Source organism: Lithobates pipiens, unplaced genomic scaffold (assembly GCF_037356315.1).
Source record: "Lithobates pipiens isolate NorthernLeopardFrog02 unplaced genomic scaffold, aLitPip1_a1.2 Scaffold_19, whole genome shotgun sequence".
Classification (NCBI taxonomy): domain Eukaryota; kingdom Metazoa; phylum Chordata; class Amphibia; order Anura; family Ranidae; genus Lithobates; species Lithobates pipiens.
The window spans coordinates 242,168,799-242,434,072 of record NW_027507764.1 but is presented as its reverse complement, the minus strand read 5'-3'; the positions used below and the strand labels follow the sequence as shown (position 1 = coordinate 242,434,072).

Here is a 265,274-nt window from a genome sequence, read left to right as displayed (position 1 = left end):
CGTCAACTGGGGAGCTGGAATATATATATATATATATATATATATATATATATATACAGTGCCTTGCGAAAGTATTCGGCCCCCTTGAACTTTTCAACCTTTTGCCACATTTCAGGCTTCAAACATAAAGATATACAATTTTTATTTTTTGTGAAGAATCACCAACAAGTGGGACACAATTGTGAAGTGGAACAAAATCTATTGGATTTTTGAAACTTTTTTAACTAATAAAAAAATGAAAAGTGGCACGTGCAAAATTATTTGGCTCCCTTGCGTTAATACTTTGTAGAGCCACCTTTTGCTGCGATTACAGCTGCAAGTCACTTGGGGTATGTCTCTATCAGTTTTGCACATCGAGAGACTGAAATTCTTGCCCATTCTTCCTTGCAAAACAGCTCGAGCTCAGTGAGGTTGGATGGAGAGCGTTTGTGAACAGTAGTTTTCAGCTCTTTCCACAGATTCTCGATTGGATTCAGGTCTGGACTTTGACTTGGCCATTCTAACACCTGGATACGTTTATTTGTGAACCATTCCTTTGTAGATTTTGCTGTATGTTTGGGATCATTGTCTTGTTGGAAGATAAATCTCCATCCCAGTTTCAGGTCTTTTGCAGACTCCAACAGGTTTTCATCCAGAATGGTCCTGTATTTGGCTGCATCCATCTTCCCCTCAATTTTAACCATCTTCCCTGTCTCTGCTGAAGAAAAGCAGGCCCAAACCATGATGCTGCCACCACCATGTTTGACAGTGGGGATGGTGTGTTGAGGGTGATGAGCTGTGTTGCTTTTACGCCAAACATATCGTTTTGCATTGTGGGCAAAAAGTTAGATTTTGGTTTCATCTGACCAGAGCACCTTCTTCCACATGTTTGGTGTGTCTCCCAGGTGGCTTGTGGCAAACTTTAGACGAGACTTTTTATGGATATCTTTGAGAAATGGCTTTCTTCTTGCCACTCTTCCATAAAGGCCAGATTTGTGCAGTGTACGACTGATTGTTGTCCTATGGACAGACTCTCCCACCTCAGCTGTAGTTCTCTGCAGTTCATCCAGAGTGATTATGGGCCTCTTGGCTGCATCTCTGATCAGTCTTCTCCTTGTCTGAGCTGAAAGTTTAGAGGGACGGCCAGGTCTTGGTAGATTTGCAGTGGTCTGATACTCCTTCCATTTCAAAATGATCGCTTGCACAGTGCTCTTTGGGATGTTTAAAGCTTGGGAAATCTTTTTGTATCCAAATCCGGCTTTAAACTTCTCCACAACAGTATTACGGACCTGCCTGGTGTGTTCCTTGGTCTTCATGATGCTCTCTGCACTTTCAACAGAACCCTGAGACTATCACAGAGCAGGTGCATTTATACAGAGACTTGATTACACACAGGTGGATTCTATTTATCACCATCAGTCATTTAGGACAACATTGGATCATTCAGAGATCCTTGCTGAACTTCTGGAGTGAGTTTGCTGCACTGAAAGTAAAGGGGCCGAATAATTTTGCACGCACCACTTTTCAGTTTTTTATTTGCTAAAAAAAGTTTAAATTATCCAATAGATTTCGTTCCACTTCACAATTGTGTCCCACTTGTTGGTGATTCTTCACAAAAAATTAAAATGTTATATCTTTATGTTTGAAGCCTGAAATGTGGCAAAAGGTTGAAAAGTTCAAGGGGGCCGAATACTTTCGCAAGGCACTATATATATATATATATATATATATATATATATATATATATATATATAATTATCACTGCCTGAAGTCAGGCCTTAGGTCTGGTAACAAAGTATTTTTGAGGCTATGAAGGAATAGGTTTGATGAATTCTGCAGGATTTCATAGTTTAGTTAGATTCAGACATTTTAAAGAAACTTTCAGGATTTTAATTATTAAAGTTATTATAAGGGTTGCTAGCTACTATTCAATGCTAATGTAATACGTCAGCACCCTTTTACTAGACATTCCATGGATGTTATGGAATTTTTTTTTAATGTTGACTGTTGATGTCATTATGGATTATCTGTAGTGTTGATCATGAACTTCCTCATGAATGTCAATTTCTATATTTTTTCTATTTTCTGAAAAGTGCTAAATGCTTTCATAGACAAAGAAATGTTGCACCAAAGAGTCCTTCATCCCAAATGTGGGTGGAGCCTGGTGGGTTAGGTCAGACCCAGGATTCTTATATGTCCTGGATATTCCAACCACTAGGTCTCTCTTCTATAATTTCCAACTCTGGTCCTGTTTAACTGAGAGTTTTGGGCATCTCCTACACCTTTGTATGTTCCAGGGTCCTCATTTACATGTTCCATAATATAATAAATGAAATGCTAAAGAGGTGTAGCAAGGTCCCCAGCCTCTTTTGGTCTAATGAGAATAGAGATAACTGACATCCTTCTGTATATGGTGGGTTGCGAGGCATAGTGGGTGCAAAGGTGTTAGATTCATTGGGTATATATTTTTACCAGTGTCCATATAGTGACAATAATTACAGGTGCCACATTTGAATGTTCCCACCAATTTGGTACTAACTTGTTTGATGCTTTTGTGTTCACTACGAACAAGTTTGTCATATAAAGAAGAAGATTTACAGTAAGTAATTAGTGGTTGTGTGGGGACAAATGAGGCCAATGTGGCATCCATGCTAAGCAGATGCCAATATGTTTGCAAAATGGCTTTAATCTGCCCATGTTGTTGGCAATATTTGGTAATCACATGTGTAGGGATTGACTCCTTATTTGATTTTTTTATCAAGAAAAAGTTCATTGCGAATTTTATTCTTTGTCTTTTTGTATGCTCTCTTAAGGATACCATTAGTATACCCACATAGTCTCAATCTAGTTCTCAATAGTTGGGCTTCCTTTTCAAATAGATCATTGCTAGAATAATTGCATCTAGCCCTGATATATTGTCTGAATGGTATAGACACTTAGAAAGGTTTAGGATGAAAACTAGAAGCAGCGAAGATGATGTTGCTGGCCGTAGGGTCTATATAATTCACTCTGTAACAAACCATTTGAGTGTTTGGTAATTGTTAAATCCAAAAAGGAAATTTTATGGAGATCGTATGTCATGGCGAATTTTAAATTGAATGTATTGGTTGTATTAATATGTTCGAAAAAATAAAAAAGAGGACAGCAAGAGGGCCGTTCCACAGCATGATGATGTCAACTATGTACCATGCTCTGATGTATCCTGAAAAAGGAGAATCAGTAGCACAGTCCAACAACACTAATTTCTCCCATTCCCTCAGGTACAGGATGGCATATGCTGGGGCACAGCAGGTCCCCATGGCAACACCCTGTACCTGGAGGTAGTGGGAGTCATTGAAAGAAAAATAGTTGTGTTTGAGTATAAACTCAAAAGAGGCCAAAGTGAACTGGACCAAAGAATCAGGGTATCTGTTTGAGTGAAGCAGTACATGCCGCATCACTGAGAGTTCCAGATCATGTGGAATAGAACTGTAAAGGGCCTTCACGTCAATGGCGACCAATTGAGGCATCGAAAACCTGGAGCAAATTAATTGTGTCCTAAATATGTGATGGAAGGGCCTCAACCAGATTGAAAAATTATATTGACAAACTTACTTACTTTATCTGTGGGACTGCCTCTGCCTGAGACGATTGGTCTGCCTTGTGGGGAATCTGTATTTTTATGTATTTTGGGCAGCGCATAAAATGTTGCCTCTCTAGGGAAGCTTGTTCTTATGTATTCCCAGGTAGTCTTATCATTCACAGATTGATGAAAAGCCCCATCAACAAGTGCATAGAATTCTTCCTGAAAACCGTTAATGGCAGATCTATAAATAGACCCGTACCACTGAGGGTTATCAAGAATTCTATTGCATACATGGACATAATCTGCACTGTTTTGTATTACAATGTTCCCTTCCTTGTTGGCAAGTTTAATTACAATTGAGGAATTGATACTCAAGGCTTGTGTAGCACTAACCCCCGAAGGAGCTGCTGGTTATTTTCGGGCTTACCATTACCTTCCGCTTCTCCTTGTTGCACGTCTAGGGGATGTCCCGTGGTAGGTGACCCAGTAACTTGAGACTGACAATAGATCCAATTGAATGGATTTTATTTGCAAACTTCAACCCTTGAACAGTCCTTCAACTTGGGATCAGAGGGTTGGGAAGGAATTCAGGTACTCTCAATGTCAAAGTCTATAAATGTTAAGGAACTTGCTTACTTTGACTGCATCCAGAGAATAGCCATTCACAGCTGCATGAACACTCAGGTTGGACAGCCCCTCTCTCACAAGGCCTAGCAGCCAACAAGGTGCTTACTCAGGAACAAAGTCTTTATCACCGACGTTGTTGCAGAACATGTAGGAAACTAATCTGTAGAACACTTGTAGGATACCTGGATCTTTAAGCCCACTCGGCGATGTCCACAAGACCGTATTCTCTTGAATACTTCGGCCCTTGTTAAGAAATCCCCCATACATGGTGTTCTTCTAAAGAGTCCTGCCCTGGAATGCTCGAAGTTCAATGGGTCTCTCCCGGACCGGAGACGGCACCCATCCACCCATCCATGCCTTGGGCTAGCCAGCCCCGAGGCATTAAACCGCCGACAATGCACCTTAATGTGGGGGGTCTGTATTGGTATGCTAAAGAAATTAAAGTATGATCAGGGGGACCATGACTTCCATTTCAGATCATAGATGTGCATGGTATCCATGATGGTGTGGAAGACTTTCTCCACACTGAATGGCTGCCATACGTTTAAGTACTTGATCCCAAGGGACAACTGGGGAATGCCAAAACAAGGCTATGGACCATTGGATCGCACTAAAGAGTGTGTGGGATCATTTTGTTCCGGGGGGTGCATCCAGGTATTTCTACGAAGAATAAGCACATCTGGTGTGTTAAAGTTGTCAGGACACCTGTGATCTCTGCCACCTTAGCAGTTGTTTTTTGCCATAAGTTCCTCAGAACTATACAGCTCCAGAAGATGGGCAAGTGGGTCCCTTTCTCGAGGCACCATCTGAAGCAGTTTTTGGAAACAGCGGGAAAGAATTTATGTAACTTAGAAGGGGTATAGTGCAACCTAGTGTGTAGCTTCACCACTGTTTCCTTCACTGCCACAAATTTTTTGCATTTATGCATGTTGGATATCCTATCAGATCATTCTTCCAGGGAGGCCATCACCCCGGTCTCCGCCTTCCAGTTTAGTATGGCAGTATATTTTTCTGGAAGGCCCAGGCCGCCCAGGAAATGATATAATAGGGAGGTTGTCCCCCTGTGTCTGGATTCGGGGCCACATAGATCTTCAAATGTTGTAATGGGGTTAGTTACAGTCCTGGAGTAGTGTGAGTTGAAGAAGTGTCTGATTTGTAAATATTTGTAAAATTCTGTTTTGGGTAAGGAATGGGAGGATTGTAGGGATAGAAAAGAGAAGATTACCCCATCTTTCTGAAGAGAGCCTAGGGTAATAAGGTCTTTCGAGATCCATAGGGCAAAAGCGTTTGGATTGGGAAATGCTGTGAGAAATGTGGGATCCCCAATATAGGAAGCCAGCCTGGGGTTGGGAGGGAGTAATGAGAATGTTTTCTTTTCTAATGACCATAGATGTAGGAATTGGCCCACAACCACGTTTAATGTGGAGATATCTTTGGGGTGAATTGCTGTGGCCCACAGTAATCCGTGGAGGAAATATGGGGCTATTGAGATCCGCTCAAAGCGGAGTCAGGGGATTCCGTGCAGGGGGTGTGTGTGCCATTTTGCCAATTGTAATAGTCTGGTGGAAAGGTAGTATAGCCAGAGATTCGGTAATCCCTGTCCGCCCATGGCCCTCTTTCTATAAATCATTTTCTTGCCTAGTCTGGGCTTTTTATTTTGCCAGACAAATTTGTTTAGGTTGCGTTGTATTAGGGCAATCGTCTGGCGAGATACATAATTGGGGAGGGCTTTAAAAAAAAAAAAAAAAAGTTTAGTGAGGATAGTCATTTTCACTGCCTGGATCCTGCCTAAGAAAGTGATGTGGAATGGGCTCCAAGTTTGTAGCAGTTGTCTAATACAAGTATTCTGGCACATAATTGGCAATGTATAGTTTGTGAAGCATAGGGGCTAATTTGATCCTTAAATATGATAACGTCTGTCCATCCATGGAAAAGCCAAAATTGAATTGGATAGAGGTGGTAATATGTTGGGGGATGTTTATCGGAAGGGCAGAGCATTTGGAGAGATTGACCCCTATACCCAAAATATCCTGGAAGGTGTGTAGGGTAGAGATAAGATTGGGAATTGAGACAATTTGGTCAGACAAGAACATAAGGACATCATCTGCGTATAAACTAAGTTTGAACTCCTGGTTACCTTTTGTATAACCCATGATGTTAGGGTCTAGGCTGACTGAGCGCATCAGGGGTTCGATGGCAAGGGCAAATAAAAGTGGTGACAAGGGGCACCCTTGTATTGTTCCCCTGCCTAATGTGAAGTATTTGGAATTACAGCCCGGGAGTCTAAAGCCCCGTACACACGAGCGGACTTTTCAACATCCAAAGTCCGAGGGACTGAGTCCGTCAGACTATTCGATCGTGTGTGGGCTGCAACGGACTTTAGCTTAGCTAAAGTCTGACGGACTTTAGAAATGAAGCATGCTTCAAATTTTCCCCACGGAACTCCGCCGGACCCGGTCCCTTCGAAAAATTCGCTCGTGTGTGTGCTACTCCGACGGACTAAAACCGACGCTAGGGCAGCTATTGGCTACTGGCTATGAACTTCCTTAGTCGAATCCAGTCGTACGTCATCACGTTCGACTCCGTCGGAGTTTAGTGTGATTGTGTGTGGCCAAGTCCGCTCGGTCGAAAAGTCCGCCAGAACTCTGTCGGAACTCCGTCGGAATTCCGGCAGAACTCCGTTGGAAGTCTGTCAGACTTAATCCCTCTCGTGTGTACGCGGCATAATCCGTGTGCGCAGATGAAGGTAAAGTGCCTGGAATCTGTGGAATCTGCCTGGAATCTGTGGAATCTGTGAATCTGTGCTAAAAAGCCAAATTTTTAAAGGGTTATTTTGAGGTATGGCCATAGAACGCTATTGAAAGCCTTGTGAATGTCAAGGCTTAGGAGTAGCACCCTGTGAGAGTGTAAATCAGCATCTTGGATGATTTTGGAGGCAAGTCTGATATTGTCTGTGATTTGTTTGGTTGGGGCAGATTAAAGATGTAATGATATTTGAGAGCCGGTCAGCTAAAATGCAACCAAAAATCTTCAAATCGGTATTGATGACCGAAATTGGTCTATAGTTTTGGGGTAGGGAGTGGTCTTTGTTGGGTTTTGGGATCAGAGACATGTTCGCTAGAAGCATGTCATCTGGGAAAACTTTGCATTCAAGAATGTGGTTAAAGAGAGTTTTGAGATATGGGATTAAGTTACCTTGAAATTTCTTGTAATATGGGGCTGAGTACCCATCTGGGCCAGGGGTTTTGGAGGGTTTTAAGGATTTTATAACCTTGGTTATTTCAAGGTCAGAGCAAGGGGAATTCAACTCCTGGAGGTGTTCTTGTGTTAGGGCAGGGAGAGGTAGGTCATCTAGCCATATTTTGAGGGCAGGGTCAGGGGGCGAGGATGGAGGGGAGAGTAGTTCTGTGTAAAATTTTGAAAAAAAATCTGCATTACCTCTGATGGGTGGGAGTTACCATTGGGATTTCTTAGTTTGTAAGTGTGTGTGTGTGTGTGTGTGTGGGGGGGGGGGGTGGATAGATTGAGCTTTTTTGAAAACATGGCCAAAGCTGAATTACTGTGTAGCAGGAATTTGGCTCTTGACCATCTCGGGGCCTTCTCAGAGGATTTTATCTAGTTCCAGTCTGTTACTGCTAATTTGCTGTAGTAGATCTGGGGCGCAATTTTGTGCGTGTAGGTGGTATAACCTATCCAGTTCAGTAGTGAGTCTTGTGATATCTACCAATATCAGTTTTTTTGGTGTCCTCTAATTACTACCTCCCAAAGGACTGTAGGGGAGACATCACTTGTTTCATTGTTGGCAACGTATTCTTCCATATGTTTTGAAAATTGGGATACCAGGATAGGGTCCGTGAGGAGGGACTCATTTAGTCTCCATCCTGCAACGGAAGGTTTAAGGTCTATGTGGAAAATGTCCAGGGAGACCACCTGGTGGTCCGACCATGGGCAAGAATGAATAGCTGCAGCGGTAGAGTTTGCGAGGAGTATAGGAGAGCAAAATAGATAATCCAATCTGGAGTAGCTATCATGAGGGTGGGAGTAAAAGGTGTAAAGGTGTACTCTCAGGCACCTTTTACTCCATGAGTCCACCAGATTGTGTGTGTGTGTGCAGCAGTGTTTTCAATGTTTTGGGGAAGGCGTTGGTGGCGCTGCCAGCCCTGCTCCTATTGAGAGTCCAGTTCACCACCAAGTTGAAGTCTCCTCCTAGGAGTAAGTGCGGGGAGTTACATTTATCCAGAATCTGGAAAAAAACTTTAAAAAGGTTGCCTGGGAGTCATTAGGGGCGTACACATTAACTATCATTGTCATGGTTATGCAATAGAGTTTATCTGTCAGCCTACCTGTCTCCATGTGTTCATCTCTAGAAACCAGCCGTCTCTCACCTGACTGCTTTTATAATCCCTCCTCTAGCATGGCTCCACCCTAGCTCCTATCAGAGAACTCTATATTAACCTGCGCACTGCAGGTCAACCCTGCTGATCAACCTTTGTGTGTTTGGATCCCTGTTTCCTGCCTGCCAATGTGCTCTACATTTGTTTCTGTTACCGACCTTGGCGTGTTCTCTACTATTCTTGTCTGCACGTGACCCTGATCTTTTGGTGTGTCCCCGACTATCCCTGTTTGCCTGTGACCCTGAAACTTTGGCGTGAACCCTGTTGTCTTTGTCTGCTTGTGACCCCGACCTTGGCTTACTCCCTTCCCTTCCCCTCCTCCTCTTGCCTACTGTGGGTGTGAGCTGGGGGACCCTGTGGGGTCGTGACCTGGAGCCAGTTGCAGCCCAGTCCATCCTCACCACTAGAGGCTCTGGTGAACACCTGCTTGCTCTTAGACTCCGTGTCCTAGGAAATCTTATGCTCTAACCCCGGTGGGATCCGTCTGGGTGTTCCAGAGGCCCTGCCTTCCTTACCACCTTAACTCCCATTCACAGCAGTCAGCTGTAGTGTCCACTACCTTGCGGTACACTCCTGATCTCAACAGTGTGCATCTGTCACCTAGCTTCAAGGTGATCTAATAATCGTGACCTTCTTCCCTTGCAAAGAACCCTGTAGGATAATAAACCTACTAGCTGGGTCTTTGTAAGTGTTCTCCACATCAAATAATAAACCATTTTTAACAAATATTGCCACTCCTCGGGACCTGGACCCAAACATTGTGTAGTGTCCTAGGCCAAAAGAGCTGCCAAAGTATGTGGGATTATTGTTTTTGGAGAAGTGGTTCTCCTGTAATAGTATGATGTCTGCCCGTAGGCGTTTGTAGGTTTTAAAGACCTTTTTCCACTTTTGGGGGGAATTAAACACCCTGACATTATGGGAAATTAATCTAATACCCATTTTAAATTTGGGTGGTAAAATGGGCACAGATGTTTGGGGGAGGGTCCCAAGAAGTAGGCTACCATTGTACGCCACCTTGTAGGGGTGTGGACATCCGGGTTGTCATGTGGGAATGCAGATCCCAACTTGTAGCAATATCCAGGATAAAGCATAAGAGCAATAATACTTAATGCAGCATATTTAGTGTGATCAAAATAAAGAGTTCTGTAACCAAAAAAGACCAAACAGTAAAACAAAATGAAATAGGTAAAAAAACATTGGGGTCGGGAGGGGATAGACCATCCCGACAATAGGATAATACAATAACTTGTCCAGGGTAAAACTTCCTGAACAGTAGGACAATAGTGTCCAACACTCTTGGCAACCTGTTGGGAGACAAGATAAAAAAAGAAAGAAAAAAAAACAAAAGATGTGTTCTGGGAAAAAGGAGAAAAAAGTCTTCCTCCTTCTTTCTCCTTTTCTTGTGGGGTTCAGCAATGGTACACCTGATCCGTCCGGTGAAGTCCCTGGTCATGTGTAAAAGTTAGGGTGTAAGATGCGGAGTGAGAGGAAAGGGATGATCTATAAAATCATGGGGCCCCTGAGTTCCTGCCTCTGTCTTCTGCAGTCCCTCTGAGGTGTAGTGGTTGCCCAGATGGCTGAAGGGTGGTGGTGGTACAATGTGGACATGCTTCCCATCTATAACCCCTCCACAGTTGGGAAAGTCCCAACGGTCGGCAAAATGGGAGGCCACAGTCTGCCATTCCTGTGGCGTTGAAGGGAACTGTGGAGTCAAAAAAGAAAAAAAATGTAAGTGCTTTTGCACATAACATTACAAGCAGATAAAACAAAAACATCCTTGGCCGACATCAGTATAAATTTTTTTTAAAGGAGTGTCCATTTATATCATATTTCTCCCCCCCCCCCCCCAATGGCCCATTGTAAACATTTTAGGGGGGGAGGGTTTGAGGTGACTTTAGGAGCCCCAAAAAAAAGCCTCCAGCCTGAATTTAAGGACATAACATTTGTACACATTTTAGGGGGTGTTTTGAGTAAAGCACTACAATGGCGCTGCCTAAATACATTGTTAACCTCCCTGGCGGTATGATTATTTCAGATTTTTGGTGTTAAAAGCTGTACCATTATTTTGCATGGAAATTTGGCGTGTCCAAACCAGAGTCTAGTAGACATCCTGGGTATGATAAAGTTTGAAAAACGAAATCATGAATTATATTATAATAAATAACTATAAATAATTATACCAAATAATAATATAATAATAATAAAAATGATTCAAAAATGTAATCAAATCAAAAACACAGAAATTTGCTCAGTTGCAGAATTGTCGCTGTCATTACTTACTTTGATGATGGATCTCCCCACAAATCACTACCGCTCAATTCTACAAGTGTTCTAATTTATTATCGCTGTTTTTTAGCTGGTTTAAAAGCACTTTTGATGTAAAGGGACAGTTTTGATTGCTATGGACAATCTCCAGTTTCCAGGCAAAAAGAACAGTATATATATATATATATATATATATATATATATATATATATATATATAATATAATATAAAACTGTATGCACTGCACAGGACAAACCACTAGGGACAAAAGGGATGTGAAATAATTTCATACAGTAATGTAATCTGTAAGATTACAGTATACTGTATGTATAGAGTGTGTTTCACTTTTTGAATTTGGTGCCTTCTCCATCCCCGTGCATTGCAAAGCTCGCAGGGAATGGAGCCCGACTCCGTGATGAATCGAGCAGAGGACGAACCACTCACACTGCGTGGAGACTTTGGAGGATCCTGGGGGCGAGGTAAAGGGGCTCTTCCTGGATCCTGCTATTCGATCCCAAGTCTGGCTCAGGGTTACCGCTTTTGGTTCTGAAATTCCACACTAGGCAATACCGCTAAGGAGGTTAAGGGACTAGGCTATAGGTGTATATGGGCCCAGGATAGCATGCTGGGGTGGTCAGTGAAGGCAAATATGCATGTAGGTCAAAAAAGGAGCATTTAAAAGCTTCCAGCATGCATGAGGATAAAGGGGACATTCACAGCATGCTCCAATCATGGTAATTAGGGAACGATTAAATAAATACAATACATTAAATACATATAATTTGATGTTAAAGGAATAAAACTTACCCTAATATAGTCCTGCAGGACCTGAAGGATGGCAGAACAGGTCTCTGGAATAATGATCCCCAGAGCCTGGGGGGAGATGCCTGTAGAGAGCCTGAGGTCCTGTAGACTTCTCCCAGTTGCCAAGTACTGCAAGGTGGAGACTAGCCTCTGCTCTGGAGCGATGGCTTGCCACATGCAGGTGTCCTGCTTCATAATATAAGGGGTGAACAAAGCCAAAAGATGGTGAAAAATGGGCTCCGTCATCCGGAGAAAGTTCCTGAAGTCATCAGGATTATTTTCCTGGATCTCACGCAGCAGAGACATATGGGAGAATTAGTCATGCTTGAGTAACCAATTCTTGGTGCATGAACTCCTCCTTGCTCTGTTCATGGCCTGGGCTTGGGTCAAAGTATAAACCCCAACACCATACCCCCAGACAGCACGAACTGTATGACGAGTACGTACCCACACCAGGGTCTCAAAACGGTTGGCTGGTCAGAACGAACTTAACAGAACGCACTAAAGAACAGCAAGGCCTTTGAAGAGCGAGCTGAAAATTAGCAACGAGCGGACAAGAACACACTGAAAAAATGGATATGAACTGACTGCATGTGCTGAAAACCAGATACACACCCACAAGCACAAAATGAACAGCAGTAAAACGACCTGAAAAAGCTGGAGTCTGAAAAGCGCAAATTGTCCCTAACCAAACTTCTACTAACATGAGATTATCAGAAGGAGCCCAAAGGGTGGCACACTGGGTCTTGAACTTCCTTTTTCTATCCCGTCGTACGTGCTGTTTGTCACCGCGTTCTTGGCGTTTGGACTTCGGTGTGATTGTGTGTACGCAAGACAGTTTCAGCGAAATTCTGTCGGAACTCTGTTGGAAAAACCTTCAGAGTTTATTCTGATGGGAAAACTGGTTGTGTGTACACGGCATAAGAGATCTGTTCTGCCTCTCAGAACTGCTATCTCTTGCTTCAACAAGCGGGTGAAAAAGTCCGGCAAACTGAAGTCCGCCGGACAATCCCCCCCGTGTGTAGCCTCCGACATACTTTTTTGACCCGAAAGTACGGCGGACTTAGAAAGTAGTTTTGCACTCCAATCTTCCCGCCGGACTCGCATTTCGGCGGACAATCCGGCCGTGTGTATGCCAGTCCACCGTACTTTTGAAATGAGCGGACTTTTCCCGCCCGGAGAAAAGTCCGCTCATTTCGAGCGCGTCTCCAGGTAGGCGGGGCCCGCGAAGGAGAAGTCGCTGGCCCCGCCGCCTGGTATGAACTTAAAGGGGAACCCCAACGCCGAAAAAAATCGGCGTGGGGGTCCCCCCAGGTCCACATCAGACCCTTGTCTGAGCACGCTACTCGGCCGGCCAGGAAAGGGGGGGACGAGCGAGCGGCCCCCCCTCCTGAGCCGTACCAGGCCGCGTGCCCTCAACATGGGGGGTGCCTTGGGGAAGGGGGGCCGCGCGGTCCCCCACCCCAAAGCACCTTGTCCCCATGTTGATGAGGACAAGGGCCTCTTCCCGACAACCCTGGCCGTTGGTTGTCGGGGTCTGCGGGCGAGGGGCTTATCAGAATCCGGGAGCCCCCTTCAATAAGGGGGCCCCCGGATACCGGCCCACCCTATGTGAATGAGTATGGGGTACAATGTACCCCTACCCATTCACCTGTAAAATAAAGTCCAAAAAAAAACACAACACACAAGATAAAATAGTTTATTGCACAGCTCCGGGGGTCTTCCATCTTCGGGGGTCTTCTCGCTGGACTCCTCCGCTATCTTCTTGTAGCTCTTTTACTAGCGGAGGAGCCTGGCTTTCTTCCTCACCGCCTCCCTTCTTCCTACTACGGGGGTCTTGTCCCCCTCTTCGGTTCTTCTGCCGGGCCACAGCTCCTTCTTCTAGCTCGGAATCCGGGAGCCCCCTTATTGAAGGGGGCTCCCGGATTCCGATAAGCCCCTCGCCCGCAGACCCCGACAACCAACGGCCAGGGTTGTCGGGAAGAGGCCCTTGTCCTCATCAACATGGGGACAAGGTGCTTTGGGGTGGGGGGGCCACGCGCCCCCCCTTCCCCAAGGCACCCCACATGTTGAGGGCACGCGGCCTGGTACGGCTCAGGAGGGGGCGCTCGCTCGTCCCCCCTTTCCTGGCCGGCCGGGTAGCGTGCTCGGACAAGGGTCTGATGTGGACCTGGGGGGAGCCCCGCGCCGATTTTTTTCAGTGTTGGGGTTCCCCTTTAAGTTCATATCAGGCGGCGGGGCCAGCGATGTCTCCTTCGCGGGCCTCGCCTACCTGGAGACACGCTCGAAATGAGCGGACTTTCCTCCGCGTGCGTGGGCGAGTCCGTTCATTTCAAAAGTAGGGCGGATAGTACGGCGGACTTAGTACGCCAGAATTAGTCCGCTGAAAAAGTGCCGTGTGTGGGCAAGTAGCCCGTTCGGAAAGTCAGACGGACAGTCTGGCGGGAAGTCCGCCAGACTAAGTCCGTCAGATAGACGGCTACGTGTGTACGCAGCATAAGTCTGCCTTGGTGAGTTGTAAAGTGTTCTCATCATCCCTGGATGCTTCTGGACTGTGTGCAGGGGCTGAAGCATGCTGTGGCTCGGCGCCATCTCACAGACCCTGAGGGTGCAGTTAGTTTTTGAGTTAGTTTGTGCAGTTTTTGGCCCCAGGGAAGGCGCTGAAGTGCCCTGCTGTTTCGGAGCTCTGTTTAGAAGCGACCTTCCAGTTTTGCGCCGTGCATGCACCCTCTAAAGACCATTTTTATGCATATCAACTGAAAGTTAAAAAAATGTGAATAAAAAAATCATGGTTACTGTTTTTTACTTCTGCCATTTCCACAATGTGTGAATTGCTGTATTTGTTGAGCACTATCTCTTTGGTGCACCAGAGAGATACAAACTAAAACAATGAATGCAACTGGCTGTATTCAAAGTTGATACTGCTCCAGCCATTGCAAGTAAATTTACAATAGTCACAATAGTCAGAGACCCATGCCAATTCTGTTCTATTCAATATACTGTATATATTATGTTACAGTTACAGGAAACAATTTTTTTTGTTCGTTTTTTTTATTTATTATTTAATTAAATTCAGTAATACTATCTGGATATAGCAATATATTGAATTCATAGACATAAGTTATTAGATGCCTGATTTTGATCTTCTATGGGTGGCACTCATAGAAGGAAGGCAGAAGAAGGTTAGAAAACCTGTTGCATTCACTATTATTTCCCCCTGATAGGCCAGTGTCAGCCTAGTCTTCCATGCTTCCCTCTAATCACCTCTCTATTGAAGTAAACTTGTATATTGTGTCATTCCTAGAGCAAGAAAGTAGCTACTTAATTTCCAGGTCCTTAACGTTTTTTTTTTAAATTTATTTTATTGTATTGTATTATGTTTGGTGAGAGGTTAGGTATCTGTCTCCCCACTAGGGAGATTCACTCACTCTCCTATTGACCTTTGTCACCAGCATTGAAAATTGAGTAAAAATGTAATATTTTGAGTTGTCATCAGGCCAGAATTCTTCTAAAATATATTGATGGATGATTGAATAGACTAGACAAGCTATCTATACATCCATTTTTGCAACAGTTTTTTTTACATACAAAAACAAAAAGGGTTTAGACTTTATAAGTGCTGAAACCTGTAATTGTCCATACAAAGTCATGAGATTTAAATTTTTTTCCATTCAATAACATTTAAAATATGTCACATTAATAGGCCTATAAAAACATTTTTGTCACAACTAATTGCAATAACACCCCTAGTATGCATAGTAGTTCCTCTCCAAAACTTGATGTAACTAGCCCTCATATGTAGAGATGTCCCTATGCACAAGGGAATATATAACATGAGGGAGGAAATACACAACCCGACCATTTCACCTTGCTGGTTTCTTTAGGGACCCAGAGGGGAATGATACAATGAAATTGCTGAAAAAGAGATAGACACACATAATATACATGCCAACATTTTCTGTATTTACAGTCAAAATTATGCTTTATATCATAACATACATATAACTATGATCACTTACAATGGATATATATTGACTTAGGATAGCCACTGAAAGGTGTTACACATTCCCGCCAAAGCAATCAGACAAGGACTGGTCACCTAATGACACATGTCAGGTGGCACTTATGGCTGACAGGGGAGTCTACACTAAGGGGCAAAAGGCAAATTGCTAATACACTCTCATGTACCAAGACATGAATATTTGTTCACAACTATAGCTCATTCACTACATATAAACCTACCCCTAAAAGAACTTGTGTTTGAGGTGATTATGATTATAAGAATCTTAGTGACAAAGATGGCATACACGATGTCCCAGTCTGGAATGACCTAAAAGAGATTGCACTTATTCCCACTCCAAAAGACCCTCGCCATGCTGTCAGAGAACTCATACAGCAAGTGCTCCTTCTCATGCAGCAGCTGCCAATTCCCGTTCCTCTAATGCCATGCGTGGAGCCATAGACAGAGATGGGTAAGGTTCGGAGCAGGCATGCGCAATGGCACATCCATACGAGCAAGTGCGCGTTAGTGCGTACGCACACACGCATCCACGAATCCTGACACATTAAACAGAGTTTGCCTAGCTTCAGTGCTGGATTGTCTTCAGCTTGTTCCTACTTCTACCTGCTGACCTTGTTTCTGAAAACCCAGCTTCTTCTGACTACTCTCTTGGATCATCCCTGCCTGTTTTCCCCAGCAGTCCCTGTCTCCACCACCAGGGGTGCTCAGACAGGAACCATGCAAGAGGCCAACCTCATCAACTCGGGCTCCGCTGTAAGGTACGTGACACACGCCCCAAAGTCACTATAGGGAATTCAAGCCAAAATCAACATACCTTATATCCAACATGAGGCACCACTGCTGAACTATTTGTAACTAAGGCAGAGTCCCAGCTGGACATATAGCTGCTGCTTCCCAAAGTACCTTCAAAGAAAGACCTACAGATACAAATGCTCACCCCACCCTAGATATAGGGTAGGATTTGTGCCAAAACTAACTTCCCACAACTTATGTCCTCAGCTGAACAAACTGAGGACATGATGTAGCTGAATATGCTAATGTACGTGGGCTGCTAATTTGCGCAGTAATGCGGGATGCACAGCCGACCAGTACCCATTTATCCTCCCAAACCCTCCATCCCATAAACACATCATAGAGATAAATACACACATTTTTAAAGCAACTCCTAACTATGTATGTAAAAACGACAGCAGAACACTGTATTATTTAGGTAAAATTTCTACTTTTTACTTTTAATTTACGTCTAGTGGCTCCCCTTTTCTCCCCCAAGGAGGGATGGGGAGGGGGGGAGTCTACTATGGTTCCCCGGATTAGTCAATTCATCCCACACAGTGTCTCAAGACAACCCAAGGGTCTGCTATCAACAGAAGAAATGTGTCTCCAAAATTGCAATTCTAAGTGCATGATAATTATTGCCCTAAAACAGTATACTTCTGTTTCCAAGTTTCTCTACAGGTCCTTGGGTTGTATCCATTACTAAATACATTTTGTACAAGCAATAAAAGAAAAGTGGCACAAGTTCCAGAAAAACAAATAAAACCTAGATTCAACAAAATCCCTCCCCCCCCCCCCCCCCCCCGTCAGAACAACACTCTGGTCAGTGCTTTCAGTCACTGGCTGAGAGTGTTGATTGGGAGCCAGTCGGCTGCTGGTTTTCCAGCATGCTTGTCAGACAGAAGCTGGCCAAAGCCATAGCCAGGTGCCATACATTGTAATATGAAGGAGAAGGGATCTCACCAAGAGCACACATGCAGGCTGTAAACTGTCTCTTCGGATGGGAAGCCACAGGTGCTGGCTAGTACCACTAGCAACAGATGAAAAACAAGCTCTGGACTGCCGCACTCTTCAAAAGACCACTTTCTTATTCATGAATAAGCACTACAGCTAGTGCCAAACGTCAGCAATTTTTCCTTGTTCGCTGTGTTTGTTGAGCTGTGATGTGATTTTCCAATAAAAGAAAGTGGTCTTCTGAAGAGTGCGGCAGGCGAGAGCTTGTTTTTCGTCTGTTGCAGGTGCCATACACACAGGCCAAATGTTGGCCAGTTTTTATTAAACTGGCCGATGTTGCCCGGCATTCGGCCCGTGTGTACTAGGCTAGTAATTTGAGTGATTCACAGGACCACATATGTAGATTGCCACCATTGCTTGAGAATATATGAAATAACCTCAAAAGGTGGGATTTTATGGGCAATAAAACATATACATATAGAAAACTTCTGATATAAAATGTTTTATTTATTGTAGAAAAATTGTATTAAAAGATCTCATATTGATGATACAAACCAGCATAAGAATAGCGTTGTCTACATTGCACACTATATGAATAAAAGTTGTAAACATTGCACATTTGGCAGTTTGGACCATGAAGTGGAAATCCCAATCTACTTGCTGTTCCCTTAAATCATGGTTTATAACAAGGAATGCTGCAGAGAGGGATACCCAACGTGTTTCAAAGTTATTATGAATCTTCTTCAGGAAATAATACCACTTCTGAAAAAACAGCTTGTATTAGTTAAACATTGATACAGATTCATGCCTATACAGTGCCTTGCGAAAGTATTCGCCCCCCCCTTGAACTTTTCAACCTTTTGCCACATTTCAGGCTTCAAACATAAAGATATAAAAATTTAATTTTTTGTGAAGAATCACCAACAAATGGGACACAATTGTGAAGTGGAACGAAATCTATTGGATTTTTGAAACTTTTTTAACTAATAAAAAAATGAAAAGTGGGGCGTGCAAAATTATTCAGCCCCCCTGCGTTAATACTTTGTAGAGCCACCTTTTGCTGCGATTACAGCTGCAAGTCACTTGGGGTATGTCTCTATCAGTTTTGCACATCGAGAGACTGAAATTCTTGCCCATTCTTCCTTCCAAAACAGCTCGAGCTCAGTGAGGTTGGATGGAGAGCGTTTGTGAACAGCAGTTTTCAGCTCTTTCCACAGATTCTCGATTGGATTCAGGTCTGGACTTTGACTTGGCCATTCTAACACCTGGATACGTTTATTTGTGAACCATTCCTTTGTAGATTTTGCTGTATGTTTGGGATCATTGTCTTGTTGGAAGATAAATCTCCGTCCCAGTTTCAGGTCTTTTGCAGACTCCAACAGGTTTTCATCCAGAATGGTTCTGTATTTGGCTGCATCCATCTTCCCCTCAATTTTAACCATCTTCCCTGTCCCTGCTGAAGAAAAGCAGGCCCAAACCATGATGCTGCCACCACTATGTTTGACAGTGGGGATGGTGTGTTGAGAGTGATGAGCTATGTTACTTTTTCGCCAAACATATCGTTTTGCATTGTGGGCAAAAAGTTCGATTTTGGTTTCATCTGACCAGAGCACCTTCTTCCACATGTTTGGTGTGTCTCCCAGGTGGCTTGTGGCAAACTTTAGACGAGACTTTTTATGGATATCTTTGAGAAATGGCTTTCTTCTTGCCACTCTTCCATAAAGGCCAGATTTGTGCAGTGTACGACTGATTGTTGTCCTATGGACAGACTCTCCCACCTCAGCTGTAGTTCTCTGCAGTTCATCCAGAGTGATCATGGGCCTCTTGCCTGCATCTCTGATCAGTCTTCTCCTTGTCTGAGCTGAAAGTTTATAGGGACGGCCAGGTCTTGGTAGATTTGCAGTGGTCTGATACTCTTTCCATTTCAAAATGATCGCTTGCACAGTGCTCCTTGGGATGTTTAAAGCTTGGGAAATCTTTTTGTATCCAAATCCAGCTTTAAACTTCTCCACAACAGTATTACGGACCTGCCTGGTGTGTTCCTTGGTCTTCATGATGCTATCTGCACTTTCAACAGAACCCTGAGACTATCACAGAGCAGGTGCATTTATACAGAGACTTGATTACACACAGGTGGATTCTATTTATCACCATCAGTCATTTAGGACAACATTGGATCATTCAGAGATCCTCGCTGAACTTCTGGAGTGAGTTTGCTGCACTGAAAGTAAAAGGGCCGAATAATTTTGCACGCACCACTTTTCAGTTTTTTATTTGCTAAAAAAGTTTAAAATATCCAATAGATTTCGTTCCACTTCACAATTGTGTCCCACTTGTTGGTGATTCTTCACAAAAAAATTACATTTTATATCTTTGTTTGAAGCCTGAAATGTGGCAAAAGGTTGAAAAGTTCAAGAGGGCCGAATACTTTCGCAAGGCACTGTAAATGTGCATCTAATTAGTCATTGAACATACACTTACAAAAAATGTGCATATTTAGCAGAGGCATTCCTCCAGAAAACATGGATGTCCTATCATGACCATTGAAGACCTGCCCCAAGTGGATGCCAGGTGTTCATGTCCAGACTTAAAGGCATTGAAACATGGATACTGAGGGCTGGAAAGAAGAAAAAAAGGATGATAAATCCCCAGGAAGAAAGTAATGCCCCGTACACACGAGCGGACTTTTCGACATCCAAACTCCGACGGACTGAGTCCGTCAGACTATCCGATCGTGTGTGGGCTGCAACGGACTTTAGCTTCGCTAAAGTCTGACGGACTTTAGAAATGAAGCATGCTTCAAATTTTCCCGACGGAACTCCGCCGGACCCGGTCCCCTTCGAAAAATTTGCTCGTGTGTGTGCTACTCCGACGGACTAAAACCGACGCTAGGGCAGCTATTGGCTACTGTCTATGAACTTCCTACGTCGAATCCAGTCGTACGTCATCACGTTCGACTCCGTCGGAGTTTGGTGTGATGGTGTGTGGTCAAGTCCGTTCGGTCGAAAAGTCCGCCAGAACTCCGTCGGAACTCCGGCGGAACTCCTTTGGAGGTCTGTCAGACTTAATCCCTCTCGTGTGTACGGGGCATTCGTCTCAATTCCAGGGGAAAAGGGGTCAGCCTGGAGTGTTATTGCCCATCAAGCTGCCCCCATATCTAATAAAAAATGATTACTTGAGATGTCTTATAGATCAAAGATAACCAGATCCAAATGTCCCATATTGCAGTATTGAAGTAGCCCAGAGTGGATTCTCAAAATTGGCAGTCTGGGAACAGGAGAGAGCGTGGCTCCAAGGTAAACAAACCAGGGAGGAATGGCACTGAGAGACGCGATGGCATCCCTGATATGGTGCGCATGCGTGGAAGTGATGGGATATGTGTTATATTGCGCAGCCGCATAACTATTGCTTCTGCGCATGGATAATACAGGTGTGGAGGTGACGCAGCACACGTCATTAGACGTGGCCACATAGTCTCCGCATAAGCCAACCTGTATAACATCCGATCCCATGAAAACAAGCATCCGGGGATCGAACGGAGACTGAATTGGCAATTTTAGCAAAAACCCAATTGGAAAGGGGGAACATCCATGTCTAATGGAGAAAAAATGCCTATGCCATTACAAATTATATACAATACACAAATGTGATATGGACCTAAACCTATAAAAAATGCATCATATAAGCAAACCCAATAGGATGAATCATCTCATCCAAAATACACAACCCATCGTCTAGGGAGTCCAAAAAATTACAAAGGATAGGGAAAGAAAAACAAACTTCCAGAGTCCATAAGTTACCATATCATTTGTACACAAATGACAATGAATTGTGATTACGCATAAAACAGAGGAAAAAAAAAGGTGAAAGGGAAAAGGCTAATTAAATCCACATTAGAAAGTGGAATTTGTAGAATAGGGAGGCAGAAGAAACCCAAAGAGATGTATTATTTCGCTATTAATTAATCAGTCTTTCCAGAGAAAAAAACATCCGCTAAAGGTCTATAACTTTCACATTCATTAAGACCCAGGGGTGTGGTTGCCCTAAGAGACCTGATCCAACGCATTTCTCGCTGGAGCAGTATCTTATTCCAATCACCACCATGGGTTGGAATGTGTACTCTTTCCAGGACAGTGAAATTGACTTTTGGCATTCTATAATTATGCTCCTTGGCCACGTGTCGGCCAAGTGGCAAATAAAGGTTACCAATACTCATACTATACATGTTTAGCAACTCATTGACGTAATTCTTGTTTTGTTTTACCTACACAAAAAGCCCCGCACTGACAGTGCATAAGGTACCCCACCCCTTGCGTCTTGCAATTAGCAAAATATTTCACCTGAAAGAGATCACCATTAGGCAAAAAGAATTGTGTCCTTCTTCCAATTGTTGGGCACTGAGAACATGACCCACATGGAAAGGTTTCCCAGATCTTACAAGGGTCTCTCCTCGAATCCCCTTATATATTCACTTTGAACAAGTTTTCCACCAATCGAACCTGCTTTTTGAAGGTGATTTTGTGGATTTTTAGTAACTAAACTTCCCAGTATGGTATCCTCAGTTAAAATTGGCCAGTATTTGGTAAGAATACCTGATTTTTTCATGTTCATTTGAATATCATAGGATTATCCTGGTTGTATTGGTCTCTTCCATACTACTGTTTTTGCCCCTTTTAATCTCTTTATTGAAAATGAGATCATGTCTTTCAATGTTTGTGACAGGATTGAAAGCTTTTTTTAAGCTAGTTTTTGTATAGCCTCTAGCTAGGAGTCTAGTAGTAAGAGCATCGGCCTCCATTTGGAAGTCAGTATCTGTAGTACAATTACTTTTAATACGTAAGTACTGACTAAAGGGCATGGATTTTTTTTAAAGCCGTATGATGGAAACTGTTGGCATGCAACAATGTGTTGCCAGCAGTGTCCCTTCTAAATAGGTAAGAATAATAGCTTATGGAGCTAAACCCAAAGTTATATACTTAGCGTATATGTATGTGCAAGCTCAGTGATATTATGAGTACTAATTAAACCATATAAAGTTGAAGTAAAAATTAATTAGTATGTGCAAATACATGCTGACACTGCTGTGTCAAATTAATATAAGTGCCATATAACAGTAACATCAAACTACAAAACATTCATACAAAAATAATTAATGCCAAATCCTTGTGCATAAAAGAAATTTTCAGAGCCACATAGGATCATTAACAATGTCCCTTGACAATGTCCTCGCTAGCCGTGACATAAAATAAAGTGACTAGTGCAAAAAGTGCCAATCTTCAATACAGGAAAAAGCCACATGGGAACGCTACAAATGTCCCATATTAGTGTCCTAGGTAGTAATGATACATAGTAAAGTGACTAGTGCAAACAGTGCAAATCTTCAATGGAGAGAAAACGTTCATCCCCGGTGCGCCACTCAGTGCTGTGGTAATGTGAATGCTCTCACCAGAACTTCTACCCCTATGGGGTTAGATGGGCCACTGTGCTGCTATCTGGATGCTGCTACTGGTGCACTGAGGAGATGTTCACTCTTCCATTTGCATAGACTCCATTGTTATGTGCATATAAGGGAAAACACATCCATAGTGTAATACGTTTTAAACAGACTTTTTATTTATTTAAATAAAAACCTACTCACATTTGCCAATAAAACAGTTCGCATTAAAAATCTCCGCCGGCCGCCTCTAGCTGTTTAGGAAGGGCGCACGCAACGTAGCCACGCCCTACGCGCTTCGTCAGAGTGACGTCTTCTCAAAACCCCCTCCCACATTAGGAGGTGGAGGTTCTAACCCCGGAAAATTTATTATTACACTTTGTTTTCATTTTTATTTCTAAATTTTAGCACTCACAGGGTGGACAGTCCGTAGCGCGACTTTATTTATTTACTTACATCCTTTCTAAATAGTTTGCTGGTAATTTTACCCTGCAGGCCTTTCTCCTTTACCTGGTGTCACTCTTTTTAAAATAGCTGGGCATTCACCTCCGAGTCCAATTTTCACAATTATACACTTGTAGCAATGGCCCTTTGCTCTCCACAATACGAGCAGATTTGCTAAAATGGGACCATACCATTTTCTCCTGGATGGGCCGCATCAGTATATTGAAAATAAATGTGTTGCCAAGAGGTCGTTTTTACCTTCAGATGGTGCCTATATCACTACCCACGTTGACAGTCATTTTTTTCCACAAGTTTTTGGAAAATGTGGAAGTAGAAATGCATTTTTCTTACACAAACTTGTCAATTTATAAGATATTTCTAACACCTTCTCAAGCGAGAATACATTTACTTCAGCTTTCTTCATAAGCAAGATTCTCCATGTCTACTATCAGTTTGGTTGCCCTCATCAGCATCGTAATAGCAATAGTTCAGTACATAATGGTTCTAGACCTAACAACAAAACAAAAAAAGGTTCCTCTCTTTTTTTTTGGGCACCAGTTCTATATCTATAAACATGTCTTTCCTTATCAGATTACTTTAAATCCTTTATTGAATATTGTAAAAATTGAACATATTAGTATATCTAATACATTTTTTATTTACAGTTTTTTTTTTTATTAGTTTAGAGCACTGCAAAATTAATAGGAATCTGACACTTCTGGGAGTGTCAGATCCTACTAACTGCCGACTCCCTCTACTGCTACAGTATGTCACAGCTCCCAGTAAAGCAACAAGACTAAGAGCAGAACCTGTTATCATTTTATGAAGAAGTAAGTAAGAGCTATAGGATGGAGGAATTCTAGCGGACTTACCTTACTTGGATATTTGATAATATTTATAAACACTATTGTGTCCTCTATATAACCCGCATAAATAGTGAACCAATAATGGCACTGAACTGCATGAAAAGATAAAGGATGAAAAACAATCAATACATATATCTATGTGACATTCGTGTGTGGAGTCACACTTCTAAGTGGTCGCCACGCCCTCAAAAGGTGATGCGGGTTATTGGGTTGTGTGTGTTAGAAGGACTTTTTATGTGCACAGCAAGTGTTTACGTCACAGATTTTGTTCTCACTGTTTGAAAGACTGTCCTCTCACCTATCACAGGGTGATAGTAGTATAAGAGCATTAGAGATTAATTTAGTATCACTGAATGTTTTTTCGTTCCGAAATTATATTTTTTCACTGTCATTAACACGGATCGTCTTTTGAGGGCATGGGGAACACTTATGCCGCGTACACACGTAGCGGACTTTCCGACGGACTTAGTCTGGCGGACTTCCCGCCAGACTGCCTGTCGGACTTTCCGAACGGGCTACTTGCCCACACACAGCACTTTTTCAGCGGACTAATACGGCGTACTAAGTCCGCCGTACTATCCGCCGTACTATCCGCCCTACTTTTGAAATTAACGGACTCGCCCACACACGCGGAGGAAAGTCCGCTCATTTCGAGCGCGTCTCCAGGTAGGCGGGGCCCGCGAAGGAGAAGTCGCTGGCCCCGCCACCTGGTATGGACTTAAAGGGGAACCCCAACGCCGAAAAAAATCGGCGGGGGGGTTCCCCCCAAGGTCCACATCAGACCCTTGTCCGAGCACGCTACCCGGTCGGCCAGGAAAGGGGGGGATGAGCGAGCGCCCCCCTCCTGAGCCGTACCAGGCCGTGTGCCCTCAACATGGGGGGTGCCTTGGGGAAGGGGGGGCCGTGCGTCCCCCCACCCCAAAGCACCTTGTCCCCATGTTGATGAGGACAAGGGCCTCTTCCTGACAACCCTGGCTGTTGGTTGTCGAGGTCTGCGGGCGGGGGGCTTATCGGAATCCGGGAGCCCCCTTTAATAAGGGGGCCCCCGGATACCGGCCCCCCACCCTATGTCACATGGGTTGATGTCATATGGGTTGATGTCACATGGCGACAGTCCCAGCATCCTCCGGGACTGTGAAATCGTAAGGGGGCGGGGGGTCACCATGTGACATCAACCCATGTGACATCAACCGATGACCCCGCCCCGTGTCCCTATATAAGTCGCCGTGCAGCGCGTCCCTGGCATTACGGCCGGAGAGAACGTCGAGTCAACATCTCCAGGAGAAGAAGAACGGAAGGTGGCGGCAGCGGCGACGACAGAAGACCGCCTGTAAAAGAGCTAGAAGAAGGCGCGGTGGCCCGGCAGAAGAACCGAAGAGGGGGACAAGACCCCCGAAGTTGTAAGAAGAGGCCGCGGCGAGGAAGAAAGCCGGACTCCTCTGCTAGTAAAAGAGCTACAAGAAGATAGCGGAGGAGTCCGGCGAGATGACCCCCGAAGACGGAAGACCCCCGGAGCTGTGCAATAAACAATTTTATCTTGTGTGTTGTGTTTTTTTTTGTACTTTATTTTACAGGTGAATGGGTAGGGGTACATTGTACCCCATACTCATTCACATAGGGTGGGGGGCCGGTATCCGGGGGCCCCCTTATTAAAGGGGGCTCCCGGATTCCGATAAGCCCCCCGCCCGCAGACCCCCCGCAGATCCCGACAACCAACGGCCATGGGGACAAGGTGCTTTGGGGTGGGGGGGCCGTGCGGCCCCCCCTTCCCCAAGGCCCCCCCATGTTGAGGGCACGCGGCCTGGTACGGCTCAGGAGGGGGGGCTGCTCGCTCGTCCCCCCCTTTCCTGGCCGGCCGGGTAGCGTGCTTGAACAAGGGTCTGATGTGGACCTGGGGGGACCCCCACGCCAATTTTTTTCGGCTTTGGGGTTCCCCTTTAAGTCCACCTGGTATGGGGGTAAGTCCACCTGGTTAAGTCCACCTGGTCAGCGACGTCTCCTTCGCGGGCCCCGCCTACCTGGAGACCCGCTCGAAATGAGCAGACTTTTCTCCGGGCGGGAAAAGTCCGCTCATTTCAAAAGTACGGCAGACTGGCACACACACGGCCGGATTGTCTGCCGAAATGCGAGTCCGGCAGGAAGATTGGAGTGCAAAACTACTTTCTAAGTCCGCCGTACTTTCGAGTCAAAAAAGTATGCCGGAGGCTACACACGGGGGGATTGTCCGGCGGACTTCAGTTTGCCGGACTTTTCCACCCGCTTGTTTGATCGTGTGTACGCGGCATTAGAAGTGTGACTCCATGCACATATGTCACATAGATATATGTGTTGATTGTTTTTCATCCTTTATCTTTTCATGCAGTTCAGCACCACTATTTGTTCACTATGTATGCGGGTTATATAGAGGACACAATGCTGTTTATATATCTATTTCGTTTAAGTGGCAGCTTTAGGTTTCACAGTTTTTGACCCAAAAGCGCAGTGGCTGTAATACAAGTATAGGAGGGCTCAACGTGTTTACTATCAGTTTTTGCATATTTGATAATATACCTGATAAACACGTGATCCATAAAATAAGGTCTCTTGATGTTGATGAAATTAAAGGTACATGGATAAAAATTGGTTACATGAACGTGTACAGAGATAAGTGATAAATGACTCATTTGCATAACTTGATGGATATATAGAGGGTCTCCCACCCTGCCAGCGAGGACCTTTTTCTCTGCCACCCATTCTTCCTTTTCACGCATAGATTATTTGTTTATCAGCCAATTTGCCCTTACTTTCCAACCACATTGTACAATAGGAAGTATCCTATGGTCCGATTACACGCCTCTTCTCCTATCTCTCTCATTTCCTGATTCCACCAAACAGGACTGGACATAGTGACTGAACAATAACTTACCGAAAGACGCCCAATACACAACTAAAGTCACACAAGCGATCTCTCACTTTGTTTATGACCACCAACAGGATTCTACCCCTATACCCACTCAATGGGAAGTTGTAAAATATGTGCTGAGAGGCATTTTTATTAAACACAGTTCTCCCCATAAAAAATTTTGCATATCTCAAATTCACATTCTTCTGTCCCAGATTCTTCAGCTTGAAAGGCTGTCATAAACAAACTCAGTCTAATAACATACTATTGCAATTGTTGGAGGCCCAACACAAGCTTCTAGACTTGATAAATCAGAAGACTCTTTCCATTAGACACAACTATCGAAGTAAGCTCTATATGTAAGGGGATAAACCTGGCAGATTATTGGCTAGGGCACTCTATGCTATAAATGGAATGGCCTCAATCTCAAAAATCAAGCGCTTTGATGGTCACCTCACCCATCAACTGCAAGAAATTAATGAAACGTTTTAAAGCTTTTATGATGGCCTTTATAACATCCCTACTACACCCACGGTTGACCAAAGTCATGACAGGTGTCTTAAATTTAGGGGAAATGTACAGTGGACAGCCCTCCCTACTCTATAAACCTCTGAGATAGAAGACCTAGAGTAGCCCTTTCAGGAAGAGGAACTCGTAGCGGCAATATCTTCCCTTAAGGCAAATAAAAGTCCAGGCCCAGACGGCTTTATTCTCCCGCTTTTATAAGCTCCTTCATGACTCTCTTACCCCTTTCTTACTAAAACATACAATGCCATATTCTCAGACACTACTTTTCAAACTTCAGCATTAAAGGCCCATCTTGTGGTCTTGTCCAAACCTGGAATAGATGCCACTCTCTGTGGTAGTTATTGCCCTATCTCCCTTTCCAATATAGATATCCATTGATAAGCTAAAATAATTGCTACCAGTTTAACTCCTCTTTTTTACAAAGCGTATACTCATTGATCAAGGAGTATTCACCTGGGTAGAGAGGCTTGCGATAACACATTAAAAACGATATCTCTGATAGAGTACGCCCAGAAACATAAGATGCCTGCATGCCTTATCTCGGTCGATGTAGAAAAGGAGTTTGACCAAGTGAATTAAGAGTTCCTACAGGTAACACTTCAGCAACTAGGACTAGACATTTTAAAGAAAATCCTAGATTTATATCAGACCCCATCAGCTCCTGTATGGTCTAATGGCCTTTTTTCTCACCCTATCTGGATCTGCAATCATACCTGACAGGGATGCCTCCTATCCCTCCCTTTTATATATTCTGACAATGGAACATCCTGTGTTAGCAATCTGTAACAACCCTGCAATTAAGGGGAAATAAGTGGGACCTCATCAGTATAAATTATTCCTTTATGCAGACGAACTTCTCCTCTATGTTACAACCCCGCATATCTCTCCTCCCTTTATAATTAGAGAATTTGAGGAATTTGGTCAGGTTAGCAACTTTAAGGTTAACTGTGATAAAGCGGAGGTCCTTAATATCTCATTGCCCCCTCTCATTTACAATCTGATTTCCCCTTCAAGTGGCAACGTTATGCTCTCAAATACCTGGAAATACATATTCCTACTTCTCTACCTTTGTATAATTTAACTATAAACTCCTCTTGCATACTTGCATATGCCATTAATCTTATGATAAACCATAATCCTCATGGTTAGGGCTCATCGATATTATAAAAATGGACGTATCACCCAAAATACGTATTTTATTTCAGATAGTCCCAGTTCCCCCTCCACTGGCTTTTTCTCCAAAGTGTCACAAAAACTCTCTAACTTTATATGGTGATTTAGGAAGCCCAGGCTTAAATTCCCTTATTCTATCACTTCCTAAACATAGAGAGGAGGGGGGTGTCACCCCCTCAACTGATTTTGTACTTATAATCCTCCTCTTTGATCTGCCTTGTAACTTGGTTCCACGGCAAAGTGACTAACAGCTGGACTACACTTGAAGATGGCCTAATTTTTCCCAATCTTACATCACTTCCGTGGACCCTGCCCCCCCTCCCCCATGGACCCTCTTCAAAAGATCTACCCCTCCTTGTGGCATCTACCCTATGTGTGCGGGGTACCTACTTATGTAAGGGCCTATTATCTACTAGGCCTACCCCTGTGACATTGTTATTTAGGTATACTGCCTTCATCTCTCTCTCTCTTTGTCACCTCTGTCGCTAGACTTTTGCCTCTCTGTCACAACCCCTCAACCACATAGTTTGGAAATTCCCAACGACATCACTATTTTCAATCGGTAAGTCCACAAGAGGTATGCCTTCGACCCATCTCTGATTTTGAATCCTTATGCCCACAATCTGATATACCTACACATGTTTTATGTCAGGCTTTCTTCATGAGAAGCAGAAACCCCATCAGACCAACCCACGCTTCTCTAAATGATAAGAGGAACTTAACACCTGGGAGGATGAGTTAGATTGGGACAAAATACTGAGCTGATGTATACCCACAAAGCTTCTATATCCGTCATGGCAGAGGAGCGAAACTAAAATCCTTTCCAGATAGTATCATTGCCCCACTGTTCTCCACAACATGAATACTTCGATTCCTGATACCTTCTAGAAATTCCTGTCAACCCCAGGTACCATGACCCATATCTGAGGAACATGCTCCTTAATTACACCCTTTCAGGGTAAAATTCTCCAATTGTACTACCTTGTTATCTATGCTACAAGCAAAATAAGAGGGGCTTATTCTGCCACTTCCTAAATGCTGCATGTACGGTTATTTCCAGTAACTGGCAAAAATTAGGCTTCCCCTCTCTACTTGACTGGACTTGTGAGATAAATTCCTTATGTCATTTGGAGTATATGGTCTCTTGGGAAAAGGGCAAGTCAGAGGCCTATAATTTAACATGGACCATTTATACTTATTTCAGGTACTCCTCCAACTTTGCCTCCTATTTTAACTGACCGGTTTTCTGGAGATAGCTCGGGAGCTCTTGTGGCGGTGCCTAGTTCCCTCTACCCCTCCCTTTCCTCTCCCTTACCCCCTTTTTTTTCTTTTGTCTTTCTAGCCTTCCTCCATGTTGTCAGTTTCTATCTTATTTCATCTACTCAGATCCACAACACATTTCTTATTGATTTTGCAATATCTACAGAGGGGATTGTCTCCTTGTGAAGGGTATAGGCTTACCCTGACAAAATCATTTCTCTAGCACTCTCTTCCAGGAGAACACTTCCATGTCCATGTACAAAGGCTCTTTTATTGAATCCAATACGTCAGAACATACTGTATTTGGTTATACTGGTTGCAATCCTTATTATGACATTTCTATATGTTTCTGTCCTTGGCAGTCTGTTTTGTTACCTCCCTAGATATGCTGTGTTAACTCTTCATTTTTCCCTGAAGGGGCGCTGTTTGTTCTTTTGCTCTTTTTTCATGAGCTTTCTCTGCTTCAAATGGAATGGAATCTTCTGTATGTACCACACTATTCTACTTTGCAAAAAAAATAAAAATGAATTAAACTTAAATGACTCATTCATGACTCTGAATGGTCTAAAGTTGTCAGTGGTATGCCCCAGAGTTCTGTCTTGGGGCCAATGTTCAACTTGTTTATTAATGATATAGAGGTTGGAATCAAGAGCTCAATTTCTGTGTTTGCGGATGATACCAAATTATGCCAGGAAATAACAGGATGTAGCATCATTACAGGAAGACCTTGATAAAAATAGGGGGTCCGGCAGCTACCTGGCAGATGAGGTTTATTATTGAGAAATGTAACATTATGCAATTGGGTGAACATGCAAAACACATAATAGAAAGGGCTTCCCTGGGGGAATCAGTAATGAAAAGTATCTGGGGGTGGTTGTGCATCACAAACTTAGCAATAGCATGCAATGCCAAGCTGCAGCTAACAAAATACGCTTGTGCATTAACCACTTGCTTACTGGGCACTTAAACCACCCTCCTGCCCAGACCAATTTTCAGCTTTCATCGCTGATGCACTTTGAATGACAATTGCGCGGTCATACAACACCGTACCCAAATTACATTTCTATAAAAAAATTTCCCCACAAATAGAGCTTTCTTTTGGTGGTATTTAATTACAGCTGGGAGTTTTATTTTATGCTAAACAAACAAAAAAAGATGCAAAAAAAAATAAAAAATAAATCATGTTTAGTAGTTTGTTATAAAATTTTGCAAACAGGTCATTTTTCTCCTTCATTGAAATGCGCTGATGAGGCTGCACTGGTGGGCACTGATAGACTGCACTGGTGGGCACTGATAGGCTGCACTGGTGGGCACTGATAGGCATGGTTAAGGTGGCACTGATAGGCACAGATAAGTCGGTACTGATGGGCACAGATAAGTCGGTACTGATGGGCACAGATAAGACAGCACTGATGGGCAAAGATAAGGCGGCACTGATGGGCAAAGATGGTGACAGATAAGATGGCACGGATGGGTGGCACGGATGGGCACGGATAGGTACCACTGATAGATGGGACTGATGGGCACTGATAGGTGGCACTGATAGGTGGCACTGCTGGGCAGCACTGATGGCCACTGGTAGATGACACTGATGGGCACGGATATGTGGCATATGAGGTGCAGCACTGTTGTTGAGGCAGATTGTGGGCACTGATGGGTAGCACTGTGGGCACTGATGGGTGGCACTATGGGCACTAAGGGGTGGTACTGATGGGTGGCACTTTTACTTTAATTAAGTTGCACTGGCAGGGGGCAGGTGGCCACTGAGGACTTGGCCGTGATCGGGACTGAAGTCCCTCTCATGGCCGCCGGTGATCGGCTTTTTTTTTTCTCCTTGCACTGTCAGCACGAGGAGGAAAAATAGCCGATTACCGGCTCTGTTGTGATCACATGATCAGCTGTCATTGGCTGACAGCTGATCACGTGGTACGGGGTCGGGATCGACCCCTTGCTCTGATCTATGATCAGGCAAGTCTCATAGACTCACTGATCACAGAGCGCGCCGCCAATAGACGTAGTCCCGGCAAAGCAGGTCCGCCCTGTAGCCGTCATTTGGCTATAGCGCGGATCTCAAGCGGTTAAAAATTACAAGCATTCCAGGGATAAATCAATAATTCTACCCCTTTACAAAACACTGGTTCAGCCTCATCCTGAATATAAGGTTCAGTTTTGATCACCAATCTTCAGGAAAGATATTGTTGCATTATAAATAAATACAAATTAGTCACCCAATAATTTGTGTGAATACTTCAGTTATCCAATCTCTGGTAGATTAAAAATGAAACAGGGGATTCTCTTTTTACATGATTGGATAATTAAAGTGAATGTTCACACATAATTATGTGAACATTTTCAAACTTTCCTAATTTACTTAATTAGCCTTAATATAGCATTATCAATAATTATACTTCCACCACATTATATGCCATGGACATCAGGGCTCACTCATGTATATGGTGTCAGGCTGATTGAAACACATTATTTCTATTATTACATTGTTATAGAAAATGAAATAGTTCAACTCACCATAATGCAGAATCAGTGGGAGCTCCGAGTATGTCACTTGCCACCGTTACCTTCCACCAGATGCAGATTGTCACTTGCCCCAAGTTGCGGATTATCACTTGCCACGTCACCTGCCACACATTGCAGATTTTCACTTGCCACGTCACCTGCCACATGTTGCAAATTGTCCACTATCACCTGCCACACATTGCGGATTGTCCACTTGCCACATCACCTGCTACAAGTTGCGGATTGTCCACATGCCGTGTCACCTGCCACCCTTTGCGGATTGTCCACTTGCCACATATTGCGGATTGTCCACTTGCCACCTCACCTGCCATATGTTGCAGATTGTCACTTGCCACATCACCTGCCACACGTTGAAAATGGTCCCCTATCACCTGCCACACATTGCGGATTGTCCACTTACCACATCACCTACTACAAGTTGTGAATTGTCACTTGCCACATGTTGCAAATTGTCCACTTGCCACGTCATCTGCCACCCATTGTGGATTGTCCACTTGCCACATCACCTGCCACAAGTTACGGATTGTCACTTGCCACACGTTGCAAATTGTCCACTTGCCACGTCACCTGCCACCCATTGCAGATTGTCCACTTGTCACGTCACCTGCCACAAGCTGCAGATTGTCACTTTCTTGCTAAGGTGGGGAATGGGGATTGACACTTCCTGTGTCCTAGTCTGAGTCAGGCAGCAGAGAGATGATGTAATCTCTCTGCTGCCTGCACAGTGAGTGAGGGTGGAACTGCCAGGATGCAGGGCTGGCACTGGGTGGTAAGAGATGATGTCATCTCTCTGCTCCACCACCTGCTGATTGGCCAGTCCACCCACCGAACTTCCTAGCTGTCAGCTTCCTGTCCCCCCACCGAGCCCCCCAGCTGCGTCCACTTGCACAGTCAGTGTGACTGTACGAGTGCCAAGCGGACAGGCAGCTCCACGGCTCACCGGGCCCTCCTCAGCTGCGTGTGCCCTCGTGGGTCGCTATGGCAGTAATTCCGCCACTGATTAAAAGGATACATTTGGTTTTAAAGAATGTTTTGCTAATATTTCTTAAATATTCAGAAGTTCTAAACACAAATTAAAATGTTTTATACATTGATTTATAAGACATTCAAAAAATGTTTCAGACAATGCAATTTTCTCCAGCAAATGAAACTTCTTTTGCAAAAAAGTAGCTATTTTAATTGGTTTATTGTAGTCCTGAGTACCAGCAATTCAACAGACAAGCCAAGAGGAAGATTAAGGCTATAAAGCTTCTCAAGAAATAATTCAGTTCAGACGATGATCACGATGAGGCTCTTCCTCATTTATAGAATATATAGTTACATAGTTAGTCTGGTTGAAAAAAGACACAAGTCCATCTAGTTCAACCAATTATACTTGCAAGGAGCATGTTTTGTGGAGATGTTTAAAATTATCTTTTGTATTTTAACAAAGATGTTAGAGAATGCTACAGTGGTTCAGTGATTTTTATATTACTTACGTTTTTCGTTTTGCCTGGGCTGGGGTTGGGAATATGAAGAACTAGCTCTTTGAAAAGTCTATTCTCTTACCCAAAGGAAAGGGGTGTTCTAGAGAGGATAGTTTTTTTTTTTCAGAGAGAACATTTAAGTGGAGGGGGGAAAAAGGGAGTTACAGTCAGAATTACAAGGTATAATGGTCTAGGGACTAGAAAGATGTCTTTCGCCTTGTAATTCTGTGACTGCCTAGTACCTCTTTACAGGAGCCATATTGACTTTAAATGTTATGTATTCTTGCCAACCGATGGAGAAGATGCTACATTTTTTTTACCCAAAACAAGTAGATATTGTTAAGTCTAAAATACATTCAAGAGACAATTAATTAGAAAAAGAATAGTTATAAGGAGTGGATCCATTCTTTTTTTTTTTTTTTTTCACTGGTGCTGTATCTGGGCCGGGAATTTAAATTAGGGTGCAAAATTTCCAGTCCATAGTTCCATGTTTAAATAAAAAGAGACATACCATAATGGAAAATGTTTAGTCAAGAAGTGAAAAAAATTATGCTCTATTGTAATCACTTGGACACAATGGAGAAAGAAAATAGGTGCTGCATGTAGTGCACAACAGTGAATGTTGAGCATGCCCATGTTCTTCATTGATCAAGTATTAGTTGGCAACTAGTAGTCATAAAGCCTACATCAATGTCCCTTTCAGACAAAATTGCCACTCCAGGAGAAACAGATGAGGGAGGTGTAAATAAAATAGTTCAAACTACAGCTACAGTACAAATGTGTGGTGATTTGTAATTATCATGACATTTTAATAGTACTTTTGTTTAACCAAAGGGTCTATTCTGTATTGAGCATCATGTTTTAGATGCATACAAAGCTAAATCATGCGAGCCTTAATTCACAGAGCAAATGCAAAGCATTAAGTATTTTAATCCATATGCATTATTCGCTTATTTTAATGCTTCAATTGTTTTGATTCAATCCATGAATGGCATTACTGCACGCATCAGATGAATTGGTAATTTACTAAATGCATGATAGATCAATTGTTTTAGGTAATTGGACCATAAAAGTACATTTATGAAGACTAGGGCAAAGAAATGTGTAGTGGATTTGTGTGAATATAAATGTATATATTTTTTATTTATTTAGTATGATTAGCACAAACATATTATATTGCATTATAGTATTATGCTTTCTCCTTTGCAGTTACCAAGTGGAGCTCTGTACCACCTGCTGTGAAATGCCTGTTTTAGACCTTAGTAGCTCAAGGTTAAACATGTACACAAAGTGAATAATTCAAAGCAGTGATTCATTTTTCGTGACATGATATTTTGCAGGAATATCAAACAATGGCGGAGTTCTCCAAATCTTCCAAGAAAAAAGACCAGTCAACCAAAAAAGATATTTTGCTTTCACATGATATATACCTGAACTACAACATTAAAAGCTATCAATGGATGATTTCACAGAATCTGTTTTGCTAAATATAGCCGGTGGAACTTAATGTCTTTTTTCACATTTTTTTCTCTGTCTCTTTGCCACCTGCAGTGAAATGCCTGTTGTTTTTAGACCTTAGTAGCTCAAGGTTAAACTTACACACAAGGTGAAAAAAAAAATTCAAAACAGTGACTCATTTTTCGTGTATTAAATATTTCATAGTATATGTGAACTGATACTACTGCATTGGTCATTGTAGAATTATTTTTCTATCCATCAAGCCCTGATCTTCCTTCTATAAAGCAGCTGATTACATTGCAATCCTGTTATAGTATTATGCTTGTATTATGTAATATATGTCAGACTAGGGTTTTGAGTATGGATAATTAAAATATGGAATGTCTTACATCATTAGATATTTAGTCAGCCAGATAAACACATGTTTGTAGAGTTCAACAAAATAAGAATAAATGCATCTTGCCTTTTCAGACCCCTAACCCCAGAGTTGTTCCAGAGAAAGGCAAATTTCCCTTAGCATGGGTTTAGGGTTTAATAAATCTTCAGGTTCTGTTGAAGTAATTAAAACTGAGAATAAAAAAACTGTATTAGCTCAACCAGGCCAAAAGCATAAAAATAGAAATAGCCGACTGCATGTATCAAAGATAGCAAACAATTTTATTAGATAAACCACAAATGTATATTTAAAACAATGACGAGCAGGCACAAACACAAACACACACTAATAAAAACAAGCCACGTCTACCTCTTGCAGACCCATGAATAGGACCAAGATTACAGCAGCATGTGGCAATTGTTCAATATTAAATCTTGTGTTGAGGGTTATACCCTTCAGTCCACAAAACCTCTTAAGAATGAATAACTTGTGCACCTACGGAGGCCAAGATATATAAACCGTCAATGCTCGTGGAGTAAAATGTGCATATCCCCAATGTCAGGCTGCAGCATAGTTGGATACAATAGTGATAAGGGTTACTGGCCACATATACACAAATTGTGCTGACAACGTCCTGATGCTGAAGCAAACTGAGGGGAATTATCGGATACAAATTGGTCTGAAATATGATATCAATTACATTGAATGTCAAGATGTTTTAAAGGTTCTATTGCAAAAAATCTGTTGTAATAGTCCACAGCCAGAATATTTTTTTCATAACACAAAAAGATCTAATGAAACCCTTTGCCATTGTTGTAAGGGTATTGCACATGGGGTATTTTTTTTTTATAAAATCATGCCGCAAGCAAAATGGCCACTTGAGAGTTATTTTGTTGAGTTTTCACTCCTGGCCTGTAGAATAGATCTTGATTTCTGTTTTACATTTTTTTAACTACCTTGTGCCATTGGTAAATTTGTTTTATTTATTTGACTCTCCTGAATTTGTGAAGATAAACCTTTTTACCCTATAATAATTATCTCTTTGTGAAAGTTCATAAATGATGCTACTACATCATACATTATTGGGGAGTCAATGGTGGAGAAGGATCTGGTTGTTCTAGTAGATTGTAGACTTAATAATAGAATGCAATGCTAAGCTGCAGTTTCTAAAGCAAGCAAAATACTTGCTTTTATTAAAGAGGTATCGACTTCAGAGAGAGACAGAATTTTGCCCCTGTACAAATCATTATTATAACCTCATCTAGAATATGCAGTTCTGTTTTGGGCACCATTTCACAAAAAAGATCGGAGAACTGGAGAAACTGCAGAGAAGTGCAATCAAGGTGATAAGAGACATGGAGGAGCTCAACTATGAGGAGCTATTAGAGGAACTGAAATTCGTTTTTCTCGAGAAGAGGCAGTTAAGGGGGAGGGGGGGGGGGGGGATATGACCACATGTATAAATACATATTTGGTCCATAAAGTGAACTCGAGGCAGAGGTATTCACTTTATGGTATTCACAAAGGATAAGTAAACACTCTACATCTGGAGCAAAAGATATTTAGCCTTCACAAAAAAGTTGTAAATATGTGGTATAGGCTTCCTCTAAAACAAGTTCTGGTTACTCAGTAGAGCAGGCATGTCCAAAATCCAGCCCGCAAGCCAATTGCCAATTGTTTAATACTGCCCCCCCCCTGGTGATTTGGATATATATATCTTTTTTGACCCCCAGGTCCACAAAAGAAGTATACTGTATTTATCAGCACTGCCTCAGAGGGGACAGGGAGGGGGATGAGTGCCGTCAGATTACATACAGGAAAATCTCCTGTTTACTTGGTGGCATCTGTAAAAGGAAGTCCCGTCTCCTGGGCTACCATTGGATGACTGTTCTGTCTATCATAGGAGGTGGGACTTAAAGGTATTAAAGAGGTCATTGAGTAAACAGGAGATTCTCCTGTATGTAACCTGTTGGTGCTTGTCCCACACCCCGTCCCCTCCGAGGCTGCATATGGGCTTCAATCAGGCTGCACTGATGGCAATGGCAAGGCTGTTTTAAGCTTGGCCTTAAGCCAGCAAAATGGTCCGGTCTGAAAGTGGTTAACATTTATAGTCGACATGTGCAAAACAAAAATATTTGATTTTTTTTAATGATTTTTTTTGTTAAATTTGTTTAATCACTTCCGGACCGCCCACCGTCTTTATACATCGGTACTTTGGAGAGGAATATCGTTGTTATGGCAGAAGCTAGCTACCATAACCCCGATATCCTATGGCACAAAAAAATGTTTAAATGCGCCCCGCCTCGCCGAGCTCCCATATGAAAGTGGGTGTTCAAAAACACCCTACGATCGGTAGAGTGAGAGCTATAATTCTAGCCCTACTACCTTCCTACCTACCTACCTTCTCTGAAACTCAAAACATGCAACCTGTAGAAATTTTTAAACGCCGACCAATAGAGATTTATAGGGTAAAAGTTTGTCGCCATTCCACGATGGGGCGCAATTTTGAAGAGTGACATGTTGTGTATCAATTTACTCGGCGTAACATTATTTTTAACAATATAAAAAAGAAAACTGTTTTTAACTTGTCAACAACAAATCTCAGAAAGAGGCTCGGTCCTTTAAGTGGTTAAATCGTTTTCAGGATTTGTTTTGTTTATTCATATTCATATTCGACCACATTCAAAAACATTTCAACAGAATTCGAAAAAATTTCAACCAAATTTGAAAACATTTCAACCACATTCCAAAACATTTCAACTGAATTCGAAAACATTTCAACCACATTGGAAAACATTTAAACTGCAATAATAAACCACATTAACCATAAAAAAAAAAATTATTTCTGTTATAAAATTTAGCAAAATGGTAATTTGTCTTCATACATTTTGGCCAAAATGTATACTGCTACATATCTTTGGTAACAATAACTAAAATCAGTGTATATTATTTGGTCTTTGTAAAATTTATAGAGTCTACAAACTATGGTGCTAATCATTGAAAATTGATCACACCTGATCAGCCCTGATGTACTGACGGCATGTCTCATTTCCTAAGATGCTAACAAGCCAGGAATGTACAAATACCTCCCCAAATGATCCCTTTTTGGAAAGTAGGCATTCCAAGGTATTTAGTAAGAGGCATGGTGAGTTTTTTTTTTTAAGTTGTAATTTTTTCCCACAATTGGATGGAGCACGGATGAAATATGGATGAGCACAGATGAAGCATTAATGGGCACAGATGAGGCATGGATGAGGAATGGATAGGCACAGATGAGGCATGGATGGATGGGCATGTTTGAGGCATGGATGGGCATGTATGAGGCATGGATAAGGCATGAATGGGCATAGATCAGCGCTGCTGCAATGGCTCCCTCCTCTCCTCCCACGCTGTACCGATTGTGTGTGAAGGGAGGAGAGAGAGCTGACCCAGACATGTGGCGATTTGTGGACAAGTGACCGCCCCATCATTGGTCCTTTATCCTGATCCATGATACGCTTAGTCATGGACACTTCCGGCTGTGCGCCCCAGGGGGCATCATTGTATGCCCTCCCAGAACTAGCTGACTGCGCTGTAGCCGTCATTCGGCTATTGCCAGTTGGCAAATGGTTAATAAACATTTCAACAGCATTAATAAACATTTCAACCACATTAATAAACATTTCATCCACATTAGAAAACATTTCAACTGCAATAATAAATATTTCAATGACATTAGAAAACATTTCAATTTAATCTGTGAGTGGCAGATGTTTTGGTGTGCATTGGTACACACTGAGACAGAGGTTGATGAGACACTAGTCGTACAGATGTTTTTTTACACTGGAATATGCCTACTGTGACAGCTGATTGGTTGCACTGGTAAACTCTGACAGATGTTGATTGGATACACACTTCTACTACTACAGATGTTTTTGGGCACAGGTACGCTGTGACAGATATTGATGGGGCATGAGTAGTACCCCTGACCTGGGGACAACAATTTTAGATACGAAGAATGAGCATAATTATTTTCATTAGCATTTCATCAGAAAATTCAAATTGATTGGAGTTAGTAACAACTGGAATATTGGATTGTTATTTCTGTCAGCTCAGGTAGCCCTTGTACAATGCACATATATGTTTAATTTAACTACTTGCCGCCCGCGCTATAGCCGACAGACAGCTACAGTGCAGGCCTTAATTGCTGGGAGGGCATCCATGGTCATCCTCTCATGCGTGAGCTTCCTGCGCGTCCTTGCGAGCCCCTTAACACGTGATCAGCTGTCAGCCAATGCCAGCTGATCACCAACAGTAGATCGGTAATATGTATTTTTTTCCCTCACGCTGTCAGGGACATCGGTCCTTCACACAGAGAGCCGTGGCTGCCTCATCATTGCCCACCAGTGCCCCCTGCCAGGTCCACCTATCAGTAGCCACCAGTGCCACCTACCAGTGCCCACAGTGCAACCTACCAGTGTCCACAGTGCCACCTACCTTTGCCCACCAGTGCCACCCATCAATGCCCACCAGTGATACCAATTAATGCCCATCAGTGCCACCAATCACTGCTGCCTATCAGTGTCACCTATCAGTGCCATCTATCAGTACCCTTTAGTGCCGCCCATCAGTGTCATCTCTCAGTGCCACCTATAAGTGCTGCCTCATAAGTGCTTATCAGTGCCCATTAGTGCCGCCTTATTAGTGCCTATCAGTGCCCATCAGTGCAGCCTCATCAGCACATATTAGCGAAGGAGAAAAATTACCTGTTTTCAAAATTTTATAACAAGCTATGAAACAGTTATTTTTTTACATTTTCGGTCTTTTTTGTTTTTTTTTGCAAAAAATAAAAAACCCAGCAGTGATTAACCACTTGACGACCAGCCACCAACATTATACTACAGCAGGTCGGCTCGTTCTCACGAGCCATCATAGCTATACGTCAGCACCTTTAAGCGGGATAGCAGGCGCGCACACACGTGCGCTGTACTGCGGGGGTGCCGATGCTTGTGACCAGCAGCCATGAGCAATCGCAGGCACGAGAGGCAGAACAGGGACATGTGTGTGTAAACACACAAATCCCTGTTCTGTTCTGAGAGGAGATGCAGATCGTGAGTTAATAGCTAGTAACCACAATCCGTCATCTCCTTTAGTCAGTCCCCTCCCCTACAGTTAGAACACAATCAGGGAACACAGTTAACCTAGTGATAACCCCTTCCATGCCACTGACATTTATACAGTAATCAGTGCATTTTTATAGCACTGATTGCTGTATAATTGTCAATGTGTCAAAAGTGTCTAATGTGTCCACCATAATGTTGCAGTCACGATAAAATATGAAGATCGCCGCCATTACCAGTAAAAAAATAAAATAATAATAAAAATGCCATAAATCTATCCCCTATTTTGTAGGCGCTATAACTTTTATGCAAACCAATCAATATTCGCTTATTGTGATTTTTTTTTTACCAAAAATATGTAGAAGAATACATATCAGCCTAAACTGAACTTTAAATGGGGGTATTTATTATAGCAAAAAGTACAAAATATTGTGTTTTTTCAAAATTGACTCTCTTTTTTTGTTTATAGCGCAAAAAATAAAAACCACAGAGATGATCAAATACTACCAAAAGAAAGCTCTATTTGTGGGGAAAAAAAATCAATTTTGTTTGGGTACAGCATCGCATGACCGCACAATTGTCAGTTAAAGCGATGCAGTGACGTATTGCAAAAAATGCTCTGGTCTTTGAGCAGCCAAATCTTCCGGGGCTGAAGTGGTTAAATACCACCAAAAGAAAGCATTATTTGTCTGAAAAAAATTATAAAAATTGAATTTGGGTACAATGTTGCATGACCGCGCAATTGTCATTCAAAGTGTGACAGCGTGAAAGCTGAAAATTGGTCTGGGCAGGAAGGGGGTTTGAAAGAGTTGTAAACCTTCGTGTTTTTTCACCTTAATGCAGCCCGCTTCTCTTCTGTGAGTATCTAATTACTGTCTGTGCTGACAAAGCTTTTTCACACACTTCCAGATCTCCATTCATTACCTTTTATGCAGCTGCCAATGGAGAAGCAAAGTAGCATACTATGGCATGTTACTGGAGAGGCAATTCTGAGTCTACTAGGGCTGCTGACATCACATCCAAGATGGCAGCACCCAGCAGCAGTCTCAGACTTTTGGATGTCTGCACAAGGGAGGTTTTAGAGTAAATAGCATTCATAAATATGCTGAATACATATATAATCTTAAATCCTCATGCACATAGGGCATTCGAAAAAACAATCTGCAAAGCCACTACCAACGCTAGGAAGAAGCGGCTGTAAAAATGCTCTTTTTGTAGCTATTTGCATTGGCGTTAATGTGTGTTTAGCCATGCTAGCTTTTAGATGCGCTAGCTTTAAGCAGGTTTTCTCTGCCTCTATTCAAAAGCAATGGTTCCCTATGAGAGCCATCCTAACTGATCTGACTGATCAGCCCATTGATTTGAAAAGAAGTCGCATCCAAGTCGGATAATGATGATCCGACTTGTGGTGCAACTTGTGCTCTGAGGATCTTGAAGGGGAACCCAAAGCCAAAATACCATGTCTGGTATGATCTTGGGGGACCCCAAACAGTTTTTTTTTTTCCATTTTGGCGTGGGGTTCTCATAGAGAATGCACCTTCTATTAAAATCAATGAGCTCTCATAGGCAACCACTGTTTTTGACATGTCAAAAAAACAAAACCAAAACGCATGACATGGCTTAACGCTGTATTCAGAGTTAAGCTGCGTTTAGCAGCATCAGATGTTTTTATAGCTGTATCACCGTTCCTCAGAATGCTCTGGCCCTGGGTTTTTTTTGTAGCTTGAAAATGCTTATGCCACTTACAGCTCCTAAAAGCTTGTGTGTGTATCAGGCCATAGAATAACATGGAGAGACATTTTTAGGCTGCAAAAAAAGTCTGACGCTGGTAAAAGCAGCAGTAAAAACGCCCTGTGTGCATGAGGCCTAAGGTTTGATTGCTGCTAAAATGAATAGTCTGGTGACAAAATCTCTTTGAGACTCAAGTTTTTAATTAGTTGGCCCCTATTTTTGAGTGCTAGCCTTTTTAGAGTATTTGCAACTGATAAAAAGGTCCCCAGCTTGAGATTACAAACTGCATTATCTATTGTACCTCATCTGAGACAAATACTAATTATTTCCTAGGGTCTGTGATCTTACTCCAGTTACTCATAACCCATATATGTAGTAACAGGAATGTCCACATGCAAATGCCTAATTAAAGTGATTGCAAATGTTTTTGCACAGAGTGGCATTGAACCTCCTCCTCTTGGGTCCCCCCGGTACTCCTCTTCTTTGGCTAGTGCCCCCATAGAAAGCCACTTCCCATGAACTTCATTAAAATAGTCATAGGTTAAGTAGCAACCAGCAACTGTTGAGACAATGAACACTTTGATCAGGAGTATGTAATTACAATATAGCATATTGAGAGGAGGGAGCAGGTGTTTATATTGTACAGAATGTAGGGGTATGATATATGGAATATATGTCAGCCCAGCATACTGAGTGCAGTTGTCACAGGAATGTAATGTACAGTCCAGAGTACAGAGGCCATAAGTAAAATACAATAAAATATATGTTTCACACAACACAGCATACCGTATACTCAGGAGTATGTAAAGCACACTTGTGGGTGGGGCCGCCTTGCCCTGCATGTGGGGTAGCTTTCGTCGTGTATGCGCTCATCATTGCCTGGGACCAGGAGGGGACATGTTAATGTGAAAGCCAACATTATGGTGGTACCCCAGGTTAGAGATGAGCTGTACACTATGTGTATTGTCATGTACAGATGGCTCACCTGCAGACCCCGTGTTTACAGTTAAAATACAGTTATAGTTAATATGTAAATAGTCATGGACCACGGCATTGATATGTAAATAGAGGCAGCATGCATATGTATATCATGTCCCCCTGAGGTCATATATACCATCACTTCTGCTGAATTCTGCCCACTGGGGAGGTAAAGAGGCATGCTTGAAAGTCCTGCCTACAACTATAGTCATTAAGCCTAACATTAGCCTGTTCTGCAAAGGTAAGCAAATTGGAGGTGGAACCCTTCTTGAAAAGAACATGGTACCACGGCGATGCATGAGGGTGTCATTAACAATTAATGGCACTTCTGTGTATCTGCTAAAGGGCAGCTTGTTTCTGTGGTGCATGTATTCCCAACACACACAAATGTGAACGCAGGCTAAATGTCTTAGTTACATTGGTGGTCAGTGTAAATCTTCTCATTACATTGGGACTTGGTGTACAATCCTTCCATTTATACTAGTGGCCAGTGTGAAGGCCCCCCTTACAGTGGTGGTCAGTGTAAATCCCTCTTTACATTGGTGGCCAGTGTAGAAACTCCTCTTTATATTGGTAATCATTAAAAAAAAAAAAAAACTTGCATTTGTGGTCAGTTTTGAATCCTCCCTTACATTGGTAGTCCACGTAGAAGCCCCCTTTCAATTGGTGATGAGTGTAAATCCCCCTTACATTGGTGGCCAGTGTAGAAATCCCCCTTTATTGGCTGTTGATGTAAAATCCCCCATTACATTACTGGTTGACAGTGTCAATTCTTCATAACATTGGTGGTCAGTGTACATTTCCCTTTACATTGGTGGTAAGTGCAGAATTGCCCTTACACTGGTGGTTGGTGTAAACCCCAATTTGCATTGGTGGTCAGTGTAAATCCCTCCTAACATTGGTGGTTGACCTGTAAACACTGTTTCATATACTTGCCAAAGATTTCCAGCTTTGCGCTGCCTTCTACCTAATCCCATCCCCCCTGCATTGCCACTGATCACACCCCCCTCACCCAGCATAGCCACTGATCCCAGGAATCCTAGGATCCCTAGGTGTTTTCTGTCTATTGATGGGTCCCCCTCACTTCCCCAGTCCATGATGTGCAGGCAGTGAAGAGATGATGTGCTGTAACCTTAAGAAACCAATTAGTGAGCAGTAATGCTGTGCACTAACCTCTTGCAACCAATCATTGAGTGGTAAGCATATGCAGTAACCTCTAGGAACCAATCAGTGAGCAGTAATAATGTGCGGTAACCTCTAGCAATCAATTAGTGAGGGGTAAGGATGTCCAGTAACCTCTAGCAATCAATCAGTAAGCAGTATTAATGTACAGTAATCTCTAGCAACCAATCAACAAGCAGAAGTCATGTGCTATAACCTTGTAAACAGTGTAAACAGTGAGCCATATTGTGTGCTATAACACAAGCCAGTCAGTGAGCGGTAATGATACACTGTAACCTCTGGCAACCAATCACAATCGCTGCCTGATTTGATTCAGTAAACTAGTTTTGAGTCTAGCTGCTATTTATTGTATGTCTTAAAGCATGTGGAGAGCAAAATTGCATGGATGAGGGGGCCCAAGAAAATGTTTTCCCAGGGTCCAGTCAATATTAAAGATGGCCCTGCTGCTGAGCCTATGCCCTCTCCAACAGTCCAGCGAACCTCTGCCACCTCACTCCCAGTGACAGAATGGGGTCCCGCCAAACACTAGCACCAACCTCATGCATGCTCTAAATTAACTCCTTTTCTCTCATGTACCATGTGCCTAGGTGTATGGGGTCTCCATACTATGGGTTCAGTCCATGTTCCTCTGGGGGAACCGACCGCTAGGGAGGGAAACCGAACACAGACTCCTTGTTACCGGAGGACTTGTCACCTTCACCTGGTACCACACTTCATGACCCTTCCCACTAGTTCTTGGTTACCTATGGCAACTGCTCTCCAACTCAAACGTTCCTGCTGAGTAAACCTTTTGTAGTGGCCTTGCTTCTTATGTGCTTTACAGGCCGTGTTCTTCTGATAGAATATCAGCTATAGCCGACAACACTGATCATTTTATTCTGATGGTGGGAAAGGCTGATGATGGGGAACACAATAGTACAGTGGGAGTTATTCCCACATTGAGTGTGTGGATGGGGAATTAGAAAAAATATTGATTAATGTATGGGCTGCTTATTAAACTCACCTATTTATTATTCTTTTTACTGTGCTTATTGCAAGGTGATATTCAGTGGGTTGATGTACTAAAATTGGAGAGTGCAAAATCTGGCCCAGCTCTGCATAGAAACCTTATTTGAACAAGATGATGTTAAAAGCTGATTGGCTACCAATGCGCAACTGCCCCAGTTTTAGTAAATCAACCCTAATGTCTCAGGGTAAATTACACAGAGTTGTACAGTCAGTCACATTTCATTTTTCATTCAGGGTGAACAGCGATCAAGTTCTTGAGCCTTCAGGTGGATTGCTGCAATATATAGATCCCAGTCTTACTGGAAATGTGCATAATGACCTTACCTGAACCTAGGTCACATCTTTGAGGTAAGAGGCAGCTGAGACATGTGGTGGGACACAGCAGTGGAGCACGTTTTTATTTGAAGCACTTTGTTGGACAGATATAATCATACATTTTTTTCACAAAATATTAAAGAACAAAACATCCGTTTAAAGCTTTATGTCACTATATTATATTAAGGATTGGCTTTTTCATATTTTTAAAGCATTTTTTGACACCTTAAATGGAACACACATTTATATGATTTTATCATTTTGTATTTTTATTTTTTTTACTTATTTGGCCATTGTTTTATAAATTTATTATTTGTTGCACTGCACTTTATGTATTTCATGGCATTTTCATTATTTACCTTTTTTACTATTAGTGGTTCAGTGCCTTTAAAAAGTATGCATACCCCTTGAAATTTTCCACATTTGTCATGTTACAACCAAAAAACGTAAATGTATTTTATTGGGATTTTAACCACTTCAGCCCCGGACCAATAAACACCTTAAGGACCAGAGGTCTTTTTCCAATTTCGCACTGCGCTGCTTTAACTGGTAATTGCGCGGTCATGCAATATTGCACCCAAACGAAATTTGTGTCCTTTTCTTCCCACAAATAGAGCTTTCTTTTGATGGTATTTGATTGCCTCTGCGATTTTTTTTTTTTGCGATATAAATGGAAAAAGAGCGAAAATTTTGAAAAAAAAAGTTATTTTCTTCTTTTTGTTATAAGAAAAATCGAATAAACTAAATTTTAGTCATACATTGAGGGCAAAATTTATTCAGCCACATGTCTTTAGTAAAAAAAAATGTCAATAAGCGTATATTTTTTGGTTTGCGCAAAAGTTATAGCGTCTACAAACTAGAGTACATTTTCTGGAATTTACACAGCTTTTAATTTATGACTGCCGATCTCATTTCTTGAGGTGCTAAAATGGCAGGGCAGTACAAATCCCCCCCAAATGACCCCATTTTGGAAAGTAGACACCCCAAGGAAATTGCTGATGGGTATGTTGAGCCCATTGAATATTTATTTTTTTTGTCCTAAGGGATTGAATAATGACAAAAAAAAAAAAAAAAATTTTTTTTACAAAAAGTTGTCACTAAATGATATATTGCTCACACATGCCATAGTTATATGTGGAATTGCACCCCAAAATATATTCCGCTACTTCTCCCGAGTATGGGGATACCACATGTGTGGGACTTTTTGGGAGTCTAGTCGCGCACGGCACCCCGAAAACCAATCACCACCTTCAGGATTTCTAAGGGTGCAAATTTTTGATTTAACTCCTCACTACCTATCACAGTTTCGAAGGCTATAAAATGACAAAATAGCACAAAACCCCCCAAAATGACCCCATTTTGGAAAGTAGACACCCCAAGCTATTTACTGAGAGGCATGTTGAGTCCATGGAATATTTTATATTTTGCCACAAGATGCGGGAATATTACAAACTTTTTTTTTTTTGCACAAAGTTGTCACTAAATGATATATTGCTCACACATGCTATGGGCATATGTGAAATGACACCCCAAAATACATTCTGCTGCTTCTCCTGAGTACGGGGATACCACATGTGTGGGACTTTTTGGGAGTCTAGTCGCGCACGGCACCCCGAAAACCAATCACCACCTTCAGGATTTCTAAGGGTGCAAATTTTTGATTTAACTCCTCACTACCTATCACAGTTTCGAAGGCCATAAAATGCCAAAATAGCACAAAACCCCCCCAAATGACCCCATTTTGGAAAGTAGACACCCCAAGCTATTTACTGAGAGGCATGTTGAGTCCATGGAATATTTTATATTTTGCCAAAAGTTGCGGGAAGATTACAAACTTTTTTTTTTTTTTGCACAAAGTTGTCACTAAATGATATATTGCTCACACATGCTATGGGCAGAAGTCAAATTACACCCCAAAATAAATTCTGCTGCTTCTCCCGAGTACGGGGATACCACATGTGGGGGACTTTTTGGGAGCCTAGCCACGTACGGGACCCCGAAAACCAAGCACTGCCTTCCGGATTTAAATATAAAATGCTACCAAAAAACCTGTTAGCGATGGCAGGGATCAGGCCTGATCGCTGCAGTTATGTGTTTAGTGTTTTGTAAGTGACAGTGAACGATCGATACTGCACGTGGGTGGGCTGGGCAGAGGGGCAAAACGCAGGTGCTAGCAGGTATCTGGGCTGATCCCGCTAACAATGCGTTTTTTGGAACCCTAAACTGCTGGGGACGCTAGTATAGATCTGATCAGATCAGATATTGATCTGTTCAGATTCTATACCACTACGGGAGGTGTATGCTTTGCGTGTGGGTGTTAGCGGTACTGGCACTAACCTAGCGCTGCCTGGGGCGACGCAGACCCTGACCCTAAAACCTAATTGATATCACCCGCCGGGTGATCAGGGGGTTAAACCTTTATTGGGTAATAAATGGTGGGTGCCCTGATGCTATAAAAAACAAACTAACCAGAGTCACCCGTAACACTTATACGGTGATCAGTGGTGAAAGGGTTAACTAGGGGCAATCAGGGGGTTCAAATTTTTATTAGGTAGTATATGGGGGTCCCTGGCGCTATATAAAAACCTGACGGGGAACCTAAATAACTAACTGGCTAACCAGCGTCACCAGTGACACTTATACTGTGATCGCTGGTGAAAGGGGGTGAAAGGGTTAACTAGCAGCAATCAGGGGGTTAAAACCATTATTGGGTAGTATATCGGGGTACCTAGCGCTATAAAAACCTGGCGGTGAACCTAAAAAAATAACTAGCTACCTAGCGACACTAGCGACACTGATGCAGCGATCAGAAAAATGATCGCTTAGTGACACTGGCAAAAGGGGGTGAAAGGGTTAACTAGCGGCAATCAGGGGGTTAAAACCATTATTGGGTAGTATATCGGGGTACCTAGCGCTATAAAAACCTGGCGGTGAACCTAAAAAAATAACTAGTTACCTAGCGACACATGCAGCGATCAGAAAAATGATCGCTTAGTGACACTGGCAAAAGGGGGTGAAAGGGTTAACTAGCGGCAATCAGGGGGTTAAAACCATTATTGGGTAGTATATCGGGGTACCTAGCGCTATAAAAACCTGGCGGTGAACCTAAAAAAATAACTAGCTACCTAGCGACACTAGCGACACTGATGCAGCGATCAGAAAAATGATCGCTTAGTGACACTGGCAAAAGGGGGTGAAAGGGTTAACTAGCGGCAATCAGGGGGTTAAAACCATTATTGGGTAGTATATCGGGGTACCTAGCGCTATAAAAACCTGGCGGTGAACCTAAAAAAATAACTAGCTACCTAGCGACACATGCAGCGATCAGAAAAATGATCGCTTAGTGACACTGGCAAAAGGGGGTGAAAGGGTTAACTAGCGGCAATCAGGGGGTTAAAAACATTATTGGGTAGTATATCGGGGTACCTAGCGATATAAAAACCTGGCGGTGAACCTAAAAAAATAACTAGCTACCTAGTGACACATGCAGCGATCAGAAAAATGATCGCTTAGTGACACTGGCAAAAGGGGGTGAAAGGGTTAACTCTAGGGGCAATCAGGGGGTTAAATCTTTATTGGGGGGTGATAGGGGGCTACCCTGGACCTAACACTAACTGTCCTGACAGTTTTTACTGTCACAACTGACACTGAATGCATTGATCAGTAAATAAATGATCAATGCAATCAGTGACACTGTGACTGGGGGGGGGAGGGGGGGCGGGGGGGATCGGGGGGCGATCGGGGGGGGGGGATCGGGGGGGGTTTGTGTGCCTGTGTGTACCTACATGTCAGTGTATTGTTGGTGCACACTTACTATTAGTCTTCTCCTCGTAGTCCGGTCAAAAAGACCGCCCCGAGGAGAATGACATCACTTCCTCCTTCCTGTGTAAACAATACACAGTGGGAGGAAGCTTCTCATTGGCCAGGAGCGATCCAGAGGGGGTGGCCGAAAACCAACGGCCATCCCCTCATCACGGAGCGCTCCTGGAGCGAACCGGACCGTCGTATCCAACGGGAGGGGGTCCGATCGGACCCCCCACCCGCTGGAAGGCAATCACGTACATCTACGTGATTGTGCCTGCCTGTGCCATTGTGCTGACGTACATTGGCAATACGGCGGTCCTGAAGTGGTTAAGGAAGGTGAACCTGCCATCCAGTCTCAAGTCTTTTGCGGACTCTAACAGGTTTTCTTCTAAGATTGTTTTTGGCTAAATCCATCTTCCCATCAACTCTGACCAGCTGCCCTGTCCATACTGAAGACAAGCATCCCCACAACATGATGCTGCCACGACCATGTTTCACGGTGGGGATGGTATGTTCAGGGTGATGTGCAGTGTTAGTTTTCCACCACACATAGCGTTTTGCTTTTAGGCCAAAAAGTAAAATTTTGGTCTCATCTGATCATAGCACCTTCTTCCACATGGTTTCTGTGTCCCCCACAAGACTTCTTGCAAACTGCAAACTGGACTTCTTGTGGTTTTCTTTCAACGATGGCTTTCTTCTTGGCATTTCTGCAGCTCCTCCAGAGTTACCCTGGACCTCTTGGCTGCTTTTCTGATTACTGCTCTCCTTGCCTGACCTGTCAGTTTAGGTGGATGGCCATGTTGTGCCATACTCTTTCCATTTTCGGGTGATGAATTGAACAGTGCTCCGTGAGATGTTCAAAGCTTGGAATATTTGTTTTTAACCTAACCCTGCTTTAAACGTCTCCACAACTTTATCTCTGATGCTGTTTGTTCACTAAGGTTCTCTAAGGCCGCGTACACACAGGCGGACTGTATGGCCTACTTAGTCCGTCTAAACACATTTCAGCGGACAGTCCGCTCGTGTGTGGGCTTCAGCTGACTTTTTCAGCGTGCAGTCTGGCGTACTAAGTATTTCGGATTTTTCTAAATACTGTCCGTCATACTTTGGTTTCAGCGGACAATCCGCTCGTCAGTAGGCTAGTTCGACGGACTAAGAATGGCGCATGCTCAGAAAGGATTTACACGGCGAAAGGTTGCATTGCTGTGTATTGGACTTCCTATTTCTAGTCCCGTCGTACGTGCTGTACACGTAATCGAGCAAGCTTTCGACGGACTGTTTGTGCATCCGTGTGTGGTCAAGTCCGTTCATTCGAAAGTAGGACGGACTGTCCGTCGGATTGTATGACGGACTAAGTAGGCCATACAGTCCGCCCGTGTGTATGCGGCTTAAGAAACCTCTGAGGGCTTCACAGAACAGCTGCATTTATACTGAGATTAAATGACACACAAATGGACTCTATTTACTAATTAAGCGACTTCTGAAGGCAATTGGTTCCACTAGATTTTAGTTAGGGGTATCAGAGTAAATGGAGCTGAATACAAATGCACGCCACACTTTTCACATATTTATTTGTAAAAAAAAAAACATTTATCATTTCCCTTCTACTTCACAATTATGTGCCACTTTGTATTAATCTATCACATACATTCCCAATAAAATATATATACGTTTTTGGTTGAAACATGACAAAATGTGGAAACTTTCAAGGGGTATGAATACTTTTTCAAGGCACTGTATATAGAGCTAAAAGGTATGCTTAAAGTGTTATTAAACCCACATTATAAAAACTATCACTAAAGTCACGCATGTGGGCATATACACAGGGATGAATGACAGCTCACTTGCTCTTGCCTCCTTAATGCCCAATAAACAGGTAAACACTATGGGGGCAAGATACAGTGCCTTGCAAAAGTATTCGGCCCCCTTGAACTTTTCAACCTTTTGCCACATTTCAGGCTTCAAACATAAAGATATAAAATTTAAATTTTTTGTGAAGAATCACCAACAAGTGGGACACAATTGTGAAGTGGAACGAAATCTATTGGATTTTTGAAACTTTTTTAACTAATAAAAAAATGAAAAGTGGGGCGTGCAAAATTATTCAGCCCCCTTGCGTTAATACTTTGTAGAGCCACCTTTTGCTGCGATTACAGCTGTAAGTCGCTTGGGGTATGTCTCTATCAGTTTTGCACATCGAGAGACTGAAATTCTTGCCCATTCTTCCTTGCAAAACAGCTCAAGCTCAGTGAGGTTGGATGGAGAGCGTTTGTGAACAGCAGTTTTCAGCTCTTTCCACGGATTCTCGATTGGATTCAGGTCTGGACTTTGACTTGGCCATTCTAACACCTGGATACGTTTATTTGTGAACCATTCCTTTGTAGATTTTGCTGTATGTTTGGGATCATTGTCTTGTTGGAAGATAAATCTCCGTCCCAGTTTCAGGTCTTTTGCAGACTCCAACAGGTTTTCATCCAGAATGGTCCTGTATTTGGCTGCATCCATCTTCCCCTCAATTTTAACCATCTTCCCTGTCCCTGATGAAGAAAAGCAGGCCCAAACCATGATGCTGCCACCACCATGTTTGACAGTGGGGATGGTGTGTTGAGGGTGATGAGCTGTGTTGCTTTTACGCCAAACATATAGTTTTGCATTGTGGGCAAAAAGTTCGATTTTGGTTTCATCTGACCAGAGCACCTTCTTCCACATGTTTGGTGTGTCTCCCAGGTGGCTTGTGGCAAACTTTATACGAGACTTTTTATGGATATCTTTGAGAAATGGCTTTCTTCTTGCCACTCTTCCATAAAGGCCAGATTTGTGCAGTGTACGACTGATTGTTGTCCTATGGAAAGACTCTCCCACCTCAGCTGTAGTTCTCTGCAGTTCATCCAGAGTGATCATGGGCCTCTTGGCTGCATCTCTGATCAGTCTTCTCCTTGTCTGAGCTGAAAGTTTAGAGGAACGGCCAGGTCTTGGTAGATTTGCAGTGGTCTGATACTCCTTCCATTTCAAAATGATCGCTTGCACAGTGCTCCTTGGGATGTTTAAAGCTTGGGAAATCTTTTTGTATCCAAATCCGGCTTTAAACTTCTCCACAACAGTATTACTGACCTGCCTGGTGTGTTCCTTGGTCTTCATGATGCTCTCTGCGCTTTCAACAGAACCCTGAGACTATCACAGAGCAGGTGCATTTATACAGAGACTTGATTACACAGAGGTGGATTCTATTGATCACCATCAGTCATTTAGGACAACATTGGATCATTCAGAGATCCTCGCTGAACTTCTGGAGTGAGTTTGCTGCACTGAAAGTAAAGGGGCCGAATAATTTTGCACGCACCACTTTTCAGTTTTTTATTTGCTAAAAAAGTTTAAAATATCCAATAGATTTCGTTCCACTTCACAATTGTGTCCCACTTGTTGGTGATTCTTCACAAAAAATTAAAATTTTTTATCTTTATGTTTGAAGCCTGAAATGTGGCAAAAGGTTGAAAAGTTCAAGGGGGCCGAATACTTTCGCAAGGCACTGTATTATATGTTGATTGATGAAGGCTTCTCTTACCTCTAATTCTAAGCACATACAAAGAATAGACACAGGCTGGAGGGGAGCGAAACAGGTTGTGATTGGCAGAACCTCCCCTAGATAGCCCACGCCATGCTTTTGCACAAAAGTAATAAAGATTTGAGTTAAAATATATATGTGTATGATGATTAAAAATATTTATTTAATACATTTATTTTTCCTCTGTATTCTAAAGGCTGTTTTTGAACATTTGAGCAGCACAGGATTAGAAGGTCCTCTCACTGATATTTCCCTACAGATTATCAAAAAGGTGCATAGACTTATTTATTTTTTTATTAAAATACATTCAGTCACATCATTCATATGCATATAGAGAAGGGAAATGTAAATAAAACAGTGTGCATCACTTTAAAAGATTGTATACTGTGTGAGTTGAGTGTGTGTATCACCCCATCATGATGAAAATGCTTATTTTCATTTGTAAGGCAAACTGACTGTTTTTTGACACATTTTCTGCATCTTGCAAGGTGTCTCTTTTATCTGTCTCCTTTACGAATAACAAATGGTGCTACGTTATAAAACATGATGGTCGATATTGTCCTGCACACTGCAGACCTCCAGCTGGTGATATAACAGTGGGACTTAAAAAGTATTCAATTTTTCCTTTTCCTTTATACAGAATGATTAAAAGAGTTTTTTTTTAGGAACATCAAACTTGTAGCAAGTACTAGTACAGTATATAGTTTATTTTAAGTGGAAGTCCATGCTAAAACTAAAATCCCTGCATCTATAGCCACCATCATTCTAAGCCCTTGTGCACACAGTCGGAGATTCTGATGGAATGTGCCCTATCGGACCATTTTGTCAGATAATCCGACTGTGTGGTCTCCATCAGACTGTTTCCGACGGACCAAGTTTTCCAACTTTTCCGTAAAATTATCAGACAAAATGCTCCGATCGGACATACTCTGATCATGTGTAGCCTACTCCGACGGACAAAGTGCCACGCATGCTCAGATCAAATTCCTAGACCAAAGCTATTGGCTACTAGCCTGAACGTAGTTCCGTTGTAACGAAATGACGTCATCACGTTATGTACAATCGGATTTTCCGACAACTTTGTCCATCCGTGTGTATGCAACAGTTTCGAAAAAATCCGTCGGACAAAATCCGTCGGACAAAATCCAACGGATTTGGTTGTCAGAATGTCCGACCGTGTGTACAAGGGCTAACACTAACCTATCTATCGCTGTAAAGAAAAAAAAATCAGTATACATACCTTTTCTGCAGGCAATCTGACCCGATCTCCAGTGGCGGAAGCTCTATTGAGTACACGTCTGACAAAAGCTGTGAAATTAATAAGGAGCGATGTCACCTATAGACTTACTATGGGGCTTCTGTTATCGGACGTGTCCTCTGCACCCGTCTTCACAGCGAAGCCGTGGCTGACAGCTCAGCGTGGGATCAGAGCTTCCGCCGCTGGAGATCAGATCGATCGCCTGCAAAAAAGGTATGTATACTGATTTTATTTCTTTACAGGGCTAGGTTATTGTTAGAATGTTGGTGGCTATAGATGCCGAGATTTTAGTTTTAGCATTAGATGTGCACTTTAACCCCTTCCCGCCGAGCGTACGCAGATATGCGTACTCGGCTTCCGGGGGGTATACCGGGATGATGCCCGCACCTGCAGGCATCATCCCGGTACCGTCTTTTACAGCGGGCGATTGGCTATCCAGCCATAACAACCGATGCGGCTAAAAGCCGCTCGGCTGTTATGCCGGAGGAGCGGGAGGGGACGTCCCCCCCTCCCGCCGCCGCCCGCCGCTGTTACCGGTGCTCCCGCTCGATCGGGAGCACCGATTGCGTGTCCGATGGCTCCGGCCGCTGGGGAGGAACTGGAACGAAGCCGTAATCGGCTTCGTTCCAGTCTCCTCATAGTAAACACGGAAGCGACGTCATGACGTCACTTCCCGTTTACTCGGCTGCCAATGGCGCCGGTTTTAAAAAAATATCCGGTATTCAGAATCGCCGTTTTCGGCGATCTGAATACACTGAAGTGTAAAGGAGGGGTGGGGGGTCTTTTAGACCCCCGATCCCTCCATAAAGAGTACCTGTCACCACCTATTACTGTCACAAGGGATGTTTACATTCCTTGTGACAGCAATAAAAGTGATCAAAAATTATTTATTTTTTTTAAACAATTTAGTAATTTTTAAATAAATAAAATAAATAAAAAAATAAAAAATTTTTTTTTTAAAGCGCCCGCCGTCCCCGCGAGCTTGCAAAGCAAAGAAAACGCATACGGAAGTCGCGCCCGCGTATGTAAACGGTGTTCAAATCACACATGTGAGGTATCGCCGCGATCGTCAGAGCGAGAGCAATAATTCTAGCACTAGACCTCCTCTGTAACCCTAACCTGGTAACCGTAAAAAATGTTTAAAGCGTCGCCTATTGAGAATTTTCGGTACCGTACTTTGTCGTCATTCCACAAGTGCGTGCAATTATAAAGTGTGACATGTTTGGTATCTATTTACTCGGCGTAACATTATCTTTCACATTATGCAAAAAAAAATTGGATAATTTTACTGTTTTGTTTTTTTTTAATTAATGAAAGTGTACATTTTCCCAAAAAGTTGCATTTAAAACACTGCTGCACAAATACCGTGTGACATAAAATATTGCAACAATCGCCGTTTTATTCTCTAGAGTCTCTGTTAAAAAAATATATATAATGTTTGGGGGTTCCAAGTAATTTTCTAGTAGAAAATATGGATTTTAACTTGTAAACACCAAATTCCAAAAACAGGCTTAGTCATGAAAGGGTTAAGTTAACTTTGGATCACATTGGAATATAAGGTTACTGGCGCTTTCTAAATATTTGAGAAATATTTTCTCTGCTGTTACACCCTTCAGTTTAGAAAGTTGCTTAGATAAATTTTTGGTCATTTTGTAACTTTAAAATAAAATCAGTACATACATAGCGGTGCCTTCCTCCTTCCTAACTAGCCTATCATAGTTATCACTTCAAAAAATCATACTCAAACAACAAAATCAATAAAACACTATGGAAGGTCATAAAATGCATCAAAAGAAACAAATTTACAGTATCTCACAAAAGTCAGCGCACCCCTCACATTTTTGTAAATATTTTATTATATCTTTTCATGTGACAACACCTAAAGAAATGACACTTTGCTACAATGTAAAGTACATAGTTACATAGTTACAGTAGTAAGGTTGAATAAAGACACCAGTCCATCTAGTTCAACCTGAGTGAGTGTCTACAATTGTCCCTATCCCTGTACATTGCACACTCACATCGGTCCATACCCTCAAGGAGCCCACGATCCAAGGTTCCCATTCATATGCTAGGGCCAATTTTTTGGACAGAAGCCAATTAACCTACCTGCATGTCTTTGGAGTAGTAGTAGTAGTAAGTGTACAGCTTGTATAACAGTGTAAATTGAAGGGGTTAACACTAGGGGTTGATCAAGGGGTTAAGTGTTCCCTAGGGAGGTGTGCTGACTAGAGGAGGAGAGAGATACTGTTCCTGATCACTAGGAACAGCAGATCTCTCTCTAATCCCCTGTGAGAACGTGGATCTATCTGTTTACACTGATAGATCCCCGTTCTGGCTTTCTCTCACATCAGAGCCCTTACATTAAAGTCCCCACCATTAACCTATACAGAAGGATGCCCATAATATCTCATTACATCAACGTCTCTAGTGTTTCCTCTTACCTCACAGCCCCAGAGTTGCTCTTATACCAGAACCTACAGAATTCCCCTTTCCATTAGAGTGCCCAGTGTCCCCCCTTACATTAGATTTTACAGAGTTCCCCCTAAGTCAAAGTTTCAAGCATTCCCTAATTATAATCAGGATTCCTATAACCACCCCTTACATCGGAGTCAGTAGAGTTCCCCCTTACATCAGAGTTCTTCTTATGGACCAGTTCTCTAAGCTGAGCCACTGTCTGCTGCATGCCCATTCACTTTGGAGCTGTGTGCATGCAGCTTATAGAAACGGTTGTACAAATGCAATAGTTCATATCTGACATGTGGGCAGGAGAGAGGGCACAGATCTGAATGCAGACGATGTGTCTGCATCCACTTCTGTAGTCTGCTTGCATGCAGCTCCCAGGTGGATGCACATGCAACAGATAGTGACTCAGCACAGAGGATAGGCCCTTGTCTGAATGAGCCCTTATTTCGGAGTTCACAGTGTGGGGGGGGGGGGGGGGGGCACTGTGGATTTTGATGTAAGGGGGAACTCTTATTTAAACCCTGATTTAAGGGGAAATGCTGGGAACTGTGGGGTAAGGGAGGGGGGCTCTGGTGGTGAACTTACATCATAGTTCCCTCTTATATCAGTGTCTTCCTCACTTCCCCCCTTACCATAGGGTCCCCAGTCCCACTTCCATCTTACATTTGTGTCCCCCCTTATGGTGTGTATTCCATGCAGGCTGTAGGTCACCATCGGCAGGCTCAGGCAGGCTGAAAATGGGCTTTAGAGTTCTGAGGTTAGGTTCGGGCTCAGACAGGCTAGTCATCCTCCTCCCCCTCCTTCCCATCTTGTTTAAACTAGTGGGAAAAGGTGCCAAGCGCCATGATATCACCACGCACCCTTCCAGACTAGCCCCACCCCATCGCCACATGGCCTGAGTTAGGTCGGCTTCAGAACTGCACATGCACGGTTTCAAATCCAACAGCAACCAGATTTTTACAGGCATTCTGTGTCCATTCCCAGACATTTATGGGTAGGTAAAAATTTACGATTTTTACACTGTCCCTAAATGTACAGGGGTTGCCAACCCTGTTACCTATAAATGTTAAAGTGTACACTACATTCAAGTATCCACACAGCAGAGCAGTGCCCTGACACTATGGAGACCTGCAGTGCAGACCCACCCTGCGTGTTGTCAGAAATTCAGCATGTCTAGATTTTATTGCATTGCACATCACACTGGTATTGTGGTGTGAACATGGAACATAGAAAATAATCTTTTTCTTTTTGTCCTACTGGTGACCTGCGTATGTGTGAAAAAGCTCTAAGGCTCCATGCACACTAAAGCTCAAAAAAGCTATTTCTGGACACCAGATTGCTGGCAGAAAACGCTGGTTGAAAAAACAGCTTTTAACAGCGTTTTATACTAGCGTTTATGAGCGTTTATGAGCGTTTTACAGCGTTAGCGTTAATGGGCGTTTTTTATAAAAATACACAGAGGACACTCCAAAAATCCCACAATGCATTGAAAAATAGAATGCCGAACACTAATGAACGAGCGTTTATGAGCGTTTACAAGCGTTTATGAGCGTTTATCAGCGTTTGTCGTTTTTTGGCGCTGAAAAACGGCACTTTGAACGCGAATTTCTGGCGTTCAGAAAAAAGCCCATAAACTCCACTGCTCATTAAAGCTGAAAAACGTCCATGTGTGCATGGACACATAGGCTAACATAGAGTGGAGTTTATGGGCTTTTTCAAAAAACGCCCAAATTCCAATAAACTGCAGTTTATCAGCTTCAGTGTGCATGGAGCCTTACAGTTTATGCTGACTGCATAATCTGTCACTTTGTTACAAGTAATATATGCTTGCAATTTTTAAGAATTCAGGTTTTGTCTCCCCCTACAGGTATTCTAGATCTACAGTTCCACCTCTGTTTCATAGGCAATCCAGTATTGAATATTGTTTCTTTTATTAACCATTCTTATGCAGATTATTAGTTTAATATTAGCTCACATTTTACTTTTATTTTAACCCAGCCTCAAATTCTATACTTTTATCTGCCCTTGTAAGGAAGCTGCATTTAGGGTTTTGGATGTTAGTATTTGGATTTTAGACTAGTTTGTGTTCTTATCTGATCTGTGGCAGGCTCATGACAATCTGCTTCACTCTCACAGGTTTGTGAGTGCATTTTATTGTCGTTTATTAAAGTTTATATGCTTTCTACTGCACAAGGTCATTTTTGTGTCTTCTGTTTTCTGTCCAGTGCGCAGATCATTTCTGTCTGTTTATGAAAATTACTGAATGTCCAGTGCATATAAAACCATATAGGATCTGACAATCTGTGGATTTACCCCCTTTATTTCCAGGAAACCTTGAGGCTGAAGCTGAAACTGTTTTCTTTATGTTTATATTGATGTAGCTAAGCAATGCAATTATCTAAAGGAAAAAAAAAAAAAAACACATGGCTCGTTAAGCTATTACCTTTTTTTTGTATTTTGTATACAGGGAACCAATTACATTTAACTATTTACAATAAAATGTTGCAATTTTTTAATTAAAAGAATAAAAACCTAAATAAATAATTTCTTGTCCAATATTTTTATTGAGGTTTAGTAAGATAAACAGAAAAGCACAAACACAAAAAAGAGCTCACACCAGTCCTAGTGCATTAACGTTTATTTAACTCAGTAAAAGATTAAAAAACAGTGTGCAAGCACATACAGAGAGAGATATATATACAAAATAAAAAAATATATATAAAAAATATATATAAAAAAATGTTTTTTGTGTGTGCGTGTATATATATACTTGCTACAAATAAATAGCTCTTGTTTCCATATGAAGAAAATTTACATATCTGTATATCTCAGAAACCCATCCGTACTAGTCCCCCGTAATAGACTTCTAATATATATATATATATTTTAATTTTTTTTTTGTCAATCTTTTATCTTTTTAAAAAATTCTTATAGTTCATTTATTCATTTACGAGAATTTTTCCATGTGTGTATATATATATATATATATATATATATATATATATATATATAATTATTTTCTATTTTGTTTTTGTTTTTGTTTTTATTTTTATTTTTATCTTTATATTTTGTTTTTTATCTTTATTTTCATTTTTTTTTATTTATAATTTTTTTTATTTATATTTATTTTATTTTTGTTTTTATTTTCATTTTTATTTTTATTTTTATTTCTTGTTTAAATTTTATTTTTATTTATAATTTAAATTGAATTTTATTTTAATCTCATATATTTTTCTTTAATTTCTTATATATACTAATTTTGTTGGTTCATTTCTCTAGTATTATCTCAATTTCATGTATAAATAATTTTATTTCATTTCCTTGTTATGGTTTACATACAGATATACATTGAAAGATATTGATTCACTTCTAATAGCAATGATTACAATAGTAGTTTTAGAATATCTTTGTTTCCATGTCGCTCTTCTTGATTGGTAGATGGGCTTGTCTCCTCCCCTAGATGTTAGGCTCCCTGTGATTAGCACTAGCAGGGAGGGCGGGGAGGGTGTCAGCGTATTTATGTTGTAAGCATACACTAGGGCAGTGATGGTGAACCTTGGCACCCCAGATGTTTTAGAACTACATTTCCCATGATGCTCAGCTACACTGCAGAGCGCACGAGCATCATGGGAAATGTAGTTCCAAAACATCTGGGGTGCCAAGGTTCACCATCACTGCACTAGGGCGTCACCTGAAGAAGGAGGCCACGCCTCCGAAACATGTTGTCTTGGGAACAGTTAGTCAGAGCCAGCGTCAGAGTCAGCACACACGTTGATAGATCCGCCCCCCGTTGCGAGTGACGTCATCCATAGCCGGCAGGTCCGTGCGTGTGAGGCGTAGAGAGAGAGTGTACCTGCAGCCAGCAAGCGAACTGATTACTTAACCATCCGCATTGTTAGCTACTGCAGGGAGCCTAAAATCAGGGAAGGAGGCAACAGTGGAGGCTGTAAATGTCAATGCAACCATTCAACGGATGTTTGTGAGTGATATACCTGGCTTTTTAAATCTTTTACTGAGTTAAATAAACGTTAATGCACTAGGGCTGGTGTGCGCTCTTTTTTGTGTTTGTGCTTTTTAGGTTTGTCTGCCACCCAGTGGACTTTAATAAGAGCAGCAACACCCAGAGTGGATGTAACAAGCAATATATATTGTGTAGAGGTATTCTGGAGGAACTGGATAGGATGTGACAGCGCCGTGCTTGATATATTTGTTTCCTGTTAAACAGAAAGAATGAACATCATTTGCAATACAATAAAGGCAAGTAAATAATATCGCATTGGAGGGTACATATAACAGATCCTAAAGACAGGCTTCTGTGAACATTGCATGCCATTTCGGAGGCTGAATCTATGGCATGAAGAGTTGTCTAACACCCCCAGACACCCCATCTGGGAACAAACTGTGTCGTGATACAACACATCCAACCATTTGAGTATTTATTGCATCATTCAAAGATTGTAATAAGGCTTAATGATATGCAATACAGGAGTATCATTCGAAAAATATATGGACATTTCAAGGGGGAGGGGATGCTGGGACTGTGACATCATAATGGACGGGGACATCATCCGGTGATGTCCCTATATAAGTCGCTGCACGCCGCGTCCCTGTCATTGTGAGTGGAGACAGCAATGAGGCAACATCTCCAGAAGAGAAGAACAGAAGAGAAGAACAGAAGGCCAGAAGACAGCAGCGACAGAAGACTGGGCCACCACTTGTAAAAGAGCTAGAAGAAAGCGTGGTGGCCCGGCAAGAAGAACCGAAGAGGGGGACAAGACCCCCGAAGAGGGGGACAAGACCCCCGAAGTCGGAAGAAGAGGGCGGCGGTGGCGAAGAAGAAAGCTGGACTCCTCCGCTAGTAAAAGAGCTAGCAGAAGATAGCAGAGGAGTCCGGCGAGAAGACCCCTGAAGACAGAAGACCCCCGGAACTGTGCAATAAATTATTTTAACCCTTGTGTGTTGTGTTTTTTTTACTTTTTTTCACAGGTGAATGGGTAGGGGTACATTGTACCCCATACTCATTCACATAGGGTGGGAGGCCGGTATCCGGGGGCCCCCTTATTAAAGGGGGCTCCCGGATTCCGATAAGCCCCCCGCCTGCAGACACCGACAACCAATGGCCAGGGTTGTCGGGAAGAGGCTCTTGTCCTCATCAACATGGGGACAAAGTGCGGCCCCCCCTTCCCCAAGGCACCCCCCATGTTGAGGGCATGTTGCCTGGCACGGCTCAGGAGGGGGAGGGGCCGCTCGCTCGTCCCCACCCCCTTTCCTGGCCGGCAGGGTAGCGTGCTCGGATAAGGGTCTGATATGGACCTAGGGGGGACCCCCACGCCGATTTTTCGGCGTAGGGGTTCCCCTTTAAGTTCATACCAGGTAATGGGGCCAGCGACGCGTCCTTCGCTGGTCCCGGCAACCTGGAGACGCAAAAGTACGGCGGACTGGCACACACAAGGCCGGATTGTCCGCCGAAATGCGAGTCCGGCGGACAGATTGGAGTGCAAAAATACTTTCTTAGTCCGCTGGACTTTTGGGTAAAAAAGTCAGCCGGACAATCCCCCTGTGTGTGGGCTCCGGCTGACTTTTTTACCCAAAAGTCCGGTGGACTAAGAAAGTATTTTTGCACTCCAATCTGTCCGCCGGACTCGCATTTCGGCAGACAATGAGTCCGCCGGACTTTTCCACTGGATTGTTTGATCGTGTGTACGAGGCATTAGCCAGTGTCTCCAACAGGGATTAAATGGTCCCGGAATGTCCGGGGGTAATATAAAGGAAGTGTATTCGCGTGTAAAAGAGGGAAGCCATAGGGCTAAAAGGTAGCATGTCAGTTTGGAAAGGGGGGGGGGAAGAGAGTGTGAGAAAAAGAAACTCAGGTGCTTCAGAAAAATGAAGAGGGGAGGGGGATATAGAACGTCCTGTGAGCCTCCACTAACAATAATAAATCAAAAATCCTCTTTGAATCAGCTGCAAGCGGTAAACATGTCTCATAAACCATGTAAAAGTACTAAAAACGCATTAAAAACGCTGCGCTATCAAAGGTATAAGCATAAAGCCTCTGAACTGGTAAAAATATATCTTTTACACCGTGGTAATAATAATGTATAAAATATATGATGAGATATATAAAATAACAAGTGCTTAATAGCCAAATAATAAAGTGACAAGGTGCATTCATATAGCGATGAAAAATTCTACATCAAGCAAAAAATGAATGGTTGAAACCAGCTGGTAAGGGGACAGGACGGCACGCTTAGCAGATCAGCTGTTAGGAACGATCAGCTTACCATCCTGTTACCGGCCGGTTTCAACCATTCGTTTTTTGCTTGATGTAGAATGGCGCACTGAAGCGCCTGGATATTGTGAGTACCATCTCTGTGGGACCTGCTTATTTTTGTTTCAATAAATTGCATAAGCATACTACACTATGAGATCCTTTTTTCATTGATCTACTGAGGCACATTGGTGATTGATCCAGGATTCCGGACGAACTGTTGAACCCTGTAGTGTTTCCAAGCGTGTATTGACCAAGCTTAACAGCAAGGTCACACACCTTAAGGTAAGCCTTCATTACATGGAGGGGAGCACTTGCGTGAGAACACAGCGTCTGATTATCACATCACTTTCACAGCATACTGAATCGCATGGAGTGAGGAGCACCTGTAAATTGAATCAATTTGAACTTTGCACAGTGCATTTAAGCACTTTTTTATAATTCCAGTATTTGGATCTATTTAGATTTCCACTGACTTATTTGCTTTGATATTTTTCATAACTATATGAATGCACATTATTTGGCTATTAAGCACTTGTTATTTTATATGTATTTTTCATCATATATTTTATACATTATTATTACCACTGTGCAGAGGATATATTTTACCAGTTCAGAGGCTTTATGCTTATACCTTTGATAGCGCAGCATTTTTAATGCGATTTTAGCCCCTGGAGAACGCCATTGTCGCTGTGATAGATCAGCCACAATCAGGGGCTGTCGAGAAGGCTCCGTTCAGCTATAATGGTAGCAAGAGAGAGGCATCAAAGTCTGGAGGTAGATAATGAGTGATTCAAGGCCTCCACAGCTTTTCATAAGATGGCACTCTATCTAGAATAATTGCCTCTATTTTGGCGTGGATCATTGCTTGAGTAATTCTATTGCCAGGATGCACAATGAAGGGGATTTCCAAGCTTTAGCAATGGTGTGTTTTGCTGCTGTGGTAATGAAAAGTAAAACTTTGAACTGGAGGTAGGTCAAGTCCAAGGGTTTGAGATTTAGGAGCACCACTGTAGGATCAAGTGTTAAGCCGCGTACACACGGGCGGACTGTCTGGCCAACTTAGTCCGTCGAAACACATTTCAGCGGACAGTCCGCTCGTGTGTGGGCTTCAGCGGACTTTTTCAGCGTGCAGTCTGGCGGACTAAGTATTTCGGAATTTCCGTAATATTGTCCGTCGTACTTTGGTTTCAGCGGACAATCCGCTCGTGAATAGGCTAGTTCGACGGACTAAGAATGGCGCATGCTCAGAAAGGATTTACACGGCGAAAGGTTGCATTGCTGTGTATTGGACTTCCTATTTCTAGTCCCGTCGTACGTGCTGTACACGTCATCGCGCAAACTTTCGACGGACTGTTTGTGCATCCGTGTGTGGTCAAGTCCGTTCATTCGAAAGTAGGACGGACTGTCCGTCGGATTGTCTGACGGACTAAGTTGGCCATACAGTCCGCCCGTGTGTACGCGGCTTTAGGCTCGATTCACACTGGTGCATTTTTTGATGCATTTAGCATTTTGCAGAAATGCAGGGAAATTTTTTAACATGGGTTCCTATAGAACATGTTCACATCAATGCATTTTGTGCCTCTGCATTTTTGGAAGGGTCTTGTTTTCCACAAAATGTAGCATTTTACATGTAATAGAATTCAATGGACCCACATCCAAAATGCAAGTACCGCGTTTTTACCACAATTTTACTGCAATTTTGCCATGGTTTGCGTTGTGCATTTTTTTATTTCTTTTTCTTACACTGAAAGCTGGCCACCGTGTCCTTAACAACCGATGAGTCATCAGCTGTCAGCTGGCTTCCCGCTGAATGTAAAAAAAAAAAAATTGTGAAAAAAAACTGCATGCCCCCCCAGGTCCATACCAGGCCCTTGGGTCTTAAAAAATGTAAAAAATGGTATGGGGGTCCCTCCAAAATCCATACTAGACCCTTATCTGAGCATGCAGCCCGGCAGGTCAGGAAATGGAGGGGACAAGCGAGCAACCCCCTCCTCCTGAACCATACCAGGCCGCATGCCCTCAACATGGGGGGATGGGTGCTTTGGGGCAGGGGAGGCTCTGAGCCCCCCACCCCAAAGCACCTTGCCCCCATGTTGGGGACAAGGGCCTCTTCCCAACAACCCTTGCCCAGTAGTTGTCGGGGTCTGCGGGCGGGGGGCTTATCAGAATCTGGAAGCTCCCTTAACAAGGGGCCCCCAGATCCCATAAGTAGTGTAGTGTTAAAAATTACAGTAGACGGTTTTTAAAAAGTCTTTTATTAAAAATCTTCTTCTTTTCTGCTTCTTCCTCCATCTTCTCCCACATTTTCATCCTCCGGTCTTCTCCTTCTTCTGTCTTCTTCTTCTGTCTTCTTCTTCCGCTCTTCTTCTTCCTCTTCCACCGCTCCCGCAGATGACCCCCCTCCAATGCTGCATCTTGCTGATCTGCAGGTGCCGATATCCAGCATTTCTTAAATAACGATGGGGCGTGGCAATTGGATAATGTCATCCAGAGGCCACGCCCCTTGTGACATCATGGATCCATCATGCCCAGTGCTGTGACATCATAAGGGGCGGGGTCACCGGGTGACATCACCCAGTGACCCCGCCCCATGCCTATATAAGTCGCAGAGTCAACATCGGAAGAAGAGAAGAAGACAACAGAGAAGCCCAGGCAAGAGCTAGCAAAAGAGCGGCAAAAGAGCAGAAGAACCCAGCAGAAGTCATCGGACAGCGGGAGAGGAACTGGAGAGTGTGCGGAAAAGAGAGTGGAGAAGTCAGAAGAGACCCCCGGAGATGCCTAATAAAAGACTTGTCAAAAACTGTCTACTGTAATTTTTAACACTACACTACTTTTTTCCAGGTGAATGAGTAGGGGTACAATGTACCCCATACTCAATCACATAGGGGAGGGGGTGGTATCTGGGGGCCACCTTGTTAAAGGGGGCTTCTAGATTCCTATAAGCCCCCTGCCCGCAGACCCCAACAACCACCGGGCAAGGGTTGTCAGGAAGAGGCCCTTGTCCCCATCAACATGGGGGCAAGGTGCTTTGGGGTGGGGGCGCAGAGCCCCCCCTGCCCCGAAGCACCCATCCCCCATGTTGAGGGCATGCGGCCTGGTATGGCTCGGGGGGGGGGGGGGCGCTCGCTCGTCTCCTCCCTTTCCTGACCTGTCAGGCTGCATGCTTGGATAAGGGTCTGGTATGGATTTCGAGGAGACCCCCACGTCATTTAAAAAAAAAAAATTGGCATGAGGGTCCCCTTCGAATCCATACTAGACCCAAGGTGTGCCGTTTTTTGGTTGCTTTTGTCGGGGGCGCTTATATGGTGGCATGTTTCCGGGCGGTCCTGGCACTCGAGGCTCTGATCCTACTGGACTACACAACTTGAAATTCCTCATCCTCTTGATCTTTTGTCGATTGCATTATTATTATGGGTATTGTTACTGTATTTACCATTCTTTTTGATACCAACAGTATGTGTATGCTTACAAGCGATCTATGTGAATAAAGTTCCCTCATTCAGCTTAATTATCCATCGCTATCCTGTGCTTCATATAAAGTCCCAACTTCCTTGCTCCCCTCTTCTTGTTATAAGGGATGGAAATGCATGACCTTACCGGGTCATGATTTCACCTAAAGTCCCATAGGGATGGACATACGTGACCTTACCAGGTCTAGGCTTCCTATAAGTCCCTAAATGTCTCTTTGTTTTTCATTGATACTTAAATGAACCAGTTAGATGGGTTTTTAGAACTGAGGTTTGTATTTGAACAGCCTGCCGTAGAAACAAGGCTTCCCCTCCCCCTCCCTCTTCCTGTTCAGGTATCCACAGGAATTGGTGGGAGGAACTCAGGGTACTATGACACAAGCAAATGAGATTTGTGCTTGAAAGGACAATAGAAAGCACTTTAGCTTTTAAAAGACTTTTCTAAATTTAATTCCAGTTGTTTTTGTGAAGGTTTATACTGTAATACAGTTTTGGGTAGAGAGCAAACAGGAGGCATCCAAGTTATTGTTGTAATATAGAGGTACAAAGAGAAGCCACATTGTTTTGTAAAAAAACAGGCATAAGTGCTCTGTGTAGTTTAGTCTGGCAACTAGGGATGAGCTTCGTGTTCGAGTCGAACATAGGTTCGACTCGAACATCGGCTGTTCGGCCGTTCGGCGAAGTCCGAACATTTTGGTCCGTTCGCGCCAAATTCGTGTGGCGCTCACGGCCCACAATGCACTGCGATGGCGCAGTGCATTGCTGGCTCATGATTGGCCAAGCATGCACTGTGACCCCGCATGCTTGGCCAATCACAGCGCCAGCAGCGAGGAGAGCCATGATTGGCCACAGGCAGGATGCCTGTGGCCAATCATAGCTCAGGCTGTGTAGTGCACGCCCCACACTATATAAGGCCGCCAGCGCGGCGGCCTTGTGTAGTGTGTTGGCGTCTGAAGCAGTGGGTGTTCTGTGTACCTTCAACACAGTACACACCGATCGTTTTCGGCCGATTTTCGATCTTGCTGTTGTGTAGTGGTTGTTGTCTGCGTGCCCTGACCGCAGTATACACCTCTATATTCACCTCACCTATATAGCTAGTGATCTATCTTTTATAATAGAGCTTGCAGTCAGTAGTGTTAGGAGCTTGTGCGTGCTGTCTGCGTGCTCTGTACCCAGTACATACCGCTATATCCACCTACATAGCTCTTCTCTATTTGAGACCACTTGCCATCTGCAGGAGTTATTGGAAGTTGTGTGTGCCTCCAGCACAGCACAGTATACATCTGTATATACCCCTTTACCTCTGGTGTTCTATAATAAAGGCATCTGCAGGAGTTAGTGGGTGTTGTGTGCCTCTAGCACAATATACACTACCCAACTGCTTTTTTACCCAACTCCCTTCAGGCCATTACCATGTCTGGAAGGCCAGCAAAGAGAGGCAGACAGGCGCGAGCCGATAAAAGAGGGCAAGCAGACTCTGTGTCTAGAGACAACAGTGCTGGTCGTGGACGCGGTGCATTGTCATCAGCACGTGGCCATGGGACACGCTTGTCCTTCTTTTCGGCAGGTGGACATGTTGAGCCACAACATGCCAACGACTTGGTAGAGTGGATGACCAAGCCCTCTTAATCCTCCTCATCCTCTCTCACCCAGTCTCAGGGTACTAGCAAAGCAGCTGCCAACGCATCGTCTTCCCTCTTCTCAATGTCATCATCAGTGACTCCTTCCCTAGACCCACCACGTCCTCCTGAGGAGTCTCCTGAACTCTTTCAGCACAGTGTTGGGTACATGCTCCAGGAGGATGCCCAGTGTTTTGTGGGCTCTGATGATGACACTCAGCTAGAGGAAGGCAGTAGCGTGAGCGCAGAGAGAGGGGATGCTCAAGAAGGACAGCAATCTGGCAGTCATGTTCCACAAGCTGCAGCTTACTGCCAGGTTTGCTACAGCGATGAAGAGGGAGGGGATGATGAGGGCACTGACTCCACGTGGGTGCCTGGAAGGAGAGAAGAGGAGCAGGAGGAGGAGGAGGCATATGTCCAACGAGGCAGGATGCCCTCCGGGGGCCAGCTTAGGGGCAGCACACCGACTGAATCACACCGCAGAGCTCCGCCTGTGCAGGGCGCTGCCTCTGCGCGTTATTCTAAAAGTTCTTTGGTGTGGGCCTTTTTTGAGACGAGCGCATCAGATCGCACCGCTGCTATTTGCAACATATGTCTCAAGCGTATCTCGCGTGGCCAAAACATCAGCCGCTTGGGCACCACATGCTTGACCAGACATATGTTGACCTGCCATGCAGCTCGTTGGCAAGCGTACCTCAAAGACCCACACCAAAGAACAAAGCAGTCCTCTCTGAAACCTGCTCTGAGAGGAATGAAGGTGTAGAATTAGGTGTGTCACAGCCAAGTGCTTCCGGGAACTCTGCTAGCGGTACACCCACGTCCGATTATAGCAGGCAAATGTCCCTGCCCCAGCTGCTGGACCGGCGAAAGAAGTTCACTCCCAGCCATCCACATGCCCAGCGGTTGAATACTAGCTTGGCTAAATTGCTAGCACTTCAACTGCTGCCTTTTCAGTTGGTAGACTCGGCCCCCTTCCATGAGTTTGTACAATGTGCGGTTCCTCAGTGGCAGGTCCCCAAACGCCACTTTTTCTCACGGAAGGCGATTCCGGCTCTCTACCGGCATGTGGAAGGCAATGTCCTTGCCTCGCTGGACAGGGCGGTCAGCGGTAAGGTGCATATTACCGCTGACTCATGGTCCAGCAGGCATGGACAGGGAGGTTACCTGTCTTTCACGGCCCATTGGGTCACTCTTCTGGCAGCTGGGAAGGATGCAGGACAAGGTGCAGTAGTGTTGGAGGTTGTTCCGCCACCACGCCTCCAAAATGCTACTATTGGTTGTGACACACCTCTCTCCTCCACCCCCTCCTCTTCTTCTTCCTCCATGGCCTCTTCCAGTGCTCTGTCCTCAGAACCAGCGGTGCTTCGTAGGCGCTCCAGGGGCTACGCAAGTACGCAGGCAAAACGATGCCGTGCTTGCGCTGGTTTGTTTGGGGGACAGGAGCCACACTGGGGTGGATGTTTTGTCAGCTCTGCAGGGGCAGGCCGAGAGGTGGTTGACACCACGCCAGCTTAAGCCAGGAATGGTGGTTTGTGACAATGGCACCAACCTCCTCTCCGCAATCCGACAGGGACAACTGACCCATGTGCCCTATGTAGCTCACGTCCTTAACCTGGTGGTGCAGCGGTTCTTGGGCAGGTACCCCGGCTTACAGGATGTCCTGAAGCAGGCCAGGAAAGTCTGTGTGCATTTCCGCCAATCATTTAATGCCTGTGCTCGGCTGGCTGAGCTCCAAAAGGAGTTGAACCTGCCCAAGAACCGCCTTATATGTGACATGCCCACCAGATGGAACTCAACGTTGGCCATGCTGCAGCGGCTGCACACGCAGCAGAGGGCCATCAATGAGTACCGGTGCGACTACGGCACCAGGACAGGGTCAGGGGAGCTCGGTTTTTTCTCACCACGCCAGTGGGGCATGATCAGGGATGCATGCACTGTCCTGTCACCGTTTGAGGAGGCCACAAGGATGGTGAGCAGTGACAGTGCATGCATCAGTGACACTGTACCTCTTGTCCACCTCTTGGAGCATACGCTGCGTGGAATAATGGACAGGGCACTTGAGGCAGAACAGAGGCAGGAAGAGGAGGACTTCCTTGCCTCTCAAGGCCCCCTTTATCCAGACAGTGTTCCTGCTGTGCCACCCATCACACAGGAAGAGGATGAGGAGGAGGAAGAGGAGGAGGAGGATGATTGTGTCAGCATGGAGGTGGAGGCTGGCACTCAGCATCAGCAGCAGCAGCAGCAGCAGTCTTGTAGGGATGATTCACAGTCCCAAGAAACACGTGGACTTGTACGTGGCTGGGAGGAGGTAGCTGCGGATCATGTTGTCCTTAATGACCCAGAGGACTCCGGACCGAATGCCTCAGCTAACCTACGCTGCATGGCCTCCCTGATCCTGCAAAGCCTGCGGAAGAATCCTCGTATTCTTCGGATCAAGGAGAGGGACCATTACTGGCTGGCCACTCTCCTTGATCCACGGTACAAGGGTAAGGTTGCCGACCTTATCTTGCCATCGCAGAGGGAGCAGAGGATGAGACATCTCCGGGAGGCCTAGCAGAGAGGTCTGTGCAACGCGTTCCCAGAGATTGGGAGGTTACAAACTCCTGGTCCTGGACAATGTGTTGCTGAGGCATCGGTCAGAAGGAGCGGTGGAGAAGGTGGTCGTCTGCCTGATGCTTTCAGACAATTTTTTAGTCCGCAGCCCCAAGGTATGATCGGTTCCAGCACCCATCGCCAGCGTCTGATTTACATGGTGCAGGAATACCTAGGGGCAAGGTCAGACTTGGACACCTTTCCCACTGAAAATCCTCTGGCTTACTGGGTCTTAAGGATGGATCACTGGCCAGAGCTTGCACAGTATGCAATTGAGCTACTGGCCTGTCCTGCATCCAGCGTTCTTTCGGAACGCACCTTCAGTGCTGCTGGTGGCTTTGTTACCGATCACAGGGTGCGCCTGTCCACCGAATCAGTTGATCGACTGACCTTCATCAAGATGAATCAGTCTTGGATCACCCACAGCTACCAAGCACCTGAAGCTGATGTAACCGAATATTTTTTTTTGAAATATCACATCCCTTCAAGACTGCCTATGCTGATTCTGAGTGACTGTCCTGTTATGTTGATTTTCTATCCTCTTCCTCCTCCGCTGATATGTTGGAAGAACATTTCTGGTTCTGGGTGATGCTATCAGCCCAATTTTTCTGCCCCTGTTTAAAAGGGGCGTTTAAGTACAATTTTTGAAGCAATGCTTTGCAGCAGGGCTAATTCCTGCAATCAAACAAGAGTATATGGGAGAGATTGCAGTGTGGTGGCACCAGCACCAGTGCCTAAGGCCCAATTTTTCTGCCCCTGTTTAACAGGGGCGTTTAATTACAATTTTTGATGCAATGCTTTGCAGCACGGCTAATTCCTGCAATAAAACTAGAGTATATGGAAGAGGTTGCAGTGTGGTGGCACCAGCACCAGTGCCTAAGGCCCAATTTTTCTGCCCCTGTTTAACAGGGGCGTTTAAGTACAATTTTTGATGCAATGCTTTGCAGCAGGGCTAATTCCTGCAATAAAACTAGAGTATATGGCAGAGGTTGCAGTGTGGTGGCACCAGCACCAGTGCCTAAGGCCCAATTTTTCTGCCCCTGTTTAACAGGGGCGTTTAAGTACAATTTTTGATACAATGCTTTGCAGCAGGGCTAATTCCTGCAATAAAACTAGAGTATATGGCAGAGGTTGCAGTGTGGTGGCACCAGCACCAGTGCCTAAGGCCCAATTTTTCTGCCCCTGTTTAACAGGGGCGTTTAAGTACAATTTTTGATGCAATGCTTTGCAGCAGGGCTTATTCCTGCAATAAAACTAGAGTATATGGGAGAGGTTGCAGTGTGGTGGCACCAGCAGCAGTGCCTAAGGCCAAATTTTTCTGCCCCTGTTTAACAGGGACATGTAATTACAATTCTTGATATAATATTTCACAGGAGGGCCCCTTCCTGTGCCCACCCAGAGTAACGGTGAGGACTTATAGTGTTGTGGCACCAGCACCACAACCACCAAAGGTCAATTTTTCTACCACTGTTCAACAATGGCATGTAATTACAATTCTTGATATAATCGTTCACAGCAGGGCGCTCCAGCACCCACCAAGAGTCACTTTGAGGGCTTACAATGTTGTGGCAAAACCAACACCTTGTTCCGCCATTTATGCAGAGCATATAGGGCAGGCCCCTACTTTCAAACATCCAATTTACAAACATCTCCTACTTGCAAACGGAAGGAGACAACAGCAAGTGAGATGAAAAAAGATGGACGACAAAACAAATTATACAGGGGTGATAACCCTTCCCTATGTTTTCCAAAGAGCTTAAAAATAGTTTTTTTGACTTGAGCTACACTTTAAAAATGTACCAGTTGAAAGTTACAAACAGATTCAACTTAACACAACAAACCTACACAGTCCCTGTCTTGTTTGCACCGCCTGTATACTGCTGTTCTGAGTATATAGGGCCTGGGGGCCACACGCATTTCCTTTTTTTAATATGGGTACAGGGTTCCCCTTAATATGCGTACAAGACCCAAATAGGCTGGTAATGGGCAGGGAGGGCTACCAATGCCATTTTTCTCAATGATTTTCAACCATATTGCAGGAACCAGATATAACATTAAAACCGCAAGCAGTTTTAAATGGTGTTATTTCCGTTTAATGTCATTTTGTGCAGGGACTGTTCTAAACACGGGAAACACATGGCACTTCACAGGCATACTACAGACACCCCCCAGGCACCACATTTAAAGGAATATTTCACTTTTTTTTCACTTTAATCGTCATTAAAATCAGTGCTCCCGCCAAAACGGGCATTTTTAAAAACATTTTAGGCATTGACCCATGTCCCCTGGGGCAGGAGCCAAGTCCCCAAACCCTTTTTAGGACAGTATCTTGCATATTAGCCGTTAAAATTAGCACTTTTAATTTTGAACGTTCGAGTCCCATAGACTTCAATGGGGTTCTAAAGTTCGTTCGGATTTGGGGTCCGTTCGAAAGTTCTGGTGCGAACCGAACCGGGGGGTGTTCGGCTCATCCCTACTGGCAACACAGTGTATGGTCGTACAGCGCAATGCGCTTGTGTATGCATACACTGTGAGGGGTAGAGACCTAATTCAGGGGTTGATCTGTGGTTGTTGACGAATCATTTGGCATAGTTAATAGTTTGTTCTTAAAAGAGTGGTACTCTGTAGTTCTGTGTTGGGACAACAAGCCATAGAGTTGACACCTTGGTTAGGGTTTCTAGTTGGGGACTAGACCAGATATAGTGGTTGTAGTCTGTCAATCCACTGTAAAAGAAGGCACCAGGCAGTGCTCTCCTAAATGGGTGCAAGGGTTTCCCTGGACGCAGGGGTAAGGCGATAAGCCGATTCGAAACACCATGGGCAATGGCAGTCCGTGTAAGGAAAGAATGCGAAGCTTCTTACAGTCAGACGGCTGCCCAGTACATGGAGTCTAGTTTTGGGGAAAAGGCCATTAAACCCCAGAAAGATTGACATAGGTGGCCCAAGGATACTATTTTGGGTATGCCTCTGGAGTTGATCAGAAATCTGTAATGATGAGTGAGTTGATGGATTTGTAGTACACGTTTGTGTGATTAAAAATTCTCAGGCCTGTTTTTGAACTTTGTGTGGCTGGTCCATGCAAAGATTTTGAGATGCTCTCATGTCTTTCTCATTGCATTTTTTTCTATCGCTAAAAGAGTGAAGGTAGCATTCCATCTGGTAGTTTTATTTTTTTCCATTTTTGTTTTGGGAACTATGAAATATCGCCCCCCACATTTGTATCTAAATGTTTGTTTAATGTTTGTATGTGGTAACAAGAATATGTTTGAATCTACCGTGACAGCCCTCTTACGTGTCACGGGTTGTATTTTAGTACAAACGTGAAAGTAGGGGTTACAGAGGGTTTTGTTATTATCGGGTTTGAGGAGTGTCAGTGGCAATTTACCAATGTACACGAATGTTGTATTGTTTACCATTCTTTGCAGGTTAAATATGAAGGCTAGAGTAATAACTTTTGTTTATAAGCATCTTTTCAGGTCCAAGGAGTTTCTGAAAGTGTATGTAGATAGAAAGCAGGTGTATAAAAAGGTAAAAGTATCATAGGTTATTGCACTGTTTTTTTTCTGCACCATTCTAATCCCTGCATGTCTTCCTCCAGTTTGTAATGACAATCCGTATTCCCGAAAAAGTACTTACTGTGTCAAACTTTTTTAGGGCTGCCGAGAGCGACGGACCTGCATCATTTAGTAAGGCATCATCCGCGTATAGGCACAGTTTCTCCTCCAGGTGTCCCACCCTCAAACCTCTGACCTCAGAAGATTCCCTAATCAGAATTGCCAGGGGTTCCAAGGCTAGAGAAAACAAGGAGGGATACAGAAGGCATACCCTGCCGCGTATCCCTATGGAGAGAGAATGCTTCAGACAACCAACCATTAGTGTGGACCCGTGCTCTGGGTGCCCTATAAAGCATCTGCAGCCAGTGGAGGTACTTGGGGCCAAAGCCATATCGCCTCAAAACTTCCCGTAGATATAACCAATCCACTGAGTCAAACGCTTTCTCAGTTTCTAATGATGCGATGACTCTTGTGCCCTGATTATGGCATGGTATAGAGAGGTTTATGAATAGGCGTCTAAGATGCACATTCTTGGGTATCCTTGCCAGGTTTGGGTATTAGTACAACAACTACCTCTTCCATAGATTCTGGGAGAGTATCTAGGGATGACAACTCAGAAAAAAGGTCCGTAAGCTTGGGGTCTACAATTTCAGCAAAATCGGAGTAAAATTCAGCAGGGAGTCCATCCGAACCTGGAGTCTGCCTGTAAGCTCCCAATAGCTGTCTGTATCTCTTCCAGAGAGATATCCGCCTCTAGGCACTCCCAGTTTGCCCTATCTACCAACATACATTTTAAAGACAGCTAATTTTACTAATTGTATACAACTTGCATTAGAGACCAAATAAAGCAAATGCCTGATGCCTATAAACATTGCATTATATAAAAATGAAAATACAAATTATTGCAAAAGGGAGAAAAAAATCCATTATAATGATTTTGTGTTGTGTGTACCTTACAGGAGAGTCAAGAACCTATTTAAAATGTGTTTCCTTGGTAGCCTTTGCTTAAATGAGTGCTGTATATCTACTTCATTCTACATTTTTCTTTTAATTCTCTAAAGTTTAGATACCAGAAACTTGCAAAAATTTGCACCACCCTGGATACATGATTATGTTTCTGTCTTACAGGAACTGACACTGACAGCTGCACATTTCCCATTTAAATCTCTTTTAAAACGTTCCCCTGATGTCAACATGCTAAGCTGGATTCTCAATCTTCTCAGAAATGATGATCGGATTAGGTAGCAGGACTTTTCCAAATGTCTTTCCCTCCATTCACATAGCATGCAAAAGGAGCTATTACATGTGTGTTGCAAGTATTCCTTCATATTTACCCAAATCTCTAAGGTGAGCAATGTGGACTTTTTCTGTTTATGTTAAACTGAGGTTTATATTCCGGTAGTAGGCATTTAAACCTATTTGTATTTATTTTGTTCATTATATTGTGTTCTTGTTTATCTTTTATTTATGCTTTTTGCTTATAAAATTAAACCAAAGTAATTTATAAAAATAATCATGTTCTTTTTTTGTTTTGCAGAAGAAAGTGTTACCTATAAAAACAGCAACAGAATTAAAGGGCTTATTTCTTCAAACACTTTTATTTTATTAAATGTGTGCACATTTAAATTTAAAATACATTTGAATTAAATATAATTTTGCAACCCAAGAAGATAAATAGATGTAATGGAATGCATATAAAAAGATAAAGAGAACTGCATTGAAAGAAGACAATATCAATTATAAAAGAGCATGGAAATGAAATTATCTTGTTATTTTAGAACCTTATAGTAAAATTAATTAAGAGTGAGCGATAACTATTATTCTTCCATCTAGATCAATGGTGCTTATATCTGGGACTCCAAATACAGGCAATGAGGCAAGGAGATCTAAGGGAAAATCAAATGTTCAGTTTACTGAAGATGGCAAAAATGGTAATGGCCTGTTACAGGATGCCAATGGACTGGAAGAAGAACATGAACAGAATGAACTGTCATGGCAGGGAACTGGAGATCCTCTGCCACAGCTCCTTGCAGTTGTACCCACCTTAGAACAGTGTGTTAACAGAGGCACAAATGATCTGGGTGTGGATGAAGAGTGCGAAGAATATGATGACTTTTCTGAATTTTCTGACACAAGAAGCATTGCATCTGATGATTCATTTTATCCACCAGATATTGTGACCAAGGGTTGGAATTATGGTGATGAAAATGAGGATGAGGATCGGTGTGGATGTACATTTGATAGTAACAGTTTCCAGAGTTTGGATAGCATGCCTAGTCCTGAACCTCTTACTGTCTATAAAGCCTGCACTACTAACAATGCAATCGTTTTGAAAGCTCTCATGCGTCAAGGCTTAACTGAAGAAGAAGTTTGTGAAACAGACAGAAACAACAGGGTGAGTTTAACTCATTATTTTACTCTGCTGTTTTACTTTTTGAGCGACTTATTACTCTTACTACTAGCAGGCAATCATTTTAATACCAGCAATAATATGCTTTATTCTTTTGTATAATGACCCCAATATTTTGAAACTATGGTCAATTGAATAATACAGGGGATGAGAAAAAGAAATTTATTAACACATGTTTACATTGCACGTTGCAAAAAAAATTGACTTCACTTACCATATTGCTCATTGAAGCCTTGCTTGGCCCAATTATTATCCTGTCATTGTCAGTGACAATAGAAATAGCACATGTATTTTATGAAGCCAGAATTCAAAACATAGTGTAATTTTAACAAGAATTCTGTAAGATCCATTCAGAATAACCACCCTACAGTTTGAATATGATAGTGCAAAAAAAAATGATAACAATAAAATAACTTGTCAACTTTGACCAAAAGCCAAAAATCGCTGCGGGTTTTGAATTATTAAAGCTACTACAATTGCTTTTTTTTAAAGCTGGGCCTTACAATTTTCAATTAAAGTAAACATGGAAAAAACAAGCAAATAATATATGGGGGTTTACACTTCCTCCCCACCTCTTCCTCCCTCTCTCCCCTACCCACCCCTCCAACCCCTTCTTCTCCCCTCCTCTGCTCTCCCCCTACCCTTTTTTCCCCTGCCCTTCCCCCTTCCCCTTAGTCTTAACCCCTACCTATCCTATCCCCACAGCTTCCTTTCTCCTGGCTTGGATTCCTAGCCAGGCTTACCCCAATCTTGCTCGTATCGCTCACCCTGTTCTACAGTCTCCCAGATCTCTTGTGTTCTTTGGCACTCTCATCTATAAGAGTGCCTAACTGCTACCTCCACCTCTAATGATTGGGGATGTCATGAAGGATCTAAATCCTCCCCTTCCTCTATTCCCCAGTTCTCTACCCTTGCTGTTAATAGGTTGTAAGCCCATAACATTTCAACATACTTTTCTGCAATATTTGACAGTTTATCCTCCCCTAGTGTATTTTAAATGGCCACCTGGCCTTACTCGATCCTGACTGAACTCCATTTATAGGTATACTGTACCTGCTTTATACTTATAACATTTACTTTGTTTCTTGTACTTTTACCTAATGTTCCTCTCTTTCAAAGGTTTTTTATACCAGAAAATTATCAGATGACTGTGTTGTCCCCACACACACATACCTTTAACTCTGTACTAGAACCTACTGAATGGCAGCTATTCATTTTTATTCTTTTTCTTTCTGATAAGCCACAATAAAAACCTTGAACAAGTAAATAATATAAAAATATCAGCTGAAGAGCAGGCATGAAAGTGGGCAGTATGGAGGGACACTGAACAGTAATTTTCTAAAATATTATAATGTTCCATATGGTCCAATATTAGAATAGCCAAGGAGGTTATTCCTAAATTAATCAAAAAATGTAATTAGATATAAATGTTAAATATTTATTTTTAATCAATGTTGGCATAATCGAAAATTTATTTTTATTTATTTTCCTCATGTACAAAGTAGAATTGACACTAGTTTGGTGTCTTACACAACAAATTTAATCTGCATACTGAAAGCTATTATGTGAGCGTCACTCATGGCTTTAATTACTACTACAGGCTAACATTGTCACATAAGGTTTCCCAATGCATACATACATGCTAAATTCCACAGTGCTTGGCTAGTGCTACTGGTTGGGTTAAGAAAGTATGTCTTTCTCTGAGCCACTGATTTATAAGACCACTTTTGTTATGTAAATAGTATTCTAGAAAGATGTATTACATGAAATGCATCTTTTAACAAAGACTTTCCACGAAAAAGCCCAAAAAACTTTCACCTTTTCTTATAATATGTGTCTACCAAACCAATAATGCACCCTAGGATATGGATTCACCTAATATACAGGATTCATGTCAGAAGCTCTCCTGATAATTGTTGTTTCTCATACAGTCACCATGCAGCACATGATTATCACAAGATTGTATGGCTTTATACACAAGAGCCACTAATGTAATCTGCATTTAGCCACCTTCATTAACTACTTGCCGACCAGCCGCTGTCATAAAACTTTGGCTCCCCTGCACAAATTGCCGTAGCTGTACGTAGGGTTGCCACCTTTTCTTCAAGTCAAACCCGAACACTTTAACGGCACACAGTAATCTTTTTTATAGTATAAACTATACATATATGAAATTAAATAACATATCTAATCAAATGAAAGTAATCACAAGAGTCCCCCTTTACATCAGAGTCCACAGATTTCCCCTTTTACATCTGAACTCGTGGAATTCCCTTACACTGTAAGGAGGGGGGACTTTGCAGACTCTGATGTAAGGGAGGACTCTGGGAACGCTACCATAAGGGATGCTCTGGGAACCCTGATCTAAGGGGGAACACTGTGGTCTCTGGTGTAAAGGGGAACTCTGAAACCCTGATTTACCTTAGTGTACTCAATCAAAGGCAGAAGAGAGAAGGGGAGAGGCTTCAGTCACAGGCAGGGATGGATGGTGAGCTCACTCACCCCTTGGCAGTCAGCACCTCTCATCCAGATGTAGCTGAGGCTGCTGGACTTCAAATTTCTGGCCCCCACTTTCCTTTTCTGAGGCACAGCACTGGGGATTAAAGAGTTGGGTGCATTCACAGAGGGGTAGGAGGAAGAGGAGCAGATCAAGCCCTCTCTCCTCTCCTGTCTGTGTAGGGGGAGGGGTAATTGTTTGTGCTGGCTTTTGGGCAGTGTGCCATAGAGTGTAACAGACTCTCGGCTTACACAATTGCAGCCAGCAACCCTGCTGGGATGCCCTGCTGTCTGAAACCCAAACGCATGATTCCAGACCCAAACTGTCCAGGTAAATCCCGGACAGGTGGCAACCCTAGTTGAATGGCGCCTACTTTAAGGGGTATAGGGGAGTAGAGAGTGAGCGTCTGTTCCTAGTAATTAGGAACAGCGATCGGTCTCCTACCACAGTCAGTCCCCTCCCACCACAGTTAGAACACACACTTAACCCCTTGATTGCCCTCTAGTGTTAACCATTGACATTTATACAGTAATCAGTGGCTATTTTTGGCTCTGATCGCTGTATAAATGTCAATGGTCCCAAAAAAGTGTCAAACATGTTCGTTTTGTCATCTGTCCTCTGCAATGTCGCAGTCTTGTTAAAAATCTCAGATCGCCACCATTACTAGTAAAAAAATAAAAATAAAATAAAAATTCCATAAAGCTATCTCCTATTTTGTAGACGCTATAACTTTTGCACAAACCAATCAATATTCGCTTATTGTGATTTTTTTTTTACTAAAAATATGTAGAACAATACATATCGGCCTAAACTGATGAAGACCTTTTTTTTGGATATTTATTATAGCAGAAAATAAAAAATATTGTTTTTTTTTTTCAAAATTGAAACCACCAAAAGAAAGCTCTATGTGTGGGAAAAAAAATAATTTTTTTTGGGGTACAGCTTCGTACGACAGCGCAATTGTCAGTTAAAGCGATGAAGTGCCGTATCAAAAAAAAGTGGCCTGGTTGGGAAGTTGGTAAATCCTCCTGGGGCTGAAGTGGTTAAGTTACATTGTTACATAGTAAATGAGGTTGAAAAAAGACACACGTCCATCAAGTCCAACCTATGTGTGTGATTATATGTAAGTATTACATTGTATATCCCTGTATGTTTTGGTCGTTCAGCTGTTTATCTAATAGTTTTTTTAAACTTATCGATGCCCCCCCGCTGAGGCCACCGCCTGTGGGAAGGGAATTTCCCATCCTTACTGCTCTTAGCCCTTGTACACACAATCAGAGATTCCGACGGAATGTGTTTGATCGGAGCGTTTTGTCGGATATTCCGACTGTGTGTGGTATGCATCGGACTGTTTCCGTCGGAATATCCGTCGGACCAAATTTTCCAACTTGCCGGAAATATTTTCCGACAAAATGCTCCGATCGGACATACTCCGATCATGTGTAGAGAATTCCGATCGGACAAAGTGCCACGCATGCTCAGATCAAATTCCTACATCAAAGCTATTGGCTACTAGCCTGAACGTAGTCCCGTCGTAACTAAATTACGTCATCACGTTCTGAAAGATCAGATTTTCCGACAACTTTGTCTGACCGTGTGTATGCAACAGTTTCAGACAAGATCCGTCGGACAAAATCCGACGAATTTGGTTGTCGGAATCTCCGACCGTGTGTACAAGGGCTTACAGTAAAGAACCCTGTACATCGTTTAAGGTTAAATCTCTTTTCTTCTAATTTTAATGAGTGACCATGTGTCTTGTTAAATTCCCTTCCGTGAAAAAGTTTTATCCCTGTTGTGGGGTCACCAGTATGGTATTTGTAAATTTAAATCATATCCCCTCCCAAGTGTCTCTTCTCCAGAGAGAATAAGTTCAGTGCTCGCAACTTTTTCTCATAACTAATATCCCCCAGACCCTTTATTAGCTTTGTTACCCTTCTTTGTACTCGCTTCATTTCCAGGACATCCTTCCTGAGGACTGGTGCCCAGAACTTGACAGCATATTCCAGGTGCGGCCTGACCAGAGTCTTATAGAGCAGGAGAATTATCGTTTTATCTCTGGAATGAATCCTCTTTTTTATGCATGCCAATATTCTGTTTACTTTGTTAGCAGCAGCTTGGCATTGCTGAGCCTATCATCTATTAGGACCCCCAGGTCCTTTTCCATCCTAAATTCCCCCAGAGGGTCTCCCCCCCAGTGTATAGATTGCATTCATACTTTTGCCACCCAAATGCATTATTTTACATTTTTCTACATTAAACCTTATTTGCTATGTAGTTGCCCACTCCATTAATTTGTTCAGATCTTTTTGCAAGGTTTCCACATCCTGCGGAGAAGTTATTGCCCTGCTTAGCTTAGTATTGTCCGCAAATACAGAGATTGAACTGTTTACCCCATCCTCCAGGTCATTTATGAACAAATTAAATAGAATTGGTCCCAGGACAGAACCCTGGGGGACCCCACTAACCCACCCCTGACCATTCCAACGCATGACTGACACATGGAATATGCTCAGCACATGTTTAAAGAATTATTTTTTTACAAGACTTGTCAACAGTGGGCTAGCTTCCAGGTTGCCAGATATAATTTTCAGATCAAACTAATGCCTATTACAAAGCCAGCCAAACCCAGACAAAAGCTGGAATGGTAGCTAATGAACAATGAAAATAAAGCTCCTATTGCATTTTGATCATTTGTGTATCACAAATTAAAAACTGCCTGAAAACTGTAGTATGATGCTGAAGGGAAAAATAAGGTGTTTTGGATGCAATGCAATTTACTTGTGTATAAATGATGAATGTCATGTATGTATGTTTTTGTTTATAATATTTTTGCTTGGTAATATACTGTACATTAATTATGATGTGGATCTGTACACTCTGGCCTGGTTCACGCCTAAGCTTTGTTTAGTGCATTTTAGTGGCGACTGGTGAAGTTTTAGGATGGGGGGTGCCAGACTCGCCCCTTCCCAGTTGGCTCCTCTCATTTATCATAAGCCACACCCCTTATAGAATCCACCCACTCCGTCCCCTCTATTCCACTTGCTTCCACTCATAGTGTCAGGAGTATACATCTCAGCATCACGGGACAGAGTATATAGCTCAGCCTCACAGATCATGGTATATAGCATGTCTCACAAAGCCTGGTATATATTTCTCACAAAGCCTGGCATATAGCATTTCTCCTAAAGCCTGGCATATAACATTTCTCACAAGCCTGGCATATAGCATTTCACACAAAGCCTGGCATATAGCATTTCTCACAAGTCCTGCACAATTTCTCCCCCCAGTCTGCACAATTACCACCCCTGACTGCAGTTACCCCCGTCTGCACAATTACCACCCCCATCTGCACAATTACCCCTGTCTGTACAATTACCACCCCAGCATCTGCACAATTACCTGGGAAGGTAATTGTGCAGACTGGGGGGTCTGCACAATTACCATTCCCCGTCTGCACAATTACCCCCCCCCCCCCTGCACAGTCCCCCCATCTGCAAAATTACCATCCCCCATCTGCACAATAACTGCATTTCTGGACCCCTTTACATTACACAGCACCCTGCATCACACAGCACCCTGCATCACTGGACCCCTTTACATTACACAGCACCCTGCATCACTGGACCCCTTTACATTACACAGCACCCTGCATCACTGGACCCCTTTACATTACACAGCACCCTGCATCACTGGTCCCCTTTCCATTACACAGCACCCTGTATCACTGGACCCCTTTACATTACACAGCACCCTGTATCAATGGATCCCTTTACATTACACAGCACCCTGTATCAATGGACACCTTTACATTACACAGCACCCTGTATCAATGGACTCCTTTACATTACACAGCACCCTGTATCACTGGACACCTTTACATTACACAGCACCCTGCATGACTGGACCCCGTTACATTACACAGCACCCTGCATGACTGGACCCCGTTACATTACACAGCACCCCTCAACACAGACGCCCCCATTCAGCACAGATGGACCCCCTTTAAGCACATACCCCCCTTCAGCACAAATGGACCCCCCTTTCAGCACACACCTGCCTATTCCGCACAGACCCCCCATTCAGCACGGACCCCCCCCATTCAGCACAGACCCCCCTTTAGCACAGATGGACCCCCCTTCAGCACAGACGGACCCCCCCATCCCATTCAGTACCTCCTCAGATCAGCACAGGCAAAGCAGGTCCCTTCTCCCTGTGTATACATAAACACTGGAGGGGGGGCGGCTTCACTCTGCTCACTGTGCCTGTGTGACATGCGGCCTGGGACTGCTCAGACAGCCCGTGGCTATGAGAGAAGGGGATGGCTGGTCAGGTGCAGCGGTGTCACCCCGCACCAGACCACCCCCCCCCCCCCGCAACGCCACGGCCAGCAGCTCGCCATGTCTCTCCCTGTGGGGTCAGTCTCAGACAGCAGCGTTACGGACAGTCAGCACTTACCTTCAATAGTGCCGCTTGTCCTCTCTGAATCCACCGCACACAGCCACGCAATTACAGAAGTGATATAAATAGCCACGCTCTCTCCTCTCCTCCGGTGTCCTGTCCCAGTCGAGCTGACTACACCCCTACACAGTGACACATGCAAATAGTACCGCCCACTACTATCCTCTCCTTCGGTCACCGCCAATTGTAGCCACTATTATAGACATGCCGACGAATCCTAATAGAGTGGGAGTGTGTGTGGGCGCACAACTTGCGCCCTGCACACGCCCTAAACATGGGCAAATCAGCTTCACTACCTGCTGGGAAGCTTCCCATAGACCAGCGCCTGGTCACTCTTAAAGTGACTTTTTTTTTACAGCTTGGTTGGGGGGGGGGGGGGGGTGAGTGGCAGCCCTATGGACGGGCCGCCACTGGTACATTTTCAGTTTTGCAGAAACACAATGCAGTCCATTTAACATGGTTTCCTATGGATGTAGTTCACATCTGTGCATTCTATGGAAAGGACCAGGGTTTATATTCTGGTTTTTGGTTCCATAGACTTCAATGGTTTAAACATGTGTATTGAAAAATTGCAAAATGTACCTGCAATATGCAAACTGCATCTTTCACAAGTGTGAATCAGGCCTTATAGATGTAGAAATGTTATAGAGACGCAATTTGTTTCTTTTTGTTTTATTAAATTTTTTTTTTTTTTTTACTTTTTGGTACTGCAACATAAGTTGAATAGAGTTACCATTCATTACACCCTATTGTTTAGTTATTTAAATTAGCAAGTGAGTTTTGTTGGCTGTCAATGATGAAATCAGCTGGTAAGGCAATAAATAAAACAACTACACTTCACAAAGTGACAGTTGTGTATATATTGTATTGGCAGAAGGCAAAACAAATGTGCCTCAGTCAATCCTTGTATACATTGCAGCAATTTATAGTGACATAAAAGGAATGAGAGCTAAGGTGTGGAAACTGTGGGGACAGTTAAAAACAAATTATGACACTTTAACTAAACCCACTTGTCAAGTTTCAAATGATTATATTATACATTTAGGCTTGATTCACACTAATGCGTTTTTTTAATCATTTTGCATTTTGCAGAAATGCAGGGACATTTTTTTACATGGGTTCCTATAGAACATGTTCACATCTATGCATTTTTGTGCCTCTGCATTTTAGGAAAGGGTCATGCAGCGTTTTGCATGTAATAGCATTCAATGGACCCACATACAAAATGCAAGTACCACGTTTTTACCGTGATTTTGCTGCGATTTGCATTGTGCGTTTTTTTATTTCTTTTTTTTACACTGTATATATAGCTGGTTGCTAAGGAGGGGGCCGGGAAGCTGGCCGCCCCATCCTTCACAACTGATGAGTCATCAGCTGTCAGCTGGCTTCCCACTGAATGTAAAAAAAAAATGGTGGCTAAAAAAAAATTGTGAAAAAAACTGCATGGGGACCCCCCCCCTAGGTCCATACCAGGCCCTTAGGCCCAGTATGGATTCAGAGGGGACCCCTAGGCAAAATTTTAAAGAAGAAGAGAAAAGAGAGAAAAACAAGGAAGAAGAACAAGGAAGAAGAAGGCGACAGCTACAAGACCGGGCCAACGCTAGTAAAAGAGCTGTAAGAAGATAGCGGAGTCTGGCAAGAAGATCCGAAGAGCGGGACAAGACCCCCGAAGTCGGAAGAAGACCCCCGGGCGGCGGCGGCGATGAAGGAGAAAGCCGGGCTCCTCCGCTAGTAAAAGAGCTAGCGGTAAAAGAGCAGAAGATAGTGGAGGAGTCCGGTGAGAAGACCCCCGAAGATGGAAGAAGACCCCCGGAGCTGTCTAATAAAGTATTTTAAAAACCTGTGTTGTGTTTTTTTATTAACACTTTTTTCCCCCAGATGAATGGGTAGGGGTACATCATACCCAATACTCATTCACATAGGGTGGGGGGCCGAGATCTGGGGGCTCCTGGATTCTGATAAGCCCCCTGCCCGCAGACCCTGATGGACATTCACTTCTTTTGCTAGTCCCGTCTTCCTGGAGCCACGTTAAAAATTAACGGACTTTACTCCGTGTGTGGGCAAGTCCATTCAATTCAAAAGTCCGGCGGACTAGCACACCGACGGGCGGATTATTTGCCGGACTGCTGAGTCTGGTGGACAATTTGGAGTCAAGACTTCTTTCTAAGTCCGCTGTACTTTTGGGGAAAAAAAGTCAGCCGGAGCCCACACACGGGCATATTGTCCGACGGACTCTGGTCCACCGGACCAAGTCTGCCAGATAATCCGATCATGTGTGTGCGGCATTACAGTTACTCACAAAACCAGCTGCCACCATTAGCACTAGGCGCCGACAGCCAACTGGCCATCCAAAAAGTTTCCACCACGGGAGCTGAGGGGGCCACACTTATGCACACTGGGTTGCAGGTTGTAGACCAAACAGGGGAAATGAGGTATCCATGACGAGGTCACCGGTGGTCAATTGACCATCCAGAAAGTTCTGTAAGGCAAATATGATATATGATATTTTGTGTGTATGTATTATATTCCATTATGTTATCTAGTATAGATTTTTAATGTATTGAATCCAAAGTGAAATCAATCCCAATATTTCGAATTTTATATATCTGGGACCTATACATCATATAATGCATAGTAATTCATCTATGGATATTATATATAATTATATAACAACAATATAAATTTAGATGGCTTATATCAATGAATAGTTGCACCTATACATAATTAAACTAATGATGGTAAATCCACACAAAGGAGACATGGTGAGCGAGTGTGTGAGAAAGAAAATACAGTAAATGAAGTGCTGATGTGCAAGGTGTGTGAAATATTAAGTTAAGTGAGATGAAAGTGTGCAGTAAGTGTTGGAGTGACCATAAAAAAATATATGGAAATATAATAAAATAAAATAAATGGAATGAGGGTAAAAGTGACTTCAGTAGTGTACAATAAGATGGCGTTAATTCATGTAAATGGAATTTCTTATGTCCAGCAACATGATGTCTGACAAGTCGGATCCCAAGTCACTGTAGTGTGGACCGGCACTTAAGGTGCAATTATAACCATTATGTAAATATAATCAGTGAGCATCTAAAGCTATCAGGCAAACAGTGCAACTATGCTAAAAAATATATATATATATATATATCAGTCATATGCATTGTGCATGCACATCTAGACACCATCGGAAGTCTGTGAGCACCTCTAGTGCATTTGAAGTTTACAGTAGATATATTACTGATCATGCTTACAGCTCCTTAAAATTTTGCTTGACTAAATAAAATGTCATGTAAACTATAGAAAACAAAAATAATGCTGAGGCTTAACTGCACTGTTTGGGATTATCCTTTTTGAGTATCACAGTGTGACATGACAATGTTTCAGCCTTAATGTGATTTGTCAAGTGCTACACGGCGAGGGTATTATCCCTCATCACTCAGTATAACTTAAAGTGGAACTTCATTCTCTCAATCATCATTGACTATTTTAAATCCTTTGCTGTAGAATTAGTAAATAGGAAAGTAAATAATATTTTCTTGTTTTAAACCTTTTTTTTTTACATTTCTTCAGTTACTTCCTGGTTTCCAGGCCTAGGCAAATGATGTCATACATCCCAGGAGTCTTCAGGAGGAGTGGAGGGGTTTGCTCAGCTAAGCAGACCCTCCTGCATGCAGGCCTGGGCTAATGTCAGATGGATTTCAGGGAGCAAATGCTACATAAATCTTCTGCCCTAACTAAAGATGCTCAGATATGCTAGGGGGTGTTCTTCAAGGTGATTTCTGAGCAAAATAAAGCATAGTGACATAGATGGAAGGGCGAGTTGGCTTTGCATTCTAAAAATTAGCTAAACAACATTTTCAGTTTGTGGCGCTAAGATGGAGTGTAGTTCAGCTGTATTTATTTTTGTGTTCTGTTGATGACAGCTAACTCAGAGTGTCAATGTGGAGTTCAGTGCTGTGCTTAGTGGTTAAGTAGTTATTTTGGATATATGAGACAGACTGTAATCATTGTTTGCTGTATATTAAAAAAATAATGCAGCTCTACCTAAAATTCTATGAATAGCTAGTGTATAAACCCCACTTAACAATCCAAATGATAAACTTGAAAATAATTTTAAAACAATTGAGAAGTAATGGTGGTATTTATTGTTCAATGGCACAATACTGAAGATAATTGGAGACATTTGGCCACAGAAGGTGCCACCACTACTTCTTACTTGTTTTCAAGTTTATCACTTAGATTATTTTGTAGGGTTTATCATAATATTTTAGGTAGCGCTGCATTTTTCTTCTTTTTGATATTCAAATAGGTGTGGGGACACATGTCAATTCTGGTGTCAGAAACCATGAATCAGACCGAGACAGAAGTACAGTTAAATCACACTTGTTTAATAATATAAGTAAAGAGAGCAAACGTAATCAAAACAAAGCCAAAGTACGGGAACGGATAGTCAGACAAGCCAGAAAGTCATGAAGCCAGAGATCAGTGTAGTGGAACAGCAAGCAGGATCTGGAGCCAGAAGGAATGTCAGCCAAGCAAGTCTTTTACAGGAACACAGGAGATCTCTGTGATGTTGAGCAAGGCGAAGGCAGAGATCATCTGGGCTGGATGGCTTAAGTAGGCAGGAGTGACAAGCAGGGTGTCATCAACAGGTGAGTCACTGTGGATAGATAAAAGCTGGCAATTAGCTCACAGCTGAGTGCCCAGCTCAGAGGAAGGAAGGGCTGAGCACAGCCCTGACAGTACCCCTCCTCAATGACCCCTCCCCCTCAGAGGACCACCAGACTTGAGGGGAAAACATCTATGGAAATCACGGAGGACAGAAGCATGTACATCTGAGGATGATACCCAAGAGCGTTCCTCTGGACCATACCCTTTCCAATGCACCAGGTACTGTATGCACCCATGGAACCTATGGGAGTCAACAATGGACTGTATTTCATACTCCACATGGTTCTCAACCTTTACAGGGTTAGAACATGGCACGGAGGTGGTAAAGCAGTTGCAGACAAAAGGTTTTAATAAGGAGACATGAAATACATTGGAGATACGCATTTTAGAAGGAAGGTCTAATGCGTAAGCCACAGGGTTACTCCTGTGAAGAATACGGAAAGCCTCAATAAACTGAGGTGGAGTTGGGTAACTCCACAATTAAATCCATAGACATGTGCGAAATTAAGAGGAGGCACGAAATTAAGAGGAGGCATTGGTCTGCCGGATCTTTACCAATATTATTTAGCAACCCATCTTACACGTTTGGTTGATTGGAATGTACATGGACTTGGAAAGATCTGGGTGTCTCTGGAGAAATCGCTTATTCGCGACCCGCTTGAGTCTTTACCCTGGATAAGGCCACGACACTGGCCAATAGAGGTCTTCACACACCCCCTTATTGGCCCTTCCCTAGCAGCTTTCAGACAGGCAACTAAAAAGGGCTCCTTATCTTCAGCTCCTGGTCCCCTTACCTCGTTGAGGAACAATCCCGACTTTACGCCCGGAATGTCCAAGGACTTTCCAGGACGAGTTTGGCCGCATGCTAAGGTTCTTGCGAGCCAATTCTTTGCACAGGGGTCCCTTTATACATACGAGGACTTGGTAGCTGTGTCCCGTTCCAACTCCTTTCCATTCTGGACTTATAGGCAAATAAGACACTTCTTGTGCTCTCAAGCCCCTACAGGGACCTGGACAAGACAGTTGATCCCTTTCGAACTACTCTGCTCCGGACCTCCCCCGCAAAGACACGTGATCGCATCTATCTATGCTATACTCGCAGAAGACAGGCCGACAACGTCGGATGCGGCGCACACGGCTTGGGAAAGGGAGTTGGGAATTTCCCTTACGGACGGTGACTGGTCACTTGTCAACGAATATATTCACAGAGGCTCTCTCAATGTAGCTATTCAAGAGAACTGCTATAAAATCACGACGCGGTGGTATAGGACCCCTACGCTCTTGCACAAAATCTCCCCGGTAATCCCGGATAGGTGCTGGAGATGTGACAGGGCAGAGGGATCGATGCTCCACATTTGGTGGACCTGCGAGGCTTTACAACCTTTTTGGAAGGAGGTCCATGAACTTATTGCACATATCACCACATATACGCTGGATTATTCCCCGGCTCAATACCTGCTACACCACTCTAGTATGCCCAAACATACTTACTTTAAGTCACTAGCTATGCACCTAGTAAACGCGGCTCGATTATGCATTCCGGTACATTGGCGATCAACACACACTCCCACGGTAGGAGAATGGTTCCGGCGGATTTCTAAAATAGAAGAGCTTGAGGAACTAGTCCACATTTCCCAGGAACGAATGACAAAATTCACGAATACGTGGGCATGCTGGATTCACTTTAAAACGACACCACGTTTCCGATCATATAGCTCTTGAACAGTGGAATCTGTGGCGACTGGACTGAAGGCCTTCTGATTCTTTGGAGCAGACCGTACTGGAGAACGACTATTGATGACAGAAGAGATTTAACATACTATCACCCCTCCCCCCCCTCCCCCCTACTTCCCTGTCCCTCAATAGCCACCCCCCCTCCACCCCCTTTTTTTTTTTGTTTTCTTCCCCCTTCTCTTTTCTCGTTTCTTTCCTTTCTCTTTTGCTCCTTCGTCCCCTTCTTGAAGCTTGAACCCTCCCTTGACTTATGGCACCGTGCTACATGAGGCTCTATGGTGAATGTAAGGTTTCCACCCTTTCTATAGATAACTCCTCCACCTGCAGGGTCACCATCAGGGAGTTGATTCTTGTCTAGCTAAGGGAACTCCTTAACTTTAAGATTGTATTTTCCTACCTGACTATTTTCTGCTAAAAGTGTTGCACATGTCTGTGTTTATTGTTCACGTGTATTTCTTGTATTTCAATAAATTTATTATGGAAAAAAAAAAAAAAAATCCATAGACATGTGGGTCCAGGGCCTCTCCTCATTGGGTATGAGTTGTAGGAGGCCCGCTGGAAGGTGTAGTGGAGTCTTACTCTGAGCACACATGGAACAGACGGCTATGAAGGCAGTTACATCAGTACGTAGACTAAGCCACCAGAATAGCTGGGAAATGGCTCAAAAGAGTTGATTCTTCCCAGGATGGCCAGAAGCCTTGGGAGAATGGTAAGTCTGGAGCATGGCAGTACAGAGACTCTCTGGGACAAAGCAGCAGTCACAAGGTTTTTCAGGATGAGCATGGACCTCAGCAGCAAGAATTTTGTCCCCCAAAGGAGAAGTAAGACTGGTTGGAACCGTAGCCAGAATATGATCAGGAGAAATCACAGGAACCGGAACCGACTCCATCTTGGAAGTGGAGGAAAATTGTCGTGACAAAGCAGCAGCCCTTACATTCTTAGTCCCAGGTAAGAAAGTAATTTAAACTTTACAAGAAAAGAGCCCATCGCGCCCTTCTAGGAGAGAAGCATTTAGCCTCAGACAAGAATGTGAGATTCTTATGGTCAGTAAGAATGAGAACTGGCACAGTGGTACCTTCGAGGAGATGTCTCCACTCTTTCAGGGCTAAAATGATCGCTAACAGCTCTCTGTCACCAATCTTGTAATTGCACTCCACAGGTGACAATTTCTTGAAAAAGTAGCCACAAGGATGCAAAGGCCTAAATGGACTCCAGAGACCAACTCTCTGGGTTACCGTCCTTTCTGTTTATATCAGTTAGGGGCTTGACCAGAGACGAGAAGTTACGAATAACCTTCGATAATAGTTGGCAAAGCCAAGAAAACCGTGCAGAGGATGTAAACCCATGGGTCGGGCCACTGTAGGACTGCTGAAAGTTTCTCTAGGTCCATTGAAAAACCAGCAGTGGAAATTACTTAACCCAGGAGTTTAACCTGTTCACGATGGAATTCGCACTTCTTCAAGTTACAATAGAGATTGTTCTCCCTTCGTTTCTGAAGCACACGACAGACATCTGTGTGGTGGCTCTCTAGGGACTTGGAAAATATGAGGATATCATCAAGATAAACCACCAGCAACAAATCTCGGGGGACAATGTTAATAAAATTCCGGAAAACTGCCGGTGCATTACAAAGGCCAAAAGGCATTACGGGGTACTCATAATGGCCTGTTCTGGTATTAACTGCAGTTTTCCACTCGTCGCCCTCCTTAATCCTCACAAAATTGTATGCCCCTCTCAAATAAAGATTTGTGAAAATCGTTGCTCCCTTGAGGCGGTCAAATAACTCCGTAATCAACAGAATCGGATATGCATTCTTAAACAAATGAGACCTTTATAATCAATACAAGGTCTCGGTTCACCACTCTTCTTCTTCACACAGAAGAAACCATCACCAGAAGGAGACAAGGATTTGCAGCTGAAACCTTCAGAAAGTGCATCTGCAATATACTCTTCCATGGCCTTATCTTCCAAGACCAACAAAGGGTAAACCTGGCTACAAGGGGATATGGCACCAGGTTGAAGGTCAATTGCGCAATCATACGACGGGTGTGGAGGCAAACTACCGGTTTGACCTTTGTCAAAGACATCTCTAAAATCACGGTAGTCCTCCGGCAAGGAGAGTGAAGAGGTGCACAGGACCTTGGTTACCTTCTGGAAGCATGTCTTACTGCACTGTGGCAACCAGGAGAGAACCTCAGCACGGAGCCAATCAAAAGAGAGGTTGTGCCTCTGTAATCAAGGATAACCAAAAACCAGCAGAAACTTAGGTGAGGAAATAACTTGGAATTGGATTATCTCATGGTGAAGAGCCCCTACAGCCATGGACAAAAGAACAGTCTCACGAGTCACATGGGCAGGCTGCAGAGGTCTCCCAAGCGCCTCAATGGCAAGTGGAATGTCACGCAGCTGACATATATATATATATATATATATATATATATATATATATATATATATATATATATATATATATATATATATACAATTTATAATAAGAAATAAGATTAGTGTGCATGTAATATTGGTGTTAGTAAGGGGTTAACTTAGCTAGATGTAAATATATGACAGGCTTTGCCTGAGATGATCTAATTCATTTAACAGTTCCTTTTGATTTGCAAGAAGGTTAGGTGTGGATGTGTTATGGGAGATGCTCTGCTATTTACCTGTTGTAACATTCAAAGGCAAGGAAGAGATAGTCATTAACAAGTCCCTAAAAATTGGAAACAATGGCTTTGAAATGACAGAACTCAAACATTTTAGGATCTGTGGGTGGATGCCATCTGGTCCCGGTGCTTTATGCCGCGTACACACGACCAGACTTTTCGAGGGATTAAGTCCGACAGACTTTCGAAGGAGTTCTGATGGAGTTCTGGCAGAATTCTGATGGACTTTCCGAATGAGCGGACTTGGCCATACACAATCACACCAAACTCCGACGGATTCGAACGTGATGACGTACGACTGGACTCGAATAAGGAAGTTCATAGCCAGTAGCCAATAGCTGCCCTAGCGTCGGTTTTAGTCCGTCGGAATAGCATACACACGAGCAAATTTTTCGGTAGGAACTGGGTCCGGCAGAGTTCTGGCGGAAAAATTTGAAGCATGTTCCATTTCTAAAGTCTGTCAGACTTTTGCGAATCAAAAGTCCGTTGCAGCCCACACACGATCGAATAGTCTGCCGGAATCATTCCGTCAGACTTTGGATGTTGAAAAGTCCGGTCGTGTGTACGGGGCTTAATACAGCTTTATTAGGTCTAAATATTTCTGGACTATATCAATTTTGAGCCATAGTGGTTCATTTGGGCCTGTAACAATACAATCCCCATTATGGACATGAGCTCCCCCATGCTTCTTTTGTATACAGAGAGCTGAAAAATGCATTTAACCACTTGCCGCCCGCCATATAGCAGAATGACGCCGGTAAAGTGGTTTCAATAACCTGACTGTCATATGGCGTCCTCAGGATATTAAACCGCTGTGTTTTTAAAAGCTCTTTTCTTAATATTTATAGCTTTTTTAACTTTGGATGTGAGCCACATAGATTTTATTTTTAGCCTTTTAAACATATTGCCCATGGGAATATACCTTAGGGTGTGTTTACATACAGTCGCTTTGAATAATTCCCATTTATGCACCACCACTATCCTCTTGTATTTCTTTTACTAAGTATGGTATAAATTATAGGTCACCATGAATTGTTCAGTGTGTATTCAGGTGTATTTATAAATCAGGCCAGCTGAAAAAGTTAGGAGCATGCAAAATACAGTCAACTGCTATGGCAATCAGTAATTCCCAATTTTATTTTCATGACAAATTTACACATTTACATTAGATGTGGTGGCTGCATTCGTTTTATTTTCTTGGGCTTTTTCCCTCTGTTTTTACCTGGTGATCTGGTCAGTAACATAACTCCTGTATTAGAGCGCCCCCACTCTGGATTAATGAGTACAGGGGCACCTGTGGACAGCAGCATTGTCAGTCTAAGAGGAGGGTAGTGTAAGATCGACTGGCGTATTTAAATACACTAACACATTTAAGCCAAACTCCAGCTAATAATAGGCAGTCCCAGCAAACAGTGTCCTTTTCGGTTAAGGGCTTTACATAAATTAATAAACTCTGATCACGGTAAGCACCCCTGTCAGTGGTAAATAGTTTGTCTCGTATCTGTAACTGATACATTCTGCCAGAGAACTTGTTCTTTAGAAAAACAATTGACTTACTGGCTAGATCACCAAATGAAAATAGAAGAAAGAAAGCCTAAAAAACTAAATCAGCTATCACAACTCAGAAATGGTAAGATGCAATATAATAAAATATTTGATTTGAAGTTTAATACCATGTAAATCTCACAATACTGACCTCATATGCTCTCTCCCTTTCACAGTACTGACCCATATGCCTTCTCACTCTCTTACACACAACAAAAACACACAGAGGAAAAAACACTTGTGACTAATTGAAGAAATCAGCAGAAATTGAGAAATGACAAGACTTGGAAGGTAGAGCAGCAGCAAAACAATGCTCTATCTTTATGCAGAGTACACATGTGATGTCTGTTGGTATGAAATCTGATAGAGGCAAGCTGGCCAGGGATATTTTTTTCAGTTTTTTTCCACCATCCCTGCTCTGCACAGTTTGCCAATGCAAAACAGGAGCAATAAGATGGAGCTCTCTAATGCCCCATACACACGGTCGGAAATTCTGACGGAAAAAGTCTGATCGAATTATGTTATCAGAAAATCTGATAGTGTGTGGGCTTTTTCTGCTGGGAATTTCCGACGAAAAAAGTTTGAGCTCTGGATCTAAAATTTTCTGACAACAAAATCCAATCAGACTTTTTCCAATCGTGTGTAGAGAATTCCGACGCACAAAGTGCCACGCATGCTCAGAAAAAATTTGGAGATGAAAGCTATTGGCTACTGGCCTCTACGTAGTCCCGTCGTACATTTTGTACATTAACTCGTTCCGAACGATCGGATTTTCTGACAACTTTGTGCGTCCATGTGTATGCAAGACAAGTTTTGGCCAAAATCCGTCTGAAAAAATCAGACGGATTTTGTAGTCGGAATGAACGACCGTGTGTATGGACATAAGAGATCATTGTTTGATCCATAAATTCTTCCCAGAACTATGAAAATATTCCCTTTACCACTTGTTAACTATATATGTATTTGAGTAAAAGTCTCACACTTTGGCATACTATAACATCCGAAATTAGAAGTAGCTGGTTTTTCACTACAAATTTTTATCAGTTATTTGATCATCTTCTTTTAAAGGGACATGTTGGAAAATCTTGCGATGATCAAAAACTAAAGCCAATCAACTGAAGCCTCAGATCAGTGTATTCTGACAGTGGCAGGTGCTGATATAAGAATACAATGTCCTAATGGGAGGAAATCCTCCATCCACCTTGTTTGTGTTTGTTTTTCTTCATTCAACTTGCTGTCTGAATGAGAAAAAATGAAGAATGTATAGACAAGCCTAAAGTATTCTACTTATAAACTCAAACAGATATCTTTAACCACTTTAGCCCTGGAGGATTTGGCAGCTCAATGACCGGAGGGCTTTTTACAATTTGGCACTGCGCTGCTTTAACTGGTAATTACGCGGTCATGCAATGTTGTACCCAAACAAAATTTGCGTCCTTTTTTTCCCCACAAATAGAGCTTTCTTTTGATGGTATTTGATTGCCTCTGCAATTTTTTTTTTTTTTGCGATATAAATGGAAAAAAAACGAACATTTTGAAACCATATAACCATGCCATGTTTGAACATTATATTGTTTAGTGACAACTTTGTGTAAAAAAAAAAGTTTTCCATTTCCCAAAACTTGTGGCAATATATCAAATATTCCATGGACACAACATGCCTCTCAGCAAAAAGCTTGAAGTGTTTTTCTTCCAAAATGGGGTCATTTGGGGGGTTTTGTGCTATCTTGAAATTTCAGTGCCTCCGAAACTGTGAGGCCGTGCCAGGAAAGGGGGGGCGAGCGAGCGCGCCCCCCCCTGAGCCGTACCAGGCCGCGTGCCCTCAACATGGGGGGTGCCTTGGGGAAGGGGGGGCCGCGCGGCCCCCCCACCCCAAAGCACCTTGTCCCCATGTTGATGAGGACAAGGGCCTCTTCCCGACAACCCTGGCCGTTGGTTGTCGGGGTCTGCGGGCGGGGGGCTTATCGGAATCCGGGAGCCCCCTTTAAGAAGGGGGCCCCCGGATACCGGCCCCCCACCCTATGTGAATGAGTATGGGGTACAATGTACCCCTACCCATTCACCTGTGAAAAAAAGTACAAAAAAAAACACAACACAGGGTTAAAATATTTTATTGCACAGCTCCGGGGGTCTTCCGTCTTCGGGGGTCTTCTCCGGACTCCTCCGCTATCTTCTTGTAGCTCTTTTGCTAGCGGAGGAGTCCGGCTTTCTTCCTCCCCGCCGCCGGCCTCTTCTTCCGACTTCGGGGGTCTTGTCCACCTCTTCGGTTCTTCTGCCGGGCCACCGCGCCTTCTTATAGCTCTTTTAGAGGCGGTGGCCCGGTCTTCTGTCGCCGCCTTCCGTTCTTCTTCTTCTTCTTCTTCTTCTTCTTCTTCTCCAGGAGATGTTGACACGTCGCTCTCTCCGGCCGGAATGCCAGAGCCGCGCTGTGCTGCCACTTATATAGTGCCAATGGGGCGGTGTCACATGGTATATGTCACATGGGTTGGTCACATGGGTTGATGTCACATGGGGACTATGACATTGTAAGGGGGCGGGGTCACCATGTGACATCAACCCATGTGACCAACCCATGTGACATATACCATGTGACACCGCCCCATTGTCACTATATAAGTGGCAGCGCAGGGCGGCTCTGGCATTCCGGCCGGAGAGAGCGTCGTGTCAACATCTCCTGGAGAAGAAGAAGAAGAACAAGAAGAAGAAGAAGAACGGAAGGCGGCGACGGCGACAGCGGCGACAGAAGACCGGGCCACCGCCTGCAAAAGAGCCACAAGAAGGCGCGGTGGCCCGGCAGAAGAACCGAAGAGGGGGACAAGACCCCCGAAGTCGGGAGAAGAGGCCGCGGCGGGGAGGAAGAAAGCCAGACTCCTCCGCTAGCAAAAGAGCTACACGAAGATAGCGGAGGAGTCCGGCGAGAAGACCCCCGAAGACGGAAGACCCCCGGAGCTGTGCAATAAAATATTTTTTCTCGTGTGTTGTGTTTTTTTTTTGGGTACTTTTATTTTACAGGTGAATGGGTAGGGGTACATTGTACCCCATACTCATTTACATAGGGGGCTCCCGGATTCCGATAAGCCCCCCACCCGCAGACCCCGACAACCAACGGCCAGGGTTGTCGGGAAGAGGCCCTTGTCCTCATCAACATGGGGACAAGGTGCTTTGGGGTGGGGGGGCCGCGCGGCCCCCCCTTCCCCAAGGCACCCCCCATGTTGAGGGCACGCGGCCTGGTACGGCTCAGGAGGGGGGGCGCGCTCGCTCGCCCCCCTTTCCTGGCCGGCCGGGTAGCGTGCTCGGACAAGGGTCTGTTGTGGACTTTGGGGGGACCCCCACGCCGATTTTTTTCGGCGTTGGGGTTCCCCTTTAAGTCCATTCCAGGCGGCGGAGCCCGCGACGTCTCCGTCGCGGGCCCCGCCTACCTTCACACGCGCTCGAAATGAGCAGACTTTCCTCCGAGCGGGAACAGTTTGCTCATTTCGAAAGTAGCCTACACACGGGCGGACTGTCCGCTCAAACCAAGTTTCAGCGGACAGTTTTTCGGAATTTCCGAAAGACTTTGTCCGTCAAACTGTCCGCTGAAACTGTCCGCTGAAAGCCCACACACGGGCGGACTGTCCGCTGAAACACTGTTCAGCGGACAAAGTTGAGCGAACAGTCCGCCCGTGTGTACGCGGCCTCAGGAAGTGAAATCACCATTTTACGCCCTTAGAAAGCCTGAAGGAGGTGATTGGATTTCGGGGTCTTGTACATGGCTAGGCTACAAAGAAGTCTACCACTTGGGGTATCCTCATACTCGGGAGAAGCAGCAGAATGTATTTTACATATGCCCATGGCATGTTTGAGCAATAGATCATTTAGTGAAAACTTTGTGTAAAAAAAATAAAAATAATAATTTTCCCGCAACTTGTGGCAAAATATAAAATATTCCATGGACTCAACATGCCTCTCATCAAATAGCTTGGGGCGTCTACTTTCCAAAATTGGGTCATGGGGGGGGGATTTGTGCTATCTTGCCATTTTATGGCCTTCAAAACTGATAGGTAGCGAGGAGTAAAATCAAAAATGTACACCCTTTGAAATCTTGAAGGCAGTGATTGGTTTTCAGGGTCCTGTACGAGGCTAAGCTCCCAAAAAGTTTCACAAATGAAGTATCCCCGTACTCAGGAGAAGCAGCAGAATGCATTTTGGGGTGTAATTCCACATATAACCATGCCATGTTTGAACAATATATCATTTAGTGACAACTTTGTGCAAAAAAAATAAATAAAGAAGTATAATTTTCCCGAAAAAATGTGACAAAATATTAAATATTCCATGGACTCAACATGCCTAACAGCAAATAGCTTGGGGTGTCTACTTTCCAAAAAGGGGTCATTTGGGGGTTTTGAACTGTCCTGGCATTTTATGCACAACATTTAGAAGCTTATGTCACATCACCCACTCTTCTAACCACTTGAAGACAAAGCCCTTTCTGACACTTTTTGTTTACATAAAAAAATATTTTTTTTTTTTGCAAGAAAATTACTTTGAACCCCCAAACATTTATTTTTTTTTAAAGCAAAGGCAATACAGATTAAAATGGTGGATGTTGCAATTTTTTTTTTTCACACACTATTTGCAAGGCAATTTTTCAAACGCAATTTTCTTGGAAAAAAACACACTTTTTTTAAGTTTAATGCACTAAAACACACTATTTTGCAAAAATAATTGATGAAATAAAAAAGATGATCTTATAGTATCATGGATACCAAACAGGACATGCTTTAAAATTGCGCACAAACGCGCAGCGGTAACAAACTACATACATTTTTAAAAGCATTTAAAAGCCTTTACAGGTTACCATTTTAGATCTACAGAGGAGGTCTGCTGCTAAAATTACTGCCCTCGATCTGACCTTTGCGGTGATACCTCACATGCATGGTGCAATTGCTGTTTACATATGACACAAGATCGATGCTTGCGTTCACCTTTGCGAGTGAGCACGGGGGGACAGGGGTGTTTTTTATTTTATTTTTATTTATATATTATTATTTATTTTGCTTTTTTATTATAGTTTTAAACTGTTCCTTTCATTTTTTTTTATCATTTTTATTGTTATCTCAGGGAATGTAAATATCCCCTATGATAATAGGTAGTGACAGGTGCTCTTTTTTGAAAAAATTGGGGGCAGAGGATCTCTCCTCTGCAGTCAAAGCATCTGACCACACCAAGATCGGTGTGATAAAATACTTTGCCAATTTCCAATGGCGCTGTTTATATCTGGCGAAACTCATGAAATGCTCGTAGCTTCTGGTTTCTTAGGACATAGAGATGATTGGAGCCATTCTGATCTCTGATCAGCTCTATGGTCAGCTGGCTGCACCACCGGCTGCATTCTCAGGTTAGCCTGTTGAAAACCATGGAAGACGGTGGGGGGGGGGGGGGGGCGTTCCTTCCCACTGATTATAAAAGCAATCTAGAGGCTAATTAGATGCTAGGATTGCTTTAATATGAAAGCCGACCACTGGCTGAAAAGAATGATACCAAGATGATCATTCTGGTATAACCACTCAAAGTCCAGCAACATACCAGTTTGTTGCTGGTCCTTGTTGGGCATACATTGTAATGTTCTTTTTTTCATGCAGCCTGTGGGCTGAACAAAAAAAAGAGAAAAAAAGAGATTGATCAGTGGGTATGCCCACCATTAGAATACTGCCCTTCATCCACCCACTTCTAATGGTGGGCATGCATGCACCATTTTGTTTTTAATTGTGGTGGTCAAATCACCTCCTGCAGCGCTGGAGTCGCTGATTTACGTATCGTGGGAGCAAATGCTGTTACAGTCAAGATAAATAAACCCATGCTGCAGCTGAATGGTGTACCTGCTAAGCAAATGATGGTTAACAATAAAACAACATAACATTACAGTATAACAGTAAGACTTACCATACCCGCAAAGCCAATACAATAAAACTTAATAGTAAAATAATAGTAAAAATAAAACATTGCAATCTGTGGCTAAAAAAATATATGCCAAAGCGTGGGGGCAACTGTCCCAAAAGTTAGGAGAAAATTGCTCCTCCACCCCTGCTGCCCCCCCGTGCTTCGGCATATATGCTCTTTTTTTTTAACTGTGGTGGTGAAATCACCTCCGACAGAGCTGGAGTCATGGGTTTACGTATCGTGGGAGCAAACGCTGTTGCTGTCAAGATAAATAAACCTGTACTGCAGCTGAATGGTGTACCTGCTAAGCAAATGATGGTTAACAATAAAACAAACGTTACAGTATAACATACCATACCTGCAAAGCAAGTTCAAAAAAACATAGCAAAAACAGAGAGAATGATAGATATGGAATAATAGTGAGCAAACTATTATAACTTTATAAAAACTGTAAAAAAAAATGTAAACTGAACGTTGCATTATTAAGGTCTCTCAAAATATGATGGCCATCACATCTTTTGAGACCCCGGGATCCTGTGTTAGTGTGCCTATGACTGTGTGGTGCTGTACCCTATGCTAAAACTCCACTAGTGTGTGGTAGCGTTTGAAACATTCACCAATGCAGAGACCAGGTTGGTCAGGACAGGAGGGACAATAAAAGCGAGTGTCACGCCTAAATCCGGGTTTGCTGCAGACACAACATCTTTTTTGGGGGTTTCTTTGGGTATGGGCACCAGGGAGGACAAAAGGAAAATGCCTCTCATGCAACTGGCTCACTGCATTTGGATTGGGAAGTTAGGCAAGAGCACCATCTGTAAACAGAAGGGCTCTGATGATCTCTTCCTGGAATTTAAGGAAGGATCCAGTCCGTCCTGAAGCTCTGTATAGCACATGAGCATTCAGCAAAGCCAATTGAAATAAGTATGCAGACACTTTTTTGTACCAGTGTCTGGCCTTGTGGGCAATTAGATATGGTGCCAACAACTGGTTGTTGAGGTCCACCCCTCCCATATTAAGGTTGTATTCATGGACACAGAGGGGTTTCTCCAAAACACCAGTTGCCATAGGAATTTGGACTGCCGTGTCTGCGTGAAGCGAGAACAGAACTAAAACATTCCCTCCACTTCACTGTTAACAAAGTATTACACCTCAAGCAGGCTCGCTCCCTCGTCTGAGTCAGGATTCTACAAGACGTTGGGGGAAGCCCCGGCAATTAGTGGCACACTTGTGTAATAATTTTGCACGTACAAGTGGTACCCCTTTCCGAATAAGGGTGACACCAAGTCTCACACTATCTTAAGAGCCCTTCATATGTAGTCAGGGCAGTTCTCTGGCTCTATGTGACTATCTTTTCCCTCATAAACCATAAAACTATATGTATAGCCTGTGGCCCTGTCACTGAGCTTATACATCTTGACCCCATATTTGGCACGCTTGCTGGGAAGATACTGTTTGATAGACAAGCGGCCAGAAAACTTAATCAGGCACTCATCGACGCAGACAACTTGATCGGGAGTAAACAAGGCTGCAAAACATTGGTTGAAGTCGTTTATGAGGGGCTGAATTTTGTAGAGCCGATCAAATCCCAGGTCACCCGAGGACGACAGAGTTCATTGTCACTGAAGTGCATAAACCGCAAGATCTGCTTGTATCGTGTCCTGGTCATGGAGGCAAAGAACATGGGCATATGGTGAATTGGGTTAGTGGACCAATATGACCGCAACTCGCTCTTTTTGGTTATGCCAATGAGGAGGGATAGGCCCAGAAAGGTCTTAAATTTGGAAACCGTAATTGGTCTCCAATCTCTGACAAGGGACAACTGGGGATTAGCGGCGATGAATTGACCAGCATAAAAATGTCTTTGGTCCACAATAAATCTATAGAGATCTTTGGTGAAAAACTGTGAATAAAAATCAAGTGATATAAAATCAACTGTTTCCACCTGAATTCTGGATTGGCCAGTGAATGGGGAAGTAGGGGTGCTGCAGAAGTGGTGGGTTCCCAATTAAGATTGGTGAATGCAGCAGAAAGGGCACTATGGGCTCGACGGGCCTGTCTTTGTCTTCTTCTTGGTGGCAGCAGGACACTACTCGTGCTTGCCACCTCACCAGCTTGAACTGCAGTTATGGGATTTTCCACATCCCCATGTGTTACTGCAGTGCTGGATGTGCGACCGGGATGTGCTAGGCTGCTGGTGCTTGTCAGTTCACCAGAAGGAATAGCGGTGCTAGTACTGGCTCTCTGCTCCATACGAGGCACATGTGGTTCTTGCACCTCAACGACAGCAGAAGAAGATCGGGGTCTGGTTCATCTGACCTTGACAGGGACCACAACTCCGTCATCAGAGCTCTCTGTCAGGGTGCCGCTGCTGTCTACAGGTTCGTATTCTGAGCCTGAATCTGACAGATGAGTGACTTCCTCTTCACTATCTGTCATGCTCAGAAATGTGTAGGCCTCTTCACTAGTGTACCTTAGATTTGCCATTTTGGGCTTTAAATTTATTGGTACACTAGTGAGACTCACAGGTAAAAAAGCTCCTGACTGTTAGCAACTGATTCAAATGCTACCAAAAATACTGTTAAGCCCCATACACACTATCAGATTTTCTGCTGATTTTTGTCAGATTTACCAAAACAATGTAATGCAAGGGCCTGCTTATTGCATACAAATTGAAACTCCTAAGGTTTGACCTCATATTATATGGTTTTGGTAAATTTGAAGGAAAAAATCAGCAGAAAATCTGATAGTGTGTATGGGGCTTTAGCGTTCGCAGGGATCAGGCCTGACTCTCCGAATGCTGCAGTTATGTATGTTGTGTTTTGTAAGTGACAGTGATCAATCGACACTAACACTGCATTTTTGGGAACTCTAAACTGCTGGACGCTAGTATAGATCTGATCAGATATCAATCCGTTTAGACACTATGCTACTAAGGGAGGCGTATGGTGCGTGCGTGGGTGTTAGCGGTACTGGCACTAATCTGACGCTGCCTGGGGCGACGCAGACCCTATCTGACGCTAAAACCCGCTGGGTGATCAGGGGGTTAAACCTTTATTGGGTAAAATATGGCTGGTGCCCTGACCCTATAAAAAAATAAACAAACTAAACTGCATCACCCTTGACACTTATACTGTGATCACAGGTGACAGGGGGTAATCAAGGGGTTAAACCTTTATTGGAGGAGTGTTAGGGGGGTCCACAGTTCATCTAAGACTAATTACCCTAACACCGATTTTTGTCACTAATGACACTAGTACAGCAATCAAAAAAAATCTGATTGCTGTACTGGGTGACACAGTGACAGGTGATGAAGGGGTTAACTGGGGGGTGATCAGGGGGTGAATGTGTGCCTATGTGACCTGGTGTCAGTATAGTGTTGTGCTACTCACTGATGCTCTCTCCTCTGGGTCTGGAAAAGACCAACACAAGCAGAGATGACATCACTTCCCCTGTCAGTGTTTACAGTTACACAGACAAGGGAAGGATATCATTCATCAGGAGCGATCACCAGGTCCATGCCAGATTTCATTGGCCTGGGCCTAGGGATCAATAAGCTCCTGATTGAATCCAATAGTCAGGGAAGGCGGGGGGGGGGGGGGGGGGCGCATGCATCTCCCAGCTGGCCACGTGAGATCACGTATAGTAACGTGATCTCGCGCAGCCGGACCAACCTGCCGCAGTAAAACTGTGGCGGCTGGTCAAGAACTGATTCACACTGAACATACTTCTTTTTCTTGCCATCACCTCTCATGATGGCTGTACACATTAACCACATGTGGACCGTGTAACGCACTGTGACAAAGTGGCTCTATTGTGCGAAATCACATACCTGTACATGATTTTGTGCAATAGCCTCTAGGGGGTGCACGTGTGCCGCTGGAGACCAGATTGTGTGCTCATTGGACAGAGGTGGAGCAAATCAGTGGATCCAGCTTACCCGATGTCCACCAGCCACCCGTGATCATTCCCGAGTGAGGCAGAACAGCAATCTGCCTATGTAAACAAGGCAGATTGCCATTCTGACAGGGAAAGAAATGGAGATCTTGTATTTCTGCTAAGCAAGAACACTGATCTGTCTTCACCCAGTCAGAGCATCCCCCACACAGTTAGCAAGCACTCCCAGGGAACACATTTAACCATTTGATCAGCCCTGATGTTAATCCCTTCCCTGCCAGTGTCATTAGTACAGTGGCAGTGCATTTATTTAGCACTGATCACTGTATTATTGTCACTGGTCCCCAAAAAGTCTTACTTAGTGTCCTCCGCAATGTCACAGTCCTGCTAAAAAATGCTGATCGCCACCATTTCCAGTAAAAAATAAATAAAATAAAAAATTCCATACCATTTTTTTTACCAAAAACATGTAGTAGAATACATATCGGCCTAAATTGATAAAGAAATTTGATTTTTTATGTTTTCTTGTATTTTTTTTTACTGGATGTGTTGTATAGCATAAAGTAATAAAAAAAAAAAAAAAAATATATATATATATATATATATATATATATATATATATATTCAAAATTGTCGCTCTTTTGTTGTTTATATCAAATAAAAACCACAAAGGTGATCAAATACCACCAAAAAAAGCTCTATTTGTAGGAAAAAAAGGACATCAATTTTATTTGGGTACAGCGCCACATGTCCGTGCAATTTTCGTTAAAGAAATGCAGTGCTGTATCGCAAACAAATGGCCTGGTCATTAGGAGGTGTGAGAGTGAGAGCCCCTGTCTCGGTGAAAATTAGTATAAAATGGACACAGGACTCTCAAAGGGGCAGTTTGAGAAGTTCCAGCAGAAGATTGATGAGCAGAGAAAACTATGCTTTAAGTCTTCTCTGGATTTTGTAAGTCTGGATTAGGGCTGGAAACTGAAGACTTCAAAGAGCATTGGGAGGGATGGAGCCTTCAGTCTTGTGTCTGGGCTTTCCAGAAGTTCTGCAGGTTGTGTGTGTTTTCAGGTGCACACACATTATAAGGCAGATCTGAGCATAGATCAGGGGAGTTGGTGTGGGAGCAGTTGCTGCAGCTAGGAAGGAGGTGTGCTACCGAAGAACCCAGGCAATAGCCATGAGACAGCACTCCATGTGGGAGAGGTTCCAGGTCAGTGGACTGAGAGAGTCGGGCCAGATGAGAGAGTCGGGGAGACCACAGCTGAAACAACTGGAAGAGAGAGTCCTGGGGACCATGAATCTTGGAGGATTGTGAAAGCCTAGAGTGTCAGGAGAACCCCTTCCTAGAGGCCAGGAGTGGGCCTGCACAGCTTTGTACTGAGGCCAAGGTTGAGTGTGCCTTGAGAGCCAGGGGGCTTGGCATTTTTGTTTGTGTTGTAATTTTTGGGAGAAGAACCTCTGTGTGGGCAACCCATGCATGTATGAACTTTCATTTTTGTTACTTTCAATAAAAGTGGGCTACCATGCCCTTAAACTGAAGTTCCTGTTGGCTGTGAACTCACTGAAAACACATCTACCACTGAGCTAGATATCTCCCAATATCACAGAGGGTAAAACCTTCCAGGGCTGAATTGGTTAAATAAGTTTTGAATTGCAGAAACCACTAATCAAGGCCATCAACAATTTCAGATGTTTCACAGTGTAATAATAAATGTGATTTAAAAATGGTATGTTTTCTTGATCCATTCAGTCATTTTTTAAATAGGCTTGCTGGAAATGGTTGAAATTGCCAGAAATATGCTGCATATACAGTATTATCAGCAGCATTATTGTGTTCAAGGAGGCAAATACAGATCTGTGACTTGCTCTGTGCTTGGTTAATCCTGTGAGAAGAGCCGCATAGATTATCCTGATTCTATTCTGGTGCAGGAGGGTGTACTTTAATACTCCTACCTGTCACCAGCAGCTGCAGCAACAAATCTACAGAAAGCATGCAGCTTTGTGCTCCTCCACACCATGGGGGTTATTTACACTTTGCACGGAAAGTGCAGTCGCTCTGAAATTTAGTGGAAGCTCTGCTGATTTTATCATCCAATCATGTGCAAGCTAAAATGCTGTTTATTTTCCTTGCATGTCCCCCTCAGATCTACAGCGCCTTTACTTCCAAATGCACTTGCAGTGCAAAGTGGATTTTCCTTTAGTAAATAAACCCCTATATGTCCCATAACTGAAAGGATGAAAAAATAAAGGCTCTGAACTCCTCCTAACTCCGAGACCTTTCTGTCACTGTGACGCTTGTTGCTTGCTAGTTACTGGGACCCTGACAGACTTTGCCAAGAACTATGGTAATTCACTTTAACTATCAGGCAAAATTTAGAAAGCAGATCTGCTCTTAGCTGCTCCATCCAGCCACATCCAGCACCCCCCTCCATCACTGGACCCTAGGCACCTCCTTAGGTTGCTCAAAAGAGCCCTGCAGTCCACCCAAAATGCCAGCAGTTTTTAGGTGCATATGTATATTTCTAGTCAAATCCCTAACCTAATTTTAAGCTCTGAGGGACCTAGCACACTAATATGTGGATGTAAGAAGCATGCATCTATCATTGCTTCCATCTATCCTGAATTCAAGACATTCTACTAGAGCTGTCTTTTCTAAATCTCGCCTTTATCCCTATTTAATGATAAGACAGCAAGGTGGCTGCTGTGTAAAGGGAGAAAATTGGAAGATCTAAGACACTGTCTGCATCCACAGTGGGTAACATTGAACTCTAGTCAGATGAAAGGTGTCTTAGCCTGTCAGCAAGGGGCAAGCAAGGTTAGCTAATCCTATGAAGGTTAATCATAAGACGGGCAAAGACCGGTATATAAGTTGCACCAAAACATTTGTAAAGAAAAGCAGGAATGCTGGGATATCCTAAACTGTGTGGGACTATTAAGCCTGGCTCTAATCTTCTGCAAATTGGGGTTCATTTTGGATTACCACTTGGAGGCCTGTATACAGTATATAGAGCTATCGGTAGGGGCATAGGTTGAGTGACCTTGAATGATTCGGAACCTCATCCCTTGAGACAAGGGATTGTTTGTTTAGGGATTATAACGGTGCCATGTATAGAAGGTTATAATAAAGAAAAAACAAATTTTTCTTAAAAAATTTTTATTCTTGCAAAAATATTATACATAGAAACAAAATAGGGTACATAAAAACAAAGAGTGCTTGTTTTTGTTTTTTTTGTGTGTGTGTGTGTGTTTTTTTTTTTTACACTCTGCTTTATTTTTATGTACCCAATTTTGTTTCTATGTATAATACTTTTGTAAGAATAAAATGATCTTTTTAGGAAAAATCTTTATTGTAACCTTCTATACATGGCACCATTCTAGTCCCTAAACAATCTCCTTTCTCTTGACAGTGTATAGAGCTATTTTAAGGGAAGCTACATTTTATATCATAGGGGGCTATTTACTAAAAGCAAATCCACTTTGCACTACAAGTGCAGTCTCTGTAGATCTGAGGGGGACGTGCAAGGAAAATAAGAAACAGCGTTTTAGCTTGCACATGATTGGATGATAAAGTCAGCAGAGCTTCTCCTCATTTCAGAGCTTACCCTCAGTCTACAATCTACAGGGACTGCACTTACAAGTGTACTTGCAGTGCACTTGTAGTGGAAAGTGGATTTGCCTTTAGTAAATAAGCCCCATAGTGCTGTCATGACCAGAGTACTTTGCATAGCTGTGCTATTTTTTTTCAATTAAAAAGAACAAGTCACATTTGTATCCAATTTCACATATTTTTGCCATTCCTTGGAACTCTGGACATAACCGTGCTTAACTGCTTTCCGCCTGACCTATATTTAAATGACAGCCGAGTAGGAACTTTCCCATCCTGGGTGGATGTCATATGGTGCCCTCCCAGTCATTCGCCCCGTGAGTGCCCTAGGGGGCCACAATGCAGGGCAATGTCTCACCCACTGTGTCTACCAGACACAGAAGATGATAGATCACTGTACAGGACCGTTCCCGCTACCATGTGATTGTTGTGACCAATTACAGTGATCACATGACAGTTGTACACAATTAATGGCTTTCGTTTATAACCATTCATTGTGTACTATTGTGATGATTTCTGTGATTGGTCAACTGTACCATGTGATAGCTGTGGCCAATCACAGCTTTCACTGTAGTAATCAATGAATAGATGCCATTCCTAAAAAATATTGCTTACAACAGTGTAAGTGTATAATCATCACTGTTTATAAGCAATCAGTGGCGACCCCTGCCTCTGCTTCGGGAGCCCCTTGCAGCTGGTAGAGAAAGACTGTCAGACCAAACTCTCCATCATGCACCGGCACTGGGACCTCCTCTGTCAGACGGTGAAAACACTGCTCTCTGCCTACCCCTACAGTCCAGTACCCGGCTGCATGATTGAAGCCACTGTACTGCTGATTTTTTGAAAGGCTGTGTGTGTGTGTTTTTATATCTGTTTGCATGTGTGTATATGTGTGCAGAGCATTCCACCCATCATATGACCCACTGCAGACCATTACACCCATCACATGACCCACTGCAGACCATTCCACCCATCACATGACCCACTGCAGACCATTCCACCCATCACATGATACACTGCAGACCATTCCACCCATCCCATGATACGCTGCAGACCATTCCATTGATCCTTTGATACACTGTAGAGCATTCTACCTATCCCATGGCACTGCAGGGAATTACCAGGGTCGCACTTGTGACCGGGCCCTGGGGTTCTGTCACTGTGGGGGGGGGCTCCATGACAGCAGGAAGGGGGCCCGCTGCAGAACATGTGACAGGGTCCCACTGCGGGGTCATAATAAAGGGCCCCACAATGGGAGTAAAGGGTTCCCAGGCTCAGACGGAAGGGCCTTGAGACCAGTGGGTTAGGGGGGCCCTTCATGGTTTCTTCCACGGGGGTCCTGAAGTTTCTAGTTATGCCTCTGTAAGCAAGTGTATTAAAAAAAATTCTGATCAATTCCCCAGAGTAGTACAGTGTCACTATGGCAGCACTGAAATCGTAAAAACTGATTTATTTATTTTTTAACCATACTGTCACCAGTTAGTGTTCCTGATCACCACCACACAACTCGTATCATGACACTACTGCTCTGGTGGTAGTACATAAAACAATTGTTAAAAAAAAAAAAAAAATCGTGATGCAAGTTCCTCCATCCTTCTCTCTTACATTGTTTCTGGCAACGCCCAGTGATATCAACATTCTGGGACAGAATCCTCAATTATATCATTAACATCACTTCAACACTAAAGCTAAACATCCGATGTTATGTCTTTTTGGTCGCAATGACATTCTGGAATACGCTAATCCCAGTCATAAACTCAAAATATCAAGCTGGACATGGCTATGTCTGCTGACAGCACTTAAAAACCATCCTAAAATCCTGGACAGTCCCTACTCCACCATCACTCTCAATAGTGAAAAAAGATCTGAAAAGGCTTCTATATAAAACCACTTTTTCAAGTTCTCTGACTAACACAGAAATAACACAAAGTATGACAACGTTTACATACTCTGTGGTGTAATAAAGCCTTTCTCTCTAATTCACTGGGCAGGTTGGAACTGAGATAAATTATCTACAACATGCCCTTAGCCCTCTGCAAATCCCTTTGGAAATGATCCCATTGCTCCACATAGCCTCTGGACTAAAATGACACTTTCTTACACATAGGTACAACAATTTAAGTCATTACTTTTCCTTCCCTTTTATTTTTATATATATATATATATATATATATATATATATATATATATAAATTCTGTTCTTTATTTTTATATTTTTGTTTTTATTTCACTCTTATTATACTTTATCATACTCAAAAAGACTCTAAATTACTTAGCTAGAATGGGTTTTTGACAAGGAATCTAGAATTTGATAAATTGTTAAACTGTAAAATGGTTCAACTGTTCATGCTTAACAATTATTATTACATTAAGAGTACAAATTATTATCAGATGAACCACACATACTGTAATTACCATTCTTCCAATATAAGCGTTATTTCACACATGCTGTATGATAACTACTTGTTTGTACAAATTATCCAGAAAACAATAAATTATGAAAAAAACAAACAAATGTCGTTTAATTTCTTAATTTTCCACAAAATTGTGATTAAAAAGTTACATCTTAAAAAAAACACTCATGCCTCTTACTAAATACTTTAGATGGTCTACTTTCCAAAAAGGGGTAATTTGGGGGGTGTTTGTACTGTCCTGGAATTTTAGAGCCTCAAGAAATGAGATAGGCCATCAGTACATCAGGATTGATTGATTTTCAAATTATTTATATGTATGTATGTGTGTGCGCGTGTGTGTGTGTGTGTAATATGTAATATATATATATATATTATTCATATTCATAGATTGTAGATTCTCTAACGTTACTACAGGCTAAATAATTTACACTGATTTGGGTTATTTTTACCAAAGAAATGTAGCAGATTATATGAAGAAATATTATTTATTTGCAAAACTTTATAACATTAATTAAGAGGGTTTTTTTTCAAACTTTTATTTTTTATTTATTTAGGTTTATTTAGCAAAAAATAAAAACCCAGTGCTGATTAGATACCACCAAAAGAAAGCTCTATCTGTCTCAAAAAAATCATAATATGTCATTTAGGTACATTGTTGCATTGTCATTCAAAGTGTGACAGCAGTAAAATCTGAATATTGGCATGGGCAGGAAGGGGATGAAGACATCCAGTATTAAAGTGGTTAAAGAAAGGACCCTTCAAGGACAGAAAAATAACTGTTAACCACTTCAGCCCTGGAAGAACTTACAACTTCCTGACCAGGCCATTTTTTGCGATACCCCACTGTGTCACTTTAACTGACAATTGCATGGTCATGCGACGCTGTACCCATTTTTTCTCCCCACAAATAGAGCTTTCTTTTGGTGGTATTTGATCACCTCTGTGGTTTTTATTTTTTGCAACAATTTTGAAAAAAACACAGTATTTTTTATTTTTTGCTATAAATATCCCATTTAAAAAAAAAAAAAAAATGTAAACACAAAAGTTATAGAAAATAGGGGATATATTTATGGCAGTTTTATTATTATTATATATAATTTCTAGTAATGGCGACGATCTGCGTTTTTTAGCGGTGCTACCAATTGGACACTTTTGACACATTTTTTTTGACCAGTGACATTTATACAGCAATCAGAGCTATAAAAATGCACTGATTACTGTATAAATAAAGCAATGATTGGCAGTGTGTGCAGAAAACCTCGTCCATCCAATCCTATATGTTAAACTAAAGCGAAAACCTAGTGCTCAAGGCACAGTATGGCAATTACATGGCAAATGAGGTTCAATGTAGAAAAATGTAAAATAATGCATTTGGGTGGCAAAAATATGAATGCAATCTATACACGGGGGAATCTAAGGTGGAAAAGGACCTGGGGGTCCTAGTAGATGATAGACTCAGCAATGGCATACAATGGCAAGCTGCTGCTAACAAAGCAAACAGAATATTGGCATTAAAAAGGGGATTAACTCCAGGGATAAAGCGATAATTCTCCCACTCTACAAGACTTTGATTTGGCCTCACCTGGAGTATGCTGTCCAGTTCTGGGCACCAGTCCTCAGGAAGGATGTACTGGAAATGGAGCAAGTACAAATAAGGGCAACAAAGCTAATAAAGGGTCTGGAGGATATTAGTTATGAAGAAAGGTTGCGAGCACTGAATTTATTCTCTCTGGAGAAGAGATGCTTGAGAGGGGATATGATTTCATACAAATGCCATACTGGTGACCCCACAATAGGGATTAAACTTCATGCAGAATCGTTCTTGCCAAACCAATCTATTAGCCTTCTATGAGGAGGTGAGCTGCCATCTAGATAAAGGAAGGCCCATAGATGTGGTGTATCTGGACTTTGCAAAAGCATTTGACAGTTCCCCATAAACACTTACTTTACAAAGTAAGGTCTGTAAGTAAGGCATGGATCATGGATCATAGGGTGAGTACATGGATTAAAAACTGGCTATAAGGGCAAGTTCAGAGGGTAGTAATAAATATGGAGTACTTGGAATGGTCAGGGGTGGGAAGTGGGGTCCCCCAGGGTTCTGTGCTGTGACCAATCCTATTTAATTTGTTCATAAACGACCTGGAGGATGGGGTAAACAGCTCAATCTCTGTATTTGCGGACGACACTAAGCCAAGCAGGGCAAATCATCAGAGCTTTTTCCACCAAAATTCCGATCATGTGTATGCGGTATAACAGGTTTTCTTCTTCTACTAGATTTTAGTTAGTGGTATCAGAGTAAAGGGGGCTGAATACAAATGCACACCACACTTTTCACATATTTATTTGTAAAAAAAATTAAAAAAATGTTATGCTGAGATTAAATTACACACAGGTGGACTCTATTTACTAATTAGGTGACTTCTGAAGACAATTGGTTCCACTAGATTTTAGTTAGGGGTATTAGAATAAAGGGGGCTGAATACAAATGCACGCAACACTTTTCCGATATTTATTTGTAAAGAACTTTGAAAACGATTTATGATTTTTGTGTTGGTCTATCACATAAAATCTGAAAAAAATAAATTTGTTGTTTGTTGTAACATGACATAATGTGGAACATTTCAAGGAGTATGAATACATTTCAAGGCACTGTTACATAGTTGGTAAGGCTGAATAAAGACAACAATCCATCCAGTTCAGAGTGCGCGTGTGTGTAGAAAATAATTTCACACATCCCTGTATATTGTTTTCGCTAGGATGCATCTCCAAGAGTCTCTTAGAACTATCCATACTTCCTGCCGGCACCACCGATTGTGGAAGAGAGTTCCACATCCCTATTGCCCTGACAGTGAAAAAAACCCTACACAGCTTATGGTTAAACCAGTCTCATTGTGTGACCCTGTGTCCTTTTACACTCTCTGGGACTGAAAAGTTTCATACTTACACTGGGATTACCTTTGAGATATTTGTGTATTGCTATCATATCTCCTCAAGCTTCTCTTCTCCAGGGAGAATAAATCCAGGGAGAATACATTTACTGCTTGTAGTTGTTCCTCATAATTGCGGTCCTCCAGTGCCCATATTAATCTAGTTGCCCTTCTCTGGACTCTCTCCAGCTCCAGTACATCCTTCCTGAGGATTGGTGACCAGAACTGGATGGAATAGTTTTATAAAGTGGCAGGATTATCGTTTTATCGCTGGAGTAAATTCCCTTTTTAATGCATGCTAATATTCTGCTGACTTTGGTAGCTGCAGCTTGACACTGCATGCTATTGCTCAGTCTGTCTTCTACTAGGACCCCTAGATCCTTCTCCATCCTAGAATCCCCTAGGGGTTCTCCCACTAATGAGTAACTTGTGTTTATATTTTTACCCCCTAAGTGTATTACCTTAAATTTATCAATGTTATCAATGTTAAACTTCATTTGCCATCTAGTAGCCCACTCTATTAATTTATTCAGGTCCTCTTGTTATGTTTCTATATCCTGCTGTGATGTTATTGCCCTACATATTCTTGTGTCATCAGCAAACACTGAGCTTGAGCTATATATAGATCCCATTCTCTATATCATTTATCAATAAATAAACAGAATTGGTACCAGGACAGAGCTTCGGGGTACTCCACTAGCAACTCTAGACCATTCTGAGCATGCGTCATTTATCACCATCGCCATTTGGACTTACTCAGTTTTCTATCCAAGAACAAACCCTATGGTCTATAACCACCAACCTCAGTTTGTAAATTAAGCATGACTATAGTATGGCTGATGTACCTCAGCTGCTGTGCCACCCACCCAACTCCATACCTTGCCCCTTCCCATTAAATGAGACCACACCTTCCTTTTTGGAGTATTTTGTGGCCGTAGCAGCCTCTTTATTAATCAAAATAATAATTTAACATGTAACAAAAATATCAACAAAACATCATTTAACTTCAAAACCCTGAGCGCGTTAGTCATCTGCAGGAAATTCCCCCTCCCCACCCCATTAGCATATCGATCCAAAACAAGCACTGCGGTAATATTCCTTTAACTAGGCCTCAAGCTGACATGCTAGCTCAAAGACACCCAACTCTTTTACCGCAGTGCACCCATTCACCATCTGCCATATCAACCCTCACTATATGGCATATCATCAACGAGCCCATATCTCCAATGGGTCCCGCATCAACTTCTCTGTGGGGAGGGGTTATCTTCCTGTACCTGCATCGACCAACACCCGCCACCGCAAGCAAGGATAACACCTTATCCTTGTGAGCACCGCCACACCTTCAAGACACGCTCCACCCCATCTTGTATGCCCAAAGCCCACAAATCAGTGCCCACATCATTGAGGTGCACACCATCCTCTTTTTTGGTACCGCCACGTCTCCACCTCCAACTCCAAATGCTGGACCGCCAACCCCCCATTGCGTACCACAAAGCGACTGACCTCCTGATTAATCTTCCTGCAGGCCTTGTTAATTTTATCCACAGACCTGGTAAACCGCCACTTGGTTCTGGCTATAATACCAGACCATACTATAATCATGTTGGGGAAGGCCGCCCTAAGTCGCAAGAAATCATATTTGATGTCCCGCGTAACATCCAACTTGGTGCGGAGGCCCAAATCATTGCCCCCTGCATGTAACACTAAAACATCCGGGGCCCTGTCAAACCCCGCAAAACGGCACACTTCGTGCACCATTCTGCTCCATAGCATGCCGGGAAACCCAAACCATTTTATACATGCCTCAAGTCTGGATATCCCCAACTGTCTGCCCTCTGGCCTAACATCACCCCTCCTGGCTCCCCAGCAGACGTATGAATGGCCCAAAATCCAGACCAATCCTGGCGCTGCATCTGAAAGAATGTAAAAACACATACCCAAATCACAGTAACTGCACATGTTTAACACAGACCCATGCCAACACGTTCCCTAGCTCCCCCGGCTAAACATCCACCAACTCAGGCCGCACATAAGATTTAAACCTCCGAGACTCCCAGCGGCCAATCCTCTTAACTGCCTCCTCGTCCAAACCCCACCTTACAGCCTCCGTCGCAGCCCCAATCCGGAAAGAGTGTGAGGAAAACTTTTCCCCTTCCAAACCCAATGCCTTCAGGCATTTCCGAAAGACCCCTATGAACTGGTATCTCGATAGAAACTCCCATTCCCATGTATCAACAATGGGCCCGGACAAGCCGCCCGAGCGGTCAAAAATTCCCTCAAAACCAAGACCGGGCAAAGCTTGCACTCAGGAATCGCGAACACCACGACTTCCTTCCCTTTGCCCTCCTGATCCATCTTAGACCTCCGTATCCGCATGCGCACCCGGTCATCCCCGCAGTACACCTCATCAAAAAACAAACCCCCCGGCCCCTTCTTAGAAGGGCTGACCAATTCCCCTATACGAAAAGCACCAAAAAACGCCAACACAAACGCGGCCCTGAATAACACTCTCTCATAACCTGAAAAACACACAACCCCCAACCGACTACAAAGTCTACCCAACAACTCGAAGGACACCGGTCTCCTGTCATCCTTCACCTATCTCCCCTTCCGATAGCCCTTCAGAGCCTGCCTCACCCAAAAGTCTTTGGTGAAGTCCTGCTCCCCTCTCAGCTTGAACCAAAAAGCCAAACCGGCCAATTTCTGCCCCATTCGGGAAACTGAAACCCCCCGCTCCATGTTCCGGGATACAAAATAGATCACCATCAGCCGCCTGTCCCGCACATCCGCTCCAAACCTGTAACCCTAACGCCTCCCATTCCGCCCACGTTTTCTCGTACGCCGACCAAGTGCCCCCACTCACCGACCATCTGATCCAGTCGGAGGTTCGTCCAACGCAATCTTCCACAACTCCTCTGGGCAGGGTGCCCCATGAACGTCCGCCGACGGCGCCAGCTCCTGAAATCTGTCCCACTGAAAGCGAGACAGTGCGTCAGCCACAACATTCTCCACCCCAGGTAAGTGCACCGCATGTATAAAGATGTTCAATTGCATGCATCGCAGTACCAAATGTCTCAGCAGTCTAACCACCGGTGGCGACGCCGCGGACACCCGGTTGAGGACTTGCACCTCACCCAAATTGTCCTCATGGAAGCGAACCTTCCGATCCCGGAAGGATTCCCCCCAAAGTTCCACTGCCAGTACCACTGGAAAGAGCTCCAACAGCACCATGTTCCGCAGCAACCCCCCCACCTTTCCATGCAGCGGGCCATGGGCCCGCACTCCGTTTTCCTTGGAAATAGGCCCCCGAAACCCGTGGACCCCGCCGCTTCCGTGTAAAGCTCCAAATCAAAGTTGCTCACCGGCCCGGCCATCCAGAGTGCCCGACCGTTGAAACATTCCAGGAACACATGCCAAATCTGTAGATCCTCCCAATGATCCTTCGACAGACTCACGAAGTGTCTCGGAGAATCCACCCCCCCCCCCCGTACTGGCCGCTAGCCTCCTACTGAAGACCCTACCCATGGGTATGATTCTGCATGCGAAATTAAATTTTCCCAGCACAGACTGAAGAGTCCTGAGCTGTACCTTCCGCAAGCCCACCAACCCCCTTCAGCGCTTCCAACTTGTCTGCCGGCAAGCGACACTCCATTGCCTCCGAGTCCAACACAATGCCTAAAAAACTGATCACCGTCGTCGGCCTTTCGGTCTTCTCCGGGGCCAGAGGGATACCGAAACTCCGTGCCACCTGCTCCAGTGTTGTCAAAAGTACTGCGCAAAGTGCCGACGAGGCCGGACCCACGCACAGGAAATCATCGAGATAGTGGATGACCGAATTCACTCCCGCAACGTCTCTGACCACCCATTCCACGAAGGAACTGAATTTTTCGAACAGCGCACACGAGATGGAGCATCCCATGGGCAGGCACCGGTCCACATAGTATTCCTCCCGCTACCGGCAGCCCAAAAGCCGAAAACTCTCGGGGTGCACCGGAAGCAATCGAAAAGCCGCCTCAATATCAGTTTTAGCCATCATCGCCCCCCGGCCATAACGCCTCACCCAAAACACCGCCGCATCAAAAGACGTGTAGGAAACCGCGCGTTAATCCAGGGGTCGATGGCATCATTCACTGAACCCCCTTTTGGGTAGGATAGATGGTGGATTAAGCGATACTTACCCAGTTCCTTCTTAGGAACCACCCCCAAGGGCGATACCACAAGGTCCGGCATGGGTACCTCCGAGAAAGGGCCCGCGATCCTCCCCAATGACACCTCCTTCCGCAGTTTCTCCGAAACCACTTCAGGATGTAGCATGGTGGACCGCAAATTCTTGGACACCGGGGGGTCGTCCCGAGGACTGCTGGAATACGAAAACCCACCGCAAACCCCAAACCCAGAATCGCTGCTGCCTCCCTATCCGGATATCGATCGAGAAAAGGACGCATCCTTTCCAGTCTGACCGGCGTCGTCCCTCTTGTTTGAAGGCTCATCAGCCCTGCCTTTTCCTTGTTTGAAGCAGCGAGACACCGGGTGGGCGCCCCCACAACCCGAGCACTCATGCTTGTATTTGCAATTTCCTGCGAACCTACAACTACCTTCATTATACTGCCAGCAGACTCCCTTCTTTCTAGCGGCCGATTGACTGGAAGCCCCTGGTCCACCGCCCCCCCCCCCCCCCTGAAAAAACTGACTCGTAGTCCTCGCCGACGACATAAGGCGCATCCACAAACTGATATCCTTATGATCCCAGTGAAGAGCAGGTCGAATCGCCCTCCTTTGCCGAAACTGCTCATCATACCGCAGCCAAGCCAATCCCCCGTAGACTCTGTGTAACTCCCCTATCGCATCCAAGTAGCAAAACAGAGCTGAACAATGCTCCGGATTCTTTTCTCCTATCACGCTGGCGAGAATTGCAAACGCCTGCAGCCAATTCGGGAAGGTCCGAGGGATCAACCGGTACCGTCTCTTCTCTTCGTCCTCCTTCTTGTTGTCCTCCGGCTTGACCCTATCTAGGTTGAACTTTTCCAGGGGCAGCAGAGAAAATATCTCCACGTATTCCCCTTTCCAGATTTTTTCCCTGACCTCCTGTTTCAAATGCGCACCCAGCGGCCCCTCAAAACACACATACACCTCGCATCGCGCCGCGTCCGCTAACCTGACCAGGCCCTGTTTTTTGCCCGCATCCCCTGCTGTTTCCCCGTGGCGCCAGCTGGTGCTGCCGGCGCGGCCGCCACCACCTGGTCCTCCGTGCCTGTAGCCGTGACCGCCCCGGCCGCAGCCGGCGGGGTCACCCCAGCTGCCACCCCCCAGCCACTTGCGGAGCCGCGCCCGCAGGCCCCGCTGCACCCCAGGCACGATCCCCCGGTGCGGTCCACGCCATCCCCAGACCCGCCCCCCCAGCCTCCAGTCTGCCGACTAGTTCCTTGAGTCCCGCCAGGAGGCCCGCTAACCCCCATCCGCCGGAATGCGGTCTCTCTCCCGCTGTGCCAGATGCGGGGCAAACGGGGCAGCATCCCCCCCGCCACGGGCAATCCCCAACGCACCCTCCTCCCCCTCACTACCCGACCCCCCCAACCAACCCGCCCCAATGACCCCTGAATAAAATCTGACTTACCGGGCTGCCTGGAAGAATCGCCTCCAGCCGCCGAACCTTCACCGACCGCTGACGGAACGCCACTCGGTCCCTCTTCCGTTGACGACGACAGTTCGCCTTCCGACCGGTCCGGGGTAGCCGCTCCATCCCTTGGCGACATCCGTCCACAGGGCCCCGCCTGGGCTGCTGGCGAGGTGCGCTTGGCCGTCCTCTGCTCCACCCCGCCGCTGACTTCTGCACCGCTTTCCCCCGGCTTCTTGGTCCCGCTTCCGCAGCTTCTGGGACACTGTGGTGCGGCGGCCGCCGCCCCACTGGAGACATGTCCTCCACCACGGGTGTATTCCTCTAAGCCGCTGTGTACTGCCTCCGACGGCGTGGCCCCGCCCCCGCAGCGGCTGTGCTATGAGAAGGGCCCGGAGCATCTTCGCGGTGGAACGCCGCGCTGGTGGAGGCCAGCGCCGGACCGGCCACCGGCCTAACTGAGCTGCGCCCACCCTCCCCTCCGCGACCAGAGGCCTCCTCAGCCCTCCGGGCTGGCCGTTTTGGGGGCGGCTCGTGGGGGGCGGGGCCAGCGTTCCCTGCATGGCGAATCGGTGGAGCCCTGGGGGAATCAGGGGAGAATCGGGCTGGCGGGCGGGAACGCCGTGCCCGGGTTGATCCATCCCCCTCCATCCTCGTCCCGTCCTGGACCTCACTGAGGGCCGCCGCCACCTGTTCATGGAGCCACCGCTCCCCGTTCGCCGCTGCCCGCAACTGGTGTACAAGTTCCCCCAGAGAAGACGCCATCCTGCCCGGTGAATTTCCTTTCACCAACTGAATGCTGGGGCGTAGAGCGCGCACGCATCCTCGCGCTGACTCCGCCCCCCAGCTGTATCAGCCAATCGATGCCAGTCCACTCTTCTCATGCCAGCCCTGCTCCTATACTTCGTTCGTATATGGGCTGTGCTTTTGTAGGGGACTGTATCAATTGCTTTTGCAAAATCCAGATACACCACATCCACCGGCCTACTCCTGTCCAGATGGCAGCCTGTTTCCTCATAGAATGTTAATAGGTTGGTTTGGCGACCTTTCGTAAACCCATGCGGATGACTGCTAATGATAATGTTTTCATCAGCAAATGGTCCCTTATCATCCCCTCAAATACTTTACAAACTACCGATGGACTGACAGGCCTATAATTCCCAGGAATAGATCTCTGCCCTTTTTTGAATATTGGCACCACGTGTGGTTCTCACCAATCAGCTGATACCAATCCTGTCAGTATACTGTCCATAAAGATTAGGAATAGCGGTCGGGCTATAAACTGACTGAGTTTTTGTAAGCCACCTTGTTCTTGTGATTTCTCTAAACCTTTCTGGACTCTGGCCTCTGTTAGCCACAAGAGTAGATCCTGTGGCATGTTACTAACAATACATCCAAACTATGAAAATAGTAAGGGTATGGGAATTTTAAGGCACAGTATATTTTGGTAAAATCTAATTTCTTCAAAATTGATACGATTCAAACAAGTTCAATTCATATATCAATAGATTGCCATAAAATACAATTGTGTCTAAAACCAGTCAATTTCTACTGTACAAATGCACATGGTAGTTTTTACAGCTCAACACATTTCTTGGACAAAGCTCTCTTCATCAGGAGATATCAATAAAGACATTCCATACATGCCATCTACATAGAATAAGAAACTTTTAATTAATGAAATCCCGATACAATGAAATACAATACAATTTAATTGTTTAATACTCTACACGAATAATTCTCCCCATGGGGGGTGAAATTGATAGGGGCCCAGAGCATACATACATGTACAGAGTGCCCTTTCCTCCTTCCACTCCTCTTCCAACCTCCAATATAGTCCTATTTACTTAATTCTACATTCTTGCGTTTATATAAAATGTCTTGCTTCATCATTTCATTACCATGTTGAGTCCTACTGCGGCTCAATGTAAAGTTCCCCCGATTTTTTTTTTTTTTACATTGTTGGCAATTAAAATGCTGTATTGTCTATTGATTATTGCATAAGTTGTGCATTGCTTGATGAATCTCCCTCTGAGGTTGGTGCTGCCATCTGGTGGGTTTCGGGTGTGGCCAATACACACACACACACACACACACACACACACACACACACCACATTCAGTGCCCCATCATCATTTGGTTTCCTGGGAGGGAGAGGGGGGGAAATAGAGCCACATTGGTGCTTCTGCAGGGGGGGGGGGAATAATAGTGCCCCATTGGTGTTTCTGGGGGGGGGGAAAGGTGCTCCATCATTGGTGTCCCTGGGAGGAGTAGCGCCTCCCGGGGACACCAATGATGGGGCACTATCCCCCCCCCCGGCTGAAATACCAATGTGGCTCTATTATTCCCCCCCCAGAAACACCAATGTGGGAGGAATAACGCCCCATCATTGGTGTCAGTGGGGGGAATAGTGCCCCATGATTGGTGTCAGTGGGGGGGGGGGAATAGTGCCCCATCATTGGTGTCAGTGGGGGGGGGGAATAGTGCCCCATGATTGGTGTCAGTGGGGGGGGGGGGAATAGTGCCCCATCATTGGTGTCAGTGGGGGGGAATAGTGCCCCATCATTGGTGTCAGTGGGGGGGGGGGAATAGTGCCCCATCATTGGTGTCTGGGGGGGAATAGTGCCCCATCATTGGTGTCAGTGGGGGGGAATATTGCCCCATGATTGGTGTCAGTGGGGGGAATAGTGCCCCATCATTGGTGTGAGTGGGGGAGGAATAGTGGCCCATCATTGGTGTCAGTGGGGGGAAATAGCGCCCCGTCATTGGTGTCAGTGGGGGGGAATAGCGCCCCGTCATTGGTGTCAGTGGGGGGGAATAGCCCCCCGTCATTGGTGTCAGTGGGGGGGAATAGCGCCCCATCATTGGTGTCAGTGGGGGGGGAATAGCCCCCCATCATTGGTGTCAGTGGGGGGGAATAGCGCCCCGTCATTGGTGTCAGTGGGGGGGAATAGCGCCCCGTCATTGGTGTCAGTGGGGGGGAATAGCGCCCTGTCATTGGTGTCAGTGGGGGGGAATAGCACCCCGTCATTGGTGTCAGTGGGGGGGAATAGCGCCCCGTCATTGGTGTCAGTGGGAGGAATAGCGCCCCGTCATTGGTATCAGTGGGAGGAATAGTGCCCCGTCATTGATGTCAGTGGGAGGAATAGCGCCCCGTCATTGGTGTCAGTGGGAGGAATAGTACCCCATCATTGGTGTCCGTGGTAGGAATATAGCGCCCCATCTATGGTGTCCATGGTAGGAATAGCGCCCCGTCATTGATGTCCATGGTAGGAATAGCGCCCCGTCATTGGTGTCAGGGGGAGGAATAGTGCCCCGTCATTGGTGTCCCTGGCAGGAATAGTGCCCCGTCATTGGTGTCCCTGGGGGGAATAGCGCCCCATCATTGGTGTCCCAGTTTTTTCATTATTACTTTTAAATAAACGAAAAAATTGAACATTACGTTTTTTTTGTGATTTTATCTGATTAATCGATTAATCAAAAAATAATCGGCCAATTAATCGATTATGAAAATAATCGTTAGTTGCAGCCCTAGTCGGCAAGATAAAGTTAATACAGGTACAAAAATATCTTTATAAGAGGTCTTTCCCTTTTAAATAACACCTTTTAAAGAAAGATTTAATTTTGCAGGCCCTAATTGTTTTGCTTAAAAGTTAAGCTATCCATTGGCACACTTGGAGCATACTGATTTTTTCCCTCTGTGGTATGTTTTAAATTAACATTAACAACAAATCCATTAATATTTCAAAACGGGTTATAATGCACAGGGAATTCCTTTATTTTATTTAGCCAGTATTCTTTCCTATTTTCTTGTAGACTCCTTCCTTATGGAGGAATTGAACCAGATTTGTGAGGGAGCTTTTTCCATTTTCTTTTTTTTGTTTTGTTTTTGGATCAATTATACCACAATAACAGTGATGATGTGAACTCGTCTTTTCATATTGTATATTTGATTTAAGAAGGTAATCACTTGTCCTTATTTGTAACTCTATAGTTTTTTATTGGGGTATTCCTCAATAGAAATCAATAGGATTTTTTAATACAGCTTACCTGTAAAATCCTTTTCTTGGGAGTACATCATGGGACACAGAGCTCTATTAATTACTTAGTGGGTTAGATAGTCACCATCAGGTGATTGGACACTGGCAAACCCTAATTACAAGGCAAGCTGCAATGGTTTTGCGCAGAGCAGACCAGATCTTCCTCTCCTCGGGTTCCTCTTCTGTACTCCTGGCCCCTCCCTCCTCTCGGGTGCTATCTCAGCAAGCAGGTTGCTATGGGGCACAGGAGCCGAGGCACAGCTCCCTGTATCCATTCACACATGGAGCTGTGGCCCAGTCCCACTCCTTTCTCACCTGATTGGCTGGATGACTGACTTTGATAGCAGCTGGAGTCAATGGTATCTCAGCCAATCAGGAGGGAGAGTTTCGGACAGCCAAGACCTTCGTGGACATCGCTGGACAGAGGTAGGGCTCAGGTAAGTATTTATAAGGGGGTGCTGGAAATTCAAAAATGAACAACAGAGTGCAAAAGATAGTAGGAAAAACTTAAATAAAATATTTAAATATATTAACCACTACAGCCCCGGACCAATAAACACCTTAAGGACCAGAGGTCTTTTTCCAATTTCGCACTGCGCTGCTTTAACTGGTAATTGCGCGGTCATGCAATATTGCACCCAAACGAAATTTGCGTCCTTTTCTTCCCACAAATAGAGCTTTCTTTTGATGGTATTTGATTGCCTCTGCGATTTTAATTTTTTGCGATATAAATGGAAAAAGAGCGAAAATTTTGAAAAAAAAAGATATTTTCTTCTTTTTGTTATAAGAAAAATCGAATAAACTAAATTTTAGTCATACATTGAGGGCAAAATTTATTCAGCCACATGTCTTTAGTAAAAAAAATGTCAATAAGCGTATATTTTTTGGTTTGCGCAAAAGTTATAGCGTCTACAAACTAGAGTACATTTTCTGGAATTTATTATTTTATGACTGCCTATCTCATTTCTTGAGGTGCTAAAATGGCAGGGCAGTACAAACCCCCCCCCAATGACCCCATTTTGGAAAGTAGACACCCCAAGGAAATTGCTGATGGGTATGTTGAGCCCATTGAATATTTATTTTTTTTGTCCTAAGGGATTGAATAATGACAAAAAAAAAAAAAAAATTTACAAAAAGTTGTCACACATGCCATGGTTATATGTGGAATTGCACCCCAAAATATATTCCACTACTTCTCCTGAGTATGGGGATACCACATGTGTGGGACTTTTTGGGAGTCTAGTCGCGCACGGCACCCCGAAAACCAATCACCACCTTCAGGATTTCTAAGGGTGCAAATTTTTGAATTTACTCCTCACTACCTATCACAGTTTCAAAGGCCATAAAATGCCAAAATAGCACAAAACCCCCCAAAATTACCCCATTTTGGAAAGTAGACACCCCAAGCTATTTACTGAGAGGCATATTAAGTCCATGGAATATTTTATATTTTGCCACAAGTTGCGGGAATATTACAAACTTTTTTTTTTTTGCACAAAGTTGTCACTAAATGATATATTGCTCCCACATGCTATGGGCATAAGTCAAATTACACCCCAAAATAAATTCTGCTGCTTCTCCCAAGTACGAGGATACCACATGTGGGGGACTTTTTGGGAGCCTAGCCCCGTACAGGACCCCGAAAACCAAGCACTGCCTTCCGGATTTAAATATAAAATGCTACCAAAAAAACTGTTAGCGATCGCAGGGATCAGGCCTGACTCTGCGATCGCTGCAGTTATGTGTTTAGTGTTTTGTAAGTGACAGTGATCGATCGATACTGCACTTGGGTGGGCTGGGCAGAGGGGCAAAACGCAGGTGCCAGCAGGTATCTGGGCTGATCCCGCTAACAATGCGTTTTTTTGGAACCCTGAACTGCTGGGGACGCTAGTATAGATCTGATCAGATCAGATATTGATCTGTTCAGATTCTATACCACTACGGGAGGTTTATGCTTTGCGTGTGGGTGTTAGCGGTACTGGCACTAACCTAGCGCTGCCTGGGGCGACGCAGACCCTGACACTAAAACCTAATTGATATCACCCGCCGGGTGATCAGGGGGTTAAACCTTTATTGGGTAATAAATGGTGGGTGCCCTGATGCTATAAAAAGCAAACTAACCAGAGTCACCCGTAACACTTATACGGTGATCAGTGGTGAAAGGGTTAACTAGGGGCAATCAGGGGGTTCAAATTTTTATTAGGTAGTATATGGGGGTCCCTGGCGCTATATAAAAACCTGATGGGGAACCTAAATAACTAACTGGCTAACCAGCGTCACCAGTGACACTTATACTGTGATCGCTGGTGAAAGGGTTAACTAGGGGCAATCAGGGGGTTAAAACCATTATTGGGTAGTATATGGGGGTACCTAACGCTATAAAAACCTGGCGGTGAACCTAAAAAAATAACTAGCTACCTAACGACACTAGTGACACTAATGCAGCGATCAGAAAAACGATTGCTTAGTGACACTGGCAAAAGGGGGTGAAAGGGTTAACTAGGGGCAATCAGGGGGTTAAAACCATTATTGGGTAGTATATCGAGGTACCTAGCGCTATAAAAACCTGGCGATGAACCTAAAAAAAAAAATAGCTACCTAGCGACAGTAGCGACACTGATGCAGCGATCAGAAAAATCGGGGGGGGGGGGGTTTGTGTGCCTGTGTGTACCTACATGTCAGTGTAGTGTTGGTGCACACTTACTTTTAGTCTTCTCCTCGTAGTCCGGTCAAAAAGACCGCCCCGAGGAGAATGACATCACTTCCTCCTTCCTGTGTAAACAATACACAGTGGGAGGAAGTTCGTCATTGGTCAGGAGCGATCCAGAGGGGGTGGCCAGAAACCAACGGCCATCCCCTCATCACGGATCGCTTCTGCAGCGAACCGGACCGACGTATCCAGCGGGAGGGGGTCCGATCGGACCCCCCACCCGCTGGAAGGCAGGCACGTACATCTACGTGCTTGTGCCTGCCTGTGCCATTGTGATAACGTACAATGGCAATACGGCGGTCCTTAAGTGGTTAATAGTAAAAAGGTCAGGTCTGAGCATTTAGACAGGGTGCCTTGCTGGGGCCTGTAGCTTAGGCATGTATTTGCAAATTTGTGCAACCAAACCCCTGTTTTTAAACACACACTGTTAGGCAGGTTAATCTGGTTGGTCGCAGGCTGGTTGGTTGATCTCAAGGCCACGTATACAGAAAATTTTGGATGGCTAATTTGATAGCAGCATAAGGATTAAAAATAGACAGTGGTGACTGAGAGAAGTTCTGTTTTAAAGTGAGGAGAGACGGAGATCCTTTGTGTGGAGGAACAGAGAGAGGAGTGTTACTCAGAAATTGATCTGATCCCAGAGCCACTATACAGCAGTATATGGAAGTGTCCAATAGATGATTATATGCACTTAATATAAAGAAAGAGAGAGTCCAGACAGACCATATGATTGGAAGAATATCTGTCAGCACTTTATGAACTTTAACCCTTTATGGATTTCACCTATGAACTTTATTTATAAATTTTTTATGAACTTCACCACTGATTTATTGAATTCATACACGTTATTTACAATTTTTTTTTATATTTCATTGCGATTAACCTTATCACTTATTTATGTATACGTATTACCCTCTTATTGTATTTATTTATTTATGCTGTTTATTAATTAGCCCACTGAGCACTTTTTGATACACATATTTATCCAAGAGGGATTTATGAATTAATTGTTGTATACCTTATACACTTCTCACTTTGATTATAATTTCCATTTTTCACAAATTTTTTCCATTTTTTATTTCTTGGTATTTTTATTTACATTTTTATTTTATTTTTTATTTAATTATTTGTATTTTTATTTCTAGTTTTATCTTTATTTTTTATTTTGATTCTCATTTCTATTTTTACTCCTTTTAGTATTTTTCCTTTTTATTTCTATTTTTATCTTTACTTATTACATTATTATGTGCACTTTCATTTTTTTTTCTTCCTCCCCACTGCACTTATCTTTTTTACACTTTTCATTTTTTTTTTTTTTTGGAAATACCCTGCTAGCAGTCACCACTTCCATAGGCAGCCTAATTTTTTATTTACATTTTGAGTTATTTCACTTTTGCGTTAAATTCTACATTTATTATTTTTCTTTTGGTGTTATTGTGAACACGCACATTTTGCAACACTTGTGAATACACAAACATTGGTCTATACACACACATAGTCCTTTCCTATTTACTCCCAGTAGCACGAAGGCCTTCACTACTTCTACTTGAGCATTTAGACCAGTTATATGCAATTAGCGGACCTCCAGCTGTTGCAAAACTACAAGTTCCATGAGGCATAGCAAGACTCTGACAGCCACAAGCATAACACCCAGAGGCAGAGGCATGATGGGACTTGTAGTTTTGCAACAGCTGGATGTCCGCTAATTGCATATCTCTGATTTAGACCCTTTACAAAATAATCTGGAGTGGGTGACTGGGGACAAGAAGAAGGCAAATTTATTAAATACTTTCTTCAACTCTCTGTATACAAAGGAGAATGGGGGGAGCTCATGTCCATAATAGAGGTGGTAGTGACACAGCCCCAAATGATCCACAATGGCTCAAAAGGGATATAATCCAGAAATATTTAGACCGAATAAAGATGAATAAAGCACCTGCACCAGATGTAAATGGATAGAAAACTGGCTAAAAAAACCGAAGGATGTTTCCAACTTACAAGCCGACCTCAATCAACTGTTTAATTGGGCAACTATGTGGCAGATGAGGTTTAATGTTGATAAATGTTAAGCTCTGCACTTGAGGGCTAGGAATATACATGCATCATACATACTAGAGGGAGTACAACTCTGGGAATCCATAGTGGAGAAGAATCTGGGGGGTTTCGTCGATCATAAAATAAAATTAATAATAGCATGCAATGCCAAGCTGCAGTGTCCAAAGCGAGCAAAGTCCTTTCTTGTATTAAGAGAAGTATGGACTACAAAGAGCGTTTTTGCCCTTGTAAAAAATATGGCAGAATCACAAAAAACGAACTTTGCATTGGTGCTCAGTGTAAGACTCACTCTGCATTGGTGTTTAGGGAAAATTTAATTTTATATTGTGTTCAGGATGCCTAAAGTGTTACTAAACTCACAACAGAAAAATCAGTCTGTATTTGCAGTGAAGCATGCTTGTTATTCTCACTGTGGAGTCTAAGCAGTTAATCCTCTGCATTGTCTAAAAAGGCTGTTTGATACTGTCTTCTCTGATCCTCCCCTTCTACCACTGATAGTACAGAGCCTTGAGGGCAAGCTGCACATGCTCAGTGTAGTTTGTATGGCTAGAGAGTTATTTTTTTGGGAGAGTGCATGTGATCAGCACAGGGTCTATCAGCACTGTCCAGACAGAGGTTCAGAGGTCCTACAGCCTCATAAGACAGTCAAAGGAGAATAAAAAACTCCTCCTACAAGCTTTAACCAGACACTGATAGAAGTCACAGGACTGCTATATACAGCTGATGGGAAACTGTATTTAATGGTTCATATTTATATTAAAAAAACGACTTTATTTCCACATTCAGTGTACCGTGGAAGACCAGATATAGTGAATGCAGAGTCTTGGGTTTAGTAACAGCTTAAAGGTGGCTTAAAAATAGTAATTCTGCTTCTGCAAATTTTGCAGCCTGATTGGCCGTTCCCTTTTAAAGAGATTACCAGCAAAAGTATTTGTCCACATTTGCATAACTGTTGCCTGTACTAGCCCACTGACCTCATTACATTTGAGATGGAAACAGTATTATTTACTCCATTTCAAATGATAATTTTACAGGTTCCTCTGCAGCCTATAAACTCTGAAATGTGAGCACTTTAGCTTTTGCTTCAAAGGTTTGTTCCCAAAACAAACAAGTCACTCTCCTTATCCCCGTGCAGCTGGAACTTTAGGTGCACTCTCCTAGCTGTTCTGCTAGAATGTATGTTGCATGCATGTATGTGTATGTACATGTGTATTGTGTATGTGCACAATTTTACATTTATCAACATTAAAGGTACATTCACACCAGTAAATGCATTGCAACGCATAAACTGGTAGGTTTTGTGGTGAAGACAGTGCTGATGCAACAATCCCAGAGCATCGCACTGACTTTTTTTAATGAACTTTATTGAAATGTCACACTATGACAATTTATAAAGTTCTATCAGTCAGTGTGCAGTGAGGCTGGATTCACATCTATGCATTTTTAGTACTTTTTGCATTTTTCAGATTTGCACTACGGAACGTGTTCCATAGGAAGCCATGTTAAATGGACTGTAGGGCAAAAATGCAAAATGCAGAAAGCACTAAAACTGCATAAGTGTGAATCCAGTCTAACTCTGCTTTGTAGAAAAAAAATGCTGTGCAGGAAAAAAAAATTGCAATGCAGTGGTGTGAACAAGCTGACCCAGTGACAATTGCCTTGTCTTGTGGTGGAGGTGCTGTGGGACTGCGCTGGAATAGCCACCAAATGCAGTCCCACCGCACCTAGTGTGAATCTACCCTAAACCTCATTTGCCACATAGTTGATCGATTTAAATATTATATTAAAAAACTCTTTATGTGGTCTTTTATTAAACTCTCAAGTACCTTCCAAACTATAGAAGTTAAACTAACTGGTCTAGTGGTATCATGCCAGTCTTTAAGGAGTATCTAAAATTTAGAAACAGCCACTTCAGCCCCAGAAGGATTTACCCCCTTCCTGACCAGAGCACTTTTTACAATTTGGCACTGTGTCGCTTTAACTGGTAATTGAGTGAGTGATCATGTAATGCTGTACCCAAACAAAATTTGCATATTTTTTTCCCCATAAATAGAGCTTTCTTGTGGTGTTATTTGATCACCTCTGCAGTTTTTATTTTTTGCACTATACACAAAAAAAGCGACAATTTAGAAAAACTATTTTTTTTACTTTTTGCTATACTAAATATCCTCAAAAATGTTTTTAACCACTTAAGGACCGTCGTATTGCCATTATACGTCATCACAATGGCACAGGCAGGCACAAGCACGTAGATGTACGTGCCTGCCTTCCAGCGGGTGGGGGGTCCGATCGGAGCCCCTCCCGCTGGATACGGCGGTCTGTTTCCCTCCGGGAGCGATCCGTGATGAGGGGATGGCCGTTGGTTTCTGGCCACCCCCTCTGGATCGCTCCTGGCCAATGATGAACTTCCTCCCACTGTGTATTGTTTACACAGGAAGGAGGAAGTGATGTCATTCTCCTCGGGGCGGTCTTTTTGACCGGACTACGAGGAGAAGACTAAAAGTAAGTGCACCAAAACACTACACTGACAGATAGGTACACATAGGTACACAAACCCCCCCCCCCCCCGATCCCCCCCCCGCCCCCCCTCCCCCCCAGTCACAGTGTCACTGATTGCATTGATCATTTCTTTACTGATCTATGCATTCAGTGTCAGTTGTAAAAGTAAAAACTGTCAGGGCAGTTAGTGTTAGGTCCAGGGTAGCCCCCTATCACCCCCCAATAAAGATTTAACCCCCTGATTGCCCCTAGAGTTAACCCTTTCACTCCCTTTTGCCAGTGTCACTAAGCGATCATTTTTCTGATCGCTGCATCAGTGTCGCTAGTGTCGCTAGGTAGCTAGTTATTTTTTTAGGTTCACCGCCAGGTTTTTATAGCGCTAGGTACCCCGATATATACTACCCAATAATGGTTTTAACATCCTGATTGCCCCTAGTTAACCCTTTCACCCCCTTTTGCCACTGTCACTAAGCGATCATTTTTCTGATCGCTGCATTAGTGTCGCTACTGTCGCTAGGTAGCTAGTTATTTTTTTCGGTTCACCGCCAGGTTTTTATATCGCTAGGTACCCCGATATACTACCCAATAATGGTTTTAACATCCTGATTGCCCCTAGTTAACCCTTTCACCCCCTTTTGCCAGTGTCACTAAGCAATCATTTTTCTGATCGCTGCATCATTGTCGCTACTGTCGCTAGGTAGCTAGTTATTTTTTTAGGTTCACCGCCAGGTTTTTATAGCGCTAGGTACCCCGATATACTACCCAATAATGGTTTTAACATCCTGATTGCCCCTAGTTAACCCTTTCACCCCCTTTTGCCAGTGTCACTAAGCGATAATTTTTCTGATCGCTGCATCAGTGTCGCTACTGTCGCTAGGTAGCTAGTTATTTTTTTAGGTTCACCGCCAGGTTTTTATAGCGCTAGTGACCCCGATATACTATCCAATAATGGTTTTAACATCCTGATTGCCCCTAGTTAACCCTTTCACCCCCTTTTGCCAGTGTCACTAAGCGATAATTTTTCTGATCGCTGCATCAGTGTCGCTACTGTCGCTAGGTAGCTAGTTATTTTTTTAGGTTCACCGCCAGGTTTTTATAGCGCTAGGTACCCCGATATACTACCCAATAATGGTTTTAACATCCTGATTGCCCCTAGTTAACCCTTTCACCCCCTTTTGCCACTGTCACTAAGCGATCATTTTTCTGATCGCTGCATCAGTGTCGCTACTGTCGCTAGGTAGCTAGTTTTTTTTTTAGGTTCACCGCCAGGTTTTTATAGCGCTAGGTACCCCGATATACTACCCAATAATGGTTTTAACATCCTGATTGCCCCTAGTTAACCCTTTCACCCCCTTTTGCCACTGTCACTAAGCGATCATTTTTCTGATCGCTGCATTAGTGTCGCTACTGTCGCTAGGTAGCTAGTTATTTTTTTAGGTTCACCGCCAGGTTTTTATATCGCTAGGTACCCCGATATACTACCCAATAATGGTTTTAACATCCTGATTGCCCCTAGTTAACCCTTTCACCCCCTTTTGCCAGTGTCACTAAGCGATCATTTTTCTGATCGCTGCATCATTGTCGCTACTGACGCTAGGTAGCTAGTTATTTTTTTAGGTTTCACTGCCAGGTTTTTATAGCGCTAGGTACCCCGATATACTACCCAATAATGGTTTTAACATTCTGATTGCCCCTAGTTAACCCTTTCACCCCCTTTTGCCAGTGTCACTAAGCGATCATTTTTCTGATCGCTGCATCAGTGTCGCTACTGTCGCTAGGTAGCTAGTTATTTTTTTAGGTTCACCGCCAGGTTTTTATAGCGCTAGGTACCCCGATATACTACCCAATAATGGTTTTAACATCCTGATTGCCCCTAGTTAACCCTTTCACCCCCTTTTGCCAGTGTCACTAAGCGATCATTTTTCTGATCGCTGCATCAGTGTCGCTACTGTCGCTAGGTAGCTAGTTATTTTTTTAGGTTCACCACCAGGTTTTTATATCGCTAGGTACCCCGATATACTACCCAATAATGGTTTTAACATCCTGATTGCCCCTAGTTAACCCTTTCACCCCCTTTTGCCAGTGTCACTAAGCGATCATTTTTCTGATCGCTGCATCAGTGTCGCTACTGTCGCTAGGTAGCTAGTTATTTTTTTAGGTTCACCGTCAGGTTTTTATATCGCTAGGTACCCCGATATACTACCCAATAATGGTTTTAACATCCTGATTGCCCCTAGTTAACCCTTTCACCCCCTTTTGCCAGTGTCACTAAGCGATAATTTTTCTGATCGCTGCATCAGTGTCGCTACTGTCGCTAGGTAGCTAGTTATTTTTTTAGGTTCACCGCCAGGTTTTTATAGCGCTAGGTACCCCGATATACTACCCAAAAATGGTTTTAACCCCCTGATTGCCCCTAGTTAACCCTTTCACCAGCGATCACAGTATAAGTGTTACTGGTGACGCTGGTTAGCCAGTTAGTTATTTAGGTTCCCTGTCAGGTTTTTATATAGCGCCAGGGACCCCCATATACTACCTAATAAAAATTTGAACCCCCTGATTGCCCCTAGTTAACCCTTTCACCACTGATCACCGTATAAGTGTTACGGGTGACTCTGGTTAGTTTGCTTTTTATAGCATCAGGGCACCCACCATTTATTACCCAATAAAAGTTTAACCCCCTGATCACCCGGCGGGTGATATCAATTAGGTTTTAGGGTCAGGGTCTGCGTCACCCCAGGCAGCGCTAGGTTAGTGCCAGTACCGCTAACACCCACGCGCAAAGCATACACCTCCCGTAGTGGTATAGAATCTGAACAGATCAATATCTGATCTGATCAGATCTATACTAGCGTCCCCAGCAGTTCAGGGTTCCAAAAAAACGCATTGTTAGCGGGATCAGCCCAGATACCTGCTGGCACCTGCGTTTTGCCCCTCTGCCCAGCCCACCCAAGTGCAGTATCAATCGATCACTGTCACTTACAAAACACTAAACACATAACTGCAGCGATCGCAGAGTCAGGCCTGATCCCTGCGATCGCTAACAGTTTTTTTGGTAGCATTTTATATTTAAACCTGGAAGGCAGTGCTTGGTTTTCGGGGTCCCGTACGTGGCTAGGCTCCCAAAAAGTCCCACAAATGTGGTATCCCCGTACTCGGGAGAAGCAGCAGAATTTATTTTGGGGTGTAATTTGACTTCTGCCCATAGCATGTGTGAGCAATATATCATTTAGTGACAACTTTGTGCAAAAAAAAAAGTTTGTAATATTCCCGCAACTTGTGGCAAAATATAAAATATTCCATGGACTCGACATGCCTCTCAGTAAATAGCTTGGGGTGTCCTCTTTCCAAAATGGGGTCATTTTGGGGGGTTTTGTGCTATTTTGGCATTTTATGGCCTTCGAAACTGTGATAGGTAGTGAGGAGTTAAATCAAAAATTTGCACCCTTAGAAATCCTGAAGGTGGTGATTGGTTTTCGGGGGGTCCGTGCGCGACTAGACTCCCAAAAAGTCCCACACATGTGGTATCCCCATACTCAGGAGAAGTAGCGGAATATATTTTGGGGTGCAATTCCACATATAACCATGGCATGTGTGAGCAATATATCATTTAGTGACAACTTTTTGTAAAAAATTTTTTTTTTTGTCATTATTCAATCCCTTAGGACAAAAAAAAATAAATATTCAATGGGCTCAACATACCCATCAGCAATTTCCTTGGGGTGTCTACTTTCCAAAATGGGGTCATTTGGGGGGGGGGGGGGGGTTTGTACTGCCCTGCCATTTTAGCACCTCAAGAAATGAGATAGGCAGTCATAAATTAAAAGCTGTGTAAATTCCAGAAAATGTACTCTAGTTTGTAGACGCTATAACTTTTGCGCAAACCAAAAAATATACGCTTATTGACATTTTTTTTACTAAAGACATGTGGCTGAATAAATTTTGCCCTCAATGTATGACTAAAATTTAGTTTATTCGATTTTTCTTATAACAAAAAGAAGAAAATATCTTTTTTTTTCAACATTTTCGCTCTTTTTCCATTTATATCGCAAAAAAAAAAATCGCAGAGGCAATCAAATACCATCAAAAGAAAGCTCTATTTGTGGGAAGAAAAGGACGCAAATTTCGTTTGGGTGCAATATTGCATGACCGTGCAATTACCAGTTAAAGCAGCGCAGTGCGAAATTGGAAAAAGACCTCTGGTCCTTAAGGTGTTTATTGGTCCGGGGCTGAAGTGGTTAAAAACAAATTACTTCATCCGTTTAGGCCAATATATATTCTTCTACATATTTCTGGTTAAAAAAATAAATTGCAATAAGCATACATTAATTGGTTTGCGCAAAAGTTATAGCGTGTACAAACTATGGGAGAGATTTATGGCATTTTTATAATATTATATATATATATATATATATATATATATATATATATATATATATATATATATATATATATATAATATGCCATTATTCCGCAGTATATGTATGTGAGCCGGTCGGGAACCGGTTAAAATACCTCAAAATAGCTCAACTCTTTAAAGGAAAGGAAATGGGACTGTAAGCCATTAGTCCAGATGTTTTATTTACCTTTATTTTGTCTAGATGTTTCTAGACCATATCCATTTTGGGCCATTGTGGTTCATTTGGCGCTGTTTCAATACTATCCCCATTCTGGACTTGAGTTTCCTCATTTTTCTTTTGTGTACATAGAGCTTCTTTTGGATTTGTCTTACTGTCTTTTGCAACCTGTTAGATTTCAATCTTTGCAGTCTTGATTTTCTTTTTACATATTCTGTTATAGTCTTTGTAACTGTTAACCCTTTAACTGCCAGTGGGGAGTTTCACACACATTCTGGTGGCTGCAGCCACTGGGATTGTGTGTAAAACAGGAGAAATAAAAAGCCGATTACAGGCCTGTGTAAATGAGAGATCGGTCCCGCACACGGAGAACCACTGCCGTTTCATCAATGCCCACCAGTGCTGCCATTCGGTGCCTCATCAGTGCCATCTATCAGTGCCCATCAATGCGGCCTTATCAGTGCAGGCTATCAGTGCCCATTGTTTCAGCTTCATCAGTGCACATCAATGAAGGGGAAAAATTACCTGTTTGCAACGTGTTATAACACACTATGAAAACTGTTTTTTGTTTTGGGTGGTGAGAGGATTTTGGTGCAAATTACCATGGTGGGGAGATGTAATTCATAAGCTCTTATGCATTTTTTCTTGTCAGTGCATTTTTATTTAGTTTTTATCAGAAATGAAAGGGTATTGCACCAGAGCCTATGCGCTTTTCTCGCTTGTTTGTGTGTTTGCATTTTCCAGTGCCCGCTGGTTGTGAGAGCAGCAGGGTTGTAGTGCTATTGAAGATTAACCCTTTAAAGGCTGGAATTATTGAATTATTGAACTTTTGGACCCTCTTCGTGCAGGTCACCTGTGGTGTTTTAGATAAAGTGGAGTGGGATTAGAATGCCTGTCAGTTTTTATTGCTGTCTGTGTTAGGGAGATTCACCCTCTCTATTCGTCCTGTTTAACATTATCATTGAAAGTGACGGTAAAAGAAAATCCCAAATGTTGGGTTGTCCCTAGAAGTAATAGAGTAATAGAAATCTTCCAATAGGGACACCAATTGTGGTGACCTGGGAGGCCCCAAGGGATTCCCATATATTGCAGGGATTTCCAATGGGACGAGGGTTATAACCCTCCCTTTCTCTATCCAAGATGAAGAAGAAATTTTGCATATAGTTCTATTTAAAAAAAAAAAAAAAATGTAAAAAAGAAAATAAACACCACATTTATCATCCAAAATCTTCCTTATCCTTATATTTCCATTTCATTGTAGGCTTGTCCATTTAAGGTTTACTGCATTTAAACCTGTTTAATGATTTAGATTAGTGAAGAACAAAGGAAGCTTCTGCATGCAAGCTAAGAAGATGCTATAAATAATCTGACTTGGCAATCATTTAAATAGAATGTAATGAATGAGCCCTTGAGGCTTTTTGTTCATCCTATTACATAAATGAACAATTAACCTCTTCTGGACAGAAGTGGATAACTTGTCTTTTGATTTTATTATCTTGGTTGCATTTTGTTTTCTTTCTGTGGGTCTCTACTAAATGCACAGCTATCCAAGACAGATGGGACTTTGGAAGCATGGAGACATAGTTAGCTTCTATGGAGGGTTTTACAATTGTATTACAGTTGTATTGGCTGCTTAATTAAAATGTTATGTAATAACAATCATCCTTATCCATTCCATTAAATGTAGGGGGAGCATTGTATAGTGGACAACTAAAAATGCTCCAAATATCAGGCAGTAAGGAATAAGTAAGTGTTTGTGTACTATAGGATCAATAAATCGCAGAGCAATGCTGAGCAATGTAAATACAGCACATAAACATGAATTACCATTTAATTACTAAACCACTATATACTGTCGCTGAATATTAAATCATTTGAATGTACATCAGAAAGTCCTAATGTGTCTTTAACTGTATATCTAACACATTGAGCTGTGCTGCAAGATAGAAACCCAGTACAGGAACCCCTAGACTGGTTCAATACATAACTAATATATTTCACTATGGTTTTATCCTTAATCCGGGACATGAACTCTTGTCATTTCACTCTGTGAAGCCAATAGATAGTGCTGCACTGTTAAATGTAAGACACATGGTTTTTGTAACTGTAAAAAACTATGGATGTTACTAAACGTAGTATTAACAAACAATATGAAGACCATAAAAAAAAAAATTAAGTGACACCATGTTATGCATTACATATTGTGTACAGGAGACTAGTCTGAAAATCTACTAAATTACAGATGCTGCTTTGCTGTGCAGCAGCGTAGCGTTTGTTGTCAGCACCTGGGGCAAGGCAAGTAATTTACGTCCCCTAACCTGTGGACTTTTAGCACCCAAGAATGGGGGCCCAGGTTCCTCCACTTCCAGCCTGAGCCTCTGATTGGCTGCCTGCAGCATTTTATTATTGGTTAGAGCTGATAAATCTATTTGATTACAGTAGCCAAAGAGATATCTTCTCAGTATCAACCAATAATAAAAGGCTGTGGGCAGCTAATCGGAGGCTTAGGTTGCAAATAACAAGGAACACCTATATACAGCAGAGCAGGCAGCCAATAATAACATGGGCATAAGGGTTGTGCATATTATTTAGTGCTAGACATACTACAGGAGATGGTCAGAGACTGCAGACAAAGTACAGGAGATGGTCAGAGACTGGAGACACAGTACAGGAGATGGTTAGAGACTGGAGACATAGTACAGGAGATGGTCAGAGACTGGAGACATAGTACAGGTGATGGTCAGAGACTGCAGTCATAGTACAGGAGATGGTCAGAGACTGCAGCCATAGTACAGGAGAGGATGAGAGACTGCAGACATAGTACAGGAGATGATCAGAAACTGCAGACACAGTGCAGGAGATGATCAGAGACTGCAGACACAGTGCAGGAGATGATCAGAGACTGCAGACACAGTGCAGGAGATGATCAGAGACTGCAGACGTACTACAGGAGATGATCAGAGACTGCAGACATGATACAAGAGATGGTCAGAGACTGCAGACATACTACAGGAGATGATCAGAGACTAGAGACATGATACAAGAGATGGTCAGAGACTGCAGACATAGTACAGGAGATGGTCAGTGACTGCAGACATAGTACAGGAGATGGTCAGAGACTGCAGACATACTATAGGTAAGGCGTTTTTTTCTCAGAGAATAAGTGCAGGACCTTAACCACACCACCACTGCCTAACAGTGGGAGAGTCTTAATGGGGCATTGTTAAATACTAGTGCAGCGTTCAGGAGTGCAGTACATACAGAGTTCATGAGTGTACTGCGTACGGAGTGCAAATATCAGGAGTGTGCTATATACAAAGTGCAAAGATGAAGATTATGCTGCATACCGAGTGCAAAAATCAGGAGTACCCTACATACAGAGTGTAAAGTTTAGGAGAGTGCTAGGTACAGAGTTCCGAGTGCACTGCAAACAGAGTTCAGGAGTGCACTGCGTACACCATGCAGACTTCAGAGTGCAAAGATTAGGAGTGTGCTATATACAAAGAGAAAAGATTCTACTACGTATATAGTGTAAAGTTCAGGAGAGCGCTAGGTACAGAGTGCAGGGTTCAGGAGTGCACACTTTACAGAGTGAGGAGCTCAAGAGTGCGCAAAGTTCAGGAGTGCGCTATGCAGAGTGAGCAGAGTTCAGAAGTGCACTGCGTAGAGAGTGCATCGCAGAGTTCATAAGTGTGCTATGTGCAGATTGCAGGGCTCGGGAATGCATGTCTCACAAGACAGTTTACAACCCCTCTTCCAGTAAGAGCTCTCCTCTCACCCCCAAATCCACCTACAAAGTACCAGAGAGAGGGGCTGCTACAGAAGAGCAGCTACAACTTACAGTAGGAGTGCAGTGTTAGGTGGGGAGCATTAGTGCAGAGGGGGTATAGGCGATGATATTGGTGCCAAGTTCATGGGGCATTGGTGCTAAATGGGGGGGGGGGGGGGTTGGCAATGTGCTAATTTCTAACTTGGGGGAGAGTTGGAACATTGGTGCTAAGTGGGGGGAGTGGAGAGATGTTTGGGATAAGTGGGGGGAGAGGGGCACACCTTGGGATAAGTGGGGGATATTAGGGATACATGGGAGGATAGGAGAAACATTTGGGATAAGTGGGAGTAGAGAGAGGGACATTTGGGATAAGTGGTGGGACAGGAAGGGCATTGGGGATAAGTGGGGGAGAGGAGAAGGAGGAAAATGTGGGATAAGTGAGAATAGAGGAGGGGCATTGGGGATAAGTGGGAGGGGAGGTGGGGCATTTGGGATAAGTGGGGCGAGAGGGGGAACATTTAGGATAAGTGGGATAATGGGGATAAGTGGGGAAGGAGCAGGAGGAACTTTGAGGATAAGTGGGAGAACGGGAGGGACATTGGGGATAAGTGGGAGGACAGGAGGAACATTGGGGGCCCAGAAGGGACATTGGGGATACGTGGGGGGACAGGAGGGACATTGGGGATAAGGGGGGGACAGGAGGGACAGTGGGGAGACAAGAGGGATATTGGGGGTAATTGGGGGGACAGGAGGGACAGTGGGAAGACAGGAGGGACATTGGGGATAATTGGGGACAGTGGGGAGACAGGAGGGACATTGTGGATAATTAGGAGGACAGGAGGGACATTGGGGAGAATTAGGGGGACAAGAGGGACAGTGGGGAGACAGGAGGGACATTGTGGATAATTGAGGGGACAGGAGGGGATAATTGAGGGGACAGGAGGGACATTGGGGAGAATTGGGGGGACAAGAGGGACAGTGGGGAGACAGGAGGGACATTGTGGATAATTGGGAGACAGGAGGGACATTGGGGAGACAGGAGGGAAATTGGGGATAATTGAGGGGACAGGAGGGGATAATTGAGGGGACAGGAGGGACATTGGGGATAGTTGGGGGGACAGGAGGGACATTGGGGATAATTGGGGGGACAATGGGGAGACTGGAGGAACATTGGGGATAATTGGGGGGGGGTAGGAGGGACATTGGGGGAGACAGGAAGGACATTGGGGATAATTGTGGGGACAGGAGGGACATTGGGGGAGACAGGAGGGAAATTGGGGATAATCAGAGGGACAGTGCGGAGACAGGAGGGACATTGGCGATAATTGGGGGGACAGGAGGGACATTGGGGGAGACAGGAGGGATATCAGGGATAATTGGGGGACAGGAGGGACATTGGGGATAATCGGGGGGACAGGAGGGACAGTGAGGAGACAGGAGTGACATTGGGGATAATTGGGGGGGACAGGAGGGGCAGTGGGGGAGACAGGAGGGACATTGGGGATAATTGGGGGGACAGGTGGGACAGTGGGGAGACAGGAGGGACATTACATGTGCCTGTGGGATAGAGCAGGTGCCTCTGAGCCAGTCCCTGATTGGTTGCCACAATGGAGAAAGGGTAGATTCAGTCCAGTGCGGAGGAGGACAAGACGATGGCGGCAGGTGACACAGTGAGGCAGAATCAGGACTCAGGACTTCCAGCCTCTGCCACCACACATGACCCCGTTCGTCCAATCAACGGGCAGCTGCTGCCCATCCCTGAGCCGGAACATGGCGCCTGGAGTGCAGTGAGTGACACCATCCATGCACATTAGGACGGAGCGACACTCACACCGGATACTGCGCTGCACCCACCTAAATTTTGCACACAGGGCCACGGCCCCCTCTGCACCCCCCACTCTACGCCACTGTTGCTGTGTACTGTAAATCTTGTGAACTCCTTTGCTCTGTCTATAACCTAAGAACCAATAAATGTTTGTAGGCCACTTTATTTAATACCCTAATTACTGGCCCAATGTAAAGTCAGTAGATAGTATTAGACACACATTCGCATTTACAATCCTGCTGCACTAGGCACACCCAAATGATGATGTCCTTTTGTTCAAGCACTACTGCTTGAATGCATTCATAGAAACAGCATTGTGTCTACTTTTTATGCCCAGCTAACTTTTTAACTGTACAGTCCAACGCACAAGAAAATAGGAGAGATTAATTCAAATTTCCTTAAGAGCATTCTGACTATGCTTAGTGACTAATCCCCTACACCCCTGTGCACTAAAGAGCTCTTGCAGAATTTTGTAGAGAAGAAGGTAAACAATACAATTTGTAAATATTGAGGCTTGGTGCCTCCCTCTCTTAACCCTGCTTCCGCTTCTAGTCCATGACATTGTACAGCCTTATTGGAAAGTGCAATATAATTGCAGTACATCAGGCATGTTCTGACACTAAGTGCAAAGCCAAACAATTGTCATGCTTTGAAATGTAAATTCAGTATAGGAATCAGGACTGTTTGTCACAGTAAAATAGCACATGCCATTCTTTTGTGTAGTGTAATTACAGAGTAGCAAACCTATTCTGCATATGACTATAAATCCAAAAGATGATGCTAGGTTATGTATTTTATGTCCAATAGAGAAGACTGACTTTGTGAGTATAGTAAATAAAAAATGGTGCTATGTTATATAATATGAATTGTGTTGCTGAAACCCTGCTTTGTCTGTCACTATAAAACCAATAGAAGATGATATGCAGTGTGATGTAAATCCTATTAAATCAGATTGATACCTGATTACCATGATTACTAGAGCAGAATGTAAATTCAATAAATAGAGCTATATTAATGAATCATTCTCACTATTATTTATAAAAAGGAATGCAATAAAATGTGGGTACTATATACATTACTTTTGGGACTTGTAGTGTCTCATAACCTTGCATATACACTTTGCAGCACTCTAAATATCAAGAAAGATGCGTATAAATTTGCACTGGATCGATCAGAATAATTTTGCTGAAAGCAAAGGCTTGGGGATAGCAAATTATCCATGCCTTGAATAATTCTTGCTATTCTAAAGCCACATATGCATTTGTTGTGAAATTAGCAGTCCTCCCAATCATCACTTGCAACCACTCTGACCCTGAAAACAACAGCAGGGAAACAATAATTTTATAGTACATTATGAGGTCAGTTTAGCCTCTTTAAAATACGTTTTTAATAAGAGCGTCACAGAATAAATTTTGGTCACGGAAGCACTTTTTTGGTTAGTACGTATAAAGGCTTTTTTATATACCCTCACTGGATAATACTAGCATATTGATCACATTGAGTCACATGAGCACTTTATATTATATTTTTTATTTATTATTTGGAGTTGTTTTATAGTGTTATTATCAATTGTGTGTACATCATTTTTATAGGTTTTTTATATATGTTTACATGTGTCTGTGGGTTTATGTGAATAGACTAAGATACAGACTTACATGGTGTGGCATGGTTTAGTGCAGCGTAAGACATATTGGTTTTTCTTTTGCACGTATTTATGAGACGTGTTCAATGCATGCAGCTTAATAGTGTTGTATATTGGGCATAGGGAGACATTGAGGCTCGCAGGATTTTGTTTTCTTTTTGTATATTCAACTTTTGCAACCACATTGGGATAACACCTACTTTATATTTGTTACATGTTATTTTTTCATTTAAAAATGCTGCTTAGAATTTTACTCGCTCTTACATTTTACTCCTAAAGTAAATGTTCCTGTGGAATGCAAGGGGTTAGAACAGGGGTGCCAAACCTTTTGAAGAGTGAGGGCCACTTAAGCGACTTGGTAACTGGTCGCAGGCCAGAATGAGCGGAGCGGGTGGATGGCATGTCTGTGTCCACTCTGCATTTTGAGAGCGGACACGGATGCAGCCCACGATACTTTTTAGCGTATCGTATTGGAGGTAGAACACAAGTCGGTTTATGTCTGCCACTACTTAGAAATGAATGGAGGGTCCAATTGGTCGGACTGTCGCACTGACCGTGTGAAAGGGGTCCAAGGCTGTTTTAACACTGATGCGCTGCGGTTTACCTGCACCACGTGTGCAATGTAATGTACCTTTGGCTTTCCTGCAGTTTGCAATAGACTTCTATTATATTCTGCAGGTTTGGTGCACTTTCAGAAAGCTCACCAAACTCGTAGGTAATAATAGAAGTCTATGGCTCAGTGCAGGTAAATTGCTCTGCACCTGTGGATCAGTTTGAAAGCAGCCCAGTAACCACTGCAGAAAAGATATGCCCATATATACACTGTGATTTTAGTAATAAACTGACCTTTAATAACAGTATTCTTTCTATTCTATCCCAGAGCAGGAGGTCGTGGGCCACATCCGAGGGCTCCGCGGGCCACATGTGGCCCCGTGCCACTGGTTGGGCACCCCTGGGTTAGAGAATCAATATGTACTGTAAGTAACCCTGTCTGGACTCTGTTGGCAGATCTTATCAGTTTTAACCACTTCAGCCCGGGAGGGTTTTACCCCCTTAGTGACCAGGCCGATTTTTAGCGATCCGGCATTGCATTATTTTAACTAACAATTGTGTGGTCATGAGATGCTGTACCCAAATAAAATTGATGTTCTCTTATTTCCACAAATAGAGCTTTATTTTGGTGGTATTTGATCACCTCTGTGGTTTTTATTTGTTGTGCTATAAACAAAAAAATATATATATTTTTGACTTTCTGCTATAATACATAAACAATAAAAAAATCTATGGGATATTTTTATGGCTTTTAAAAAAAAATGTACTAGTAATGGATCAGCAATTTTTGGTGGGACTGCGACATTGCTGTGGACAAATTGGACACCTAATTGACATTTATGACTTTTTTTGGGGACCAGTGACATTACAGTGATCAGTGCTAAAAATATGCACTGTTACTGTACTAATGACATTGACAGGGCAGGGGTTAAAACCAGGGGAGATCAAAGAGTTAAGTATGTTCCTAGGGGGTGCATGCTAACTGTGTGGGGATTGCTCTGGCTGGGTGAAGACAGAGAACGGTGTTCCTGCTTAGCGATCGTGCCTCCAGCTGTGTGCGCATGCCCCCCAGTGTCTATTGCACGAAATGACGTACAGGTGCGCCGCTTCGCACAATAGATCCGACCTGCCGCAGTACATCTGTGGTCGGTGGTCGGCAAGTGGTTGAACTAGATTTTAACCACGTCCTAACCGGAAGGGTTAAGGATTTAGAAGCCTGCCTCCTGCATTGTATGTTAATGAGCGATAGCTCCGTGTGTCCCCAGTCTGTGTAGGGACAGAGACACTGTGAGATTGTTCAGAAATGTTTGCAATCTGCCAAGAGGCTTTCTCTTCAGAAACATCTGAAAAGGTGAGAAATATTTTTCTAAAAGGTGGTGTGGTGCAGCATTACTAGCAGGTTTATTTTAGGATCATGAAATTGTAGATCAAAAGAAGTGAGGCGGCATTGTGCAATACAGCAATGTCTAGATAACAAACTGATTGAATGATTAGGCTATGCTCCCAGTAGGCATAACAGGGTTTACTTTTCTGATTGCATAGTTTTTTATGGTATATACTTGCAACATATGACATATAAAATCACTGAGAGATAACATTTTTGTATATTGTCATAGTTCTTCTATGCGGAGATCTTAGGTCCTCATGAAGTGGGTTTCTTGTGAAACAGGTTGACCAGTGAAAGTTGAAGAACAGTGATCTTGCATGGTTAAATATACATTCATGGATTTATTTAATTTTTAATATTTACATTTTGAATAAAGTGTTATTGAATAAAGTAACTTTCTGTTGTTTGCCTACATTATACCCTGTTCTATTTCATTTAGTTTTATTTATTGATTTAGTTGTATTGTAACATATATTGACAAACAAAGAAAACATTCCCCTTTTCTCATAAATATCTAATGCACACATTCCTATTCTATTTGTCCAACTGGTGGATGTCTATTGCAGTATTAATTTTGGCCACTAGATAGAGATGGGTGATACTAGTGATGAGTACATGATTTTATTAAGGATTTATTGTATTTATTTTGTGCTTAATTTTGCCTGTAGGGTAAAATTCATAGCACCTTGGTATTATTTTTGTAAATAGGATAACGAATGCTAGCAAGGTTGAATGTTTTACACAGTGTGCTGTTTGTATAAAATAATGGAGCATCAGCTCCAGGATGAATACCGCTGTGACTGATATGAGAAGTCTTATGTTCACTGAGTAGATGGTTAAGGGGGATTATGTGGAGGGTGGAGGGGTGTAAGTCAGATTATCAGGTAGTTAGAGCGAATGGTAGGGGCTCACAGAAAGGAATACCAGTCCTGGGTTTAAGCACACAAATTTTCCAAGTTGGGTGATGATGTGGAAGTAGCAAAAACAGAGGTGGCAGCCTTACATTTCACTGCTACCCCTAACAGCTGGGAGAACAGCCCATCTAGTAGAGGTGGTGAGGGTAGGGCAGGAAGGCCTAGACAGTTGGTGGCAATAGGGGATTCTGTTATCAGAAGGACTGATAGACTATTTTGTTACAGGATCGCCTCAATTGAATGGTTTGCTGTCTCTCTGGTGCCAGGGTTTGGTATGTGGTGGACTGGGTGGATAAATTACTGAGAGGGGCTGGGGATGACCCAACTGTCTTAGTTATTAAGAATCAATGTAAAGAACAAAGCTGCAAGTTAAAGGGTTTAACCTCCATGGCGATATTTTTTGGAATATTAATAAACCTTAGTATACAGCGCTAAATATCTCATTCACCTTTAATTAGTGATGATGCTGTTGTGTTATATAGTTACATAGTAGATGAGTCCAACCAAGTCCATCAAGTCCAATAAATGTGTGTTATTTTATGTCAGTATTATATTGCATATCCCTGTATGTTGTGGTCATTCAGGTGCTTATCGAATAGTTTCTTGAAACTACTGATGATAGCCGCAGAAACCACTGCCTGTGAAAGGGAAATCCACATCCTTGCCACTCTTTTCTTATAACTTTAATGAGCAGCCATGTGTCTTATTAAACTCCCTTCCGTGGAAAAATGTTATCCCTAGTGTGGGGTCACCAGTAGGGATGGGCCGAAGAGACCCCAGTTAGGTTCGCACCAGAACTTCCGAACGCCGCAAAAGTTTGCACCCAAATAACGAACGCCATTAAAGTCAATGGGACCCGAATGTTAAAAATCAAAACAGCGACGACGACGGCGGCGACAGAAGACCGGCAAGAAGAACCGAAGAGGGGGACAAGACACAAGCGAAGAAGAAAGCCAGGAGTCTGGCGAGAAGACCCCCGAAGACGGAAGACCCCCGGAGCTGTGCAATAAACTATTTTAACCCTTGTGTGTTGTGTTTTTTTTTTACAATTTTTTACAGGTGAATGGGTAGGGGTACATTGTACCCCATACTCATTCACATAGGGTGAGGGGCCGTTATCCGGAGGCCCCCTTATTAAAGGGGGCTCCCGGATTCCGATAAGCCCCCCCGCCCGCAGACCCCAACAACCAACGGCCAGGGTTGTCGGGAAGAGGCCCTTGTCCTCATCAAAATGGGGATAAGGTGCTTTGGGGTGGGGGGCCACACGGCCCCCCCCCCTGCCCCAAGGCACCCCCCATGTTGAGGGCACACGGCCTGGTACGGCTCAGGAGGGGGGGGCTCGCACGTCCCCCCTTTCCTGGCCGGCCGGGTAGCGTGCTCGGACAAGGGTCTGATGTGGACCTGGGGGGGACCCCCACGCCGATTTTTTTCGGCGTTGGGGTTCTCCTTTAAGTCCATACCAGGTGACAGGGCCAGCGACGCCTCCTTCGCAGGCCCTCGTCTACCTGGAGATGCGCTCAAAATGAGCGGACTTTCCTCCGCGTGTGTGGGCGAGTCCGTTCATTTCAAAAGTATGGCGGATAGTCCGGCGGACTTAGTACGCCGTATTAGTCCGCTGAAAAAGTGCCGTGTGTGGGCAAGTAGCCTGTTTCGGAAAGTCCGGCGGGAAGTCCGCCGGATAGTCGGCTACGTGTGTGCGCGGCATTACTGATAGTATATCTTGGAATAGTGGACTAATTGGTGATTGGGTATCTTTTTATTGTTTCTGGCACTTTCACTTAGTTGTCTGCATTGTCCTTTCTTCTTTCTCACTAACTCCTTTTGCATCGTATTATTTCTTCCTTGGTTTATGTAAGTCTTCGTCTCCAGGTCTCTTCGCTGGTGAACGTGGGCTTGGCTTGATGTTTTTTTTTCCTGTTTCGGGTTGTTTGGTCTCTATAATCTGGTCACCATTCAGGATTTCCACCATTATGTCACACTGCTGTGTGTACTTATTTGTTATAGATTATTATTTCTCAACCTATTATTATCTTAATACCAGAGTTGGTCCTGTACAATCCCCCGCATTCGCCGCTGGGGGAATTTTTTTGGTCCTGTGATCTGCTGCTTCCAGTTGTGCTGGTAAGTCTCCTGATCTATAATTGAGTGTAAATTTACATGTTAATATAGCGTATGGCTTGAGGTAAACCGTGCAAGAAATGTTGAAGCTGTCCATGTCTCCAATCATCTAAGGTGAATCTACTGTATGAAGCTTTAAGTTCCCCCCAATGGGATTAATCCCTGGTCTTAGAAGAACCTACCACACATCACCTCATGGTCTGTTGTCCAAGTACAGAAGAAAGATGGGTGTTCCCCTGGGGCAAACCAGGGGAAACCTCCTAGGGGGGCCAGTGGGGAGAACCAAGTGGCAAGCTGTCCTGACCAGTTTAGGGTATCCCATAGCTTCACAGTGTGAGCAGTCACTGGAGAAACAAATGCAGACAGACCTATGTGCCTAGGGTAGCCATGGGGCATGGGATAAGTTGCAGCCAGCCAGAAATTTTTCTAAGGATACCCACACCTTAGTGGACACCCCATGGTGCCAGTCCACTATCTGCTTCAGGGCGATCGCCTCATAATATTTGCATATATCTGGGAAGCCCAGGCATCCCAACTGTTAGGGCCCCGTAAGGTGCGAAGAGCCAAACGAGGGCTTCGCCCCTGCCAGATGTATTTTAGAAACGTACTGTTAAGGATCAAAAAGAAAGACCTGGGTAAATAGGCACCATTTGTAGATAAAACAGAATGCAAGGTAACACATTCATCTTTAACACATTGACTCGGCCCATCCATGAGAAGGTCCCACCCGTGTACTGATGTGTGTAGTCTGATTTTATAATGGAGAGTAGCTGAAAGCAGCTGAAAGTTTAGAGCAGGCATGTCCAAAGTCCGGCCCGCGGGCCAATCGCGGCCCGCATTCCGGTTTCGGACGGCCCGTCTGGTCATGTTCCCATATATATCTTTTGTGGCCCCCAACGAATCCCCGATCACCGGGGGCCACAAAAGATAGATATGCTGGCTGCCATGGAGGGGGTGGGACGAGTGCCTTGGATACAGGACAGCGTCCTGTGTAAAAGGAAGTCCCGTCCTGCGCTGCCATTGGACAACCGTTTTGTCCATCACAGGAGGCGGGACTTTCAATTAAAGAGGCCGTCGATAGAAACAGGAGTTTCTCCTGTATGTCTGTCGGCGCTCATCCTGCCCCCCTCCCTGTCTCCTCCAAGGCTGCAGAGGACATGAATCAGGCTGCACTGATGGTAATGGTGAGTCTGCATTTATGAAAATGTGTGGGCTGTATTCATGGCAATATGGGGGCTGCATTCATGGCAATATGGGGGCTGCATTCATGGCAATGTGTGGCAATATGGGGCTGCATTCATGGCAATGTGTGGCAATATGGGGGCTGCATTCATGGCAATGTGTGGCAATATGGGGGCTGCATTCATGGCAATGTGGGGACTGCATTCATGGCAATGTGGGGGCTGCATTCATGGCAATGTGGGGGCTTCATTCATGGCAATGTGGGGGCTGCATTCATGGCAATGTGGGGGCTGCATTCATGGCAATATGGGGGCTGCATTCATGGCAATATGGGGGCTGCATTCCTGGCAATGTGGGGGCTGCATTCCTGGCAATGTGGGGGCTGCATTCATTGGGGGCTGCATTCATGGCAATACGCTGGAGGCTGCATTCATGGCAATACGCTGGGGGCTGCATTCATGGCAATACGCTGGGGGCTGCATTCATGGCAATACGCTGGGGGCTGCATTCATGGCAATACGCTGGGGGCTGCATTCATGGCAATAAGCTGGGGGCTGCATTCATGGCAATATGCTGGGGGCTGCATTCATGGCAATACGCTGGGGGCTGCATTCATGGCAATACTGTGGGGGCTGGATTCATGGCAATACTGTGGGGGCTGCATTCATGGCAATACTGTGGGGGCTGCATTCATGGCAATACGCTGGGGGCTGCATTCATGGCAATACGGTGGAGGCTGCATTCATGGCAATACGCTGGGGGCTGCATTCATGGCAATACACTGGGGGCTGCATTCATGGCAATACGCTGGGGGCTGCATTCATGGCAATACGCTGGGGGCTGCATTCATGGCAATACGCTGGGCGCTGCATTCATGGCAATACGCTGGGGGCTGCATTCATGGCAATACGCTGGGGGCTGCAGATGGGCACTGACCCTTATTTTGCTTCACATGTCTTTATTTAAAATGTAAGATTTTTTTATTTTTATTTTTTTCCTGAGACTTCCTTTTTAAAGTTAAGGTGCGTGGTATAAGCCGATTAAATACAGTATATCCAAATAACACACCCGAGCTCATCTGTTCACCACACACAGCACAAAGGCAAGATAATTCTTGTTGGGCTGTGTATTAGTGCTCGGATGAACACACTTAGACCGAATTTTAATGGTTTAAAGAATGTCAGACAAAATGGTCGGCCCTCGAGCATGTTCACTTCATCAAATCTGGCCCTCTTTGAAAAAAGTTTGGACACCCCTGGTTTAGAGGGACGGCCAGGTCTTGGTAGATTTGCAGTGGTCTGATACTCCTTCCATTTCAAAATGATCGCTTGCACAGTGCTCCTTGGGATGTTTAAAGCTTGGGAAATCTTTTTGTATCCAAATCCGGCTTTAAACTTCTCCACAACAGTATTACGGAAGGTGTGTTCCTTGGTCTTCATGATGCTCTCTGCGCTTTCAACAGAACCCTGAGACTATCACAGAGCAGGTGCATTTATACAGAGACTTGATTACACACAGGTGGATTCTATTTATCACCATCAGTCATTTAGGACAACATTGGATCATTCAGAGATCCTCGCTGAACTTCTGGAGTGAGTTTGCTGCACTGAAAGTAAAGGGGCCGAATAATTTTGCACGCACCACTTTTCAGTTTTTTATTTGCTAAAAAAGTTTCAAATATCCAATAGATTTCGTTCCACTTCACAATTGTGTCCCACGTGTTGGTGATTCTTCACAAAAAATAAAAATGTTATATCTTTATGTTTGAAGCCTGAAATGTGGCAAAAGGTTGAAAAGTTCAAGGGGGCCGAATACTTTTGCAAGGCACTGTATGTGGCTAGACAGTAAGGGGAGAAAAGTACTGTAGTAGGCATTTGAATATCCGTCAGAACCTGGGCTTTTCTCTTTCGGGAGTTCTTTTATCACTCTTTCCAGCTGCATCTGGCATTTCAAGGTGTTTGCTAGATGGGTATTATGTTGGGGGGGCTTGGGGCTCTGCCAGATAATCCAGAATATGGCCCTGTTTCAGATCTGCCATCAAGCCAGGTAGTGTATCAGGGAGATGGTAGAGCTGGGGATAGTAGTCCCTAAAGGCAGGCACAAGCTTAGAGGAGTGAACAACTGGGGAACCCATCGCGGTTTGGAGTTCATGTATGTGGCCCGAGGCCTGTTGTCTCTTTAGAGCCCGGGCTAGCAGTCTCCACATTTATTCCTGTACTCATTAAAATCAAAAATGCCTGATTACAAACCAAACACTAACAGCACTACCTGTAAATATTGTTGCTTTTTTGCATAACAACATAGAATAAATTACTGTCTTATACCTCTTTATATTACTCCAAATAGAGAAATCAGCGACTGTTAAATCAAATACACTGTACAGAACTATTAAATGTCCCTATACTTGCGTATAGAATCTATTGGACAGCACCTATATTCACATTTTTATAAAAACAACTTTAGAACTTATATAAAACTGTCCATATATGCAGAGAAAGTATGTAAAAGGTTAGTATGAGTAGTATTAAGTCCACCAAAATTTGTGAAGGTCACAATTCAGATCTCCTACACCATCACCGTTTTCACCTTGTGCACTCCCCAGTGGATGGCTGCTTACCAAAGGTTATATGCATTCAGGCTTTACTTGGGATATCGTTTGTACCGCTCACTTAGTTCAGACCTCTCCCTCCTCCAAATATGGTCACTTTCTCATCACAAGGCAACCACTGGGGCTGCCAAAGGCTACGGTACGGTGCCCACCTAAGGAGGCTGCCAGAGTTCTCCGCCCCTGTCTGCGGAGTCCGGCGGCATGTTAGTGACGTGCAGCGTGTACATTGAGCTCCTAAACAAAGATCTTCCGGCTGCTAGTGTGAATGCAATGAGAAATGCTGCCAAGTCCTGCATGCCTGGCTCAGTCAACTTCCCCCTCACATGCTTTTTTTCAACCTTGCTCCCTGGGATATGAACTCCCCCCTGATCCCCGCCTTATTCCCTTTTGTAGGAGGGCTTGGAGATCCCCCTCTCATGCTTTTTTTTCAACCTTGCGCCCTGGGATATGAACTCCCCCCTGATCCCCGCCTTATTCCCTTTTTTAGGAGGGTTTGGAGATCCCCCTCTCATGCTTTTTTTTCAACCTTGCGCCCTGGGATATGAACTCCCCCCTGATCCCCGCCTTATTCCCTTTTTTAGGAGGGTTTGGAGATCCCCCTCTCATGCTTTTTTTTCAACCTTGCGCCCTGGGATATGAACTCCCCCCGATCACCGCCTTATGCCCTCCCCATATGGACACCAGTCCTACATCATCCATTGAGTTCTCAGCAAAGTACAGGGAAATAGATTCTGATATGCGCGTCAACATCACTAAATCATCCAAGATGTTCTCATTCAGTTGCCAGGTTCAGGACCTGGCGTCAGGACAACAGATGTATAGAGAGGGATACCAGGGTGTGATCTGAGAGGATGATAAAGCCGATCGACGCACTAGATAGGGTCTCCAGAGAGAACTGATCCATCAGTAACAGATCTATGCGGGTGTATGCAGTATGGCCGAGTAGTAGCTGAAATCTTTGTCGGTGGGGTGGAACACCCTCCAGCAATCGACAAGATGGTGGGAGTGTAGGGATTTTCTGAAGTGTTTGAGGAAAGAGAGTGGATGGAACGCCCCATAGATGTGTCCATCCGGAGGTCTGGACTGACATTGAAATCTCCCCCCTCTCTAAAATTAGAGGGATTTTAAGAAGGAGTCTACGAAGGTGAGCTGTAGAGTGTTTGGTGCATACACGGTTGCAAAAGTGAATATACAGCCTAGAATGGTGACTTTAATTAAAACTTATCTGCCATTGGAATCAATTAATTGGTTCACCAGGACAAAGGGGCATTGTTTATGTATGGCTATAGCAACTCCTTTTAGTCAGTGCAAAAGTGTGTCTCCTGTAATAAAAGAATTTATGAGGCGATCCCAAGCCACGGACATTCTACTATACCACTTTCAGGGAAGCCATATGGTACAGAGGTCATGGAGGTATCCCAAGTCCCCGTGAGGAGGGAGAAGAGACCTGCAAGTGATTGATCCATGAATCAAGGAGTGCTCAGAAAATAGAAAACAAACATAAAGACCTAGAAAACAAAGAACCATCAAGACATACACTACATTCAAGGGGAACTTTGCCGTAAGGGCATCCCAAAGTATCTAACCACTACTAGTCGGGCATCTCCACTCGGCCATCTGGCCAAAATAGAGTGTAGGTCAGTGAGTAGCGTGGGGTCCCAAATATGGGACATAACTCCTAGGAGTTGACATATGTGGGGAAAGTGGCACAGCACCAGGTGCAAGCTCGCCAGAGAGAAAAAACCCCATTCAGCATTAAGATCACAGCAGCACCAAAGATATGCAAACCCAAATCTCCACAGCAGTAGTAAAAATTGAAATAGAACCCGGGGGGGGGGGGGGCTGTGGGCGTGTAGGGAATGGGATCTCCGGTGAGGATCTCCAATCTGGAACATCAGTGGTGGGTAAGCCCAAGGGTTACAGGAACTGCGGCAGCTCATCTTTATTGCGCAAGATGACTTGGCAGCCATCTTTGGTCATGACAAATTAAAAGGGAAACCCCATCTGTAGATCTGCAAAAAAGGACAACTTTGCGCTGTCAAAATCCACGTGGCAGACATCTCTGATGTGATACATTATACATTCCTTCAGGGAATATTTGTGTAGCATGCAGATGCCATCCCTTGGCTTGTCTGGGTCATCCGAAAGTGGACGGAGGGCTCTATGAATGTGGCCTATTTCTATATGATCAGGGGCTTCATGGCCGAGAATCTGTTTGAAAAGGCCTTGCAGGGAAGGAAATATATTTGCCTGGGGCCAGTAGATTCTGGCATGCCTCTAATGCGATTGTTAACTCTGTGACTTCTATTCTCAAAATCATCCATCTGATCTATTAAAGAGTAATGCCGCGTACACACGGTCGAACTGTTTGACGTACTTAGTCCGTCATACAATCCGACGGACAATCCGGCGTACTTTCCACTGAACGGACTTGACCACACACGGATACACAAACAGTCCGACGAAAGCTTGCGCGATGACGTACAGCACGTACGACGGGACTAGAAATAGGAAGTCCAAGACACAGCAAAGCCCTGTAAATCCTTTCTGGGCATGCGCCATTCTTAGTCCGTCGGACTAGCATACTGACGACCGTATTGTCCGCTGAAACCAAAGTACGACGGAAAGATTTTTGGAAAAACCGAAATTCTTAGTACTCCGGACTGCACGCTGAAAAAGTCAGCTGAAGCCCACACACGAGCGGATTGTCCGCTGAAATGTGTTTCAACGGACTAAGTACGTCAAACAGTTCGACCGCGTGTACGCGGCATTAATCCGTTGGTCCTGGGTCTTGCAGCATTCATGAAGTGCTTGCAGGGCAGGGGTAACCACTTCCCATTGTGACTCCAATTCCTCCACTCTGCCCCCAATGTGTGCTGTATCAGCCTGCAGTGCCTCAATGTCCTGTCTAAACCCTGTGGGCAAATAGCTCCAAATCAGCTTTAGTGGGGAGGGAGAGAATAAGGGTCAGCAAATCCTTGTCCCCCATGTCATCTCCCGCCACTGAGGGAGGTATTGGGCTGGCTGAGCTGGAGGGTGAGGTGGGGGAGGAAGATGGGAGCTGTGGAGAGGGGATAGGAGAGGCTGCATATGTGGCCTGGTATTTGCCGGTCTGCGGCATCTTGGAAGTCCCTGCTGTGGCGGGGCAAGGTTTTTTAAAGTACTGGTCCAGGGATCCAGCACAGGCATGGTTTGGTGCTGAAATCCCCCCAGGAGAACTGCTGTGGGTGCGATATCAGTGGTGGGTTCACAAAGCTCCTGTAACAAGTGTCCTCACACGCTTATGCCGTGGCCATGACCCCCCCCCCCCCCCCCCCCGCGTACTACAAAGTTAATTAATGTTGGTGGTGTTGTAATGTGGCTTTACCCCTTAAGAACTGTCAAATGGCACTCCAGACATTCAGCCTTAGTTGCCTTAGTTTAGTTTGCCTTATGCCCCGTACACACGACCGGACTTTTCAACATCAAAAGTCTGACTGAATGATTCCGGCAGACTATTCGATCGTGTGTGGGCTGCAACGGACTTTTGATTCGCAAAAGTCTGACAGACTTTATAAATGGAACATGCTTCAAATTTTTCCGCAAGAACTCTGCCGGACCCAGTTCCTACCGAGAAATCCGCTCGTGTGTACGCTAGTCCGACGGACAAAAACCGACGCTAGGGCAGCTATTGGCTACTGGCTATGAACTTCCTTATTCGAGTCCAGTCGTACGTCATCACGTTCGAATCCGTCGGAGTTTGGTGTGATTGTGTGTGGCCAAGTCCGCTCATTCGGAAAGTCCGTCAGAACTCTGTCAGAACTCCGGCAGAACTCCTTCGAAAGTCTGTCGGACATAAGTCTGGTCGTGTGTACGCGGCATTAGTTTACAGCAGAGCAGGGTTTTTCTTTCATCGGGTCGGCGGTGGTGGCGGTATCCTGATTGACAAATTGACAATGTATCTACATTGGTGGACATTGTTTTTTTTGCTTTTTTTAATAAAGGAATTGTCAAAAACTGTCTCTGTGTTTTTATTACTTTTTGAAACTTTTTTGGTGAATGGGTAGGGGTACTAATTATCCAATACTTATTCACATGGGGGGGGGGGGCAGGATCTATGGGCCCCCTTGTTAGAACCAACATGTCATACCTACCTGCTCTGTGCAAAGGTTTTGCACAGAGCAGCCCCGGTCCTCCTTTTCTGGAGTGCTCTGGCCCCCTCATCAGTCCTGACTCCTCATCGGGTGTCCCCATGGAGAGCCTCTTTCCCTGGGGGCACCCATGCCGAGTGCTCACGAGTACCGCTACTGCGTCCATTGACACAGACAGCAGGACTCGGCCCCGCGTCACTGGATTTTATTGACAGCAGCGGGAGCCAATGCATAGAGTGCATTAAGGTGAAAAACCATGAAGCCTTACAACCCCTTTTAAAGCATAAATGTAAAGAGTCCTGTCACCATCCACTAATCCAAAATGCCTTAATTATCAAGAATCGGCTGCAAGCGTTAAACATTCCTCATATATCATGCAAATGTGGATAAATAAATATATACGCTACGCTTTTGAAAGTGGTACACTATAGCAGTGTAAAAAGAAACATATAAAAAAAAACTCCAATCGGGAAAAAAAAACGTCTTTCCGAACAGTGGAAAGTGACAATTTGCAATAAATGAACACCTAAAAATAAATATAAATATTACACATATATTAAAAATAAAAGATGTGTATATAAAAGCATAAACAATTATGATAATAGATATAAAGTGCTACTGTGCAAAGAGGTGCAATTCCCACTTTTATGATCCTGCATAGATTATCAGTGGCCCACTAATGCATAAAAAAGTGCTCCTGTGCATAGCATCTAGTATTATATAATATATCAATATTGCATTGCTGGGTTGTTCAAAGAAGTGCTCCTGTACGAGTTTATGGTATCCAAAAAGAGTCTATCCAAATGTAATAAAGTTCATGCTATTACAAAGTTTATGCGATTAGTGCAATAAAGTTCATGCGATTATAAAATCCAGAACATGCCGTGGTGTTCCTCACTCTGGCACTCCCCTTAGGTATTTAATGCTCACCTCAGAGCGTGCGACCTTGCAACTAAGCGCAATCAAAACACGCATATGAACCACTTCTGGGCACTTGTAGTTACACCCTAATCCTGGACTCATCAGTATGGTACCTCAGTGAGTGTATAAAATAAAGACTTGATAGTGTAATAGAGTTTTAATGGTTTAATAAACAGAAATCAAAAAAGTCCCCCCAACTGGGGTACTCACATAGATTACGTGCGCCAGTGCACCACTCTATATCAGGTAAAACAATGGTAAATACCGGACTGGTATAGGGATGGTATGTTGTTCCTCTCTGTCAGATCAACAGTGCAAACATGCCATCCTGTCCCCTTCCCCTATGTGTCTCGATACAGGGGTTTCCGTATCTTCTTAAGGGGGAAATCTTTTAAAGCACTTTTGTTGAGAAAAAAAGATTCTCCTCTGGGTGATCTATGTACATTGCAAGAATTTTAACAAATTTTGTTGCAGATTCCTACCTTTGTTATTCTGAAGAAATCACTGTTTGTTCCTCTCTGCTCCTGTGCTGAGTTAGTCTAATGGGAGTGGTTTCCTTGTTATCAACCAGCTGCTGCAGCTGTAGGGCTCTAGAAAGGAAGCTCACCCCCCCCCCCCCTCCAAACGCATGCAGGAGAGCACAGAGCCACCAGCAAGAATTAAGTAAATTCTGGAAAGAGGCATATGTTGCTGAATGATAGGTATACTGTTTAACATTCGGGTGTTTCCACCATCATACATCTAGTAACCCATACATCTCTGCCGGTTGTGACAAGGGGGAGCTGAATCGGCATTAAATCTATCTATGCAAGGATCCGGGGTCTGTCACACATAGCATGAAGAACCGCATATCTCCCCTCTGGGTCTAGTAGGGTTACCACCTGTCCAGGATTCACCCGGACAGTTCGGGTTTGGAACCATGCGTCCAGGTTTCAGACTGCCTGAAACCCGGACACATTATTCAGACTGGACCATGGCTTCCCAGCAGGGTTACTGGCTGCAGTTATCTAAGCTGAGAGTGTCTGTTACACCCTCTTTCACACTGCCTAAAGCCAGCACTCCCCCCCCCCCCCCCAAAAAAACACACACACACAGACAGGAAAGGAGAGACGGCTTGATCTGTATCTCTTACTCTCTTAATTGGAAGTCCAGCAGCCTCAGATACATCTGGGTGAGAGGTGCTGACTGCCAAGGGGTGACTGAGCTCCCCATCCATCCCTGTCTGTGACTGAAGTCTCCCCTCTTCTCTCTCCTGCCTCTGAGAGAGTACACTTAGGTAAATCAGGGTTCTCAGAGCACCCTTTACATCAGAGTTCTCCTTTACACCAAAGGGCACAGTGTTCCTTCTTACATCAAAGTCCTCTTCGTACATCAGAGTTCTTAGTGTTCCCCCTTAATTCAAGGTTTCCAGAGCATCCCTTATGTTAGAGTCCCCAGAGTTCTCCCTTACATCAGAGTCTGCAGAGTCTCCCCTTACAATGAAAGGGAACTCTGCAAGTTCAGATGTAAAAGGGGAACTCTGTGGACTCTGATGTAAAGGGGGACTATTGTTATTAATGTCATATGATTAGAAATGTTATTTAATAGCAAAATATATCTATAGTTTATACTATAAAAAAAAAATGCTGTGCACCGATAAAGTTTTCGGGTTTGACTTGAAGAAAAGGTAGCAACCCTAGGGTCTAGGTGAAGATCCAGTAGGGTAAACTGGAGGGATTTGTGGACCAGAACGCTGACACCCCTAGAAAATGCGGAGTAGGTGGAATGGTAGTAGGACCCCACCCAGGGTTTCCGGAGGGCCAGGGTTCTCCTGCAGTATGCAGATTTGGGGCATGTACTTCTTGATATAATTAAATACCAGCAACCTTTTGATCTTAGAGTTCAAACCACAAACTTTTCAAGATAAAATGGTTAGTGGAGCCATCATTGCGTTCTAGAACACATCTGGGGATATCGGATCACTAGCAGCAATGCACAGATATATACTAGCATTACATTAGGCAGTTCAATAATAAGTGGTAGGTCAATACAGTTAGATAGAGATCCTCTGCCACCTAGTGGGAGGAGAGCAAAACCACACAGCTGGAGCTGACATAGAAAGCAAGTAAAAGAAAAAAAAAATTAAAAATGTAACCTGAAGAGAAGTGTCATACACCATAGAAACCTCCATCCCCCAACCCGGCCCCCCCCCTCGAACCTCAGTTTGCCCCCCCCCCAAAACATGAAGAAGAAAACCAGGGCAACTGCCAAGAAGTTTTGTGTAAAATGGAACACCAAGAGTGTCTTAGTCCTGACACCTAGAGTCCAGCTGGACCCTGAAATCATGGATAAATGGTCCCTGCAGACCAGCAATTCTCCCTTGAAGTTCTGTGGGCACAAGCTTAAACTGGTTTCTAACTTATGAAGGCGCGGTATCCCTCCTCTCTCCACCGTGTACTTCTGAGCTATTAGGGCTCTTCAAGGTGTCCATGGAGCTGGGTGTAGGGTAAACTTCAGTCCAGGATCACGTGCTCAGTCAGTGTATAGGCTCGTAGCCCTTAGCATGGCACACACGGAGTAGGAGGGACCCAACCATAACTCTTGGGAAACTTTAGCAAAGCAAAAGGATATAGAAGGAACCAAAGCCCTCGGTGGGGGCAGCTTACAAACAAGATCATCCTCTGGGCAGGGTTTCCAGCTATTACGAAGCGTTTTCGGGGGAGGTAAAGAACCAGACTGTCTCACCATCTTGTACCCACAGCCGAGCTGGGAACAGCATGCTATATTCGATATTTTTCTTCCTTGGGTTGAGCTTGACTTGGACAAACGATCATCGGAGCCTTTGAGTATCAACCGAGTAATCGGGGAAGATCATGAGCTTTGCTCCCTTGTGGTGTAGGGTATCTGTCTTCCTGGCTTACCTGAGAACCAGATCACGGCCTCTAAAATTCAGAAGATGGAGGATGAACATGCGTGGAAGAGCTCCCGGGAAGCAGGCATTCTATGTGCCTTTTCCACCACAAAAAATTGTGAGAATTACGCAAGTGGTAGGAGGGCATGCAAAAGGTGCTCTGTGAAGGCAGTGGGGTCCGAGCCCTCCACCCCTCAGGCAGTTCCACTATACAGAGTTTGTTCCTCAGATTACGGTTTTCTGCATCCTATGCCCTATTTTCAAGGGTTTGAATTTTGGTGTGTAGTGTGCGGAGGGATGATCTCGCAGTGTGTCCTCTGAGTCCCCCACCCGACACTCAGCCTCGGTCAGCCTGGCACGGAAGGTGTCCATGTCTCGCCGAATAAGGCTAATATCCAGCTGCATCAACTCAATTTAGCCCATGAGTGTAGACTGACAGGTGGCGATCGCCTGCATGAGGGCAGTAAAATTAACCTGCTTGGATATTGCAGGGTCTGGGTCGTCTCTGGGACACCATGTGTGTTAGTGTAATGGTAAATGGTCACGGTCTGGGCTTGGGCTTGGTTTTTAGCATTCTGGAGGACTTGTGGGAGGTCGAGTTACCGTTGCCCTTGGTCATCCCAGGCTTGCGCTTATTCTCAGTGGATGTAACAGGATTTGAGCTCTGTCTGCAAGGAAACAGTCGTAGAAACCCAGCTCACTCGATGTGTGTCCGCTCAGGTGGCCATCTTGGACACCCACCCCACCCGCGGTCCACCATTTAGTGATGCCTGGTGTAGAGTTATTCACATTAAGGTCATCACAAAGGATAAGGGGCATTCTTTATGTCTGGAGGGAAAGAGATTTAACCTCCAAATACAGAAAGGCTTCTTCATTGTAAGAGTTGTGAAAATGCGGAATGGATTCAGCTCAGGGCTCACATAGATCCCCTCAAGAGCTGGGGTTCTGGTCAGCTCAGTATATTGCTTAATCAACTGAAAAATCTTGCGAGCTACCATTCCACTAACCTAAGGATCCAATAAAACAACCCTCATGTGTGAGGAGGTGTCTTGATTACTTTCAGCTGCCAGACACACTCATATAAACACACTCATATAAACTGTGTTGAAAAAGATAAATAAAATAAACCTGTGCCGCGCTGTGTATACCTTTGTGCAAATATTAATATCCAATGTGCCAATACATGAAGTGCAAATATATATATATATAGTGACTATGAATGTACTATCTGTATTATATATAGTTCTCTTTATGGCAACCTATATGTTAGCAAATGCTAAACCAGACAAGTGTCTCTGCACACATATATAAATGATTGAATATATTGCAAATATAAAAAAAAAATACACATCAAACAATCTTAAACATTGTGCTGTGCACTCAACCGCAATACACAATCTACAATATAAGTGCTAATAGAAGACACTTCTTCAGTGTTATATAAATAATAAATAAATAATTGGATATGATTAGTGCTAATATCATAGGTGTAAATAATGTCCATATAGGTATAATATATAGCCAGTGCTCCAAAACAAAATCCACAGTGATATGTGACTTTACTTCACAGTTTTAAATTTTCAGTGACTTCCCACACGTGCTCCCCCCATCCCCCCGTGTGTCTGTGCTCACCTCAGAAATTTTGACCTCACACCTAAGTTTGGTCAAATATATGCAGTAGAACCAACACTGGGTTCAGGGTTAGTGGACTCTGTGGAATGCCAATCTCCCCACTGTGGATGTCCACGATAGATAGATAGATAGATAGATAGATAGATAGATAGATAGATAGATAGATAGATAGATAGATATTATAGTAGAGAGGTGACCCCGTGTCATTAGTACCTTCAGCCTGGCTCTTACAAAGACAGGCATGATGATTGCACTCCCAGGGGTGGACTGACAACTCATGGGGCCCCCAGTCAATCAGAGATTATGGGGCCACATGGTATATACAAACACACACACACACAGTATACAATCACACAGCATACACACACATGTTTATATTGGCTGAGAAGGTACTGGAGAGGTGGGGCAGCTATAATCTCAGGATTTTTAGACCAAAAGGATGTCAGTAAGGGACATTTCAGAGACAGATGTAAAACTGAGGCTAGCAACCCTGATGGGGCCCGCTAGTGGCATGGGGCTCTTGGGAAGTGCCCGAGTGGCCCAATGGTCAGTCCGCCTCTGTGCACACCTGTGGGTTGGGTGTATATTCCACTCAGGAAGAGAGCTCAGGGCTCACACTTGGGAACAGCTCCACCCTACAGGCAAGTGGCCTGGTGTAGGAGTCGGGAGGGCTTTCAGGTGGAGATGGTTCCACGAAAGAGAGACAGGTGTGTATGTATGCAGGAGGCAGATGTGGCCTGCGACCAAGCAGCATGCAGCTGAGCAAGTAAGCTCCAGGAGGGAGTTTGACTAAGCAAGAGTGAGTGAGCCAGGAGGCTAAAGTTTTTCTTTTTTACAATGATGGTGGAACCCCCTGCGAGGGAAGACTTTCTGTGAAGTTTGTTTCATTTTAATAAAACTGGTCTGTCATGCCCTTAAAAAATATAGTCTGGACTGACCGGTGTTCCTGAAAATGAATAAACCAATTGAGCATAATCACCCCAGATCGTTATAATGTATAGATTATATATATAATTGAGGGCATCCACAGTGGTGGGATTGGCATTCCACAGAGTCCACTAACCCTGAACCCAGTGTTGGTTCTACTGCATATTTTTGACCAAACTTGGGGGGGGGTCAAAATTTCTTAGGTGAGCGCAGACACACGGGAGGGGACACGTGTTTGGAATCACTGAAAGTCACATATCACTGCAGATTCTGTTTTGGAGCACTGGATATATATATATATATATATATATATATATATATATATATATATATATTATACCTATATGGCACTAATCATATCCAGTTATTTATTTATGGTTTATATAACTGCAAAAGTGACTTTTATTAACACTTATATTGTAGATTGTGCTGTGCATTCAACCGCAATACACAATGTATAAGATTGTTTGATGTGTATTTTTTTTTTATATTTGCAATATATTTAATCATTTATATATGTGTGCAGACACTTGTATGGTTTAGCATTTGCACATTTAGACAGTTTAGACATTAATGGCTGTGTGTTGAGTTATTTTGAGGGGACAGCTAATGTACACTGTTATACAAGCTGTACACTCACTACTTTACATTGTAACAAAGTGGCATTTCTTCAGTGTTGTCACATGAAAAGATATAATAAAATATTTACAAAAATGTAAGGGTGTACTCACTTTTGTCAGATACTGTACATGGGATACTTTCAGCTCCATTACAATATTAACCACACTGTAATAGTCTGAAAGAGACCAGTAAAAATAGAGCCAGAGCTGGCACCGCCAGCCATAACTCCCATAGTTTAGAAAATGTATTCGTTGTGCCCCTATTGCGGTAAATCTGTTGTTCCTTCAAGAAGGTATAATTTACCTGGAGATGCCATTCCTCGAATGAGGGGGGGACTGGGAGACAACCACTCATAGCAATGCTTTTTCACGCTATAAACAGTAATCTGTTAATTGGTATTAATATCTCAGGTGAAAAGAATCTCCTCATCATGTTAACCCAATGAGCAGATCTTACGGTATGATCCAGGTCAATGTGGGTATGAAAAGCACCATTAATTGTGTTCACCACAGTTTGCCAGTATCTGACCAATTTGGGGCACTTTCAAAGCATATGGAGTAAACTGCTGGATATTGTTGGCATGGTGAGCACTCCTGGTTGTCCCGCCTGCCCCACTTAAATAACTTTAATGGAATCCTATATGTTCTATGTATAATAAACAATTGGGACAAGTATGGGAAGATGATAGGGATACAGAGGGCACCCTCTCTAAAATAGTTTGCCAAGCATCATCTGATAAATCAACCGGGTCTTTTTACCACCCTCTCCTGCCTGGACTCAGAAATATTTTGATAATTTAATGGTTCTTCATGAATTAGAGTTTTTAAGAGTTGTCTAAACTGTTGGTTTATATGAATATTTGTTTATTATAGTTATTATTATTATTATTTAATGTATGAATATTTTTAGAAGTAATATTAATATTACATAACTGAAATGTTGTTATGAAATTAGAGGGACCTACTTGTCACATGCTATTAAGGCTATGTGGATATAGTGACTGCAGTACTGATTTTGATGAGCATTTTTAGCTTTCTGAAGAGAAAGCAAAGAACTGTCTGCTAAATGTTTAATTCAGTCAAACATAAAAATGATTTGGAGCTGTAGGTTTTGAAGATAAGATGGAAGATTTATTTTTTCTCTTCTCTTCAGCCATTCAGCTGTGAGTTTCGTTTGAACTTTTTAATTTCAGGAAGAAATGTATTTTTTAGCCTTTCATTCCTGTTGGAATGTATGATCTATCTGCATAACTGAAGTTATTTTGTTATGAATTTACAGACGGGCTTACTTGTTGCATGCTATCAAGGCTATGTGGATATAGTGATCGCGTTATCTCAGTGTCCTTACATTGATGTCAACTGGCAAGATAATGATGGGAATACATCTCTCATAACAGCCGCACAAGCAGGTAGGTATTGCTTCCTTAGGACTAATGTATTCCCTGCTTCCAGTAACAGTTAATACTTCATATGGGAATTAATCACAAACTTAACACTTTATTTATCAAGTTTCTCATCAATCAAAATATTTTAACAAAAATATTAGAGAAACTGTAACATTAAAGCATTTGAAAGTCAAAGGAATAAAAATGAAAGCTTGCGAAGAATGTTTAATCTTCATGAAGAGTACAACATTGAATCTGTGAATTACATAAGGTAATATCCAAGTTTGAATATTAACCACTTTCAGACCGGACCATTTTGCTGGCTTAAGACCAGACCACTTTTTGCGATTCGGCACTGCGTCACTTTAACTGACAATTGCGCGGTCATGTGACATGGCTCCCAAACAAAATTGACGTCCTTTTTTTCCCACAAATAGAGCTTTCTTTTGGTGGTATTTGATCACCCCTGCGGTTTTTATTTTTTGCGCTATAAACAAAAATAGAGCGACAATTTTGAAAAAAACTCATCATTTTTTACTTTTTGTTATAATAAATATCCCCCAAAAATATATAAAAAAACATTTCTTTCCCTCGGTTTAGGCCGATACATATTCTTCTACATATTTTTGGTAAAAAAAAATCGCAATAAGCGATTGATTGGTTTGCGCAAAAGTTATACCGTTTACAAAATAGGGGATAGTTTTATGGCATTTTTATTAATAATTATTTTTTTTACTAGTAATGGTGGCAATCAGCGATTTTTATTGTGACTGCGACATTGTGGCAGACACATCGGACATTTTTGACACATTTTTGGGACCATTGTCATTTATACAGCAATCAATGCTATACAAATGCATTGATTCCTGTGTAAATGACACTGCCAGTGAAGGGGTTAACCAGGGGGTGTCAGTATAGGGGTTAAGTGTTCCTAGGAGCGTGTTACTAACTGCGGGGGGCTGGGCTTTGTGTTAGTGAACACTGATCAGCAGAGATCAGCGTCACTTGTTGCTAGGCAGAACGGGGAGATTCCCCGTTCAGCCGCCCCGTGAGATGATCGCGGGTATTCCCGCGGCGATCGAGTCCGCTGGACCCGCGACTGGACTCAGGGGGGTCCCCGACCGGCATGCGAGCGCGCCGCCGGTGGCGCGCACGCGATGGCAGGGCAGCATTTAAAAATGGACGTACCTGTACGCCAATATCCCGTGCCATTCTGCCGACGTACATCGGCGTGCACCGGTCGGGAACTGGTTAAAAATGGTGATGATATAAACACTCACACAGACACAACTTCAGAAAATTCTGAAAATACATACATACCTTCACACAGGTTGAACTGGATAAACCGGTGTTTTCATTTACTCATACAAACTACCGTGTTTCCCCGATAGTAAGACACCCCCGATTGTAAGACGTATCGGGAGTTTCAGAGGGGTCGGCTAATATAAGCCGTACCCAGAAAGTAAGACATATGTCTTACTTTCTGGGAAACACGGGGGTATTGCCGCCTCCAGTGGCGTACTAAGAGTGGGGCGGGGGGTGCGGGCCGCACCGGGTGCCACACCCTGGGGGGGGTGCCAGGCCAGCGCCCTCCCCCTCCGACTGAAGAGACAGCGCCGTTCTGATCAGTCTCGGGCAGCGGCTGTCACTCACAGCCGAGCAGAGTGAAGCCGCCTCCCCCTCCTCTTGTATGGCTACACAGTGCTGTCCATGAAGGAGAAGGAGGGGTAGGCGGCTTCACTGAAGCCGCCTCCCCCTCCTCCTCCTCCTCCATACACAGCACTGTGTAGCCATACAAGAGGAGGGGGAGGTGGCTTCACTCTGCTCGGCTGTGAGTGACAGCCCCTGCCCGAGACTGATCAGAACGGCGCGACGCAACCACAGAGAAGGGGATTATTGCGCCAGGTCCCGGATCACTGCCGACAGGTGTCACTGGCTCTGTGTCCTCCCGGTACAGGTCAGTGCTGGTCATACAGAGAGAGACCAAGGAGGGGGAGGGGGGGTGTGAAGAGATTCTCTGCAGCTCTTATTATGTAACCGCAAGATGCAGCTGAGGAGGACTACAAGTCCCAACATACCGGGCTGTGTGGGCTTACAGTTCTCCTCTGCTGAGCATAGCAGCTTTGTATGCTTGGACTTGTAGTCCTCCATAGTGCAGCCTTGCATGCTGGGACTTGTAGGCCTCCTCTGTAGTACAGTGCAGCCTTGCATGCTGGGACTTGTAGTCCTCTGTAATGCAGTGCAGCCTTGCTTGCTGGGACTTGTAGTCCTCTTCTGTAGCGCAGTGCAGCTCTGCATGCTGGGATTTTTTTCCAATATAAGACATACCCCGAAAGTAAGACATAGTGGGGCTTTTGGGGATAAAAAGAAAGTAAGACACTGTCTTACTTTCGGGGAAACACAGTATGTAACTATGTGGCTGAACTAGGGTTTTGTAGCGTGGAAGAATTTGTTTTCTCTCTTGAGTAAATATTCTTTTTAATGCATGTCCGTGATCTACTAGGATCCCCAGATTTTAAAAGGTAGATCTGTCAAGAACAGTCTTTCATAAACCCATGGTGGTTATTACTACTAATGATATTTTTTTACATTTGCAAATTCTTGAATATAGCCCCATACCATTACTTCAAATAGTGTACATGCTATTGATGTTAGGGCTGTCTGGTCTGTAGTACCCAGTTATATCTCAGCACTGTTTTGCATACTGGTATTATCGATACTGGTACGTATCGATAAATATACACCCCCTTGGAGGGGTGGAGCCATGATTCGTGGTGTTTCACAGTTAGAGACCTACTGGATATATACGATCCGATCCCATTTCCCGTTTGGTTTAAATATAGAATGGGACATTAATGCGTTCATCAATGATGGGTAGGTTAAAAAATGGCCTTATGTGAACATAGGTTTTTCTGTATATTTTATTTTCTGTGTAGCTGCTATTTATGTAATGTATGGTTCCTGGGATAGAATTCTATCTGCCTTTTGTGTCAACGCATTGGTTTCTATGTGCCTACTGACATACAGTAAATTATGGTGTGTCTTATATGCCCATATGTGTATTACCATGTATATATTTATTCTTGGTAATTTCTGGGATTTAAGGTCCACTTTACTGAGTTTGTGGTAAAAATCTTTTTCCTGAAAGGCTCCATGGCAGCATACGTGTGGGTAGCCCCGCCTCCACGATTACCCAATAGGACCCAACTCCCATAAATCTTTGCTCCTGGCCACTATCAGTGTTCCTTTTTTGTCCTCCCCAGTAGGACCAGATGGTTTCTTTCCTGGAAATAAAACTTCACGACGATCGATTGGCTGATTGACTGAGAAATTTTCCTCCGATAGGCCCTGACTGTTAAGCAGGGTATGGAGAGTATTTGCAGAGTAGCGCTGAAGAAAGGATTTCCTACCTGAGTGCGCACGGTCTGTGTCCCGTTGTTATGGGTGACCATTATCTGCTGGAGGTATGGCGTGTGTGTTCCAGTCCGTTCGGCCAGGTGATCGTTGGTGGAGTGGTGAGCCTTTTATCTATCCATGGCAGCATTGTATTTGTGTGTATTTCTTTTGTTTGTCTTGCGGTCTCCTCCATGCCGTTTGCGTTCGCTTCCGCGTTCCAGCAAACCTCTCTCCTACTTCCGGGTTATGCAGGCGTTCTGCGCATGTGCGAACCCGGTATGAGACCGAGGCTTGGTTCCCGCGCATGCGCGCGAGCGCCTCGCGTCTGACGTCGGCGATGACGTCACGGGCGCCAAATTTAAAAGGCTTTGGAAGCTGTCAGAACCCTGGGAATGTTTGCAGTGGTCGCAGCGACTTCCCGGGGCTGTCAGCGCGGCGGTTTAAGGTAAGAGCGTGTCCCTTAGGCTGGGGAAATGCTTTTTAAAAAAAAAAAAAAAAAAAAAATGTGTGTTTTATTTTTCTCTTTAGTTGCAGTGTTTCTTAAACTGTGGGTTTATTGTGAATATGGACGCCTTACTGCCTCCTAGTGGCCAGCCCGCTCATGTTAGGTAGGTCTTTAGTATTTATGCTTTTTATATATTGGAGAGAGTGTTTGGCATAGGTAGGATTGACTGTATATCCTTTTCTCTCTCTGTCTGTTTTACCCTTACAGCCCTTCTGGGTCTGATCCACAACCTAACACTTCTAGACGCAGTGGATCATCAAGATCACACCGCCATAAATCCTCCTCAAGATCTAGCCAGCATAGGTCAAGATCTGAACAGCATAATAAGAATTATTCTCACCCCCCTGCTGCTCACTCCAGCAAGCGTACGGAAAAATCATGCTGGGGGTGCAGGATGCCTGTTCCTTCGGACGTATCCTTATGCGATCATTGCTTCTCCAAAGCTGCAGATGAAAGGGATGATGCAGACCAGCGTTTGGAGTCAATAGTAAGACGGGTTGTGAAGGAGTCTCTGCAGGAGAGGGACGCTCTACAGCTGTGTGAATCCCCGTCAGAATTATTGGCTCCTCCACCTGGAGAGAACCCATTGCAGGAGACATGGGAATCCTCTCAGCCAAGCCGCCTATCTGCTCCCATCTCAGATAGTGAATCTGACTGTGAGGATCCTGGTTTAGGTTTTGACTATGGACTGGTGCCTTCATTGGTCAAAGCAGTGAGAGAGGCTCTGAAGTGGGAAGACCCTGTTACTTCCCCACCAAAGCAGAGAAAGTTCTTTAAACAGCTCAATAAGGAGCGACAATTTTTTCCCTTCCTTTCAGAGTTGGGTGACATTATTACCGAGGAATGGAGCAAGGTGGATAAAAAGGGTTCCATGCAGTCAAAAATCCTGAAATTATATCCCTTTAAAGAAGAGGATGTGAAGCACCTGGAGTCAGCACCACTGGTGGATGCAGCGCTCATGCGTTTGGTGAGATATGTAACCCTACCCTTAGAGGATACGGTATCCTTTAAAGATCCTTTGGAAAGGCGGATCGATTCAGACCTTAAGAGGATATATCTGACTTCTGGAATGGCTTGCAAACCAGTGCTTGCAATGGCAGCGGTATCCAAGGCCATAGAATCCTGGGCTGATTCTGTAGAGGAATTCCTGAGGGGTATTTCTATTGAATCAGCAAAAGACTCCCCTATTCAAGAAATCAGGATGGCGTCTGCCTTTTTGGGGGAGGCATCTATTGATGTTATCCGCCTGATATCTCGGGATATGTTAGCAGCAGTCTCAGCTCGCCGTGCGTTATGGCTCCGTCCATGGCTGGCGGATCCAGCATCCAAACAGGCCTGGTGCCGTATTCCCTTTGAGGGGTCATCTTTGTTTGGTAACAAGCTGGATACTGCCATATCCCGGGCTACAGGTGGGAAATCTGGGTTTCTTCCCCAGGACAGACGTCTTCAAAATCAAAGGCGTCCATTTCCTAGAAGACAAGGCCCTGATCGTGCCAGGGAGGCGCGGAGCTATAGACCTGGTCGAGAATTCTCAAGGTCATGGAGATCCAGGCAATCTTCTTTCAAAAATACCTCAAAAGGGGGTTCGTCCGGCAAGCAGGATTCCGCGAAATCCTTTTGAAATTGGGCCCGCTCAAACTTGTCAGGTGGGGGCTCGTCTTCTCCACTTCAGGCATGTTTGGGCGGCCTCAATTCGGGATTTTTGGACTGTAAAAACAATTTCCTCAGGTCACAAGTGGGGTTTTATCAGCACCCCAAAGCTAAGATTTATTCCCACAAATCTTCCAGAATCAAAAGAGAAGAAACAAGTCCTATTGACCTACGTGAACTCTTTACTGGATCAAGGCGCAGCCGTTCCCGTTCCAGAAGAAGAACGTGGAGAGGGCATGTATTCCCCTTTGTTTCTGGTTCAAAAGAAAAATGGCACATGGAGGCCGGTAATAGATTTGACCCATCTCAATTCCTTCATTCGCAAAGAGAAGTTCAAGATGGAATCTCTGCTTACCATCCAGCAGTCCGTGTATCTGGGGGACTGGATGATATCAGTCGATTTGAAGGACGCTTACTTCCATGTTCCCGTGGCAAAGGAGTTTCAACAATACCTCCGCTTTGCAGTAGGCATTCAACATCTTCAATTTACATGTCTTCCCTTTGGGTTAACAACGTCCCCACGGGTCTTCTCCAAAGTTCTTTTGGCAGTTGTGGCCTTTCTCAGAGTCAAAGGTGTTCGTCTCCATCACTATCTCGACGACCTTCTTCTGCTATCCCAGAACAAAGATCAGCTCTTGGAGCACAAAGACCTAGTCATCTCCACTCTACAGGAGTTCGGGTGGCTTCTGAACTTAGAAAAGAGTCACCTAGATCCAACTCAGTCTCTTGTTTTCCTAGGGGCGCAGTTCAACACAGCAGAAGGTACTATCGCCCTTCCAGAAGAGAAGGTTGGAGTCATACGAGACAGGATTCATGCAGCCCTTGCAGCATCCCATCTCTCGGCTCTCCAATGTCTGAGGGTGATTGGCACAATGTCAGCCACCATTCCCATGGTAAAGTGGGCCCAGTGGCACACTCGTCCCTTTCAGAAGGGGTTTCTACAACAGTGGGACTTATCCAGCCAGACACAGCGCATATTCCTCACTCCAGCCATGAGGACGTCTCTTCTTTGGTGGCTACAGGGGAAGAACCTGCGCAACCACCATTCAATCATTCCCATCTCATGGGTCACGGTAACTTCAGATGCCAGCAACCGAGGATGGGGCGCTCACTGCCTTTCGGAGGTCGCTCAGGGCAGGTGGACGTTTCCATCACAGAGAGTCGTCTCCAATGTTCTGGAGCTAAGAGCGGCCTTCCAGGCGCTTCGGTCATTCCATCATCTGACAGCGAATGCCTCGGTCATGCTAAGGTTGGACAACACAACCGCGGTGGCTTACGTAAAGAAGCAAGGGGGAACTCGCAGCTGGTCCCTGTTACAGGAGACGGAGCCAATAATGAATTGGGCTCAGAAGAATTTGTCCAACCTTTCTGCAGTCTACATCCCAGGGGTGCAGAATGTTCAGGCGGACTTCCTATCGCGTGTCGAGTTGGACAACAACGAGTGGTCTCTACACCGGGAAGTATTCGATTGGCTCCTGACCTTAGGATTGTCCCTGGAAGTCGACTTGTTCGCTTCCCCGTGCAATCGGAAGCTTCCGAAATATTACTCAAGGTTCAGGGATCCCCAGGCATATGGGATAGATGCCCTCACAGAACATTGGAAGTTTCAGACAGCTTACGCCTTCCCTCCAGTTCCGGTGATCCTGCAATTCCTTCGGAGACTCAGGTCAGAGAAGGCGGAGATTCTCGCAGTAATTCCTTTCTGGCCCAACAGACCTTGGTTCCCTCTACTGCTGCTCCTCAGTTATCAAGAGCCAGTTCCCCTGCCTCTCAGGTCGGATTTGCTATCTCAAGGCACAAGGTTACATCCATGCCCATCATGTCTGAACCTCAAGGTATGGTTTTTGAGAGGGAAAGGCTAGAAGCTCTTGGTTGTCCGGAAGAGGTCATCCCAACCCTTCTCAATTCCAGACGCGGGAGTACTAATAGGGTATATGAGCGTATATGGTCCAAGTTTTCGGCCCATATGTCCTCCAGAGAAAATTCTTGCAGTTCTCCAACAATACAAGACATACTAAGCTTTCTTCAAACAGGCCTTGATTTACCTCTAGCTATCAGTTCATTGAGAGTCCAAGTATCGGCTATTTCAGCCTTTACGGGTATTTCCTGGGCAAACCATGCACTGGTACAACAATTCTTCAAGGGAGCTACTAGGCTCAGACCCCAAAGAAAACCAAGGTTTCCTAAATGGGACCTCCCTTTAGTGCTGGATTTTCTCTCAAACCTTGGAAAGGATTCTACGGAGCCTCTGTCCATAAGGGATCTCACTCTCAAGACCATCTTCTTGGTAGCTATAACCTCAGCCAAGAGAGTTTCTGAGATTAGGAATCTAGGTTCGGAAGAACCCTTTCTGACTTTCTTTCCAGATAGGGCAGTATTGATTCCCATGTTGGGATCGCATCCCAAAGTAACCTCGGTCTTCCATGAGAATCAGGAAATTGTGCTTCCCACTTTCAAAAACTCAGAGAGTCAGGATGTTCATCCTCTGGACGTAGGACACGCGCTGAAACAATATTTGGAAGTCACAGCTCCCTTTAGACAAACGAAATTTCTTTTTGTTCTCCCTCATGGCAAGAATAAAGGATTGCAAGCTTCGGCTAGATCTATCTCTACCTGGATCATTCAGATCATTCAGAGGGCGTACAGAGCAAAGGGCTTGGCTCCTCCTGAGGCATTAACAGCTCATTCAACACGGAGTATTTCAACATCGTGGGCAGCTTCTCGCCATGTGGCGCCTGAAGTTATTTGCAGAGCGGCCTCTTGGTCTTCTATTAATACCTTTGTTTCTCATTACTGTGTAGAGCCAGCGGCTCTGTCTTCTGTTAATTTTGGTTTGCAAGTTTTGTCGGTTGACAATGCTAAATAAACTTTTGTTCTTTGCTCGACATTTTGCCCACCCGGGTGTGTTTGGCGAGTTATTTCCCACACGTATGCTGCCATGGAGCCTTTCAGGAAAACGGAAAATTTATATCAAATACTTACCGTAATTTTCCTTTCCTGATAGGCTCCATGGCAGCAGGAGTTCCCTCCCAAATGTCTGGAGTCGGCTAGTTACGGAACACTGATAGTGGCCAGGAGCAAAGATTTATGGGAGTTGGGTCCTATTGGGTAATCGTGGAGGCGGGGCTACCCACACGTATGCTGCCATGGAGCCTATCAGGAAAGGAAAATTACGGTAAGTATTTGATATAAATTTTCCGTTTTACTTAGTATAATCTGATATTTTTGACAAACATAATCTGGCATGTAATATTTTTGCCAAATTTAACCTGGCATGTAATATATTTGTTACGTTTGTTTATATTTTTTTATATTTTATTTTATTTCTCATATTTATTTTTGCTTTCTTGATATGAGGGTAGTGTATTAATCTTATTTATTTTTTCGCCTTTTCCTTTTTTCTTTTCTTTTTTCTTTTACCGTTCTTTGAGACCCGGAATTGTTATGGGTTTAGCTCGTAATGTGTGCGCTTCGGCGCACGTCCATTTGCGTTCCACCAGTAACCGGTAGTGGGGCGTGTCTATTGACATCATTTCTGGTGTCTGATGTATCCCCACATTAAAGTTTTATCTCACAAGGTGTGCGCTCCGGCGCACGTCCATTTGCGTTCCATCATTAACTGGCATTGGGGCGTTTCTATTTGACATCATTTCCGGCGTCTGACGTATCCCCACGTGGAAGCTTTATATGTGCGGTACGTTTCAGCCCCTGTCTGGTCATAGCCTAGCGTAGACCGGAAGTGATGTCTGAGTGGCTTTGGGTCGCCCCTCTGATTGGCTGATTAGTTTACTGTTAGCCATGACCCGGAAGTGACGTTTAGTACAAAGCGTCGCGGTCCTTAATATTTATTTTTCTGGGTCATAGAGCGATTTTAAAGTCAGTCATGACACTAATTATGGAAGGTTTTATTCTCAATATTTTGGGACATACTATTATGGGGTCGTTTATATGATAACGCGGCAACGAGGCGTGGAACGCACGCCGGACGCCATGTCAAACCGGAAGTAACATGCGGTGACACAGGCAGATTGAATTTTCGCCCAGATTGGTATGTCTAGTATATAAGTAAGTGGTCTGCAGTGGAGTAGTACCCCAGATGACGTCTTTTGAGGACGAAACGCGTCGGGACTCCTACTGCAGCTCTGTTTTTTTTTTTTTTTATATGATATAAGCGCTTGATTCATTGGATACATGTAAGTTCATTACTTATTTTATTAAATTTTTTTAAACGGATTTACACTATTGTGGCCCTCATTTCCTTTCTGTATGAGTTCTACAATGTGCGTTGGAGTTTAAAGCGGAAGATTTTCTCATCATTTGAGTACTTGATTGAAAATTCCCTGGAGAGTCTTTTATGTCGGATAGCTCTACATAAGAGTGTTCTAAGCCTGAGTGATCCTTCGAATATATATTCGTTTGGATCCATTTAATCTGGTAAGCTTACATCCTATTTGGTGATGGAAATGCCACAAGGTGTCTGCATGCGGTCTTCATAAGAAGAAGGTTGATGGTTCTTCTCCCGACTTCGGGGGTCTTGTCCCCCTCTTCGGTTCTTCTGCCGGGCCACCGCGCCTTCTTGTAGCTCTTTTACAGGCGGTGGCCCGGTCTTCTGTCGCCGCTGTCGTCGTCGCCGCCGCCGCCTTCCGTTCTTGTTCTTCTTCTTGTTCTTCTTCTTCTTCTCCTGGAGATGTTGACTCGACGATCTCTCCGGCCGGAATGCCAGGGACACGCTCCGCTGCCACTTATATAGTGACAATGGGGCGGTGTCACATGGTATATGTCACATGGGTTGGTCACATGGGTTGATGTCACATGGGGACTATGACATCGTAAGGGGGCGGGGTCACCATGTGACCAACCCATGTGACATATACCATGTGACACCGCCCCATTGTCACTATATAAGTGACCGCACAGCGCGGCTCTGGCATTCCGGCCGGAGAGATCGTCGAGTCAACATCTCCAGGAGAAGAAGAAGAAGAACAAGAAGAAGAACAAGAACGGCAGGCGGCGGCGGCGGCGGCGACGACGACAGCGGCGACAGAAGACCGGGCCACCGCCTGTAAAAGAGCTACAAGAAGGCGCGGTGGCCCGGCAGAAGAACCGAAGAGGGGGACAAGACCCCCGAAGTCGGGAGAAGAGGCCGGCGGCGGGGAGGAAGAAAGCCGGACTCCTCCGCTAGTAAAAGAGCTACACACAGATAGCGGAGGAGTCCGGCGAGAAGACCCCCGAAGACGGAAGACCCCCGGAGCTGTGCAATAAAATATTTTTTCCCCTGTGTTGTGTTTTTTTTTGTACTTTATTTCACAGGTGAATGGGTAGGGGTACATTGTACCCCATACTCATTCACATAGGGTGGGGGGCCGGTATCCGGGGGCCCCCCTTCTTAAAGGGGGCTCCCGGATTACGATAAGCCCCCCGCCCGCAGACCCCGACAACCAACGGCCAGGGTTGTCGGGAAGAGGCCCTTGTCCTCATCAACATGGGGACAAGGTGCTTTGGGGTGGGGGGGCCGCGCGGCCCCCCCTTCCCCAAGGCACCCCCCCATGTTGAGGGCACGCGGCCTGGTACGGCTCAGGAGGGGGGGCGCGCTCGCTCGCCCCCCTTTCCTGGCCGGCCGGGTAGCGTGCTCGGACAAGGGTCTGGTGTGGACTTTGGGGGAACCCCCACGCCGATTTTTTTCGGCGTTGGGGTTCCCCTTTAAGCCCATTCCAGGCGGCGGAGCCCGCGACGTCTCCTTCGCGGGCCCCGCCTACCTGTACACGCGCTCGAAATGGGCGGATTTGCCTCCTCCTTACGTGGGCGAGTCCGTTTCTGTAAAAGTATGTGATCATAATTCCCACCCCTCTCACCAGGAGGATTCGATTCCAGGGCAAAAAAATGCATACAGGTCTCATCAAAAGCATGAAAGAGGCCCATATGTCTGCTTATAGGTGTCTCCATTTTTTTAGCGCGCACCAGGGATACATGATCCCTGATGCGATAAAAAAGGGGCGCTTTGTCTTCCCTACATAGTAGGCCCCACAGTCACATATCATTATATAGACTAGCCAAGAATTTAGGTCTATACCTCTGGCCATTGGGTAATAAAATGTGCCTAGATGCAAGAAGGAAGCGGCAAAAATTACACCTATAGCAGGGTTTGCTGCCAGTTTCTTTGATCTTTGTTTTAACTACCGGGGCATAGTGGCTACGAACCAATCTATCACGGAGAGATTGAGACCGTCTATACGTGATTGATGGACAGTCACCTACAAACTTAGATATTTTGGGATCAGCAAGTAAGAGATACCAATACTTTTTTTAAATCCCACGTATCTATTTGTGCTGCCCAAAAATAACAGGTTATTATATATATTTGTTTTGTATTTAATTATGCTTAATTTTTTCCATTCTGGAAATAATGATTGCACCACTATATATGCACCTTATATCTAATAATCTTTTTTATGCGTTTATCCATACAGTATTACATATGTCAGTGATATTTAAAGCTCCTGAAGAAACTCATCTAGGAGTGAAACATGTCGAGCATTATACCATAATGACAGAGTTTTAAAACGATTCTTCGAAATCATCATGTACTGGATGGATTTGTATATGTGATGGTGTTTTTTTAAGCAAAATCTGTTAAACTTTTTTTGTCTGCAATAAATTTCTAAAACATTTTTATTCATAGTTTATTGTGTATGATCCCTACATGGTTCTTTCTATATTATGTAATTTACGATACCGTTAAAAGTCCCGTGAGGTTGGTTACTTCTTCCCATGTTCTATTTTTAATATTAAATATTTGGGATGTGGTATCGTTTTGTTTTGGTAGCTTCACTTCGTTATTTAAATTTTGTGAAGTTAGTCTCTCACCATTTTAGATTACAAATGCTTTCACTTAAAGTTTGTGCATTTCACCATTATATATAAGACTGTCAGGGCTGGGCTCAGCCCTTCCTTGTTTGAGCTGGCCGCTCAGCTGTCGGCTAATTGCCAGCTCCTGTCTCTCTCCACAGGTACCCAGCTGTTGATGATCCTGCTCGTCAGTCCTGCCTACTTAAGCCGTCCAGTCCAGAGGAGCTCTGCCTTCGCCTTGGTCACATCACTAGAAACTATCTCCTGTGTTCCTGTTTAAACACTGGCTTTGCTGATATCCCTTCTGGTTACAGATCCTGCTTGCTGTTCCACTACTTTGATCCCTGACTCCTGGCTTGGCTTACTATCCATTCCGGTTACTGAACTTTGGCTATGTTTTGACTATGTTTGTTCTTTTTACTTTTATTATTAAACAAGTGTGATTTAACTGTACTTCTGTCTCGGTATGATTTCATGGTTTCTGACAGTAGACAAAGGACAGGAATTCAGAAGATACAGTTAAGATACAGTTAATCCACTTGTTGGTAATATTTTTTCCAGGTTGAAGGAACTGGATCACTGCATGGATCAGTTCGCATGGCGTTACAAACGTTCCTGAGTCGCACGGCTCACCTGGAATCTCCCACTGTGGCTGCCCCGGTACAACCAATGTTGCAGGCCAACCCTGCTGCTGCGCCAGTCTCTGTGCAGGCACCTGACTTTAGTGTTACCTCTATAAGATGTATGTCTGGTTCTGCTCCGCTTCCCCAGTGATTTGGGGGCAATCCAGTCCAATGCAGAGGGTTTCTCAACCAGGTTGAGATATACTTTGAGATGCTGCCCCAGGCGTTTCCCACGGACAGAAGCAAAGTAGGTTTCATTATATATTTGCTTTCTAAGAGAGCCTTGGCCTGGGCAAACCCTCTATGGGAGACACAAAAAAAAATTATCTTGAGCTACCTTGAGCTTGTAGCTTCATTTAAAAGGGTATTTGATGTTCCTGCATGCCCTGCTTCTGCTGCCAAGTGCCTCATGTCCATTGAACAGAGTACAGGAACTATTGCCGACTATGCCATTGAATTCCATACTCTGGCAGCAGAGGTTGCTTGGAACAATGAGGCCCTTGTGGCTGCTTTTTCTCATGATCTCTCGGATACCATCAAGGATGAGATAGCAGCCCGAGATATACCCAATGAGCTGGAGCAGTTGATCACTTTTGCCATCCTCATTGACTCCAGACTCACAAAAAGAATCTCTTTTAAGGATCGCTTGTGGAAGCCTCCTGTATGTTTGTCTCCGAGCTTTGCAGTCCCACCCGTGCCTCCTGGTACCGAGTCGGTCAGTGAAGGTGAACCCATGCACTTGGGTTTCATACGCCTCTCTGCGGATGAGAGAAGATTGTGCCTTTATTGTGGCCAGGCAGGTCACAAGTCTTGTCCTACCTGTCCAGTGAATGCCCAAACCTTGAGGTCCTGTCATGAACAGACCTTAGGTGGCTTTGTTTCCTCCCCAGTTATACAGAAGGATAAGCCCCTGGCTTTGGTTACCCTTTCTTGGGCTTAGTCGTTCATCAAGATACAGGCTCTAATTGAATCTGGGGCTGCAGGCTGCAGCTGTGTGACACTCCACTTGCCATTGAGGCTCTTGATGGGAGACCTCTACAGCCTGCCCATGTAACTCATGAGACGGTTCCGCTGTCCATGGCCGTCTCTTCACCATGAGATAATCAAATTCCAAGTTATTGCCTCACCCAACCCCTCTTTTGATTGGCTCCATGCTGAAGTTCTCTCCTGGTCACCACAATGCAGTGAGACATGCCCCCAGAAGGTAGCCAAGGTCCTGTGCACCTCTTCACTCTTCTCCCTGCCAGAGGAGTACCGCGATTTTAGAGAGGTCTTTGACAAAGATCAAGCCGGTAGTTAGCCTCCACACCAGTTGTATTATTGCGCAATTGACCTTCAACTTAGTGCCATACCCCGTCGTGGCCATGTTTACCCTTTGTCAGTGTTGGAGGATAAGGCCATGGAGGAGTATGTTGCAGACTCACTTTCTTAAGGTTTCATCCGCAAATCCTTGTCTCCTGCTGGTGCTGGTTTCTTCTTTGTGAAGAAGAACAGTGGTGAACTGAGACCTTGTATTGATTATAGGGGTCTCAATCGTCTCACGATTAAGAATGCCTATCCGATTTAATTGATTACAGAGTTATTTGACGGCCTCAAGGGAGCAACGTTTTTCACGAAGCTTGATTTGAGAGGGGCATACAATCTCATGAGGATTAAGGAGGGCGACGAGTGGAAAACTGCTTTTAATACCAGAACAGGCCATTAAAGCCAAGAAGCAAGCAGGCAATAATAAGCAAACAATCAGTGAAGTAACTATTCCTGAATTGGATTCAGATGAATGAGGCTAACAGGGGCTTAACTACACTCTTTAGACTTTGATTAACCACTGGCCATCAGAGGTGGATCTTTGTCAGAAACCATGAAATCAGACCAAGACAGAAGTACACTTAAATCATACTTGTTTAATAATAAAAGTAAAAAGAACAAACATAGTCAAAACATAGCCAAATTTCAGTAACTGGAAATGATAGTAAACCAAGCCAGGAGTCAGCAACAAAGTAGTGGAACAGCAAGCAGGATCTGTAGCCAGAAGGGATGTCAGCAAAGCCAGACTTTAAAAAGGAACACAGGAGATAGTTTCTTGTGATGTGACCAAGGTGAAGGCAGAGCTCCTCTGGACTGCACAACTTAAGTAGGCAGGACTGATGAGCAGGATCAACAGCTGGGTAAATGTGGAGAGAGATGGGAGCTGGCCAGCTCAGAGAAGGAAGAACTGAGCCCAGCCCTGACATTACCCCCTCCTCAACGACCCCTCCCCCTTGGAGGACCACCAAGCTTGAAAGGAAAACGTCTATGGAAATCATGGAGGAAGACAGGGGCATGTACGTCTGAGGATAAGACCCAAGAGCGCTCCTCAGGACCGTACCCTTTCTAATGCACCAGGTACTGTATGCGCCCACGGAACCTACGGGAGTAAACAATGGACAGTACTTCATACTCCTCGTGTTTCTCAACCTATACAGCGTGAGGACGTCGTACTGAGGTGGTAAAGCGGTTGCAGACCAATAATTTTAATAAGGAGACATGAAATACATTCGAAATATGCATATTGGAAAGAAGGTTTAATGCGTAAACCACTGGGTAATCCTGCGAAGAATACGGAAAGGCCCAATAAACTGAGGTGCAAACTTCAGTGAGGGAACACAAAGTCGGAGGTTGCGAGATGAGAGCCAGACCCTGTCCCCAACCTGATAGGAAGGCACAGGCAGGCGTCTACGGTCAACATGGAGTCTATACCTATCATTAGCATGATGCAAAGCCTCCTGGACTTGTGCTCAAGTAGAATGAAGACCACGGAAATGCTCCTCTAATGCAGGAATACTCTGTAGAACAAACGAATCAGGCAACATGGAAGGTTGGAAACCATAATTCACCATAAATGGGGACAATCGGGAAGCAGAATTCAAGACACTGTTGTAAGCAAACTCTGCCCACTGTAACAGGTCTGACCAGTTGTTATGATGGTCAGAAATATAGCAACGTAGGAATTCCTCCAAGGACTGTTGGCTCGTTCTACAGCCCCATTAGACTCCGGATGATACGCAGAGGAGAAAACAAGCTGATTTCCCAACTGTACACAAAAGGCTTGCCAGAACTGAGACACAGACTGACTTCCCCTGTCCGAGACAATCACCTTGGGTAACCCATGTAAGCGAAAGATCTCCCGAGCAAAAATAGAGGCCAGTTCCTTAGAAGTGGGCAACTTTTTAAGTGGAATACAATGACACATCTTTGAGAACTGGTCAACCACCATAAGGATAGCAGTGTTGCCTTGAGAGTTGGGTAGCTCCACAATGAAATCCATAGACAGGTGGGTCCAAGGCCTTTCTCCATTGGGTATGGGTTGTAGGAGGCCCACTGGAAGGTATTGTGGAGTCTTACTCTGAGCACACAAGGAACAGGCAGCTACGAAGGCAGTTACATCAGCACGTAGACTAGGCCACCAGAATTGTTGGGAAATGGCCCAAATCAGTTGATTCTTCCCAGGGTGGCCAGCTGTCTTGGGAGAATGGTCTGGAGCACGGCAGTATGGAGACTCTCTGGGACAAAGCAGCGGTCACAAGGATTCTCAGGAGGAGCATGGACCTGAGCAGCAAGAATTTTGTCACCCAAAGGAGAAGTGAGACTGGTGCGAACCGTAGCTAGGATACGATCAGAGTTTAATCACAGGAACCGGAACCGACTCCAACTTGGAAGTGGAGGAAAACTGGTGTGACAAGGCATCAGCCCTTACATTCTTAGTACGGGGTAAGAAGGAGACAATGTAATTGAAACTTGACAAGAAAAGAGCCCATTGCGCCCTTCTGGGAGAGAGTTGTTTAGCCTCAGACAAGAATGTGAGATTCTTACTGTCAGTAAGAATGAGAACTGACACAGTGGTACCTTCGAGGAAATGTCTCCATTCTTTCAAGGCTAAAATGATCACCAACAGCTCTGTCACCAATCTCTTAATTGCACTCTGCAGGTGTCAATTTCTTGGAAAAGTAGCCACAAGGCTGCATATCGCTCTCAGAGGTAGGACATTGAGACAGAAGGAAGCCAACACCAGTCTCAGAAGCATCAACCTCAAGGATAAAAGGTAACATAGGATCAGGATGTGCCAACACAGGAGCAGAAACAAAGGCAGCCTTGAGACTCTCAAAGGCCTTAATGGACACCGGAGACCAACTCTGTGGGTTACCGTCCTTTCTGGTCATATCAGTCAGGGACTTGACCAGAGACGAGAAGTTACAAATAAACTTCCGATAATAGTTGGCAAAGCCCAGGAAACGCTGCAGAGGATGTAAACCCATGGGTCGGGGGCCACTGTAGGACTGTTGAAAGTTTCTCTGCGTCCATCGAAAAACCAGAAGTGGAAATGACATAGCCAAGGAATTTAACCTGTTGGCAATGGAACTCGCACTTCTCCAGTTTACAATAGATATTATTCTCTCTTAGGTTCTGAAGCACACGACAGACATCTGTGTGGTGGCTCTCCAGGGACTTAGAAAATATGAGGATATCATCGAGATAAACCACTACACATAACTGCAACAAATCAAAGAAAAGGCATTACGCTTGCTTCTCGCATTTTAGGCAAGGCATTTCACAGGGGATAAAGAAAGTGATTACGATTCCTATTCAAATTGTTGTGTTATCAAATTATATTGCTGTTTTGGGTGTTTTGGTAGATCGTAAGCTTAATAATAGCATGCAATGAGAAGCAGCAGTTTCCGAAGCGAGCAAAGTCCTTTCTTGTATTAAGAGAGGTTTGGACTCCAGAGAGAGAGATATCATTTTTGCCCCCGTACAAATCATTAAATCTCTGTTTCTAGTAAGGAGTGGCATGCCGAGGTTGCAGGTATCAACTAAAAGTGTGATATACTTGTACTAATAGTTAACATATTCAAACACCCTCCCTTGGGAGAGTTTGGAAGAAAGACGGAAGTGAGTGAGAGAAAAAAAAAGGGCAAGAGGGAGTGAAGAGAGGGGGATACCAAAAAGGATGTAAAGAAAAGAAGAGAGGGAAAAAGAAAGAATAGAGGTGGGTAGTCATCCTAAGTATTCCCCTTGTCTGTCAGGGCCGATCGTCCCTGAGATTCCAGGGGTTCCAGACCATATCATGCGCTTCCAACCGGTCCTGTATCCTGGCGGTCATCTTTTCCATTAGCTCCACGTCTCTAATTCTAGCGTATAGTGCGTCTGGAGTAGGAGGGTGTGTCCTTTTCCAATGAAGTGCAACAAGACACCGCGCTGCTGTCAGGATATGTCGGGATAGTTTCTGTAGGGATCTTGACAGTTTGGGGAAGGGGACTCCAAGTAAAAAGTTTTGGGGTTCAAGTCCAGCGGTCGGTCCAGGATACTGGCCAGGTGACTTTGGACTTCTGTCCAGAAGGGGACTATGCGGGGGCATTGCCAGTAAATGTGTAAGAGGGTGCCCTTGTGCTCCAGACAGCGCCAGCACCTGTCCGTTGTGGAAGGGTAAATGGCGTGCAGAACATCCGGGGTCATATACCAGAAGAATAACATTTTGTATGCATTTTCCCGGTAGAGTGTACACATGGAGCTTTTGGATGCCTGTGACCAGATCACCTGCCATTGCTCCTCCGTGAACACCTCACCCAGAGCCTCCCCCCATTTAAGCATATATGCATGTTTGCCTTTAAGACCCATAGGAAAAGCATTAAGTATTTTATAAATATCTGAGATCATCCCTCTCTGGGCCGTGCCTGCTAATACAACATTTTCAAATGAGGTAGGCGGAGAGAAGCGGAGGTCTGAGGAGATAGTCTGGGCAAAGTGACGGATTTGTAAATAACTATAAAATCTCTGCCGGGGGAGGTCGAATCTAGATTGGAGTTCAGCATAAGTCAGTAGTCTCCTCGACCTGGGGTCTACTAGGGTCCCCAGATGGAAGAGATTCCGGGAGGACCAGGGGTGTGACATCTGGTGGGATAAGCTATCTGGCACCTGAGGGTTGCATATAAAGAGGTCAGGAGCGATTTATCCGAGGTCAAGCCAAACACCTTAGAGAGCCTACGCCAGAGGCTCTGTAGATGGGACATGGGTCCCAGCAGTTGGGACTGGGGGACCAATGCTGCCGCACTCCAGAGCATACTGTTAGGGCCACAGCCACAGTGATTAGATTTCTGACCAGCGGTTGTGAGGTCTCTGGGTAAACCAGGAAGCAACCGCGTGGAGTTGGGCAGCCTGGTAGTACTTAACTAGGTCAGAGAACGCTAACCCCCCATCCGATCGGGAGGCGGTCATGACATATCGAGGTATTCTGTGCCTTTTGTAGTTCCACGTGAATTGAAGTAGGTCCCTTTGCAATTTTTTCAAGTGTGAGGAGGGTATGGGAATGGGGAGGGTCTGGAAAAGGTAGAGGAGCTTCAGGAGAATTGCCATTTTCACAGAGGCTATTCTACCGAGGAGAGAAAGTTGGTGTTTCCGCCATTGCGAGAGTAGTCGCCTAATATCTCCATAAAGGGGTGGATAGTTCACTTGATAGAGGGAGGTAAAGGTTGGAGTAATGTTTATCCCCAGGTACCTTAGGGAAGTAGACTTCCAGTGGTAGGAAAAGTTGGATCGTAGATGGTCCACCTCCAGCGGTGGGATGTTAACTGGAAGGGCCTCCGATTTTGAGGCATTAATTTTGTAGCCCAATAATGCACTGTAACGATCCAACTCCATATGCAGGTTGGGCAGGGATATCCTGGGTTGGGTAAGGGTAAGAATTACGTCGTCCGCAAATAGCGAAATCTTAAATTCCTGGCCCCGAACCGGAATACCTCTAATAGCTTGGTTCCGTCTAATGGACGCCGCCAGGGGCTCTATACAGAGGGCAAACAGTAAGGGTGACAGCGGGCATCCCTGACGTGTGCCGTTGGAGACAGAAAAGGGCGAAGAGGTGGCAAAGGGGGTCTTCACTTGAGAGGATGGGTTGGAGTAAAGGTGATGTATGGCCCGCAAAAAAGGTCCCCCCACCCCTATGTGGGTCAGTGTGGCGAACAGGAAGGGCCACCCCAGCCTATCAAAGGCCTTTTCCGCGTCCAGACTTAGAAGCAAGGACGACACACCTTCCCTGTTCGCCACGTCGATCAGGTCTATTACCTTCCGAGTGTTGTCCCCTGCCTGGCGGAGGGGAACAAAGCTCACCTGGTCTTTGTGGATTAGGGAGGGTAGGACCTTGTTGAGATGCAAATATAGCAGTTTAGTAAAAAAATTTAAGTCTGCGTTCAACAGCGGAATGGGTCTATAATTGGCGCAGAGGCTGGGGTCCTTATCTGGTTTGGGGATCAAGGTAAGGAAGGAGCATTGCATATCCGAGGGGACGGGTGTGTTCTGTAGGAAAGCGTTAAAAAGTCTACTCATGTGTGGGATTAGGAGGGGTAGAAATGCTTTATAATATTCGTAGGGCAGACCGTCCGGACCCGGGGATTTATGCGCAGGGAGGGAGTTAACAGTCAGTTCTACTTCTTCCTCCGTGATGGGCATGTTTAAAGTGGTCAAGTCCGACTTTCAAATACGGGGGATGGCGCTGTCTGACAGGTACTGCTGTATACGATGCGAGAGCTCCGCTGGTGCGGGGATACTGGGGATATCAGGGCTATTATAGAGCTCCTCATAAAAGCCTGCAAACGTATTAACTATATCTTTGGGGTGAGAGAGAACCTTATTAGTTTTATTTTTGATCTAGTGCGAGGCGTAGAGGAGGGCTTTGTCTCTGAGCTTCCTAGCTAAGAGAGAGTGTGCCTTATTACCCCTATCATAGTACATCTGTTTGATCCTCAGTAGGGCTTTCTCAACCCGGCGAAGTGCCAGGTCTCCAAGCGCCATGCGCAGGTTGGTAATTTTCCTGAGGAGTGGCAAGGACGGCGAGGTTTGCAGTTTTTGTTCTAACTGTCTGAGTTCCTTCTCAGTGTTTAGTTTGGTGCCCGCGACGTCCCTCTTCAAGGCCGAGGAAAGCGCCATGCACTTACCTTGTATTACTGCCTTGTGGGCTTCCCACACAGTGGGGAGGGGGACATCTGGGGTCAAATTTTCAGCAAAATAGTGGCTCAGGGTCGAGACTAATTCCGATTGGGAGATCCTGTGGTTCTTAAGATAAATGGGTGGCAGTGAGAATCTGTAGGCAGCAAAGGGTTAAGCAATGGCCACACCTTGCTCCCCACCTGGGGTATAATTTTACCTTACCTGGGTTAATCAGTGTGGTGATAAGAGAGAAGCAACAGGTTGTGAGAGAACATGCCTGCAGGACTGAAGCAGACCCAGTGAGGTTCTATTCATTTGATGGACTTTTGCTTTTTTGGGACTATGTTTTCTGTCCCTGCAAGGGAAGCCTTTCCTATATATGCTTTATTTGCTGACCAAATAAACATGGGCAGAAATCCCTTAAACTAGCATATGGCTGGATTATCTGTTTCACTTGAAGCTTACCGCCCACACCCTATATGGCAAATACAAATTTTGTTTTTCATAGTTTCTTAAAAGAGACGTTTTTTTTTTTTTTTTTTTTGCTAATCATACTTACTTCGGTGGATGGAGCATCAGACCGATGCTGCAGCTGTCCCCCGGCATCTCAATGACCGAACAACGTCAATGTCTCAGTTCTCACTCCTCCCCAAGCAAAGCGATGCTGACTGTCAGTCAGCATCACTCCTGGTCTGCTTCTCCATGCTCATTGGAGCAATGAGCTGTGGAGGGGAGGTGAGAGGCCATCTCAGTGGCTTGCTGAGACTGCCATCAATCAAGACAGCTGGCGAATCCAGATTTGGGAAGTCAGGATGACGTGCTGCCTCGACTGATGGCAGTAACATCAGCGGAGATCGGACTTCAGATCGCTCTCCACTGAAAATGGGTCACAGGAGTGCACCCCTGTGACCCTTAGGAGAAGCCCAGCCAAACAAGCTCAGGTTGGACTTTTCCTTTAACTGATTATGATCCAATTATAAGGTTTTGTTATTGTTGTGCCACTCCCGTAAGGGCTGCTGGAAGATGACTGTCCCCAAAGGTTGCCCTGGCCTTGTAAGCCACCTCTGACACCCTGGGACACAATTCAAAGTATTAATGCAGTTACTCAGAGACCGGACGGTTCCCCTGTTGTTCCTTTTGAGGAACCTAATAGTCCTCCCATCCTAGCTGACCATTTTGCCATATCCTCTAGCTTGAGATGGGAGATAGCTTGATATGTGCACATCGGGAAATGTGGGTCACTAACTTCAATCTTACATAAAGAACTGAGATATAAAATGACTACCCCATTTGGGGAATGTCACCTTCCCCCTATGTCGCCTAAGTGACAGGAGCCTCGGGCCAACAACAGTTCTACCAGCTACATGTAAAGTGCAGCGTGATTTTGCACCACGCACCTATAGAGAAATCAGTCCAAATGCCTGGAACCATGGCAGAAAAGTGCCTGCGATTTTTCATCCACATACCTGGGACTGCATTACTTTGCTCTATGTATGCTTATTTTTTTATGTTTATTTTTTTCAGGCCACCCGGCTATGGCCCCTTTCACACTGACGTCCCGTTCAGGCCCGCCTGTCAGTTTTTCAGGCGGACCTGAACGGGTGCTCCATAGAGCTCTAAGGAGCGTCGGATGTCAGCGGTGACATGTCCGCTGACATCCGACCCGATCCGATCCGAAAAAGTTTAACGGAGGAAAAAGCTATTTTTCCATCTGTCTGCGGATCGGATCGGGTGACGACGGGCACTGCGGTCCGTCGTCATCCGATCTCCCATAGGGGAGAGCGGCGCTGTGACAGGTCCGTCCCTGCGCAGTGTGCAGAGACAGACCTGTCATCTCCCTGCTCAGCGGGGATCGGCGGAGTGATCCCCGCTGAGCAAACGGATATCCACGGGGCGGATCAGAACTGATCCGCCCCGTGTGAAAGGACCCTATGACTTTTGTTTTTTCTCCTGCATAAGATCAAACTGACAGTTTTTTTCTGGATTTCAACTAAAGTTCTGTTTAGGGATTATGCCGCACCAGTTGCGGAAAGTGCAGGGCAGGGAGGAGGGAGGGGGGAACGTTACCAGGGTTGAATCTAAAAGTATGGGATGCAATTTGGGTACAGATTTTCAAACAATGCTTAATTTTGAATGGGTTTGGTTGTGCTATATTATCTTCATACTTGGTAGCAATGTATGTAAATGAGAAGGATTCTAGTAAAATTTGACTTTGACTTAACTGGGACATATCAAGACATAGACAACCTAACATGGCATCTATAAAATTTCTTACCTGGAACGTGAGGGGCCTATGTGAGAAAATCAAGTGGTCGGCAGCCTTCACGTTCCTTAAGAAACAAAGGGCCGATATAGTGGCACTGGTAGAAACACATGTGGAGGGCAGGCTACAGATGGCCCTCTGCTGCCCCTGAATTGAATGGGCATTCCACTCGGTGCACACATCCCTTTTTAGAGGGGTATCTATACTCATCAGTACATTTTGAGCTCGGTGTGGCATGCACCGACTCACAGGGCAGATGTGTATTCTTGTCCACTAAATTGTATGGAGAACTCATTATGGCCATTCTCCATCGCTATAATCATGGAGGGAATCTCATTTATGGCCAGATTATCCTATGGTACAGGCAGTCTGGATGGGGGACTTCAACACCACACTAAACACAACCCTAGACAGACTTAAGCCACCAACACTAGCTGCAGGAAAGACTGGAGATACCAAACTCTGCAAACTCATCTCCTCCATTCATCTAATTGACGCCTGGAGAAGTAGATTCCCACATAAGCGTGCCTACTCATGTATCTCTTCCACACACAACTCTATGTCCAGAATCGACTTTATTCTTATATCTCAACAACTTACACCTAGACTACTAAAAGCTACATTTGGCCCCAGACCCCAGATCATAGCTCATATTCAATAACAATCCACATACCCCTTAAAAGACCACCACAGGCCTGGCGTCTGAATCCATTTTGGTTGTCCTTGCTGCCAGAAGAGGATACACTTGCAGCAGAGTGGAGCCAGTTTTTAACTGAAAATTACCACTCTGCCTCTGCTTCGGCAGTGTGGGCCTCATTCAAGCTTCATGCCTGTGCGACCCTAACTTCACACATCAATTAGATCAAAGCAAACTCCGCAGAAGCCTTTGACAAGGCGGTAGCGTAATTCTCCTCCTCAGAACGAGCATATGCGATCGACCCCTCCCTCTTAAACGCCAATATGCTTAAAATGCAGACAAGAGTAGTATGCCAACTGCAGTTAGAAAAAGCCAGACAGAAATAGTTTTTTACAAAACAGAAGTGGTTTGAGCATGGGGAAAAGGCAGGTAAACTTCTTGCATTCCTAGTCCACAACGAAGACAGGCCTCCAATTGTTGTTACCTTACATAGCCAAGGAGGACAACAAGTCACTGACCCACCTACTGTAACCTCCATGTTTCAAGACTTTTTTAAAGAGCTATACACACCAACACTCTCAGAGGATACAGCACCCATGGATCAATTCCTTGAAAATATTTGATTTCCCCGACTTTCAGAGGATCAAATAGAACTCCTTGAGGCTCCTCTCACCACTGAAGAAATTGCCACTGCCATTGCAGAATTTGCCAAATCCAAATCCCCAGGCTCGGATGGCTTACCCGTAGAATTTTATTTCCAATTCACTGAGATACTTACACCTAAACTACTTGCCCTTCACAATGATCTGTTTGAAACCCAAACACTACCACCTTCTATGAGAGAGGCCACAATAGTCCTTATACCCAAACCAGGCAAAGACCCAGGATACCGAGTCATACCGCGCTATTTCCTTGTTAAAAGTTGATGTTAAACTATTGGCCAAGATACTATCCATACGTTTAAATCAAGTAATACTTTCCCTAATACACACAGACCAGGTGGGGTTCATGCCAGGCCATAACACCTCCTTTAATCTCAGGAAATTATTTGTTAATCTGCAGGCTGTACATGACAACGTTGGAACAAGGGTAGTGGTAACATTAGACACAGCCAAAGCGTTCGATTCAGAAGAGTGGAGATGCATCTGGAGATGCATCTGGAGGTGCGTGGAGGGATATGGCTTTGGGCCCAAGTACATCAGATGAGTTCAACTACTGTATCAACACCCAACAGCTAAGGTGGTGGCGAATGGGTGGCTGTCTCAAGTGTTTGACCTCAGTAGAGGCATGAGACAGGGTTGCCCACTTTCCCCACTCCTATATGCACCAGCTGCGGAGCCCCTTGCCGTGTCCATTCGTGCAAACCCAGAGATCAGAGGGCTAACACTCAGACCTCTGACTGAAAAAATCAGCCTTTGCGATGACAATACTTTCCTCTATCTAGCCGACTCTGGCCCTTCCTTGCACAATGCTCTTCAAACAATTGAACAATTTGGGACTTTCTCCAGCCTGAAAATTAATTGGGAAAAATCTCAGATATTACCAATTGACAGTTTCTCACCCTCAGAATCTCAGACCAATTTGCCACTCAAGAGGGTCGATATAATTAAATACCTTGGCATACATATATCCAGAACCCCAGTAGATTACATTGCCCTGAATATCGAACCGCTATTTTCCCTAATCAAGACTAAAATAAACACATGGACCTGTCTGCCCCTTGGGGTATGGGGCTGTATCAACTTAATAAAGATGGTATTACTCCCTAAAGTACTTTATGTTCTTTGGCACACTCCAGTCTATTTACCCCTAAAGTATTTTAAATCCTTAGAAGCTCTCCTCAAACTGTTTGTGTGAGGGAATAACAGACATAAACTTGCATGGCAGACACGCAAAAACCCAACTGACATGGGTGGAACAACCCTCCCAGACTTTAACCATTACTACATTGCATCACAACTGTCCCAACTTTTCCACATTGACAAGACGGACAAAGAGCGCTTCCTTGCCCTATTATGTCCTCATTGGGCACAACACACTGGAGACTCAATAAGTGCCATATCAGTGGGCAGGGGGAACACAGAGTCCAGGGAACACAGACAGTCCTTACTCTATCATTATAGACGCATATGGGACCTGGCATCTGCCAAACTAGGACTACCACCACACAATGACTACACGCCACTTTGGCATAACAATCGCTTACAGGAATTTCATCGTATATAGAACTCAGAGCTATTATATAAAAAACAGGAAAATCTGGACTTTAAATGAGGTCATGGACAGCGTGTGAGTTTCTAAGTTGAATATTTATTGAAACCATCAAAATGCACAAAACATTGCCATTTGCACAACCACATAGAGGAAGAACATTGTAATAAATGCTGTTCCCTGAATGCATGCGTCACCTAAATATGTGCGCCCGCACAGGACATCAAAGGTACATACTTTAAATGTCAGCCCGATGCCTCATAGTGGTCACAGACAATAAAATAAATACACACGATAATTTCATATATATACACACACACACACACAACATAGCAGCATGATAACAAATGATAATATATGTAGAACAGAACATTAATGGACCATGATTGTAAAAAATTATTCCAAATTTAATGGTGCGATAAAACCATACGTCTGCATCATCAATTGCCCGACGCGTTTAGTGTAAACCACTCATCACGGGCAGATGCTGGGAAATATCTATAAAGTATAATAAGATAGAATTAATCTACATATATCCAAATATAAACAAGGGAAGGGTCAGGTAAACCCACCCTCTGTACTTACATAGAACCAATACAGGGAAACATGAGACCTATGGAGCCAGGGCCGCAATAGTAGTCCATGCCGGGATCTGAGGTAGTGGAGGCGTGCCGTGGCGAGGGGCATCCTCAGGAGCCCCCCCACACATATATAACATGATTGGCCAAATTGCCTGGTAGAGAAGAAACTGTGTCGAAATGGGCTGCCAAGAAAGATCTAAAATAAAAAGATATATAATCAGTGTATCCCAGTTTGTTGCTAGGTATATAGAAAGATATATATATATACATATACATACATATATATATACATATACATATATATATATACACATGTTAGGCAACTAGTATAATGACGCAAGGAGGACAAGAGCAGGTCACATCTAAGCATAAGGTATATTGAATAGAAAAATTAAAAAAAATCAAGGAGAAAAAAAACAAAAAAAATATTTTTTTTAAGAGATTGGCCCAGTTACCAAGCCCAGTAATAAACAAGGGGGGAGGACTGGCTAGCGTAGTAATTAGTGAAGTGCGCCTGCAGTTACTTACATGTGTCTCCAAAAGCAAAAGGATAAGGCGAGGTAGTGGAGGCGTGCCATGGCAGGGGGCATCCACAGGAGCCCCCCACACACATGGAACAAGATTGGCCAAATTGCCTGATGGAGAAGGTACTGTGTCGGAATTGGCTGCCAAGGAAGATCTAAGGTAAAAAGATACATAATCAGTGTATCCCACTATGATGCTAGGTATATGAAAAAATATATATATATATTAGGCAGCCAGTAGAATGACACAAGGAGGACAGGAGCAGGTCACATCTAAACATAAGGTATATTAAATAAAAAGATTAAAGAAGTCAAGGAGAGAAAAAAACAAAAAATTAAGAAATTAGCCCAATTACCAACCCCAGTGATGAACAAGGGGGGAGGACTGGCTGGCGTAGTAATTAGTGAAGTGTGCCTGCAATCACTTACATGTGTCTCCAAAAGCAAAAGGATGAGACAAATTCTATAGGGAAACAGCGCCCCAGTTGTATGGCATGCCAGCTGTGTGAGGGGAAAAACCCTAAATACCCGCCCAGCCCACGTGCACGCCAAACACCACCAGCGTCACGTGGGCAAGGCAGGACCAAACGGGGAGGGGCTCGAACTTAGGCGATAAACACCGCCCAAGGAAGAAACCCATGTACCCGGCCCGCTGGCTAGGTGGATAGCTCGTGCTATCGACGCCCAGAAATGACAAGTGGAGCCGGATACGTGGCGCCCATGCGCTGTGGGTACCCGCCTAAGTGCACACCCCCCAGACACACCCGCTAAGGCGGGGGGGGCGAGGAGGCGGCGGGGGGACACACAGAGCGCATCGCAGCTCCCGGACATAGGACAGTGGGGCGGACCCGGCAACCAAAAGATCCCATATACCCCCCCGAATGGCGATATGCGTCCTGCAATGCTGAGTCATATTCTGGGCACAGAAAACTGTGTCCCAACATGACAAGACCCAGGCATGATATTGATCATGCGAGTCAAAGGAACCCACACCTGGCCGGCAGGGGAACACCGCCAACCGTGTCCACAGACCTCCATCCCTATCACAAAAAAAAATTAGAAAGATTTGGGACTTTGAGTGAGGCACAGGGGATATGTGTCTCCATCCCTGAATTCATTATATAAAAAAACAGGAAAATCGGGACTTTAAATGAGGTCATGGACAGCGTGTGAGTTTCTAAGTTGAATATTTATTGAAACCATCAAAATGCACAAAACATTGCCATTTGCACAACCACATAGAGGAAGAACATTGCAATAAATGCTGTTCCCTAAATGCATGCGTCACCTAAATATGTGCGCCCGCACAGGACATCAAAGGTACATACTTTAAATGTTAGCCCGATGCCTCATAGTGGTCACAGACAATAAAATAAATACACACGATAATTTCATATATATACACACACACACAACATAGCAGCATGATAACAAATTATAATATATGTAGAACAGAACATTAATGGACCATGATTGTAAAAAATTATTCCAAATTTAATGGTGCGATAAAACCATACGTCTGCATCATCAATTTCCCGACGCGTTTCGTGTAAACCACTCATCAACAATGACTACAGGCCACTTTGGCATAACAATCGCTTACAGGAATTTCATTGTATATAGAACTCAGCGCTATGGGCTTCAAGGGGCATATATTATCTGCATCACCTAATCGCTGATGGGACTCTTAAGACCTTCGATGTACTTAAGGAGGAGTTTACCCTTCAAAATCAAACGTTTTTCCATGTCCTTCAGGTCCAGCATGCGACCCAAACGCAGGTTCCACAATCCACTCACAACCCTATAGTAGCTATAATCAAGAGCACATATCCCAAAAAGCGTATATCATGTTTCTACAATATGCTCTCACTCCTGCAAAACTGGCTTTTTGGGACCAATGAAGGATGAGGAATTTGAGGAAGCATTAGAAACCTGCAAGACAGTGTCCCCATGCTTTCAGATAGACTCTCCCAAATTGACATACTCCACCGAGCATACCTTACCCCTATTAGGATTGCCAGGTACAAAAGGAACCAGCCTACCACATGTCCAATGTGTGGACTTGAAACAGGAACATTTTTTCACCTTTTATGGGCCTACCCCAAACTACAGGAATTTTGGAAACAAACAGTGACCTTCCTACACGATGTCATGGGATCCCCCCTGGCACTTGACCCGAAACAATGCCTACTCAGGATATTTCCTGATGTCCTAAACAAGTTCACTCAAATATTCCTCCAAGAAACCCCAATTCTCAGCCAGAAAAACCATTGCTAGGAAATGGATGAGACCAGAACCCCCAAATATAGTAGCCTGGAAGAGGGAAGTAAACATGACCCTACCGTATATAAAAATTCCTATACATCAATAGAGGAAGCCCAACAAAATATAATAGAATTTGGAACCGCTGGCTACAGGAATATGAAACCTGTATATAAAGAATGTAAAATATGCAACATTAATGTTCATGAACACACGAATATTGCATATCTTGATTATATATCAACCGACTCAAAAATCCGATCGTTTGGAACGTGATGATGTTCGTTCGTTAAGACGGAACTACGTTGAGGCTAGTAGCCAATAGCTTTGGTCTCGTAAATTTGATCTGACCATGCATGGCACTTTGTCCGATTGGAATTCTCTACAAACGATCGTAAAAAGTCAGATCGTGTTTTTTTGTTGGAAAATTTGAGATCCTGCTCTCAAATTTTTTCCGTGGACAAGGCAATACAGTTTTATTTAAACGCATCAGCATTTTGTAAAAGCAATACAAACACATTTTTTGGCAATCCCATGGAAGTTTACTTAAAAAATCTCCTTGTTGTGAGTGCTGCCCATCTGTTATTAATCTCGTTTCACAACTTCCCAGATTTCCTGCATGATTTTCAGCTTCTCCTCTTGTGTTTACTTTCCATTTCTAAAGACTACATATCCCATTATTTCTGTCTGCCATCTTTTGATGCATTGCTGCCAAAAAGTTGCTGAACTGACCTGCTTTTGACTCTTTTTCTGCCTGCCTTACTAAAGCCATCTCTTTGTCTGCAAGCTGTGATTCCTTTGAAACACCTCTGTAGTTCAGAAGACAGACTGTGTGAATTATGTGACACAGCAGAACCAATTTGCAGGGCATAGTGAATATGTGTCACATAATTCAAGAAAATAAATGTGTGGAGATGTTCACAAAATAAGTAAATATACTTCAGTATAGTACAGAGTAATAGGAGTATGCTTGAAATAAGTTGAAATACAATGTTGGAATGAATGCATGATTTTACATTTTCACCATAGATGCACTTTAACATTGTTATTATAAAAACATTTTTTGAAAGTTGATTACATTTTTTTTTTGCAGGGCACATAACAATCACAAACTTTTTGTTAAATTATTATCCCGGTTTGGACATTGAAAAAAGAAATATCCATGGATTTACAGCATTAATGAAAGCATCAATTCAAGGCAGAACAGACTGTGTCCGCGCATTAATGTTAGCAGGTAAGGATTTTAAAGAATCTTCCTTTTGATCCTCCAGCCAAACAGCAACACTGTCACATAGGAGAGTCTAAAGAGGGTACAAATGTATCACTGCAACACAACCTGGCTCTAATAGCACTAAAGTATAATGTGAAAGACTAAGCCCTTGTACACACGGTCGGACATTTCGACAACCAAATCCGTCGGATTTTGTCCGTCGGATCTTGTCCAAAACTGTTGCATACACACGGTCAGACAAAGTTGTTGAAAAATCAGATCTTTCAGAACGTGATGACGTAATTTCGTTACGATGGGACTACGTTCAGGCTAATAGCCAATAGCTTTGATGTAGGAATTTAATCTGAGCATGCGTGGCACTTTGTCCGATCGAAATTCTCTACACATGATCGGAGTATGTCCTATCGAACCAGTTTGTCAGAAAATATTTCCAACATGTTGGAAAACTTGGTCCGACTGATATTCCGACGGAATCAGTCCGATGCATACCACACACAGTCAGATTATCCAACAACACGGTCCGATAGGACACATTCCGACTGATTCTCCGACCGTGTGTACGGGGGCTTAGAAGTGGCTGAGTTGCATAATACAGCTGAAGCTATGAGTGTGTTGGCACCAAGCTAATCCAATCATGTGACCTCTGAGGGTCTTAATATAAATCTGAAATCTATATCACATTAAATATCAATCACATAAGAGGATAGGATACCCTGACATTTGAATTTGTTCAGTCATATAGTTTGCTAAAATGGGTTATTGTAATATCACTCCATGTATGTTACAAAGGACATAAATGTATAGGATTTCAGAAAACATGTACAGCAGGGCAGTATTAACAGTGTTGTATATAATATATACATTGACATAAAGGTAGAGTAAAAATGGGAATTGTGTTATTAATCTCAAACAGTAAAACCTGTCTAAGCCCTTGTACACACTGTCGGATATTCCGATGGACAATGCCCGACAGGACCGCGTTGTCGGATAATCTGACCGTGTGTGGGCTCCATATCCGACGGACCAAGTTTTCCAGCTGGGCTATAAAATTTTCCGACAACATGATCCGATCGGACTTTGTCTGATTGTGTGTAGAGAATTCCGATCAGACAAAGTGCCACGCATGCTCGGATCAAATTCCTAGACCAAAGCTATTGGCTACTAGCCTGAACGTAGTCCCGTCATAACGAAATAACGTCATCACGTTATGTACAATCGGATTTTCCGACAACTTTGTCCGACCGTGTGTATGCAACAGTTTCGGACAAAATCCGTCCGACAAAATCCAACGGATTTGGTTGTCAGAATGTCCGACCGTGTGTACAAGGGCTAAGATATAGCTATAAAGATAAAATATTACAATCCTTTAAGCAATAATTAGTGAAATGTTCCAGTGCTTTTATTGAGACTATCTGGATACAAAGATCCCAACCTACAGTATGTATTCATAATGTTTCCAGATTAAATAAATGTTTAGACCTATTAGTGCTCCTAGATTCAGAAATTAAGCTGCGCATACTTAGAATGAACGTCAAAAAAATTGGATTTTGTGGGCAATTTGAAAAAATAAAACTTCATGTATAGAAAAATATTATTTATTGTAGAAAAATGACATAAAAAGTCTTGTGTTGAAAATACAAAACATTACATCAATCATGTCATCAACATTGCACATTTGACTGTTAAAATGGTAGTCCCCATCTGTTTGCTGTTTCCTTCATCATTGATTGTGCTGAGGAATACAGCAGAGGGGGAGACCAACGCGTTTCAAAATATACTGTTATAAATCATCTTCAGGGAATAAGAAGACTTCTAAAAAAACAGCTGGAATTAGTAAAACATTGGTACATGATTGTATGGAAATATACATGTAAATAGTCATCCACGGGCACTCACAAAAAATGTGTGTTTAACAGAAGCACTCCTCCAAGTAGCAAGAATGCCATACATCAGTCATTGAAGATCTCCCCCGAGAGGACACCAAACTATCAAAATCCATTGATTGCCTAATGTGAACTGCCCTAAATGGCACTGGAAGGGGGAGGGGAAAGCAAGACAAAACATGATGATAAATCCCCGGGAAGAAAATGAGTCTCAATTCCAGGGAATGCTGGGTCAGCCTGGGATGATGTTCCCCAAAAGGCTGGCTCAATAACTAATGAAAATTATTTACTTAGAAAATCCCTTAAGCCAAACGTGCATTGATCCAGAAAGTCCAGTATCTAAATGTCAAATATGGCTATATAGCAAGGTTCTTGAGGGCTGGCAGTCAGAGAGAGAGAGACGACAAGACTCCAGGTCGGTGAAAACAAGAGGAATGGTGCTGAAGGATGCCAATGTCCCTAATATATTGCGCATATGCGGGAGGAAGCGACGCAATGCGCGTCATCACACGCAGTCGCGTTACCATCACTTCCGCTCCTGTGCCATTTAGGCTGAAGATGTAAACAAGAAAGTGACGTAATACGTGTCAAGTCAACGCGACCACGTCATTTCCGCTTGCGTCATCACTGCATGAAAACAAACCTTCGGAGACCAGGAAGCAACCTTAATTGGTACAAATCAAAGGGGTCCCCCACCGGTGAAAAGGCTGACTCAGCATTCCCTGGAATTGAGACACATTTTTTTCCTGGGGATTTATAATTTTTTGTCTGGCTCCCCCCCCACAGTGCAAAGTTTTCCAGTGCCATCTAGGGCAGTTCACATCAGGCAATTAATGGAAGTTGAGACTTTGGTGTCCTCTCGGGGGAGATCTTCAATGGCTGATGTATGGCATCCTTGCTACTTGGAGGAGTGCTTCTGCTAAACACACATTTTTTGTAAGTGCATGTGGATGATTATTTACATGTATATTTCCATACAAATCGTGTACCAAAGTTTTACTAATTCAAGCTGCTTTTTTCAGAAGTGGTATTATTCCCTGAAGAAGATTTATAACAGTATATTTTGAAACTCGTTGGATACCCCCCTCTGTTGTATTCCTCTGCACAATCCATGATGAAGGGAACAGCAAACAGATGGGGACTACCACTTTTTGACTATCAGTCAAATGTTCAATGTTGATGACATGATTGATGTAATGTTTTGTGGTTCATTCTATGTATTACCAATGGATGGTGGCAATTTACATGTGTGGTCTGGTGAATCACTCAATTATAAGCTGGGCATACTTGGGTTGTTTAATTTTGATTAGTCAGCCACTAATTAACCAAAAAAAAAAAAAAAACTCACGTGCACAAGCAAGTTGGGTGGAGGAATGGAGGGGTGGAGTACACTAATCAGGGCTGCCCTAATTGGTAGTAGTGGGCTCATCGAGAAAAAATTTACAACATCCCGTTCAACAAAAGCTGATCGTTAAATCAACTTCTGTTGAACAGGAACAGCAATAGATTGATCAAAATACTATGCTTCTGAAAACCTAATGCCGCGTACACACGGTCGAACTGTTTGACGTACTTAGTCCGTTGAAACACATTTCAGCGGACAATCCGCTCGTGTGTGGGCTTCAGCTGACTTTTTCAGCGTGCAGTCCGGAGTACTAAGAATTTCGTATTTTCCAAAAATCTGTCCGTCGTACTTTGGTTTCAGCGGACAATACGGTCGTCAGTATGCTAGTTCGACGGACTAAGAATGGCGCATGCCCAGAAAGGATTTACACGGCAGAAGGGTGCTTTGCTGTGTCTTGGACTTCCTATTTCTAGTCCCGTCGTATTTGCTGTACACGCCACCGCGCAAGCTTTCGACGGACTGTTTGTGTATCCGTGTCTGGTCAAGTCCGTTCAGTGGAAACTACGACGGATTGTCCGTCGGATTGTATGACGGACTAAGTACGCCATACAATCCGCTCGTGTGTACGCGGCATAACATTGCATTTGAACTATGATCGTTCAACGTTTGTCCAAATTGTTCTTTACTACATTAATTACTGTAGAAGAAATAAGCTAGATAACTGGATTCAGTATACACTATATTGGTTTGATAAGTTAGTTTTTTTTCTTAGAATTATCTCCTAAAGTCCAAAAAATACAATGATAACACAGTTCTTTTCTGTGCGACAAAAACAAACAATAGAGAAGAGAGACAGAGAAAAAGAAATAGGAAAGATTCATGAGTAAAGTTGGCAACAAAAAGAGTATTACCAAATATTTGATAAAGTTATTTTTTTGTCATTTATTTTGTTAATTATATTGTTTTAGTGAGCATAAAGGTACCATCTACATCTAAGGTACAAGGTACATAAAGGTATCATCTTCATAATGTGCATAGAGAGCCTCAGAAAGATCAAGCCAGCTCTCATAGATGGATTCTAGTATAAGCATCAGGGGCAGCCCATGCATTGTGGGCACATGGGCGCCACCCCCCGATCCATGCGCCCACCCCTTTCAGGACACTGGAAGCATGAACTCCTATGGCAGAGTGGGTAGGGGTGTTTTTTTTTTGAAGCACCTGATTAGACCCTGAAGCTCTAATAGACTTCAAAAAAGGGTGGGCTCAGAGCGCAAAGAGTGTGCCCTGATCCCACCCTGTTGTCTGTTGTGTGACCATAGCAAATTCATTTTCGCTATTTTTACACCACAGTGACTCCCCGCCAATCAGGAGACAGGTCAGGGAGACCTGTTTCCCGATTGGACAAAGTACCGGGCATCCTACTGGATGCCTGGCGCTTTGGCAGAAGATACACACTCACAGGGAAGGAAGCACGAGGAGCGGACTTCGCCGCCGCTGACACAGGAGGAGAGGACGAGGAGTCGAGGACACAACAGCCCGGGGCCGAATGAAGGAGGAGGCACACAGGATGCACGAACCGTCACCTGCTCATCCCCCAGCTCGCTGCCATCACCCGGATGGGGTAAGTGGTGGCCTGATGGTGGGCGAGTGGGGGGGCTTGTCACAGTGGCTGCATATGTTGGCAGAAGCTGCATATGACAAGCACATGCTGCATAATATGGGCACAGAAGCTGCATAAGATGGGCAAAAGCTGCATAAGATGCGCACAGGCTGCATATGATAGGCACAGAGGCTGCATATGTTGGGCAGAAGCTGCATATGACGAGCACATGCTGCATAATATGGGCACAGAAGCTGCATAATATGGGCAAAGGCTGCATAAGACGAGCACAGGCTGCATATGATGGGCATATGATGCATAAGATGAGCACAGGCTGCATATGATGGGCACAGGCTGCATATGATGGGCACAGAAGCTGCATAAGATGGGCACAGGCTGCACATGATGGGCACAGAGGCTGCATATTATGGGCATAGAGGCTATATGATGGGCACAGGCTGCATATGATGGGCACAGGCTGCATAAGATGGGCACAAAGGCTGCATAGGATGACACAGAGACTACATATGATGGGCACATGGGCTGTATATGATGGGCACATAGGCTGCATATGATGGGCACAGAGGCTGGATAAGATGGACACAGGCTGCATATGTTGAGCACAGGCTGATGAGCACAGAAGCTGCATATGATGGGCACAGAGTCTGCATATGATGGGGACAGGCTGCATATCATGGGCACAGAGGCTGCATATAATGTGCACAGAGGCTGTATGATGGGCACAGGCTGCATATGATGGACACAGAAGCTGCATATGATGGGCACAGGCTGCATATAATGGGCACAGGGGCTGTATGATGGGCACAGAGGCTGCAATTGATGGCACAGTGGCTGCATGTTATGGGGCACAGTGACTCTGCAGTTGATATTTTTTTCAGAATTTTTAAGTTTGCTTGCGCCCCCCCAAAAATGTTGAGCACCAGCTGCCATTCACAAGCATGTGCAACTTTTTGCTGCATATCACGGGCACAGACTGCATAAGCTGGGCACAAAGGCTACATATGATGGACACAGAGGCTGCATATAATGTGCACAGAGGCTGTATGATGGGCACAGGCTGCATATGATGGACACTGAGGCTGAATATGATGGGCACAGGCTGCATATAATAGGCACAGGCTGCATATAATGGACACAGGCTGCATATGATGGACACAGAGGCTGCAATTGATGGCACAGTGGCTGCATTTTATGGGGCACAGTGACTGCATATGATGGGCACAGTGAGGCTGTAGTTGATGGGTTTTTTTTCAGAATTTTTCAGTTTGCTTGCGCCCCCCCCCCCCAAAAAAAAATCTTGAGCACCAGCCGCCACTGACAAGCATGTGCAACTTTTTTGCTCATAGAATTGTGCACATCTGTGTGCACCTTGTGGTGCCAAGCATGCTTTTAAGGCTGAGACCTGCAAGATCTCAGTGCTGTGAGATATCCTGATAGCTGTTACTGAATCAGATTGCTGCCTGACTCATCTGTGGTTCTCCTTAGTCTGCTCATGTGCTCCTTTGCTGACTTGTTCTCCAACTATGATTCTTGTCTGCCATGTTTTGATACATTGCTGCCAAAAAGTTGCTGAACTGGCCTGCCTTTAACTCTTTCTCTGCCTGCCTTACTAAAGCCATCTTGTCTGGCGGTTGTCGACCCTGGCCTGTTCCTGACCTCCTTTGATTGGTGACCCTCATCTCCTGTCACCTCTAGCTGTTTGGCAACAGTGCTCCAGCGTTCCAGAGATACCACCATCCTCCAGCACTCGGTCCAATCTTTTGTCCCTAAACTACCTGTCCTCCTAAACTACCTGTCCTCCTATCAAAGGGTATTTGGATTGGAGCTGTAAGAGATGCTGTATTCATCATCCCAGGTTCCCCATCAAGGTATGTGACAGAGAGATACCTTGTTACAATAACCTCTTTTAGCAAAATGCTGATGTTCTGATTCTGAATGATAATTCAAACCTTATTGTCAATAAGCCGAATCTTGAAAATCAGTTCTGGACATTTTCAAGTCTAATAGGCAAATGAGTGGCAAACAAATGGCATGGGGGCTGGGAATTATTTTGGGGGATGTGTTCCAATGCAAAAATGTTTTTTTTTTTTTTAATGCCGTTTGGTAGTTACATAGTAGGTGAGGTTGAATAAAGACACAAGTCCATCAAGTCCAACATATGTGTGTGATTATATGTCAGTATTACCTTGTATATCCCTGTATGTTGCGGTTGTTCAAGTGCCTATATAATAGTTTTTTGACACTATCGATGCCTCCCGCTGATACCACCGCCCATGGAAGGGAATTCCACATCCTTGCTGCTCTGATCATTAGATACAAATTGACTGCATAAAACTGAGATAATCCTGGTCATGTCAAGATACTGTTTATATTTCTCTGCAATACAGATAGGATCAAATAAGGTGGGGTGAGTTAAACATGTAAGGTTTGTAGAAAGTGGAATTTCCCATTGACTTTTAAGGCACATGTACATTTTGAGTTTAAAAAAAATTAGTCTGGAAATTGATATAGTTTATGTACCAAAACTACTTTTTTTTTTATTAAAGTGATACTAAAAACTAAATAGTTTTTTTAAATAAAAAAGAGATTATACCCATCTGCTATGTGCAAAGATATTTCACAGAACGGTAGCCTTCCTCCTTGTTTTGCAGTCCCCATTGGTACTGTACACTACTCCATCTTTAGAGTGCCTCCTGTAGCAAACCAGGTGCTAAGAGGGTTCCCATGCATGCACATTCCTGTTGGGTTCTGAGCTGGGCTGCGTACATCTATAAACACACAGGGCACCGATAAGCCATGCCCCAGTTCCCTTACCACAGACATTTGACTGACAGGAGCAGAAGCCTATGGCTCTGCTGCCCTCAGTTTCTCCTGTGAAACCAGGAAGCGAGGGGAGCGGTGCTGGAGCGAGAGACAGAACTGAATAGGGAACATGGAGCCAGGTAAGTGTTTGGGGACAGATAGTGAGGCTTTTTTGTAGTACCACTTTAACGCCCAAACTTTATGCACTTCTGCCTCTGAGAATTTGGCTGCTTAATGACAAGAGCACTTTTTTACAATTTGGTACTGCGCTGCTTTAACTGATAATTGCGCGGTCATGTAATGTTGTACCCAAACAAAATTTGCATCCTTTTTCTCCTACAAACAGAGCTTTCTTTTGATGGTATTTGATTGCCTGTGTGATTTTTATTTTTTGCAATATAAATGGAAAAACACTGAAAATATATGTTCTACTTTTTGTTATAAACAATAAACTAAATTTTAGTCATACATTTAGGCCAAAATGTATTCATCCACATATCTAGGGTAAAAAAAAATGTCAATAAGTGTATATTTATTGGTTTGCGCAAAAGTTATGGAGCATCTACAATCTAGGGTATAGTTTCTGGAATTTACGCAGCTTTTGGTTTATGACTGCCTATCTCATTTCTTGTGGTGCTAAAATGGCAGGGCGGTAACTCCCCCCCCCCCCCCCCATGACCCCATTTTGGAAAGTAGACACCCCAAGGAAATTTCACATATCCCTGTATTTGTCTATGAAGTGGCCTATGAATTCAGGGTCTTTGAATTGTTTCATATTTGCTGCAAGACAAAACACAAGACAAAAAACACTAAATATCAGGCTAAACTCTCCTAATCTTATCCCAATATAGGCTTCAATCTAGAATCAGTATAGGTCACTGATGTACCAAAGTTAACATGATATCTTCGTTAGAACGTTTATCCTCCTTCCTCAGCACACCGAACGTACGTATGACATACACGTCTTAACTTTTATATACACTGCGCATGCGTTAAACTCCGCCCGCATCACCTGTCCCTGACGTTCTTTCTCGAAGATTCCCCGCCCGGTCTCTTCGTCACAGTGGGAGAGGAACATGTTGGAGACACAGCAGGTGGTCACTACTACTAGTAGTAACGAGGAGGAAAGCCCAGAGGCCAAAACGTCCCGATCCAGGAGGAGGTTTATGGCTTCCAATATGTCCTTTGAGGAGATGGTGGAGATGGTCCACATATTGAAGAGGGCCGACTATGATGGAAATAATGGGCCGTACCCAAACCCCAATCTGTGAAAGGCAAAAATCCTGATGAAAGTGGTGAAGAGTCTGCGGTGGAAATTTGGGATACAACGATCCAAGGGGAAATTAAGGAAATGCTGGTCAGACCTAAATTTAAGGGAGCAAGATCAGTACAGAAGGATAAAGAAAGTGCTTCAAAAAAGTAAAAAGAACTTGTCGTGTGTTCATATTATGATTATTAACTTGCATGCTGCTCCATGTACTTTTCTTTACTGTTGTACGGGTTTAAATGGCTACTTTCATGTTTGTGGGCACAGTAATCCTTCATAGGAAACATTGTTCATTTGCCAACTAAATACGATGTTTCTATCTGATACAGGGTTAACTAGATTTGTTCATGCTAATTTGTATTAAAAGAAGTTTAGGACATTGTTGTCTAGATGTCTTTGAAACTAGAATGAATTACAAACTTGATTCAGTGTAATCAGGGCCGGTACTAGGGGTGGGCGGGAGGGGCAGCTGCCCTGGGCGGGATGATTTGGTGTAGGAGGAGGGCGCAGTTTGCCCAGTACAGAATATGCTGTGTAATGTTACAGAAGATGGAGAGTGGCTTTATCACTGCATCGTGTCACTATACCCACCCCCTGCTTGCACAGGGCACTGTACTATTCTCTGAGCAACAGGAGAGTGGAGCAGACGGGTGCATCAGGTTGGGAAGGCTTCAGTTGTCAGTGCTTTTATGATTGATTGTAGATACACAACTTTGCTACTCCTCTCCTTGCCCCCTCTCCAGTCATCTCTACAGTATCTCTTCTGCCTTATCTTTCACAGTGTCCCGATGTGGTGGGAGATCACAACCTCCGCCTCCACCTAGGCTCCCATTTTTATCTGTCCCTGCTCTGAACAATCCCGGAGCCCATTCCTCCTCTATGTAGTGCCCCTCCTCCTCTCTGCAGCATGGCCATACTGAGTGTTCTGTATCTCTCAGCTGACAGGTAACTTTCTGGCTTCATTTTAATTGCTGTGGAGACAATTGTTCTTTTTAGTAAGGGTCCATTCACAAGAGGTGCAAACATGTGTCTCTCATGCAGGGCTGAATGTTATCAGCATGGGATACATAGGTGTTGTGCACATCCCCATGTCAGCACCCAGTTATATCTACTGGGACATGAAGCTGCATGGACACAACAACTGTATGTATGTATGTGTGTAGAAGTGAATAGGACACTGACACAGGGATGCACACAATGCTCATACATTCATGTCCTCATAAAAAAAAGAGCCCTGCACACGTGTCTGCACCCAGGGCCGGTGCTACCACTAGGCAAACTAGGGCTCCCTGCTGCCTAGGGCGCCCGGCCACTGGTTTTCCTACTCTCTTCTCTCTGCAGCAAGCAACTAAGTCTCGGCATCAGCAGGTAGCTGCCGCTCCATTCACACATAGTGTCAGAGGCGCAGCAGTGGTGGAGGACTGTGTCTGTGTCCCGACTCCCGCAGAAAGCAAACATTCATTGATGGGGACTGGTAGCCTGCATTTGATGGGTGCTGGTGAGGCTACATTTGATGGGCACTGGTGAGGCTGCATTTGTGGGGCTCTGGTGAGGCTGCATTTGATGGGCGCCGGTGAGGCTGAATTTGATGGGTGTTGGTGAGGCTGCATTTGATGGGAGCTTTATTAAAAAGGTGGGATTTACATGGGCAGGGAAAAAGGGGCAGAGTCAGCCAAGGGGGCAGCAAAGTGAGCTTTCGCCTAGGGTGTCAAAAATCCTTGCACCAGCCCTGTCTGCACCACATGTGAATGGGCCCTAAAGAACTCATATACCTGGAGACTTAGTGAGCTCCCCAACACCCCAGGTATAAGAAAACAGGAATTTTACACTGGAGCTAATAAAGCTGGCCATAGATGGATGGAAATTTTACTGGTCCAGCAATGACTGGATAGGTTTAAATCCATCTATGGCCATTCCTGCTAAAGGTGAAGTACATTTTTAGTGATCAACTTCTCTCAAACCAGCAAAAAAAATTCTTTGATCTGCAGGGCTGACATAAATGTCTCAGTGGAAAGGATTCCCTCATCCACCTTAGTTGTGTGGATCTGCTTAGTTTTTTTTGATCCGACATGGACTAAAAAAACAGATCCATCTATGGCAAGCCTACAGCTTACCATACAGTATACAATCTGATTGTACAATATCTTTTGGATCTACCACCAACTATGTAGTACAAAGTCCTGTTTGATTGGATGGATACTACTTAAATTAATTGTTTAGGTTTGTACATATATTATAAAATTTTGGTAAATCTAAAGGTGATTGTGCAGAGATTGTACAATCAGATTGTATAGTGTATGCTCACCTACAGCATTGTGTTCTTGTGTATAAGTACTAATAATGACAATTGTTTTTCCTGTTATTTTTATTCTCATCTTATTTCGAATTTTCAAAAATCACCTTTGGGTAGCCAGTTTACTTATTATTGGCGGCGAACCAAGTCGTCATCAAAGCAATCTAATTGGATGTGTGCTTTGTGATCATTGTGAGGATCAATCACAAATGTAAATAGTAATACTGGTGCACTCTACAACCCTCACATATGTTTATGTGTGCGTCAAATGCTTCTATTATCTCCAACCCCTGCTCTGCTTGGGGGGGGGGGGGGGCGCATTTTGGCATCCTCGCCCTGGGCACTGAAATACCTTGTCCCACCACTGAGTGTAATGTAAGGAGAGGACACTCAGCAGCTGTTTACACATCTGGACTCGGGAGCACTAGTGTGGGACACCAGAGCACTTTTTTTTCGGTGACCCACACAGGTGCTCCAGTGGATACTTGTCCAAAAAAGATAAGTATTTCAGCTTGGTTAAAAAGCAATTTATTATGTCTTCACCTTGGAACTCTGCCCAAACAGACAATTCTACACCACTTCCAAGCAATGTTTCACATTCATATTTCTGGCCACAAATATCTGTGTGCTAAGTATACCTTTTGCTTCATTCTCATGGGGGAGAAAAGACTTGCTCCGTTGGAGGACAACATGAACCCCCCACCTCCTCAAGAAGGGGAGCAGAGTAGTGTGGTACCTCAGGATGTGGACGAAGGAGAGGTGGAAGAAGTGCTGGAATTTGGCACCACAACAGGTCAGTGTCGGAGACCACAGATTCGGGTAATAGATGTTTGCCTGCATATTTTTAATACATGGTGTGTATTTTTATTTTAGGTAATGTTCAGGTTGTGGTACCAAAATCCAGTCATTTCACCAGTGAGAGTGCACAACGGCTTATCCAGGAAATCATGTCTTGTAATCGGGATTTGGACCTTATCAAAGAAAAAAAACAAGGAGATTGAACAACTACTGAAGAACATGATTGATGTACTAGGGAGAATATAAAGCCTGAAAAGATTCTTGTTTTTTTTTTTGATAAAAATCTAAAATTTTAATACAGGTTAAAAGCCAAATTTGGAAGATGCACACAGTGGGGGTTATTAACTAAAGGAAAATCCACTTTGCACTACAAGTGCACTTGAAAGTGCAGTTGGAAGTAAAGTCGCTGTAGATCCGATGGGGACATGCAAGGAAAATTAAAAACAGCATTTTATTTTGAACATGATTAGATGATAAAATCAGCAGAGCTTTCCCTCATTTCAGATCTACCCCTGATCTTTAGAGCCACTGCACTTCCAAGCGCACTTTCAAGTTTTTTTTTGTGGGTGCAACCCCTTCCTCCCAACTCTAGTAGGTGAGAGGAAGTGGTTGCACCCCCAAAACACGTCCACTGATCCCCCATGATGGGAGATAGCACATGTTGACATTAGGTATGGGATCAGAAAGGAAATCCCCATTTTGACAATGTGTACTCCGTGCATGGCTTCTTCTTTCCATGCTCAATAACACGTTTTGCATTAAGTTGGTGTTTACAGTGACAATGGGTGTTCTTTAAATAATGTGAAAACCACTTGGCACTACAAGTGCACTAGTAGAACCTAGGAGACAGGTAAAATAAACACAAGCAGTAAATAAATCCAAATCAAGATTTTATCAGCTCAATTTTCTTTTATTAAAAAAAAATTACAAATTAGCTGGCATAGCAATGGCCCCTTACCCGTAAAACATTCCACCTATTTTTCACTCACTTCACAGGCACTTTGGGGGGGCAAGCCAGGATGGACAGCTTACAGGGCCGTCAGTGTTGGTTCCCGAAGTCCGGCCTCAGGCCCAACTAAGGCTATATAATTTGGAGCATTTCTTTTTAAAAAGTTGTGCAGGATGCAGCAGCATAAAACAATGTGGTTCAGTTTGTACTCCTCAAGGTTGATTGCCGTTAGAAATAGGCGGAACCTGCTGGCCATTATCCCAAAGGTATTCTCCACGACTCTTCGGGCTCTGTAATTAAAAACCCTCTTCTCCGGGATGAGGGTCCTCTGGGGGAATAGCCTCATTGCGTGATTGCCCAGACCAAATGCTTCATCAGCAAGAAAAACAAAGTCCTTTGACGTTCTCTTCCGCAAGTGCCAATCCCAAGCCGCTGCTCTGGAGACGCCCTTAGAACTTGGCCTGGGCAAAGACTCCACTGACATCCGACATCTAGCCATTCTTCCACAGTCTGCCATTCCTGTGGCATTGAAGGAAACTGTAGAGCCAAAACAGAAAAAAAAATTAGTAATTTTGCACGTAAACATTGCAAGCAGATTAGAAACAAACATTCTTGGCCAACATCAGTAAAACATTGATTTTAATGCGTATTTAAAGTGGAAGTAAACCCATCGATTTAAACAGTTTAAAAAAACAGCATGCCGGGAATGCTAACTGCACATTGGCTGTGCTCTCAACCAAACTGTCAAACCACCCAATGGCTGGTGTCATAACGGATAACATGTGCAGCACCATGGCAGCTGAAGATTAAACAGAAGCAAAGATGGCAGCTTCCATGGATGAAAACGATATGGGAGTTTACTTCCACTTTAAAGACAAAAAAATAAGGTCCACTTATCAGATTCCTCACCCCATCTGATGGCCCATTGTCCAAAATAAGTTTGTGAGCCCAAAAAAAGCCTCTGAAACTCTGCATGAATTTAAGGACAACCATAACATTTGTACACATTATAGGGGGTGTTTAGGATAAAGCACTACGATGGAGCTGACAAAATACATTGGTAAGTGACTAGGCTAGGTGTGTATGGGCCCAGGATAGCATGCTGGGGAGGTTAGTGAAGGTAAATATGCATGTAGGCAATAAAAAAGGAGCATTAAAAAATTCAAGCATGCATTTGGACAAAGAGGACATTCACAGCATATTAAAATCAGGGTAATTATAGAATGATGAAATAAATACAAAACATTAGCAAACAATAAATACATAGAATGTGAGGTTAAAGGATAAAACTTACCTTAATATAGTCCTTCCACAGGACCTGAATGATGGCAGAACAGGTCTCTGGAAAAATGATCCCCAGAGCCTGGGGGGAGATGCCTGTAGAGAACTTGAGGTCCTGTAGACTTCTCCCAGTCGCCAAGTACCGCAAGGTGGGGACTAGCCTCTACTCCGGAGTAATGGCTTGCTGCATGCAGGTGTCCTGCTTGCTAATATAAGGGGTGAGCAAAGCCAACAAAAAAATGGGGTCTGTCATCCGCAGAAAATTCCTGAAATCATCAGGGTTATTCTCCTGGATCTCAAGTAGCAGAGGCATATGAGAGAATTGGTCATGCTGGAGTAACCAATTCTTGGTCAATGAACTCCTCCTTGCCCTGTTCATGGACTGGGCATGTGTTAAAGTAAGAACCCCAACACCAAGCCCCCATATAGCACTAAGGCCGCGTACACACGGGCGGACTGTTCGCCCAACTTTGTCCGCTGAACAGTGTTTGGGCGGACAGTCCGCTCGTGTGTGGGCTTTCAGCGGACAGTTTCAGCGGACAGTTTGACGGACAAGGTTTTTCGGAAATTCCGAAAAACTGTCCGCTGAAACCTTGTTTCAGCGAACAGTCCGCTCGTGTGTAGGCTTGTTCGTCAAACAAAGTTGCGCGCATGCTCAGAAAGGATTTTCACGCCGAAAGCTATAATGCAGTGTATAGGACGTCGTATTTTTCGTCCCGTCGTACGTGCCGTTCACGTCATCGCGCACGGTTTCAGCAAACTGTTCGTCCGTCGTGTGTGGCCATGTCCGTCCATGCTAAGTTTGAGCGGACTGTTTGCCGAAACTGTTTGACGGACAAAGTTGGGCGAACAGTCCCCGCGTGTGTACGCGGCCTTACTCTACAACGAGTACGTAACCGCAACATGGCTTCAAAACGCTCAGCTGGTCAGAACGAACTGACCGAACGCACTGAAGAACAGCAAGGCCTGTGAAGAGCGAGCTGAAAATCAGAAACGAGCGGACAAAAATGCACTGAAAGACAGGTACGAACTGTCTACATGCACTGAAAACCAGATACAAACCCACAAGCACAAACTGAACAGCAGTAAAAGGATAGGAATAAGCACAAGTCTGAAAATCGCAAATCGTCTCTCACCCAATTTCGACTAACTCGAGATTAGCAGAAGGAGCCCAAAGGGTGGCGCACTGGGTATTGAACTTCCTTTTTCTAATGCCGTCGTATGTGTTGTACGTCGCCACGTTCTTGATGGTTGGAATGTGGTGTGACCGTGTGTCAGACAGCTTGAACAAAATCCCGTCGGAATTCCGTCGGGAAAACCATCAGAGCCTTTTCCACCGAAATTCCGATCGTGTTGTACGTGGCATAAGGAGGTACATTTTTTAGCCATGCTACCTTTCACAGTTTTGAAGGCCATAAAATGCCAAGATAGCACAAACCCCCCCCCCCCCCCAAATGGCCCCATTTTGAAAAGTAGACCCCCAAAGCTATTTGATGATAGGCATGTTGAGTCCATGGAATATTTTATATTTTGCCACAAGTTTTTTGCACACAGTTGTCACTAAATGATATATTGCTCAAATTCTGCTGCTTCTCCTGAGCACTGGGATGCCACATTTGTGAGACTTTTTGGAAAACTAGCTGTGTACAGGCCCCCGAATCAATCACCACCTTCAGGCGTAAGAGCGTAAATTTTTCATTTCCCTCCTCGCTGCCTATCAGTTTCGGGGCTATGAAATGCCAGATAGCACAACCCCCCCATGTGACCCCATTTTGAAAAGTAGACACCTTTTATGCATAACATTTAGAAGCTTATGTCACACATCACCCACTCTTCTAACCACTTGAAGACAAAGCCCTGTCTGACACTTTTTGGTTACATGAAAAAAAAAAGGTTTTTGATAGAAAATTACTTTGAACCCCCAAACATTATATATTTTTTTTAAAGCAAAGGCCCTACAGATTAAAATGGTGGGTATTTCAACTTTCTTTTTCTTAGGCCGCGTACACACGCGCGGACTGTTCGCCCAACCTTGTCTGCTGAACAGTGTTTGGGCGGACAGTCCGCTCGTGTGTGGGGCTTCAGCGGACAGTTTCAGCGGACAGTTGGCCGAACAAGGTCTTACGGAAATTCCGAAAAACTGTCCGCTGAAACAAGGTTTCAGCGGACTGTTCGCTCGTGTGTAGGCTTGTTCGGCCAACTAAGTCTCGCGCATGCTCAGAAAGGATTTCCACGTCGGAAGGTTGCATTGCAGTGTATAGGACGTCGTATTTTTCGTCCCGTCGTACGTGCCGTTCACGTCATCGCGCACGGTTTCAGCAAACTGTTCGTCCGTCGTGTGTGGCCATGTCCGTCCATGCTAAGTTTGAGCGGACTGTTCGCTCAAACTGTTGGACGGACAAAGTTGGGCCAACAGTCCGCGCGTGTGTACGCGGCCTTACAGTATTTGCACAGCGTTTTTTCAAACGCATTTTTTTTGGCAACATTTTTTTTTAATGCACTAAAACACTATACTGCCCAAATGTTTGATGGAATAAAAAAAGATGATCTTATGCCGAGTACATGGATACCAAACGCGACATGCTTTTAAATTGCGCACAAATGTGTAGCGGCGACAAAAAACATACATTTTCAAAAACCTTTACAGGTTACTACTTTAGATGTACAGAGCAGGTCTACTGCTAAAGTTACTGCCCTCGATCTGACCTTCGCAGTGATACCTCACATGTATGGTACAATTGCTGTTTATATATGACACCAGACCGACGCTTGCGTTCGTCTTTGTGCGTGTGCACAGGGGGACTGGGGTGCTTCTTTTTTTTTCTTATTTATTTTGCTTTTTTGTTTTATTTTTAAACTGTTCCTTTAATTATTTTTATTTTTTTTATCGTTTTTATCGTTATCTCAGGAAATGTAAATATCCCCTATGATAGCAATAGGTAGTGACAGGTACTCTTTTTCTGAAAAAATTTGGGTCTATTAGACTGTAGAACGCTACTCTGCTCTCAAATCATCTGATCACACCAATTTCCCAATGGTGCTGTTAATATCCGGCGAAACCTAACTCATGAACTGCTCATAGCTTCTGGTTTCTTAGGCCATAGAGATGATTGGAGCCATTCTGGTCTCTGATCAGCTCTATGGTCAGCTGGCGGAACCATTGGCTGCATTCTTGGGTTCCCTGTTGGACAGGAGACCCAGAGAAAACCATGGAAGACGGCGGGGAGGTGATGTTCCCTCCCACTGCTTGTAAAAGAAGTCTAGAGGCCAATTAGCTGCTAGGATTGCTTTTACATGAAAGTTGACTGCTGGCTGAAAAGAATGCTACCAAGATGATCATTCTGGTATAACCACTCAAAGTCCAGCAACATACCAGTATGTTGATGGTTCTTGATGGGCATATATTGTAATGTTCTTTTTTTTCATATAGCCTGTGGGCTGAACAAAAAAAGATATTGATCGGTGGGCATGCCCACCATTAGAATACCCCTCCCTTCATCCACCCACTTCTAATGATGGGCATACATGCACCATTTTCTTTTAACTGTGGTGGTGAAATCACCTCCTACAGCTCTGGAGTCACTGATTTACATATCGTGGGAGCAAACGCTGTTGCTGTCAAGATAAATAAATCAGTGCTGCAGCTAAATGGTGTACCTGCTAAGCAAATGACTACAATAAAACAAAGTAATGTTACAATATAACAGTAAGACTTACCATACCTGCAAAGCAAATACAATAAAACATAGTCAAAAGAAAACATTTTTTAAAGCAATCTGCGCCTAAAAAATATATGCCGAAGCATGGGACAATCCGCCCCTAATGTTAGGAGCAAATTGCTTCTCCACCCCTGCCCCTATGCTTCAGCAAATATGCTCTTTTTTTTAACTGTGGTGGAAAAAATCAACCTCCTACAGCGCTGGAGTCACAGCTTTATGTATCGTGAGAGCAAACACCGTTGCTGTCAGAATAAATAAACCCGTGCTGCAGCTGAATGGTGTACCTGCTAAGCAAATGATGGTTAACAATAACAGTAATGCTGCATACACATGATTGGACATTCCGACAATGAAATCCAACGTCAAGAACGCGGTGACGTAATACACGTATGTCGAGCCGAGAAAAATGAAGTTCAATAGCCAGTGCGGCTCTTCTGCTTGATTCCGAACATGTGTTGAATTTTGTGCGTCAGAATTGTGTACACATGATCGGAATTTCTGACAACAGATTTTGCTGTCGGAAAATTTGAGAACCAGCTCTCAAATTTTTGTTGTCGGAAATTCCGACAAAAAATGTCTGATAGAGCCTACACATGGTCGGAATTTCCAACAACAAGCTCCCATCGAACATTTGTTGTTAGGAAAATCCAATCGTGTCTATGTAGCATTAGACTTACCATACCTGAATAAAGCATAGTAAAAATAAAACATTACAGTTCTAAAATACAGTAACAAAAGAGAGAGAACAATAGAGCAGACAATAGAACAATGGAACGTAAGAGAAATAACAATAGAGAGAAGAAAAATAAAATCACAACTATTTTTGGCTTTTTTTTTGTGTATTTTTTATTATTTTTTTTGCACTTTTATATAAACTGTAAACTGTAAACATTCCAGATTAGGGTCTCTCAAAATGAGATGGCAATCACATCTTTTGAGACCCTGTGTTAGTATGCCTAGGACTGTGTAATGCTGTAACCTACGCTAATACTCCACTAGTGTGTGGTAGCGTTCGAAACAGTCACCAATGCAAAGACCAGGTTGGTCAGGACAGAAGGGACAATAAAAGGTGTCACGCCTATATCTGTGCTTTCTACAGACACGACATCTTCTTTGGGGGGCTGGTTGGGTAGGGGTACCAGAGAGGACATGCGGAAAATGCCTCTCATGCAGCTGGCTCACTGCATTTGGATTGGGAAGTTGGGCCATAGCACCGTCTGGAAACAGAAGGGCTGTGATGATATCTTCCTGGAATTTAAGGAAGGATCCAGTTCATCCTGAAGCTTTGCATAGCACATAATCATTCAGCAGAGACAATTCAAATATGTATACGGACACTTTTTTGTACCATCATCTGGCCTCACGTGCAATTAGGTATGGCACCAAAAACTGGTCATTGAGGTCCACCCTCCCATATTAAAGTTATATTCGTGGACACAGAGGGGTTTCTCCACAACATCAGTAACCGTAGGAATTTGGACCATCGTGTCTGTGTGAAGGGAGGACAGAACAAAAACATTCTTATTATCCCTCCACTTCACAGTGAGCACATTTTTACACTTCAAGCAGGCTCTCTCCCCAGCCTAAGATGGGATTCTACAAGCTGCTTGGGTAAGCCCCGGTGATTAGATTGTGGCCCTGTCACAGAGCTTGTACATCTTGACCCCATATCTGGCAGGCTTGCTGGGAAGATACTGTTTAAATGACAAGCAGCCAGAAAACTGAATCAGGGACTCATCAACGCAGACAACTTGATGGGGAGTAAACAAGGCTGCAAACTGTTGGTTGAAGTGGTTTATGAGGATACAGATTTTGTAGAGCCGATTAAATCCAGGGTCACCCAGAGGATGACAGAGTTCATTATCATTGAACTGCATGAACCCGCAAGATCTGCTCCTATCGTGTCCTGGTCATGGAGGCAGAGAACATGGGCATATGGTGAATTGGGTTTAGTGGACCAATATGACTGCAACTCATTCTTTTTAGTTATGCCCATGAGCAGGGATAGGCCCAGGAAGGTCCCAAATTCGGAAACCGTAATACATTTCCATCCAATCTCTGGCAAGGGTCAGCTGGGGATTAGCGGCAATGAATTGACTAGCATATAAATTGTTTTGGTCCATAATAGATTAATAGATATATTGAGATCTTCCCTGAAAAACAGCAAATAAAAATCAAGTGACGTAAAATCAACTGTTTCCACCTGAATTCTGGGTTGGCCAGTGAATGGGGGAAGGTGCTGCAGAAGTGGTGGGCTCCCAATTAGGATTGGCAAATGCAGCAGGAAGGAGACAGGATGTCTCTAATTTACAAGCCTACCTCAATGCTCTGTCTAATTGGGCGACTATGTGGCAGATGAGGTTTAATGTTGATAAATGTAAAGTTAGGCACTTGGGGGCTAAGAATATGCATGCATCATACATGCTAGGGGTAGTACAACTGGGGGAATCCATAGTGGGGAAGGATCTGGGGGTTTTGGTAGATCATAAGCTCAATAATAGCATGCAATGCCAAGCTGCGGTTTCCAAAGCGAGCAAAGTTCTTTCCTGTATTAAGAGAGGTATGTACTCCAGAGAGAGCGATGTCATTTCCCCCTTGTTCAAATCATTAGTAAGACCTCATCTGGAATATGCAGTTCAGTTTTGGGCACCAGTTCTCAAAAAGGATATCTGGGAACTGGAGAAAGTGCAGAGAAGGGCAACCAAACTGATAAGAGGCATGGAGGAACTCAGCTATGAGGAAAGATTAGAGGAACTGAATTTATTCACTCTTGATAAGAGGAGATTAAGGGGGGATATGATCAACATGTACAAATATATAAGGGGTCCATATAGTGAACTTGGTGTCGAGTTATTCACTTTACAGTCAAGAAAGAGGACAAGGGGGCACTCTTTACGTCTAGAGGAAAAGAGATTTCATCTCCAAATACGGAAAGGTTTCTTCACAGTAAGAGCTGTGAAAATGTGGAATAGACCCCCTGCAGAGGTGGTTATGGCCAGCTCAGTGGATTGCTTTAAGAAAGGCCTGGATTATTTCCTAAGTGTACATAATATAACTGGGTACTGACATTTATAGGGAAAGTTGATCCAGGGAAAATCCGATTGCCTCTCGGGGGATCAGGGAGGAATTTTTTCCCCTGCTTTAGCAAATTGGATCATGCTCTGCTGTTTTTTTTTTGCCTTCCTCTGGATCAGCTGTGGGTATAGAATTGGGTATATGGGCTGGTATGATATTATTATATATATATTTTTTTTTGTGGTTGAACTGGATGGACTTGTGTCTTTTTTCAACCTGACTAACTATGTAACTATGTAAGGGCACTATGGGATCGATGGGCCTGTCTTTGTCTTCTTGGAGGCTGCGGGACTCTACTCACGCTAGCCACCTCACCAGCTTGAACTGTACTTATGGGACTCTCCACGTCACCACGTGATATTGCAGTGCTGGATGTACGACCAGGATATACTAGGCCGCTGGTGCTTGCCAGTTCATCAGAAGGATAATCGGCACTAGTACTGGCTCTCTACTCCATACAAGAGCCCTGCGGTTCTTGCACCTCAATGACAGCAGAAGAACGGGGTCTGGTACGCCTGACCTTGGCAGGGACCACAACTCCATCGTCAGGGCTATCTGTCAGGGTGCCAATGCTGTCTACTGGTTCATAGTCTGAGCCTGAATCTGACAGATGAGTGACTTCCTCTTCACTATCTGTCATGCTCAGAAATGTGTAGGCCTCTTCACTAGTGTACCTTCGATTTCACATTTTGGCCTCTAAATTTACTGGTACACTAGTGAGACTTGCAGGAAAAAAAGCACTGGACTGTCAGCGTCTGATTCAAACGCTACCAAAAAAACTGTTAGCATTCGCAAGGATCAGGCCTGACTCTGTGAATACTGCAGTTATGTGTGTTGTGTTTTTGTAGGTGACAGTGAATGATTGATACTGCACTTGGGTGGGCTGGGCTGGGCGGAGGGGCTAAACGCAGGTGCTAGCAGGCATCTGGGCTGATCCCGCTAACGCTGCATTTTTGGGAACCTTAAACTGCTGGGGACGCTAATATAGTTCTGATCAGATCAGATATTGATCCATTCAGGCACTATACTACTAAGGGAGGTGTATGGTGTGTGCATGAGTGTTAGCGCTACTGGCACTAATCTGACGCTGCCTGTGGCAACGTAGACCCTGACTGATGCTAAAACCTAACCGATGTCACCCGCCAGGTGATCAGGGGGTTAAACCTTTAATGGGTAATATACGGCGGGTGCCCTGATGCTATAAAAAAAATCTAGCTAACCAGCATCACCCGTGATACTTATACAGTGATCACTGGTGACAGGGGGTGATCAGGGGGTTAAACCTTTATAAGGGGGGTCCCTAGACCTATCCTAACACTGATGTGTCACTAATTAAACTAGTGCAGTGAAAAAAAATATGAACACTGCACTAGGTAACACAGTGACAGTGGGTGAATGGGTTAACTGGGGATGAGCCTATATGTAGTGATGTCAATGTACTATTGGTGCAACTCACGCTTAGATGTTGTCTCTCCTCTCTCTGGAAGGAAAATACTTCCACAGGAGAGATGACATCACTTCCCCTTCAGTGTTTACACTTACACATGCAGGGGAAGGATCTCATTCACCAGGAGCGATCACCAGGTCCAGGCTAGATATCATTGGCCTGGGGATTGATCGGTTCTGGATCTAATCCGATTGTCGCAGCCGCATGCCCGACGTAACATGACGGCAGTTCGCCTGCCCATGCCATTCTGCTGCAGTAAAGTAGTCACATCATTAACTGGTGGGAGGAGGTGGTTTAAATGGACCATGATGCTCGAGGCCAATAGGAGGGGCTCCAAATCATTGCTGATGTCATAGGGATCCTGTACTAACAGCTTCTGATGGTTGGAAGTTGATCATATGCAATCCGTGGCAGATCAGTCACAGTTCTGGTTGAACTGATAGAGTGCACCTCAGAACAAGACATCAATGCATATATATGCGCTGACTGGGCCTTAAGGCCCAACCTCCTTTCTGCTGCATAAAGGCTGTCGTAGATGGGTTAAGCAGGGGGAAAGAGTAGGTCTTTAGTAATGGAAATGACATTGAGAAAATGCTGAATCAAATAATATTTAAATGTACAAGAGTCCCTGCAACGTATGCGGTGTTTCATAGATTTACAAAGGTTTAAAGATTTTTTTAGTCTGTATGAGCAACCATAAAAAGTTAGAACAACCAGGAACACTTCCGTAGGTGAATATGTGGGAGGAAGAGACAGAGAGAGACCGTTTCAGATTTGGTGTTACAGTATATGGGCAGCTTTGTAATAAGCCCAAAAATTTGGAAGGGCTACAGAACCCCTCACCTCTATGTTATGAAGAGGGGGGAGGGGGGAGTTTGTAGTCCAAATCAGGAGATGAGTGTGGAAGTTGCTACTCTAGCACAGAAAGCACAGAAAGTCTGTTACTGGCAAGCTCACAAGCTGCAAAAAGAAAAATAAATAACCTATCTAGACTGGTAGGTTGCCGTACATAAAATGTTCGTTTTTTGTTTAAGTCTGGAAGCCATCGTTTAAAAAAAAAAAACTTCTAATAACAGTAATTAACAGTAAAAAGGTCAGGTCTGTGTGCATGTAGGCCCTTTACAAAATAATTTATTGTGGGTGACTGGGGACAGAGGGAAGGCACATTTATTAAATATCTTCTTCATCTCTATGTATACAAAGGAACATGAGGGAGTCCATAATGGGAATATAGCCCCAAAGGAACCAATATGGCTCAAAATTTGACATGGTCCAGAAACATTTAGCCCCTGTACACACGGTCGGAGATTCTGCCAACCAAATCCGTCGGATTTTGTCCGTCGGATTTAGTCCGACGGATTGTGTCCGAAACTGTTGCATACACACGGTCGGACTAAGTTGTCGAAAAATCCGATCTTTCAGAACGTGATGACGTAATTTCGTTACGATGGGACTACGTTCAGGCTAGTAGCCAATAGCTTTGATGTAGGAATTTGATCTGAGCATGCGTGGCACTTGGTCCGATCAAAATTCGCTACACATGATCGGAGTATGTCCGATCGAACCAGTTGGTCGGGAAATATTTCCAACATGTTGGAAAATTGGGTCCGACGGTTATTCGGACGGAATCAGTCCGATGCATACCACACACAGTCGGATTATCCGACGACACGGTCCGATAGGACACATTCCGACGGATTCTCCAACCATGTGTACAAGGGCTTTAGACAAAATAAAGGTGAATAAAGGACGTATCCTCAAAGAATTCAGCTCTGTTATTTCAAAGCCATTGTTTCTAATTTTTAGGGACTTTTTAATGAACGGCATAGTACACTGGGATTTGCGTAAGGCCAATGTGTCCAAAGTTACTTTATCAAGTATCTACAGACTGGTTAGTTCAATGTCTATAGTTAGGGATGTTGTTGGAGAGTTTAATAAAAGACCACATAGGTGAGTTTTTGCTAGAAAAAAAATAAGCAATAAACGGCATGAATTTACAAAAGACTGACATTGTTAAACAAATCTGATTTATTTTTATGAGGAACTAGACTTAGACAAAGAAATGGCTACAGTATAGTTGGATTTTGCAAAAGCATTTGACACAGTTCCCTATACATGGCTAATGTGCAAGTTAAAGTCTACAGGTTTGTAAAATTCCATTTGTAAATGGATAGAAAACTGGCTAAAAGACTGTATTCAGAGAGTATAGATTGATAATTCATACTCTGAATGGTCTGAGGTTATAAGTGGTGTACCCTAAAGTTTAATGTTGGAACGATTAGTTTTTATTATATTTATAATTGTACAGAGTTTGAGACTAAAGGCTCAAGGTTTTTTACCTTCATGCAATCTATGCATAAAGATAAAAAACCTTCTCTGAAGCTACCCAGCCCCCCTCCCCCATGCTTGCCTGAGCCACACTGTGATCCAGCGCTGTGTATGGGAGCCTCTGCTCTCTGAGGACTCTCCCTCCTCAACCAATGGACCAATGAGGAGAGAGAGAAGGGGTGGGGCCGAGCCACAGCTCTATGTGTGAATGTACAAGCAGAGCAGTGGCTTGGGAGCGAACCTGCTTGGACGCCCCATAGTAAGCTGCTTGCTCTGGGGGCACTAAAGATAACGGTATTCATTGTGATTGTATAATTTAAAGCAGAACTATACTCGCCTTCTTTCCAGAACTGTGGTGTCCCAGAGCTCCCTGCCAGCTGTTGACATCTAATGCTGGTCAGCTTCTGGGTACTGATCTTCCGTAATTTTCATTGGCTGGGCTGAAATCATGCATCTTGGCATTGCCAAATTTGTACACCTAGCTGCAGCATGTGCATCTAGCTGCAGCAGATCTGTGTACAGAGCATAAAGGCAGGTAAGGAACGTTAATAAATTAAAATATATAATATATCATTTAGGTGGGAGGTGAAACCTCAATCGGAAGATCATTTGTTAATAGTCCGTTTTGTTACCATTGGGTGTATTGTAAACACTGAACTATAGACTGTTATGTATCAGTAAGTAATGTTTTAATGAGATGCCCAGATATAAAAAAAAAATGTGTGGATCTGTATTTCCTTATGTAAGGGGGCCTCCACCTATTCCGTGCATAAAACGTAAGGCAGTTTATCTGCATATAAGGAGATCGTGGGGGGATAGTGGGGGGATCTGGGTAAATCCCATGCAAGATGGGTTTCCTTGCAACAAGAGTTAATAACATTGAACAGTTGCTTCCAGCCCCTATAAATGTTTAACACTGGAATATCTATCAGACCAACAAGTGTACATTATGACGTGCTCAAGAATAATTTGATCTTGGGGCACGCCCTGAAGGCACTTAATAGAGCTGTGTCTAAATATCCACATTTTAAGCAGCTCAAGGAAGGCACATGAGATAAGACCAATATGGAGTAGGGATGAGCCGAACACCCTCTGGTTCTGTTTAACCACTTAAGGACCGCCGTATTGCCATTGTACGTCATCGCAATGGCACAGGCAGGCACAAGCACGTACATGTACGTGCCTGCCTTCCAGCGGGTGGGGGGTCCGATCGGACCCCCTCCCGCTGGATACGGCGGTCCGGTTCGCTCCAGGAGCAATCCGTGATGAGGGGATGGCCGTTGGTTTCTGGCCACCCCCTCTGGATCGCTCCTGGCCAATGAGAAGCTTCCTCCCACTGTGTATTGTATACACAGGAAGGAGGAAGTGATGTCATTCTCCCCGGGGCGGTCTTTTTGACCGGAGTACGAGGAGAAGACTAAAAGTAAGTGCACCAAAACACTACACTGACACATAGGTACACATAGGTACACAAACCCCCCGATAAACCTCCCGTAATGGTATAGAATCTGAACAGATCAATATCTGATCTGATCAGATCTATACTAGCGTCCCCAGCAGTTTAGGGTTCCAAAAAAACGCATTGTTAGCGGGATCAGCCGAGATACCTGCTAGCACCTGCGTTTTGCCCCTCTGCCCAGCCCACCCAAGTGCAGTATCGATCGATCACTGTCACTTACAAAACACTAAACACATAACTGCAGCGATCGCAGAGTCAGGCCTGATCCCTGCGATCGCTAACAGTTTTTCTGGTAGCATTTTATATTTAAATCCGGAAGGTAGTGCTTGGTTTTCGGGGTCCCGTACGTGGCTAGGCTCCCAAAAAGTCCCCCACATGTGGTATCCCCTTACTCGGGAGAAGCAGCAGAATTTATTTTGGGGTATAATTTGACTTATGCCCATAGCATGTGTGAGCAATATATCATTTAGTGACAACTTTGTGCAAAAAAAAAAAGTTTGTAATATTCCCGCAACTTGTGGCAAAATATAAAATATTCCATGGACTCAACATGCCTCTCAGTAAATAGCTTGGGGTGTCTACTTTCCAAAATGGGGTCATTTTGGGGGGGTTTTGTGCCATCTTGGCATTTTATGGCCTTCAAAACTGTGATAGGTAGTGATAGGTAGTGAGGAGTAAAATAAAAAATGTATGCCCTTAGAAATCCTGAAGGCGGTGCTTGGATTTCGGGGTCCCGTACGTGGCTAGGCTCCCAAAAAGTCCCCCACATGTGGTATCCCTGTACTCAGGAGAAGCAGCAGAATGTATTTTGGGGTGTCATTTCACATATGCCCATAGCATGTGTGAGCAATATATCATTTAGTGACAACTTTGTGCAAAAAAAAAAGTTTGTAATATTGATATTGACATTTTTTTTACTAAAGACATGTGGCTGAATACATTTTGCCCTCAATGTATGACTAAAATTTAGTTTATTCGAAAATAAAATATTATTTTTTTTCAAAATTTTCGCTCTTTTTCCATTTATATCGTAAAAAATAAAAATTGCAGAGGCAATCAAATACCATCAAAAGAAAGCTCTATTTGTGGGAAGAAAAGGACGCAAATTTCGTTTGGGTGCAATATTGCATGACCGCGCAATTACCAGTTAAAGCAGCGCAGTGCGAAATTGGAAAAAGACCTCTGGTCCTTAAGGTGTTTATTGGTCCGGGGCTGAAGTGGTTAACCACTTTCAGACCTGACCATTTTGCTGGCTTAAGACCAGACCACTTTTTGCGATTCGACACTGCCTCGATTTAACTGACAATTGCACGGTCGTGCAACGTGGCTCCCAAACAAAATTGATGTTCTTTTTTTCCCACAAATAGAGCTTTCTTTTGGTGGTATTTGGTGGTATTTGATCACCCCTGCGTTTTATTTTTTTTTGCGCTATAAACAAAAATAGAGCGACAATTTTGAAAAAAACATATTTTTTACTTTTTGTTATAATAAATATCCCCCAAAAATATATATAAAAAATGTTTTCCCTCAGTTTAGGCCGATACATATTCTTCTACATATTTTTGGTAACAAAAATCACAATAAGCGATTATTGATTGGTTTGCGCAAAAGTTATAGCGTTTACAAAATAGGGGATCGTTTTTATGGCATTTTTATTAATAATTTTTTTTTTAATAGTAATGGCGGCGATCAGCGATTTTTATTGTGACTGCTACATTATGGTGGACACATCGGACATTTTTGACAAATTTTTGGGACCATTGTCATTTATACAGCAATCACTGCTATACAAATGCAGTGATTCCTGTGTAAATGACACTGGCAGTGAAGGGGTTTACCAGTGGGTGGCATTGTAGGGGTTAAGTGTTCCTAGAGGCGTGTTACTAACTGTGGGGGGCTGGGCTTTGTTTTAGTGAACACTGATCTCTGCTCCAATCACATGGAGCAGAGATCAGCTTGTTGCTAGGCAGAACGGGGAGATGCTGTTTACAACGGCATCTCCTCGTTCAGCCGCCCCGTGAGACGATCGCTGGTATGCCCGCGGCGATCGAGTACGCGGGACCCGCGACCGGACTCACGGGGGATTCCAACCGGAACGCGAGTGTGCCGGCGGTGGCGCGCTCGCGGTGGCAGGGCGGCATTTAAAACTGGACGTACCTGTACGCCAATATGCCTGCCCGTGCCCTTCTGCAGATGTACATCGGCGTGCGCCGATCGGGAAGTGGTTAAGCAGAACAAGCGAACTGGCAAAAAATTTGTTCGAACACTGTTAAAGTCTATAAGACACGAACGTGAAAAATCAAAAGTTCTCATTTTAAAGGCTTATTTAGACGTTATTGCCATAAAAAGTGTTTGGGGACCCGGGTCCTTCCACAGGGGACATGTATCAATGTAAAAAAAGTTTTAAAAATTAAATTTTTTCGGGAGCAGTGATTTTAATAATGCTTAAAGTGAAACAAAAAAATGAAATATTCCTTTAAATATCATGCATGGGGGTCCCCCAGGCACTATATACTCTGAACAGCAGTATATATAATATACAGCCTGCCCTATATATTCTACAGAAAATTGGGTCTTTTGTTAGGTGTTAGTGGTACCAGAACACTGTAAGCCCTTGCAGTTACTCTTGGTGGGTGCAAGCCCTGCTGTGAAATATTATACCAAGAATTGCAATGACATGCCCCTGTTAAACCAGGGCAGAAAAATTGGGCCTTGGGTGGTGGTGCCACAACACTGTAACTCCTCACAGATACTCTTGTTGGGTGCAGGAACAGGTCCTGCGTTGAAATATTATACCAACAATTGTAATTACATGACCCTGTTAAACAGGGGCAGAAAAATTGAGCCTTGGGTGGTGGTGGTGGTGCCACAACACTGTAACCCCCTCACAGATACTTTGGTTGGGTGCAGAGTAAATATTTTATCAAAAATTGTAATTACATGTCCCTGTTAAACAGGAGCAGACAAATTGGGTCTTGGGTGGTGGTGCCCTAAACCAAAAATATTGTTGGACGCTAGCATCATCAAGATTGAGCAGGAATAGGATAGCCAGCATGGGCAGTCTTCAAGGAACCCCATATCCATAGCAAATTCAATCAGCTACATCAGCATCAGGTGTTTGATAGCTGCTGACCCAAGACTGATTCATTGTTATGAATGTGAGCCTATCAACGGAGTCTGTGGACAGATACACTCTTTGATCTGTTACAAACCCTCCAGCAGCACTGAATGTGCGTTCAGAAAGCATGCTGGATGCAGAACAGGCCAGTAGCTCAATTGCATATTGAGCAAGTTCTGACCAGTGGTCCATCCTCAAGACCCAGTAACCCAGTGAATGCTCTGTTGGAAAGGTCGACAAGTCTGCTCTTGCCCCTAGATATTCCTGCACCATGTAATGCAGACACTGGCGATGGTTGCTTGAACCCATCAGACCTTGGTCCTGAGGACTTAAAAATAGTTTAAAGGCATCGGTCAGCCGGCCACCTTCACTGTTCTTCCTCCGACTGAACGAAGCCTCAGCAACACGTTGTCCAGCACCAGGAAATTGTAACCTCCCAGAGTCTGGAAATGCATTGCACAAACCTTTCTTCAAGGTCTTCTGAAGATGTTTCATCCTTTGATCCCTCTGCGAAGGCAGGATGAGTTCTGCAACCTTGCCCTTGTAATGTGGATCAAGAAGGGTTGCCAACCAGAAATGATCCCTCTCCTTGATACCACAAATTCTAAAGCCCTTTCCCAGTCTTTGCAGAATCAGGGAGACCATGCAGCCTAAGTTTGCAGAGTACTCTGGGTCACTAAGGATCACATGATCTGTAACTACCTCCTCCCAGCCACGTGCAACTCCTTGGGTTTTTGGGGACTGAAAACCATCCCTTGAAGACTGCTGCTGAGTGTTATCCTCTACATCCATGCTGACACAATCCTCCTCCTCTTCCTGTGTGTTTAGTAGGTCCACAGGAATGCTATCTGGATAAAGGAGGCCTTGAAAGGTAAGGAAGTCCTCTTCTTCCACCCGCCGTTCTGCCTTAAGTGCCCTGTCCATGATTTCACGAAGCGTGTGCTCCAAGAGGAAGGAAGACTAGAGGAACAGAGTCACTGATGCATGCATTGTCGTCACTCACCATCCATGTGGCCTCCTCAAATGGAGACAGGACAGCGCATGCATCCTTGATCAGTAGCCACTGGCATGGCAAAAAGAAGCCAAGCTCCCCTGACCCTGTCCTGGTGTCATACTCAGACAAGTACTCATTGATGGCCCTCTGCTGTGTGTGCAGCCGCTGCAGCATTGCCAACATTGAGTTCCACCTGGTGGGCATGTCACAAATGAGGCGGTTGGTGGGCAAGTTGCATTCCCTTTGAATGTCAGCCAGCCAAGCACTGGCATTGTATGACCAGCAGAAATGACCACAGACTTTCCTGGCCTACCCCAGGAGATCCTGTAAGCTTGGGTACCTGCTCAAGAACTGCTGCACCGCCAAATTCAGGACATGTGCCTAACATGGAACATGAATCAAGTGTCCCTGTCAGAGGGCGAAGAAAAGGTTGCTGCCATTGTCGCATACAACCATTCCTGGCTGAAGCTGCCATGGCGTCAACCACCTCTGAGCCTGCCCCTGCAGAACCGACAGAATCTCTGCCCCAGTGTGGCTCCTGTCCCCTAGGCAGACCAACTCAAGCACCACATGGCATCTTTTAGCCTGAATGCTTGCGTAGAACCTTGAACGCTTACTGAGCACCGCTGGTTCAGAGGACAAATCTGCAGAAGAGGCCATAAAGGAAGAAGAGGAGGAGGGGGTGGAGGAGAGAGCTGTGGCAGAATCACCACTAGCATTTTGGAGCTGATGTGGTGGAACAAGCTCCAACAACACTGAACCCTGTCCTGCATCCTTCCCAGCTGCCAGCAGAGTTACTCACTGTGCTGTGAAGGAAAGGTAAAGTCCCTGCCCATGCCTGCTGAGCCACGAGTCAGGGGTAATATGCACCTTACTGCTTCCCATCCTGTCCAACAAGGCCCAAACATTGCCTTCCATGTGCCGGTAGAAAGAATGGCCTTCTGTTAAAAGAAATGGCGTTTTCGGAACCTGCCACTGAGGTACAGCATATTCCACAAATTCACAAAAGGGGGCAGAGTCTACCAGTTGAAAAGGCAGCAGTTGCAGTGCTGGCAATTTTGCCAAGCTAGCATTTAGACGCTGAGCATGTGGATGGCTGGGACCAAATTTCTTTTTATGGTTCAGCAACTGGGGTAAGGAAATTTGCCTGCTAAAATCGGATGGTGTTGTCTTGCTAGCAGATTGGCTGCAAGTACTTGGGACACCTATACCTTCATTCCTCTCAATGCAGGTTTTTGAGAGGACTCGAGGTATAGTAGGGTTGGAGATTCCAGATGAGGAGCAAGGAGAAGTCTGCCTTTTTCTTTGATGTGGGTCTTTCAAGTGCTGTTGCCAACGGACTGCATGGCAGGTTGTCATATGTCTGGTCAAGCATGTGGTGCCCAAGAGGCTACTGTTATGGCCACGCTTGATTCGCCTCAGACATAGGTCTGCTTCACACGTGTCAAAAAAGCCCACACCAAGGAACTTTTAAAAGTTAGTGGGGAGTCAGAAGCACCCTGCACCTGCAGAGCTCTGCGGTGTGATGAAATAGGGTGGCTGCCCTTAAGCTGCCCCCTAGAGGACATTCTGCCTCATTGGAGTTGTGCCTCATTGGAGTTGTGCCTCCTCTTCTTCCTGCTATCTTCTCTCAGTACCCAAGTACAGTCAGAGCCTTCAAATAGCTGCGCATCCTCCAGCAGCATATACCCAACACTGTGGTCGAATAATTCTGGGGAATCATCTGTACATGATGGTGGGGCTACACACTGTATTAGATACTGTCTACACTGCCTGAAGTGTATTAGAAACAGTACACCACAGAATGCACTGTAGATATAGGCTACACTGGATGCAGTGTGTGTGTGTGTGTGTGTGTGTGTGTGTGTGTGTGTGTGTGTGTGTGTGTGTGTGTGTGTGTGTGTCTAAATATAAATATATATATATCTACATCTATCTACATCAGATATGCGGTTTAAGGGCTTTTTTGGCCCATGTTTATTGAAGTAAAAGAAAAAACAGTCCATCCAGGATTCACACGCATGGGTTTCAACTTCAAAGCAATAATGAATATTACAAATGGAAAATACTGCGCCACCTGGCTCTCTGGTCAGCACTGCTGTTCAGGCATTGACTTCGGTCCTCTTGACCTTACAACTGTGTCCTTGTTTGGGACCCCCTCTGTACCTCTGGAGACACTCTCTCTTAAAGCTTCCTGGCTGCTTCAGCCCACTGGCTTGAACCCTCCGTCTGTTCTATCAGACTGTTCTGTGCCAAGAGGCACACTTCTCCCTTGCACGCCTGGACTCCTGGGGAGGGTTGAGCCCAGAACCCTGGCCCTAGCTCTGCTATAAGCCCAGGACCCACCTACACAATCAACAAGCCAGACTCCTGGCTGTTCTTAAAACCCGGTCCCAGGATTGGAGATTCCATCCCACCCAGATTGCTATGAAATCTCCAGGCTCCAGGTCCCCAACTGGATTTTACCAACCACAGAGGAAACGGATAAAACAGTTTCCTCCAAATTGAATAATTCTCCTGGAGCCTCTCAACCTGCCGATTTGAGAATCCTGGGCGACAATCACTAGGACAGGGATCTGTTCTGTCACAATAAATAAATATATAATATTAATACACCACCTGAAGTGTATTAGAAACAGTACACCACGGAATGACCAAGAGCAGAGTCACGCATAATTTTTAACATGATATACTAATCATAAGAATATGAACAAACTATTGACCTCTTTACAGGTCGAATTTGTCCGCTAAGCAGGCATTTCTCACTGGTGATGGTCACACGCGGTGTGGATAACATATTATATATTTGGAATATAGTGTGGGGCATGGACTTAGTCCCCTTAAGCCATGATTGGCCTTTGGTGAATGAACAGGAAAACAATGTGCAACACCTATAGACAATTTTGGGCACCAAAATGTGTCACTGTTTCACAGGAATGCACAATTTTAGGGCTGTTTTACCAGATAGAAAGTTACGGTAACTCTCCAACAGCAAAACAGGTAGAAATAAATATTTTTTTCTTTAGTAGAGTATGTCTGTATTCCTGTTGGAGATTTTTTCACATTTCCTGTGTGGTGGAACCAATTTCAGCTGAACTAAAAGTGAGGGTAATCTGAAAAAAAACTTACAGTTCTAATCCTTCCCCACTCTTTCCAAAACAGGAAAAACAACTTTTGCTTTGAAAATACTTTAAAGTGGTTTTAAAAGTTGAAGGTATTTTTATTTTGCGATCCAGCATGGGAATGGCTGCTGTCCAGAGTTTCTGCCACCTCATAGCCTGAGAAAAGGCAGCAGGAGCCATTGGCTTATGGGCTTGGGAGCAAGCATGCACCGCACCAGTGCTATGGGGGCACGAGAAAAGAGGATCGGGGCTGCTCTGTGCAAAACCATAAGTAAAATAAGTAAAGCAAAATAGGAGGCAAATATAAATATTTCACAAGCAATCTAAGTAGCCCTGCACAATTATATTACTGGAAGACCCCAGTCATTACTTTTTAAAAAGTTATTTCTTTAGAAGAAACCTGTGCTGAGAGTAGGTGGAAGTTGCCCTAACTGACCTTCCCTTTTAAAAAATAATTCCCCCGGATGTCCTGCTTTAATATTTTGTGCAGCACTGGCCTGAAACATATATGCAGATCAGGAGTTCCAACTATACACTGTTTCTCTAATATGCAAGCTTGTTTTGTCAGTGACTCAGAAAACTTTTGAAACCAGAGACAGCCAGGTAACTAGTTTTCTTAGAAGTAGTCCAGCAACATCAGCTCCATTTATTCTCAATACAGGTTTCCTCTAGTCTAAACAATAACAATATTTTTTTGTGAAAGAGCAATAATTTGTAATGGACATTTAACCAATTAACAGTATTTCATTAACTTGCTTTCATAGTTTTATTGTTAAAAAATGCAAAAACAAACATTATAGAAATTGTCTTACAATATACTGTACTTACTTTTATCATTGTATATATCTGTCACATATTCAATTTTCTTTTTTAGGTGCTGATATTCATGCAGTTGATCCAAATCGGGGACTCACGTCTAGAGAATGGGCAAGATTTACAGGGAGATATGACACAGCCTATCTCATGCAAAAACTACAGGAGAGACCACTGGCAGAACAATTCAGTGACCAGTTTAAAATGGAATGGCCTAAGATGAAAGAGCTTCTTGCCAAAGCAGCAGAGCCCAAATCATGTGCACAGAGAATCTCAGAATGTATGAAATCAGCATTTACCTTCAATTATTTTAGTGAACCAGAAGAAGATGGGGTCCTTGATTTCATGGTTAAAATTACCACCAGTATGAGCAGCCCATTTGTTGCTGTTAGTTGCAGAACAGTATGTCCAGGTAGCCCCCCCTGTATTGGGAAACGTAGATATACTGTACAGGAGATTCTTGGAAAACAAAGAGCTGAAGAAATACAAACTTCAGATAAAGTCAACCCAAAAACCTTAGAAAAACTTTTCAAAAACACTCAGGTTATCGTAGTTCCCAAAAAAAAGGAAAGAAGAGCTAGTCTTCAGGTAAATATATCTCCAAGGGCTGATGTGATTAACAGAAGAACAAGCCTTCTACCTCTAAATCTATTAAGAAGAAGCAGTGTGAGACCAGGTTACGTCATTCCAAAAGTTCGGATCAGCAAAGCACCTGCACCTACTTACCGACCTGAAAAATTAAGAAGACGCAGTAGTGTTAATGACAACACTTACTTACAGATTCCAAAATGGCGATATAAAGAGATAAAGGAAGCGAGAAAGAAAGCAGAGGAACAGGCACTTCGAAAACTTGAAGAGGCACAAAAGCAAAAAAAAAATGCTAGACAAAGAACTTAATGTTTAACATTCTTGGGTGCAAATCAAAACATTGTAAACCTATGATTGAAAATTAATACAAGTGTATTTGGCTAATAAAATACACATATTTTATGTCTCATAAAAAGTAAAAGTCCAACTGCACATAAAAAGCAGAATAAATGGAATACTTATGCATGAATAGTGCACAATGAAAAAGTTGGTAAAGGATATCCTGTGTCAATAGTAAGCCAAAAAAATATAGCGCACAATGTTGTGACATGCCACCATGTCAATGGAAACCTTTCATGAAAGGAGATTGCAGCCATATTTGTACACCTGGAACATCATAGCTAGTACTATAGCAGTCCTTTTTTATTTGCACTAACAGTTACTTTTTCAGGATAAGCTTTTGGGAGTCTACCCCCTTTCCTCTACATTCAAGCAGTACTTTTATAAGAAAAATACATGGACTGCCGCTGCTGTTCTCCTTTAGAAAAAGTTGTGGCTGTCATGCAACTAAATCACAGACACAAAACAAATATGCATTTCAGGAGTTCTCCCTTCATTGTCTGCATGCTTCTGAGTTCCTACTAAATCTATAGCTCCTAGGTAACTATGATCATTAGAAAGGAGGTCAGCAAAGCCAACCCACACATTACTTTCTTGACAGGTATCTTTTAAATATTTTAGAGTAAGTTTAAAATGCAGTCTCCTAACACACTAGTAACACCATTACACTAGGTTAGAACCCAACTTAACTTTAAAAAAAAAAAAACCTGTAAAAAGACAGAAGCTTTTAAGTTTGTTCTAAAAGTTTCAATTGGCAGTTATGAATCCTTTCCATAAATTTGTTTCTCCTCAGTAACAGCAAGAGAGGAGAGTAAGCATTGTTGATTGGTGCACTGTAGTGCCGAAATTTAGGACTGGTGTAGGAAACAGTCACTGTTACAGAGAGGGCAGGAATACTCTCACGCCACCTATTTATCCTATCTCAGGTTGGTGCCGGGGACAAACAGAAGCACTGAACAGATTAGATAATTATGTAGTCAGGTTGAAAAAACACTAGTCCATCTAGTTCAATCCAAAAAAACACACACAATAGAAAACCTCTATATACACAATCCTCTACCCAAAGTAAATAAATAAATATGATCCAATTTGCTCCATTGAGGGAAAAATTCCTTCCCGATTCCCAAAGGCAATTGGATCAACTGCCTTTGAATACTAGTATCCAGTTTTATTTTGGGAGTTTTTTTTTTTTTTTTAAACAATATAGTGAGCTGGCCGCAATTAGTTCTTAAATGGAGTCTATTCCACATTTTCAAAGCTCTTACTGTGAAGAAGCCTTTCCTTATTTGAAGATTAGCCCACTTGTCCCCTGTAATGACCTTTAAAGTGTATAGCTCTATATCAAGTTCATGAAATGGACCCCTTATGTATTTATACATGTTGATGATATCCTCCCTTAATGCTTCCTCTCACGATAGATTGAATTCAGTTCAGCTAATCTTCCCCCATGCCTCTTATCAGATTGTCCAGTTCTCCAATATCCTTTTTGTGAACTGGTGCCCAAAACTGAATTGCATATTCCAGATGAGGTCCTAATGATTTGTACAAAGGCAAAATTATCTCTCTCCCCCCTTGCTTTAGAAACTGCAGCTTGGTGCTGTATACTATTATTCAGGCTATGATCTACCAGAACAGGTTGATACTTGGCAATTAAAGTCTGTTGCGGTTTTCATTTATCCAGGTTATGATATACTTATTTATAGTCACATTCAATTGAACTTGTTTTTTAGTTCATCCAAGCTACTTCTTCAGTTCTAACGAGTGTCAGGAACATACCCCTACATTTATATTCACACAGGTAGCATGGACACCTAAATCCAATTACCATGCACTGTGTCAGAAAGTCTGCATAGGTTTACTCCTTTGATTTACGTGGCTGAAATGTCAAATCACCGGAGTGATGTTAAAATGCCATTTTATATGCCCCCACCTCTGCTCAGGGATGGCTGCTCCAGTTTGAGTCGTGACTTGTAGAACATGCCCTCCTATATCAGGCAATTCATTTGTTGAGAAGTTTTTTTTTGTCTCCCCATTGTACAGGTTATATTTCTCACTACACTGCACTGCCTATTTCAAGTTACTTCACTGTTTGGTATTTTGGGAGTTCAAGCTTCTGTCTTAGTGTATTCCTGGGTTTGAGAGACACAGGGATGCCATGTTTGTTAAAAGTCCTTATGGCACTTTTCAGACACTTTAGCTACAGTATCTCACAAAAGTCAGTACACATTTTTGTAAATATTTTATTATATCTTTTCATAGAACAACACTGAAGCTAATTACCCCTCAAAGTAACTCAACACATAACCATTAATGTCTAGACCACTGGCAACAAAAGTAAGTACACCCCTAAGTGAAAATGTCCAAATTGGTCCCAATTAGCCATTTTCCCTTCCTGATTTCATGTGACTCGTTAGTGTTACAAGGTCTCAGATGTGAATGCATCAGGTGTGTTATACACTCTCTTATACTGGTCACTGGAATGGCAAATAACTCTGAGGATCTGAAAAAAAGAATTGGTGCTCTACATAAAGATGGCCTAGGCTATAAGAAGATTGCCATGAGCTCTGACGTATTCGCACACCCCACGGCAGAGCCCACCAGGAAGTCAGCACTGTGCTGTGCTAATAACAGGCAGTGAGACATTTCCCGATCTCTGCAGCCATGCTTCAGGACAGTGTCTCACTGCCTGTGATTAGTGCAGTGCAGTGTCAACTTCCTGATGGGCTCTGCACATGGGGTGTGCAAACACGCCGGAGCTCATCCTTACTTCTAAACATAATGCACAAGAAATCCCGCAAACAGTTTGCTGAAGACAAGCAGACTAAGAACCTGGATTACTGGAACCATCTCCTGCAGTCTGATGAGACCAAGATAAACATATTTGGTTTAGATGGTGTCAAGCGTGTGTGGTGGCAACCAGGTGAGTAGTACAAAGGCAAGTGTGTCTTGCCTACAGTGAAGCATGGTGGTGGGAGTGTCATGGTCTGGGGTTGTGCTGCCTGCACTGGGGAGCTAGAGTTCATTGAGGGAACCATGAATGCCAACATGTACTGTAACATACTGAAGCAAAGCATGAGCCCCTCCCTTCGGAAACTGGGCTGCAGGGCAGTATTACAACATGATAACGACCCCAAACACACCTCCAAGATGACCACAGCCTTGCAAAAGAAGCTAAGGGTAAAGGTGATGGACTGGCCAAGCATGTCTCCAGACCTAAACCCTATTAGGCATCTGTGGGGCATCCTCAAACGAAAGGTGGAGGAGCACAAGGTTTCTAACATCCACCAGCTCCGTGATGTCGTCATGGAGGAGTGGAAGAGTACTCCAGTGGCAACCTGTGAAGCTCTGGTGAATTCCATGCCCAAGAGTATAGTGGAATATGTGGGCAGAGACCAGTATTGAAATCTACATAAAATATGGCACCATCATCCCTTGAAAATTAGAAAATAATATTTGGGTGATATGGGACTTTAAGGGTGCATAGCAACATGAAACTAAATCAACAATATATTTAAAAAAATATATACAAATTGCATTAAATGAACAACATCATAAAATCCATACATACAAGCATAGCCTTAGATGTGTGCAAAACATCTTATTAAAGACAATGGTTTACTGTGATCACGTTCAAGTTTTCTACATGTTTTGCCATGTGGCTTTTTCAGGAAGAGAACGTGACAATTCATTTATTGGATAAAAGAACCTGTAATCAGTCAACTTTGATTGTGCTATAGCCCTTTCATGACTAAGCCTATTTTTGGAATTTGGTGTTTACAAGTTAAAATCCATATTTTCTACTAGAAAATTACTTGGAACCCCCAAACATTATATATATTTTTTTAACAGAGACTCTACAGAATAAAACGGCGATTGTTGCAATATTTTATGTCATACGGTATTTGCGCAGCGGTGTTTTAAATGCAACTTTTTGGGAAAAGGGACACTTTCATGAATTAAAAAAAAAAAACAGTAAAATTATCCCATTTTTTTTGCATAATGTGAAAGATAATGTTACGCCGAGTAAATAGATACCAAACATGTCACACTTTATAATTGCACGCACTTGTGGATTGACGACAAAGTACGGTACCTAAAAATCTCAATAGGCGACGCTTTAAACATTTTTTACGGTTACCAGGTTAGCGTTACAGAGGAGGTCTAGTGCTAGAATTATTGCTCTCGCTCTGACGATCGCGGCGATACCTCACATGTGTGATTTGAACACCGTTTACATACGCGGGTGCGACTTCCGTATGCGTTTTCTTTGCTTTGCGAGCTCGCGGGGACGGCGGGCGCTTTAAAAAAATTTTTTTTATTTTTTTATTTATTTTATTTATTTTAAAATGACTAAATTGTTTAAAATAAAAAAAAAAAAATTTTGATCACTTTTATTGCTGTCACAAGGAATGTAAACATCCCTTGTGACAGTAATAGGCGGTGACAGGTACTCTTTATGGAGGGATCGGGGGTCTAAAAGACCCCCCACCCCTCCTTTACACTTCAGTGTATTCAGATCGCCGAAAGCGGCGATTCTGAATACCGGATATTTTTTTTAAACCGGCGCCATTGGCAGCCGAGTAAACGGGAAGTGACGTCATGACGTCGCTTCCGTGTTTACTATGAGGAGACTGGAACGAAGCCGATTACGGCTTCGTTCCAGTTCCTCCCCAGCGGCCGGAGGCAGCGCAGAAGGAATCGGTGCTCCCGATCGAGCGGGAGCACCGGTAACAGCGGCGGGAGGCGGCGGGAGGGGGGGGACGTCCCCTCCCGCTCCTCCGGCATAACAGCCGAGCGGCTTTTAGCCGCATCGGTTGTTATGGCTGGATAGCCAATCGCCCGCTGATCAAAACGGTACCGGGATGATGCCTGCAGGTGCGGGCATCATCCCGGTATACCCCCCGGAAGCCGAGTACGCAGATGTGCGTACGCTCAGCGGGAAAGGGATAGAAACAGAAAAAACAAAAATTAGTACATCAGTTGTAGGCATATAATATCTTAGTGTATACATATGGTTGCATTTACATATATGGCGAGTAACACCCAAATGAGAGAACTCCTACCTCTTGGACTGAGTAAAGGAGCCTAAATGGAATTAAAAAAGGGAATGGGATCCAGTAATGCACTACCTCTGCATGCCAATAAACGCCAAATTATTGGCGGGTTACCCATAGGGAGGGGTAGAGAATAATATGATAACCAACAGTACCAGACGTAACCTGCCAATATAAACAAATATAAGTGTTAGGTTAACAGGATAAGAGTGAGATATGAGATTCATGGCAGGAATGTACACAGAGGTAGGCGTTCTCTTGTTTGGGTGTTACTCATCACCTGTAGAAAACTTCAACGTGATCACAGTAAATCGTTGTCTTTAATAAGATGTTTTTCAAACATCTATGGCTATGATTGTATTGTATGTATGGATGGATTTTATGATGTTGCTCATTTAATAAAATTTGTATATATTTTTTTAAATATATTGTTTATTTAGTTTCCTGTTGCTATGCACCCTTAAAGTCCCATATCTCCCAAATATCTTTTTCTATCCATGCCCAAGAGGGTCTAAGGCAGTGCTGGAAAATAATGGTGGCACACACAAAATATTGACACTTTGGGCCCAATTTGGACATTTTCTCTTAGGGGTGTATTCACTTTTGTTGCCAGTGGTTTAGACATTAATGGCTGTGTGTTTTTGTCCACTCAAATTAAGCTTTTAGACCCCTTTCACACTGCCAGCATTTTTGAGGCACTACAGCGCTAAAAATATTGCCTGTATAGCTCCTGAAAAAAGCGGGTCCATTCACTCCAGTGTGAAAGCCCGAGGGCTTTCACACAGGAGCGGTGCGCTGGCAGGGTATCAGAAAAAGTAATGGCAGCAGCTTCTTTGGCGCTCTCCTCCACCACTGCTCCCCATTGAAATCAATGGGGCAGCACTGCAATACCACCGGCAAAACGCAGCTCTGGTGGCATTTTGCGGGCGGATTTAACCCCTTTTTGGTCACTAGCGTTAGGGGTTAAAACCACTCAACTAGCGGCCGAATAGCGCCGCTAAAATGGCGGTAGAGCGGCACAAAAAATAGCGCCGCTTTACCACCAACGCCTGGGGGGCTCGGTGTGAAAGGGCTCTTAGAACAATGCTTTTGTCTATTTTAAAACATTTTTTAATGCAATCTGCTACATTTCGGAAAAAATATGTGCAGGTAAGCAAGCCTGCAAATACATTTCTCCTTGGCATTTTTGCTGAAAATATGCATACAAATGCTGAAGGGCTCCGATATCTCAAGGACGGCTTGGTTGAGCTTCACTGGCAGGAAGGCCCTACAAGGCATAGCTTTTTCTCCACCAAATACCGAGTCATATCAGAGCCATATGATATGTTCAGAAGGGAGAATGTAAGTTGCTGTGCGGCCTGTTTTCAGCTCCTCTCCCTGCAGCCTCTTCATCCCTCCTAGTTTTTACACAGTTAGAGGCTTGTGTCGACTACATCAGTTTGAGACATATCAGAAGTCATTCGGATTTTTTGAGAGGTGCTTTTGACCAGCTTCAACATGACATGCTAAGCAGGGAGAAGAAATAGATTTTTGGAACTTTAGTCAGAGAATTAAGTCCTGCTATATCACTTCAGGCTGGACTCTTTTTGCAGGTATAGCTATATAAAACATTAAAAATAAGTGCCTATACTGTTTAAAATCCAGTAATACACTGCCTGACCCTGCTTTGCACATGCTCAGTTGCTCTCTAAGTTTTAGGTATTTTTAGGCACTGCTAAATTTATTAAAAAAAAAGCTTAAAGCTGAACTAAACCCTCCTATCCTGGAAGCTGCCATCTTAGTCTGTTTGATCTGTGGTTGCTATGGTGCTGCACATGTGATCAGTTATGACGGCCGACATTTGATGGTTTGACAGGTTAGTTGAGGACACAAGCAAATGTGACAGTTAGCAATGTTTTTGTAAACTGTTAAATCGATGGGTTTAGTTCCGCTTTATAATTTACTGCTGTTCAGGAGCTCTGGTCTTCAGCAAAATGGCAGCCTCCAGCAAGAAGAGCCAGGAGCAATGTTGGAGACAAATTACAGCACACTGATTTTGGTAGCATAATTAATAATGTGCAATGTATGTTCCTTGCTAAAGAACATTCTTTTTTTTATCAAGTTGTTATGGGTAAAGTTCTGCTTTCACACTTGTTAGGCACACAGTTAACCCCTTGATTACCCCAAGAGGTTAACCCCTTCCCAGCCAGTGTCATTAGTACAGTGACAGTGTATAGTATTATCACTGATCACGGTATTAATGACACTGATGCTGTCATTTAAGTCAGTTCCCACCCAGTGTCAGTTAGTGTCAGATTGTCCATCACACCATCATAGTCCCATTATAAGTCTCTGATCCCCACCATTATTAGCCCTTGTACACACGATCAGAGATTCCGACGGAATGTGTTCGATCGGAGCGTTTTGTCGTATATTCCAACTGTGTGTGGTCTGCATCGGACTGTTTCCGTCTGAATATCCGTCGGACCAAATTTTCCAACTTGACAGAAATATTTTAAGACAAAATGCTTGGATTGGACATACTCCGATCATGTGTAGAGAATTCTGATCGGACAAAGTGCCACGCATGCTCAGATCAAATTCCTACATCCAATCTATTGGCTACTAGCCTGAACGTAGTCCCATCGTAACGAAATAACGTCATCACGTTCTGAAAGATCGAATTTTCCGACAACTTCGTCCGACCGTGTGTATGCAACAGTTTCGGACAAGATCCGTCGGACAAAATCCGACGGATTTGGTTGTCGGAATCTCCGACCGTGTGTACAAGGGCTTAGTATTAAAAAAAAGAAAGGAGTAAACAAAACACTCCAGTATATATAGTAACTTAAACACAAACCAATAAATTCCAGTATATAGCTTTCACACAAACCAATTAATATAAACTTATTGGGATTTTTTTCCCCAGGAACATGTAGCATAATACATTTTGGCCTAAATTTATGAAGATTTTTTTTTCTTGAATGTTTTATAGCAGAAAGTAAAATAAAAAATTAAATAAAAAATTTGGTCTTTTTTATTTATAAAATAAAAAATAAAAAACCCAGTGGTGGTCAAATACCACCAAAAGTAAGCTCTATTTGTGTGAAAGAAAATACATCCATTTGATTTATACGGTACAGTATTGCATGGCCATGCAATTACGAGTTAAGGTAGAACAGTGCTATATAGCAAAAAATGGCCTGAAGTGGTTAAACAGCAATAGCAAGTTTTTTTTTTACCTTTGTCGATAAAGGTTTTACATGATATAAATGATCATTGTAAGCACCCCTGTCAGTGATCAATAATTTTAACCCTCTAACTGCCACTTTAGCTGGTCAGCTTGGTTTGTTAAAAGAGGTTGAAAAGCAAAACCAGACTTACTGACCAGATCACGAAAGAAAACAAATGCAGTCACCACATTTAATGATTGGTACGTTGCAAGCAGTTTACAAAATGTTTGCATTTGGGTTTATATTTGTTTAAACATGAATTCATCTTCATTATAGAGCCTACTGAACTTTTCATGACTAGGGGATTTCAATGATCATAACAAAGATGTATCAGCTTCACCAGTAACGCAAATCATTTTTTATTGTCCCCATTCGACTACTTAAAGTCAAAGACAACCTTGTATAGTGTTTTTTTTAACTTTTACCTACAGGTAAGCCTATAATAAGGCTTACCTGTAGGTAAAAAAAAATCTCCTAAACCTGTATGGTTTAGGAGGTATTCCCCTTGCAATGAGCCACTGACTGCAGCAGCGCATGCGCACAGGGGATTCTCGGCTAAAAGTCCGGCAGATGCCGGACCCTGCCGGAAAGAAATCTCCCGTGGGAGTGACGCCGGTGACGTGATACCCGGAAAACACGCAGAGGGAACATGTCAGCTCTCTCGACGTGGATTGGGTGAGATGTTCGGGCCTCGTTCTAAGGTAAGTATTTCATAATGAGCTAGTATGCGTTGCATACTAGCTCATTGTGCCTTTTGTCTTACAGGTCTGGAAAAAAAATGTCAGCGGGTTTACTCCCGCTTTAACTTGGTTAAAAGGAACAAAGTGTACTACCGATTATGATTTTAGCAGAAACTCTCAAAGCCATATTTAATCACTACATAATCTGTGGATCCCCCCAGGAATGCAGGCATGCTATGTTTTTCTGGGCTTTTTGAGCTCTACAAAAATGTATTGCTAGTACGACTTAAAGTTTGAGAAATTATGCTTAAAATAAAGTGTAGCAAAAATACATATATTACTAAATAGATTTTTTTTTTATAGGGCTAGTAGATACTGAAGTAATATATAGTTAAATGAGATTTCCACTTTTGCTGTTATAGTAGAACTATAGGCAAAACTTTTTTTTCATTTTGGATAGAGTAAGGGAGGGTTATAACCACTGTATGTTGTTTTTTTTTTGCCATTTGTGTCCCATTGGAGAGATGTTCCTTCACTTTCCTGTAGTCAAAACGGAAAGTGAGAGGAAATCCCCACAAATTAGGGGAATTCCTTGGGGCCCCCCCAGGTCATCAGAACTAGTGTCCCTATTACGTTTCTGGGGATAGCCCAATATTAGTTCTATTTTTTTTTACCTTTACTTTCAACGATAATGGTAAAAACAGGACAAACAGAGAGAGTGAGGCTGGGTTCACACTGCCATATGAAGCGGCTGATTTCGGTCCGAATTTTTGTCTGAATTCAGACCTGAAATGGACCAGAAGACGCACAGGACCCCTGTGCAATTTGCTTCAAAAACTGCCCTGGAGATGTGTGAACCAGCTCGATTGAGAGCCAGTCACAATCTCCTGACATGCGAATTGGATGTGGAGAAAACTGCATCCAATTCGTAATAGTGTGAACCCAGCCTTAATCTCCTTAACAGGGATACAGACAGCAGTAAAAGCCAAATTGGTGTTCTAATCCATCTTCGATCTGTCCAAAATGTAAAAAAAAAAAAAAAAAAGTTTTGCCTTAAGTTTTATTTTAACTAAAAGGTGTTCGCCTTGCTTGGAGCCCACAACAGCTGCTTTTTTTTCACCATTGCAAATCATTGCAGAGCAGATTTGAGGTCACCACCACTCAAGGAGCTGCTTAACTCTGCCGAAGAAGCTAAACAGCTCTCAGTGGTATCCACTGAGCAGATAGAGACCTTAAGGCTGGGTTCACACTGCTGCGGGGGGAGATCCGGATGTGATTCGCACCGCAAATCACATCCGATCTCCGTAGCGATGCGAGTTCAGCCATACAGATAGTATGGCTGAATTCGCATCGCTCCCGCAGCAAACTCGCACGGGACCCTTTTTTTGGTCCGCAACAGAATCGGATCGCATGGGGGTTCACACCATGCGATCCGATTCCTGTGCGAGTCGGCAGATCGCACTGCGATATGCGGACGGATCTGGGGGTGTCATTAACATATCATTGACACTCCCAGCCGTCCGCATAGGGCAGTGTGAACTGCCGGCGGGAGTAATGCGATGCGGGAAAACGCCGCGGATTCGCGGCGTTCCCGCATCGCAGCGGTGTGAACCCGGCCTAAAGGCGACAATGGGAGGACATGAAGAGGGGTTTCCTTCTTTCTTTCTTTCCTTCTTTCACTTTGAGGCCGGGTTCACACCGCGGCGTTTTCCCGCATCGCATTACTCCCGCCGGCAGTTCACACTGCCCTATGCGGACGGCTGTGAGTGTCAATGATATGTTAATGACACCCCCAGATCCGTCCGCATATCGCAGTGCGATCTGCCGACTCGCACAGGAATCGGATCGCATGGTGTGAACCCCCATGCGATCCGATTCTGTTGCGGACCAAAAAAAGGGTCCCGTGCGAGTTTGCTGCGGGAGCGATGCGAATTCAGCCATACTATCTGTATGGCTGTACTCGCATCGCTACGGAGATCGGATGTGATTTGCGGTGCGAATCACATCCGGATCTCCCCCCGCAGCAGTGTGAACCCAGCCTGAAAGTAAAAAAAAAAAACAAAAAAAAAAAACAAATGGTATAAAAAAAGCACAGAATTTTTTTTTTTTAACCACATCCCCTCTGGAGTAATCTTTTTTAAATATTCACACACACATTAAAATCTGCATTTTTGTATATACAATTACTTAAAACATCTGAATATATTCTATAATACTGGAATGCAGTGGCCCCATAGAATAAAAAGATGGTAGTTGCATTTTTATTTTTTTATTTTTATAAATTTCTATATTTTCAGAAAAAAATATACTAAAATTTAATTTTGTGCACATAAACACAATTTAGAGTAGCATTCCTATACTAACTATACCTAAACCTGCTCTCACCCCCATTCCAAGCCTATTCTAACTACTCTGTAAAAGAAAGATGTCTCTACTTATCTATTCTGAGTGCTCTCCAGTCCAGTCACATGCTCTGTTTAGTGGCAGGCTTCAGTGAAGAGGATAGATCACCGACAATGGCTGTAACACCTATGCTGTGAAATCACCCACTATGGGGCATCCATTGTCAGATGTCCCTCCTCTACAATACCAAACCTGCTCCCACACACAAGCCTACTATAACTACCATGTAATGGAAGGATGTGTATACCTACCTATTTTTGGGGCGCTCTGAGCCAGCTTTTGTGTAGAGCAGTGGTTTTCAACCGCAGACCTCAAGTAACAGGCCATATCTGACCTACTGTGTTCAGAATGCAGCAGGAATCACCCAGAAACTAGTGGAGATTACTGTAGTAGCAGTATCTTCTACAATGCTTTCCAGCTTCTAGAAGGATCCCACAAGTATGCTATATGCATAGTTACATTGGTCCAAGTTGGACCAATGCAACTAGGTAAAAATATCCATAAATTTTGATACATTAAAAGAGGTGGTATCAAGTAAATAGATACCAAATATGTCAAATCTCAAAATTTCGTGCATCTGTAAAATAGTGAAAAATTACAGTTCCCAAAATTATTAGTCAGTGACTCCTTAAATGCCTTTACAGCTCATCAGTTTAGAATTAACATTAATGAGAGACCTTCAGTTATTGTTCTCACTTTTGCGTGCGTAGCGATATCACGTGTGTCGCCCAATCATTCATATGTGTGTGCGTGGGGCAACTGGTGTGCTTCTAGCCACTTGCTTCCCAAGCCTATTCTGACTAGGGATGAGCCGAACACCAGTTCGGTTCGCACCAGAACCTTAGAACGGACCAAAAATTCATACAAACTTTAGAACCCTATTAAAGTCTATGGGACTCGAACATTCAAAATCAAAAGTGTTAATTTTAAAGGCTAATATGCAAGATATGCAACAGACAACATTAGCAATAAGGGGTATCTTCAGGTGTATACTGTGCTGGAGGCACACAACACCCACTTTAACTCCTGCAGATGCCTGTATTAGAGAACACCAGCAAAAAAAGGGTAGATACAGGTGTATACTGTGCTGGAGGCACACAACACCCACTAACTCCTGCAGATGCCTGTATTAGAGAACACCAGCAAAAAAGGGTAGATACAGGTGTATACTGTGCTGGAGGCACACAACACCCACTAACTCCTGCAGATGCCTGTATTAGAGAACACCAGCAAAAAATGGTAGATACAGGTGTATACTGTGCTGGAGGCACACAACACCCACTTTAAAACCTGCAGATGCCTGAGAAAAGAACACTGTCCCTGCCTATCTTGCTCTTTCCCTGGACGCCGGAACACACTACACAAGGCTGCCGCGCTGGCGGTCTTATATAGTGTGGGGCGTGTACTAAACCCCCTGAGCTATAATTGGCCACAGGCATCCTGACTGTGGCCAATTATGGCTCTCCTCGCTGCTGGCACTGTGATTGGCCAAGCATGCAGGGTCACAGTGCATGCTTGGCCAATCATGAGCCAACAATGCACTTCGATGGCGTAGTTTTTGTGGGTCTTTCGTGGCATTTGGTGCGAACGGTCCACAAAGTTCTGAATTCCCCGAACAGACGAACGGCCGATGGTCGAGTCGAACAGCAGTTTAAACTTACAGAGAAGGGCTGGTTCTAGAGTTATTGCTCTTGCTATAATGCTTGCGGCAATATCTCACGGGTGCTTTTGCACATACTAGGTACGTCCTAAAATGCTGAACTAATTAAATGCTTATTTGCAGCTTGCTTCCTGTCCAAAACATTTTTTTTAAATTAACTTTAAAGCGGAGCTCCACCCTAAAGTGGACCTTCCGCTCATCGGAACCCTCCCCCCCTCCGGCGCCACAATTGGCACCTTTCAGGGGGGAGGGGGGTGCAGGTACCTGTACAGTACAGGTATCTGCACCCACTTCCGGGATAGCTCTCTGCGGAAAGGGGCGTAGATTACGCCCCTTTCCGAAAGTCCCCCGCTGCCTGCTGGGAAACACACAGATCCCAGAGGCAGCGGGTCCATCCTTATTGCGCAGTGCGACTCGTGCATGCGCAATAGGGAACCGGGAAATGAAGCCGAAAGGCTCCACTTCCCGATTCCCATACCCAATATGGCGGTGGCAGCACCCGAGAGACGATCGAGAGATCGGCTTCGGGTGCCGACATCGCGGGCGCGCTGGACAGGTAAGTGTCACTATTTTAAAAGTCAGCAGCTGCAGTATTTGTAGCTGCTGGCTTTAAAAAAATAAAAATAAATCCCGGCGGACTCCCGCTTTAATGCACCTCTGAACTTGTTAGTAAATTTTACTACTTCAGAGCAGTCAATACCCTGGGGCTCGCATTGCTGTTGGGTGTCTAAATAAGGCAGGCTTTTACAGGGAAATAATAAACTTAAAATATTTGACATGATAATCTTATGGGAGGAATGTTGTTTAAATTAATGGTCTGGCAACAGGGTCTCTTTAAAGAGTGAAATACTAATGCTTAGTTTTCTATGCTATGCAAACATGAACAAAACTATGGTCTATAATTTTACACTTTGAAGAACGTGCCATCTATTAGTTTTAACAATGCAGCTATGAAAAAACATTTTCTGCTGTTTCACACAATGTAAATAGAAGCTCTGTTAGAGGGCTTTCACACCGAGCCACCCCAGGCATCGGCAGTTGTTTTAGTGGCGCTATTTGGGGGTTAAAACCGCCCCGCTAGCGGCCAAAAAGGGGTTAAATCTACCCGCAAAATGCCACCGTAGCGGTATCACAGCACTGCCCCATTGATTTCAATGGGGAGCAGCGGTGGAGGAGTGGTGAGTTCACCACTCCAAAGAAGCTGCTGGCAGGACTTTTTCTGACGCCCTGCCAGAGCTTTTTACAGGTGATATTTTTAGTGCTGTAGAGCCTGAAAAAAGCTGGCAGTGTGAAAGGGGGTCTTAGTTTTACACAAAGCTAAAGAAAGATCTGAGGCCAAGGAGTTTAAAGCCCCATACACACTAGTAGATTTTCTGCAGATTTTTGTCTTCAGATTTACCAAAACCATGTAGTGCAATGGCCTGTCTGATTGTATACAAATTTAAACTCTTCAGGTTTGATCTCATATTATATGGTTTTGGTAAATCTGAAGACAAAAATCTGCAGAAAATCTAATAGTGTGTATGGGGTCTTGTAAGATAGACAGAATATTCCCACGCTACCAAAAACAAAAGAGGTTAAGACACTAGTTGCAGCGAACACCAGATTGGTCAAACCGTAACCAAAGGTATCAAATTAAATAAAATTAATAGATGGTGCTGGGCTCTAAAGCCTCGCACACACCGTACGATTGTTGGACAACCGAGCGTCAGATTTTTGTCAAAAGGGCGTGTGCCAGGATCTTGTCTTGCATAATAACGTTACACAAATTGTCGTGCCACGAACACAAACGTAGTGGCATACTTCGAGGAGTTTCAGCTCTTGAGCACCACCCTTTGGGCCCCTTATGCTAATTTCGTGTTTAGTGAGCATTAATTCCGAGCATACGTGCTTGTACTTTTGACAGATTTGTGTACTGACCATCCAAAAATCTGACATTGAGCTGTCTTTTGACAAAAATTTACTAGCCTGTCAACCAACATTTGTTGGCCGAAAGCTGGAAAACAATTGTTGAAAGGAATGTACTAACGGTAAGAACTTCGGACAACAGCCTGTGGAACGACAATCCCCTTCCGATTTTTGTACCGTGTGTACGAGGCTTAAGTGGTAGCAAACATATAAGTATGTAGACAAGATGAACAATAAAGGTGCTGAGTGCTGGAAGAATTAATATGGAACTCCAAGGATGATATAAGAGCAACAATAGCAATATAAACAAAATAGGTAATGTAAACAATGTATAGTGCATAGTGTATAGGCAGCACCACACTTTCCCTACTCTGCTTAGGCCTCATGCACACGAGACGCAGTTAAACGCGTGTTCAGAGGCAGTTGGACACTTTTTTCAACTGCTCCTGAACTCATTCAATGTTATCCTATGTATCCATGCACACAGTCTCGTTTTTTGCCGTTTTTATGCAGTTGCGTTTAACCTCGTTTTTCCAGAAGCAAAAAAATGGGTTCAGACGCAAAAGTTTCCAAGTTTCAGACGCAAGACGCGGCAAAACGCGGTAAAACGCGGCAAACCGCCTCTACCGCGTTTTCGTTTATAAGCGTTTTTAAAGGTGACCTTTTTTTACATTAAAAATCTCAAAAATGATTGCAAATGATGAAAAACCATTAGAAAAATATTTTAAACAATTGCAATTGCAAGTGGACAATCCACAACTTGTGGCAAGTGACATGGCAGGTGGCAAGTGACGTGGCAAGTGGACAATCCACAACTTGTGGCAAGTGACATGGCAGGTGGCAAGTGATGTGGCAAGTGGACAATCCACAACTTGTGGCAAGTGACGTGGCAGGTGAAGTGGCAAGTGACGTGGAAAGTGGACAATCCACAACTTGTGGCAAGTGACGTGGCAAGTGACCTGGCAGGTGACGCGGCAAGTGACCTGGCAGGTGACGTGGCAAGTGGAAAATCCACAACTTGTGGCAGGTGACTGGCATGTGACGTGGCAAGTGGACAATCCATAACTTGTGGCAGGTGACGTGGCAAGTTATGTGGCAAGTGGACAATCCACTTGTGGCAGGGGACGTGGCAAGTGACATGGCAAGTGGAGAATCCACTTGTGGCAGGGGACGTGGCAAGTGGACAATCCACAACTTGTGTCAGGTGACGTGGCAAGTGACGTGGCAAGTGGACAATCCACAACTTGTGGCAGGTGATGTGGCAAGTGATGTGGCAAGTGGACAATCCACTTGTGGCAGGTGACATGGAAAGTGATGTGGCAAGTGGACAATCCACAACTTGTGGCAGGTGACGTGGCAGGTGACGTGGAAAGTGGTGTGGCAAGTGGACAATCCACAACTTGTGGCAGGTGATGTGGCTGGTGACGTGGCAAGTGGACAATCCACAACTTGTGGCAGGTGGCATGGCAGGTGACGTGGAAAGTGGACAATCCACATCTTGTGGCAAGTGACGTGGCAGGTGATGTGGCAAGTGGACAATCCACAACTTCTGGCAGGTGACGTGGCAGGTGATGTGGCAAGTGACGTGGCAGGTGATGTGACAAGTGGACAATCCACATCTTGTGGCAAGTGACGTGGCAGCTGACGTGGCAAGTGAACAATCCAAAACTTGTGGCAGGTGACGTGGCAAGTGACGTGGCAGGTGATGTGGCAAGTGGACAATCCACAACTTGTGGCAGGTGACGTGGCAAGTGAAGTGGCAGGTGATGTGGCAAGTCACGTGGCAAGTGGAAATCCACAACTTGGGGCAGGTGATGTGGCTGGTGACGTGGCAAGTGGACAATCCACAACTTGTGGCAGGTGGCATGGCAGGTGACATGGAAAGTGGACAATCCACATCTTGTGGCAAGCGACGTGGCAGGTGATGTGGCAAGTGACGTGGCAGGTGATGTGGCAAGTGGACAATCCCCAACTTGTGGCAGGTGACGTGGCAAGTGGACAATCCAAAACTTGTGGCAGGTGACGTGGCAGGTGACGTGGCAAGTGACGTGGCAAGTGGACAATCCACAACTTGTGGCAAGTGACGTGGCAGGTGACGTGGCAAGTGGACAATCCACAACTTGTGGCAGGTGAACGTGGCAGGTGAACGTGGCAAGTGACGTGGCAGGTGATGTGGCAAGTAGACAATCCACAACTTGTGGCAGGTGATGTGGCAAGTGACGTGGCAGGTGATGTGGCAAGTGGACAATCCACAACTTGTGGCAGGTGATGTGGCTGGTGACGTGGCAAGTGGACAATCCACAACTTGTGGCAGGTGGCATGGCAGGTGACGTGGAAAGTGGACAATCCACATCTCGTGGCAAGTGACGTGGCAGGTGATGTGGCAAGTGACGTGGCAAGTGGACAATCCACAACTTGTGGCAGGTGACGTGGCAGGTGATGTGGCAAGTGGACAATCCCCAACTTGTGGCAAGTGACATAGCAAGTGACGTGGCAGGTGACGTGGCAAATGACGTGGCAGGTGATGTGGCAAGTCACGTGGCAAGTGGACAATCCACAACTTGTGGCAGGTGATGTGGCAGTTGGACAATCCACAACTTGTGGCAGATGATGTGGCAAGTCACGTGGCAAGTGGACAATCCACAACTTGTGGCAGGTGCCGTGGCAAGTGACACGCTAAATACAAGTACACTGCAGCTCTCACAGTTGCTGCTACTCACTCTGGTCTCACAAAATTGCTGAAATAGTTAATAATACAGTTTTTTGAGCTGGGGAGGGTCTATGATGTTAGCTTAACTAAACGCTTCTAGACGCAAACGCGGTAAACGCCGCTAAATCGCGGTAAAAATCGCAGCAAAACGCGCGTTTCTAAACGCCGGTTTCAGCTTTTAAAAACATGTGTCCAGCAGAGTTTGCATCTGCGTCTCGTGTGCATGAAGCCTTAATATTATCTGTTTGAGGACTTGTGCTCACTTGGACTTCACTTTTGCCACTAGCACTTTATTTATTTTTTATAGGCCTGTTATATGACAATTTTCACCTGGATTTATTCCTTTACACTGTCATTTGTTTTTTGGAGTGTACATTAATTTGTTCAGCACTTAGCACTTTACATTACCTATTTTGTTTACCGTATATACTTGAGTAAGCCAAAAATAAGCCAAGGCATCTAATCTTACCACAAAAACTGTGAAGACTTATTGACTCGAGTATAAGCCTAGGGTGAGAAATGCAGCAGCTACTGTAATTGGAAAAGAGGGTCAACAATGCCCATCTGCAACCTCAATGTGCCCATTTGCATGCCTCATTGTACTCATTTGCATGCCTCACTGTGCCATCTGCATACCTCACTGTGTCCATTTGCAGCCTCATGTACCTGATCTCCAAAACACCGGCGCTGTGACGTGCAGTCTAGTCGGCGGCCATCCAGTGTAACAAAGCCGCACCTCCTCCTCATTCTTGGTGGAACACTAATTCAGTTTCCCAGCAGTGAGTCAGTGTCCCGCCTATCACGGATGAGGATGTGGAGACACTGGTTACACTGGGCGGCCGCCGACAAGACTGCGTGTCAGCGCCTGGAGATCAGGTACACCAGGCTACAGATGGGCACAGTGAGGAAGGGAGACTCGAGTAAAAGCTTCAGGTTTGATCTCATATTATATGGTTTTGGTAAATCTGAAGACAAAAATCTGCAGAAAATCTAATAGTGTGTATGGGGTCTTGTAAGATAGACAGAATATTCCCACGCTACCAAAAACAAAAGAGGTTAAGACACTAGTTGCAGCGAACACCAGATTGGTCAAACCGTAACCAAAGGTATCAAATTAAATAAAATGAATATTGCCAGAAGTCTGCCAAGCAAAATAGGTGAGTTGGAAGCTGTGGTGCATGAGGAGAGCTATGATGTAATCGGTATTGCTGAAACTTGGCTTCAATCCTCACATGACTGGGCTATTAATATTCCTGGCTATGCACTCTTTCGGAGAGACAGGGTAAAAAGGAAAGGTGGCGGGGTCTGTCTCTATGTGAGAAGTGATCTCAAAGCAAGTGTGAAAGAGGACCTGGTGGATGGAGAGTGTGATGAGTCCGAAGCATTATGGGTGGAACTGCATTTAGATGGGTGTAGTTCAAAGTTAATCGTTGGAGTTTGTTATAGACCACCCAATGTGAATGAGGAGGTGGAGACTCAGCTCCTTGCACAGATGGAAAGGGCTGCAAGGGCTGGGACAGTGATAATAATGGGGGATTTTAACTACCCAGAAATTGACTGGAGTAATGGCACTGCTGGGACAGTTAAAGGGCAAAAAATAATAAACCTATTACAGGACAATTTTATGGTCCAGTTTATTGAGGCCCCAACTAGGAATGAAGCTCTGTTGGACCTGGTAATCTCAAACCATGCAGAGCTTATTACTAATGTCCAGATAAAGGAACACCTGGGTAGCAGTGATCATAAAATGATTTCCTTTGATGTTAGCGCTAAACAAGAAATACATACGGGTAAGATAAAAACACTTAACTTCAAGAGAGCTAATTTTCCGAGGATGAGGGCTACTCTCCAGGACTTAGACTGGGAGAGAATATTCGCTTCAATGGGCACAGAACAGAAATGGGAATTCTTCAAAAAGACTGTTGGGGACCTCACTGCAAAGTATATTCCCATGGGCAATAAGTTTAAAAGGCTAAAAACAAAACCTATGTGGCTCACGGCCAAAGTTAAAAAAGCTATAAACTGTAAGAGAAGAGCTTTTAAAAAATATAAAAATGAAGGATCACTAGTGTCATTTAAATGTTACAAAGAAATTAACAGAATATGTAAAAAGGAAATCAAGGATGCAAAAATTCAAAACGAACGACAGATTGCAAAAGATAGTAGGACAAACCCCAAAAAATTCTTCAAATATATTAATAGTAAAAAGGTCAAGTCTGAGCATGTAGGCCCTTTACAAAACAATCTAGAGTTGGTGACTGGGGACAAAGAGAAGGCTAATTTATTAAACACTTTCTTCAGCTCTGTGTACACAAAAGAGCATGGGGGAGCGCATGTCCATAATGGGGGTGATAGTGACACAGCCCCAAATGATCCACAATGGCTCAAAAGTGATATGGTCCAGAAATACTTAGACAGAATAAAGGTGGATAAAGCACCTGGCCCTGATGGCATCCACCCACGGATCCTAAAAGAATTGAGCTCTGTAATTTCAGAGCCATTGTATCTAATTTTTAGGGACTCATTAATGACGGGAATAGTCCCACTGGATTGGCGCAGGGCGAACGTGGTGCCTATATTTAAAAAGGGATCAAAGTCTTTACCAAGTAACTATAGACCTGTTAGCTTAACTTCTATAGCTGGGAAGATACTGGAGCGTTTAATAAAAGACCACATCGACGAGTTCTTGCTGAACAAAAACACTTTAAGCAACAGACAACATGGATTCATGAAAGACAGAAGTTGTCAGACAAATCTGATTTCTTTTTATGAGGAGGTAAGTAAAACCTTGGACAGAGGGGTGGCGGTGGACGTGGTATACCGTATATACTCGAGTATAAGCCGAGATTTTCAGCCTCTTTTTTGAGGCTGAAAGTGCCCCCCTCGGCTTATACTCGAGTCATCGCTGTCTGCCTGCTCGATCAGCGTGTCGAGCAGACAGACAGCGGCCATTCTATAATTCAAAAGCCGCGCCTCCGGCTCCGCCTTCGCCTGTGATAGGCGGAACACTGAATTTCCCAGCAGCCTGTGTTCCGCCTATCACGGACATCGTCTCATCTTCGTACTACGGACGAGGATGAGACGATGTCCGTGATAGGCGGAACACAGGCTGCTGGGAAATTGTGTTCCGCCTATCACAGACAGGGAGGCGCGGCATTTGAACAGGGGAATGGGCGCCGATGAAGAGCGGTGATCCTGGGACGGGACCGGACGGAGGCTCGGCTCGGGACGGGACGGGACCGGACGGAGTCTCGGGACGGGACGGGACCGGACGGAGTCTCGGGACGGGACGGGACCGGACGGAGGCTCGGGACGGGACGGGACCGGACGGAGGCTCGGGACGGGACGGGACCGGACGGAGGCTCGGGACCGGACGGACGCTCGGGACACAGGTAGGCTGGACACACAAGGCCACACACACACACACACACACACACACACACACACACACAGGGATGGATGGATGGATGGACACACACACAGGGATGGATGGATGGATGGACACACACACACACAGGGATGGATGGATGGATGGACACACACACAGGGATGGATGGATGGATGGACACACACACACACACAGGGATAGATGGACACACACACACACACACAGGGATGGATGGATGGATGGACACACACACAGGGATGGACAGGCATATCTCACCCTCGGCTTATACACGAGTCAATAGGTTTCCCAGTTTTTTGGGGGTAAATTGGGGGCCTCGGCTTATACTCGGGTCGGCCTATACTCGAGTATATACGGTACTTGGATTTTGCAAAAGCATTCGATACAGTTCCCCACACACGGCTCATGTGTAAGGTAAAGTCTACAGGTTTGGAAATATCAGTTTGTAAATGGATAGAAAATTGGCTAGAAGACAGAATTCAGAGAGTAGTGGTTAATGACTCTTACTCTGAATGGTCTAAGGTTATCAGTGGTGTACCCCAAGGTTCAGTGCTGGGACCCTTACTTTTTAACATCTTTATAAATGATATTGGGTCTGGGATCAAAAGTAATATTTCTGTCTTTGCAGATGACACCAAGATATGCAGTGGAATAACGTCTTTACAGGATGTCTCCAATTTACAAGCCGACCTCAATACACTGTCTAATTGGGCGACTATGTGGCAGATGAGGTTTAATGTTGATAAATGTAAAGTTATGCACTTGGGGCCTAAGAATATGCATGCATCATACATGCTAGGGGGAGTACAACTGGGGGAATCCATAGTGGAGAAGGATCTGGGGGTTTTGGTAGACCATAAGCTCAATAACAACATGCAATGCCAAGCTGCTGTTTGCAAAGCGAGCAAAGTCCTTTCTTGTATTAAGAGAGGTATGGACTCCAGAGAAAGAGATATAATTTTGCCCCTGTTCAAATCATTAGTAAGACCTCACCTGGAATATGCCGTTCAGTTTTGGGCACCAGTTCTCAAAAAGGATATCGGGGAACTGGAGAAAGTGCAGAGAAGGGCAACCAAACTGATAAGAGGCATGGAGGAACTCAGCTATGAGGAGAGATTAGAGGAACTAAATTTATTCACTCTTGAGAAGAGGAGATTAAGGGGGGATATGATCAACATGTTCAAATACATTAGGGGTCCATATAGTGAACTTGGTGTTGAGTTGTTCTCTGTACGGTCAACCCAGAGGACACGGGGGCACTCTTTACGTCTAGAGGAAGAGAGATTTCATCTTCAAGTACGGAAAGGTTTCTTCACAGTTAGAGCTGTGAAAATGTGGAATAGACTCCCGCCAGAGGTGGTTCTGGCCAGTTCAGTAGACTGCTTTAAGAAAGGCTTGGATACTTTCCTGATGGTACATAATATAACTAGGTACTAACATAGGTAAAGTTGATCCAGGGAAAATCCGATCGCCTGTTGGGGGATCAGGAAGGAATTTTTTTCCCCTGCTGTAGCAAATTGGCGCATGCTCTGCTGGGTTTTTTTTTCGCCTTCCTCTGGATCAATTGTGGGCATAAAATTGGGTATCTGGATTGTACGATTATTTTTTATTTTATTTATTTGTTTTTAAGGTTGAACTGGATGGACTTGTGTCTTTTTTCAACCTGACTAACTATGTAACTATATGTAACTATGTAATAGATGGTGCTGGGCTCTAAAGCCTCGCACACACCGTACGATTGTTGGACAACCGAGCGTCAGATTTTTGTCAAAAGGGCGTGTGCCAGGATCTTGTCTTGCATAATAACGTTACACAAATTGTCGTGCCACGAACACAAACGTAGTGGCATACTTCGAGGAGTTTCAGCTCTTGAGCACCACCCTTTGGGCCCCTTATGCTAATTTCGTGTTTAGTGAGCATTAATTCCGAGCATACGTGCTTGTACTTTTGACAGATTTGTGTACTGACCATCCAAAAATCTGACATTGAGCTGTCTTTTGACAAAAATTTACTAGCCTGTCAACCAACATTTGTTGGCCGAAAGCTGGAAAACAATTGTTGAAAGGAATGTACTAACGGTAAGAACTTCGGACAACAGCCTGTGGAACGACAATCCCCTCCCGATTTTTGTACCGTGTGTACGAGGCTTAAGTGGTAGCAAACATATAAGTATGTAGACAAGATGAACAATAAAGGTGCTGAGTGCTGGAAGAATTAATATGGAACTCCAAGGATGATATAAGAGCAACAATAGCAATATAAACAAAATAGGTAATGTAAACAATGTATAGTGCATAGTGTATAGGCAGCACCACACTTTCCCTACTCTGCTTAGGCCTCATGCACACGAGACGCAGTTAAACGCGTGTTCAGAGGCAGTTGGACACTTTTTTCAACTGCTCCTGAACTCATTCAATGTTATCCTATGTATCCATGCACACAGTCTCGTTTTTTGCCGTTCTTATGCAGTTGCGTTTAACCTCGTTTTTCCAGAAGCAAAAAAATGGGTTCAGACGCAAAAGTTTCCACGTTTCAGACGCAAAACACGGCAAAACGCGGTAAAACGCGGCAAACCGCCTCTACCGCGTTTTCGTTTATAAGCGTTTTTAAAGGTGACCTTTTTTTTACATTAAAAATCTCAAAAATGATTGCAAATGATGAAAAACCATTAGAAAAATATTTTAAACAATTGCAATTGCAAGTGGACAATCCACAACTTGTGGCAAGTGACATGGCAGGTGGCAAGTGACGTGGCAAGTGGACAATCCACAACTTGTGGCAAGTGACATGGCAGGTGGCAAGTGATGTGGCAAGTGGACAATCCACAACTTGTGGCAAGTGACGTGGCAGGTGAAGTGGCAAGTGACGTGGAAAGTGGACAATCCACAACTTGTGGCAAGTGACGTGGCAAGTGACCTGGCAGGTGACGCGGCAAGTGACCTGGCAGGTGACGTGGCAAGTGGAAAATCCACAACTTGTGGCAGGTGACTGGCATGTGACGTGGCAAGTGGACAATCCATAACTTGTGGCAGGTGACGTGGCAAGTTATGTGGCAAGTGGACAATCCACTTGTGGCAGGGGACGTGGCAAGTGACATGGCAAGTGGACAATCCACTTGTGGCAGGGGACGTGGCAAGTGACGTGGCAAGTGGACAATCCACAACTTGTGTCAGGTGACGTGGCAAGTGACGTGGCAAGTGGACAATCCACAACTTGTGGCAGGTGATGTGGCAAGTGATGTGGCAAGTGGACAATCCACTTGTGGCAGGTGACATGGAAAGTGATGTGGCAAGTGGACAATCCACAACTTGTGGCAGGTGATGTGGCTAGTGACGTGGCAAGTGGACAATCCACAACTTGTGGCAGGTGACGTGGAAAGTGGTGTGGCAAGTGGACAATCCACAACTTGTGGCAGGTGATGTGGCTGGTGACGTGGCAAGTGGACAATCCACAACTTGTGGCAGGTGGCATGGCAGGTGACGTGGAAAGTGGACAATCCACATCTTGTGGCAAGTGACGTGGCAGGTGATGTGGCAAGTGGACAATCCACAACTTGTGGCAGGTGACGTGGCAGGTGATGTGGCAAGTGACGTGGCAGGTGATGTGACAAGTGGACAATCCACATCTTGTGGCAAGTGACGTGGCAGCTGATGTGGCAAGTGGACCATCCAAAACTTGTGGCAGGTGACGTGGCAAGTGACGTGGCAGGTGACGTGGCAAGTAGACAATCCACAACTTGTGGCAGGTGACGTGGCAGGTGACGTGGCAGGTGATGTGGCAAGTGGAAATCCACAACTTGGGGCAGGTGATGTGGCTGGTGACGTGGCAAGTGGACAATCCACAACTTGTGGCAGGTGGCATGGCAGGTGACATGGAAAGTGAACAATCCACATCTTGTGGCAAGTGACGTGGCAGGTGATGTGGCAAGTGACGTGGCAGGTGATGTGGCAAGTGGACAATCCCCAACTTGTGGCAGGTGACGTGGCAAGTGGACAATCCAAAACTTGTGGCAGGTGACGTGGCAAGTGACGTGGCAAGTGGACAATCCACAACTTGTGGCAAGTGACGTGGCAGGTGACGTGGCAAGTGGACAATCCACAACTTGTGGCAGGTGAACGTGGCAGGTGAACGTGGCAAGTGACGTGGCAGGTGATGTGGCAAGTAGACAATCCACAACTTGTGGCAGGTGATGTGGCAAGTGACGTGGCAGGTGATGTGGCAAGTGGACAATCCACAACTTGTGGCAGGTGATGTGGCTGGTGACGTGGCAAGTGGACAATCCACAACTTGTGGCAGGTGGCATGGCAGGTGACGTGGAAAGTGGACAATCCACATCTCGTGGCAAGTGACGTGGCAGGTGATGTGGCAAGTGACGTGGCAAGTGGACAATCCACAACTTGTGGCAGGTGACGTGGCAGGTGATGTGGCAAGTGGACAATCCCCAACTTGTGGCAAGTGACATAGCAAGTGACGTGGCAAATGACGTGGCAGGTGATGTGGCAAGTCACGTGGCAAGTGGACAATCCACAACTTGTGGCAGGTGACGTGGCAGTTGGACAATCCACAACTTGTGGCAGATGATGTGGCAAGTCACGTGGCAAGTGGACAATCCACAACTTGAGGCAGGTGCCGTGGCAAGTGACACGCTAAATACAAGTACACTGCAGCTCTCACAGTTGCTGCTACTCACTCTGGGCTCACAAAATTGCTGAAATAGTTAATAATACAGTTTTTGGAGCTGGGGAGGGTCTATGATGTTAGCTTAACTAAACGCTTCTAGACGCAAACGCGGTAAACGCCGCTAAATCGCGGTAAAAATCGCAGCAAAACGCGTGTTTCTAAACGCCGGTTTCAGCTTTTAAAAACATGTGTCCAGCAGAGTTTGCATCTGCGTCTCGTGTGCATGAAGCCTTAATATTATCTGTTTGAGGACTTGTGCTCACTTGGACTTCACTTTTGCCACTAGCACTTTATTTATTTTTTATAGGCCTGTTATATGACAATTTTCACCTGGATTTATTCCTTTACACTGTCATTTGTTTTTTGGAGTGTACATTAATTTGTTCAGCACTTAGCACTTTACATTACCTATTTTGTTTACCGTATATACTTGAGTAAGCCAAAAATAAGCCAAGGCATCTAATCTTACCACAAAAACTGTGAAGACTTATTGACTCGAGTATAAGCCTAGGGTGAGAAATGCAGCAGCTACTGTAATTGGAAAAGAGGGTCAACAATGCCCATCTGCAACCTCAATGTGCCCATTTGCATGCCTCATTGTACTCATTTGCATGCCTCACTGTGCCATCTGCATACCTCACTGTGTCCATTTGCAGCCTCATGTACCTGATCTCCAAAACACCGGCGCTGTGACGTGCAGTCTAGTCGGCGGCCATCCAGTGTAACAAAGCCGCACCTCCTCCTCATTCTTGGTGGAACACTAATTCAGTTTCCCAGCAGTGAGTCAGTGTCCCGCCTATCACGGATGAGGATGTGGAGACACTGGTTACACTGGGCGGCCGCCGACAAGACTGCGTGTCAGCGCCTGGAGATCAGGTACACCAGGCTGCAGATGGGCACAGTGAGGAAGGGAGACTCGAGTAAAAGCCGGAGGGGCTGAAAAAAATTGTGCTGAAATACACGGCTTATACTCGAGTATATACGGTACATTGCTATTGTTGCTCATATATCATCTTTGAGTTCTATATTCATTCTTCCAGCACTCAGCACCTTTATTGTTCATTGTGTATGGGGGCTTACTTACTTGACACTTACTCTGTGTCAAGACTAAGACAGCTGAATACACACTATCCAATTTTCTGTAGATTTGTTTCCTTCAGTTTCACCAAAACCATATAATATAAGCTCAAACCTTAGGAGTTTCAATTTATGTGCAATCAGGCAGGCCCTTGCACTACATGGTTTTGGTAAATCTGAAGGAAATCTGACAACAAAATTGCATAGTGTGTAGTTTAGGGCACATCAAGGCAAAGTATAGAAGCTGCTTAGTGTGGATGAGACCAAACAAAACTGAGTAAATGAAATGCAAGTTCACTTCAAAACCCAAAAGATAAAAAAATAATAGACAATGGTACTATGTTACAATAATAAAAAAAAAAAAAAAAAAAAGAGTATTAATGTTAATGCTATTTGTTTTGTTTTTTAACTAAAAATCCTCTTTTCTCAATGTGCATTACCTATAATGATTAATAAAAAGTTACTACAAATCGGTGTATATTTATTATTGTTTGCATGGAAGAAAATTTGCACTTTTGCTTTACATAAAATGGAACTCACCACCGCTCAACTCCCGCTATCTTCTGCTGCTCCTCATTTTTTTTATCCTGAACACGTGTGCCGTTGACACCATCCACCACACTCCACGGCACACGTGTTCAGGCTAAAAGATTAACTTTATTTGTCATGATTAGAAGACTCCATGAATGGTCCCAACTTTTAAAAACTGCAACCTATCACAATGTGGTACTGAAATCTCACCCTGAGCCATACTCGGGAATACCGCTAGGGTGGTCAAAGAGAGGGTGTAAAACAAAAGTTGGAAGTATATCCACAGCACACGTGTTCAGGATAAAAGATAAGATTTGTCACGATGAAAAGAATCCATAAACCAAAATCAAATGCATTTCTGCCTAGTAAGGGCATTAGTGATTGCAAACTGGAACCTTCATGCACATTGCATGGGGCAGTGCTTGCATATCCTCCCCCCTCCCCCAATGTAACCATCTATTGGTCACCTCTGCACATCACTTTGCTTACCTCTGCTCCCTCCACCCACAGCTCACCTCTGTACCCCCCTCCACTCACAGCTCACCTCTGTACCCCTCCACCCACATCTCACCTCTGTACCCCCTCCACCCACAGCTCACCTCTGTACCCCCCTCCACTCACAGCTCACCTCTGTATTCCACGTTCACATCTGTACCCCTCCATCCACAGCTCACTTCCATACCCCCCGTCCCCCTCTGTACATCTCCATGTCCACCTTTGTACCCCCGACCACCTCTGGGATCATCTCTGTAACCCCCCTCCACCCCTGTAACCCCCATGTCCACCTCTGTACCCACCCATGTCCACCTTTGTACCCCCATCTACCTGTGATCACCTCTGTACCCCCATGTCCACCTCTGTACCCCCTCCACCTTTGTATGCCCCCTCCACCTCTGTGTACACCTCAGTTCCCCCCATCCACCTCTGTACCCCCCATCCACAGCTGACTTCTGTATCCCCCATCCACCTCTGTATCCCTCCATCCATGTTCATCTCTATATCCTTCCGTCCACCTCTGTACCACCCATGTCCACCTCTGTACCCCCTCCACTTCTGTACCCCCGTCCACCTGTGTTCACCTCTGTACCACCTCATGTCAACCTCTGTACCCCCACTCCACCTTTGTACCCCGTCCACCTCTGTATCCTCCCACCACCCGTTTCCCCCCTCCACCTGTGTTCACCTCTGTCCCCACATGTCCATCTCTGTACCCCCCATGTCCATCTCTTTACTCGCTCCATCTCTGTACCCCCATGTCCATCTCTTTACTCCCTCCACCTCTGTACCCCCATGTCCATCTCTGTTCCCCCCCATGTCCATCTCTTTACTCCCTCCACCTGTGTACCCCCATGTCCATCTCTGTACCCCCATGTCCATCTCTTTACTCCCTCCACCTCTGTACCCCCATGTCCATCTCTGTACCCCCCCATGTCCATCTCTTTACTCCCTCCCTCTCTGTACCCCCCATGTCCACTTCTCACTTCTGTACCCCCCCATGTCCACCTCTGTACCAGCAATTCTCTGCAGTCTGCACATATGAATCCCCTTCTCTCTACTATGTTCTTTCTTACCTGATCAGCCAGCGGTGCAACACAGTCTCCGCCTATCAGACCTAGCACACAACTAGAAAACTTCACAGGTCTGCCAGGCGGGGGTGGGGGTGGGAGGAACACGGAGCGCCGTTCTCACTCTGTCACTGACTCTGGTCCGCAGCTCCCGACAGGGGGAGAAGCAGGACGAGCAGACTCAAACACATGAAGCCTGCAGCTGTCCCGCTTTCCTGTATAATTAATGTGGCCACCGCTTGGGAGAGAGCGTGGGGGGGAGGGTCGGCTGCACCCACTATTCCGAGAAAACTGCTGGCAGTGCAGGGCTTAAGTGGCAGCTGCTTTAGCCCCACAGCAATGACAGGGCCCAGGGCAGCTGCCCCTTTTGCCCTGCGTTAAAGACGGCCCTGCATACAAAAATATAAAGTGGTGAACACTCTCATAAAAAAGAATGAGCAAGGGTGTAGGACAAGTGGGTGAAACTAACATGATCAGTTTTTTTATAAGGTGGTAAATTTAAATCTTACATATACCCAGTGAAGCGACTGGCCTCAGGTGAAACAAGTCCTCCTACATAAGCTGTATTTGTACTTGGAGTCAATCTGTGGATAGTATAGGAAAGGAACAAAGAGCAACAGAGAACATAGACCCGAAGTGTGCCGGGGTCACGTGGTCAGTATGCCTAAAAGGGGGCATACCCAAGTATGAAATAAAATGAAAATAAAAAGAAAAGGGGAATGGGTGGGTGGGACACGTGAGTCTATGACCACAAGGAAGGAGGCAAAGGAGGGCAGGCTTTATGCAGCCTGACTTCTCCTACAAATACAGGCTGACCTGCGGTCAGCCTTACACTTGTACTTGGAGTCAATCTGTGGCTAGTATAGGAAAGGAACAAAGACCTGAAGTGTGTCGGGGTCATGTGGTCAGTATGCCTAAAAGGGGGCAAAAATAACAGAGTAGGATGAAAGCTTAACAATCCGATTTATACACACTAAATTAATATACAACCTGCCAATTGACAATGCTTGCGACATCTCAAAATGTGGCTCTGGGACATACCCATAAAAACAAGACGACCTCCACCTACCCAAATGCCAAATGATAAGGGCCGGGGCCCCCTGGCGCAAAGTCACAGAAGCCGCTCCTATCCTGGATGAATAGCCAAAGTATGCTTTAGGGTCCAGACCCTGATTGGCCAAAAGGGAACGGTAATGAAGTATGCATTGAGCTGCAGAGAGGGGAGTGCTATTAAAAGGCAACAGGAGACCATCTCTAGGTTTATCAGATGTAGCACTGATGAGCTGGTTTAAAACCAACACCAGGCACCTCGCCTTGCCAGGCTCCAAGAACCCGATGACAGTGCTGCCTCCCGATTGCTGCATCTTGCGAGCATGCAAATGTAAACAGAAAAGGCCGGGGTGCCAAACCAGTTGATTGGCCAAAGTAAGCGAGACCCTGGGCCTGAAGCGCAAATCCCCTGGCCTTAGGAACCCCAAAGGCCAGCTATAGCGCTGCCATGAGCACCAAGCTGGTTAACAACGCAAAAGGAGACCTAGAGAGCATGTCAGATATGTCACGAAATATATCACCCACGATGGGAAGTCTGCTGAGCACAGACCCTTAAAGGGTATTTGAAAACTTACACCAGGAATTGACTGCAGTCAGATATCGGTTTGGCAAGACTAGAATGCAGTGGATATACAGTATATATGCAGGAGACTGTGTGTGTGTGTATGTATATATATATATATATATATATATATATATATTTATTATGTACTGCAGATCACTGAATCCCCTGCCTGCCTGAAAGTGTATTTGAAAACGTACATCAGGAACGGCCTGCAGTCAGATATAAGCTTGGCTAGACTAGAATGCAGCGGATATAAATATGTAGGAGACATATATATATATATATACCCTAGAGCAAGGGTTAAAGTTAATGGTAGACTATGAGATTATTTCAAGATACAGAATGGGACTAGGCAGGGATGCCCACTGTCCCTATTGTTATTTGCTATGGTGCTGGAGCCCTTTCTGCGCACGAATTAGGGCAAATAGGAGGATCAAGGGGATTTGTATTGGATCAACGGAACATAAGATCTCAGCTTACCCTGATGATTTACTGTTGTATCTCTCCTCTCCTCAAGAGTCTTTGACGGAACTGATGTTGGAAATAGATAGGTTTGGCCTTATACCTAATTTTAAAATAAATATTGAGAAATCAGTATTGCTTCCGAGCCATGTGCCTTTGAGGATGAAGACCACCTTGCAACAATCTTTTCCTTTTGTTTGGCGCCTTGATTCTATATTCTATTTAGGGATCTATATCTCTTCAGATATAAAGCGCCTTTATGATTTAAACTATGGACCCTTGATGGTATCCATCATAAAAGACTTGCAAAAGTGGAGAAGTCATACTCTAACATGGTTTGGCAGGGTAAATATGCTTAAAATGAGTGTAATTTCCAGGCTTATTTACTTTTTTACATACCGTACCCATAACACACAGCGGCACAGTGGTGTAGTGGTTAGCACTCTCACCTAGCTGGTTCAAATTCCAACCACGACACTATCTGCCTGGAGTTTGCATGTTCTCCCTGTGCCTGCGTGGGCTTCCTCTGAGTCCTCCCACAATCCAAAGACATGCAGGTAGGTTAATTGGCCTCTGTCCAAAATTGGCCCTAGTATATGAATGGATACCTTGGATTGTGGGCTCCTTGACAGTGGGGACCAATGTGAGTGTGTAATGTACAGGGATAGGGACAATTGTGGACGCTCACTCAGGTTGAACTTGATGGACTGGTGTCTTTATTCAACCTTACTAACTATGATACTAACACTCCCACAGACATTCTTTAAACAAATACTAAGGGCTTTTATGACCTTTGTGTGGGAAGATAAACATTCTAGGATGGCACACGAGATTTTGAGGAGACCAAAACGGGAGGGTGGGACTCCTGGATATAGCGTTTTATTACAGAGCCATGGCCCTGGTTCGTATATTGAACTGGTGTCATGACTCTGCTAGTAAAATGTGGGTGCCTTGGAGAAAACAGCAGGTAGGAACTTGGCCGGAGACTCTTGGATTCCGGTTTCTTATAGGAGGTTAAGAGAGCCACCGCTCCAGGCCAATCCACTAGGATAATAGCTTGATTTCCAGGTAAGGAGTCCCAGGTGCTGGCTAATGCACAAGCAAGTAGGTAAGAAGGGGAAAAAAAAAAAAAAAACTGGACAGCCGCACTCCGGATGGAATCTGTAGTAACTTGTGCCTTTATTTTCAAGTAAAAATTACACCACACGAACCACAGCAAAAGGTAACATAGACTAAAATCAGTGCTTACTGAGCTATAAGTAAGCACTGATTTCAGTGCGAAACACGTTAGAATTTTTTTTCTTCTATGTTCCCCGTCAGGTTTTTATATAGCGTCAGGTAACCCCATATATTACCTAATAAAGGTTTTAACCCCCCTGATTGCCCCTAGAGTTAACCCTTTCACCAGTGATCATCGTATAAGTGTCACTGGTGACGCTGGTTAGCCAGTTAGTTATTTAGGTTCCCCCGTCAGGTTTTTATATAGTGTCAGGTACCCCCATATATTACCTAATAAAGGTTTTAACCCCGATTGCCCCTAGTTAACCCTTTCACCAGTGATCATCATATAAATATTACGGGTGATGCTGGTTAGTTAGTTTGCTTTTTATAGCATCAGGACTCCCGCCATTTATTATCCAATAAAGGTTTAACCCCCTGATCGCCCGGCAGGTGATATCAATTAGGTTTTAGGGTCAGATAGGGTCTGCGTCGCCCCAGGCAGCGCCAGGTTAGTGCCAGTACCGCTAACACCCATGCGCAAAGCAATCACCTCCCTTAGTGGTATAGTATCTGAACAGATCAATATCTGATCTGATCAGATCTATACTAGCAGTTTAGGGTTCCAAAAAATGCATTGTTAGCGGGATCAGCCCAGATACCTGCTAGCACTTGCGTTTTGCCCCTCCGCGAAGCCCAGCCCAGCCCACCCAAGTGCAGTATCAATCGATCACTGTCACTTACAAAACACAAGCATACATAGCTGCAGCATTCGCAGAGTAAGGCCTGATCCCTGCGATCGCTAACAGTTTTTTTTGGTAGCATTTTATATAGTTGCTGACAGCCTAGGTGCTTTTTTACCTGTGAATCTCACCCTAAATTTAATGGGCCTCAGAAAACTGACGCAGACATCAGTAGCCTGGTCATATGTGCGCCCCGGAGCATAAAAGCTCACCGACCACCTCTGCAGCTGAGGTATGTTGGGGCCGGCCTAGCACATAGCTGCGACCTGCACACGCTCGCTGGCCAGGCTGGGGAAACTACAAGGATAAGGGTATCCAGCCTGTCACCCAGCCAGCTGTTGATAGCAGATCACAGAATCATTCATCTTGCGCAAAAAGCAATGCTTCTGCAGAAAAAAAAAAAAAAAAAAAAAAAACACAGACCGATGGGCCCGTCAGGGTTCCTAGGTCCTTCTTCACTAGGCAAAATAAAACTGATGGCTGCATGGCAGGCTGGGGGGTTGTTACCAAAGGGACCGCCCCTTGGGCGGAACTAAAAGTTCTGTGTTTTTCATGACATTATGCCTAGTCTTCTCCTAAAGGTGGCGTAACAACCCAATGGCTAAGAGAGGAGCTGTGTCAGTCGGTGAATATAAGAGAAAATATGAAACTAAACCAAAGCGCCAAAGGATGAAAGTAAGTGAAAAAACCTCATGTATGTGTTAATATGGATAAAGAAAACAAATTGCTTTACCACATAATTAAAGCAGCTGCAGTGTGAAATTGGTGTGAACAATTAATAAATGATAAAAAGTATACCACGCTAAAAAAAAATTACATACAGGTAATAAATGATACACTGGTAATAATTAATAAAATGAATCAAACAGTCCCCAGTGGAAAAAAAAAAAAAAAAAAAAGGTGCTTGTGCTAGCGAAACAGTATCCAGTGCTGTGACTTGAATAATAGATGGATGATTCCGTGCTTCTTAAGTGCTTTAAATAGGTTGCCCCCCTAATAGATGTGCACTCCCCTGGGAGTAGACCAACTATCGCTAGTTAGGTCAAATGCACGTGTGGGGCAACCCCTATGGATATCCTCTGGACCATTGATTGGCAGCGGTGAATGTTCCTCATATAGAGCCTCATTGCGTAGTACCGTTGATAAAACTGAAAATTTCCTATGAAAATACTTACCGTAATTTTCCTTTCCTGATGGACTCCATGGCAGCAACGTGTGGGTTAAGTCCCGCCTCCACTACCCTATAGGACACTACTCCCATAAATATTTGCTCCGTGCCCATGGCCTTGTTCGATAACTAGCTTACTCCAGCCATTTTGGGAGGGAACGCCTGCTGCCATGGAGTCCATCAGGAAAGGAAAATTATGGTAAGTATTTTGATAGGAATTTTCCGTTTTCCTGACAGACTCCTTGGCAGCAACGTGTAGGAAATAACTTGCCAAACAGACTCCGGTGGGCAAAAAATGCCGAACAAAGATTTATTTAACACTGTCGACTGACAGCACCTTTAAACCAAAATCAACAGAAGATAAACTGGCAGGTTCAACACAATAATGAGCCATAAATGTATGAATGGATGAATGGATGACCAAGAAGCCGCTTTGCAGATAACCTCAGGAGCCACATGACGTGAAGCTGCCCAAGAAGTAGAGAGACTTCTCATGGAATGTGCTGTAACCGCCTCAGGAGGAGCCAATCCCTTCTCTTTATAAGCCCACTGGATCGCCTGAACCACCCACGTGGAGATGGATCTGACAGGAGCCCTAAGGCCTTTGCTTTTACCATGGAAAAGAACAAAAAGGTAATCCGATTGCCGGAAAGAAGCTGTCGCCTCCAAGTATCGCTTCAAAATAACTCCCATGTCAAGAGGATGAAGATCTTGACTCCCAGCAGAATTAAAGGTAGGAAGAGTAATATCCTGATTTTCGTGGAAGACTGAAGTAACCTTGGGATTCGACCCCAGCATTGGCACTAGGACCACTCTGTCAGGGAAGAACGTGAGGAAAGGCTCTTTTGATCCTAGAGACTGTATTTCAGAGACTCTCTTTGCCGAAGATATGGCTACTAAAAAATATATGTCATTAGGGACAATTCTTTGATTGAAAGTGGTTTGTCCAGTTGTGAGAAGAAGTCAAGAACCAAAATGGTAAATCCCACTTGGGGAATCTAGGTTTCCTCTGTGGTCTAAGTCTAATTGCTCCCTTAAAGGATTGCTGTACCAAGGGATGTTTAGCCCAAGAATCTCCAGAAAAAGCCAAAATTGCAGAGACTTGCACACAAAGAGCGCTGACAGATAAGGAGATGTCTAATCCGGACTGTATGAAACTCAAAACATCCTGAACCGTCAGATTACGGTCAGAGCTAGACCTGGAGGACATGTGTCTTGTGAATCTAGACCAAATCCTCTCATACACCTGGTTGGTACTTTTCCTCCTTGCACTCATAAGAGTAGGAATGACCTCCTTGGAGAAACCCAGAGCCTCTAACCTTCCCCTCCCAAAAACCAGACCCTCAGACATAGATGGGCCGGACAGGGATGTAGCTTTGAACCCTAGATGTAGCTTTGAGCCATAGAAGATCGGGCCTGAGAGGTAAGGGAATCGGGTCTCTGACACTGAGGAGCATTAGTAGTGGAAACCATGGCCTGTTGGACCAGTAAGGTACTACAGCTATCACTTCTACTGCTTCTGATCTGAGTCTCCACAGGAACTGTAGAATAATAAGAGTTGGAGGAAAGGCGTAAGCTCTGTTGAACCACCATTGTTCCGTCAGTGCATCCACCCCGTAAGCCTGAGGATCCCAAAACCTGGAATAATTCCTTGCCAGCTTCTTATTGCAAGGGGAGGCAAAGAGGTCGACCTCTGGGAAGAACCCAAATGTTAGAATCCAACTGAAAACTTCCTTGTGAAGGGACCATTCGTTGTCCAGACAGACTTGAGACAGGAAGTCTGCCTGAATGTTCTGCGTCCCTGGAACATAAGTTGCTGTAA

General features: G+C 44.1%; 1 protein-coding gene across 2 annotated transcripts; it reads left to right on the top strand.

Annotated features, from left to right (window-relative positions):
* Positions 1–75,913: 75,913 nt before the first annotated feature.
* Positions 75,914–230,518, top strand: ANKRD33B (ankyrin repeat domain 33B). Of its 2 annotated transcripts, none has more exons than XM_077491856.1 (5): positions 75,914–76,057; positions 76,544–77,105; positions 163,332–163,461; positions 193,982–194,122; positions 228,495–230,518. In XM_077491856.1, the coding sequence occupies exons 1-5, from the start codon at positions 75,936–75,938 to the stop codon at positions 229,328–229,330; spliced, it is 1,791 nt and encodes a 596-aa protein (XP_077347982.1). In that variant the 5' UTR covers positions 75,914–75,935; the 3' UTR covers positions 229,331–230,518. The 2 variants fall into 2 exon arrangements, with proteins under 2 accessions (XP_077347982.1, XP_077347983.1); XM_077491857.1 differs by having other exon boundaries at positions 75,915–76,057; positions 76,248–77,105.
* Positions 230,519–265,274: the final 34,756 nt, after the last annotated feature.

What these genes read in the sequence shown, in the direction of transcription:
- ANKRD33B (XM_077491856.1), top strand. Translation starts at nt 75,936, where the DNA reads ATGATGATCGGATTAGGTAGCAGGACTTTTCCAAATGTCTTTCCCTCC. An exon ending in TATTTACCCAAATCTCTAAG is followed by an intron (nt 76,058 to 76,543) that starts GTGAGCAATGTG and finishes TCTTCCATCTAG; the next exon opens with ATCAATGGTGCTTATATCTG. An exon ending in CATAACAGCCGCACAAGCAG is followed by an intron (nt 163,462 to 193,981) that starts GTAGGTATTGCT and finishes TTTTTTTTGCAG; the next exon opens with GGCACATAACAATCACAAAC.